Source organism: Excalfactoria chinensis, chromosome 1 (genome assembly GCF_039878825.1).
Source record: "Excalfactoria chinensis isolate bCotChi1 chromosome 1, bCotChi1.hap2, whole genome shotgun sequence".
NCBI classification, from domain to species: domain Eukaryota; kingdom Metazoa; phylum Chordata; class Aves; order Galliformes; family Phasianidae; genus Excalfactoria; species Excalfactoria chinensis.
Genome location: NC_092825.1, coordinates 183,222,184 through 183,487,734, shown reverse-complemented (window position 1 = coordinate 183,487,734; position 265,551 = coordinate 183,222,184). Strand labels below are relative to the sequence as shown.

At 57.2% G+C, this 265,551-nt stretch overlaps 31 protein-coding genes, 1 long non-coding RNA gene, 2 other non-coding genes and 1 pseudogene across 46 annotated transcripts in view; 19 read left to right on the top strand and 16 right to left on the bottom strand.

The window, feature by feature from the left end:
• DCHS1 (dachsous cadherin-related 1) overlaps positions 1 to 26,649 on the top strand; it is a 48,355-nt gene extending 21,706 nt beyond the window's left edge. The window contains exons 3-21 of the mRNA XM_072327126.1: positions 82 to 270; positions 591 to 822; positions 1,819 to 2,055; positions 2,401 to 3,420; positions 3,610 to 3,797; positions 7,906 to 8,002; positions 8,154 to 8,311; positions 10,105 to 10,939; positions 11,227 to 11,466; positions 11,886 to 12,011; positions 12,315 to 12,524; positions 12,991 to 13,854; positions 14,546 to 14,659; positions 18,241 to 18,452; positions 18,624 to 18,778; positions 19,946 to 20,076; positions 20,510 to 20,796; positions 21,306 to 21,444; positions 21,692 to 26,649. Coding sequence (XP_072183227.1) covers positions 82 to 270; positions 591 to 822; positions 1,819 to 2,055; positions 2,401 to 3,420; positions 3,610 to 3,797; positions 7,906 to 8,002; positions 8,154 to 8,311; positions 10,105 to 10,939; positions 11,227 to 11,466; positions 11,886 to 12,011; positions 12,315 to 12,524; positions 12,991 to 13,854; positions 14,546 to 14,659; positions 18,241 to 18,452; positions 18,624 to 18,778; positions 19,946 to 20,076; positions 20,510 to 20,796; positions 21,306 to 21,444; positions 21,692 to 24,306 — 8,049 coding nt within the window. The 3' untranslated portion in view covers positions 24,307 to 26,649. The remainder of the gene's footprint in view (positions 1 to 81; positions 271 to 590; positions 823 to 1,818; positions 2,056 to 2,400; positions 3,421 to 3,609; positions 3,798 to 7,905; positions 8,003 to 8,153; positions 8,312 to 10,104; positions 10,940 to 11,226; positions 11,467 to 11,885; positions 12,012 to 12,314; positions 12,525 to 12,990; positions 13,855 to 14,545; positions 14,660 to 18,240; positions 18,453 to 18,623; positions 18,779 to 19,945; positions 20,077 to 20,509; positions 20,797 to 21,305; positions 21,445 to 21,691) is intronic.
• A 4,037-nt stretch (positions 26,650 to 30,686) lies between these two features.
• Positions 30,687 to 34,971, top strand: TPP1 (tripeptidyl peptidase 1). The gene is made up of 13 exons (XM_072341696.1): positions 30,687 to 30,798; positions 30,883 to 30,975; positions 31,051 to 31,190; positions 31,334 to 31,484; positions 32,019 to 32,140; positions 32,624 to 32,814; positions 33,015 to 33,213; positions 33,555 to 33,743; positions 33,834 to 33,906; positions 34,015 to 34,135; positions 34,232 to 34,390; positions 34,491 to 34,628; positions 34,769 to 34,971. The coding sequence occupies exons 1-13, from the start codon at positions 30,788 to 30,790 to the stop codon at positions 34,907 to 34,909; spliced, it is 1,728 nt and encodes a 575-aa protein (XP_072197797.1). The 5' UTR covers positions 30,687 to 30,787; the 3' UTR covers positions 34,910 to 34,971.
• An 84-nt stretch (positions 34,972 to 35,055) lies between these two features.
• TAF10 (TATA-box binding protein associated factor 10) lies at positions 35,056 to 37,428 on the top strand. Its single transcript, XM_072327123.1, has 5 exons — positions 35,056 to 35,289; positions 35,502 to 35,650; positions 35,727 to 35,791; positions 35,891 to 36,005; positions 37,263 to 37,428. The coding sequence occupies exons 1-5, from the start codon at positions 35,094 to 35,096 to the stop codon at positions 37,350 to 37,352; spliced, it is 615 nt and encodes a 204-aa protein (XP_072183224.1). The 5' UTR covers positions 35,056 to 35,093; the 3' UTR covers positions 37,353 to 37,428.
• Positions 37,429 to 37,844: 416 nt separating this feature from the next.
• On the bottom strand, positions 37,845 to 43,018 carry ILK (integrin linked kinase). Its single transcript, XM_072341618.1, has 13 exons — positions 42,901 to 43,018; positions 42,225 to 42,324; positions 41,184 to 41,349; positions 40,825 to 40,920; positions 40,610 to 40,706; positions 40,427 to 40,510; positions 40,114 to 40,199; positions 39,740 to 39,849; positions 39,425 to 39,552; positions 39,065 to 39,186; positions 38,896 to 38,995; positions 38,672 to 38,802; positions 37,845 to 38,499 (listed from the first exon to the last, which is right to left on the bottom strand). Exons 2-13 carry the CDS (start codon positions 42,311 to 42,313, stop codon positions 38,350 to 38,352), a joined length of 1,359 nt encoding a protein of 452 aa, XP_072197719.1. The 5' UTR covers positions 42,314 to 42,324; positions 42,901 to 43,018; the 3' UTR covers positions 37,845 to 38,349.
• Positions 43,019 to 43,122: 104 nt separating this feature from the next.
• RRP8 (ribosomal RNA processing 8) lies at positions 43,123 to 57,213 on the top strand. Of its 3 annotated transcripts, XM_072327117.1 has the most exons (17): positions 43,123 to 43,350; positions 43,433 to 44,130; positions 44,381 to 44,510; positions 45,093 to 45,199; positions 45,421 to 45,517; positions 47,813 to 47,974; positions 50,641 to 50,943; positions 51,997 to 52,079; positions 52,313 to 52,451; positions 52,949 to 53,083; positions 53,183 to 53,306; positions 53,469 to 53,605; positions 54,358 to 54,471; positions 54,992 to 55,173; positions 55,445 to 55,670; positions 56,337 to 56,547; positions 56,703 to 57,213. In XM_072327117.1, exons 1-17 carry the CDS (start codon positions 43,252 to 43,254, stop codon positions 56,969 to 56,971), a joined length of 3,216 nt encoding a protein of 1,071 aa, XP_072183218.1. In that variant the 5' UTR covers positions 43,123 to 43,251; the 3' UTR covers positions 56,972 to 57,213. The 3 variants fall into 3 exon arrangements, with proteins under 3 accessions (XP_072183218.1, XP_072183215.1, XP_072183217.1); XM_072327114.1 differs by lacking the exons at positions 43,123 to 43,350; positions 43,433 to 44,130; positions 44,381 to 44,510; positions 45,093 to 45,199; positions 45,421 to 45,517 and adding an exon at positions 46,177 to 46,345 and having other exon boundaries at positions 47,813 to 47,983; XM_072327116.1 differs by lacking the exons at positions 43,123 to 43,350; positions 43,433 to 44,130; positions 44,381 to 44,510; ... (1 more) ...; positions 45,421 to 45,517; positions 47,813 to 47,974 and adding an exon at positions 48,790 to 50,305.
• Positions 57,214 to 63,306: 6,093 nt separating this feature from the next.
• TIMM10B (translocase of inner mitochondrial membrane 10B) lies at positions 63,307 to 64,960 on the bottom strand. Its single transcript, XM_072345781.1, has 3 exons — positions 64,514 to 64,960; positions 64,292 to 64,387; positions 63,307 to 63,836 (listed from the first exon to the last, which is right to left on the bottom strand). Exons 1-3 carry the CDS (start codon positions 64,958 to 64,960, stop codon positions 63,630 to 63,632), a joined length of 750 nt encoding a protein of 249 aa, XP_072201882.1. The 3' UTR covers positions 63,307 to 63,629.
• On the top strand, positions 64,624 to 70,221 carry ARFIP2 (ARF interacting protein 2). Of its 2 annotated transcripts, XM_072327113.1 has the most exons (8): positions 64,624 to 64,745; positions 64,975 to 65,082; positions 65,167 to 65,275; positions 67,195 to 67,310; positions 67,505 to 67,726; positions 67,987 to 68,144; positions 68,231 to 68,405; positions 68,701 to 70,221. In XM_072327113.1, the coding sequence occupies exons 2-8, from the start codon at positions 64,984 to 64,986 to the stop codon at positions 68,854 to 68,856; spliced, it is 1,035 nt and encodes a 344-aa protein (XP_072183214.1). In that variant the 5' UTR covers positions 64,624 to 64,745; positions 64,975 to 64,983; the 3' UTR covers positions 68,857 to 70,221. The 2 variants fall into 2 exon arrangements, with proteins under 2 accessions (XP_072183214.1, XP_072183213.1); XM_072327112.1 differs by having other exon boundaries at positions 64,975 to 65,275.
• Positions 70,222 to 70,894: 673 nt separating this feature from the next.
• Positions 70,895 to 74,134, top strand: LOC140247427 (FH2 domain-containing protein 1-like). Its single transcript, XM_072327111.1, has 10 exons — positions 70,895 to 71,172; positions 71,240 to 71,301; positions 71,549 to 71,651; positions 71,721 to 71,806; positions 71,884 to 71,984; positions 72,053 to 72,123; positions 72,192 to 72,299; positions 73,179 to 73,249; positions 73,322 to 73,595; positions 73,667 to 74,134. The coding sequence occupies exons 1-10, from the start codon at positions 70,918 to 70,920 to the stop codon at positions 74,051 to 74,053; spliced, it is 1,518 nt and encodes a 505-aa protein (XP_072183212.1). The 5' UTR covers positions 70,895 to 70,917; the 3' UTR covers positions 74,054 to 74,134.
• An 838-nt stretch (positions 74,135 to 74,972) lies between these two features.
• Positions 74,973 to 82,763, top strand: TRIM3 (tripartite motif containing 3). Of its 5 annotated transcripts, none has more exons than XM_072327109.1 (12): positions 74,973 to 75,106; positions 76,300 to 76,462; positions 78,232 to 78,469; positions 78,537 to 78,688; positions 78,776 to 78,956; positions 79,031 to 79,754; positions 79,825 to 79,928; positions 80,005 to 80,172; positions 80,245 to 80,425; positions 81,476 to 81,546; positions 81,652 to 81,792; positions 82,404 to 82,763. In XM_072327109.1, exons 2-12 carry the CDS (start codon positions 76,332 to 76,334, stop codon positions 82,554 to 82,556), a joined length of 2,244 nt encoding a protein of 747 aa, XP_072183210.1. In that variant the 5' UTR covers positions 74,973 to 75,106; positions 76,300 to 76,331; the 3' UTR covers positions 82,557 to 82,763. The 5 variants fall into 5 exon arrangements, with proteins under 5 accessions (XP_072183210.1, XP_072183206.1, XP_072183211.1 ...); XM_072327105.1 differs by lacking the exon at positions 74,973 to 75,106 and adding an exon at positions 75,545 to 75,698; XM_072327110.1 differs by lacking the exon at positions 74,973 to 75,106 and adding an exon at positions 75,545 to 75,698 and having other exon boundaries at positions 80,245 to 80,413; positions 82,404 to 82,762.
• Positions 82,764 to 83,138: 375 nt separating this feature from the next.
• HPX (hemopexin) lies at positions 83,139 to 87,042 on the top strand. Its single transcript, XM_072350631.1, has 10 exons — positions 83,139 to 83,254; positions 83,507 to 83,577; positions 83,683 to 83,763; positions 84,084 to 84,238; positions 84,557 to 84,710; positions 84,871 to 85,083; positions 85,865 to 85,972; positions 86,041 to 86,171; positions 86,542 to 86,689; positions 86,769 to 87,042. Exons 1-10 carry the CDS (start codon positions 83,190 to 83,192, stop codon positions 86,993 to 86,995), a joined length of 1,353 nt encoding a protein of 450 aa, XP_072206732.1. The 5' UTR covers positions 83,139 to 83,189; the 3' UTR covers positions 86,996 to 87,042.
• Positions 87,043 to 87,696: 654 nt separating this feature from the next.
• APBB1 (amyloid beta precursor protein binding family B member 1) lies at positions 87,697 to 93,185 on the top strand. The gene is given in 16 exon segments (XM_072327103.1): positions 87,697 to 87,824; positions 88,015 to 88,071; positions 88,195 to 88,289; positions 88,291 to 88,717; positions 89,859 to 90,037; positions 90,119 to 90,175; positions 90,244 to 90,332; positions 90,445 to 90,481; positions 90,665 to 90,802; positions 90,878 to 91,005; positions 91,588 to 91,702; positions 91,794 to 91,878; positions 92,009 to 92,092; positions 92,206 to 92,321; positions 92,398 to 92,574; positions 92,650 to 93,185. Coding segments are annotated over 14 exon segments (1,887 nt in total). The 5' UTR covers positions 87,697 to 87,824; positions 88,015 to 88,071; positions 88,195 to 88,202; the 3' UTR covers positions 92,818 to 93,185.
• A 47-nt stretch (positions 93,186 to 93,232) lies between these two features.
• Positions 93,233 to 97,036, bottom strand: SMPD1 (sphingomyelin phosphodiesterase 1). Its single transcript, XM_072327104.1, has 6 exons — positions 96,799 to 97,036; positions 95,333 to 96,096; positions 94,751 to 94,922; positions 94,599 to 94,675; positions 94,340 to 94,485; positions 93,233 to 93,756 (listed from the first exon to the last, which is right to left on the bottom strand). Exons 1-6 carry the CDS (start codon positions 97,000 to 97,002, stop codon positions 93,347 to 93,349), a joined length of 1,773 nt encoding a protein of 590 aa, XP_072183205.1. The 5' UTR covers positions 97,003 to 97,036; the 3' UTR covers positions 93,233 to 93,346.
• Positions 97,037 to 99,836: 2,800 nt separating this feature from the next.
• CCKBR (cholecystokinin B receptor) lies at positions 99,837 to 103,053 on the bottom strand. The gene is made up of 5 exons (XM_072327102.1): positions 102,300 to 103,053; positions 101,479 to 101,730; positions 101,146 to 101,410; positions 100,950 to 101,077; positions 99,837 to 100,637 (listed from the first exon to the last, which is right to left on the bottom strand). The coding sequence occupies exons 1-5, from the start codon at positions 103,051 to 103,053 to the stop codon at positions 100,129 to 100,131; spliced, it is 1,908 nt and encodes a 635-aa protein (XP_072183203.1). The 3' UTR covers positions 99,837 to 100,128.
• Positions 101,372 to 105,786, top strand: LOC140247423 (uncharacterized). Its single transcript, XR_011902651.1, has 4 exons — positions 101,372 to 101,485; positions 104,618 to 104,703; positions 105,358 to 105,572; positions 105,727 to 105,786. It is a non-coding gene; the product is annotated as an uncharacterized lncRNA (long non-coding RNA).
• CNGA4 (cyclic nucleotide gated channel subunit alpha 4) lies at positions 103,358 to 107,860 on the bottom strand. Of its 2 annotated transcripts, none has more exons than XM_072327101.1 (4): positions 107,346 to 107,860; positions 106,981 to 107,267; positions 105,323 to 106,309; positions 103,358 to 104,588 (listed from the first exon to the last, which is right to left on the bottom strand). In XM_072327101.1, exons 1-4 carry the CDS (start codon positions 107,840 to 107,842, stop codon positions 103,948 to 103,950), a joined length of 2,412 nt encoding a protein of 803 aa, XP_072183202.1. In that variant the 5' UTR covers positions 107,843 to 107,860; the 3' UTR covers positions 103,358 to 103,947. The 2 variants fall into 2 exon arrangements, with proteins under 2 accessions (XP_072183202.1, XP_072183201.1); XM_072327100.1 differs by having other exon boundaries at positions 103,933 to 104,697.
• A 90-nt stretch (positions 107,861 to 107,950) lies between these two features.
• FHIP1B (FHF complex subunit HOOK interacting protein 1B) lies at positions 107,951 to 115,288 on the top strand. Of its 3 annotated transcripts, none has more exons than XM_072327096.1 (14): positions 107,951 to 108,050; positions 108,292 to 108,363; positions 109,308 to 109,479; positions 109,906 to 110,179; positions 110,246 to 110,848; positions 110,922 to 111,080; positions 111,148 to 111,234; positions 111,314 to 111,481; positions 111,549 to 111,628; positions 112,278 to 112,447; positions 112,526 to 113,449; positions 113,530 to 113,708; positions 113,847 to 114,009; positions 114,655 to 115,288. In XM_072327096.1, exons 4-14 carry the CDS (start codon positions 110,042 to 110,044, stop codon positions 114,948 to 114,950), a joined length of 2,967 nt encoding a protein of 988 aa, XP_072183197.1. In that variant the 5' UTR covers positions 107,951 to 108,050; positions 108,292 to 108,363; positions 109,308 to 109,479; positions 109,906 to 110,041; the 3' UTR covers positions 114,951 to 115,288. The 3 variants fall into 3 exon arrangements, with proteins under 3 accessions (XP_072183197.1, XP_072183198.1, XP_072183200.1); XM_072327097.1 differs by having other exon boundaries at positions 108,292 to 108,385; XM_072327099.1 differs by having other exon boundaries at positions 107,974 to 108,050; positions 108,292 to 108,331.
• Positions 115,289 to 120,295: 5,007 nt separating this feature from the next.
• RPS11 (ribosomal protein S11) lies at positions 120,296 to 123,833 on the bottom strand. The gene is made up of 5 exons (XM_072347617.1): positions 123,725 to 123,833; positions 123,378 to 123,509; positions 121,909 to 121,984; positions 121,317 to 121,446; positions 120,296 to 120,510 (listed from the first exon to the last, which is right to left on the bottom strand). Exons 1-5 carry the CDS (start codon positions 123,737 to 123,739, stop codon positions 120,387 to 120,389), a joined length of 477 nt encoding a protein of 158 aa, XP_072203718.1. The 5' UTR covers positions 123,740 to 123,833; the 3' UTR covers positions 120,296 to 120,386.
• LOC140247525 (small nucleolar RNA SNORD35) lies at positions 121,039 to 121,130 on the bottom strand. Its single transcript, XR_011902705.1, has one exon. It is a non-coding gene; the product is annotated as a small nucleolar RNA SNORD35 (small nucleolar RNA).
• LOC140247526 (small nucleolar RNA SNORD35) lies at positions 121,693 to 121,783 on the bottom strand. Its single transcript, XR_011902706.1, has one exon. It is a non-coding gene; the product is annotated as a small nucleolar RNA SNORD35 (small nucleolar RNA).
• Positions 123,834 to 135,188: 11,355 nt separating the features above from the next.
• LOC140256958 (olfactory receptor 52B2-like) lies at positions 135,189 to 138,784 on the top strand. The gene is made up of 2 exons (XM_072345898.1): positions 135,189 to 135,296; positions 137,780 to 138,784. Exons 1-2 carry the CDS (start codon positions 135,237 to 135,239, stop codon positions 138,782 to 138,784), a joined length of 1,065 nt encoding a protein of 354 aa, XP_072201999.1. The 5' UTR covers positions 135,189 to 135,236.
• A 6,980-nt stretch (positions 138,785 to 145,764) lies between these two features.
• LOC140256807 (ubiquilin-1-like) lies at positions 145,765 to 147,375 on the top strand. The gene has a single exon (XM_072345660.1). It carries the CDS (start codon positions 145,765 to 145,767, stop codon positions 147,373 to 147,375), a length of 1,611 nt encoding a protein of 536 aa, XP_072201761.1.
• A 4,363-nt stretch (positions 147,376 to 151,738) lies between these two features.
• LOC140254655 (olfactory receptor 52B2-like) lies at positions 151,739 to 152,698 on the top strand. Its single transcript, XM_072341444.1, has one exon. It carries the CDS (start codon positions 151,739 to 151,741, stop codon positions 152,696 to 152,698), a length of 960 nt encoding a protein of 319 aa, XP_072197545.1.
• A 17,071-nt stretch (positions 152,699 to 169,769) lies between these two features.
• LOC140254663 (folate receptor gamma-like) lies at positions 169,770 to 173,234 on the bottom strand. The gene is made up of 5 exons (XM_072341455.1): positions 173,145 to 173,234; positions 172,032 to 172,237; positions 171,187 to 171,375; positions 170,738 to 170,873; positions 169,770 to 170,477 (listed from the first exon to the last, which is right to left on the bottom strand). Exons 2-5 carry the CDS (start codon positions 172,185 to 172,187, stop codon positions 170,134 to 170,136), a joined length of 825 nt encoding a protein of 274 aa, XP_072197556.1. The 5' UTR covers positions 172,188 to 172,237; positions 173,145 to 173,234; the 3' UTR covers positions 169,770 to 170,133.
• A 9,838-nt stretch (positions 173,235 to 183,072) lies between these two features.
• LOC140256732 (olfactory receptor 52B2-like) lies at positions 183,073 to 184,626 on the bottom strand (annotated as a pseudogene).
• Positions 184,627 to 196,915: 12,289 nt separating this feature from the next.
• LOC140254648 (hemoglobin subunit rho-like) lies at positions 196,916 to 198,450 on the top strand. The gene is given in 4 exon segments (XM_072341430.1): positions 196,916 to 196,967; positions 196,970 to 197,126; positions 197,235 to 197,457; positions 198,322 to 198,450. Coding segments are annotated over 4 exon segments (561 nt in total).
• A 4,055-nt stretch (positions 198,451 to 202,505) lies between these two features.
• LOC140254643 (hemoglobin subunit beta-like) lies at positions 202,506 to 203,753 on the top strand. The gene is made up of 3 exons (XM_072341420.1): positions 202,506 to 202,686; positions 202,782 to 203,004; positions 203,545 to 203,753. The coding sequence occupies exons 1-3, from the start codon at positions 202,595 to 202,597 to the stop codon at positions 203,671 to 203,673; spliced, it is 444 nt and encodes a 147-aa protein (XP_072197521.1). The 5' UTR covers positions 202,506 to 202,594; the 3' UTR covers positions 203,674 to 203,753.
• A 1,575-nt stretch (positions 203,754 to 205,328) lies between these two features.
• On the top strand, positions 205,329 to 207,092 carry LOC140247417 (hemoglobin subunit beta). The gene is made up of 3 exons (XM_072327088.1): positions 205,329 to 205,703; positions 205,799 to 206,021; positions 206,854 to 207,092. The coding sequence occupies exons 1-3, from the start codon at positions 205,612 to 205,614 to the stop codon at positions 206,980 to 206,982; spliced, it is 444 nt and encodes a 147-aa protein (XP_072183189.1). The 5' UTR covers positions 205,329 to 205,611; the 3' UTR covers positions 206,983 to 207,092.
• A 3,048-nt stretch (positions 207,093 to 210,140) lies between these two features.
• LOC140247416 (hemoglobin subunit epsilon-like) lies at positions 210,141 to 211,701 on the top strand. Its single transcript, XM_072327087.1, is given in 4 exon segments — positions 210,141 to 210,192; positions 210,195 to 210,351; positions 210,460 to 210,682; positions 211,565 to 211,701. Coding segments are annotated over 4 exon segments (561 nt in total). The 3' UTR covers positions 211,694 to 211,701.
• Positions 211,702 to 218,261: 6,560 nt separating this feature from the next.
• On the top strand, positions 218,262 to 219,221 carry LOC140256664 (olfactory receptor 51M1-like). The gene has a single exon (XM_072345412.1). The coding sequence runs from the start codon at positions 218,262 to 218,264 to the stop codon at positions 219,219 to 219,221; it is 960 nt and encodes a 319-aa protein (XP_072201513.1).
• Positions 219,222 to 223,164: 3,943 nt separating this feature from the next.
• Positions 223,165 to 226,039, bottom strand: LOC140257467 (olfactory receptor 52R1-like). 2 transcript variants are annotated; one of them, XM_072346802.1, is made up of 2 exons: positions 225,071 to 225,988; positions 223,165 to 223,197 (listed from the first exon to the last, which is right to left on the bottom strand). In XM_072346802.1, exons 1-2 carry the CDS (start codon positions 225,986 to 225,988, stop codon positions 223,165 to 223,167), a joined length of 951 nt encoding a protein of 316 aa, XP_072202903.1. The 2 variants fall into 2 exon arrangements, with proteins under 2 accessions (XP_072202903.1, XP_072202907.1); XM_072346806.1 differs by lacking the exon at positions 223,165 to 223,197 and having other exon boundaries at positions 225,041 to 226,039.
• Positions 226,040 to 226,321: 282 nt separating this feature from the next.
• Positions 226,322 to 235,462, bottom strand: LOC140257567 (olfactory receptor 52R1-like). Of its 2 annotated transcripts, XM_072346922.1 has the most exons (2): positions 234,494 to 235,411; positions 226,322 to 226,339 (listed from the first exon to the last, which is right to left on the bottom strand). In XM_072346922.1, the coding sequence occupies exons 1-2, from the start codon at positions 235,409 to 235,411 to the stop codon at positions 226,322 to 226,324; spliced, it is 936 nt and encodes a 311-aa protein (XP_072203023.1). The 2 variants fall into 2 exon arrangements, with proteins under 2 accessions (XP_072203023.1, XP_072203032.1); XM_072346931.1 differs by lacking the exon at positions 226,322 to 226,339 and having other exon boundaries at positions 234,464 to 235,462.
• Positions 235,463 to 240,068: 4,606 nt separating this feature from the next.
• LOC140257119 (olfactory receptor 52R1-like) lies at positions 240,069 to 241,067 on the bottom strand. Its single transcript, XM_072346155.1, has one exon. It carries the CDS (start codon positions 241,014 to 241,016, stop codon positions 240,069 to 240,071), a length of 948 nt encoding a protein of 315 aa, XP_072202256.1. The 5' UTR covers positions 241,017 to 241,067.
• Positions 241,068 to 245,675: 4,608 nt separating this feature from the next.
• LOC140257691 (olfactory receptor 52R1-like) lies at positions 245,676 to 246,674 on the bottom strand. Its single transcript, XM_072347175.1, has one exon. It carries the CDS (start codon positions 246,621 to 246,623, stop codon positions 245,676 to 245,678), a length of 948 nt encoding a protein of 315 aa, XP_072203276.1. The 5' UTR covers positions 246,624 to 246,674.
• Positions 246,675 to 254,570: 7,896 nt separating this feature from the next.
• On the bottom strand, positions 254,571 to 255,518 carry LOC140255937 (olfactory receptor 52R1-like). Its single transcript, XM_072343958.1, has one exon. The coding sequence runs from the start codon at positions 255,516 to 255,518 to the stop codon at positions 254,571 to 254,573; it is 948 nt and encodes a 315-aa protein (XP_072200059.1).
• Positions 255,519 to 261,646: 6,128 nt separating this feature from the next.
• LOC140260536 (olfactory receptor 52I2-like) lies at positions 261,647 to 263,548 on the bottom strand. Its single transcript, XM_072352990.1, has one exon. The coding sequence runs from the start codon at positions 262,700 to 262,702 to the stop codon at positions 261,740 to 261,742; it is 963 nt and encodes a 320-aa protein (XP_072209091.1). The 5' UTR covers positions 262,703 to 263,548; the 3' UTR covers positions 261,647 to 261,739.
• Positions 263,549 to 265,551: the final 2,003 nt, after the last annotated feature.

The following is a 265,551-nucleotide window of genomic DNA, read 5'->3' as shown; positions in this document are numbered from 1 at the left end:
TGGTGTTGGTCTGGGTCCATCTGCTCAGGCTGCTGGTCTCATTGTTTCTCCCTTGCTCACGTAGTGCCTTCCCCCATCCAGGTGACAGCTACTGATGCTGACAGCGGCTTGTTTGGGTCCCTTTCCTACTCTCTTGGTTCTGGCATCGGCAGTGTGGTCCCAACGCAGTTCAGCATTGACAAGCACACAGGGCATCTCTGCACTGCGCAGCCTCTGGACCGCGACGAGGGCACGTCTGCCTATGATTTCACCATCACTGCTGTCGATGGGGTGAGTGCTGCAGAGGTTGTGAGCATGCAATGCTGCTGTCTTAACACCATACAGAAGATACAGTTGCTCTTGCCCTGCTCTTTGCCCCGTCTCTAATCACTGAGAGGGCAGTGAGGTGCTGGAGCATGTTGCCCCAAGAGGTTCTGGATACCCCATCCCTGGAGATATTAAAGGCCGGGTTGGATGGAGCTTTGGGCAACCTGGTCTAGTACTCGATCTAGTGGCTGGCAGCCCTGCCTGCAGCAGGGGCATTGGAACCTGTTTATCCTCGAGATCCCTTCCAATCCAAGCCATTCTATGGTTCTATGTTCCTTCCACAGGGTGGCCTGAACTCCATGGTGTATGTGAAGGTTTTCCTGGAGGACATAAATGACAATCGGCCGGTGTTCTACCCGCTGGAGTATGCTGCCAGCATCAGCACACAGAGCATGCCGGGAACAGCTGTGCTGCGTGTGACTGCCCACGACAAGGACGAGGGGATACATGGGAAAGTGACCTATCGTATTGTGCTGGGGAACTCCCCCCCCCTCTTCTCCCTCAACAAGGACACAGGTGAGAGTGAGCTCACAGCCAGCCAGAGCAGCACCAAGCAGAGCAGTGTGATGCAGGGAGATGTGAAGACCAGTGTGACAGTTACTGCTTGGCCATTTCAGCTGTGCATGATGCTACCAGAATGTCTGTTGCTCTCCCATTCCATCTTTGTTCTGCCTTCTTGATCCTCTGGCAGCCCATTCTCAATTTGTGACTCCTTATTTCTTCTGCTTGCTCTCTTCTTTCCTCTTCTTCATTGTCATCCCCGACTCACTACACCTTTCCTCCTGCACTTTGCCCCATCAAGCTGTATCCTCCGCAGATTTTTGCCCCTACCAAATTCCCTCCTTTCCCCTGCTCAGTTTACTCTCCCTCCCTTCTATCTCCTAGTCTAACCTTTCCCACTGACTTCTCAGTGCTTGCCTTCTTTGGCCACCAAAGCCAGATCAGTTTCTGCTTTGGGAAGTGTGTACACGGTTGTGTGATGCCAGGGGCTCTCAGAAGGACAGGGTGGTACCCTTTGCTCACTACAGGCATCAGGTCTCCCCATGCCAGTCCCCAGATTGACAGAATGTGTCTGGGATGAAACAGGCCTATTGCCACCTTAACACAGGGCAACCTCCTTTGTAGGGCCTGTTTAGGAAGGTCATTCAGCTGTGTATTTCTTCCAGGAGCCTCCTCGCAGCACAGATCCAACCTGCCCTTGCTGTACCCTGGCTCTCGCCCTGTACCCCACCTCTGAAATCCTACTCCATCCTTCCCCAGGACTTGCTCTCTGGTTTTCTTACTGCAGCCCTCACAGCTGCTTAGCTTGGGGCTGGGCTTGAGATTGAGAAGGGAGAATGTCAGGAGGAATCTTCCCCAAGGAAGATTTGTCTCCTTTGCTCCGATTCTTCCACAGCCATTTGCCCTGTGACACACATTGTTTGCTGCCCCTTTCAGCCTTTTTGTTCCGTTGGTGCTGGATGGTGGGTAGGGCTGTGGGCACAGTGCGCTCTGAACTGCTCTCTTTCCTAGGCGTCATCTCTCTCTCGTGGTCCCTGAGCGGTAAAGCCAACACCCTGGTGCAGCTGGTGATCTCTGCAGAGGATGGAGGGGGCCTGCAGGCACAGCCGAATGCCCGAGTGAACATCAGCGTCGTGGAGGGCACGGTCTCACCCCCCGTCTTTGAGCAAGCTCAGTACTTCTTCACAGTGCCGGAGGACATGCTGCAGGGCGCCAGCGTGGGGGCTGTCCGTGCCCAGAATCCTCCTGGTACGGGTTTGGCCCTTTCCCATGCAGCTGTTTTCACTGTCCCTGCGTTGTCCCAAAGCACCAATACTACATTTCCCCAGAGAGCAGCATCCTCCTGGGAGCTCCATGCGCACTCATTGGCACACACATGTGAACACACACCCCGTGTCACTCTGCTCCGGTGCACGTTCCCACAAGGAGCGTGTGCGTACACACAGAGGTGCCCACGTGCTGTGCATCACACACAGTGCTGCTGTACACCTCCAGAGCAGAGCCTGCCACACACAGTGCTGCCCGGCTCTCCTGCTCCCTGCAGCCGAAAGCCATGTCCACAAATAATTCCTGTCTTCATTGCCTTGCCTGCAGGTCATACTGACGACATCTTCTATTCCATCTCCTCGGGGGATCCTCATGGCTACTTTTCCATTGACTCTGACTCTGGTCAGCTCTGCACCAGCTTGCCTCTGGACCACGAGTCTCAGGCAGTCCTGGTTCTGGATGTCCAGGCCCGAAGTGGTTCCCCCCCGGCCTATAGCAACACCCGCGTGAAAATCTCTGTCTCAGACGTGAATGACAATGCGCCAGCGTTCCCGTCTCCCTCTGACTCCATTCTGCTGCCAGAGGCCACTGAGCCCGGGACTACGGTGTACACCCTGCAGGCCGAGGACCGCGACAATGGTGCCAACGGCCAGGTGAACTTTGAGCTGGTGTCGGGCGGCGATGGCACCTTCAGCATCGAGCGCTCATCGGGGGCGGTGCGCCTTGTTGGGGCGCTGCAGTACGAAGCCAGTGCAGCCTACAGGTTGGCCATTGTGGCCCGAGACAACGGCGTGCCCCAGCTCAGCTCCACCTTCACACTCCTGGTGCACGTGCAAGCTGAGCATGACAACGGGCCCATCTTTGACACGCTCACCTACCGCGTGGAGGTGCGGGAAGGCGTGCCCGTCTCCACGCGCTTCCTGCAGGTGCGGGCCCTGGCACGGGATGCAGAAGCTGTGACGCTGACTTACCACCTGCGTGCGGATGGAGATGCTGCCAGCTTTGGCATCATGTCTGAGAGCGGCTGGCTGTATGTCAAAAGCGCCCTGGACCGGGAGACGCGAGACCTGTATGTGCTCACAGTGCTGGCGTCGGCGGGAGGCGGTGGCTCGGGGGGGGAGGCCCGGAAAACGGGGACCAGCACCGTCCGGATCAGCATCACTGATGAGAACGACAACAGCCCCCGGCTGAGCGAGGAGCGATACTTCTTCACTGTTCCTGAGAACCAGGCTCCCGGCAGCAGCGTAGGGAGGGTGATGGCGAGCGACCGGGATGCTGGGCAGAACAGCCGTCTCACCTACCGCCTGCTCCAGCACGACTCCAGTTTCCTCATCCACACACAGACAGGTGAGGGTCCCCCTGGCCGAGTGAGGTGAAAGCTCAGAGCACGTCGGCGGTGATGCAGACCAAGGCAGTGCCACCACACATTACTCATTTTCCTCCCCCTGTGGTGCTGGGCTCCCCAACAGGCTTGAGCGCGAGCCCTTCTCTAAAGAGATTTTGGGGCTGAGCTCTGTCCCCATTTCTCCCTTGTAGGGGAGCTCAGCACCAAGCACAGCCTGGACCGGGAGCTGCAGTCCAGCTACCAGCTGCTGGTGATTGTGCAGGACGGGGGAGCACCGCCCCGCAGTGCCACAGGAACCATCTATGTCACTGTGCTGGATGAGAACGACAACGCTCCTGTTTTTCTGCATATCACTGGTGGGCAGGAGCTGCCCGTGCAGGTGGGTGGAGCAGGCTGAGGCCATGGTGGGCTGGGGAAGGGTGTGGGCAGAACAGCCTCATGGTGAGAGGTGAGAGGGCACAGGTTGCTTGCATGCAACAGTCAGGGCAGTCTGGCAGATCTTGAGGGGGGATGTTGATAATACGAGCGCATCCTTGGGAAATACAGACCTTGTGCACAGTGGGTGAGACCTGCAAAGGGCTCTGCGGCCGTCAGGACCCAACGGTGGGCAGAAGGTCTGGGTTCACACCTGCCTGCAAAGAGGGAAAGTGAGAGGAAGCCCTAAAGCTGAACCGGTGGTGCCAAGAGTGGAACACTGACAGACAGGGCAGCATGGGGTGCACTTGTGTTCTGGGTCTCAGGACCTTCACAGTAGCCACTTTGGTTTCTGGGAGGTCAGGAATGTGCTCTTTAGGTTGTTGAGAATCTACGCTGGGTCCCTGCCCAGCTTTCCCTTTAAGAGAAACGTGGTGGCCAAGGTCAGCCAGGGCTGAGGGTTCTGCTCTGAGTTATGTCTGTGCTGCTGAAGGGAAGGAGAGAAGACCAGGCCTTGTCCCCCAACACTGCTCTGCTTGGCCCCTCTGCAGTGGTGTGTGGCCAGGACACAGCAGCATAAGGACCCGAGTGATGAAAGGCCTGCTCTCATCTCTCTATGGAATGGGAAGCATCTGCAGCTGAAAGGATGCACTTGAACTGCACATTAAAGCACAGCAGGCTGCCTACGGAAAGAGCTTGGTGATGGCAGTGCTAGCACTCGCTGTCTGCAGTCTGCTCAGTGTTCTAGGGGGGGGGAACTGCAACATACGTGTGCAGCACTGCAGTGAGCCCCAGCATTCGAGTGTTTGAGAGCCTGGGACGTCTCTTTTCTAGCAGAGGTACCACAAAAGCGTATGCATCCTTAAGGAGATAGAGCACGGCTGAGATGGGAGGGCGGGTAAATGTGTTGAGAGTTTGAACCAAATTCTTATCTGTACGCTTTGGTTTCAAGCTCTCCTGGTAGGAAACACTGAAGGAGAAGAGTGAAGCACAGGAAGAGGTCGCGTGGATGATCTAGGTGTATAAGAAAGGCTTGGAGGAAAAGGGGAAAACAAAATGATTGGCATAAACTTGGTGATTTATTGCAAATGTGCTCAGTGAACTGTTCATGTTCATAAGCAAAGCAGAGGGAGGTTTCTTACTGCTTCTTTGCTTTAAGCAGGAGCTGGATTGGCCTCACTGTGGGTTTGTGAGATTTGTTCCTCAGCCACGTGGGCAATGTGGGTCAGCTCCGGGAGGGTTCACACAGGGATGGCAGAAACAAATCCTGCATCTTCTTCAGCAGGTCCCGCTGGGGAGCAGGAAAAGGAGGGAGATGAGAAGGGGGTCAGTGTCTGCTTTCACAGCAGAGACGGCACTGGGGAGTGCCCAGGGCTGCTGCTGGCATCCTTGCTATTCAGCATCTTGTTATACCCTCAGGACAGGTGGCTGTTTGCTGCCCTGGTTTATTTGTGGTAATAAGGGTGAGGTCTCCCAGTGAAGAGCAGCAGAAGGATCTTTCACTGTTCAACGAGGAAAGAAGATGGAAGATGGCATTCGTTGTTTCTAACAGTGGAAAGAGATAACACACGTGGCAAAAAGCAGTGTAGATTTCATCCTACGCAGTGATGGGCTCTGAAGTGGCTGCTGAAGCTTAGGGAGAAAATTGAGGCATCGCTGTAAATGCGTGTTGAAAATGTCAGCTCAGGTCTCGGCAGCAGTCAGAAATGTGGGGCTTTATCAGAAAAGGGAGAGAGACTGAAAGAAAACCTCATTATCTCCAGTTGCGCGTACGCTCTCTGCTCTGCCCCCATCGCACTGAAGTAGCAACAGTGCTGAAAAGGCTTGAGAAAAGAGTGTGAATGTGATCTCCGGTGGATAATGGTTTCCATGCAGATAGAGAATATTCAACCATTCTTTGGCATGATAGAAACTGTGGGAATATCTCAGAGGTGTGCGCTGAGCGGAGCGGGGAAAGCTGTGTGGAACTTAAAGGCCCTTTTTTCACAGTACAAAAACTGGGCAGCTTGGTAGGAAATGACCGGGCGGCAGGTTTAAAATAAACAAAGACGGTACATGAAATCATTGCCAAAAGTTGCGTGGGTTCAAAATTAGATGAATTCATGGAAAGAAAAAAATCCGTCAAAGTCTGCTGAACAAAAATACGATCTGTGGCTCAGGAAGTGACTTTGCCACAGGCTGCTGGAAGCTGGAAAGTTTTCACAGGAGAGTTATTCCATACGTGCCCTGCTCCTTGCATCCTCTCTATTTACACGCTGCTGCCGCTGCCGGAGCGATGCCCCTCGTCCCGGTGGCTCTCTGAGCTTTGGACCAGGCTGGCACTTGCAGCAGCCTCCTTGGAGAGCGGGCATCTGCCCTGCATCAGCCCGCCTGGTGGTAATCCTGCTAAAGCTGCGGTTTTTGCAGAGGCAGCACCGCTTCTGCTGTTGTTTATTCCTCTGTTTGAGCATCTGAAATGGCGTTTCTAATGGAGCCTGCGTGGATGATGCTTGTTTAACTCCCCCGCTGAGTCACTGCTTTCCCAAATGGAGTTTGATTCCTGGTGGATGGGCAGCGTGGCTTTGTGCACAACGTGGGAGCCCTTTGTATCTCAGTTGAAGGCCGTTAGGAGCAGCACAGGGAGCAAGATCCGACCCAGCCTGTTACAGAGAGGGGCTTGGGGGCTCCTCTCAAGCACAGTTCTGCTGAGAGGTGTCCATGCAGATAGTCGTCCTCATCAACAGCGAGCTATATTTAGAAGGTCCTCTGCCTCCATCACTGCTGCAAAATGCTGTTCCAGATTCCTTGATCTAGTAGTTAGAAACCATCTCTTAATTTCCAGCCTAAACTAATTTCTGACCACTTTATACTCATTTGTTCTTGTGCCAATATTGTGTTTTTGCTTAGAGAGCTCTTCTCTCTCCTTGGAATTTCCCTCCCCTTTCCCCAGTGTTTACAGAGTGCAGTCACATCACTGCTTGGCCTGGATAAACAAGTCCAGCTCCTCTTCCCCCTCCTCTTCCCCCCCAAAGCACCACCAGCGTTGTGCCAACAGCTTGTGCAGCAGTGTTAGCACATGCTTCCTCCCGAAGGCCTGCAGCCTCTTCCCTTACATTCTTGCATGGATTGTGTTTGTCTTTTGCATGCATGCATGCGTTGAAGTGGTACCACACAGAGGTCAGAGGGCTGGATCTGTGAGCATGATTTGTGCTGTAGGATGAGAATTTGGTCTGTGACAGTGTTGTACTGATGGGGAACAGACCGCAGGGTCTGTGCTGAGCGGGGCTCCTGCTCTGCTGAGGTGTGGGGAGGTACGAGGAGCCTGTGCCAGAGAAGGAGCAGTCTGCCAGCAGGTGTGGGGCTCTGAGGGTGCCCAAAAGCTGATGGATGGGGAGGGGCGGTGATGGGGACGTGTCCATTTTATAGCTGTCCAGGAAGGGAGCTGCCATGTGGTGCTGCTCCATGTGGCTTCTGTCAGGAAGCCCGGAGTGTCGGGTTAGCTGAGCACAGTGCACTGACACAAAATGGTAGTCTGAAGTGCCTGCAGACAGCTGGGTTAACTAGGACCAAAGGAGAGAAGGGAAAGGCCGTAAGAGTCAGAGCATGTGGGTGCAGGAAGAGCTGCCTGCTGCATTTCCATAGATCGTGAACCACCCTGTACTGGCTGGTGGGAGCTGGAGGAGCTCTCTCTGTTTCCAGGATGAGTGGCCTCTGGCCCAGCTGGTGCTCAAACTTTTCCCTCTGAAGGGCTCTTCTGGGGCAGAGCGAATTTTCCTCACTGCAGAGGCCTTGGGTGCAACATGGGCAGAGTGTCCCTCCGTCACCCTGTAGTTCACCACTGCAGTGTGCAAGAAGGGTATTGAGATGGACTGAGCAATGTGGCGTCACAGGTGGTGGGGCAGGACCTCCCTCCGCCTGTTTGGCTGCAAACCTTCCCCATCTCATCCAGCCTCAGGCACAGCCTGTGGGTCTTGGCTGGGGGGCTGTGGCCTGGGTGAGGTGCAGGGTGGGTGTAGGAAGGCTTAGGTGCGGTGCTGGGGTCTTGAGGATGGTGTGAAGGTTGTCACTCAGTTGCTCCCTGGGCTGTGCTGCAGGTGCTGGAAGAGAAGCCGTCGGGACTTCTTGTTGCCTCCCTGCAAGCCAAGGACCCAGACGAGGGTGAGAATGGGACCATCACCTACTCACTAATAGGTATGAGCTGCCGGCCTGGCTTTTCTGCTCCCTGCCATGCGGCTGCGTCCCTCAGAGGCAGATGGATGCTCTGCCACAGCACATTCTCTCCTGCATCCCCACATGCCTCCCCCCTCCCTCCTCTCTGCAGCATTTCACCTTCTCTCCGCAGGAGCCTGGGCAGAGCGTTTCACGCTGCACACTGCCACCGGGGAGCTGCGGACTGCCACGGTGCTGCGCCGATCCGACCGTGCCGAGTACGTCTTCACTGTGACAGCCAGCGATCGGGGCTTGGTGCCCTGCAGCACCTCCGCCATCATTCGTGTTCAGGTACCCAGCACCCAGCCGCTCTCGTCCCTGCACCACCCGCCCCTTGCTCACCTCTCGAAGGACACCGCGTAGCTACTTGGCAGCATCCCTCTCTACCATCCTTACTCTCCACTACCTTCTTCCCAGAGCAGCCACTGCCTGTTGCTTCAGCCTCACTGTCTGTGTGGAGGACCCGGGATGGGAAAGGATGGGGTCTGGCTGCCGTTGTGCATATATCCTCATTCACAAAGTCATCAACATCAGTATTAGTGGTAAACACTTGTCTTCTCCAGGCTTGCACAGCCCGTCCTGTCCTAGATATGATGTTGCGGGGGAGATCTTGGAATTCTCCTGCCTTGGAGACATTAATTCTTCCTGGCATGTTTTTTCTCCGGACATGTGGGGTTTTCTCCATGTCTGCCTAACTGTGGTGCTCACTGTCTGGTGCGTTGGCTCAGATAGCCAAGTCCTTTCTCTGTTGTTAGTAATGAGCTTAATTGTACAGAAGACTCCGGTTTCCCTCCAGCCATGCACTTTCATGGTGTGCCGTTTCACATCCTGTCGTGTTGTTGCAGTTCCCATCACCACTTGATGTTCTTGTTTGATGTTCTGCTGCGCAGAGAGTGCAGGCAGTGCCCTGTAACATTGTCAGCGAGCCCATCATGTACACAGCTTTCTTTTATTATTATATTAAGTTAGACCTGCTGTATTTCCTCTGTGCTTGAGGAGAGAAGCACTGTGCTGGACGGGCACATCTGCCTTTAGCCATTCCACGACGCGTTCTAAAAACATTTCCTTTTTATGCATGACTGTAGCTGCTCTTGTCTTTGAAGTTCTTCTGTGGCCTTCAAAGTAATGAGACCAGGCTGAAGTGCTTGTTGGCGCTGCCGTGATGGAGCTATTTGCTGGGCAGTCCCTGGTTCTGATACTCCTCCAGGTTGATGGTTTTGCTGGATTCTCTTTTTCCCCAGCTCTTTCACATGAGTGCACTGGGTTTTTCGAGACATGTTCCCATCAGATGACACTATTGCTTTTCACTCTCATCCCTGAATTAGTGTCAGTATCTTTAATTAGAGTAATAATAGCATTTATGCATCTTTGGATCATACTAAGATACCTTCTCTGTACCTCATCTGATTGTTACTTCTCTTCAGAACTGTTTCTGCTGGCATCTGTTTCCATTACAGCACCTAACCCATTCACAGGGTCACAGCACGGCTGAGGCTGTAGTACAGAATCAATTATCAAGGTTGGAAAAGACCTAGAAGATCATCTAGTCCAACCATTACCAATACTTCCCAGCTAAATCATGTCCCTGTAGGCACCTCTGTGTCCATCTGGTCCGCTCCCTCTGCGTGGCCACCCCGAGCTGCTTGCTCAGAACCACATCCATGATTTTTGAAGGTCTCCATGGATGGAGACCCCACTTTCTCTCTTGGCAGCCTGTGCCAGTGCTCAGTTACCCACCCCATACAGAAGGACTTCTTGGTGTTAAGATGGAGTCTGCTGTGCTCTCATTTGTGCCACGTGCATCTGGGTGCCACAGAGAAGAGCCATACACTCTCTTCAGATACCTGTGTCGCTGGTGCCTCAGACCTTCTCTGCTCAGTCATCAGCTCTGTCCTTACCTGCCGTAGCTCCCCAGATGAAGCTTGTCTTTCACCCTGTCAACCTTTTGCTCATTCTCCATGTATTTTTCAGGCCACAAGACTTGTGACCTGGCCTCCCTAAACCCGCACTCTGTATGTCCCCACTCCACTGGCTCCCCAACGTCCCTCCCAGAGTGTGTCCCTGACTGCTGCCTCTCCTCATAGGTTCTTCCATCCTCCCGCTTGCTGCCCAGACCCGATGCTACCGTGCTGACGCTGCAGCCCCTGGAGGGGGTCAGGCCTGGCTCTGTGATCGGCTCAGTGGCACCCCCTGATGCCCCTGCACGGGGACAGCTGACCTACACGGTGGTAGGAGGTGGTGGGGATGGCACTTTTGTAGTTGACAGTGTGACAGGGGAGATCTATGCAGCCCGGGAGCTGGACTACGAAGCCGGGGCACGGCACACGCTGCAGGTGAGCGCCGAGGACACGCAGCACGGCTACCCGTCCAGCCGGCTGGTGCTGGTACAGATCCACGTGCAGGACTGCAATGACCAGGCGCCCACCTTCCCCGAGGACCCCATCACCATCGTGGTGCCTGAGAACGCGCAGGCTGGCTCATCTGTCTTCACCTTCCAGGCCCTGGATGGGGACGGGGTGGGCCCGAACAGTCAGGTGCGCTACGCCCTGCTGCGCCAGGAGCCCCCGGGGGCCCCTTTCCAGCTTGACAGCCGCTCGGGGCTGCTGAGCCTTCGGCAGAGCCTCGACCGTGAGGCTGTGGCCTCCTTCCTCCTGGTGGTGGAGGCCACGGACCAGGCCCGCAACGTCAGCCAGCGTCGCTCATCTGCTGTGACGGCGCGTGTCTTCGTGACCGACGTGAACGACAACGCGCCCGTGTTCCTGTCGCCCGCTGCTGTCAGCGTCATGGAGGACAGGCCCACTGGGTTTGTGGCTCTGCACGTGGTGGCCCAGGACAACGATCTGGGAGAGAATGGGCGAGTGAGCTACTCACTGCGAGCAGGCAACAGCGACGGCCGCTTCCACCTTAACCCCAGCACTGGTGAGAGCCTGGGGAGGGTGCAGGGTGACACTGGGAGAGTGAGGCCTGGGGAGGGTGCAGGCACGTTGGGGGTGTTGCACGGTGCACAGGAGAGCGTGGGCTGGAGAGCTCGGATCACCTGGAGGTGTGAAGTGCTCGTGGAGTGCACACCTTGCTGGGGTGACCGTGCTGTCTTGACACCTGGCTGTCCCTGGCTCCATCCCTGCAGACTTGCAACAGCTCTGTCCTGGGAGCGGATGGTCTCGGAGCCGTATGGTCTCAGATCACCCCTCTCCCTGTGTCCGTAGGTGCTCTCTCGGTTGTGCGGGCTCTGAACCGTGAGGAGGTGATGCAACACAACTTGACTGTGGTGGCGTCTGATCATGGCTTCCCACGCCGCTCAGCCACGCAGCTACTCTCCATACTGGTGCTGGATGTCAACGATGAAGCTCCCACCTTTGAGAAGCCTGAGTACGAGGCGCAGGTCACAGAGAACCTTCCAGCTGGCAGCCCTGTCCTGCAGGTGCTGGCCACAGACCGGGACCTGGGTGAGGATGCAGGGTTCACTCGGGGTCCTTCTGGAGACACAGCACACAGAAATGTGCTCCCTCCTGCCTGTTTTGGAGCACGTCTGACCATGGAGGGAGGGACTATCACCTGTCCTAGCAATGAGCGATGGGACAGACCCGGGAAGAAGCTGAGGATGAGAACAGAGACTTTGTTTCCCTCTGTTTCCCAAGTCAGTACCCTTTGTTCTTTGGAGATTCCTTGTCCTGTCTTCCATAAATCGAACAGGGCTGAGGCCTCCCTCCACCACTCATCTCTCCCCACACCTTTACTTGCCAAGGCGTGAGATCACCCCCTTCCACAGTGTGACCCCTAGGAGGGAGGAAGTATAGGGCTGTGAGCCAAGTGAGAGGTTCTTGGTGTTGCTACTGGGTTACCTTCAAACATGCTCCTCCTGCAGGTGCCAACGGACAGGTGACCTATGGAGGTCTCTCTGGGGGGCCGTTCTCCATCCACCCGCAGACGGGTCTCATTGTCACCACGCATCCCTTGGACCGTGAGGAGCAGGAGCAGCATGTGCTGATGGGTATGGCTGTGCTGGTGCATGGGAGGGAGCAGCAGGCATTGGGGAGGGAGAGGTGGAGAGCACGGAGCAGGCAGATGCACTTTCTGCACTGTTGGGACAGAGTGGCATTGCAAGGAGAACAAGACGTGGAAAGTAATGGGGGGTTGTGGGGCACGCAGAGTTGTTGAATGATTTGTGCATACAGAAATGCCAGTGCTCCCATTCTTGGCCGCCCTGTGACTGCCTGGAAGGTGCATGTGATGGCACTGGTAGTAGCTCCCAGTCTGCAGCGTAATCTGCAGCACTCTTGCTGTGTTCCTGCAGTCTATGCCCGGGACGGTGGCCTGCCCCCCAACCTCTCCAAGGCAACTGTGCGGATAACAGTAGGGGATGAAAATGACCACACACCACAACTGGAGAGTGAGTCCTGCTCAGTGGAGGTCCCTGAGAACCAAAGCCGTGTGGCGCTCTACACCCTGCGTGCCACTGACCCTGACGGAGGAGAGAACGGGCGGCTGGAGTACCGCGTGGCAGGTGAGAGCACAGGGACACGGGGAGCTCCATAGCTTCATTCTTGGAGGAGAGCAATGGCTGTTCACCACGGGTTGCCAGGAGTTCTGGGAAGCATCACCTGTGTTAATTCCTGTTCTGCATCGTTTCTCTCCTGCCCTGGACCACGAGTAGCTGTTCTCTTCTGCCACCTTCTAATTCCTGTCTGTTTCCCCAGGTTCAAACTAGCTTCATGCCTCTCTTGCTTGCTCTGGCCTGTGGAATTTGCAGATTGCCAAGTCTTTGCTGTTACGCCATGTCTTACTGTGGCGTGGCACTGGTCTGTGAGCTGGTGGAGTTTGTTCTGGCACAACACACATACTCACACACACACACTGGGGCCTTATAGACACCAGCTCACTCTACCATCCCAAGCAGCATAGTCCAGGACCTTCTCTGTGCCAACTTCAAGTTTCAGTCATGCTGTCTTGCTAATCCTTCTCTTTTCTAGATGGAGATCCTGAGCAGGATTTCATCCTAGACCCCATCTCTGGTGTCCTCTCCACTGCACGTGCCCTTGACCGAGAGCAAGTTGCTTTCTACAGCCTCACAGTAGTGGTTCAGGACCACGGCACGCCACCACGCAGTGCAACCATGTCAGTGAATGTGCGGGTGTTGGACTTAAATGACAATGCTCCTGGCTTTGCTCAAGCCAGCTATGTGGTGGAGGTGCCCGAGGACTTGCCAGTTGGCTCCCTGGTGCTGCAGCTGGAAGCTGAGGATCCTGATGAGGGCACCAATGGGCAGGTCACCTACTACCTGGGCAATGAGTCCCTGGGCATGTTCCAGGTAGAGCCACAGAGTGGAAGCATCAGAAGCGCCCAGGAGTTGGACCGGGAACGCCAGCCAAGTTACAGCTTTCTGGCCAAGGCTGTGGACTCAGCACCGTGGGAGCCCAAAAGCGCAGCTGTGCGCGTCACGGTCACGGTGCGGGATGTCAATGACCACGCTCCTGCCTTCCTGCACAGCCCAGTCACCGTCAGTTTGTCTCGCCACACGCCACTCAAGCAAGTTGTGGCCACCATGAGGGCAGAGGACAGGGATGCAGGTGCCAATGCCTCCATTCTGTATCGCCTGGCCACCCCGAACTCAGCCTTCTCAATCAACTCCTACACAGGGGATATCCAGCTGCTGCAGCCCCTGAGCTCACTCAGCCAGCGCCAGCGGACACTCTTCATCCTGGCCACAGACCTGGGGCAGCCAGCGCTTTCCTCTACTGGTGTGGTGGTGATCCATTTGCAGGAAGAGCCCTACCGGGGGCTGCGCTTTCCCCGCAGCACCAATGAAGTGGTCCTGCCAGAAAATGCTGCTCCAGGTATCTGATGGGCAGAGTGCTCAGCACAAGCTGAGGTGGGATGGGATGGGATGGGATGGGATGGGATGGGATGGCATGGGATGGCATGGGATGGCATGGGATGGGATGGGATGGCATGGGATGGCATGGGATGGCATGGGATGGGATGGGATGGCATGGGATGGCATGGGATGGCATGGGATGGGATGGGATGGGATGGGATGGGATGGGATGGGATGGGATGGGATGGGATGGGATGGGATGGGATGGGATGGGATGGGATGGGAGGTGGGTGCCAGGCTAGAATAGTTCCATAGGCTGGAACTCAGACCAGGGAGCACTGCAGGGTCTTAGGAAGTTGTGTTATGCTTTGGGTAGACCCAGGGGATGACAGGGCCTGGCTGGGCCCAGGGTGTTGGGGGTGATAATCCTGTGAGCTTTTGCCTCAAGATGCTCTGATCACAATGAGCAGTCATAGGTGCCCAGTTGCTGCTGGAATGGCTTCAGGGTTCAGACTGAGACCATAGAAAGGTCATAGACAGGCCCCAGGAGTGTTGTCTCCCAGCCCAGAGTTTACCATTGATTCTCACATATTTTGACAGCAATGTCATCAGGCAGGGCTGTGTTCCTGTGGTATAACGTGCTACCACCCTGATCCTCAGTGTGCCCTGAGACTCTGCTGCCCATTCATCACTGCTTCCTTTATTTCCAGGTACTGCTGTCACAAGCATCCAAGCTGTGCACATGGGGGGCTCTTCTGGGCGCATCACATACAGCATTATCAGCGGCAACGAGAAGAATGCTTTCCTTATCCAGCCCAGTTCAGGTACAGCACCAGAACCACACAGGGAAGCAGCAAGGGAGAGTCACCCGTGCTCTGTCAGTGCCTGCTCAGCTATCACAGTGTTCAGGGTCCACCAAAGGCACAGGAATGCAGTTTACACCTCTATTCTACTAAATTCAGTAGTGTTAGTATTCACGTCTAGACGCCATCCTGTCAGTGTCCTGAGGATGCTAGTACAGTTCCCAGCAAAATATTGGTTCCTGCTTATTGGACCTTCCCTCCAAAATTCACAAGCCCTGCTCAGGAATTAGCAGAGGCCACAACCATCGTTAAGAGATGATCTGGATGTGCTCCTGCCTTAGGCAGCAACACTATGGCCAAGTGACACATCCCAGGTCACGGTATGCCATGTCTTATTCTCCAGTGTGCATCTTAGCTGCTGTGACTGCGGCACTGCTGGGTGGTCATGGCTGCATGGTCCCAAAGGTGACAAAAAATGGTGAACAGCTCACTGACCTGTGGGCATTTCTAAGGGAGCCTTCCCTCTGCACCACTGTGCCCTGAGCAGTCAGCAGATGCTGAACGTAACAGTGGTGCTTGGGGGTGGCTGATAGCCCAGTAAAGCAGTGAGGCAGGCTGCAGGGTACTGCCCAGCGACGCTAGGCAAGCTGGTGCTGGTTGCACCACAAGCTTCGAAGGGCAGCCTTGGAAGGGCTACATTTCCCCTGACATCAAGGAAGTCCTGGCTGAGTGTGAGGGGAGGGGGGACCTTGCTTGCCCTGCAGTTCAGAAGAGGCTGGGATATGAGAAGGCCTGCAGAGCACAGCGGTGGAGCTGGAGCTTCTCATGAAAATGTAATTTTCTTGTGGCCTGCTGGATGATCGGGGTTGGAACAGGATTCCAGACCATTCTGGACACAGTGCTTGTGCTTGAGCCCATGGCCACTGTGCAGGTCCACCTGCGGTATGGCATGGCATGCAGACCATTAGCACCCTTATTAACACCTGCCAGCCACAGTGACTGTGTCATCGCGTGTCCCTCCAGCTGCAGTGTTGTCACCTTACTGTCACTGTTAGCCACTCACTACCCTGTGCTGCTGCTGTGAAGAGGCCTCTGGACACTGGGATCATGAGGCCAGACCAGGTCACAGCACCTATTAAGAACTGTCCCAGCCTCCCAGCCCTGAGGAAGCTGAGCTACAGCTGCAGGCTTCCTGCTGCAGCCAGCACCACCCTGAGCTGACCCCCCAGGCCTGCCTGCACCCTGCCTGCCCAGAGAGCTGGGTTCCACCTCCCAGGCTGCCTCATTGCAGTGCTTCTGTCACTGCTAGAGTCACCCCAGCTCCAGCCAGAGCTCGGCAGCTGCCACCGTGCAGTTCCTGAAACTCAGAGCCAAAGAAAGGGCAGATGCAGGAAATTCAGTCAGATTCACAGAGATCTTTGTGGAGAGCAGCTGCACCCAGGGGTGGCCCGCTGAGTGTTATCTGTCCCAGGGACTGCCTGTGAAGGAGTTCACGCGCTGCCATAGCAGCCTGCCTGACTCTGCGTTCAGAAGTGAGATGTGGAGCAGCCCTGGAGCTGCTGTTTGTGAAGTGCGAGAGGGGCAAGTCCTGGTTTGTAGGTCAGCAGTCGCAGGGCCACAGAATGTCAGGGATTGGGAGGGACCCCGAAGGATCATTGAGGAACACCCAGACCAGGGCACACAGCAACACCCAGATCTTGTAACGCATCCAGGAAGGTTTTGAATGGCTCCAGAGAAGGAGACCCCACAGCCCCTCTGGGCAGCCCATCCCAGTGTTTCCTCACCCTCACCATGAAGTCTTCTCTCATATTTATGTGGAACCTCCTCTCTTCCAATGTGCGCCCATTGCCCCTTGTCCTGTCATTGGATGTCGCTGAGAAGAGCCTGGCTCCCTCCTCTTGACCATCACCCTTCACATATTAATGAACATTAATGAGGTCACCCCTCAGTCTCCTCCAAGCTAAAGAGCCTCAGCCCAGTGGTGTCACAGAACATCCCCTGCCATGTCCCTGTGATCCCTGTCCTGTCAGATTCCAGATTGCCTCTGGGCTGTGTGTGCCAGCAGTTCCCCAGCCACCCTTGTCATGCCCTGGCTGTGCCTCAGTTGCTGTGGCCCTTCATCTCAGTGAGGAAACGTTCCCTCCACCAAAGTGCCCAGAACACAGGATTTTTCCCTGCTCAGGTCTCATTTGTCTGCCTGGGGAGCACATCTCTGCTTTCTCCTTGGGCAGCAGGCTGCACACTGTGACTCTCTGTGGGTTCTGGAGCACCATGCAGATGAGGCAGGCACAGGGCAGCTCAGGGTGGCTCTCCAGCCCCGCCGGCTGCCAGCGGTGGCACACGGTGCCTTTGGCTTTAAGCTGTGCTGCAACAATGCACCAGTTTCTCCTCGTTATGTTTGGATGCATCACTGGGAATGCTGCCAGTCATTAGTATAGAATAGCATAGAACAGAACAGAACTACAAAGACCACTGAAACCAAATCCCTGACCACCTCAGGGATAAACAAAAGTTAGAGCTTATTATTGAGGCATTATCCAAAGCCTGAACAACAGCAGGGATGTGGCATCGACCATCTCTCCCTGAAGCCTGATCCAGTGTCTGACCAGACTCATGACAGAGATGTTTCCTAATGCCCAGCCTGAACCTCCCCGTGCCCAGCTCTGTGCTTTTCCCATGCACCCTGCCTCTCCCTTTGCCTTCCAGTCCTTTTTTATCAGCCTGGGTTGCAAAGGCCCACAGTGCTCATCCAGCTCCAACCCTCTGCTGTGTGCAGGTCACCAACCAGCAGCCCAGGCTGCCCAGAGCCACATCCAGCCTGGCCTTGAATGCCTGCAGGGATGGGGCATCCACAGCCTCCTTGGGCAACCAGGACAACAGTGTGTCATTGCCAGAGCCAGTGCTTATGTGGATGTGTGTCCTCAGGCCCCTTGCAGAACTGTTTGCAGCCCTTCAGTCTCTTTGTATGGATTCAAGCTAGACAATAGTGCAGATAGCTGACTTTAGGCTAGGGCTTGATGAGCTAACTCTGCAGTATGGGGCTCGACATGGGGCAGTTCTCATCTAAACTGGCAATTTCAAGCTCAGGGAGGATAGATTGAGGTTAGATATAAGGAAAAAATCTGTTACAGTGATGGTGGTGAGGGACTGAACGTGTTACCCAGTGTTGTGGTTGATGCCCCATCTCTGGAGACTTCACGGGTGAGGCTGAATCAGACCCTGGGCAACCTGATGGAGCTGTGGTGTCCCTGTGCAGTGAGGGCAGTTGGACCGGATGGCCTTTAAAGGCCCCTTCCAACTCTTAAGGATTCTGTGATTCTGTGATTCCATAGCAGGTGATGTCCCCACTGGGAAGGCTATTGCATGCTTTAATGTTAATGTAAGGCGTCTGTCCTGAGCACTGTGCAGAGTTTATCAGCAGAGCATCTCACTGTGACTCGTGCGAAGGCTTTTGGTTCGAAGGAAGCTCAGTATGCTTCTTCTGTCCGAGAATGGATAGACTGACAGAGGGATGGACTAAGTGCAAGGGAACAACAGAGCTGAGGGCTGGGCATGCCGGTGCATCACTTGCCCCTTCTCCCCCCACCCTGCTCTCTCTCCAGGTGCCATCTCAGTTCAGGACTCCAGCAGCCTGGATTTTGAGGCCAGCCCTCGGCTGCGCCTTGTGGTCCAGGCAGAGACAACAGCTTCCTTCGGCTTTATGGCCATAAACCTCAACCTGCAAGATGTGAATGACAACTTGCCACGCTTCCAGCTGCAGAACTACGTGGCATTCATCTGGGAGTCGCAGAGCTATGACTCCCCAGTCATCCAGGTAGCACTGGGGGCAAAAACAGGGACAGCAGTTCCCCTGGCTGCCTCTGTCAGGAGGAGGAGGTGGGCTGTGCCTAAGGCTGGCGCCTGTGGATCCGTGTGTCTGGCTTTGGAGATCCGTTGTTTACAGGGCTCCAGATTGCACTGCTGAATCTCTCCTATGGCTTTGCAGGTCCTAGCAGATGATCTGGATCAGGGAATGAATGGGCAGGTGACTTACGCCATCAACCAGTCCCTACCAATGACAGGCTTATACCACATCGATCCTCAGACCGGCACCATCACTACTGCTGCCATCCTGGACAGGGAGATCTGGTCCCAGACCCGGTGAGTAGGGCCAGACCAACTTGTACCACAGATGTGAAAAGGACATAGGAGCAGCATCCCCAGGGATGCAGAGGATACTTTGCTACTTGGTGCCACACCAAGCTGTTGCTAAACAGCAGGAACCTGGACTAAGTGGTAACCTGGGTATCAGATGAGGGTGTGACAGATGGCCGTGAGATCAGCCTGAGCTCCGTTCAGCCTGGCCTTTGCAAATCTGAGCAGGCTGTGGAGGGGGCAGTGAACTCTTCAGTAGCTGCATCCATTTCCTTTCCTGCCTGTTTAATCCAGGTTAGATCTGTTCAGTTTCTGCCCACTCCCACACATTCCACCCTCCTGCCCTACCACGTGTCCCCCAGCAGCTGTGCATTGACTTCAACCCTTCTGCAAATCCCCCTGCATTCACTCCAAGTCTTCTGGGTCCCTCACCACACATTCATCCTCCAGTCAAACCATGTAAGATGAGTTTACATTCTCCCCTGTCTCTCGAACATGAGAGAACATGGCACAGATACAAGGAACAGCTTCTACCACACCACCCAGACCTCATTCCCTTTGCCGTATCCATGCTTCACTGCTCCACATCTACCTCCCTTTTCCAAGGTCTGGAAATACCTCGGGTCCACTCAAACCGAGGCTCCCTGTGTTCCCTAGTTCCCAAATATGCCCCAAACACTGACATCTGTCCCCTGCTCCCCCCATTTGCTCTGCCCAGCTCTTCTCCCACACACATCCCAGACTCCTGCTCCTTTCACAGACTGAAAACACTGTGGGTGCATCCACTGTCCTCCTCTTGCAAAAGCCCCCAGCTGTGCACATATACGTGCCATGTATGTGCATTAATCCACTGCCTACCAGGTGCTCCATTCACTTGTGCCCACATGCACAGGCTGCTCATATGCTCTGGGTGCTGGACGAAGACCTGCTGCCCTCTGAATACACACCCAGATGTGCATCCTCTGCTCCTGATAGGTGCACATCCACTGACCCACTGCAGACGCTCTGTTCACACCCATTGCCCCATACACTCCAGATTTCTGTGCAGTTTTACTACAACACGTGCATACTCCAGCCCGTGCACACGTGCGGTGTCCTCCTGCCCCAGATGCTGTGTGTGTGCACTGGCACGCGGTTGTGACCCTCGTGCTGTGCCCTTGTGCTTTCCTGCAGCTTGGTGGTAACAGCGATGGACAGAGGGACACCCCCCCTCGTGGGCTCTGCTACGCTGACAGTTGTGGTGATGGACATCAATGACAACAGCCCCACCATCCCATTTCCCTGGGAGGTGCGGGTCCCAGAAAGTAAGTGCCGCTCAGCCCTATGAGGTAATGTGTCACTAACAGCAGGATCTGATTGTGGTGGACTCCTGTGGGTGGGAGAGAAGCCCCCAGCAGGCCTGTTCCCTCACTAAGGGCTGGCTTGTGCCGGACCTTTGACTGACCTGCACTGACCCCCCCAGCACTGTCCCCTCTGTGACGTCCTGGTGCCAGCAGGTTGTGCAGCTGTGTGTCCTCAGGGAACCGGCTGAACTCAGCTCCTCCCTGGCCCCAAAGCACGAGGGCTCTGGTTGCACAACGCTGCCCTGACAGCTTCCTGCCCCTGGCATTCACTCCCTGTCCCCATGCCTGACTCCCAGGACCTGCCCCTTCACCATCAGCATCTCCCTGCTGTCCCCGAGTGAGTCAGTGCCTCTGAGGAGATGGGGATGCTGGCTGACGCCCCACCTTTCCGCAGACATGCTGCTTGGCACCCAGATCGCCCAGCTGACAGGGAACGATGTGGACTCGGGCCCGGCACTCTCCTACACCCTCATGCTGGAAGGTGATGCCGTGGGCACGTTCAGTGTGCTGCGCTATGGGGGGCGCATTGCCCTGACGGGGCCGCTGGACTACGAGCAGCGCAGCCACTACACCCTGACACTGCGAGCCTCTGACAGCCGCCACGAGACCGAGGCCAACCTCACCGTCATCGTGGAGGACATGAATGACAACGCACCAGCCTTCAGCCAGGCCTTCTACCAGGTACTGCCCACACTCACTCATGAGCATGTGTGTAACAGACAGTGCTGGCTGACCCGAACAAGCCCCGCTGCTGCCCTTGTGACCTGCCCGGCTCTCCTGACCTTGTGGGGCACAGAGATCACTTTGAAGATGGAATTGAGCCTATCCTGATCCCTGTCCTTCTGGCCCACATCCCAGCACCCCTCCTGCTGTCACTGCAGTTTGGTCAGAAGGCTGAAACCATGCACACAGCAGCAGAGAAAAAGGTCAATACCTGGATCCTCTGGTAGCTCAGAAGTCGCACAGACGAGGCTGTGTGCTACGCATGTGGGAAAGGTGCCTACAGGTGCCCCCCATGGCCTTGGTGCAGAGATGGGGAAGTCCTTGGCTAGCATTGCACTGGGTTACTCTGGCCACGGCTGCCCTAGCCAGCTCCAGGCTTTCTCTCAGCCCCACTGGCCAGCTCAAGGAGAATGGGGACAGTGTCCACATGAAGACCCGGTGCTGACCAGGGCTTCCTCCTCTTCCAGGTGACATTGCCAGAGCACACTCCTGCAGGGAGCGTCCTTCTCACCGTGAGCGCCACCGACATGGACTCGGGCAGCAACGGGGACATCACCTTCCACCTGGCCGTGCCCAGCCTTGACGTTGCAATTGACCCCAGCAATGGTGCGTGGGGCTGGTTGCTACGGGGGGGCTCACGCTGTGGGTTGCTCCAGCAGCTCCTGCAGAGGAAGGGGCCCTCATGCCCCCCGTCACCAGGCCTGCCGTGGCCAAGGAGGCAGAGGTGGCGGTGTGGCCACCACACCCCACCACCACAGCATCCCACATGCCTGTCCCTCCAGCCAATATCCATAACACCCTGTCAGGCTCCCTGCTGGCCCCCCATGCTGACTCTGTCTTTGTGCTCTCACAGGGACCCTGTTCACCATCCGACCAGTGGAATTTGATGCCAACCAGCCCACCCTGGAACTGGTGGTGGAGGCCCGTGACCACGGCTCCCCCAGCCTCTCATCTTGGGCCACGGTTCAGCTTCAGGTGCTTGATGTGAATGACCACAGCCCCATCTTCCAGGTGCCACACTACAATGCCAGCGTCCCTGAGGACCTGCGGCCTGGAACCACCGTGCTGACGCTGGACGCAGGTGATGCCGACCTCTCCCGAGAGAACGCCGGCTTCGACTACACCATTGTCAGTGGCAACGGTGGCAACGCCTTCCAGGTGGAGAGCCGGGTGGCCTGGGCAGGTGGGCAGCTCCGCACACAGGGTGCGTTGGTGCTTGTGGAGCCCTTAGATTTTGAGGCCATCCCTGTCTACAATCTCACTGTGGCTGCCTTGGACCGGGGCCTGCCGCAGCGCAGCACCACGGTGCCTGTGCTCATCACCGTGCAGGACGTCAATGACAACCCGCCTGTGTTTGCCCGAGCTGAATACCGCACGGCAGTGAGCGAGAGCACGCCTCCTGGCACAGAGCTGCTCCGCGTGACGGCCCACGACGCCGACTCAGGGCCCCGCGGCCATGTTCACTACACCATCAGCTCGGGTGACCAGCACGGGCTCTTCCAGATCCATGAGAGCACGGGTGCCCTGTGCCTGGCACGGCCCCTGGACCGGGAGACGCAGGCATTGCACGCTCTTGTGGTGCAGGCCATGGATGTGCCAGGCGGGCACTTTGCTCTGGTGCCTGTAGCCATCGAGGTGAAGGATGTCAATGACAACAAGCCGTACTTCCCAGTGGAGGTGCTGAGTGCCAGCATGCGGGAGAACCTGCCGCCGGGCACACTTGTGACCACCCTGCGTGCCATCGACACCGACACCGGCGTGTTTGGGGAGCTGCAGTACGCAGTACTGGAGCAGCCGGTGGGGGGGCCCGGTGTGGCAGAGGGCCGAGACGCCTTCGCCATCAACAGCAGCTCCGGGGAGCTGCGTTCCCGGCTCACCTTCGACTATGAGCGAGCCAAAGCCTTCCAGCTCCTCGTCAGGGCCACAGATGCCGGCAACGCCTCCGCTACGGTGACTGTGCGGGTGCTGGTGACCGGGGAGGATGAGTACGATCCCATCTTCCTGAGCCCCTCCTTCAGCTTTGAGGTCCCTGAGGGTGCCCACAAAGGGCAGAGCATTGGGCGGGTCCTGGCAACCGATGAGGACGAGGGGGCTGACGGCGTTGTGCTGTACAGCCTGGCCAAGCCCTCGCCGTACTTTGCCATCAACCAAACTACAGGCACCATCTACCTGCGGGTGGACAGCCAGCCCCAGGCCGGGGCCGGGCGCACCAAGAGGGAGCCCCGTGAGATGAGCCTTGAGGTGCAGGCGCGCAGCCCGCTGCCAGCCTCCCGCTCGGCCTCCGCTCAGGTCACCATCGACGTCACACACACCTCCTTCGGCCTGGCCCCGGATCTCAACCTGCTGCTGGTGGCCGTGGCCGCCTCGCTGGGCGTCGTGGTAGTGCTGGCTGCCGTGGCCATCGTGCTGGCGCTGGTCCGCTCCCGTCACCGCCGGGGCCACGAGAAGACGGAGGGGGACCGGCCGCTGGCCCACGTGCAAAGCAGTTCTCTGCAAAAGCTGGGCCACGAGGAGCCAGCGCTCCCTGGGGCTGAGCACATCTACCACCAGGCACTGCCGGGGTACGGGGGGGAGCCAGCGGGGCCCTACACGCGGGGCGGCTCTCTGGACCCCTCGCACTCCAGTGGCAGAGGCTCTGCTGAGGCAGCTGAGGACGACGAGATCCGGATGATCAACGAGTACCCGCGCGTGGCCAGCATCACAGCATCCATGCAGGAGCACATTTCGGCCCGCGGCCCCGACTCCGGCATCCAGCAGGACGCCGACCAGCTGTCCGACATCTCCTGCGAGCCGGCCGCCCTGGAAAGCTCCCAGTGGTTCAAGAGCAAGAAGGGCTCTGGGCTGCTGCTCCCGGGGCCCACGTCGCAGCTGTACCGCGAGGATGGGGGAGGCAGTGCCTTTCTTGGTGTGCGCTGCGGCCTCAGCGTCTCCTCCCAGCCCCAGGACTATACCTTCCCGGAGGATGGCAAGCCCTCTGTGGAAGGCTCGCTCACCGCCATCGTGGCCAGTGACGAGGAGCTCCGTGGCAGCTACAATTGGGATTACCTGCTGAACTGGTGCCCCCAGTTCCAGCCGCTGGCCAGCGTCTTCACAGAGATCGCCCGCCTCAAGGATGAGAGCTCCCTGCGCAAGCCGTTCCCGACCAAGCCCAAGGCAGAGCCCAAGCCTCGCATCGACCCCCCGCCCCTCATCACCTCTGTGGCCCACCCGGGTGCCAAGTCTGTGCCCCCCAAGCCGCCAGCGGGCAGGACCTTCCCGCACCCATCATCGCTGCGCCGCTCGCCCATCAGCCACGAGGGCTCCATCTCGTCCTCTGCCATGTCACCCAGTTTCTCCCCCTCGCTGTCCCCACTGGCCGCCCGCTCCCCTGTGGTCTCTCCCTTTGGCATCTCACAGGGCCCCTCCGCCTCCACCATCAGCGCCGAGCACTCACTGGAGCCCTCTGAGGAGGCCGAGCTCAGGATTTAGACCTGGGCCCATAGACTTCCCCGCCGACCCCTGCAGACACGGGGCCAGGAGCGGGGCCAAGCCGAGGGCTGCTCGGCACGGTACTGGTTTGGCTTTCCCAGCACCTTGCCCGTTTCAGGGCCCCACGTGCTGTGGGTTCCCGTGTGCTTTGGGACTGCTGACTCTTGTCACTCCCTGTGGTCTGGCAGATTCAATGCTCGTTCTGACGCCCTGTGGACTGCTGAGCCCAGCGCCAGCACCCCGAGGCACGGTTCCTTGTACTGCTCGTGGTGTCCCGGAGCAGTGCCTGGCACGCTGCTGCTTCGTGGTACTCCGTGCTCTGAGAGGGGCTGGGAGCAGAGCGCTGCTTCCTGCCCTGCTGGGTCAGAGCGCTGCCTGCAGCCCCTGCTCTGTGCCGGCCAGCTGCCCCAGCCATGCAGCAGCCCAGGAGCAGTGAGGGGCTGGCCCGTCCCTGCTGGTCCTGTCCCTGTGGGAGCTCCCAGGGCCGGGGTCTCACTGCTCAGCTGGCACAGCTGCGGCAGCCTGTGGGTCTGCAGGAAGCAGCGGGGCTGACCCTGCTTGGTGATCGCCTGAAACATCCCAGGTCGTGGACAGGGAGGAGAAGGCAGTGCCCATTATCTGCTTACCTGTCTGCAGCTGGTGGGGGGAAAGGGCACCTGTCAGGGTCCCACAGGCCTCTCCACCTCCCACCTCTGCGTCTGCCCTACCTAAGGGTTCACGGTCCCAGGGCTGAGGGCCTTGGGCCATGGCTGCGTGGCGGCCCCCTGGGGCTGCGGGTTGGCATCAGGCACAGGTAATGGCAGTGAACCAGGCTGGCAGCGCTGCTGGCTGGAGAAGCAATGCCAGAACTGCATTAGCTGACCCCAGGACAGCCCGAATCCTGGGAAAGTCACCGGCACGGCTGCTCTGTGACCTCCTTTCACTCTGTCTGCCCCCAGCCTGGTGGTGCCAGCCCACAGCAGCAGCATGGGCGGGGGTACCCCAAAAAGCCATGTGGCCTGAGGCTGACGCGGTGGCAGCCAGCATGTTGTCCTGATACAATGTGGGATGCAGGCAGCAGGGCTCCCCGGGGGCCTGCAGTGCTCACCAGGACGAGCTGGGACACCAGGGCCACCTCCACAGCATGGGTGGCTGCTGGAATCCCCAATCCCTGTGCCCGGCCGTCTGTGCAGCAGCTGCATTGCGCTGCTCCTTCATGTCACACTGTGGGAACAGGCAGAGCCACACATCCTTGGGGCTGGTCCCCATCCTCACACCAGCACTATTTGCGGCTGGTGTCAGCTCACAGCTGGTATGAGCTCACAGCTGTGTCAGCCCCTGCAGAGCTCACCTCAGCCCGCAGCACATGGCACGGCCCTGGGAGTGCCGTCCTTGTGCCAGGTGCTGCAGCCCTGGGTGCTCAGGCTGCTGCGACCCACACATACACAGCTACAGGTGCAGAGTGAGCATCAGGAGCCGAGCATGCGAGCCACGGCAGCCCCAAATGTGCAGCCTGGGAGGAGTCCCAGCTGTCTGAGAAGGGGATCTGGGGCTGCTCCTGGAATATTGGAATTTCCTTCCTATCACGCTTTTCCTAGAGCCACTCCGTAGCCTCAAGTGCAAAGCCTGTGTGCACCGTTGGCTGCACCCTCATTGGTCACCCCAGCCCCAAGTATTTATCACAGCAGCCAAAAGCCACTTTTGCCCACTGCCCCTGTGCATCCCACTCGGAACCACCTGTGCCTGCAGCCCCATCTCTGCACACCACAGGTCCCAGCACAGCCCTGCCCCCCAGCACCGCGCTGCCCCAGACCCACTTCCCCGTGATGCCCACAGGTCCCCAGTGCTGGCAGCTCTGGGAGCTGCCTTGGCTGACAGCAGAGGGCCAGAACCAAGTGGCACCAGGGAGGCTGTGGGACCATGGGGAGCTGAGGTGGCTCCGGGAGGGGAGGATGTGTTCCACTTTGCTCAGCACGGGGATGGCCCAGAGGCACCTGAGGGGCTGCCTGAGCCCTGCGCAGTGCCGGGGTGGCTGAGCAGCCCCACTCCTCTCTGCACGTTGGGATGGGTCACCCCTGCATGCCACATAGGGTAGGGTCAGACACATGGCCTCACTTCGGTGTGGGGTTCCAGCCACGTGCTGCTGAGCCCAGCCAGGAGCCGAGCCTCCAGTTATTTATTTTTACACATTGTACTATGATTCCTGTTTTCTACTTTGTTTGTACTTTTGTATCGTGTCTCGCTGAGCTGCATGTATTGGGCGCTGCTTGTCGGCCCGCACACTGGGCTGCTCCAGCACAGCCTGGACCCAAGTGCCAACTTCTCAAAGAAATGCCTTAATAAACCACACTTGTTTGTACAGAGCTCGACTGAGAGAGTCTTAGAATCCTCAGAGTTGGAAGAGACCGTTCATGGTCATCCAGTCCAACTCCCTGCAATGAATGGGGGTGTCCACAGCTACTCCAGGCTGCCCAGGGCCCAATTCAGCCTCGATCGGTACGGTCAGTGCTGCTGTGTGTGTATCCCGTGTGGCACCGTGGCCCTACGGGTTGTGGGCAGAAGTGCTGTCAGTGCTGGTGGATGGGAGGCAGCGCTGGGGAACCCAGCAACGTGCTGTGGGCCCGGCCCCACAATCATGTGGCAGAGCTGGGACTGCTGGGGGCACGGGGGCTGCGCAGTGCTGCTGTCTGTCCTTGGGCAGCAGGCAGCTCCGGGATCCGCTGCACAGCCCAGCTGCCTCCTGGCCTTGACCGAGAGGGGACGGGCAGCAATCTCAGCCTTCAGCACAACAGAGGGTGGAGAGAGAGACAGCACGCACACACACTGCAGGCCTGGTCTGGACACCCAGCTTCTCCATCAAGGTGTGCTGCAGCTGTACCTGCCCCTGCATCGCTGCAGCATGCAGGCCTGGCCGCTGCCCTCACCAAGATGCCCAGATCTGCATGCACAGCCACATGGGGCACATCTGCTCCCCCCATGGCTGCACCGTGCTTGTCTCAGTGGCTGCATCTTGCAGGTTTTACTCTTAGTGGCTGCCAGGCCCGGCAGGTGAGGTTGCACCACTCCATGTATCCAGGTCATGTCCCAAAAGCAGCTCCATCACCCCGTGTGCACAGCCCATAATCATACGGTGAGAGCTTCAGCCTTTGTTTATTCCAGGGTTGCCCAAGCCCGGCTGTGCAGTGGTTTCCCACAAAGCCAGCACACCCAATGGGTCTCCCAGAACTATATTTATACACGAAAAACACAGAGCTGGTAATTTTTCTGGCCTATCCCCCGGCGATGGGTGGTCAGTGATTTACACCCAATTAGAGCAATGCTGACTCTGCACTTCTGCTATCAAACGCGCTCAGGGGAGGGGTCTTCACTTGGGCAGGGCTCTGTTGCTGGTGGATGTGATTTTCAGTGTTACAATGAAGGTGCTTCGGCTGAGGGTACACAGACCCAACACGCGGACCCTCAAGGCACAGCCCCGCTGCAGCTGGCACTTGGATTCTCTCGCCTTCAGTTCTCCTATGTGGGCACACAGCACCCGGGGGGCCTCAGCTCACCCCAGACTCTGCGCTCTCGGGCAGCAAACCGGGACTGCTCTGCTCCCCCCCTGCTGCAGGCTCACCCCCCGCTCACACAGCCCAGCTCCCGGGGCACTGTGCCCATTGCCCGGCCCAGAATGAGACTGCTGGGAAGGAAGGACGTGCACTGACAGCCCGCATCCACCTGCTCGGAGGCTGGCACTGTGTGTCCTGCGACATGTGATCCAACTGCTGACACGGCTTCCGTGGATACACCAGGACAGAAAATAGAGCCCCGGGAGAATACTTGGCAGTGGGGTTTAAGAAGCAGACGGGGCAGGCAGTGCTGCTGCCCAACAGGGTACAGCCAAACAAACGTGCTGCCCATCAATCCATTTACAGCTGCTTTTATCCCCTTTTCCTTGTATTTGTGCTTTTTTTTCTGCTCTCCAAACTGCGCTGATCCTTCTTGTCTTGTGTGACCCTACAACGCTCCACATTCTGCCTCCCGGGGCGTGCCCTGCGTGCCAGGCAGCGCTTCTGTTTGGTTATCAGAACCACAGCCGCACTCATTTCGGTGGGTGCCACCTTCAGCTGCCCCAGCCCTGGGCACAGAGTCCCCCCTGGAGGGTTATCGGTGCTCCCTGCCTGCCTCCGTCCCTCCGTGCTGCTTTAATCGCACGACCCAGCACCTCCCTGACGTGATAAACGCGGTGCGGGGCTGTGGCTGAGGGCGGCTCTGGATGTTCTTCAGCGTTGCCCAACCGCAGTTAATCCCGACCGGCTGCACTCACGGGAATGGCACCTACAGCGCGTCGGGGGCGGCGCGGCCCCACCTGCGGCATCCTGGCAGTTCCACTGGCCGCTCAGGTTCTCCCACCCCGGCCGGCTGCAGCCCTGACGGCAGATGCTTGTTCGAGTAATTAGCCCCGCCAGAACGTCCTAATCTTTGCCGGCCAGACAGCTCCGGGAAATGAGCCCCGCAAATCTCATCCCACTTACAGCCCTGCCCCCAGCTGACGGACGGACGGGCCGCAGCACTTCGGCCAACAAGAGTCGGCACGGAGCGGCAGCGCTGAGCAGCGGCGCGTCCCTTCCCTGCAGCTCCAGCCCTCGGTCCGGGAGGCAGCAGAGCAGCGGGCTGCATGTGGGCGAGGGGAAGGGCGAGAAGGACGGGGATGAGAGAAGGACGGGGATGAGAGAAGGACGGGGATGCGCTCAGGGCAGATGCTGCGCAGCGGGGAGCGGTCAGGCTGGGAGCAGCCCGGCGCACAGGGATCGCGCTCTGCTGCACCTCCCCGACCGCCCCAAGCGTACGCGGGGCCACCTCCCCCCAGGACGGCCCTCCACGCAGTGACAGCAGCTTTCAGGGCGGGCGGGCAGCTGTCCTACATGGTTCGGGAGCCGCTCCACAACACAGCAGAGTTCTTTCCACGGACAAGGCTGGAGATGGGGCTCAGCAGTCCTTGAGCCTCCCTGCTGCGTTGGGTCCCCCGGCCCCTCACAGCTGCACCCACCACTTCCAGCCCCTTCCTGTCCCACCTCCCCCCTCCCTGTTCTTCCCCCCAGACCCACAGGGTGCAACTACACGACTCTGGGCGGGCAACCAGCTCCAGCTGCTGCAAACCACACTGTGCTGCCTGCCTGGAAACTCTGAGTGGCCCCACATGTGTTTCCAATTGCAGGCACCAGAAATGCCCGAGGGCTCCGCACAGACACTCACGCTACGAGCAACACCCAGAGAGAAGCGCTGGTGTCCTGCAGACAGCGGGTGTGAAGCAGCGGATTCCTACGGGGCAGGAGAGCTGCCCTCCAGGCGGTGGGGGAAGCCCTCAGAGGCCCAACAGGGGCTGAGGAACGCGGGTGGATTTCCAGTGTCGGAGAGATGCCGAGTGCTGTTCTGTGAACAGGAAAGGCTGCGCTCCAGCCCCCCTTAGCAGCCTTGCTTCACCCAAAGGGAGCAGAGCCAAGGCCTGCATCGGGCACTGCCCGCCTGGCTGTGCGGCACCTCCACCCTGAGCTGCACAGCTGGTGTGGCTGCAATGGCACCGCCTGCACAGCAGGGCCGAGGGCAGGAGGATGAAAGGTGGGACAGCCACGAACCTTCGCTCTCCTGCCCCAGACCCAGCAGCCGCCCCTCCAGCGGCACCTGGAGATGCTCCCAGCACAAGAGAAGCCTCTGCCTTCTGCAGCTGCTGCCTGGATGGCCACGCTGCGGCTCCGGCGTGGGAGAGATGGCAGCCCAGCCCCGGCAGGTGGTTTTCCCATCGTCCATCTCCTCCTGGCTCGGACGCTGCTCTGCGGCAGCAGGAAACGAAGGAGGAGTTCCTGGAGCTGCTGCAAGAGCACCACGTCTGCACTCGGGGCCGGGACGAGGACGCGCCGATCCAAGCCGAGGTGGCAGCCGGGGTCACAGCGCCCCCAGCTCACGTCTGCTCCGAGGGCTGCCCCCGGGCTCACGGGCAGGACAACAAAGAAGTACCCGACGTTCCCACAACGCCGAGGTCCGCAAGTGTCACCATCTCGCTTTTGGGATGTTAATTCGGCTCCCGGCGGGGGAGCATCCGGGGGAACAAGCCCAGGAACCCGAGAGCTGCTGCTCGGCGGTACCGGATCCAAACAGCTGCGGGGACAGCGCCGGCGGGACGGGACACGATGATGCTTGGCGGCACGGTACGACCCCGGCCGCCGCTCCCGCAGCCCTTCGGGAGCCGGGCCCCCCCCAGCCCCGTTCGGGCGCTGCCCCAGGGCAGCCCCTACGGCAGCCTCTATGGCAGCCCCTATGGCAGCCCGGCCGGGGCCTCGCTCAGCACAGCGGCAGCAACGCGGGCAATGGGGACGAGTTGTGCGGCGCTCCGTGCCCGCCATGACACCGCGCCGACCCGCAGCGCCGCCGGCGGTGGGAACCGGGCCCACCCGTCACGTGACTGCCGCTTCCTCACGTGACCGAGTTTCGAGCGCCCCCTCACGTGACCGGTCGCTGTGGCGGGATGGTGCGGAGGTAACGGGGGCGCGGGGCCGGGATGGGGTCGGTCTGTCGGTCTGTCGGTGTCCGCCCGGTCCCGCTGAGCTGCGCCCAACGCAGGTTCCGGGCGCTGCCCGCCGTGCTGGCGCTGTGTGCGGCCGTCTGCAGCTGTTGCGCCGCGGGTCGGGCGCTGGAGCGGGACCAGCCGTTCCGGTAGGTGCCGTTCCGGGGGCTGCGGGCCGGCCCGGTGCCCCCCGCGCTGCCCCCCATCTCACGGCCCGTCCGCAGCCCCCCGCCGGGATGGAGCCCCGCCGGCCGCGCGAGCCCCGAGCACGGCGTGCAGCTGACCCTGGCGCTGCGGCAGAGCGGCACCGAGCGACTCGCCAGCCTCGTCCGCGCCGTGTCCGAGCCGCGCTCCCCGCTATACGGTAATAATAGTACGGGAATAATACGGGAATAATAATACGGGAATAATACGATAATACGGGAATAATACGGTAATACGGGAATACGGGAACGAGTCTGCCTGCCGGAGCGGCAGCGCGTTGACCCCGTGTGGAAATACCCACAGGGAAATACGTGACCCTGGAGCAGCTGCGGGACGTCGTGCAGCCCTCCCCGGGCACGTTGCTGACCGTGCTGAAGTGGCTGCGGGGACACGGAATCGAGGACTGCAGCGCCGTCACCACGCTGGACTTCCTGGAGTGCCGCATGGCCGTCAGGTGAGCCCTGCGTCCAGCCCTGCGCCAACCCGGCCCTCCTGCTGGGCACTGCGAGGGGACGGCTGAGCGCTGCGCCCTCCTGCACCACGGGGCTGCGTGGCTGCTCTGTGCGGCCCATAGCCTGCTGGGCCAGAGTGTGTCAGGACAGGTGAGCGAGTGAGCCAGGCTGCCCCACGCCTCCTTGTGCCCCTTTTGGAGCTGCAGTGTCCCACAGGAGGGCTGGGCTGAGCTCCACTTGGCTCCTGTTGGTGCTCAGCCCGGGGATAGAGGGCACTCCTTGCTGCACAGAGGCTGTGTGGGTGGGGAGAGGTGCTCATCCCTGGCTCCTTCCTGCAGTGGGCAGGGTGAGCTGGGTGTGGGCTGCTTGGGTTGTGCCGTGTGTGGGTCCCTGTGTGGGTCCCTGTGTGGGTCCCTGTGTGGGTCCCTGTGTGGGTCCCTGTGCGGGTCCCTGTGTGGGTCCCTGTGTGGGTCCCTGTGTGGGTCCCTGTGTGGGTCCCTGTGTGGGTCCCTGTGCGAGCCGTCCCTGTGTTGCAGCACGGCTGAGCGCCTCCTGCCCGGGGCTGAGTTCCACCGCTACGTGAAGGGCCAGCGCAGCGTCATCCGCTCCCCGCAGCCCTACATGGTTCCTGAGGAGCTGGCAGAGCACATCGACTTTGGTACGGTGTGGGGGGGCTTTGGGGCTGCTCACACATATGGGAGGCGGTGAGCACTGCTGGCCAGGCTGGGGCAACCACAGTGCACAGAGCACAGCCGGTTCTCTGGCTGTATCCCAGCTGCCCCGTGCATTCCTGGCACCGGCTGCTCAGTGCTGGCCGTGCAGGTGTCTGTCTGTGGCCGTGCAGGTGTCTGTCTGTGGCCGTGCAGGTGTCTGTGGCCATGCCGGTGTCTGGTTGTGCTGCTGCCTCTGAGGGGTCCAAGCTCCTCCCATGGGGGAGCCGTGGCACTGCAGTCATTACTGGCACAAGGAGAACACAGCATGCTGGGCAGTGCTGGATGTAATGTAATGTAATGGCAGTCCAGGAGGACACGGAGTGCTGTGGGTGCTCCCCATGCCCTGCTTCCAGCCAGGGTGAGGAGGGGCAGCAGGGCTGTGCCTTGGCAGAGCACAGGACCCTGGCACCTTCTCCTTTGCGGACCAGTGGGGGGCCTGCACCGGTTCCCTGCGGAGAGGAGCGTGGTCAGCAGGGCCTGGGCCAAGGAGGGGATGGAGTCCCGTGGGCAGAGAGCAGCCTTCCACCTGGGTGTGATGCCATCCGTCATTCGGAAGCGATACAACATGACAAAGGAAGATGTCGGATTGCTGCCCAACAACAGCCAGGCCTGTGCCCAGGTACAGCCCAGCACTCAGGGGGCAGCAGCTTGTGGCCCAGAGCTGGGGCACAACTCCAGTGGGCCCGGGGTGCCGTGGGAGGGTTCAGCAGCTGCTGAGAGCTGTTCCAATGTTCCATGAGCCCACTGAGCCAGCTGCCCAGGTCTGGAGAAACAGCCTTGTGTCCTTCTGTGTCCTTCTGTGTCCTTGTGCCCCCTCAGTTCCTGGAGCAGTACTTCCACCAGGCTGACCTGGCTGTGTTCATGAAGCTCTTTGGCAGCAGCTTTGCCCACCGCACAAAGGTCGACCACGTGGTTGGGCACCAGGGCCAGGGCAGGGCCGGGCTGGAGGCCAGCCTGGATGTGGAGTACATCATGAGCACGGGAGCCAACATCTCCACGTGGGTCTTCAGCAACGCAGGTACTGACCCCCTGCCAGGCCGGCTTTGCCCTCTGCCTCTGTGAATCTGCCCCGGGGTGGGGGAAGGGCAGTCTGAAGGCTGCAAAGCAGTATATGCCAGCGCTGTGGAACAGCAGTTTGTCCTTATTAGAGGATGGCCGGGGGCTGAGTGCACTGGGACCATTGGCTCCGTGCTGCTGGTGATGCCTGTGGGTGCACAGACCCTGTGTGTAGGCTTCTTCTGTGCTGCCTGCAGTGTGAGGACACAGAGACTGAGCAGCTGCAGGGCGGCAGGGAGGCTGGGACCCTCAGCTCTGCTCTGCATCCCGATCCGCCCTGAAACGGCTCCTTGGTGCCTGCAGGGCGGCACGAGAGCCAGGAGCCCTTCCTGGCGTGGCTGCTGCTGCTCAGCAACATGTCGGCGCTGCCCTGGGTGCACTCGGTCAGCTACGGGGACGACGAGGACAGCCTGTCGCAGGCTTACCTGCAGCGGGTCAACGTGGAGTTCATGAAGGCGGCCGCCCGCGGCCTCACCGTGCTCTTCGCTTCGGGTGCGTGAGCGGCCGGGCCGGGAGCTGCGGGCTGGGGGCGGCCGTCTGTCCGGCTCCGGGTGCCGCCCCCTGACCCGCGGCTGCCCGCAGGTGATGACGGTGCCGGGTGCCGGAGGGTGCCGGGGGGGAACCACACCTTCCGGCCCAGCTTCCCAGCCTCGAGGTAACGGCGGGCGGCCCCGGGGCTCCTCCGTGCCGCCGGGATCGGGGCGGTGCGAGCCCCGGGGGGAGGGTCGGGTCGGGGGGAGCCGCAGCGTGTGCCCGTCCTCAGCCCCTACGTGACCACCGTCGGCGGCACGTCCTTCAAGAACCCGTTCCTGGTGACGGAAGAGGTGACGGATTACATCAGCGGCGGCGGCTTCAGCAACGTCTTCCCCATGCCGGACTACCAGGTGCGGGCGGGGCGAGGGGGCCGCGGGGCTCCCCGGTGCCGAGCCGGGCTGGGCTGAGCCGGGCTGAACTGGGCTGAGCCGGGCTGCCGTCCGCAGGCCGAGGCCGTGCGGAGCTTCCTGCGCTCCGCCCCGAAGCTGCCCCCCAGCTCCTACTACAACAGCAGCGGCCGCGCCTACCCCGACCTGGCCGCGCTGTCGGACAACTACTGGGTGGTGACCAACCGGCTGCCGCTGCCCTGGGTGTCGGGCACCTCGGTGAGCGCGGGGCCGCCGCGTGACGGCGCGGTGCCGTCGGGTGGCGGTGCCGTCGGATGGCGGCGCTCCGTCCGGCGCTGAGGCGTTTCCCCCGTTCCAGGCCTCGACGCCGGTGGTGGCGGGGATGCTGGCGCTCATCAACGACCGCCGCCTGCAGGGCGGGCAGCCGCCGCTCGGCTTCCTCAACCCCGCGCTGTACCGACTGCGGGAGCGCGGCCACGGCGGAGCGTTGTTCGACGTGAGCGGGGCCGGTGTTCGAGGGGGGACGGGGGGGGTCCCGAGGAGGGGTGGGGGCGAGGAGGGGTCGCTCCCAGCCGGGTCGTGGCGGGGTGTCCCGTCCCGTCCCGCCCCGCTCGCTGACGCCGTCCCGCCCCGCAGGTGACGCAGGGCTGCCACCTCTCCTGCCTGGACGGCACTGTTCAAGGCCGCGGCTTCTGCGCCGCTCCGGGCTGGGACGCGGTGACGGGCTGGGGGACGCCCGACTTCCCGCTGCTGCTGCGCGCGTTGACGGCGCCGTGACGCCAATAAAGGCCGCGGCGGGGCGCTGCGCTGTGCCGTGATGTGCGGTGCCGTGATGTGCGGTGCCGTGATGTGCCGTGATGTGCTGGAACCGACGGGGCGGAGCGGTGGGGGGGGGCGGGGCGGAGCGGGCGGCGCGCGCAGGCGCGTTGTAGGAGCGGCCGGAGCCGTCGGGCGGGGGGCGATGAGCTGCAGCGCCGAGGCCGACCCCGCGCCCGCGGTCCCCGCCGCCCCCGCGCCGCCCGCCGCCCCCGCGCCCAGCGGCGACAACAAGCCCAGCCCGGCCGCCGGGGGCAGCGGCGTCCCCGGGGCGCCTCCGAGCGCGGCGGGCGGTGCGGCGCGGGGAGCGGAGGGAGGAGCCGCTGCAGGGAGGGGACCCGGTGAGTGCGGAGGGGGGAGGGGGCGGCCGGGAGAGCGGCGCCGGGCTGGGCCGGGTTGGGCCGGGCCGTGTCCCGTGTCGGGCCGGGCCGTGCCGAGCTATGCCGGGTCGTGCTGGGCCGGGCCGGGCCGTGTCCCGTGTCGTGCCGGGCCGTGCTGGGCCGTGTTGAGCCGGGCCGGGCCGTGCGACCCCGCTGAGCGTCTCCGCCCGCAGCGCCCGTGTCGGCCGCGGCGCCGCCCGAAGGAGCGATGTCGAACGGCGTGTACGTGCCGCCCGGCGCCGCCAACGGGGAGGTGAAGCCGGTGGTGTCGGGCACGCCGCTCGTGGACTTCCTGCTGCAGCTGGAGGATTACACGCCCACGGTACGCGCGGGACGGGCGGGCGCTGCGGGCGGGCGGGGAACTGAGCGGCGGGCGCTGAGCGCGGCTCTCCCCGCAGATCCCGGACGCCGTTACCGGGTATTACCTGAACAGAGCGGGCTTCGAGGCCTCCGACCCGCGCATGTGAGTCCGAGGGGCGGCCGGGGGGGGGGGGGCCCGCGGAACGTCCCCCGGTCCCGGCGCCGCCGCCCCCCGCCCACACCGCCCGTTCTGTGCCCGCAGCATCCGCCTCATCTCGTTGGCCGCGCAGAAATTCATCTCTGATATCGCCAACGACGCGCTGCAGCACTGCAAGATGAAGGGAACCGCCTCGGGGAGCTCCCGCAATAAGAGCAAGGTGGGCGGGGGGAGCGAGGGGGGGCGCTGCCAGTCATTGACCCGGGGTCAGAGTCACTGCACGGCCGGGCTGCAAAGGCCCACAGTGCTCATCCATCCCAACCCCCTGCTGTGTGCAGGTCACCAACCAGCAGCCCAGGCTGCCCAGAGCCACATCCAGCCTGGCCTTGAATGCCTGCAGGGATGGGGCATCCACAGCCTCCTTGGGCAACCTGTTCCAGTGCAGCACCACCCTCTGGGAGAAAAATGTCCTAAGATCCAACCTAAACCTCCCCTGTCTCAGTTTCAAACCATTCCCCCTTGTCCTATCACTGCCCACCCTCACAAACAGCCGTTCTCCTCCTGTTTATTCTCTCCCTTCAAGTACTGGATGCCCACAATGAGGTCTCCCTGCAGCCTTCTCTCCAACCTAAACCAGCCCAGTTCCCCCAGCCTTTCCTCACAGCAGAGCTGCTCCAGCCCTCTGAGCATCCCAGTGCTCACCTCTGGACCCACTCCAGGAGCTCAATGTCCTTCCCATGTTGGAGTCCCCAGGCCTGGATGCAGCCCTGCAGATGGGGCCTCCCAAGAGCTGAGCAGAGGGGACAATCACCTCCCCGTCCCTGCTGGCCACCCCTTTAAATGCAGCCCAGCCCTCCCTTCCCCTTCTGGGCTGCAGGCGCACACTGCTGCCTCATGTCCAGCTTCTCGCCCACCAGGACCCCCAGGTCCTCTGCAGGGCTGCTCTCCAGGAGGTCTTGCCCCGCTCTGTACACACACCTGGTGTTGCCCCGACCCGATGCAGCACCTGCACTTGGCCTTGTTGAACCCCATGGAAGGCTGACGTGCACCGACAAAACGGGGCTTTGCTCCTGGTGTGCAGGAGGTGGGCAGTGCTGTGTATGGAGATACTGAAGGGCCGCCCAGCCCCGCTGCCCCAATGATGGCAGCAAACTGTAACGCTGAGGGAAAGAGATAAGGGGAGGAAGTGTACAGAAATAGCTCCTGGGATCCACACAGCCCTCACTTGTGGCTTAGGGGCAATGCAGTCGAGGTGCCGAGGAACGCTCAGTGCGTTTCCCTGCAGCGGAGGGCAAAGAGCAGGTGCAGCTTTCAGGCACTCGGTGCTGGTTAATGCCCAGCTGTTGGGCATTGCACACACTGCTCCAGCAGGGTCAAAACACCCAGCCAAGACAGGGCTGTCCGTGCTGTGAGTGATGTATCTGTGTCTGTGCTGAGTGATGTGTCTGTGCTGAGTGATGCTGCCCTTTGTCCCCAGGACAAGAAGTACACGCTGACCATGGAGGACCTGACGCCCGCCCTGGCGGAATACGGCATCAACGTGAAGAAGCCGCACTACTTCACGTGAAGGCAGGGGATGTTGTTGGGGACTTTTCTAGGCTTTGCTTCTGCTCCATTAAAGCAATGGGTAGTTTTTTTTCTGCTGAAGACCCCCCGTTTCCTGCTGTCAGTGAAGCAGCATTTGGCCCACAGAGTCCTGCTGTGCCAGCACCAACAGAAGGTGGTGGCTGGGGCTGCACAGCAGGGGAGCTGCAGCTGCATCTCCTGGAGGGCTCAGCCTGCCCTGAGCTGCTGCAGGGCTGTGGGCATCGTGCAAGTAGAACTGCCCAGCTTCCTCTTCGCTTTTTAGCTCCATAGCCCGTCTCTTAGGAGGAAGGTTCTGGGGGCCGTGTGACAGTACTGCAGCTGCAGCCAGGCTCCTCTCGGGGTGCGATGCCAGCCCTGCTGCCTGCCTTGCTCTGGGCAGCAGAGGGGGTTTGGCACAGAGCAGCTCCAGCGCCGCAGGGCAGCCCAGCAGCCTGCAGAGGTATCAATGTATCAATGCACCCTTCAGCCCGCGGCCAGTTTTCATAACAAATATTTATTTCAGATGCTGGCGGCTTTTCCACGTGGCCTGGATGGAAATGATAAGAAGTGAAGCGCGAAGCTGGGGTGGTGCTGGGCACAAAAAGGCAACTTTACCCTGCTGTCCTTAGCAGGGAAGAGCACCAGGACTGGACACTTTCAGCATGAGGCCGCCAAGTGGGCGAGCTGCCCTGGGCCTGGGAGCACGAGGTGGCTTCAGGGCAGCAGAGCCCCACCACGCTCAGTGATTGCATCCAGGTGTCCCGCTCGGTCTGCCCACAGCTGCCAGGGAGGGTGGAGGTGCTGCCATAGGTGGGTGCTACGGAGCCCGAAGCCTGCAGAGCGGCTCCAGGGAAGGCAGCATCGCCTGTACCGTGTGTCCGTGGCTGGCTCAGGGTGAGGGGGCAGTCCCTGCTCCCCCTTAGCTCTGGGGTTAAAGGCACTTGGAGGTGGTGGGGAAGGGAGCGTGGCAGCGGCAGACATCGGGGAGGCACCTCCCTCTACTTGTCCTGCATCTTCTCTAGGATGGGCACGATCATGTCGAACTTTGGGCGCTTGGCCGGGTCCTCGTTCATGCAGATCTTCATCAGCTTGCAGATGTGTGGGGAGATGCCGGGCGGGATGGTTGGACGGAGCCCTTCCAGGGCCACCTGGTAGCGGGCAGAGCAGGGTCAGCCAGCTGCACCCAGCCCTGCTGTGGTGGGCACATGGAGCTCTGGAAGCAATGCCACGGGGCTCTCCGTAGAGCCCTGCTTGTGCTCCCCGCTGACCCAGCTGTGCTCAGGCTGCTTTGGACCCCTTCCCCCCTTCGGACCCCCTCACCTTCATGCCTATCTCCATGTTGGACAAGTCTGCGAATGGCACCTCGCGGGTCACCAGCTCCCATAGCAGCACTGCAAAGCTCCACATGTCCGCCGAGCGCCTGTTGATTTCCTCTGGCTTCTTCTGCAGGGCTGCAGTGAATCCAATGCAGCACAGGGGCTGAGAAGGGCAGGGGCGAGGAAGGGGACAAAGCAGCAGGAGGGGCCTGACTGTCTCACACTCACCCTCTGGTGCCACCCAGGCGGGCGCGTACATCCTCCCAGGGCACTGGAAGGAGAACTTGACGTCGGCCATGCTGATCCTTGCGGTCATGTCCTCGTCGATCTGGGGAGTGAGATGCGGTCAGAGCCGGGTGGCACAGCCCAGCCCGCGGGCTGCAGCAGCGGGACTCACCATGATGCTGCGGCTGTTCAGGTGGTGCCGTGGGATGAGGGGCTCCAGCGTGTGCAGGAAGGCCATGCCCCGCGCAATGTCGAACGCGAATTTCACTGCCTGCATCTGGTCCACCACGAAGTCTGCAGAGAGGGAGGTGGCACCGGGGGGTCACTGAGGAATGAGCGTCACGCGTGGGAGGGGGACAGTGATGGCAGCACTCGGACCGGGGACATGCAGGCTGCAGACCGAGCTCCTCGTGGCCGCCCTGGAGCTGCAGCTGGAGGAGTCGGTGCTGCTGCCCCCAGTACAGAGAAGCAGCCCCAAAAAGGACAGAGGGAGCAGCGCCTGCCTCAGCTGTGTCATCTCCTTAGCACTCACTTGTCCCCTCATGTAACACGTTGTAGAGGGAGCCGTAGGGCATCCAGTGGCTGATGACAATGGGATGGGGGGCCGGGGGGGACTGGCAGGCGCCCAGCACAGGCAGCACGTTGGGGTGAGAGAAGATCCTGCAAGAGAAGTGTTGGTGCCGAGTTGCTGCTCACAGCCCCGCGTCTTCCCTGCCCCGTCCCCTGGTGGCTGCCTTGCCCCCATCGGCCTCTGCTCACCGTGTGGGCTCGTATCTCAACCCCCCGGCCCAGGGATGACACCCACCCTCAGGGGCGTTGTCTCCTTGCAGCGGATGCTGGCACTTACCGCAGCTTTGGGTACTCCTCGTTGAAGTCGCGGCTCTTCCGAGTTGTCCAGTCCCGAATCTTCAGCAATTTGATGACAATGTCGTTCCCTTGCCAGCGCCCCTTCCACAGCTGAAGGGAGACAGAGGGACACGATCACTGTGATGGGAGGCTCTCAGTCCCCGCGCACCCTCAGCCTGCTGTGCAGGGCCTGGATCCTGCGGTGAGGCGCAGTGACTGCAATGAGGTGTGAGCTCTCCCAGGCAACTGCCAGCCTGCAGCCGGCCCAGACCGGGGCCTGGATGCCCCTCAAGCAGCCGTACCCCTTATCTGCTCTGTGTACAGCCAGGGGCTGAGGGACCACCTGCTGTCCCAGCAAGGAAACAGCCTCCATACCTCTCCTGATTGGTTCTCATTGAGTTTCTGGCTCAAGCTCAGCTGTTTGTAGTCTATTCCAGCAAGTTTGTTGAGGGTCCCATTTCCTGCAAGAAGAAAGGACCGACCGCATGGGACCTTCCTCGTGTCTCGGGGCTGCAGGAGGAGCAGCACCAGCACTGTGTGTGCAAAGGCACTGCACTGAGGGGGTCTCCCTTGCCCCATCGAGCCACGTGCTGTGCCAACCGCTGTCCCTCCCCCCTGCCCTCCACCCCAGCACACAGATGGGTCCCCCAGCAAGCAGCCTGCTCTGCAGGGAAGCCTCTGTCCTTACGGGGCCGCGTGCGGGTCGTGCCCTTCCAGAAGGTGTCTTTGTAGGGGATCTTGGTCAGGTTCTGGCCCAGCTTCTCTGCACGCTCTGGAGGCAGATGAAGAGTTGGGCAGCAGAGCCCGTGGTGCTGAGCTTCAGGGCTGCAGCAGCCAGAGGCAGGGCTGGGTGCAGGCGGGAGCCTCCTACCTTTCAGTATCTCCCGCAGAGGCATCTTGGCTTTGTCAATGGGCGTCTCGCTGTACTTGTTGGCAATGCTGACCAAGGCCCCATTACCCACGAGGTCCTGAGGAAGGAGGAAGTGAACACCCACAGCTGCTGCTGTTTTCTCAGCCCCGTCCTCCATACCCGGCCTCCCCCCTGCTGCCATCTCCTGTGCTCCTGTATCCAGGTGCTGCGCTCACCTCTGCCACTGTGTCGTGTCCCCAGAAGCAGGCGTAGTGCAGAGGGGTGTTCCCGTGCTCGTTCACCGCGTTGATGTCCGCTTTGAACTGGATCAGCTGCGGGCAGGACAGTCCCGGTGAACCCAGAGCGGGTCCCTTGCAGTGCACTGAGGCAGGGGGGAATGCAGCAGGGGCTGCTGCTAGGAAGGGGCTGAGGGCTGCGAGGGGACGGCGGGGGCACCCAGAGGGGGGTGCAGTGAGTACATAGATGGGGCAGGGAGCAGCAGGGCAGGGAGCAGCAGGGCAGGGAGCAGCGGGGCAGGGCCTGCTGTGCACACTGAGGGCTGGCTGTGGCAGTGCAGTGCGTGGGGAGCCGGTACCTTCTGCACGATGTCGCGGTGGCCGTGGCTGGCCGCCAGGTGCAGCGGGGTGTCGTCGCCGCGGTTCATGACGTTGATGCGCGCTCCCCGCATGATCAGCATGTCCACCACGTTGGAGCGGCCCTCGCGACAGGCCCAGTGCAGGGGGCTGAAGCCATGGTCATCCCTGAAGGGACAGCAGGTTCGTGCCCAGGGATGCTGCAGCCCCAAGGGCAGGGAGGCGCGTTCAGCTCCCACTGCTCAGCACTCGGCGGCAGCAGCCACGGCCCCAAGGCCACGCTGCAATGGCTGCATGTGCCTGTGCCATGCTGTGAGGAACACAGCCCAAGTGCTGCTTGCACCCCCAGGAGGGCCCCGACCACGTCCCATCTTCCTCAGGGCTGGAGCAGCAGGAGGCTGCTGAGAACCAGGAGGCCCCCTGTGCCCCCCCCCATCTGCTCGCAGCCTGCCTGGCCAAGTAAGGGAGGAGGCGGCAGCCGGGCCTTAAAAGGAGATTAGGGCCCAGAAGGCGGGGATGGGGATGGGGATGGGGATGGGGATGGGGATGGGGATGCAGCAGCCCCGCTGCCCTCGGCTCCAGCAGAACCGGCACCGTCCCGTGGCACAGCACCGGGCTGGAGCCGAACAGCCCATAAGGAGCAATAGCAGCCCGAGGGTCCAGCCCAGCCCAGCTCTGGGGGACGAGCATCTGCTGGCTCCGTGTGCTCCAGGCCCGCAGACGCCTTTTCTGCTCCCAGCACAGACGCTGCCGTGGCTCGGGAGGCCCCGCCGTGCTGCAGCTGGCCGTGATGCAGCTGGCCGTGCCGGCCGTGCCGCCCGCAGCCTCATTGCGGCCACTTTGGGGAGGGGGCTCCTCCCGGCGCCGCAACGGGACAACGAGGGAGCGGACGGAGGATGTGCGGCCCTCATGCCTCAGCGATGCGGTAACTTCCTCCGGCGGGGAGGAGCCGCATCCCACCCCCCCCCCCCCCCCATCCCGGACACGGGGCGGAAACGCGCCCCGGTCGGACCAAAGCGTCCCCCGCAGCCCCCCCCGCTCACCCCTGGTTGAGGTCATTCTCGGTGTTGTCCAACCACAGCCGCACGGCCACCGCGTTGCCCTCCCGGCACTGCGTGAAGATGTCATCCATCGCGGCTGGCGCTGCGGGGAGCGCCGTGTCAGGGCTCGGCCCCGCAAGGACCGGGTGTCCCGCACTCCTCCCGGACGGCGGACGGCGGGGGGGGCCGCGATGCCCGCAGCGTGTCGGGTGACCGCGGCCGCCCGCAGGAAGCAGCCCGGCGGCCGCAGCGTTATCTGCAGCCCCGCAGCCGGGAACGGCGCCGGAGGAGACCCCGCACCGCCCCGCAGCTCCGAACCGGCCGAGCGCGGCACGGCGATGCGCCCCGGTTCCGCTCCTCGGGCCCCGAATACAGCGGCCGCGCAGCCCCGGGGCCGCACCGCAACGGGACGGGACGCGGGGCTGCGCTCAGCGGGATCCCACCGCGACCAGCCGCGGCCTCGGCTCCTCCCGCACACGGATCCCGGATCCCGCACACGGACCCCGCTCCCGCCGCCCACCCCGCCCGGCCCCGCGCCGTCCCCGCTCCCCGCTCCCCTCCCCCGCCATCGGAGCCCCGCCCGTCCCCGCTCCCATCGCCGCCGTCCGGCGCTCCCGGCGCGGCCCGATCAAGTCTCGCGCTCCGCCCGCACGGCCCGGCCCGGCCCGGCCGCCCTTACCGGCTCCGGCGGCGCAGGGCGGCGGCTGTGCGGGGCAATGCGTGGCTCCGCCCCGGCCGCCCGCAGCGCCCCCTGCCGGCCGCGCCGCTCCCTGCACGGCCGAGGCGCCGGCGGGAACGACGGGAGGGGCGGGGCGGGACCGGGGGGAGGAGTTGTGGGCGGAGCCACCGGGCGGGGCCGTTCACCCTCCGCACCGCAGGGGGCGCGCTACCCTCGTGTGCCCGGGGCCGCTCCTGCCGCCGGTGCACGTGGGGGTTGCGGTGCCGGTCCCGGTTCGCGCCGGTCCCGGTTGGTGCCGGTCCCGGTTGGTGCCGCTCCCGGTTGGTGCCGGTCCCGCTCCCCGCCGTCGCGATGTTCGAGGAGGCGGAGTGGAACGAGGGCGCGGACGGCCTCGCGCTGCCTCGGGCCGTGCCGGGGCTCCGTGCTGATGCCGAAGGCGCTCGGCCGCCGGTAAGGGCAGAGGGACGCCGGGGGGGGCCGAACCGGAGCCGCCCCCCCGGCTGCGGGAGTGACGCCGCTCCGTTCCCCGCAGGTCGGCGCCGCGGCGGAGCGGAAGCGGCGGCAGCGCCTCGTGGCCACCCTGCGGCGGCTGCAGGCGGCGGGACCGGGACCGGACGGCGAAGAGGCTCGAAAGCGGCCCGGGAAGCGCGCGCGGAACGCGAGGGACCGAACCGCGGCGAAGGCGGCACCGGAGGAAGAACGACGGCACCGGGACGGAGGCGGCGCCGCGGGGAGCGAGAACGAGCCGCCCCCGGGGGTCCCCGCCGAACCGGCCCGGCGGAACGCGGAGCCCGCGGCGGGGGAACCGGGAGCGGCGGGGGAACCGGGAGCGACGGCGCCGCGGCTGACGAGGAAACAATGGCGGAACAAACAGAAGAACAAACGGCGGCAGGAGAAGCTGCGAGCGGAGCGGCGGAACGCGGAGCGGAGCGGGGAGCGGAGCGAGGACGGGGGCGGCTGCGCCGAGCGGGCAGCGCCGGAACCGCCCGTCCCGGACTCGGTCCCCACGGGGCGGTCGGCGGCGCTGCGGGCGCGCATGGAGGAGCGGCTGCTGGCGGCGCGGTTCCGGTACATCAACGAGCGGCTTTACACCGGCAGCAGCCGCGACGCCGTCGAGCTGTTCCGGAGCGACCCCGAGGCGTTCCACATCTACCACCGCGGCTTCGCGCAGCAGGTCGGGCGCTGGCCGCAGAACCCGGTGGACTGTATCATCCAGCGGCTGCGGCAGCGGTGAGCGGAGCCACGGAGCGTAGAATGGGCCGGGATGGAACGGAACCCAAGGGAGCCCCAACCCCCCCCCATAGGCAGGGCCACCAACCTCACACTGAACAGCAGCCCAGGCTGCACGGGGCCACATCCAAGCTGGGCTTCAACACCTGCAGGGATGGACGGGGCACCCACAGCCTCTGGGCAGCTGTTCCAGCTCCTCCCCACTCTGTAACCAACCTCCCTCACATCCAACCTCCATCTGTCCCTGCAGGTCGGCCTCGCTGGTCGTGGCAGATTTTGGTTGTGGGGACTGCAAGATTGCCAGCAGCGTCCGGAATAAGGTGCACTGCTTCGACCTGCTGCCTCTCAGCCCTCTCGTCACCGTGTGCGACATGGCCAAGGTACGAAGGTACGGGGCTGTGCTGGGACCGCGGAGCCGGGTGGGCTGGGTGTGATGGATGAACTGCAGAGCTGGAAGCGGGGGCTGCGCTGTGGTGGTGCCCGTAGTGGTGGAGTGCGCCCGTGTGGTGCCTGGAGACAGGACAAGGGGCAGCTAAAGGGGCAGGAACTGCAACCAGGGAGTTCATCTGAACAGGAGAAAGAGCTTTACTGAGTGTGAGGGCGGCAGAGCACACAAAGGTGGCCAAGTCCCCATCCCTGCAGACACTCAGACCCAGCATCCTGCTTTCCTGCGCAGCCGGCTCTAAACCTGCATTATCAGGGGTTGAAGTGGGGAGAGCTCCAGGGGTCTCCTTCACCCTTTGCTTTTCTGGAGGTCCAGGGGGTGGCTGCTGGAGGCGGCCTGTCAGGTCGCAGGGCATGGGCTGGTCTTATGAAGAGGGTGGTTGAGAGATTTACTGGGAGTCGATGGGAATTCCAGCTTGCATGTTGTGAACAGCAGGGTGCTGCTGTTTGTGGCCCGCTCTGCTCAGCTCAATCAGAGAATGGCCGGGCCCTGTTCACACTCTGTTGTTGCTCTGCAGGTGCCGCTGGCAGACGAATCGGTGGACATAGCGGTTTTCTGCTTGGCGCTGATGGGCACCAACCTGCAGGAGATCCTGGGGGAAGCCAACCGCGTGCTGAAGCTGGGGTAGGTGGGGCTGTGTGCCGGGGTAATGGGTCTGGGATGGGGTCTGGGATGGTGGGGTGAGTTGGAGTGGTGCGGGCAGCAGGGGAGCCCCGGGCAGTGCCTGCAGTGCCTGCAGCCCTCAATGGAGCCCCGGGCAGTGCCTGCAGTGCCTGCAGCCCTCAATGGAGCCCTGGGCAGTGCCTGCAGTGCCTGCAGCCCTTAATGCCGCGCTGACCCCACAGTGGGACCCTGATGGTGGCCGAGGTTGCCAGCCGCTTTGAAGACCTCCGAGCCTTCCTGAACGCGATGGCTCAGATGGGCTTCAAGAGCGTAAACAAGGTGGGTCTGTGGGGGAAGCTGGAGCACGAACCGAGAGCGGGATGTCCTGGGAAGGGACGGGGTGGGGATGGGAGGCTGGGATGGGGCAGGAGGGGAACACGGAGCTGTGGGACGGGGCTGGGGGTGCGCAGCGTGATGGGAGGTGGGCCGGGGGCAACTGAGGGCGGCGCTTTTAGGGCTGTGGGCCCGCAGATAGTGCAGGGAAAGGGGGGAGCGGGGCTGGGGGGGCAGCGGGGAGCCGGGCTTGGGGGGGGGTTGTGGAGCTGGGACAGGCCGCGTGTCGCTGATCTGTCCCTGATCTGCCGCCGCCCCGCAGGACGTTTCCAGCAGCTTCTTCTACCTGCTGGAGTTCACCAAGTTGCGGCCGCCGCCGACCCGGCCGTGCCCGGCGCTGCGCCTCCTGCCCTGCCGCTACAAACGGCGCTGAGCCGCCGGACTGACGGCGCGGCCCCGGCGAGGGGCGGGACTAACGAGCGCACACACAGCGGCGGAGCCGTGTCCGGCGGGGCCGTGCCGCTCCGTGCCGGTCTGTGCTCGCGGGGCGCGGCGCCGAACCCGTCCCGTGGCGCACGCGCAGTGGCAATAAATGGCCGTTTCCGTTCAGTTCCGTGCGGTCGCGCCGCCTCGGTGGCGGTCTCGGGCGGGGCGGGCGGGGCCGCGCCTGCGCAGTCGAGACGGGCCTGGTCGGCGGCGGCCAGCGCCGGGATGTCGGGACCGGGACCCGGCGGGGGGAAGCTGGACATCAACCGCGCCGGGGTGGCCGAGCTGGAAGGGGCGCTCAGCGGCATCGGGCGGCGCCGCGCCCGCGGGATCGTGAGGAAGAGAGAGGTGCGGGAACGGGAGGGGGCGAAGCGGGACCGGGAGGGAGACGGGACGGACCGGAGGCGCTGCGCCGCCCGGGCTCGGGGCTGTTTGTAAGGGCTGTTTGTAAGGGCTGTTAGTAAGGGGGTTTTGTAGGGGCTGTGTGTAAGGGCTGCCCGTCAGGGCTGTCTGAGGGCCGGCTGCAGCCGGGGCGGTTCGGGGCGGAGGGAGGATCCTCGGGGTCCGTCCCGGTCCGTCCCCGTGCTGCCGCCCTTAAGGCCTTTGCGTCGCCCTCACCGGCCTCACCCCGCCCCGTGTCGGGGCTGAGCCCGAGCGGCGGACCGAGGGCGGGGGAGGCGCCGTCCCGGTGCGGTGGGATCCCGGCGCTGCTCGTGCTCGGCCGTGACGGAGCAAACAGGAGCCGTGGCCGCGTGCGGTCGGTCCCGGAGCGGCCGAACCACCTGCGTGACACCGGCGGGAGGAACCGACGTCGGTGTGATGGGAGGAGGCTGCAGGAGCTCGGCTTTTTATGGCCTGGAACGGAAGAGCTGGGAGTGCGGCTATAAATACAGCGGGGGATGGGGGGGGAGGGAACCAGCCCTTTAAACAAAAGAGGTGTGGGAACAGGTGGAGGTGAACCCGCAGCAATGAGGGCTGCCGTGTGAACGGCGCTTTGGGGTAACGCTGTTCGGTGGGGGTAAGGAGGGAAGGTGATATGAGAGCACGGCATGAGAGCGTGCGGGGAGCTTTGCTTTGGGCCCGGTGTCTGTGTTCGCTGCTGCGGTCCTGCTCCCATCCCGGCTGCTTTGAGGAGCTTTGCTTTGGGCCCGGTGTCTGTGTTCACTGCTGCGGTCCTGCTCCCATCCCGGCTGCTTTGAGGCCCTCCAGCTCTGTGGCAGAGGTGGGGGCTGTGCAGGGCGATGGGCACCACGTGTGCGCAGCTGGAGGTCGGGGCTGTTTGCAGCTGCTGGAGATTGGCCGTGTGGGCCAGCAAATGCACTTTGGGTTTGGGATCAGTGAGCTGCAGGACGGCATTGCCCATCCTGAGCTGCTTTTCCACCTGCTAGAAAAGGCTGTAGTGCCGCAGCCTGAGGGAAACGAGTGAGCCCACAGGAACTAGTTTGTGAATAGGAAGGTTGTATCAAAGCTTCATAGCGAGGAAGGTGTGCTGGGTGTCAGGGAAGCAGGACTGTCCCACCGCAATGAGATGCAGTACTTCCCCCTTAACCTCCTCTGGCTGTCATGGCGCTGCAAGTGTGGTAGTCAGCACGTGAAATAGGAAGGTACCCTCCATCGTAGCACCCCAGCTCCTTCCCCTTGTGTCCCAAAGTAGCAAAGGGAGCTGTGGCTGTGAATGAAATGAAAGCTGATGGGTCTGGGACCGCCTGCCAGGAAGCAGCAGCACAAAGGCGTTGGTTGGTAAGCCCGGTCCTGCCTGGGAGCTGATCCCTGCCTGTCTGAGCCCCGCGTTCAGCTTCGCTTCTTCTCTTGCAGGAACTGAAGGGCTTCAACTCGCTCGATGACCTTCTCCATGTCAAAGGCATCACCACCCGCATCCTGGAGCTGAACAGTCAGCGGATGACTTGCAGGAGGCGGCCGAGCAGTGAGGAAGCCGTCAGGGTGAGCCCTGCTCTGCTGGGGGACAGCAAAGCTCCTGTGTCTCAGGTAGGAAAAGAAAGTGACTTTCCTATGTGACGGGGAGGGGATCCTGCCTGCAGCAGTGCAGGAGCTGGGAGGAGGCTGGTACCGGCACAGGGAGATTTGCTGGTCAGGAGACACACCTGCTTTAGTCACTGTGACAAGGAAGCGTCACCCTCTGAGCTGCTGAGTGCTCTGTCTGCAGTGTCTGCAGTGCTCTTTGAGGCAGCGTTGGGCCTTGGGAATCGTCCCAGCAGTGGAGATTTGTGGCCCTCCCTTTGGTGTACTGGAGTGTTGCAGTGCTCCCTGAGTGTGTGTCTTGCTGGAGCTGCTCTGCTGGCTGCATCTGTCCCATGGTCCCCATAGAAGCAGTGCTCTGACTCCAGAAACATACATAGCTCACAGCTGCCTCCCCTGCCCCAGAGCAGCTCTCCATTGGCAGCCTCCTGCAGACAGCTGTTGAGTTCCACTAATTGTTCATCGTAAGAGGCCAGAACTGGGTGTGGACAGCAGCTCTTCCTCTAGGCTGGCAGCTGGAGGGGCTGGAGTCCATCCCTATCCAAGGCCTTTGCCCTCTTGTTCTTGTCTGCGTGAGCAGCAGCCAGCTGCCTGCCTGGTGCTGCGGGCTTCAGGAAGCACATCTTCCTGCTGCTGGGCCCTGTGGGCTGAGGAAGCTCCCCAGGAGGCAGGAAGGCTCTGTCCAGTGAAGCCCTCAGGCGTGGAAGGGGCTTGTCTGCCTGGAAGGGGCTTGTCTGCCTGGAAGCGTTTGTCTGCCTGGAAGGGGCTTGTCTGCCTGGAGGGTGTTGGTGATGGTTTGGGGTACCCTGGTGCTGCCCTATGCCCTGCTGAGTGGTGGGGAGCCAGGGCCTTGTTCCCTAATGTGAAGAAGCCCAGTCCTCTCTGCACTAAATGCTGCAGTGCCTGGTAGGAGCCTCTTAAAGCGCCAGGGATTTTCCTTCCACAGGTATGTTTTTGTGCTGTAACCGAACCACCTCCTCGTTTCGTTTCTCCTCCTCCTACGAGGCGTTTTCTTCACCTTTGAATCATTTCTGGGGAAGGTTGACCAATACCTTAGTGTGTAAAGCATTCTGTTTTAAAATGTGGATTGAACGTTGCATAACTCGGGTGTGTGGAGCAGCTTAGGGGCAATGTTGCTTCCCCGCTTGCACCTCTTGTCTGCTTGGACTTTTGAGCCTGAAGTTTGTGCCAAGTGCCCCCCAGTCCTTGTCAGGTGCGGCTCTCTGGGACGTGCAACCCCTTGTTGGTCCGGCTCTCCTTGTCCTCAGATGGAGAGCATTGCCTCTGGCTGTGCTGGGATGTATTGAGGGAGCCCAGCATTCCAAGTGACTCAGCTCCCTGGATGAGTGTCCTCGCTTCCTACTGAGATGTCAATCTCAAAACATCATCAGAAGAAAACATCATTTACTTCCCTATTATGAGCAAAACAGAGGCTGTGTTGTGGTTTCTCCCCCCTCTTCTGGGCCTGCTCAAGGTCCATCAGCAGGCAGCGAGGTTTCCCAGTGTCAGGTACCTTCTGAGACCCGCTCAGCAGCGCTGGCTGCCCTGATGCAGCTCATTTCTGTGCTGTGCCAGCACTGGGTCACAAGGCTGAGCCCTGCTCCTCTGTGCCTGTGTCCCATCTACGCCATTTATGTCATTGCTTCTGTGAACCGAATGGAACTCTACGAGGAGTAAAATCAGCTTTATTTGGGAAGGTGAATTTTCAAAGACCGCTCAGCAAATCGTGTCCCCGTCATCCTTTACCAATGGAATCAGCCCCTGTTTGCAGGTGTCCAGCTCAGTACAGCCTCAGCCTTTACTTCCTTCAGTTCTGGCACCATTTTTGCACTCTTCTGACTTTGGCGATTCCTTCTATGTGCCAAACGTTATTTAAAGTGGTTGTTGTGGGCCGGAGATCTGCTTGTACCGTCTGTTGTCTGAGACTGGTGCACACAACTCTGCTGGCCGAGGTCTGTTCTTGGTGCACTGGAAAACTTCCTCCTGTGACATAAGGATGTTGTTCTGCTGCTGTGATTACTGAGCGCTTCTGCTTTTGTGTGTGTGTGATGTTGGTGCTGCTGCTTTTTGGGGGAGAAGAGGTGCAGGTGGTGAGGGGGGGGGATGCAGTGCACGCCCTTCCAGTGGTTCAGCCCCTATTGGGTTGGTGGAGGGCCACGACCTTGGTGTGGTGCTGCTCACACTGCAGTGAAGGCTGATGACAGTGCGACCTGCACTTCCCAGCCAGGCAGGGCAGCCCTTGTGTGCAGCAGCTCTTGTGCTCTGTCATGCAGAACGCTGCTCCCAGCTGCAGTAGGAAGGGGCTGGCTATGCAGAGCGGAGCTGGTGCAGGTGAGTTCGGTGGTGCTTGGTGCCTTGCTGCTCCTGCAGTGTTTGCATGTGCTTCTCAACCACGTCATTGGGTCATGTGGCAGCTGTGCCCTCCTTTTGGGCTGGGAAGCTTCCTGTCTCCACGCCTTGCTGGGCTGTGGCTGCCTGTGACCCTGGGGAGCACATTGGCTCTAACGTCTGCTCCCCTCTTCCCATCTTCAGCTCTGCCCTGCTCACCACTCCCTTCTTGGGCCCCTTTCCTGGTCAGCTGCCCCTCGGCCCCTATGTGCCACCACCGAGACCTCAGGGACTACCTGTGGCCAGCAGACCTGACCCTGTATCTCTTTGTCCTGTAGGTAGTGGCTGAGGAGGAAGATGTGGCGGGGCCCTGGGAGCTGGAGTGTGCTGGGAAGAGGAACGTGGAATCGGGGCTGGAGGCCAATGGCTGCCAGGGGCAGGAGGAACAGGAACCAGTCAGTTCCACAGCCTGCGGAGAGCCAGAGGAGGAGGAGGAGACGGAAGAAGAGGAAGGGAGCTGCTGCAGTGAGGAAGGGGAAGATGGCAGCAACATCTACTTCTACTACACCATTGGTGAGCGCTGGATAGACTACCTGCAGCGCACGGAGGACAGCGGCTTCCTGCGCCATGTGCGGCCCAAGGTAACACTGCTATGGGTTGGGGTAAGGGCTGAGTTTCTAACTGTGGTTCCTGTGGAAGTGATGGGGAACAGAGGTTTGTCTGTGGGAGGGCTGCCACCCAGGAGCTGGCACAGGTGCGTTGTGTGTGATCCAACTGCAGCTGCTGGCTTTGAATCCCGCTGTGTGCTACAGCACTGATGCCAGCGGCCCACAAGCCACAGCACGATGCTGAGATGCTGCTGCAGGTTGGGGGTGCTTGGCTGACATTGCCCTGGGGGCCTCTGGGATGTTTTGTGGGCCTGCAGGGCAGCTCAGTTCTGCTGGCTGGACTGGACACGCCATCGGCCTTTTAGGGACACTGGCCCAGTGTATCCAAGCACTGCTGGTCACCCCCCGGCCATGCCTTGCTCTGTGCTGGGGTCCTTTGGTGCCAGAGTTGTCCTCAGGGAATGGGGTTCTGTGGGGGCCAGGCAGAGGTCAGCCTGTACGTGGTGCCTGCCTGGGGATGGCTCCTTCCTGAGGGGGTGGAGCCCTGCTTCTTCCTGGGGTGGAGCAGCCCTTGCTTGCTTTCTTGTGTCTGTTGGCAGTGCAAGTAGACCCCATTCCATTTGTGCTTACTGTTAGTTCTGTGCTGCTTGTGTGGACTTAGAAGGATGCTGATTCCTACTGATGCAGCCGTGTTGGATTATGGACTGCTGCACAACTGGAGTGCAGAGCTACTGGCCTGGCTGCAGGGCTGCCTGCTCTTTGTTGGACCGTGCCTAAAGGCTAAGCAGGCATTTTCTCAGCTGCTCCTTTTGTTCCTGTGTGCTTTGTCTGCTGACCTTTCCCCATCAAGCCTGATATCCCCTTCAGAAAGGCCAAGTTTCATTAAACCCCTTCAGAAGTTAATTCCTCTGCCTGCTCTGGAGTTCAGGTGGCCTTCAGCTTCCCCTGCAGGTCCTCAGCATGAGGATGGTCTTGGAAGACAGACTAGGTTGGGTCTGTTCTTCTCATGCTCCTGGCAGAGAGTCAGTGACCCAGAACGCGCACAGAATGTGCTCCACCCTGTTTCACCTTGCCGTTGTCTTGCAGATGAAGAGGAAGTCAGAGAACGGCCTGGATGGCAGAGCTCTGTCCCCTGGTAAAAAGCTGTGCAAGGGCTCCGAGTACAGCAGGTGAGATGAGTGCTCTGCATGAAGAACTGACCTGGGCAGTGGAAGTGGCTGTGGGACTGCATGTGCAGCTGCGGTCCACGTGGAAGTGAGGAGGAGGAGGAGGGTTCAGCCTGCGGGAGGCTCGTGGTTCATGTCATTTGGGCACTGGTGTTCTGGGAGCTGTTTGTGTGGTGCGGTCAAGTAGCGCCGGGACGTCTCACCTTTGCTTTGGTCTCTCCCTGGTTGTGGTGCAGGACGTTGGGTCCCTGCATGCCCAGCCCCACCACCACCTTTGGGGATCTGCGCAACGCTAAAGCTGGCCAGGCCCGGCGCCGCTGCATCCCCTCTGTTGCTCCTCCTCCCGAGCTGCAGGACTGGCTGCGCACCTTCCAGGTAGGCACGGATTCTGGCCCAAGGCTTTGCCTCAGTGGGCAGCAGGGAGCTGTGGGTCTGAAGGGCAGGTGTGAGGGGGCCAAAGCCCGTCTAATGAGTCCATCTACAGACTATCTGCTACAGACAGGGGTTCTGGGTCCTGCAGTGGAGCTTCAGTTTTTGCCCTTAGCTCAAGGAGTACAGAATTGGTCCATCTCTTGTTCTCACTGGGCAGTCTGCCTTTTTTCTAAGGTGATGTTGCTTTGCCTGACATCGTGCAGCTCCAGTGTCTAATCATACAGGATTAGTGGAGCTCCTGGCCCCACCTCTGTGCTCCTCTCTGTGCTGGGGCCCTGGCCAGCTCCAGAGGCCCTGCTCTCCAGCAGCCCAGATACTCCCATAGTGGTTAGTATCGCGGCTGGGCTGGATGGAGGCACTGCACAGCTGCAGGGGAGCCATGAGGGCCTGCCGTGCATGCAGGCAATGCAGGCATTCTTGACTGATGTCCCTGTCCTCAGCGGTGGAGCGGCCCAGAGAAGCTGCTGGCCCTGGATGAGCTCATTGATCGCTGCGAGCCCTCCCAGATCAAGTACATGATGCAGGTCATTGAACCACAGTTTCAGAGAGACTTCATTTCGCTGCTGCCCAAGGAGGTGAGTCAAGGCAAGAGCCAGGCTGGCCCCACTCCTGTGTGCTGGTTACCAACCGTGGCAGCCTGCTCTGCCGTTGTGACCTGGCTTCTGGTCCTGCAGCTGGCACTTTATGTCCTCTCGTTCCTGGAACCTCGGGATCTGCTCCGCGCTGCCCAGACCTGCCGCTACTGGAGGGTCTTGGCTGAAGATAACTTGCTCTGGAGAGAGAAATGCCGTGAGGAAGGTAAAGATCTCTCCAGCACGTGGCACACTGTGGCTGGGATCTGCAGCGGGGCAGCCCACAGCTGCCACTGCTGTGCATCGTCTTTGCTCCTACTGAGGAGGGGACGTGAACAGCCCGTGTACTGCCAGGAAGTCTGCGTCACTCTGCTTGTTCTTCCTGCAGGCATTGAGGAGCCCCTGAACCTGCGTAAGCGGCGCCTGCTGAGCCCTGGATTCATGTACAGCCCCTGGAAATTTGCCTTTATGCGGCAGCACAAAATTGACATGAACTGGCGCAGCGGCGAGCTTAAAGCCCCCAAGGTGGGTCCCTTCAGCAGCGTTGGCTCAGAAACAGATTCTAGACGTGTAGGAAGCTGGTACAGGAAGGAAGCAGCAGGCAAATGTCCGTGAGCAATAGGATGAGATCAGCACTAAGTGTTTGAAATCTGCTTCGGGAAAAGCCTTTAGGTGTCTGGCCTGCCTTCAGGAGGCGCAAGTCAGAGTCCTCCACCTGTAAGCATTTAAATACTTCCTTTGTAGCTTCCTGCAACTCCTGTCCCTGCCTGCAGAGAGCAGATCCACAGCGCAGCTGGTGTCGGGGATTGCTGCAATGGGTGGCGCAGGGCTGCAGCTCTGCCAGTGGGAAGAGGGTTGCCTTTAACTCCAGAGGAGTTTGTCATCTCTTCATCCCTTCTTTGAGTGTGTGTTGCAGGGCTGTAGCTGTAGTTCAATCACTGCCCACCTCCTCTGCCTGGTGCTGCGTTGCTGCTTGGGAAGATGGGAGTGGGTGCAGAGATGTTGGTGCACTGCCACCAGGGGAGGTGGAGCTTGTGGTCTTAAATGTCTCATTGGGTCTTGGATGGAACATCAGCTCTGAGCTCAAAGCTCGCACAGCCTAAATAGTCAGAAGGATCAGTCCTTGTGTTGGAATTCCCTTGTAGCCCATCACCCCACTACGTGTCTCCTTCGGCTCCTGCCGTAGCTGCTGCCCAGCAGGGAGGTGGCTGTTGTCTCCAGGCCCCATCTGTTCTTACTGCACACCTTCCTGCTCACTCGTGGCCTTCTGTGTTCAGGTGCTGAAGGGACACGATGACCACGTCATCACCTGCCTGCAGTTCTGTGGCAACCGGATAGTGAGCGGCTCGGACGACAACACGCTCAAAGTGTGGTCGGCTGTCACTGGGGAGGTCAGTGCTTGTCCTGAGCCGTCAGGGCTGCTCTGCTGCTGCTGGGAGAGCTGCGCTGTTGTCTGCCTTGCGTTGCTGTGGGTGGAGGTAGGAGGTGGGAGAGGCAGCATGGTGGTGGTTTGATGTGTTTGTCTGGTCTGGCGAGGTGCCGCTGTGGGGAGGTGCTGACAGATCCTGGGAGGGCAGGAGCAGTGGGGAGAGCCAGCTGATGTCAGCAGTCGGTGGTGGTGTGGTGACAGGCGAGCAGGAGCTGGCTGCGTGCTTTTTCACTGGTGGGCAGCAAATGTGGACCACCCTTTGGAAGAGCTGACAAGGGCAAGAAACCCAGCTGGTTTTAGAACAGCAAGCAATCGTTCTGGGAGAGCTCTGGTGGGAACTTGAGTTTGCAGGGAGATGGCTGGCTGACCTGAAGAGCCCTACCAGCCCCCTGCCCACAGCAGTCCCGTGCTTTGCTGTCCCCTCTTGCAGTGTTGTTCAGCCTTTCCCTATTGAAGGTCTCACATCTCATTGTTCTTTGCAGTGCGTGCAGACTCTCGTTGGCCACACAGGAGGAGTCTGGTCCTCCCAGATGAGGGACAGCATTGTCATCAGCGGCTCAACGGACCGTACGCTCAAAGTGTGGAATGCAGACACAGGCGAATGCGTGCACACGCTGTATGGGCACACATCCACAGTGCGCTGCATGCACCTGCATGGGAACAGGTATGGGAGTGAAGGTATTCAGGGCCTGATGTATGGGAATGGGGTAGGGGAAGGTGAGTTGCTATTAAGGGCTGTGCCAGTCCATGGGGTGGGATGTGGGGTGGGTAAAAGTACAGAGGTGTTCTGGGCCTGGGCTGGTTGCTGCGTGGAAAGAGGCTTCCTGGGGGGACCTGGGGGGAGGTGAGCTGGGCTATCCCTGGGGCAACTGGTGTGTCTGGGTGTACCTGAGCTGGGGGGGGCTGCAGCTGACACAGATTGCTTTTGCTGCCAGGGTTGTGAGTGGCTCACGGGATGCCACTCTGCGCCTCTGGGACATTGAGACCGGGCAGTGTCTACACGTGTTGATGGGCCACGTGGCCGCCGTGCGCTGTGTGCAGTACGATGGGCACAAGGTGGTGAGCGGTGCGTACGACTACACAGTGAAAGTGTGGGACCCTGAGAGCGAGAGCTGCACTCACACACTGCAGGGGCACACGAACCGCGTCTACTCATTGCAGGTAAGGGCCCGGCCCTTCTCCAAACCTGTCTGTTCTGACACTTAAAAGAGGCCGTCTTTGTGCTGCGTGGGCACACGCACTCAGCCTGTGTAAGCTGCTTTCTGCCCTTCCATCCAGTCCCCTCTTGTGTGTGCTGAAGGAACATACAAGCCATGCCTCCTCCCTGGGGGGAAGGTGCTGCTGAGGCACCCTGCTGGGCCATGGGTGCCACCTGAGCCCACTGCTGGCCGTGGTGCCCAACCCCTGATGCTGCACTGCCATGGATTGGAGTCAATAGAATCACCAAGGTTGGAAAAGACCCACAGGCTCATCCAGTCCAACCATCCACCCATCACCAACAGCTCTCACTAAACCACATCCCTCAACACAACGTCCAGTTTTTCCTTGAACACCCCCAGGATCGGTGACTCCACCGCCTCCCTGGGCAGCCCATTCCACTGCCTGACCTGCTTTCAGAGCAGTAGTATTTCCTAACATCCAGCCTGAACCTCCCCTGGTGCAGCTTAAAGCCATTCCCTTTGGTCCTGTCACCAGTTACACGAAAGCAGAAGCTGACCCAGAGTTCGCTACATCCCGTGTGGGTCCCTTCCAATTCAGGATATCCTGTGGCTCTATGGGGAAGCACCTCCTGTTTCAGCCCCACTGACCCGAGTGTCTCTCTGGCAGTTTGATGGGACGCACATCGTGAGCGGCTCCCTGGACACATCCATTCGAGTGTGGGATGTAGAAAGTGGGAACTGCTTACACACCCTCATGGGGCACCAATCGCTTACAAGCGGCATGGAGCTACGTGACAACATCCTCGTGTCCGGCAACGCTGACTCCACAGTAAAGATCTGGGACATCAAGACGGGCCAGTGCCTGCAAACACTGCAGGGTGAGTGTGGGTGGGAGGGATGCAGGGTCACGGTGTTCCTACCTGCTGGGCACGGCAGGGGCAGGCTGGATGCTGCCCAGACAGCAGGGCCAAGCAGCGGGCCGTCCTGGGGCTCAGGTGGGAGCACAGGACTGACAGGTACCTTCTGCCCGTAGGGCCCAGCAAGCACCAGAGCGCTGTGACCTGCCTGCAGTTCAGCTCCAAGTTCGTGGTGACCAGCTCGGACGATGGCACCGTCAAGCTGTGGGACCTGAAGACGGGCGAATTTGTGCGCAACCTGGTCGCTCTGGAGAGCGGGGGCAGCGGGGGGGTGGTGTGGCGCATCCGAGCTTCCAACACCAAGCTGGTGTGTGCGGTGGGCAGCCGCAACGGGACAGAGGAGACCAAGCTGCTGGTGCTGGACTTCGATGTGGACCTGAAATGAAGGCGGCCGATGCAGGACGGCAGGGAGGATCCCGCGGGCCGGGCGTAGCAGCTGGTCTTGGTGGGGCTGGCCCCAGAGCAGGCGCTTTGCTCCCCGCGGTCTGTAAATACTGTTTGCGGCTGTCTGGGCCTTATTTATATATGTGTGAACTCCCTGTGGGGAGCCTGCGCCCAGCTGGGGCACTGTACAGAGGAAGCAGCATGTTTTGTACACACTAATATATCGATTTATTTCTCTACCTGCAGCCTGCTTCTCCCCCCTGCTGTTCCGTGGGCCCTCCCTGGAGCTCCTCTGTCCAGAAGCAGCAGCTGCACCCCCTCTGATATGTTCCAAGAGCGGAGCAGGGCGGTGTGGGCTCTCCTGCCTCTCCCCTGGTGTATATTCTTGGCCACGGATGCTGGGGAGATCTTCCTTTGAGATCTGCCCTGGGCCACAGAAATGAAGCAGGCAGGATGGGAGCCCTGCAATGGAGTGAGTAAGCAGTGCAGCCAGCTGGAGGCAGCGAGCACGGCCCCACTGTGCTGCAGTGCAGGACTGCTGTTGTGTGAGCAGCCATGCTGGAGCTCTGGGCTTGGGCTGACCCAGCTCTGCTGAGACACCAGGCCTGCACAGGGCAGGGTGCCACGAGGCAGAGAGCAGATGTGATATAAGAGGTCCTGCTGCAGCACCCACGCTGCATCAGCAGCACAGTGACTGCCATGTTTCCAGCTGCTTACGTTGCTGCAACACAGCTGTGGCCAAGGTGGGCATCTTTGCTGCAGGATGGGGGGCAGGGCAGATGGCTGCCCCTGCTCCGGGCAGTGCTGCATGCAGCTGAGCCCTCTGTTCAGTGAATAGAGCCAGGCTGCATCTACACTTCAGCAGGAGCTGATTCTAGGATCAGGGCCTGGGTTGGGTCACCCTTTGTGGGAGATGGCTCCCATCTCCTACCTGTTCCTCTATAGCAGCTCCCATCTCCTACCTGTTCCTCTATAGCGGCTCCCATCTCCTGTCTGTTTCTCTGTAGCCGTGGTGCAGCCCTGGTACCAGTGCTGGCCCCTACTTGCTGCAAGCATAAATGGTGGGTGACCAGGGGTGATGGCAGCACAGGAGATGGGGCTGCACGATGCAGCTCAGGGCTGCCTGCAGCACACCCTGCGAGTCCTGCAGGAGGGTGGATGCAGGGCTGGGTGCTGCTGGGGGCACATCTGGACCTCCAGAGTTGCCTCATCCTTGGGCAGCAGGGAGGTGCTGGGCTTCAGGCAGGAGCTGGAGTGCAGCATTCAGGCATGGCCGAGCCAGGCTGCTGCTGTTGTGTCTCATCTCTAATGTAACCTCTGTAAGGAGCCTCCTCATGAGTGGAAGGGTTGAGACAGCCCAGCTCCAGGAGCATCCAGGCATCTTGCAGGGGTGTGTGGGCACTGCAGAGCGTGGGCTGTCAGCAGTGCCTCATGCAGCAGTGGGGTGTGGATGGTGCAGAGCAGGGCTGGAGCATCCTGCAGGTGCTGACTGTGGCACTGCCTGGGATTACATGGTGAGGGCACAAGTAAAGCGCTGCGTTCAGTGATGTCTGTAGGTGTGAGTGCCCTTAGAAATGCAGCCAAGGAAGATCCTGGCTGCTGCACCGACCAGCTGTAGTGCTGTGCAGGCTGCAGTGCACAGCGATGTGTCACGGCTGCACTCTGCTCTTACCCAGCTTGTTGCCAAAAGCAATTTGGCAGTGATAGCCAAACAAAGCTGCCTGCTCGCCTTTACAGTAAGTCATGTCCCCCAAGTAACATAAATCATTAGGGCTGCTATTCCAAACTGTTCAGAGACAACTGCAGAAGGTCAGTGGTGGAGGAATAAAGAGAAGAATCTGCATCCTTCCTGAGCATGAGCTGCCGCCTTAAAAACTGAGTCAGGAGCAGGACTGCTTTTGTGGGCAAAGCCTGCAGCTCTTCTTGGTGGAGGATGTTACAGTCACCCAGCTCTGCAGTGATCTCCATCTCTCTCCAAATCTCCATCCAGCTCTGCAGTGGCTCCAAGTCCTTTTAGCTTTATATGAAAGCAGTGAGGAACGCTGTGCAGCAGTCCCTGATTACATACTTTACATAGAGAATGATGAGGTGCTGGAACAGCTGCCCAGAGGCTGTGGATGCCCCGTCCATCCCTGGAGGTGTTCAGGGCCAGCTTGGATGGGACCCTGGGCATCACACCAGAGTTGGGTCCAGCAGTGATGCACAGTGAGGGTCCAGCACAGCACAGATCCTTGTGGCCATGACTTGGAATGGAGCCTCCCAGCACACAGCGAGGCTCTGGGCACTGCACAGCCCTGGTGGTGCTGCTGGTGGTGAGGCTCCATTCTCTGCAGCCTCAGTGGGGGAGGGAAAAAGCCTCAAAGGCTGCTGCCCCTCTGCTGGTCCTGGCAGGCTGGGCACCCCCAGAGAAGGGGTTTGGCCCCTGCAGGCCTGGAGCAATGCTGGTGGTGGAGGCAGACACCTGCAGGCTGTTCCCTTGCTGCAGCCAGGAGCCTCACATTGGTTCCCAACGCACACACTGCCCCGCTGGGGGCTCCTTCAGGTCTGATAGGAAGCAGCGCGGTGGATTAAATAAGTGTATGAGGGTGGGGGAAACTGCTGTTCAAATGGAGGTGTTTGTTCAGCACAGTGTGTGGATCTGCAGGATCCAAGAGAGAACAAAACCAGCAGATGTGTGGGGAAGGAAAGTTGTGTGTAACGGGGGGAACGTCCTGAATCAAGTGGGGGACGGGGGGTGTCAGCCCCAAAGTGCTGCAGAGGAAGCTCCTTCCTGAGTGCTGCCTCCTGCCCTGAGCTGCTGTTGGTGCAGTGCTCGGTGCGGGGGCAGCCAGCTGTGCTACAACCAGCACCGAGTTTGGCACAGCTGCTATAAACGGAGCCTTCAGTAAACTCGATGTGAGAGCATTTCCAGCATGAAGAAACAGAAGGGGTTTTTTTTTCAGCTTCTGCCATTGTGAAACTTCAGATTCTTGGCACGGATGAGAGCTGCAGAGGGCTGGGAGGTCGCATTCCAGCAAGTGCTTTTCTCTGAAACCTCTATCAAGTAACTTGCATTGCACAACGCCGCTTTGTTAGAGCTGTGCTTGGAAATGCTGTGCTGCCTATAGGGCTGTGGGCAGAGCAGGGACTGAACTGTGCACCTTCAGTCTGCCCTGGAGGTCACATAAGGTCGTGTGTCCCAGGGCACTGCTGGGCCCTGCTGCTGGCCAGAGCCTCATTCAGAGCAGGGACCGCAGCACCTTCTGCTTTTGTTGAGCCTCATGGTCATGGAAATTAGTTTATACAGATCAGAGGCTGAAATGTTCCAAGGCTCCAGGCTGCTGCTGAAGCCCAGTATGGGCCGGTTGCTGCTCTCATGGCTGCTGGGGCCCAGCACAGTGCTGCCCTGCTGCTGGAGCCTGCTGGGGCCCAGCACTGTCCTGTATGGCCCTGCTGGAGCCCAGCGCTGCCCTGTGTGGCTCTAATGCCACCTGGTATGGTCCAGCACTGTCCTGTATGGCCCTGCTGCTGTAGCCCAGCACAGTGCTGCCCTGCAGGGCCCTGCCATGCCCTCTGCCCAAGCCAAGGGATGCAACTGCTGCTCTGCTCTCCCTGTTTCCTGTTTCTGAGCTCCGCTTCCCCTTCAGTTTCCTGGCTCACGGCACCACGTAACCTCACTGTGACAAACACGGACCTGCTCTCCTGTGCCCCCTTCCCCCGCTCAGTGGGATGGAGCAGGTTCAGTTTCCATCTGCATCCCCACAGGTTCCCGTTTCGGACCTCCTCCTTTCCTCATTGCCCTTGAAAGCCATCGGTGCTCACGTACCTGCAGGGTTGCAGGCGGCACCTCCCTGCTCTGCTCTTTACAGAAGAGCTGTGAACAAACTCCGTGTTTTGCTACTCGGTCTGCACACTGTTAGTAAACAGCCCGAAGCTGCTCCCAGCACCTTGTTTGCAGGGTTTGCTGTTTCAAGTGCAGACAGACATAAGGACGTGGATCCCTGCTTTTATCTGTGCTGCCATTGCACAGGCTGCTTCCCAGCACAGCCGGCACTGAGCGATGGGATCTTTGTGGTGGGTTCCTTACCCCCCCACCCCCCCGGGGGGAGGATGTGGGGGAGGAAAGGAGTATGAGGAGAGAATGAAGGACAGAAAGGGGGCAAAACGGATCGCTGAGAGCTGATCTGAGCGGGGCTGCAGGAGGGGTTTCCAAATGGAAAGTGAAGGGCAGAGCCGTGCACCCAGCACAGCACCCAGCACAGCACAGCACAGCACACAGCACAGCACAGCACAGCACCCAGCACAGCACAGCACAGCACAGCACCCAGCACAGCACCCAGCACAGCACCCAGCACAGCACAACACCCAGCACAGCACCCAGCACAGCACCCAGCACAGCACAGCACAGCACAGCACAGCACCCAATACAGCACCCAGCACAGCACAATGCCCAGCACACAGCACAGCACCCAGCACCCAACAGCACCCAATACAGCACCCAGCACAGCACTGCACCAAGCACAGCACAGCACAGCACCCAGCACAGCACCCAGCACAGCACCCAGCAGCTCCAGAGAGGCACGAGGGATTCCTTTGAGCACTGCTGTGTCAGCACATCCGGAGGGCGCAGCTCTGGGGTCTGGGTGAGAGCATGGAGCCCATCACTGGTCCGAAGAACCAAAAAGAGCAGGGATTTGATTCCTACATCCGTCTGTACTCCGTCCAGCCCTGACTCAGCCCCAGGTTGTGCTGGGGGGGATCACATCAACCACGAGGAAGAACTTCTCTATGGAGGAGGTGGTTGGGCATGGGGACAGCCTGCAGAGGCGGCGCCTCCATCTCTGGGCTATTTGGGAGCCGTGTGGATGCGGCCCTGGGGGACGCAGGCCGAGGGTGGCACACGGCGGTGCCTTTTGGCTGTGATTTTCCTCCCAGCAGAGGGCAGAGCGCTGCTCTTTGGGGGTAGGATACGAGTAGCGCTGATAACACACCCATGTCCTGAGCAGCGTCGTTCAAGTATCAAATCTAGAAGCTAATGGAAGAAGAATGCAGCAGGGTCCATTGAGTACAAAGGCACCGTGCCTGGCTGCAGTGCTCACTGCAGAGCATTCAGAGGGAGGGCGACATTCAGAGCAGCAGCGAGCACAGCAGATCCCACGTACCTTCCTCCTGGCGATGCTTTTTCCAGTCCCGGTGTATGTCAGCCAGGCTGTGGGCTGGATAAGGGGAACGCGGCTGGGACACGGGCCAGGCCGTGGGCTGCCAGTCAGCACAGATGAGTCACGGGCAGCAGAGTCCCTTGGGAGAGCACACCAAGGCGCAGCAGCCTCAGCCGACACCAGGCAACAGCCCTGCAGATGGGGCTGCAATGTGCTGTGCCGTGCTGTGCCGTGCTGGGCCATGTCAGGGTTCATAGTGCCACGGTGCGTTGTGCCAGGGCTGGGGGGCACAGTGGAGGCTGGAGGGCTGTCCACTGACACACAGGCTGTGCCGTTACATCACACTGCACTGAAGGTGGAAAATTGCTGTTAGACCCAAAGGAAAACTTTGCCAGCACAGGGGCAGAGCCAAAGGAGGGCTTGCATCACACGGAGTGGCACACGCTGGAGCTGGGGCTGAGCAAGGGGAATGTCCCTTGCAGTAACGCTGCCTCCAGCAGCCACCACAGCCCAAACTCAGTGCAGTGCAGCATCCCTGTGCACCCAGGGCTCCTCAGAGGACCAGTGCACTGCTGTCCTGTGTAGCCGTTTGCACAGCCCGGCTCCTCCACTTCCATTCCTGCCTTTGGTTCCCAACCTTGGTTTTGCTGGATGAGCACTGACCACGTGCAGTGCTGTGGCTGGCACACACAGCACCCACCGCAGGCACTGCCCACACAGCTCCCAGCCCTCCCACAGCCGCTATCAGCACGCAGCCCCCTGCCACGGCCTTGGCTCCCTGTGCACAGCTGGGCCTGACGACACAAACTGCCTCCTGGGAGAGGAGAAGCATCCCCAGGTGGGGCCGTGCCTGGAATCCTGATCACAGAATCACAGCATGGAATCACAGCATGGCCTGGGCTGCAAAGGCCCACAGTGCTCATCCAGCTCCAACCCCTGCTGTGTGCAGGTCACCAACCAGCTGCCCAGGCTGCCCAGAGCCACATCCAGCCTGGCCTTGAATGCCTGCAGGGATGGGAGCCTGCAGCCCGTCCTGATGCTGCTCCATCAGCGAGGACATGGACTAAGAAAGGGCTCCTGGAAGGAGCAGTGGAGCAAAGTGACCCTTAGCTCAGAGGAAGCTGCCCTTGGCCCAGCAGGATGCAGCACACAGGGATGCCTGTGAAGCAGTGTCCGTGTACCTCCGTGACACGCTGACAGCACAACGCTCATGAGATGCTTTATTAGCTCCACCAAATGGACTCCTCCAAACACAACAGTCTCAGTGCTGGACAGCGAGAGCGCAGTGCTGGAGCAACACGAGTTCAGCTGGGAGCTCCTGGGCAGCACAGCGGCTGCTACAGATTCCTTCCTTCTGCCTCCGGTGCCGTTGGGCTGACACGGGCTGAGTCCAGCATGGAGCACAGACCCGGCTGCTGCTTCGGATGCAGAGGAGATCGCGGCTGTGCACTGTGACACCGAGCAGCTCTGTAGCTCCACATGGAAGCTGCCATCAGGGGGCAATGCCGAGCCCGGACTCCGCTACGTGCCCGGGGGCGCCGCAGGAGAAGTGTCGGCAGCCGAGGGGGTGACAGGCGCTTCAGGTCCGTCCGGTGCCGCCCGCTCCGCGCTGTCCTCCAGGCTGGCAGCACGACGCTGCACGATGCCGGGCATCAGCGCCACGTAGGCGCCCATCAGGCGGTGGTTGGAACGGATCAGCTTCCCGGCACAGCAGTCCAGGCACCGCTCCTGCGGCAGCCAGCGGCTCAGTGTGACCCATACTGACCCGTCCCATCCATCCCGTCCCATCCATCCCATCCCATCCATCCCATCCCATCCCCTTCCCATCCCCATCCCATCCCATCCATCCTATCCCCATCCCATTCCATCCCCATCCCATTCCATCCCATCCCCATCTCATCTATCCCATCCATCCCATCCCCTTCCCATCCCCATCTCATCCATCCCATCCCCATCCATCCCATCCATCCCATCCATCCCACCCCATCCCATCCATCCCATCCCATCCATCCCATCCCCATCCCATCTCCACCCCATCCTGTCCCGTCCTGTCCCATCCCGTCCATCCCACATCCATCCCATCCATCTCATCCATCCCATCCCATCCATCCCACATCCATCCCATCCATCTCATTCATCCCATCCCATCCCACCCCGTCCATCCCGTTCCGGTTCCCGCTGACCTCGCTCCGTGACAGCAGCCGGTATCCGAGATCGGAGACGCACCGCCGGAAGCAGATCTCGGTCATGCGGTTGTACACCAGCAGAAAGTCCCGCAGCTGCAAAACAGGGACCCGCACCGTCACGGGGCCCGCCCGCACCTCCGGGCCGAACCGATCGGAACCGAACGGAACCGGACGGCTCGTCCCGCATCCCGCCCGTCGCCATCCCGTCCGCCATCTCACACTGCGGAGCTGCTGCTGCTGTTCGGCCGCCGCCGCCCCCATGTCGCCCCGCCACGCGCCGCCGGGAAGAACCGGCCCGGCCCGGGCCGCCACATCGCACGTCACTTCCGGTCGGGTCTCCCGGTGCCCCCCGCGCGGTTCGTGACGCCGCTTCCGGCGCGTCCGGGCCGCAGCGGATCGGGGCCGCGGAGCCTCCGGGGCGGTGTGGGCCCGGCGGGGCCGGGCGGGGCAGGTGGGCGAGGCCGGGGCGGGGCGGCGGCGGGGGGAAGGTCGGGGGGAGGTCGGGGCCGCCGGGGGCCGCGCCGGGACCGGGGGGTGCTCGGAATGTGGCCGGACCGGTCCGGCCGCGGCGCTGCCTCGCACTGCGGACGTGGCTCCCGGATCCGGCCCCGCGCCATCCGGTGCCGCGGATCGTCCCGCGGAGCCGCCCGGCCCCGTGAGCAGCATCTGCGTCCCTGCAGGCCCGGAGCATGTCGGAGGGCATCATGAGCAAAGCCGCCACCATGGAGATCCCCATCAGCAGCAACGGGGATGCGGGCAGCCTGCCCGAGGATGACGGCCTGGAGCAGGTGCGGGGCCGGGCTGGGGCCTCGCCGTGTCCCCGGGGTTGGCTGCTTGTCCCCGTGTCTCAGCTTAACGCTCTGCTCCCCCAGGACCTGCAGCAGGTGATGGTGTCGGGGCCCAACCTCAACGAAACCAGCATCGTGTCTGGAGGCTACGGGGGCACCGCTGAGGGCATCATCCCCACCGGCACCATCAAAGGTACAACGGGAAGGTCCACAGGGAGCTGGGGGGCTGCTGGAGGGTTCAGGGCTCAGTGCTGGGGATGAGCGTGCCATGGGCTGCCCTGCTACAGCCTTGAACAGGACCTTGTGTTCCTGCTCGTAGCTGAGGCTGTCCTGAGTCGCAGCCACATGGCGCAGCCTCCTCACGGCCCCGCTGCACGGCACTGCTGTCACCCAGCTGCTGCTGTGGGGCCCACCCTGGGGCTGTGACTTCCACACAGCTGTATCTCTTACCCTGCACGTGCCCTGGGCTTACAGGCAGCTGTGGAGCTGCCTGGATCTCTTGTAGATGCAGGGCTTCTGCTGAGGGAGCTGCTCTGCCCTCCTGGGGCAGAAGGGCTCCGAGCCCCACACTCTGCATTAACATCCTGTTTTTGCTATTGATGCCCACCTGGGAGCCACAGGCACTTCTGAGCCTGTCTGTAAATGCTCTATGCTGGAGGGATGGGCTCTGTGGGCTTCTGGGGAGCTACTGCTGCACACCTGGAGCCACAGTCAGTGCAGCCAGAGCAGCTCTGCCCCATCCATCACTCTCACCCTGTTCCCATTTCACACAAGTCTCTGTCCCAGCTCTTGGCCAGTCTGGCCCATCTGCTGCAAACGGCTGTTTTCACTGTGGGCCCTTCCATGTTGTGCCAGGCTGAACAGGGAAATCAGCTTAGGCAGAGGGGAGATGGGCTTTTGCTGACAGCCTGCTGTGACTGGGAGAATATTGTGTTCCCTGTGTCTGTCAGCCCTGACCTGCCCCAGTTCTCAACCTGATGCATGTTGATACCAGCCTGGGGATGGGGAGGAAGCAGCAGAGGAGCCTGGGTGCCTCTGATGTGATGCTGTCTGTGCGGCTGCCATCTGTATCTACTGATTTCACATCACTCTTCCATCTGCTCCCCTGCTGCCATCCTTCCTGCACACTCATCCTGTGTCCCGGTTGCTCCTGCCCTCGTGCCCTTCACACCACCCCACCTCTTCCCTCTGCTCACCTCCTGCCAGCCCCTCCATTTCCAGGCTGTCTTGTCCAACCTCACTCACCCCGAGGACCATCCATCTCCCCCAGTGCATCTGCCGCCAGCAGGATGGCCAGCCAGGCTGGTTCTTCAGCAGGTACTGCAGCCACCCCAGCACCCCGCGGTGCGACACAGCCTTTGAGTCCTCCTGTCCCGGGCTTAGGGCCCAGGCTTAAGGTACCCATAGTGTGCTGTGATTCTCAGGGTCAGCTTCTTGCCCTGCTGTGGTGGGGAGCAACCCAAAGCATGCCTCCCCCTGCAGCTGCGTCTACTCATGGTCTCCATGCTGGGGGCACATGTGGCACTTCCAAAACACAATGTACCAGGCAATGAGGCCGAGCTGTGCCTGGCTGTGGGATGCACTGTGTGCCTGCCTGGCCTCTCCTCCACCTGTACCATGCCCGGGAGCACAAGGAGTATTGCCTAGCACAGGAGCACCGGGGCCGTTGGTGTGCAGGGCTGTCCCTGCCAGCAGCTCTGCAAGTGAAAGGGGGAGCAGCATCTCCCATGTGGGCAGCAGCCAATGCAGTCAGCACCAGGGCCTTGGTTATCAACGTCTAGAAGGGTTTTGGGGGCCGGGTTCTGTGCTGCAAGAGGCCAAGTGCTGCTGCCTGCGGGCAGATGATGAATCACAGGACACTGAGGGCTGTGTTGAACCTGGTAGCAGTGCCTGACTGGCAGAGGGGAGCCGCTGCCTGCCGGCATCTCATGGGGCTGCCCAGGCTGGATTTGCCTGCACCAGGAGTCTGCTTTGCTTGCACTTCATCAGGCCGCGGTGTGGCCCTGGGAGCAGCAGCCCTGAGGGCGCCGCGGTGTGGGGTGGGCAGCCTGGCCTGCATCCGAGCCCTGTGTGTTCCTGTGTGTTCACTGTGTGTGGTGTGCTGTGTTCCAGGCTCTGGGCTTCACCAGCCTCATCCCAGCCCACCGGTCGGAGGGGAGGAGGTTGTTCGCGGCATCGCCGTGGAGAAGTTCGACATTGTCAAGAAATGGGGCATCAACACATACAAGGTACGTCCCATCCCTGGCTGATCAACACATACAAGGTACGTCGCATCCCTGGCTGTGCAGTGGGGCAGAGAACTTGGGCAGGGGACAGAGGAGCAGTGACGGATGGGGAGCACGTCTCGGCACCAATGCAGCAGCCCTACAGGGATGGGAAGGGAGCAGGGCCCTGACACCCCTCCCCTCTGCTCTGCCTGCAGTGCACCAAACAGCTGATCTCAGAGAGGTTTGGCCGGGGCTCCCGCACGGTGGACCTGGAGCTGGAGACACAGATTGAACTGCTCCGCGAGACAAAGCGCAAGTACGAGTGTGTGCTGCAGCTTGCACGGGCTCTCACCAACCACTTCTACAGCCTGGTGCAGACACAGCATGCCCTGGGGGATGCCTTTGCGGACCTCAGCCAGAAATCTCCTGAGCTGCAGGTATTCCTGGTGGGGCTGTGGTGTGTGCCTTGTCTCTGCTCTGCTGGTCAGCACTACCGGGCACGAGAGGGAAAGCGGGAGGAGGCTGAGGGCAGATGCACTTTGTGGTTGCTGTGGGGTTGGGGAGAGGTGTGGGGCTTTTGCTGCTGGCTTTTGCTGGGCACAGCTGGAGCAAGGCTAGGTCTGGGCAGGTGGAGGAGGGCAGAGGCATGGCGGGCTGTGCTGCTGCAGCCCCTGACCCGCCTTCTTCCCTACTGCAGGAGGAGTTTGGTTACAATGCAGAAACACAGAAACTGCTTTGCAAGAACGGGGAAACACTACTGGGAGCTGTTAACTTCTTTGTCTCCAGTATCAACACGCTGGTAAATAAGACCATGGAGGACACGCTCATGACAGTTAAGCAGTACGAGACAGCCAGGTAGGACGGCAGTGTGGCCCGCTGGCCTGGCTGCAGGTATTGCAGGGACTGCTCTGCAGCTCTTGACCGTTGCTGTCCCTGTGCAGGCTGGAGTATGATGCGTATCGCACAGACCTGGAGGAGCTGAGCATGGGACCCAGGGATGCCAGCACCCTGTGCCGGCTGGATGCAGCCCAGAGCCAGTTCCAGAGCCACAAGGACAAGTACGAAAAGCTGCGTGCTGATGTGGCCATCAAGCTCAAGTTCTTGGAGGAGAACAAGGTGGGGAAGGCCGCAGGGCGCAGGATGGGGCCCTGCCGTGCATGCGCGTCCCTCGGGCCTGCCTTGCAGGCTGCGCAGCCTTGCTGCTCTGTGCTCAAGGTGCGATTCCAGGGAGCTGTGAGGGGAAGAGCAGGTTTGCTGCCACGCTCCTGCCTTCCACCCGCAGTGGGTGACCACCTCCCAGCTGGCTGCTGCAGCTCTGTGCTGGGCAGACCGTGTCCTGGCCCATCCCCGCCATCCCGAGGTGCTGGGCAGTGGGGCTGGGTGGCTGCGTGCTGACTCCTGCTCTCCCCAGATCAAGGTGATGCACAAGCAGCTCCTGCTCTTTCACAACGCCATCTCTGCCTACTTCGCTGGGAACCAGCAGCAGTTGGAGCAGACTCTCAAGCAGTTCAACATCAAGCTGAAGACCCCTGGTGCTGAGAAGCCCTCCTGGCTGGAGGAGCAGTGAGCCCCCCCAGCCTGCCCCACCTTGTGCCCCAGCCGGGGAAGCCATGGACCATAACTGGGACCTCTGACTGCTGGTGTAGGGCCAGACCACAATCACGAGTGGTGAGCTGGGGATGCAGCCTCGGCCCTGCTGCTGCGGGGGGGCACTAATGGGGCAGGGACCCGGTTAGGGGCAGGTGGAGCTCTGAGTGGGTCGCTCCCCCAGCCTGTCAGAGTCCCATCCTGCCCAGCCCTGTTCTCTCTCCCCAGCGCCGACCCCTTGGTGGGATGGTGGATGCCTTCCCAGGACCCCGCAGGGCCAGACACTCCCCTCCTCAGCCTGGGCTGCTCAGACCCCACCAGGCACCTTTGTGGGATGGGGTGGGATGTGCCACAGCCCCCCACTGTCTCCCCATGGTGCAGGAGAGCACGTGGTTCCACATGTCCCAGCTGCCTTCCCTGCTGCCCTGAGCCGGGCTTTGCAGGGCTGGGCAGGACGTGCCACCACCCTCTGGCAAAAAAAAATGTTTATTTTGAAATGCAGACGAAGCTGCAGAGGGGGGGTGGCCCTGGGACGGCCGGGTCCCCTCCTGCACCCTCACAGGGGTGGATGAGGTCCCAGCCCTGGTGTAGCTGGTGCCCAGGGCTCCTGTCTGCTCCTTGCCCCAGACCTGCCCCGTCCCCTCTGGCTGATCCCTGGTGCTCCCAGGCAGCTGCTCTCGCACTCCCCCAGCCTGGCTGGTGCCCCTGCCCCCACACTACACTCCCCTCGGCGATGGGCTGCTTGTTCCTGGCCGTCTCCCAGGCCGCAGCACCCATCCCCTGGCCGGGGCTTTGCCGGCTCCCACGGGTGGACGCAGGAGGGTTTGGCCGCGGCCCTTGGGCTGAGGGCTGCCTTCCCCAGGGGCTGCGCTCTCAGCCCTGGAGGCAGGTGGGCAGCCCCGCTCCCTGAGCGCCCACAAACACCCCTCAGGGTGGGGGGGGCTCAAACCGAGGACCAAAGGGTGGCTGCATCCCAGGGACGGTGCATGTGCATGTCCGTGTGCGCCGCGGCTGCGCCTCTGCGTGTGGCAGCGCTGGGGCTCTGCCCGCTGTCCCAGCGTGGGGACGAGCTCATCCTGCTCCAGCTGAGTGTTGCTTTTAGCCCCGGCCACGTGCAGCACTTGGGCACTTTCTCCTGAGACGAGACGGTTTGTTTTTCTTGCTAATTTAATTCCTGGTAATTTAATGTCTGGATCTGACAACCCCCCCCCTCCTCCATCCCCCCCTTTCCTGGTGAAGGTCTGACCCCCCCCTTTTCCCTTTTCCCTCCCCACTTCTGTAAGACTCCAGAATAAATCAGTATGGATCAGAATAAAGCAGTACAGATCAGAATAAAATAGTGTGGATCAGAATAACGTGGTGTGGATCCCTCCGTGCACGGCACAGCCAGACCCGGGACGGGGATTCCCTGCGTGCCACTGACTCCCCGAGGCCCGTAGCTGGTTCTGCTGGCTGCAGTTCTTGTCCCGCTTCTCCCTCTGTGGGTCTTGAGCTGGGGGGGCACAACATCAGGGCTCCCCCTACTCCCCACCCCAAAGCTTGTGGGTGCCGTGTGGCAGGATGGAGCCCTGTAAGCACTGGGGGACCAGAAGAGAGGGGAACGAATTGTGTTACCATCTCCAGCACGGAGCCAAGAGCGCCCCGGGTCAGTCTGGCACCGGGTTTAATGCCATCAGCGGGTGCTTCGCAGCGTGGACAGGAGGAGCACGAAGTGGAAAACGCAGCTCGGAACGGGACGGGCAGAACCGGGAGGACGCGGCCGGGGGGGGGCGCGGGGCATCCAGCTTTGAGCCGAAGTCCTTCGCGGGCCGTTTCTGGTGCGGGGTCGGTCTTTTGCCCCGGTCCGTCGCCGCCGCTCTTATCCTTGTGAGGGAGCCTGGGACGAGCTCGTGCCGAGGCCCCCTGAGCCGCCCCGCCCCGCCGGGACCGGGGCCGATCCCCGGGGGAGCGGCGGATCCTCCCGGGGCGGAGCCGAGGCGGGGCGGGGCCGTTGGGGGCCGTAAGAGGAGCGGGGCGGCCGCGTTCCCCCCCCGCCCCGGCCATGGACGCCCAGCGCAGCCCCGCGACGCCGCCGCCGCCGCCGCCGCCCCCCCCGGCGCTGCCCTCCCCCCCAGCAGCCGTGCGGGGCGAGCGGCTCCGGGCGCTGCACTGGGAACCGCTGTCGGCGGCGCGGGTGCGGGGCCGCCGCTCGGTGTGGGCGCCGCGAATCCCCCCGCCGGCCCTGGACCTCCCCCTCCTGCGGCTGCTGTTCCGGGAGCCCCGCGGAGCGTCCCCGGGGCAGCGCCCGCCGCCCTCGGTGAGAAGCGGACGGGCCGCCGCGTCCCCGTTACCGCGCCCCGCGCTCTGACCGCGCTCACCCGCAGGCAGCGCTGCTGGAGCCCAAGCGGAGCATCGCCATCGGCGTCCTCCTGAAGCAGCTCAAGCGGTGAGCGGGGCTGTGGGCGCCCGCGTCCCCCCGGTCGGCGCCCAGCCGGCCCCGAGGGTGAACCGGAATCCCCCGGCCCCGTCCCGGGGGCGCAGAACGGGACCGAACCCGAGAACGGGGGCACGGCGGGGGGCTCTGTCCTTTCGAGAACGTCCGTGCTCCGCGGGGGTCTCATCCCGTGGCGGGGTTGGAGGGGAGGAGGGAGGGAGTCCGGTGCCCCTTGAGAAGTGCTGACGCGCCGTCTCAGCCCGGTGCGGCAGATCGTGCGGGACATCGAGGAGGGCGTCGGGGCGCCGTACGGAGCGGAACTGCTGCTGGAGCTGTCCCGGCTGCTGCCCGGCTCCACGGAGGTGAGCCTCGGGGTGGGGAAGCCCCCGGCGGCCCCCTCTGACCGCCCGCTTCCCCGTCCCCGCCCGCAGGTTTCCCGGCTGCGCGCTTTCTCTGGCTGCCCCCAGCAGCTGTCCGAGCCCGAGCTCTTCATGCTGCTGCTGCTGGAGGTGCCCAGGTGGGAGCCGGGGGGGCCGCACGAGGGGTCTGGGGGTCCGCCCCGCTCACTACGCGACCCCCGCGGCCCGCCCGCAGCTACGCGCGGCGCCTGGAGCTGATGGTGCTGCAGGAGGAATTCTCCCCCCGGCTCAGCGCGCTCCGCTCCTCCATCCGAATCCTGACCGACGCCGCCGAGGGTGCGTGAGCGGCTGCGGTTGGGGCGGAGGGTCGCGTCCCCGCCGCGCTCACCGGCCGCCTCCCGCAGAGATGGTGCGTTGCGAGGAGCTGCACGCGGTTCTGCATCTCGTCCTGAGCGCGGGGAACCACCTGAACGCGGTGAGCGGCCCCCGACCGCCCCCAGCCCCGCGGCTCCGCGGCCGCCGTGACCGCGAGTTCTGCCCCAGGGCGGCTACGCGGGCAGCGCCGCCGGGTTTCGCCTGGCCTCGCTGCGGAGGCTGCCGGACACCAGAGCCAACGTGCCGGGCGTGGATCTCCTGCACTTCGTGGCCATGGTGAGCGCCCGCGGGAACGGGTCGTGGCGGGGGGGGGGGGGGTCGTTGTGCGGGGCCGCTCCGTGTTGCGGGATCCCCGTTCCGCGCCCGCGGGGCCGCTCCGGGCCGGCTGCGGGGGAGGGGGGGGCATCGCTCAGCTTCGTTCTCCGGGGCTCCGGCTTTTCGCTCCGCGCCGAGTGACCTTCCGTGCGATGCCGCCGCTCCTCCCGGCCCGGCCCAAGGTCGCTCCCACGCCGCAACCCCCGCACGGAGCGCGGCCCGTCCCGCTCAGCTGCCCCCCCTCCCCCCATTCCGTCCGCTTGGAGCAGGCGCTCCCCCCACCGGCGGCACCGGGGGTCCCCTCAAGCTGTGCCGGGCTCTTCGCCGTGGCAACCCCCGGACCCCCGAGCTTTGTTCTTCAGACGGAGGCGCCCAGCTCAGTGTTGGGTTGGGAACGGCCGCACCAGCTGCGCGCTGATGTGGGCCGACTTCGCGGGCAGGCAATGCCGTGCTGTGCCGTGCCGTGCTGTGCTGTGCCGTGCCGTGCCGTGCAGTGCTGTGCCATGCAGTGCCGTGCCGTGCCGTGCAGTGCCGTGCCGTGCAGTGCCATGCAGTGCAGTGCTGTGCCATGCCGTGCCGTGCAGTGCCGTGCTGTGCCATGCAGTGCCGTGCCGTGCCGTGCAGTGCCGTGCAGTGCCGTGCTGTGCCGTGCAGTGCCGTGCTGTGCCATGCAGTGCAGTGCTGTGCAGTGCTGTGCCGTGCTGTGCCATGCAGTGCAGTGCCGTGCCGTGCTGTGCCGTGCCGTGCCTTGCAGTGCCTTGCAGTGCCGTGCCATGCAGTGCCGTGCCGTGCAGTGCCGTGCAGTGCCGTGTCCGTATCACACCCCGTCGCTCCCCGCAGGAGGCAGCACGGACGGACCGACGCCTGTTGGACTTCCCGAGCAAACTGCCGCACGTGGGCCCGGCCTCGCGGTGCGGGTGAAGCCGCGGTCACTCGCGGGTCCCGGCGGTGCCGTCCCGGTGCTGAGCGCGGCGCTCCCGTAGGATCGAAGAGGCGGAGGTGGAGGCGGAGCTGCGGCGGCTGTCGGCGCGCGTGGCGGAGGCGCGGGCTGCGGGAGCGGCGCTGTGTGCGGGGCTGCGGCCGTTCGTGCGGGCGGCGGAGGCGGAGCTGAGCGCGGCGCGGGCGGAAAGGGAACGGATGCGCGGAGCCGCGGCGGCGGCGCTCGACTTCTACTGCGAGGAGGCGGCGCCGGGCGCGCTGCGGGAGCTGTGTGCGGTGCTGCACGGCTTCGCGGGCCGCTTCCTGAGCGCCGTGCAGGTAACCCGGCCCGGCCCGCCGCCCCGCCGCCTCTCGCCGCCCCGCTCCGCCCTCACGCCGTCTCCGCGCAGGAGAACCGCGCCCGGGAGCAGTCGCAGCGCCGGCGGCAGCAGCTCGAGCTGCAGCGGGACAAACGACGCTCCATCGCCACGTGCTCGTTGCGGGACGCGGAGCTCGACGGATTCGCCCGACCCCTCCTCGCCGCTCCGGCGCTGCTCCGACGGAACACGGCCCCGGCGCTGCCCGAGCTGCGGGGCGACCCCGAATCCCCGCTGCCCGAGAGGTCCCCCCCCGGCCCGGCTCCTTCCGCTCCCCCCCCTCCCCCGTCCCGCCTCGCCGCGCTGTTCTCTCGATGGGGGTCCCGTCGCGCTCCCCCTGCTCCGTCGGGCGGCCCCGCGTTGCTCGGCTTTTTGCGGCGCCTGGCGGGCGGGGCGGCGCTCGGATCCCCCCCGAGCTGAGAGTCGGCGGGTTTTATCCTCCCTTGTGCTTCTGTGTGACGATAATAAACGCTTTGGATCTCCTCCCGCCCTCCCCCGGGCTGCGGGCCGTACAAGGCAGAACGCGAAGTGAAGGCTGCGGGGTGAGGTGTGCGGGATGCGGGACTTCGGGCTGCTCCCACAGCCCCCGCAGCCCCCGCAGCCCCCGCAGCCCCCACCCACCCGAACCCGCTGCGTGAAACCGTTCCGTGCCCCCCCCCTCTCCCCCCGCTCCCTCCGCCCCCGTGGCACAGCTGCGTGTCCATCACTGCTCCCTTTGTTGTTCCTGCGCGGTGCCGGGACGGGATGGAACCCCCCCAGGCCCCCCCCAACCCCCCTTGCTTCTCTCCTGCCAGGCTGCAAAGGGCTGAGTGGGCTGCGGGGGTCACTCAGCTCTTCCGAGCCGGAGGTGCAGATTCTGCCCGTGGGTTCAGGAGTGCTCCCTGGTGTTCAGATCCATCCCCAGGTCCCTCCTTGAACCCGGTGCAATTGTGCCAACTCTTTTCCCGTGTTTCCCCAGAGCGGTAACAATGTCCAGATGCGGTTTAGCGGGCGCCGAGTAGAGCGGGGCCCGATCCCATCCCTTGCTCCTGGCGCTGCCCCCGCGCACACGGGGCAGCTGTTCAGCAGCAGAGGGTCCAGCGCACAGCCCCGTGGTGCCCCGCTGCCGCTCAGCTCCAGCAGAGCACGGCTCTGAGCCACCGCCCTGAGCCCACCCGCCCTATTTCCTATCCAGCTGTCCGTAACACCCCGCTTTGGCTGTGAGGGCTGCGGGGCAGAGCGCCCACGTCGAGGAACCGTCATCCCCCGCTCTCCCTTCCCCTCGGGTTTGTCCCCGACTCTCCGGTTTCGTGTCCCCTCGCGGTGGCGGCGGGGCAGTGCCGGTGTCGATGACGGCACGAGGAATGTTGCCCGTCCGGTTCCGCCGCGGGCAACTCCGGGTCGGGGCCGCGGTGCGGAGGCTCTCGGGGGCTCTGCGGGACCGGCACTCCCGGTCCGGCCGGGGTATCTCCGTGCCCGCATGGCTCGGCGGAGGTGAGCGGGAGCGGCGCGGGGGGCGACGAGGAGGATCGGGGGCGGGAGCGGTGGGGTCGGGAACCACCACGCGAACTCTCCGGCAGCTTCACCGCCCCCCCCCCGGCGATGCTCGGAGCGGGAGATCGTTGCCGTGGCGACCGCCGGGTACCGGGGATGCGGGGAGCGCGCCCGGAGCCCCCCCCACTGCAGAGCCACAGCCCGGGCGAGACCATCGGCGGGGCGCGGAGGGGGCGTTCGGTGCTCTCGTCCCGTAGCCGCCCGTGGGTGCCCCTCGCGCCGTTCCCTCCGTGGGTTCCGAGCGGCTCTGGGCGCCCTGCGGGCCCCGGCGGGGCGGTCTCGGGGGGTTCGGGCTCGTCTCGTGCTGCCGCGGGGTCGCGCGGGGCCGCGCCCCCCCCGCAGTGGTGCGCGCCGCTCGGGCAGATGCGGCTGCGGAGCGCGCCCAGCCCTGGCGCAGTCCCCGCCGCGCCGGGCCGGGCCGAACCGAACCGGGCCGGGCTGAGCCGAGCCGCGGCGATGCGCGCTGCCGCCCCGCCGGCCCCGGCTGCCCGCGGCGGGGGCTGAGCCGAACCGAACCGAGCCGGGCTGGAAGGTGACAGAGCGGCCGCGGGGCGGGGCGGGCGGCCGGGACACGGTACGGGTGGGGCCGTGCGGGACCGCGGGCTGCGCTGCGCGGGGTGGGGGGGGGGCGTTGAGCGGCGGGGGAGGCGGCGGGGAGCGGGAGCGGGTGAGCGGCGCGATGCGGGCGGGCGGGGAACGCGCAGCGCCATCCCGGTGCCGGTACCCCGGGGCGGGGCGGGCGGTGACGTCGCGGTGCCGGGCCTGCACAATGGCCGTCGGGGCGGGGCCGCGCCGGGGCCTGCAGCCGCGGGGCCGCCGCAGCGCCGTGAGCGGACGCGGGGCCGGGAGACAACGCGGCGGGGCGGGGGGGGGGGGGGGAGCGGGAGGGGCGGTGCGGGGCGCTGGGAGCGGCGGTGCCCGCGGGGGGGATCCGAGCGTTCGGGGAGGGGGCGGCCGCTGGGCGAGCGGGAGCGCTGCGGGGGCAGCGGGGCGGTGCGGGGTGAGCGCTGCCGGGCGGGCGGGGTCGCTCCGGACCGGGGACCGCGCTCCTTTAGCCGGCGGTGCGGGGCCGGGCGCGGTGCGGGGCCGAGCGCGGTGCGGGGCCCGGCGCACACTGACAGCCCCGCCCGCAGGCTGAGCGCCGCGGGGCCTCGGGGACGCCGCCATGGCGAAGCGGGAGGCCAACGCCAGCCCGGTGGTGCGGCAGATTGACAAACAGTTCCTGGTGTGCAGCATCTGCCTCGACCGCTACCGCAACCCCAAGGTGCTGCCGTGCCTGCACACCTTCTGTGAGAGGTGAGCCCCCCCCCTCCGCCCCATAGCACTGCACCGCATCGCGGCTGCTCCCTCTGCATCCCTTCTGCATCCCCTCTGCATCCCCTCTGCATCCCCGCTGCATCTCGTTGCACCTCCGTTGCATCCCCGCTGCATCCCTGCTGCATCTCATTCCACCCTCGCTGCATCCCCGCTGCATCCCTGTTGCACCTCCACTGCACCCTCGCTGCGTCCCTGCTGGATGCTGGCCCTGCTGCGTCTCCCTCACGGCATTCCTGCTGTGCCCTGCTGCCTCCAACTGCATTTTTGCTGCATCCCCACTGCATTCCTTCCCCTCCCCTCCCCCATGTGCTGCGCTGCATCCACCAAAGCATTTTCCCTGAAGACTTCTCACAGGAGAGGGTCTTTGCTGCACCCCCAGTGCCTGCACTGAGCGTCTGGACCCCCCAAAACCCACTACACCCTCACTGTGTCCCACTGTGTCTCTGCTTGTGCCCTTCTGCTGCACCCTGACCCCACCTGCACCCCCTAACTGCACCCCACTGCACGTGTACTGCATCCTCAGTGCATCCCCCACCGCACCTCCTGCAGGTCAGTGTGCTCACTGTGCTCCACAGCACTCACGCTGCATCTCTGCAGGGCCCCGCTCCTCCCGCAGCATTCCCTTCCTTCCTGCAGCTCCTGCAGGAGCAAAGCTGGAGCTGCCATGTCCCACCGTGTCCTGCTGAGCCTACACTGCACCTCTCTGCATCCCTGCTGCCTCCAGACAGCGCCCGCCTGCATTCCCACTGCCCTGCTGTGCCACCCTGCACCCCTTCTGCATTCCTAATGCCTCCAGACTGCATCCGCACCGTGTCCCCACAGTGTCCCACTGCATGCCCGCGGTGTCCCTGCTCTGCCCTGCTACCTCCAAGTTGTGCAGCACTGCATCCCCCTGCATGTCTCCAGCACAAGATGGGGCCACTACACTCATCCTGGGAGCTGGGGTCCTGCTGCTCCCATGGCCCCGTAGCCCCCACGGTGTGGGCTGTGGCTCCAGGGTTGCTCCTGTCCCACAGTGCAGGGTCTGGATGGGGTGGGGGCGGGGGGAGACTGAAGCATGGCTGAGGGCTCTGTACTGACATCTGCTTTCTCTGTGCCCCCCCAGGCCCCTGCTCACCCCGGCACTCCCCTGCTCCTGTCTGGCACAGCCCTGTCCTATCTATCCATCTTTCTGTCTGTCTGTGGCCCCACGTCTAGGTCTCATGGCCAGCTTTCCATGGGCCGTGTCCCCATCCCTACCCATCCTGTCTGACCCCCAGCTCTGTCCCACGCTCCTGCCACAAGCACTGTAATGCACCGTGGTGCAGCCCGTCTGTCCGTCCATCTCACCATCTGCCACCCCATCAGTCCCATTCCTTCCTCCCACCCATGTACCCCAGTGCACCCCATCTGTCTGTCCTTCCCCATCGGACCCCCAAGCCCCGTCCCACACACCCTATTGCACCACCTCACAGCCCCATCCATCCGTCTCTCCATCTGCTCCCCAGCCCTGTCCTGTGCACCCTGAAGCGCTGTGGTGCAGCATCCCCTCTGTCTGTCCACCCTTCCAGCCCCTCCTTCCGTGCCTTCCCCGTGCCCTCCAGTGCACCCATCGGTCCATCTTTTCCCCAGCCCTGTCCCTCCGTCCCACCCTGTGCCCCTCAGTGCACCGTGGTGCAGCCTTCGTCCCCCTGCCCACCCCCTCCCGGTGCCCACCGCTCTCTGCTGTGGGCGGCCCTGACCCTCTCGTTGTCCCCGTTCTGCCCCAGGTGTCTCCAGAACTATATCCCGCCCCAGAGCCTGACCCTGTCCTGCCCCGTGTGCCGCCAGACCTCCATCCTGCCCGAGCGTGGCGTGGCGGCCCTGCAGAACAACTTCTTCATCACCAACCTCATGGAAGTGCTGCAGCGTGACCCCGACAGCCGCGGCCCCCACCCCGGCCCGGGGCTGGACCCCGTCAGTGCCGTCACCGGGCAGCCCCTGTCGTGCCCCAACCACGAGGGCAAGGTGGGTGGAGGGGAGTGGGGTGGGTGGGTGCGCCGCCAAAGGGGGTCCCTGATCGCCACTGCCGTAGGTGATGGAGTTCTACTGCGAGTCGTGCGAGACCGCCATGTGCCGCGAGTGCACCGAGGGCGAGCACCGGGAGCACGTCACCGTGCCGCTGCGCGACGTGGTGGAGCAGCACAAGGCGGCCCTGCAGCAGCAGCTGGACGCCATCCGCGGCAGGTAGGGGCACGTGGCGTGGGGGGGGGGCGGGGGGTCGTGGGGTGCCGGGCCGGTGGTCGCCTTCTGTGCCCAGCACCGGCTCCGCAGGCTCCCGCAGCTGGCGGCCGCCATCGCGCTGGTGTCGGAGATCAGCCAGCAGCTGGTGGAGCGCAAGAACGAGGCGGTGTCCGAGATCGGCAGCACCTTCGAGGAGCTGGAGAGGGCCCTGCAGCAGCGCAAGGGGCTGCTGGTGCGCGACCTGGAGGCCATCTGCGGGGCCAAGCAGAAGGTAGCGCTCCTGCTGCCGTGGGACGCGCGGCGCTGCGGGGCGCTGCGGGGATGCTGAGGCTGCCCGGTCCGCAGGTGCTGCAGGCACAGCTGGAGGTGCTGCGCCAGGGCCAGGAGAACATCCTGAGCAGCTGCGCGTTCACGGAGCAGGCCCTGCACCACGGCACGGCGCCCGAGGTGCTGCTGGTGCGCAAGCAGATGAGCGAGCGGCTGAGCGCTCTGGCCAGCCAGGAGTTCCCCGAGCACCCGCACGAGAACGACCAGCTGGACTACGTGGTGGAGACCGACGGCGTGCGGAAGTCCATCCTCAACCTGGGCGTGTTGATCACCACCAGCGCCACGGCGCACAAGACGGTGGCCACGGGCGAGGGGCTGCGGCACGCGGTGGTGGGGCAGCCCGCTTCGCTCAGCGTCACCACCAAGGACAAGGACGGCGAGTTGGTGCGCAGCGGCAGCGCCTGCCTGCGCTTCGTGGTGACGGGGCCGGACGGCGGCGCGGCCGAGAGCGAGGTGCAGGACAACAAGAACGGGACCTACGAGCTGCTGTACACGCCGCGCGCCGAGGGCGACTTCCAGCTGTCCATCGCGCTCTACGGGCAGCCCATCCGCGGGAGCCCCTTCCGCGTGCGCGCCGTTAAAGCCAGCGACGTGCCGCCGTCCCCGGATGACGTGAAGCGCCGCGTCAAGTCTCCCAGCAGCGGGCACATCCGGCAGAAGGCGGTGCGGCGGCCGTCCAGCATGTACAGCAGCGGCAAGAAGAAGGAGAACCCCATCGAGGACGAGCTCATCTTCCGCGTGGGTGAGCGGCGGGGGCGCTGCGGGGCGGTGGAGGCGCGGCGCCCCGCTGACGGCCGTGCGTCCCCACGCAGGGAGCCGCGGGCGGGAGAAGGGCGAGTTCACCAACCTGCAGGGCATCTCCACCTCCAGCACCGGCCGCATCGTGGTGGCCGACAGCAATAACCAATGCGTGCAGGTACGAGCCCCCGGCCCCTGCCGGCCCCCGGCCCTCGGCCCGGCTAACCCCCCCCCCCCTCCCCGGCCCCCCCCAGGTGTTCTCCAACGAGGGGCAGTTCCGGCTGCGCTTCGGTGTGCGCGGTCGCTCCCCAGGGCAGCTGCAGCGCCCGACCGGCGTCACGGTGGACATGAACGGGGACATCATCATTGCTGACTACGACAACCGCTGGGTCAGCATCTTCTCCCCCGAGGGCAAGTTCAAGGTGAGGGGGGGGGGGGGGGCGGGGCGGGGGGCGCGGGCACGGGGAGCCCTCTGATGCCCATCCCTGCCGCAGACGAAGATCGGCGCCGGGCGGCTGCTGGGCCCCAAGGGCGTCGCGGTGGACCGCAACGGGCACATCATCGTGGTGGACAACAAGGCGTGCTGCGTCTTCATCTTCCAGTCCAACGGCAAACTGGTCACCAAGTTCGGGAGCCGCGGCACGGCCGAGCGGCAGTTTGCAGGTACACTCGATGGTAATACCTTGGGCACGGCCCTCCTCCTTACTGCATGCCTTGGGCTGCCTCTGCTCGGGGCCGGGTGAGTACTGCGCTCTGCCTGCACTGCTGGTATCCGACCTGCGGCACCACAGCGCCCAGGGGTGGGGGTGGGGATGAGGCTGGGACCGGGCCGGGCTCTGGGCTTGGATTCCAGCTCCGTGTTCTGGGCTCTGGAGCTGGGATCAGGTTCTAGGTTCCAGTTCTTGGTCCTGGTTCTAGGTTCTGGATCTGGTTCTGGTGCTTCATGCTAGGGTTAGGGTTAGGCTCTTGGCTTCTAGGCTCTTGATTCTAGCTTTGGGCTTAAGTTCTAAGTTCCATTTCTGGGTCCTGGTTCTGAATTTAGTTCTAGTTCTGGTGCTGGAGCCAGCCTCAGGGTTCCAATTCTGGTTTCTGGGCTCTGAGCTTGTGTTCCAGGTTCTAGTTCTGGGTCCCAGTTCTGGGTTCTCATTTTGAGTCTTGATTCAGAATGCTGTATTCTAGGGCTGAGATCTAGGTCTGAGTTCTGAGATCTGGTTCTGGGCTCTGGGCTCAGGTTCTAGTTCTACATTCTGGATTCTGGTTCTAGGTGCAAGGTTCTGGGCTTGGGTTCTAGGTTCCTGTTCTGGATCCCAGTTCTGGGTCCTGGGCTGAGCTCCTAGATACCTGTTCTGGATCCAAGTTCTGAGTCCTGGACTAAGGTTCTAGGTCCTGGTTCCGGGTCTTGGTTCTGGTGTTGGACTCTGAGTTCCTCTTCTAGGTTCTGGGATCTGGCTTCCAGTTCTGAGTGCTGGATTCTTGGTTCTGGACTCCAGTTCCTTGGTCCTATTTCTCAGTCTTGGTTCTGGGTGCTGGGCTCTGGGTTTCGGTTCTGGATCCCAGTCCTGGGTCCTGGCCACATCTCTGGGTTCTGCCCCACGGGTTGGGTTTGGGTCCCCCCAGCTCTGCGCTCCCCTGGGCCGGGCACTGCCTGCACTAACGCTGCCGCGCACATTAACCCCACCGAGGGGTCCCGCTGCCCCCCATCCCCTCTCAGTGCTGCTCCTCCAGGGCCACATTTTGTGGCGGTCAACAACAAGAATGAGATCGTGGTGACGGACTTCCACAACCACTCAGTGAAGGTGAGTGGGGACACCCCATGGAGACACCCCATGGAGACACCCCATAGTGACACCCCATAGTGATGCCCCATGGAGACACCCCATGGTGACGCCCCCCCCCCCCAGGTGTACAATGCGGATGGAGAGTTCCTCTTCAAGTTCGGGTCACACGGGGAGGGCAATGGGCAGTTCAACGCGCCCACCGGTGTGGCCGTGGATGCCAATGGAAACATCATCGTGGCCGACTGGGGCAACAGCCGCATCCAGGTGGGTCCTGCCCTGTTCCTGCCCCCCCAGTGGGTCTGGGCAGGGATTGGCTCTGGGCAGGGAGTGGGATGCGTGGCCCCAAATTGGGACTGAGTTGTAGTGTCGTTAAGGCTGCGAGAGCCCACTAAGACCATCAAGTCCAACAGCAGAGTTGTGGAATTGTTGAGGTCGTGGGATCATTGATGGGGGCAGTTGGGAGCAGAACATGGGGAAGGGTTGGTAAAGCCATGGCATGGTGTAGGGACAGGGTGGGGTGGGGGCCACCAGGGTGGGGATGGGGTCTGTGTGCCCATGGGGACTGCTGAGCAGGGATGGGAAGTGTGCCCTTGGGGCTACAGGGGCAAGGGTGGATGTGGGGGCTGATGGGGCTGGGTTGGTGCGTGCCCATGGGGGGCTGATGGGGCTGGGTTGCTGTGTGCCCATGGGTGGCTGATGGGGATGGGTTGGTGTGTGCCCATGGGGGGCTGATGGGGCTGGGTTGTGTTTGCCATGGGGCTGGAGGTGCAGGGTTGGATGTGGTGCCCACGAGGAGCAGCGGGGAGGGGACGGGGCTGTAGGAACAGGTCGGATGCTGCGCCCGGCGTCGGTGTCACATCGTGGGCGTCCCGCAGGTGTTTGACAGCGCGGGGTCGTTCCTGTCCTACATCAACACGGCGGCGGATCCGCTGTACGGCCCGCAGGGGCTGGCGCTCACCTCGGACGGGCACGTGGTGGTGGCGGACTCGGGCAACCACTGCTTCAAGGCGTACCGCTACCTGCAGTGACCCCGCACGGCGCTCTGCGGTTTCGCCCCCCCCCGCGCTGCACTTTAACCCCGCGCGGCGCGGAGCGGAGCCGTTTTCCCCCTTCCCCCCCCCCCGCCCCACGGCGCGGTGATGCTCCCGGGGTGCGTGGTGGGTGGGAGGGGGGGTGGCCGGGGTGGGGGGGAGCAGGGGAGGCCCGCAGCCCCCCCGCGCTGTGTATGTACAAATCAATACATAATAAATCAATACATAAATGTTCGGAGAGGGCCGCATCCCGCGCCGGGGCGGGGGGATGGGGGGGGGCGGGGGCAACCGAATGGTGGGGGGTGGGGCGGAGGGGGCACTGCGGGACCCCCGGTCCGGGTGCGGGTTTGGCCTCTCCGCGCCGTGTCCCGGTGCGGGTCGCGTTGCCCTGCCCCGACCCCTCCCATTCCCGAGCAAACAGCGGCGTTTCCCAGCACGGGGCTGGGGGGGGGATGCTGCTAGGAAGCGGTTGGGACGGCTCCAGCCCCACCTGTGCTGGCAATGGGTGTCCGTGCCCGGCCGTGACCCCCCCGCGTTGTGCAATGGGCCCGGAGGTGGCGCAAGGTCTCCTCCCCCCCCCTCGAGGAGCGCACTTAAAGCGGCGGCGGCGGCGGAGCTGCACCGCACACCATGGGGGGCTTCACGGGCGCGCTGTGCCTCGCCGCGGTGCTGGTCCTGGTGGGCGGGCGGCCGCTGTGAGTGTGAGCGGGTCAATGGGGCGGCAATAGGGCGGGGGGGAGGGTGAGAAGGGCAGTGGGGCTGCAGGAGGAGCGGGCGGGGGGGGGGGGGGGGTTGCACAGAGCATTGGGTGCGTACAGAGCTTCAATAGGGGAAGGGGGTGCAGAGGGAGGATGTGTAAGGCGGGTGGGCTTCGGGACCGGGGGGTCCATTTGTGCTCCTTCAGTGTGAGGGCTGTGCCATAACCTTCGGTGCTCACCCACCCTCAGGACTCAGCACAAAGCCCAGACACCTGGAGATGGGCACCTTCATGGGGCTGAGCCCCCCGGCAACGACACGGGTGAGAGCTGTGGGATGGGGGTCCCAGGTGGGAGGGTCGCAGAGGGGACTGTGAAGCTGCGGGTGGCACCCGGGAGGTCTGTGCCGACCCGAGCTCCCCCTGCAGCCCTGGCCCAGATCTGCGGGGATGAGGGCGGCTTCGACGCTGCGACGCTGAGCGAGAACGGCACCATGCTCTTCTTCAGAGGTAGGGAGCGGGATGGGGGGGGGGGGTGAGGAGAAATGTGGTCAGGGGGAGATGGAGGTGGAACTGGGAGGGGGGAAATGGGCTGTGGGTTAAATGGGGGTGGGAAGGGGGGAGGATGGGGGGGATGTGGGAGGTGTGGGGGATGTGGCTCTGGAGACTGGGAGGGAATGGGGTGTGTATGGGGATGGTGTGTGGGGGGGAATGGGGGAGACGGGGTCTGTAGGGACCTGAGGATATAGGGAATGTGGATAAATGAGGGACGGAGGTGGGCCGGGTTGGCTGTGGGGCAGAGCTGTGGGTAGCACAGTGCTCCTGCCCAGGAGGGGACGTGTGGGAGACCTCGTGGGAGAGACCCCAGATCCACAGCCGCCCCCTGGCTGAGTCCTGGCCTGAGCTGGAGGGTCCCGTGGACGCAGCGCTGCGCATCCACCGCCAAGACCACCCCGAGGAGCACCAGAGCCTCTACCTATTCCAGGTACAGTCCCAAGCCGGGGGTCTGGGCAAGGGGATCCCAAGCTGGGGGTGTTGGGGTGGGAAGTCCCAGACTGAGAATCTCAGACTGGTGGTCATAGGCTGGGGGTCTGAGCTGCTGGATCCCAAGCTGGGGGTGCTGGGGTGGGGTGTCCCAGGCTGGGCACACCAGACTTGAAGTCCTGGACTGGGCTGCTCCTGGGTGTTGGGGGGCTGTCCCTGTGCCCGCAACCCTGGGCTGCCCATGAGATGGGTGGTCTCGAGGCCATAGGGTTGGCCAGAGCTGGGAGCTGTGGGTCTGAAGCTGTGGAGTTCATTGCAGGGTGAGAAGGTCTGGTCCTATGCCGGGGGGCAGCTGCGCCCCAATTTCCCTCGGCGCATTGGGGACGAGTTCCCGGGGGTCCCTGGAGATCTGGATGCTGCTGTGGAGTGTCACCCCGAGGAGTGTGGGGGGGAGACCGTGCTCTTCTTTAAGGGTGAGCGCAGTGTGGGGGGCTGTGGGGCGCCCGGGGCTGCGTGGCAGTGCCGCACCAAACGAGCCACGCTGCCCCCTATGAGTCATTCTGTGCCATATGAGCCACGCTGCCCCCTATGAGCCACGTTGTGCCGTACGAGCCGTTCCGCCCCCTTGCGCAGGGGATCGGCTGTTCTCCTTCGACTTGGAGCTGCGGAAGACGAAGGAGCGCCCTTGGCTGGGTGTGGGGCCGTGCGACGCAGCGCTGCGCTGGTTGGAGCGCTACTACTGCCTGCAGGGCACACGCTTCTATCGGTTCAAACCCAGCAACGGGGAAGGGCTCCCCGGGTACCCCCGTGACCTCCGGGACTACTTCATCCCCTGCCCTGGTCGAGGTGAGGAGGGTCCCCTGGGGCCGTCCCAGGGATCTGCAGCCCGGGGACTCACATACTGGAGACGTACTGGGGACTGACATACTCAGTGGGGATGCACCCTCATTACCCACTCTTGTGACCTACACCCTGGGGATCCCCTCCTGCAGGGCCCTGGGACCCAGCACCAGGGTGGCCAAGGGACCCTCAGGCCCCCTCCATACAGTGGGAATCTCGCTGGCCATGCCGGCATCCCCCATCCCCATCCCCATTCCATCCCCATCCCCATCCCCATCCCCATTCCATCCCCATCCCCATCCCCATCCCCATTCCCATTCCATCCCCATCCCCATCCCCATCCCCATCCCCATCCCCATCCCATCCCCATCCCCATCCCCATTCCATCCCCATCCCCATCCCCATCCCCATTCCCATTCCATCCCCATCCCCATCCCCATCCCCATCCCCATCCCCATTCCATCCCCATTCCATCCCCATCCCCATCCCCATCCCCATCTCCATCCCCCTCCCCATCCCCATCTCCATCCCCATCCCCATCCCCATCCCCATCCCCATCCCCATCCCCATCCCCATCTCCATCCCCATCCCCATTCCCATTCCATCCCCATCCCCATTCCCATTCCATCCCCATCCCCATCCCCATCCCCATCCCATCCCCATCCCCATCCCCATCCCCATCCCCATCCCCATCCCCATCCCCATCCCCATCCCCATCCCCATTCCCATTCCATCCCATCCCCATCCCATTCCCTGACCCCATATCAGCGCTGCCTCCAACCTGCAGGGCACGGACATGGGAACAGCTCATGGGGTGACGCTGGTGACCGCTGCAGTGGGCAGCCCTTCCAGGCCATCACCTCGGATGACAGCGGTCGCATCTACGCCTTCCGTGGTGAGGGGCACAGGGGTTGGTGTGGGGCTGTGTGCCGTGGGGCCGCGGGGTGCTGATGTGTTCTGCAGGTGGGCTGTCGTTCCGGCTGGACTCGTGGCGGGATGGGTGGCACGCGTGGCCGCAGTCACACAGCTGGCCGGGTCTGCAGGGTGACGTGGATGCCGCCTTCTCCTGGGATAAGCGCATGTACCTGATCCAGGTGGGCCCCCCTTGGGGATGGGGATGCTTAGGGACGTCGCCTGGTACCGGCCCTTCGTGATGTTGCCACCAGGAGAAAGGCGGTGTGGTGGCACAGCAGCGTCCCTCCATGGCTGTGCTGCTCCTGGCCTGTCTGTGTCCCTGATACCTCCAACCCATATTAGAACTGGCCCCATCTGGGGGCAGCCCCACAGCCCTGAGTGTCCCTGATGTCCCCGTGCCCACCCCATACCCATCCTGTGCCCACCCACTGCCTGACCCCACATTCCTGTGCCCACCCATGCCCGTCCGTGACAGCCCTGTCTCTGTGCCCATCCATGACTTTCCCCACTCCCACCCTATGCCCACTGATGCCCACCCGCTCTCTGCAGGGCTCGCAGGTCTCCATCTACCTGTCGGGCAGAGGCGGCCACCAGCTGGCAGAGGGGTACCCACGGGCTCTGCAGGACGAGCTGGGGGTCCCCAAGGCCGATGCCGCCTTCACTTGCCCCGGATCCTCGGAGCTCTACGTCACCACAGGTGGGCGGCGGATGTGCGGGGCTGGCAGGGGGCAGGAGGGGGGTCCTCGTGGCACCGGGTGACACCGCTGCGTCCGCAGGGGACCGCGTGCGGCGCGTGGACTTGACGCAGAGCCCACGGCGAGCGGATGGGCCGCAGCCTCTGCCCCACGATGGCGTGGATGCGGCCATGTGCACAGCCGAGGGCATCTACCTGCTGCGTGGGGACAGCTACCACCGCTACAGGAACGTGGCCGAGCTGCTGGCCGCCCGCCTGCCCGCAGCGCCCCGCAGCATCGCTGCCGATCTGTTCCGCTGCTCACAGTGAGCGCCGCCCCCAGCCCCAGGCTGCAATAAAGGCTGTGGAGACCCTGCCCTGCTCTGTCTGTGCCTCAGTGTTGGGGGCGGGGAGGTCGGTGTGACTGGGCTGTGTTGGGCTGAGTTAGGCTGTGTTGGGCTGTATGGAACTGTATTGGGCTGTACTGGGCTGTATTGAACTGTGCTGGGCTGTGTAGGGCTGTACTGGGCTGTATTGAACTGTACTGGACTGTGTAGGGCTGTATTGAATTGTTCTGGGCTGTGTAGGGCTGTACTGGGCTGTGTAGGGCTGAATTGGGCTGTGTAGGGCTGTACTGGGCTGTATTGGGCTGTGTTGGGCTGTACTGGGCTGTATTGAACTGTATTGGGCTGTGTAGGGCTGTACCGGTCTGTGCCGGGCCATGTATATTCAGACTGGATATCAGCAACAATTTCTCCTAGCAATGGTTGGGCAAAGCAATGCCGTGCCGTGCCGTGCCGAGTCGCTGCTCAGTGCTGCCCTCCGCTGTTCGGTGCCGGGCCGAACCGGGCCGAGCTGCCCCTCTGGTGCTCCCCCAGCTCCCGCCGTGCTCTGTGCCGTACGTGTGCCGTGTCATCACGTGCCGTTCTGCGCTATCCCGTGCCGTGCCGTTCTGTGCCGTTCTGTGCTGTTCTGTACCATTCTGTGCCATTCTGTGCCGTTCCGTGCCATTCTGTACCATTCCGTACCATTCCGTTCCGTTCCTTGCCGTGCCGCCCGCAGCATCTCATTCTGTGTCACTCCGTACCGCTCCGCCCCGCACTCGGAAGCGGAAGCCGGTCCCCCCCCCCGCACCCCCCCGGCAGCGGAGCCGCCGCAGGTACCGGAGGGGCCGAACCGGGGCCGCTCCCCCCCCCTCCTTTCCCGGGACCGCAGCACGGGGCCGTGCGGGGGGTGGGGGGGTGGTACCGCAGTGCGGGCGGGCGATGCGGGGAGCGAGGATGCGGCGGCGGGGGGGGGTGAGGGAGGACTGCGGGGGGGTCACCCTCTGCCCCCACTGCCCCCCATAGGCCCCATGGACGCGGAGCTGCCGGCGCCGCGGGGGCTGTAGGAGCCGCAGCACGAAGGTGAGAGCCGGGCGGAGCGGGGCCGGGGGGGGGGAGAAGCGGGGGGCCGGTTTGGGCCGGGGGTGCCCCGCGCTGATCTAACCCCTCCCCCTCCCCCCCCCCGTACCTCCAACCGCCCCCCAGGCCCCACCATGTCGGGGGCGCTGAGCAAGCGCAGCGATGTGGCCAACGACAACAGCTGCCTGGGCCCGGCGGGGCTGAGCCTGGCGCTGCACGGCCCCCCCCGAGGCGCTGCCCCCCCCCGAGGAGCCCCCGAGCACCAAATGGCTGAAGGACGGACAGAACCTGCAGCGCCGCGCGGCCGAACGCGACCAGAACCGCAACGAGGTGCGGCCGCCCCACGAGCAGTCGGAGCTGAGCGCCCGCAACGCCCGCAACGCCGCCGCGGGGGGAGCGCCGCTGATCGAGGACGAGGAGGAGGAGGACGAGGAGGAAGAGGACGAGGATGAGGACGGCGATTCCACGCCGGTGCAGAGCGACCCGACCACGGGAGAGTCGGAGCCCAGCGGGGAACGTGCCATGAGGGAGCCGGGACGCAGCGCCAGCCGCCTCTTCGGGCCCCGCAGCGGCACGGCCAGCGATGAGGACTCCAGCTGGGCCACGCTCAGCCAGGGCAGCCCGGCCGGCAGCTCTCCTGACGATGCAGGTGGGCCCCGTGTGCCGCTCCGGCCCCCCGTGCTGTGCCATGCAGCCCCCGGCCCCACAGCCCAGAGAGAGACACAAGGGGGTGGATTTAAAGTGAGACAGGGCAGGTTTGGGTTGGATCTGAGGAGGAAGTTTTTCACCCAGAGGGTGGTGCTGCACTGGAACAGGTTGCCCAAGGAGGCTGTGGATGCCCCATCCCTGCAGGCATTCAAGGCCAGGCTGGATGTGGCTCTGGGCAGCCTGGGCTGCTGGTTGGTGACCTGCACACAGCAGGGGGTTGGAGCTGGATGAGCACTGTGGGCCTTTGCAGCCCAGGCCATGCTGTGACTCTGATTCTATCTGATGCTCTGCCCTGCAGCCTGCAGGAGCTGCTCCTGATGCTCTGCCCCCAAACCCACACACAGTTCCACAGCCCTGGGCCCAATGCTCAGCCCTGTGTCCCCCATCCCCTCACCCCCCAGCTCAGTCCTGACGCTCTGCCCCACCATCCCTGTCTCCCACGTGCCGCCCTGCCCTGCCGTGCCCATCCCAGGCCCTTGGCTGCATGGCCTCATCTCCCTGCCCAGCCCTACTCTGACCTGTGCCCCCATCCCGCAGCCCCACAGCACAGCATTGCCCCCCAGGCCCTGCCCGGTTCGTACCCCCTGCACTGCATTGCTCCAGCCATTCTGTGCACCCCGAGCCCCATCCATGCTGTGTCCCCATGCTGTCCATACTCACATCATTCCCGCTGTGCCCTCGCTGTTCCCCAGCACCCTTCCCTGCTGTGACCCACCCCTGCAGCCCCGTCCCCATTTCTCTGTCCCCACAGTCCTATCCCAGCCTCCCCCATCCGCACATCCCACCCCCTGTTGGTGCTTCCCCAGACGATGCCGTCAGCGGTTGCCAGGGAAACACCAGGGCTGGGGTGGGCAGGTGAGGGATGGAGATGGACCAGGATGAGGATGGATGGGATCAGGATGGACCAGGATGGGGATGGGGCGCGGTGGGATGGGATGGGGCCACCCCACAACCCCCAGGACCCCCCATGATGGGGGTCCGTGGTCTGGCTGTGCCCTTCCCTTTCCTCATGCAGCCCTGTGCCCTGCCTGGCTCACTGGGGGGACACAGCCTCATCTCCCCCCCACCCCTACACCCCCCAGATTCCTTCTGGACCCGCAACTCCTTTGAGACAGACTCAGACCTGCCTGCGGGATGGATGCGGGTGCAGGACACCTCGGGCACCTATTATTGGCACATCCCCACCGGCACCACGCAGTGGGAGCCTCCAGCAGGGCTGGCGCGTGGCTCGGGGGGCAGCACCCCCTGCGAGGAGCAGCCAGTGAGTGGGGGGCGAGTGGGGGGCAAGTGGGGGGCTGCCCCATGGCGCAGCATGGAACTGAGCTGCCCGCTCTGCCTGCAGCTCGCCTGGACTGGCTTCGCCCCGGCTGAGCGCTTTGATGACGGTGACTTCTGGAAGGTGAGTGGCTGTGTGTGCTGGGGGGGGGGGGTCACACTGTGCCCAGCCCTGATACTCTGCTCCCCCAGGACCCCACAGCTGAGGAGGAGGTGGATGGTGAGCCAGGAACGCAGGATGTGGAGCCACAGGCACCAGACTCGGCCTCGCTGGGTGGCAGGTGGGGGCCGCAGGGACTGAGCTGGGGCACGGCAGCCCCGTGCTTGGGGCGATGCCAGGAGCAGGTGGTGGCAGCTGGTGGCACATGCTGACGGCTGCCCTCACTCTTGCAGCACGGCTGTGGCTGAAGAGGATGAGCCCGGCTCGAAGGTAGGAGGTGGGGGGGGGGGGCTGAGCGCTGCCCTCTCCTGGTGGGGGGGGGCTCCTGCCCAGCTCCCCCTGCCCGAGCATCACAGGGCACAGTGCTGTCAGCGCTGCGGGGAGGGCTCTGTGCTGCCCTCACTGTGTGGGGTTGTGGGGGCCGGGCTGTGCCCACCCCGCCGTGCCCCGCAGAGCTTCGCCGTGCGCTCGCTGGGCTGGGTGGAGATGAGCGAGGAGGAGCTGGCACCTGGCAGGAGCAGCGTTGCTGTCAACAACTGCATCCGCCAACTGTCCCTGCACCAGCACGACGCGCCCGGAGCATGGGGGGGGGTGAGTGCCCCCCACGCATCCCACATCCCCGGCCCACGGCCCACAGCTCCCCCCAGCCTGATGTTGCCCTCCCAGGGCCGGGCCATGCTGCTGCTCCTGCAGAACCAGACGCTGAAGCTGGTGGACCCGCAGGACCAGAGCCTGCTGCATGCACAGCCCGTGGCCAGCATCCGCGTCTGGGGTGTGGGGCGCGACAGCGGCAGGTGGGGGCATGGGGACTCACAGTGGGGGCGGCTTGTCTGGGGCTGTGTGGGATCATATGGGCACGTGGAAGGGGCGCTCGGGGCTCACGTGAGATCTTTTGGGGGGCACGGAGGGGTGTCTGAGTGGACGGGGTGGGCATGGCACAGGACCTGGGGTGGGTCTGTGCACCTGGGGGGGTGAGGGGGGTCCTGTGCATGCAGAGCGCTGGTGTGTCTATTTGCATGTGGGGTGCAGGGTGTGGGGGGTCCCGTGCATGCAGGATGTGGGAGATCCATGTGCGTGCAGGGAGTGGGGCTGGGGGGTCCTGTGCTTTGAGGGTGCAGGGTCCTGGGGCGCGTGGGAGCCTTGTGGTCTGGGTGCCGGGCTCTGTGCTTTGGGGTGGGGGCACACCTGGCCTCGCTGACTCTGTTCTCTGGCTCTCTTCTGCTGCTCTGGCTGGGCACCCAGGGAGAGGTAGGGCAGCACCACAACCTCAGTCCCTGCCCGCATTGTGCTGCGCTGGGGGCTCGGCGCTGGGCGGGGGGGGATGTGGGCCCTGGGGTGTGGTGGGGGGGAGCTCTGAGCGTAGCCTTTCCCTGCAGGGACTTCGCCTACGTGGCGCGGGACCAGCTGACGCAGATGCTCAAGTGCCACGTCTTCCGCTGCGAGGCTCCTGCCAAGGACATCGCCACCAGCCTGCACGAGGTCTGCTCCCAGGTGAGCCCCAGCCTGCCCAACCTGCTGCCCCCGCCGTGGGGATGGAGGTCGGGGCTGCAGTGTGAGAATCACGGCCCCCTGCTGCCCCCAGATCATGGTGGAACGGCGAAGTGCCCGGGCGCTGGCTAACGGCCTCTCCGTGGACGCCTCCAGGATGGTGGAGATCCCCTTCCAAGGTGCGGTGCAATGGGGGCCTGGGGGGCTCAGGGTGGGTGTGTACGTGGGGCAGGCTGGATGGGGGCTGCCATGCACAAGGTGTGGGGGGGAGCAGGCGATGCATGCGGTGACTTTGTGCTGTGCCCACAGTGGAGTTCCCGGCGCCCAAAAGCGAAGTGGTGCAGAAGTTCCACGTCTGCTACCTGGGCTGCGTCCCCGTCGCCAAACCCGTGGGTGAGCCCTGGGGGGAGGCAGGGTTGGGGGGTCCCGAAGGTGGGTGTGGGGAGCAGAGGGGTCCTCCTGCACGCCCCCAACCCCACACTCCCTCCCCGTTGTGCCCGTCCCAGGCATGGACGTCATCAATGCGGCGCTGGAGGCGGCGTTGGCCACCAGCAGCAAAGAGCACTGGACGCCCATTGTGGTCAACGTGGCGCCCGCCACGCTCACCATCACCCACGAGCAGGTGCGCTGGCCGCGTTCCCGTCCCCCGCCCGCAGCCCCGTCCCGGTGCCGCCCCCAATCCCGGTGTGTGCCCGCAGACAGAGGCGGTGCTGTGCGAGTGCCGCGTGCGGTTCCTCTCCTTCATGGGTGTGGGCAGAGACGTGCGCTCCTTCGCTTTCATCATGGCCAGCGCGCCCGGCGCGTTCCGCTGCCACATGGTGTGGTGTGAACCCAACGCGGCGGGGCTGAGCGAGGCGCTGCAGGCTGCTTGCATGGTGAGTGCCCCCCCCCAGCCCCGCGGCCCCCCTCGCCCCCCGCCCGGCCCGCTCCTGCTCACCCGCTGCCCGCAGCTGCGCTACCAGAAGTGCTTGGACGCGCGGCCCCAGGCTTCCAGCTCCTGCCTGCCCGCGCCGCCCGCCGACTCGGTGGCACGTCGCGTGGGCTCCACCGTGCGCAAGGGCGTGCAGAGCCTGCTGGGCAGCCTGAAGCCCAAGCGCCTGGGGGCGCAGACGCCGTGACGGGACGGAGGCGACGGGAGCGCAGCCAGCGGAGCCCCACCGCTGCCGGCAGGACGGCGCTGGGACGGGGCGGCCGTGCCGGAGCCGCGCGCCCACCGGGGCGCGTGTGTGTGTGTGTGAATGTCTCCAGGCGGGCGGCGCGGCTGCATCCCATCCGTGGGTCCCGGTGCCGTGGGGCGGCCGTGGGGCCGGGGGGTCGGGCCGGAGTCCTGCCCTGCGCGTGGGGCCGGGGCGGGGCGCTGCCCGCCCGATGCATGCGGTCTAACCTGCAGCGTGGGGACCCTCGGGGGCCACCCGGCTCCGAGCCGCCCCTCCTGCTGTAACAGAGATCTGTGTCGTACTAAATAATTAATAAACCCATTCCACCAGCCCGGCCTGCCCCCATCCCTGCGGCACCGCGGGCCGGCAAGCGTCTCTCCACCACCGGAAGCCTTTATTACACAGCCCCGGGGGGGGACCCCTCCTGCCCCCCCTTCCCACACCAGGGTTCACGGGGTGCCCATCCCCATCTCCACGGGTCCCACATTGCTCAGCAGAGCCGCCGCTGCCTCCAGAACTCCTGGATCTGCCGGAAGGGTCGCGTTGGGCGCAGCGGGCGGCACAGGCTGGGGTCGGCGGAGCGGCCGGTGCGCAGTGCACAGAGCAGGGCGGCCTTGCAGGCCTCCAGGCACGGCTCACGGGGAGGGTGTCCCTTGTGGAAGTGGTACCAGAAGCGCTGGAAGAGCCGCTCGTCGTCCTGGAAGCGGCGGATGAGCAGATCCCAGTCGGCGGGGAAGGCGCTGGCCATGCCGTACGCCTCGCGGGCTCCATACAGGCGCTGCCAGCGCGGTTCGGCCCCTGGCGCGTTGGCCTCGGTCAGGTTGAGGATGAAGGTCTCGTGGTCCAGCACAGCGTGAGAGCTGCCGGGGTAGGAACCATCCACCTCATACACACGGTACCCTGGGAACAAAGGTCAGAGATTGAGGCGCCTCCGATGGAGAAGAGCTGAGGGCTGGGGATGTGCAGCGTGGCGAAGGGAAGGCTATGGGGGGACCTCGCCGCAGCCTTCAGTACTTAAAGGGAGCTTATAAACAGGAGGAGAGCAACTTTATGTGAGTAGATAAGGACAGGACAAGGGGGAAAGGCTTCAGACTAAAAGAGGTGAGATCTAAGTCAGATGTGAGGAGGACATTCTTTCCCTGGAGGCAGCGAGGCTCCAGCAATGCTTCCCAGAGCGTGGGTGCCCCATCTCTGGAGGTGGCTGAGGCCATGGATGGAGGGCCTGGGCAGCCTGAGCTGGGGAGGCACCCAGCCTGTGGCAGGGGTGGGGCTGGGGGCTTTGGGACCCCATTCTATGATCTTTAAGGACTTTACCAACTCAGGGCATTCTATGGCTCTACGATCTATAAGGTCCCATCCAACCCAAACCATTCTGTGGTTCCGTGAACTTCAAGGACCCTTCCAACGCAACCACTTTGTGGTTCCACCGCAGTGTTTGGGGTTGTGGGGCCACCACCAGGAGGGCGCTGGACTGAGGGCTCACCAGGGTTGAGGCTGATGTAGGTGGTGACGCTGGGGGCCACAAAAGCCACGGACACGGGCCGGGTCAGCGTCTCCTCGTCGTAGAACATCTCAAACTCATCCACGTGCGTGTGCCCAAAGAACTGTGCGGCGATGGTGCCCTCAAACCTGAGTGTGGGGAGCTGCAGTGAGCGTGGCTGTGCTGGGCTGTCCCAGGTACCACCCAACCCCCATTGGTGGGGCTGGCAGGCAGCCCAGCCCCCCATTTCCCCGTGGCCAACCTGTTGACGATGCGGTAGTAGTTCCAGCTCCAGCTCCTCAGGCAGTGTGCGGGGGGGATGTGCCCAATGATGTGAACCTGTGAGGGCAGTTGGGACAGCGCTGATAGTGGGTATGGGGCTTTGGGAACCCCCCCCGTCCCACTGACCCCCACCTTCTCGCCATCACGCTCGGCAGCCTCCAGCACCCCCACGAGCCACTGCAGCTGCCCCGCGGGGTCAGTGGAGTTGATGAGCAGCCAGAAGTTGGCCTGGGAGCAGAAGTTCATGTTGAGGGACACAAGGCGCAGCCCCGGCCACACTTGCGCCGTGTAGAACCCAGCGGCTCTGCAGGGAACAAAGGGCCAGAGAATCACAGAACCTCAAAGGCTGGAAAAGGCCTCCAGCATCTCCAGACCCAACCCCAGCCCACCCACACCACGTCCCTCCAAGCCACCTCCCCACAGTGCCGGAACACCTCCGGGACGGTGACCCCACCAGCTCCCTGCGGTCCGTTCCCGTTGGACCAGATGGTCTCACGGGTCCTTTCCAACCTTCTGATTCTACGACTCTTTGGAGAAGAAGTTTCCCCTCGTTCCCAACCTGAACCTCCCCTGCTGCAGTTCGAGGCCATCACCCCTCATCCCACCACCGTCACACGGTCAGCACTGCGGTCAGCACCGGCTGCGGGGCCGCGCCGTGCCCTCCCTCCCCGTTGCGCAAAGCCCTGAGCCCCCCGGCCCCAAGCCGGCACCCACCGGAGGGTCTTCAGCGCCGTGGGGGGCAGCCAGTCCTGCCAGGCCTCAGCCATGGCATCGTAGAGCCACGCGGCCGACTGATTGCCGCGCACGTAGGGCGGGGGGAAGGCGTTGACGGGGGTGGCCTCGTGGTTACCCACAGCCGGGAAGACGGGCAGCGCTCCGAGGTGGCGGCGCAGCAGAGCGCTGACGGTGCGCAGGGCCAGCAGCTGATCCTCGCGGCGCTGCTGCCACACGTCGTGCGCCGGGATGTCGCCCGTCCAATATGCGGCAGCGAAAGGCCCCGCCCGGGGCAGCCCGGCCAGCAGCGAGGCGATGGTGCGCAGCGGAAGGTCGCATTTCCCGTATTCGCCCCAAAAACCGGCACCGCCCGGACCGGGCACTGCGGGGCCGCGGCAGCACAGCGGGTCGGGGCAGGACGGGTCGCTGCCCGCCGCGTAGCGCCGGTCCCAATGCAGGTCGGTGAGGAACAGCACGCGGGCGCTGGGAGCGCCGGGCGGCGGGGGCCGAGGGGGCCGCACCGGGGGTTTGGGGGCGGCGGGCAGGGAGATGTTCCAGGAGCCCAGGATGTCCCAGCGGCCGCAGCGCGGGCCCAGCAGGAGCCCGCACGCCTCGGTCGGGCGCAGCACGGAACGAGCCCAGGCGGCCACCACGTCGCGCTGGAAAAGCTGCACCGCCTGCTGGCAGATCTCGGCCCGGGCCAGGCGCAGCTCCCGGCACAGCCCCGCGGCCACGCGCCCCACACGCACCACGTTGGGCTCCAGCTGTGGGGAGAGACGTGCGGGGCTGGGGGAGCGGAGCGGCTGCCCCTTCCCCTCCTGTTCCTTTCCCTTCCCTTTCCCCTCCTATTCCCTTCCCCACCTGTTCCCTTCCCATCCCGTCCCATTCCCTTCCCCTCCTATTCCCTACCTTTTCACCTCCTGTTCCCTTCCCCTTCCTTTCCTCTTCCCCTTCATCCCCCTCCCCTCCCCTCCCCTCCCCTCCTCTCCCTTCCCCTCCTCTCCCTTCCCTTCCCTTCCCTTCCCTTCCCTTCCCTTCCCTTCCCTTCCCTTCCCTTCCCTTCCCTTCCCTTCCCCTTTCTTTTCCCCTTCCCTTCCCCTCCCCCCCTTCCCTTTTTCCCCTCCTCCCCTCTTCCTTCCTTTATCATTTCCCTTTTTTCCCCCCGTTTACCCCCCGCCGTTGCCCGCTCCCTCCCCCTCCCGTCCCCGTCCGGTTCCATCCCCGCCGTGTCCCCGCCCTCCCCGTCCCGTGATCCCACCACACGTCCTGTCCCGTCCCGTCCCGTCCCTGCGGGGCCCGTCACGAGTCCCGCCCCATCCCCGTCCCGTGACCGTCCCAGCCGCGCTGACCCCATTCCCGTTCTCCCCGTCGATCCCGTCCCTTTTCCCCCCCCTCCGTCACCCCGATCCCGTCCCCGATCCCCCCCCCCCCCCACCCAAACGATCCCGGTCCCGCCGATCCCGGACCTGCAACGCGAGGTCGAGCGCCCCGAAGAGCAGCCGGCAACCGGGGCACGTCAGGTTCCGCCACCCCCAGTGCGGCCCCGCGGCCTCCAGCAGCGCGGCTCCGGGCGGCGGCTCCGCCGACACCGACAGCGCCGTCAGCACCACCAACAACGGGACAGCGCCCCGCCGCCCCGCCAGCACCGAGCGGACACCGAGAGCCGCCATGGCCAGGGACGGCTGCGGGGGGCGGGGCCACGGAGGGGGCGGGGCCTGAGCACGTGGGCGGGAGGAGAGCGGCCTCCGAGTAAACAGCGCCCGGGGCACGACGGGAGGGAGGGGTGCATTGTGGGAAATGGAGTCACCTGGTGCATTGTGGGAAATGGAGTCCCGTGGTGTATTGTGGGAAATGGAGTCCCGTGGTGCATTGTGGGAAATGGAGTCACGTGGTGCATTGTGGGAGATGGAGTCACGTGGTGCATTGTGGGAGATGGAGTCCTCCTGGTGACTGTGGGATGGGGAATCCCATTGGTAACTGAGGGCCGCTATCGGCATTATGAGAGATGGATTCCCATTGGTTGAGGTCAGAGACTCAGAGGAGATGGATTCCCATTGGTTGAGGTCAGAGATGGATTCCCATTGGTTGAGGACAGAGATGGATTCCCATTGGGGACGTGAGAAGGATGGAGTCCGGGTGGGAATTATGGGACATCGAGTCCCATTGGGGCATGTTGGACATGGAGACCCAGTGGGAGAGCAGGGAAGATGGGAGTCCATTGGGTATTATGGGATGTGGAGATCCATTGGGTATTATGGGATATGGAGATCCATTGGGTATTATGGGATATGGAGGTCCATTGGGTATTATGGGATACAGAGATCCATTGGGCATTATGGGATGTGGAGATCCATTGGGCACTATGGGATACAGAGATCCATTGGGCACTATGGGAGATGGAGATCCATTGGGCACTATGGGATACAGAGATCCATTGGGTATTATGGGATGTGGAGGTCCATTGGGCATTATGGGCTATGGAGATCCATTGGGCATTATGGGATACAGAGATCCATTGGGCATTATGGGATACAGAGATCCATTGGGCATTATGGGAGATGGAGATCCATTGGGCACTATGGGATACAGAAATCCATTGGGCATTATGGGATATGGAGGTCCATTGGGCACTATGGGATACAGAGATCCATTGGGTATTATGGGATGTGGAGGTCCATTGGGCACTATGGGATACAGAGATCCATTGGGCATTATGGGATGTGGAGGTCCATTGGGCATTATGGGCTATGGAGATCCATTGGGCATTATGGGATACAGAGATCCACTGGGCATTATGGGAGATGGAGATCCATTGGGCATTATGGGATATGGAGGTCCATTGGGCACTATGGGAGATGGAGTCCTATTGGGTCAAGGTCAGAGGTGGAGTTGTATTGGGACCCTATGAGAGATGGAGTCCCATCGGTCATTGTGTCCCACTGGTAATTATGGGAGGTAGAATCCTGTATGGGGACTGATGGACGTGGAGTCCCACTGGGCACTGTGGGACGTGGAGCCATAGGATCATAGAATCCTTACAGTTGGAAGGGACTTTTAAAGGCAGTGCAGTCCAACTGCCCTGCAGTGCACAGGGACACCACAGCTCCAGCTGGTTGCCCAGGGCCTGATTCAGCCTCTCTGCAAAGTCTCCAGGGATGGAGCATCAACCACAACACCGGGCAGCCCGTTCAGTGCCTCACCACCCTCACTGCGATCCATCCCTGGGGTCACTGTTCTGACCCTCCTCTGGATGCTCTCCAGCAGCTCCATGTCTGTCCTGCTCTGAGGACTCCACATCTGGATGCATTGCTCCAGGTGAGGCCTCACAGCACACAGCAGAGGAGCGGGATCGCTCCCTGACCTGCTGGCTGCGCTGCTTTGGTGCAGCCCAGGATGCAGTTGGCTGTCTGGGCTGCGAGGGCACAGTGCTGGCTCATGGGCAGCTTCCATTCATCAGCACTGTCAGGCCTCTTGTGGTAGGGCTGCACTCAAATCCTTTTCCTCCCAGCTTCTATTGGTTGTGAGGGTTGCGTCGACCCAGGTGCAGACCTTGCTCTTGGCTTTGTTGAACCCCATCAGGTTCACCTGACCCCACTGCTCCACCTGTCTGGGTCCCTCTGGTTGGCATCCCATCCCTCTGCTGTGTCACTGCACCCCACAGCTCGGGGTCATCAGCAAACTGCAAATCACCCGACCCCACTGTGGATGTCAGGGCAGTACGGTCAGGTTGAGGTTGGACTTGATGGTCTTTAAGGTCTTTTCCAACCCGAGCAGTTCTATGATGCTGTGATGTCATTGATGAAGATATTAAAGAGTATCGGCCCCAGCACGACCCCCAGGGGTCACCACTCATCACAGATCTCCATGGATCCAGCTGGAGTCCAGTTTGGTCAAGGTCAGAGGTGGAGCAGCATCGGGGCCCGATGGGAGATGGAGTCCTATTGGTCACTGAGGGAGAGGGAGTCCCATTGGGGGATAACGGGAGACAGCGTCTTCTTTGGGGCATTTGAGGAGGTGAGTCTCATTGGTCAGGATGGGAAATGGAGTCTCGCTGGGGCATTGCGGAAGATGGAATCCAGCTGGGGAGCTCTGTGGGGGCATTATGGGAAATGGAGTCCTGTCGATCCCCGTGAGCGATGGAGTCCCACGGGGGAACTGTGGGAGATGGAGTCCTATACGGGCTCGGTGCGAGGCGGGTCCTATTGAGCACTGCGGAAGATGCAGCCCCGTCCGTGGGGGAGGAGGCTGCAAAGGCACCGCGGGACGCGGATCCCATCGGGGTGATGCGGGATCTGGAGCTCTGCGGGGCAGTGCGGGCTGCGCATCGCGTCGGGGCGCTGTGAACGTGCAGAACGAGGTTGTGTGTGTTTGCACAGGGGTGTGTGTGTGTGTGTGTGTGTGAGCGCAGCACCACTCGTGGCTCTGGGAATGACGTGCCGGTTCGGTCCGGTCCCGGTTATAAGGGACTCGGTACCGGTGCGGGTCAGATGGAGCGCAGCAGGCGGCACCAGACCAAGCCTTTATTGCGGCCGGAGCCCGCGGCGGGGAGCGGTGAATCCGCGGAGAGGCGTTTCCCATCGCCGCCCCAGCTCCGGCCGTGCCCCAACAGCCCCCACGGGAAAGGTGAGGGCAGTGCGGGGCCACCGCCGGCCCCGTCCCCACCTCCTGTACCACAACAGGGAGCCCGCGGGCAGCGTGTGCGGGGCGGCAGGATGCAGGGATGCGGGGGATGAATGCGGGGCTGTGCCGGGGCACGAGGGAGCCGCCGTCGGGGGGCGGTGAGGGGCCGGGCGGGCTCAGGGGGGGCCGAGGCTGCTGACGGTGGTGTAGCTGAACTTGGAGAGCGACGCGTTGGCGTTGGCCGTGTCCTCGTCGGGCGCCCGGCGCGGGCAGGAGCGGCGGCAGCCGGCACAGGTACCCAGGAAGGCGCTGCGGAAGCGGCGGTTCATGAAGCAGTAGATGAGCGGGTTGGCGCAGGCGGAGGTGTAGGACAGCAGGTGGATGAAGGAGATTGGCGTCCCCGAGAGAGCGCGCTGGGCTGCCCGCGGTGCGAAGGCGCGCCACGTGTTGGCCGCGAAGATGGGCAGCCAGCAGAGGAAGAACATGGCCACGATGACCACCAGCATGCGGATCACGCGCCGCTTGGCCACCAGCTTCGCCTCGGAGCTGTTGATTCGCGCTCGCTCCTGTTGCGCCCCCGCAGCGCCCAGCGCCCGCAGCTCCAGCGCCCCTCCCGGCCGGGAGAGCTGCAGGTAACAGCCGTCCCCCTCGTCGCAGGCGGGCAGCGGTTCTGTGCCGCGCTGGGCTGCGGGCAGGAGTGACACGGTCACGGATGTGGCACCGCGAGGACCCAGGTGGCACCGAGAGCGCGTGGCACTGAGCACAGCACCGGGCATGGCGCCGGGCACGGCAATGGGCACATCACTGAGCATGGACTGGGCACAGAGTGGCGTGGCCTCCACCAGCACGGTGTGAGCATCAGGAGGGGGCAAAGGGACCTGCAGTGGGACTCAGCCCCCGCTGTTTGCCCCAGGATCTTCATCCTGACCTGACCTGCATCCTGACCAGCTCCTGCACTGAGCGGAGCTGCGCGGCTCCCCGTTCCCCAGAGCCTCACCTGCCGCTTCCCCCTTGATGTCCAGCTCAAAGCGGATCCCTCGGTACAGCTCGCGGGAGATGAGCCCGTAAGCCACGATCATCACCACGCCCGGAATGAAGAAGAGGACGAGGAGCAGCAGGACGTACCTGGAAGCGCAGCGCTCGTCGCTCGGCAGCCCTCGCCCTCCCCACGCCTCGCCTCGCTCCCCACTCACCATGCCTGCCTCACGTGCTCGCTGGGCCACGCGTGAGTGCACTGGCTGAGGGGCGGGCGGGCGCCGGGGACGGGCAGCAGCCGCGTGGTGCTGTACACGGCGTAGGGCAACATGAGCAGCAACGAGAAGAGCCAGGTGCTGGCGATCACCCGGCAGGCGTGAGAGCGCGTCTGCCACACGCGGGACTGCAGCGGGTTGCAGATGGCGCTGTACCGCTCGATGGCGATGGCCACCAGGCTGAAGGTGGAGACCGAGACGGAGACGCCTGCGGGCGGCGAAGGGTCAGCGGCAGCTCGGCGCGGCGCGGCGCACGGCCCCTGACCCGCGTCGTACCCATCAGGTAGGCCATCAGCTTGCAGACGGCCTCTCCGAAGATGAAGGTGCCCATGAGGTTGGGGATGAGGGTGAAGGGCATGCAGCAGAGCGCCAGCATCAGGTCGCTGAGCGCCAGGGACAGCAGGAAAGAGTTGGTGACGGTGCGCAGGCGGCGGTTGAGGAGCAGCACGGCCACCACCAGGGCGTTCCCGCAGACGCTCAGCACGAAGATCAGCGCGTACAGCAGGACGCGAACCGTCAGGTCCAGCTCTGCGGGTGCACGGTCACGGGCAGCGCACTGCGCCCGGGGACGGCTCTGCGCGCCAGCCCTGCGCGGTGCCCGGCAGCTCCTGCGGCCACCCCCTGCGGCGCACGCGGTGCCAGGACGCGGTGCCACGCGGGCCGAGCTCCAGCACGGGGACGGCGGGCGGGCGGAGGAAACGCGGTGCTCCCGAGCGCTGCCCGGCCCGAGCTCCGCTCCTCGCTCGGACGCGCCCGCGGCTGCCGTCACCGGGAGCGGAGCGGTTCGGCTCGGGCATCACCCGGCGCGGGCATCCCCACGTGAAGGCAGCGCCATGGGGCGATGGAGCGGGGGATCCCTGGGGTTCCCGGGGTTCCCTCCCGCCTCCGCCAGGGACTTTCGCTGCCCCCGCGCAGTCCGAGCCCCCTCCGGGATCACCGTGCGCTGAGCACCGGGGCGATGCTGGGGACGCGGCGCACCGGGAGGGAGCGGCTCCGGTGCGCGGCCCCGCGATTCGCCCCATCCCGTCCCATCCCATCCCATCTCATTCCATCTCATTCCATCTCATCCCATTCCATCCCGCCCGCCTCCCTCTCACCTTTGGGAGCCGGCGGTCCCCGGAGGCCCCTGCGGAGGAGGTCGCAGGCAGAACCGTTCCAGGTGGGGCCGGTCCCGGTGCCGTTGGCGGAGCCGGTACCGTTCCCGGGGCGGCAGAGCAGCTCCTGTAGGGACTCGTTCAGTCTCCTCGGGTCCATGGCGGAGCCCTCACAGCCGCCCCGCGCCCATCGCGCCCTCCTCGGCAGCACCGGGGACGGCACCGGGGGGGGCTCCGCCGGGACCGCTCCGCTCCACGCCGCCTCGCGCGCTTCGGAGCCTCCGAGAGAGTGAGCGGGGGCGGTGCCGGCGGAGGGGAGCGGGGCGGGGCGGGACGGGGGCGGCGGGGGGCGGCGAAGAAAGACCGGAGGGGGAGGGGGCGGCGGGGCCGGACCGGAGCCGAGGCTCGAGGGACTCGAGGGGATCTGAACTCCCCGCCCCGCCGGCTCCCCCCGGCCGCTCCCCGCAGCATTCCCCCGTGCCCGAGCAGCCGCCGCCCGCTTCTCTCCGCCGCTGTTTGCGCAGCAGCCCCGCTCTGTTTGCTGCAGCTGGACCGCTCTCAGACGGGGCCGCTCCGGGGTCCCCCGGGGGTGCGAGGCCGCTCCCGCTGCTGCCACGTTCGGCGCTGCGGGGATCCGTCCCGGCCTCGCCCCAAACCATCCCTGTCCTCGTCCCATCTCATCCCTGTTCCCTTCCGAGCCTTCCTCCCCTCTGTTGTCCTCTCCCTTTCCCACCCCCTCGCCCATCCCCTTCCCCATTCCTGTCCCATCCCCACCCTGGGTCACCCGTGGTTCCCACCCTTATCCCCATCCCCATTCTCGTCTCTATCGCCATTCCTGCCTCCCCCATCCCACCCGATCCGATCTCCATCCCCGTTGCTATCCCCCTTCCCATTCATGTTCCACACCTATTCCAATCCCATCTCCATTCCTTCCTTTACCCATCCCCATTCCTGTCCTATCCCCATTACTATCTCTGTCCTCGTTCTGAACCCAGTGAACATCCTTGTCCCTTCTCCATCCCCATCCCTGTTCCCTCCTGATCTGTCCCCTCTTTTCCCTTTCCTTCCCTGTACCCATTCCTATCCCATCTCCACCCTGGGCTGTGCCTACCCCTATCTCGGTCATACTCTCATTCTTGTCCCCATCTCTGTTCCCTGCCATTCCCTCCTTACCATTGTCCAAACCCCTGTTCCTGTTCTGACACTGTTCGTACCCTCACCCCCATCCCTGTCACCTCCCACCCCGCCATTTCTTGTCCCCTCCTGTCCTACTCCATTCTTGTCCCATCCCCATCTCAGTCTGACTCTGTGCCCCTTCCCTATCACCATCCCATCGCCGTCTCTGTCTTTGTCCCCATCTTCATCTCCATCACATCCCCACCCCACACTGACCAATGCAGCCCCCGTTCCTGCTGTGCTGAGAGCCCCCAGTCCCCACTCCTGTGCCCCCCTGCCCCATCCCCGCATCTCCTATCCCGGTTACAAAGCCACGCTTCTCATTCACCCACAACCACTGCTGTTGCTTAGCAACTGTTGTTATTGCTACATAGCAACTATTGGCACCATCACCTAGCGGCTGTTGTCATTGTTACCTAGCAACTGTTGTCACGGTTACCCAGCAACGACTGTCACGAAGCACCGACTGTCGCTGCTAATGCACACTCGGCAGCCAGGCAGGTCCCTGACCCTCAGCGCCAGCGGCCTCTGGGCTGCGTGCCCCGTGCCCCTGTGGGACCCCGACCCCTGGTGGGACCCTGTGCGCCAGTGGGACCCTGTGTGCCAATGGGACCCTGTGTGCCAATGGGACCCTGCACCCTGGTGGGACCCTGTGCCCTGGTGGCTCCGCGTGTCCTTGTGGGACCTGGTATGCCAATGGGACCTCGTGCTGTGGTGGGACCCTGCGCCCCCCTGGGACCCTGTACAGTAGTGGGACCCTGTGCCTTAGTGGGATCTTGTGCCCTGGGAGGTCGCCCCTCAGGCTCCCCTCCCCCTGCGGCACGCTGCAGCCTGCTGGGACTCCTTTTCCTGCCCTTCCCCTGTCCCCACTTGCCACGCTGCTGCGCCCTGCTCTCCAGGCTCCCGATGCGCAGCGCCAGTTTGAGGGCACTGGACTCCAGCTGTGCCAGCAGCCGCGCCATTCGTGTCTGCAGAGTCTCCAGCGCCGCTTCCAGCACCTGTGTTCGGCGCTCAGCCTCCTCCCGGGCTGCTGCAGCCGCCGCCTCAGCGTGCACATCCAGCTTGTCCATACGCAGCAGGATCTCGCGGCCCTTGGCCTCCAGCAGCACGCGGGCACTGGGGAATTCGGTCAATACCTCCGCCAGGTCCTCCTTGGCCAGGCAGAAGAGATCTGAGTAGCCGATGCTGCGGATGTCGGCTGTGCGCCGGTTCCCCGAGCGGTTCCCTGAGGGTGCGTTGCTATGGTTAGGATGGGATGGTTGGCGGCACGGTCAGGGCACATGGGGCAGGGACAGAAACAGGGCAGCACCAGGACCAGCCTGTGCTCACTGTACCAAAATGTGCCCTGGCTCCAGCCTGGGCTCAGGTTCTGCTGGCACCAGCAGGATGTGGGGGTGGGAGGGTGGCACAGGAACTGCACCTTGGGGATGGCACTGAGGGGATGGCATCGTGGGGATGATATCGTGGGGGTGGCATCATGGGGATGGCACTGAAGGGATGGCACTATGGAGATGGCATCGTGGGGATGGCATTGGGAGGATGGCACTGTGGGGATGGCATCATGGGGATGGTAACTTGGGGATGGCACCATGGGGATAGCACTGAGGGGATAGTACTGTGGGGATGGCGTTAAGGGGATGGCACTATGGGGATGGCATCACGGGGATGGCATCATGGGGATAGCACCATGGGGATGGCACTGAGTGGATAGTAATGTGGGTATGGTGTTAAGGGGATGGCACAATGGGGATGGTGCTGAGGAGATGGCACCAAGGGGTCGGCACCTTGGGAATGGCACCACAGGGGTGGCACTATGGGGGCATCAACATGGGGGCCTGGCAGGGGCTCACCGGGGATGTTGATGAGGCTGATCTCTCCGAAGTAGAGCCCCTCTCCCAGCACGGCGAGCCGCGTCACGCCGTCAGCTCCCAGCACCTCCAGCCGCCCCTCGCGGATGAAGTACATCTCACGGCCCACATCGCCGCGCCGGCAGACGAACTCCCCAGGCCCAAAGACCTGCGGGCGCAGGCGCAGCACCAACGCCTCCAGCACCCCCCGCTCACAGCTCTGGAACAGCCCCACCTTGCTCAGTGCTGGTAGGTGCACGCTGGCGGCCACCTCGGCACGCAGCTTCTCGGGCAGGTGCCGCAGCACCACGTGTTCCTCCGCCAGCTTGCGCTGCGCACGCAGGTGCTCGTGCCACGCGGCCACGCGCCGCACCAACCGCCCCGCCACACCATGAGCCCGCAGGTAGCGCCGCACCGGGCCGTGCTCCGGGTAGAAGGAAGCGTCGGCCGCGCTCATGTTGGCGATGACGGAGCTCATGCTGCCCATGATGGTGGCGAAGCCCAGCACGGCCAGCAGGAAGCCGGCCGTCATGAAGAGGAACTCCTCCTCGCGTTGCGGCTCCGGCGTGTCACCCACGGTGGTGAGGATGAGGGTGGAGATGTAGAAGCTGTGCAGGTATTGCCGCAGCGGGCGCGCGAAGCCGGGCCGGCTCCCGTTGGGGTGCACCCACGGGTCAGAGCCCAGCCCCAGGCGCACCGACAGCGCAAAGTAGAGGCAGGCGTTCCAGTGGATGGCCACGAAGACGTAGAGCATCAGCTTGGCAATGCGGAAGGCGTAGGGGTGAGCCGTGCGCGTCTCCCGGCGGTCGAAGGCCTCGAGGAGCCGCGGGGTGCGCAGGCAGCGGTTGGCGCGTAGGGCTGAGCGCAGGCGCAGGCACAGCAGCTCAATGGGCAGCACCGAGGCCACGTCCCATGCCAGGCTGCTGGAGCGCAGGTAGCGGCGCCGGATGCGGCCCCGGTCCAGCACCAGGATGCCCTCATCCAGGAAGCCTGCGGGGCAGCACCGGGCTGGGGGAGCTCAGAGGGATGGGGGGTTCTGTGGTTGGCAGTGGGGATGGGAGTGGGGGGGAACATGGGCTGGTGGGATCCTGGTGTGATGGGGGGACTGAATGACAGCACGGCCTGGGCTGCAAAGGCCCACAGTGCTCATCCAGCTCCAACCCCCTGCTATGTGCAGGTCACCAACCAGCAGCCCAGGCTGCCCAGAGCCACATCCAGCCTGGCCTTGAATGCCTGCAGGGATGGGGCATCCACAGCCTCCTTGGGCAACCTGTTCCAGTGCAGCACCACCCTCTGGGTGAAAAACTTCCTCCTAATATTCAACCTGAACCTCCCTTGTCTCACTTTAAACCATTCCCCCTTGTTCTATCACTGCCCACCCTCACAAACAGCTGTTCCCCCTCCTGTTTATATGCTCCCTTCAGGTATAAACGGAGGGGAAATGGCTGTTCACAGGGGTGATTGGGACTTGAAGGGGATGAAGGTGGTGCTGTGCCAGGAGGGGGAGGTGGGGGCAGAGGGGTTGGTCCCTCCCGCCTGCCCGGCCGTGGCCGTGCCTCCAGGCTGTGTGTATCACAATACAAGTGTGTCTGCACTTGTGCAGAGTGTGTTGTGAGCACACTGCTGCACCAACACACACTTGTGGCTGTGCGGGCACTGACCGGTGCTCAGTCTCACGCCGATGTCCAGCAGATACAGCACATCGCTGACACAATCCAGGCTCAGCCACAGCACTGCGTGCCGCTCCTGCGCCTCCGTGAAGCAGCACCTGGCACGACCGGAGCCGTTACCGGACCGTCTCGTCCCACCTCCCGCCTCCCGCCGCCCGTCGCCGCACCTGTAGATGATGACGACCCAATTGTACAGCACGGGCGGCACCATGGCGCTCAGCCACCAGTAGTAGCGCTCCCCGGACGGGTCCAGGATCCAGCCCCGGGCTTCGGCGGTGCTGCGGGATGGGGAGAGCGGGCAGCTGACATGGCACCGGGGTACCGAGCCGTCCCGGGGGAAGGGGAGCCCCGCTCACCGCTCTCGGTGCCCGGTGTCGGTGTCGGTGCCGGGCTCGGCTGAGTCCCAGCGGCGGGACAGCACCGCGCCGAGGCCGCGCATGGTGCGGTAGGACCGGGGGGTCCCGCAGCCTCCCGCAGAGCGCGGTGTTGCGCTCACGGCCGCGGGCGGCTCCAGGCAACGGGCGGTCCCCGGGGTACGGGGCGGGGCTGCGCCGCGGGGTGCGGGGCAGGGAGACACGGCGGGCACCGAGCGGGGCCGGAGTGCGGTGCGGGGCCGTCCCGGGAGCGGCTGTACCGCGGCTCTCGGTGTCTCGTTGGCCCTGCTGGCACTGCTGGCCCTGTTGTCCCTGTTGTTGTCCCTGTTATTGTCCCTGTTATTGTCCCTGTTGTTGGCCCTATTATTGACCCTGTTGTTGTCCCTGTTGTTGGCCCCGTTGTTGGCCCCGTTGTTGGCACTGCCGCCCGCTGTCCCGCACGCCGCCCCGCTCCGACCCCGGTGGTCCCCCCAGCCCATCTTTAGGCCCCGCCCACATCCCCGCCCCTCTTTCCCCGCAGCCAATGAGCGCGCGGTTTCTCCTCTAGGCCCCGCCCCCCTGCTCTCAGGCCACGCCCCTTCCCGGTGCTCAGGGCGGGGCCGCGGGGCGGGGCGGTGCGCGCGCGGTGCGTGGGGCGGTGGCGCGAAGATGGCGGCGGGCGCGCGGGGCCCGCGGCGGGGGAGGACGGTGAGAACGGGAAGGGAGGGGGGGGGGGGAACGGCGGGGGGCGGCCGGGACGGGGCGGGGCGGGGCGGGACCGCGGGAAGGGAGGCGGCGGGGGCGGGGGGGGGGTCGGGCCGTGCCCTTGGCGGGGGCGCGGGGAGCGGCGGGGCCGCGGGGGCGGAGCGGGGCGGAGCCGGGGGGGGGGGGGCCCCGAGGGGGGGTTCGGTACCGCGTCGGGCTGAGCGGAGCTTCCCTCCCCCCGCAGGAACCGCGCTGACGGCCGAGAGCGCGACCTTCAGCCCCAGGTACGGGGCGGGGCGGCTCCCACCCGCTGTCGGTACGATTCCCACTCGCTGTCGGTACGGTCGCCGTGCGGTTCCCCCCGTGCCCCCATTGCCGTGGGATCGGGCTGGCTCTGACCGCCCGGTGCCGCCCGGTGCCACGTGGGCCGCCGTTCGTTGCCCGGAGCCCACCCACAGCCGCTTCCTTTCCGTCCCCGTGCGGATCGCGTTGTGTCCCTGCGGTGCCATCGCCCCAAATGGGGCCCCGGTTGAGCTTTGGGGCCGGTCGGGATCGGTGCCGTCAGCCCCATCTCGCGGCACGGCGCCGTGTCCGTCCCGGTGTCGGCGGCGCCGTGGCAGCCGCTTTCTGCCTCTCTAACTTTAGCAGCCGCAGCTGCGGTGCAACGGGAGCTCCACGGCGCGTGGTATAAATACATCTGTCAGCTGCCCGAAATACGCCGGGCGCGATGCCACCCCCGCCGTGTCGGGCCGGAACCGGCGCGGCTCCCGCGGCGATGCCGTACCGGAGCTCCGGAGCTGCCCCGGCAGCCGCTGCCTCCTTCCCCTTCTGTGCTTTGGCCCCTTTCGTGCCCCGCCGGCCTGCCCTGCCCCCACTGCTTCCAGAGCACAGATGGGCCCGGGGTGTGTTGGGGGCACGGTGGGCACTTGGGGGGCTCGGTGCTGTCCCTGCCCCTGCTCCGTGCCCCACAGGGCTGCGCTGGCACCCTCAGCACAGGGGTTGGTGGCCGTGGGACGGAGCATCCCAGGGACGGGGATTGGGCCCCACACCTTCATTCCCACGCAGGGCTGGTGGGCGGGCGCTGAGCACACGGGGAGCTGTGCGGGGGGTGCTGGGCTGTGGCTGCTCCCCGTCCCAGCGCAGCTCTCGCGGTGCCCTCCGGTGCCCCACGCTCAGCTCCTGGCTCAAAGTGCAGCTCTGGGTGTGGAGCGGCGCAGTGTCACTGCCCGCCTCCACTCCACACTTCCTTGTCTGCCCCAGCTCCTGTCCTGCCCCGGCTCCGGGCAGCCTCTCCTTCCTGGTGTCTCCAGCCAGAGGCATCTCTGGGACCCCCTTCCCTCGGTGCTGCTCAGAGCTCTCTGCTCCACTGCCCTGCGCTGGGACACGGTGGTGCCACTGGGTTCCAGCTGTGCCCGTGAGGTCTCGCTCACAGGTAGGTGAAATCCCCTCCCTGCTGCCTCCCGGCTGTGGGGCTGCTCCTTTGGGCTCTGTCCCTTTAGGCTGTGCCATGGGGGTGGGCGTGCATGAGGCCTGATGGCCAGGCTGTGCAGCTTCATGCCCATCCCCATTCCAGAGTGGCAGCAGCAGTTCCTTCACCCTTGCCCTCACCCTGGGCTGTGCTCAGGGTCATGCTGTGTGACTCACACTGTGGGAGCTGTGGCTCTCGGTCCCCTCCGTCCCTTCCTACAGAGGCGCCCACAGAGCACTCCCAGGAGGCTGGGTGCAGTGTGGGGCTGCGCTGAGGCAGGAGCAGTGCTGGGGGGGCGCTGGGGTGGTGTCACAGTGGTGCTGGGATGGTGGCAGATGGTGCTGGGACGGTGCCGCTGCCCCTTCCCTTTGCTTCACACGCTCCCCACAGCTCAGCAGCATGGAGTGTGTGGCCCTGCCTGCTGCCCGCTGCCCCGTGCCCGCACGGCACCGCACAGACATCGGATCGGGCCGGGCCTGCGGGGCACCACAGCGCTGCCCCTGAGCCGTGCCCCCACCGCGTCCCCATGGAGAGGATGAGCTGGCTGAGCAAACTGACCCCGCGCGGGGTTGGGCAGCGTGCTGCCCGCAGCGCCAGCCTGCAGAGCCCCGTCACCGCCGACCCCGAGACCTGCCTGATGGTCTTCAAGAACCACTGGGCGCAGGTGAGCCGGTGCCGGGCGGTGGGCGCGGGGCGACCCTCGGGGTGGGACTGAGCGCTGTGCCTGCAGGTGCTGCGCATCCTGGAGCGCCGCGGCTGCACGCCGGCCCCCGACGACCTGAGCGCGGTGCGGAACAACACCTACCAGCTGCTGAACCTGCTGGCCGAGGACCGGCCGCGCGGCGAGGCCAACACGGGGCCCATCCTGGAGTTTGTGGTGGCCGAGAATCTGCTGGAGCGGCTGCTGGGCTGGCACCTGCAGGGCGACTTTGGCGAGGAGCGCAAGGTGGAGCAGCTCAAGCTGTATGAGATGCTCATCAGCCAGGCCCGGCAGCCCCTCCTGCGGCACCGCGCCGTGCTTACGCCGCTGCTGCGCCTGCTCAGCCTCTGCGCCGAGCCCACCTCCGCGCCGCTGGAGAACAGCCTGGTGCTGCTGCTCAACCAGCTCTGCGTCTCGGTGGCCAAAGAGCCCGCCATCCTGGAGCTCTTCTTTCACAGCCACACCGACCAGGGCCCCGCCAACCTCATCATCTTCTCCCTCCTCATCCCTTTCATCCACCACGAGGGCGTGCTGGGGCAGCAGGCCCGCGACGCGCTGCTGCTCATCATGGCCATGTCGGCCAGCAACCACGCCGTCGCCAAGTCCATCACCGACAACTCCTACTTCTGCCCGGTAAGGCTGGTGTGGTGCCGGAGCTGCTGGGTGCCGCGTGCCCCAGGGCCACGCTCAGTGTTTGTACCCACAGGTCCTGGCCACGGGGCTGAGCGCGCTGTACTCCTCGCTGCCCCGCAAGATCGAGGTGCGCGGGGATGACTGGCACTGCCTGCGCCGCGAGGACTGGATCGGGGTCTCCTCCCTCGTGCTCTTCATGAACTCATTGGAATTCTGTAACGCCGTCATCCAGGTGGGGCTCTCGGTGACGGGGGGCGATGCAGGCTGGCACGGGCAGCCCTGATCCCCACACCCTGCAGGTCGCCCACCCGCTGGTGCAGAAGCAGTTGGTGGATTACGTGCACAATGGGTTCCTGGTGCCCGTCATGGGGCCGGCGCTGCACAAGGTAGGGGCGTCCCGCCGGTGGTGCTGTGGGGCACTCTGCGGTGCACCCGGAGCGCTTCCAGCTGCTGCTCCCCACGCAGACCTCCATCGAGGAGATGATCGCCAGCACCGCCTACCTGGACCTGTTCCTGCGCAGCGTCAGTGAGACGGCGCTGCTGAAGACCTTCCTGCGCTTCGTGCTGCTGCACCGCCATGACAACGCCACCATCCTCGACACGCTCGTCAGCCGCATCAACAGCAACTCGCGGGTGAGTGGTGGGGCAGGGAGTGGGGGGACCCAGATGTGCAGCTGTCTCATGTCTCCTCCGTGCCCAGCTCTGCATGGTGTCCCTGAGCCTCTTCCGGACGCTGCTCAGTCTCAACTGTGAGGACGTGATGCTGCAGCTGGTGCTTAGGTACTGCCCGGCTGTGTGGTGCTGGGATGGGGCATCGCCATGTGGGCACTGGGGTGAGACGTGGCTGTGGCATGCAGGGACGTGGGATACATCTCTAGAGGATGTGATGTAGGATGGGATGGGGCTGGGATGGTGCTACATGGGTGTTGGGATGGGCATGGCTGTGTCCTGCGAGGTGCACATGTGGTCTGATGGGCAGTATGAGACAGCTGGGGTGTCACCATGGTTGCTGGGAAGGGCACAGCTGTGTCCCAGGGGTGGCATCTCCAGGCGGTTCAGTGGCAGCATGGCAGATGGCTGGGGTGTCACCAAGTGGGAGCTGGATGGAAACGGCTGCGGCCTGAGAGTGGCAACTCCAGGGGATCCAGTGGGAGGATGGGATGGGGCCGGGATATTGCCACGTGGGCACTAGAATCAGACATGGCTGTGGCATGTAGGGACCTGTATGGGGGACATACCCAGGGGGTCTGGTAGCAGTATGGGATCGGGCTGGGTATCATCATGTTGGTACTGGGATAGGCACAGCTGTATCTCATAGGGGGTGTCCCCAGGGGTTGAAATGACACAGCAGAATGGCGTGGTGCTTTTTCCTGCTGCCCCTGCCCTGCCGTCCCATTGCGTCCTCGCTCACAGCCCTGCATCCTACCAGGTACCTGCTGCCCTGCAGCCATGTCATGCTGAGCCAGAAGCGGGCGGTGCGGGACCTGGACATCTATGGCAAGACTGCTGCCAAGTTCCTCTCACTCATCCCACGCTGCTGCTGCCCTGAGAATGTCCCACTGCCAGAACGCGACGAGGAGCACACGGCGTGGGCAAAGGGTACGGCACCAGCACCACAGGTCCACACAGTGCATCACCCCCGGCCCCGCACTGCTGAGCAACATCTCCTCTCCATAGGGCAGAGCAGCCCCAGCGTGGACGCATCCTCAGCAGTGCTGGTGCCGCGACCTTCCACACCATCACGTCTCTCTTTCTTCATGAGGCAGCAGAGTGGCGGCCCAGAGGCAGCCAGCACAGCGCCGCGCTCCCCAGGCACACCAAGTGGCAGCCCTGCACACCGGGCCACCCGCTGGGAGGAGGTGGCAGAGCTGGACAGGAACTACCTGGAGTACCTGCGGGACGCACGCCGCAGCATCGACCGCTGCGCATGGGCATGCCGTGTCTGGTCAGCCCCTTATGATGGCGAGGAGCCTGCAGCCCCCGGAGCCACCCCCGATGTGGCCTCTCTGCCTGACAGTGCCCCGGGGCCCCCGACCCCGCGGACTAAGAAGCGGGGGTTGCCTGAGGAGGGGGCAGGGAGGGCTCCGAGCCCCAGTGAGCCCCACACTGTGGGGCCCAGCCCTGACACACGGGACTCGGGGGCACTGGTGAATGGGGCGCATGGGCACACGGAGCCAGGGCGGCCAGAGGGGGATGTGGTGGTGAAGAAAGTGCGCAGGAGTCCGCGAGGTGAGGGGTTGGCACACAATGGGGCCCAGACGCAGCCTGCGGGTTGGGAGCCCCCGCACTCGGTGGACTCGCTGCTGGAGGAGCTGCTGGCCAAGGCACCAGCTGAACCCAATGGGGCAGGCGTCAGCATTGAGACCTTCACCCAGGAGCTGCGAGAGATTGAGGCTGAGATGGAGAACGGGGCCAAGGCTGAACCGCCTGCCACGCTTGAGCCACTGCTGTCCCGTGAGGAGGAGGAGGCCTACGCCAGCTTCGCCACTCTGCCTGAGGGCGAGGAGGCACTGGGCCGTGTGCGGGTGCTGGACCCTCTGGCACAGGCCGTGGCCAGCCCACCACGCACTGTGGGGCCGCCCCACAGCCAACCCTTCACAGGTGGGGCTGAACGGGCGCAGACGGGAATACTTCTGTGTCCCACCCCATGGTCACACCCTGACGCCTGCACCCACCCACAGGGCCCTTCATAACGGTGCTGTTTGGCAAGCTGGAGAACATGCTGCACAACTCCCTCTACGTGAACTTCCTGCTGACGGGGCTGGTGGCCCAGCTGGCCTGCTACCCGCAGCCGCTGCTGCGCTCCTTCCTACTCAACACCAACATGGTCTTCCAGCCCAGCGTCAAATCTCTGCTGCAGGTTTGGTGGTCGGGCGCTGTCCGTGGTGCTGCCGGCGCTGTCCTTGGTGCTGATGTCGCTGTCCGCGGTGCTACCCTCTACTCCTTCCCTCCCATCCTGTCCCATCCATCCCATCTTGTTCTGTGTCCCATCCCGCAGGTGCTTGGCTCGGTGAAGAACAAGATTGAAAGCTTTGCTGCCAGCCAGGAGGACTTTCCCATGCTGCTCTTCAAGGCCAAGAAGTACCTGATTGCGCGTGGCAAGCTGGACTGGGCTGATGCACCAGGTGTCATGCCGGCGCTGCGTCGCTCAGAGACTTTGGGTGAGATGGGAGCTGCTGCCATTGGGCTGGGGGTGCTGAGGGTGCACTGTGTGGGGGTGCCCACAGCACTATATGGGGTCTGGGAGCTGCTCTGAAATGGGGAGCTCATGACCTTTTGTGTGAAGAGCTGGGGGTTGCCATGGTGAAGGGGCTGTGGCACCAGAGTTCATGGGCTTCATATTGTGTTGCCTGGGGGCGTTGTGCAGTTCTGGGTGCTGCATACAAGATTTGGGTCTGCCTTTTCCTTGCTGCTGTGTGCTGCATTGCACTAAGGGCTGCATTGCACTGGGGACTGCATGTGGCACTGCTCACACTGCTGGGTTATGCTTCTCCATTGCAGTAGACAGCGCCTAGACCTCAGCAGCATTGCATAGGGGGCTGCATGTGGCACTGCATGCAAACTGATCTCTGCCTGCCCCTTGCTGCATTGCACTGGGGGCTGCACATGGCCCAGCATGCAGCCTGGGCTCTGCCTCATGTCACACACTGGTGTGTGCCCCGGGCCGTGCCCCAGGGCACAGCCCAGCGCGTGGCCTGGGGTGTTGCATGTGTTCTGTGCCATGCCCCATGCCTTGCCCTGTGCCACGTCGCAGGCTGTGCCTGTGCCATTGCGTTCGTGGCCCCTCAGCTGACGCAGCCCCTCAGCCCGCAGCCGGAAGCCGTCGCTGGGCGAGCTGATCCTGCGGCACACCAACAGCCCGACGCGGGCACGGCAGGCGGCACAGCTGGCGCTGCAGCAGGTGCGGGACGGGCCGGTGCTGCAGGCGCTGGCGGGGTCCACGCTGTTCCGCGGCTCAGCCGAGAAGCAGAGCGAGGCGCTGCGTGTCAAGAACGCCGTGTACTGCGCCGTCATCTTCAGCGAGTTCCTGAAGGAGCTGGCAGCCATCGCCCAGGCGCACGCTGTCACCTCCCCGTTCCTCTCCGAGCCGCCCGAGGAGTGACCCTGGTGGCTGCTTTTTAACCGCGCACGGGGCACGGACCCTTTTAATTTATTTGGGATGAATGTTCTGCCGGGAGCTGGCCCCGGGCGGCCGCGGGGATGCGTGGGGACGGCAGGGCCGGACGGTGCCACCTGGCGTGGGGCGGGCTGGCTCTGCCCCCTGCCGCCCCCGTGGCCCCAATGTCACCCATCACCCACCTGCTCCTCTCTATGCAATGCCCCGCTCTGTGGGGTGGCTGTGGGGCAGGGTGGGAGCACGGGGCCGGGTGGTGCATGGGGGGGCTGGTGTGTCTGTGCTGTGTATAAGCCCTTCTGTAATAAAGGGTCTGGTCGAGGGCACTGCTACTGCCATCTCTGCGGGGCGGGAGAAGAAGGAACCCCATCACTGGGGTCTCCTTCATGCTGAGGGTAGAGGGGGTGATGGAATCTTAGGTTCACTGAGGTTGGAAAAGCTCTCCAAGATCCCCAACCTATCCCCACTATGCTCACTGACCACATCCCTCAGTGCCACATCCACATTGTGCTGGAACACCCCCAGTGCAGTGACCCCCACCAACTCCCTGGACAGCTGTGCCAGAGCATCGCCGCTCTTTGGGAGAAAGGATTTTCCCTGATACCCTTCTGGACCTTCCCTGCACGGGGTGTGTCTGAGGGTGTCGCTGGAGTCTGTTGTGCTTGAGGGGCTGTGGGGCTGAGGCTGGGGACGTTGTCTGGCACCAGGAGTGCTGCTGTGGCCAGTGAGCAGCTGCTGGAGGAGGCGGTAGAGCAGCTCAGTGGGCTCTTGGGCTCTTTGCCCAGCACCATGGCCCATTGGCTGCTGTTGATGCTGGTGCTGTGGGCTCCAGCCCTGCGTGCTGTGGTGATTTCCATCCAGGGATCTCCGTTCTTGCCAGCATGTCCTGCACTGTGCCCTCCTTGGTCGATGTTTCCCCCTCAGCAGAGCAGGGTGCTGACAGTCCAGTGGCCCATGATACCGTGCACCCACCTATCCACATCATCCTCCATCAGCAACTCCGCCAGCTGGCTGTGGGCTGGATGCACACAGAGGGCAGCCACTGAGGATGGGGTGTGCCCATCGCCATGGGCCAGCACCGTGGGCAGCAGCACTGATCAGTGTCTGGCCCTTGGTATGTGTGGGTGCAGTGGAGGATGTCCTTGCAGGCACCCGCAGCACCACACAGCCTTCAGCATCTGCCCTGTCCACGCTGGCATCCCCTCCTGCATTCTCACTCTCCACCACCACACTCTCAATGCACAAACAGAAGGACCTGCATAGCTGTGCATTGGGAGGAGCGCCCCACCACTGCTGAGGGTTCCATGCTGTCCACAGCTCTTTCCACGAGCTCCATCACATCTTTGATTCTTTACACTAAAATATGCTGCAGTGATGCTGCTAGTGTTCATTTCCTGGTGGAACATGGTTCGACGTGGCACCTGTGTCAATCAGTGAGCAGTGCATCCCAGTGCTCACAGCCACCGACCCAACATTCACCAGGGCCTCTTCCTACAGAGCAGTGCTGGTGTTAATTATCCATGCAGCGTTTTAAGCATTTGTTTGTAAATTCCAGCTCTCATCCATTTGGGTTTTGGCATCCATTTGGGTTTTGGCATCCGTTCTGGTGCTTTTCCTGCCTGCTGGGATTTTTCTCTAAAGCTCTTATTCTGAACCAACAGATTAATGGGAAAATCACCCATGCTGCCCTACTCTGTGGTGTTGTCGTGGGAAGTGTGAATGCAGGATGGCTGTGGGGGCTGAAATGGGGATGGGATGGAGATGAGGATGGGAATGGGGTAGGGACATGGATATGAATAGGGATAGGGATGGGGATGGACATACAAATGCGAATGATGGGGATGGGAATAGGGGTGGGATAAGGATAGGGATGTTAGGGATAGGGATAATGGGGATGGAAAGAAAATCAGGATTGGGATAGAGATGTGATGGAGATGAGGACGGGGGTAGGTATGGGGATGGAGATAGGAATAGAGATAGGGACAAAGATAGGGATGGGGACAAGGATAGGGATATGGGTGGGGTAGGCGTAAGGATTGGGATGGGAATGAGAATCTGTATAAGAATGGAAATGAGGATGAGAATGAGATGAGGATAGGGATGGGAATAGAATGGGATGGGATGGGAATAGAATGGGATGGGATGGGATGGGATGAGATGGGATGGGGTGGGATGGGAATAGAATGGGATGGGATGGGATGGGATGAGATGAGATGGGATGAGATGGGATGGGATGGGATGGGATGGGATGGGATGGGATGGGATGGGATGGGATGGGATGGGAAGGGATGGGATGGGATGGGACGGGATGGGGGTTTACATGGGCTGGCTGGGCCCTTCCCTGCTCTGTGTGAAGGGGCTGCTTGGAGCTGTGCTGAAGCTGCTTCTGAAAAGCCCCAAACAACATAGGCTGGGAGCATGTCAGCACTTCCTCTTGTTCATGTGGGTGTCTGTCTTAAAATGTAAATTAAGGACAGCATTTTCCGCTTGGGAATATCAGATTTTTCTGTACACACCTGAGAATATTTCAGAGCTCCTCAGTGATTTTGGTTCCCTCCTTCCTCCAAAGATGCACACAGCTGAAGAGATCCTTCTGCAGGGTAATGTCATTGCTGTGGGGTCGTTGGCAGCTCACAGGACACCGTCAGCACCAGGCTGCTGGCACAGTGCTGGTAGCACTGCGTGCATTTGGTGGGAAGTGAAGGTCCTCTGCTCTGGTCAAGTCAATGGCAACACAGGTTTGGCTTTCAGGGAGCATCTGTCTTACTTTAGGACGGCACGGCAGCTCGGCCATGGCATTATAAAAACCTGGAGTGGGGCACCCTGACAACAAAGCAATGCCAGCACTGCTGGGTTCTCTGTGGCATTGGGATACACAGGTTTTGGGGCGATGTTTGAGCAGAGATGGGGAACAGAGCCAGGAACGTTCTGCATGCAGTGCCCAGGGCTGGGGTCTGGGTGCTGGGAGCAGAGACACAGCCCAGGGCTCCCCTCACCCTGCAGAGCTGCAGGAGCCTCCCAGCAGCTCCGTTCCCCCCACACAGCACTGCGGCTCCTGGGGGCGGTGGGGATCCAAAATTAGAGCCAAGCAGCATTTCTCATGTTTCTGTCCTGGAAACCACTTCCACCAGCAGAGATGCACAGATTGACACCCAAGCCCCGTGGAGATGGAACAGCCCTGGCAGCTCCTGTTGTGCTCCACTTTCCCTGCAGGAGGGCCATGCTGGGGGTGGTGGGGTGGGCAGGTCGGGGGGTGGGGAGCCCAGGAACAGATCCTTGTGTCTGTTGGGATGCTTGAGTGAACCTGGTGCCTGCAGGCACACCTGAGCATGCAAGGGCTGCTGGCACTGCGCTGCCTGCCTGCGTGGGGCCTCCAGGCAGGAGGAGCTCTGATGGATCACAGAGGACACAGCACGTCTGTCCCACGTGGCACAATGCATCCATCCCAGCCACCCCTCCGCACTCAGGGACTGGGGAGTGGAGTGGGATGATGCACCAGGGTCTGGGGGGGACAAACCCACAGAGCCCAGCCGAGCTGCATGCAGAGCATGCAGAGCACTGTGAGCTGGAGGGGACGGTGCAGGGACCAGCAGGGACGTGTGGAAGGCAGCAGCAGGACTCATCCCTCCCTGGGAGGCCATTGGGACGCAGGGAATGGTGCAACCCAGGTCTCTTCTTGCCTTCCTTCCTGCCCAGCCCTGACTCACTTCCTGCCCGTGTGGGGCCAGGCTCCCGGCGCCGTGCCCAGAGCTCACCTCACTGTAGCCCCGCAGCTCAGCTCTGTTCCCCGTGGGGACATGGGGTTTGTACAGCAGTACCTCTGCATGTCCCGTGCAATGGGATCACAATGTGATGCTCACACGTGCCCTGTGCCACAGCATCTCCATGCACAGTGTCCTGTCCCAATGGCCTCAGGGACATTTCCTCAGGCCTGGGGCTGCGTTAGGGATGGGGAGGAAGGTTGGGAGGGAGGAGACCCTGACCACAGCCACTGGGAGCTGTGGGGTGTGAAGGGCTGCACGGCACCAAGCTGATGCCCAACTCTTGGTGCCAACAAAGGCAACACACAGGGTTTGTAAGGGAGGAGCAGCTCCTGCACTGCAAGCACTGCCCATGGATGCAGAGCTTCCATCCCCACGTCCCCACCAGCAGGGGGTCACCAGCCCACAGCTGTGGGATTGGGGTGCACCTGGACTGTCATGTCTGTGCTCCGAGCTCTGTGTCTTCCCCACAGACCCACACAGCTGGGCTGGGGCGGTGCACACTTGCTGCTTGCTGGCCAAGCTCCACCTCAAGACTCACTGTCATATTTTTGGCCCCACACAACTGGCAGCTCCGTTTCTGTGCTGCCAATGGCCATCTATGGCTAACAGAAACCTGAGCTTCCTGCCGGCTGAGCTGCGGGCTGGGGCAGGAAACTGGGGCTGTGCAGTTCAGCAGCAGCGCTGGGTGACAGTACAAGGCAGCAGCTCCATTGGGTGCCCACTGGGAGATGCACAAGGAGCTCCTGCTCACAGCACAGCACAAGGCAACCGTGGTCCTGGAGGGGTCACCGATCTGGGGGAGCAGGGTGTGGGTTTAGTGGGAAAGTATTGGCCATGGGAGGATGGTGGCACTGGATGATCTTGGGGGTCCTTTCCAACCTGGGTGGTTCTATGATCCTATGGCATCCCTGAGCAGCACGGCCTCCTCGCAAGTGGCCACGGCATCCCTGAGTGGGCAGAGCATCCCCAAGCAGCCAGAAGGTGTAACATCCCCAAAGGTCATGGCATCTCCGTGCAGCACCACACAACACATATAGACTATGGCTGTGCTTCCAGCGCAGAGCAGGGGATGGAAAGGCAATGGAGAAGCTGGGACCCCCATCCTGTAGTGTGGATCACCATTGTACAACCAGAGTACACTCATGGTCAGCTTTTCAGCCACCAGGACCCCCAGGCCCTTCTCTGCAGGGCTGCTCTCAGGGAGAACATTAGCTCCATATGAGCCCACCTTTAGCATTGACTGAGATCTCTGTGGATGGCATCCCTTCCTTCTAACATACCAACCACATCCCTCACAGCTTGCTGCCATCAGCAAACTTGCTGAGGGTGCCCTCCAGCCCATCACCCATTGCCACTGATGATGTTGAAGAGCACCAGTGCCAAGACAGAGCCGTGGGACAGCATCGATCCCCATGTACTGACAGAGCCAACACTCACTGCCTGCCCCTCACCCACACCAAACCTGCGCTGCTCCTCAGCAGGAAACATGAACTCCCAGCACAGCGCCCACCCCAAAGCCGCTACACTTCCTCACCCCTTCCTACGGTTCAACGTGTCCACATGCGCTGCTGCATTTCAGCGCTGTTTATTTCCCATCAAACACATAAGGAAGACTTTATAAAAGGTTTATTTGTCCCCAATTACGCTCCATATGCTGGTTTTAAAACTTCTGGAACTGCTTCTTGGTGCCGGCAGCCTTGGTGACTTTGAGGACGTTGAACCGGACCGTCTTGCTGAGGGGCCGACATTCCCCCACGGTGACGATGTCTCCGATCTGCACATCCCTGCAAAGAAAGGCAGAGCAGCCGATGGGAATCTGCAGTTCCTTGCTCTGCAGCACAGCCGTGGGCAGCACACCATGCTGAAAACGCTGCCGTGTAACCACGCTAGAAGTGACCTTGCATAACCAGAGCTGCAGAACAAGGAGGTGCAACCTCAAGTGCTGCAGAGATGACTGTGCTGAAATAGAAGCGGTCATCCCCTCAGCTGCCACCACAGCCCGTCACTCCCATCCAGACATGAAGCAGGATGAGCACCGAGCACCTGAAGGGAAACCCCTCAGCATCACCCCCCAGCATTCCCTTCCAGTCACTTACAGACCTGAAGCTCTCCTTAAGATCTGGGCTACTCCAGGTGCGTGCTTCAGACACATGCAGCAGATAAAATGGCAGCATCTGAATGCGCTCCCTCTGCCCTCAATGTTTCCTTTGGAAACATCAGTTCAAGCTTCCTTTTTTTTACCCTTCCTCAAGCACTACAGGCCGGTAACACTGTGGTTCCACAGATACAGCAGACAGACTGACTGGAACGTGTCTGATGGTTCAGCAGTTGCCACTGGCATTGTCAGCAGCCCCTTCATCAGCGGGGACTCTGAAGACCATCGTGAGTTCAGACATCACCACCAGCAAACAAGTTCCAGGTCAGCAGCAGTCATAAAACTCTACCTCCCACCCTGACCTGCTCGCTCACATCAGCGGAATCTGGGCTGAGCACCGCACAGATTAGATATGCCTGTCAGACACATGAGCACATGCAGCACTTCTGCAGCTCTGCACCGTGAGGATCAGAGCTCCGTCCTGCTGGCACACACCTGAAGCAGGGGGAGAGATGCACAGACATGTTCTTATGGCGCTTCTCGAAGCGGTTGTACTTGCGGATGTAATGCAGGTAGTCCCGGCGGATCACGATGGTGCGCTGCATCTTCATCTTGGTGACCACACCTGGGGACGAGCAGAGGGGAGGTGATGATGGTGGGAATCATTCACAGACTGTGAGCAAAACGTGCTGGGGATCTGTTCCTAACTACTGCAGAATGGAGGCCTTTAGAGCAGGTACCCCAGAGCAGCAGTGCGTGCTATTTAACGTGTCAAGGCAGCGCCCCTCGATTCCAGTAACTTCCTAGAGCTGACACTGCCTGCACTGACCCAGCACCCACACTGCAGAGAAATGGCACCAGCAGGTCCTTGTGCCTCGCATCAGCAAAGCCGTGTGGCGTTGTCGTCACAGCCCCTTCACCACGAGGCTTGGAAGACCATCGTGAGAATGGCATCACGTGCAGCTCAAGGAACACCGCCGTGCTTCCCAGCAGCTCCAGATCAACCCTGATGGGCTCTGTGTGATTACCTGCTCTGGTGGCACCATGTGGTTACGGTGCTGCTGCTTGAAGGTGCTGCACAACTCACCTGACAGGATTCGGCCACGGATGGAGACATTGCCAGTGAAGGGGCACTTCTTGTCAATGTAGGTGCCCTCGATAGCCTACAAGAGAAGCGATGGACGGAGAATCATAGAGTGGCCCGGGTTGAAAAGGACCACAATGATCATCTCGTTTCAAACCCCCTCTGCTGCCTGCAGGGTCATCAACCACCAGCCCAGGCTGCCCAGAGCCACAGTGAGTGTCAGGGCAGGCAGCCCTGGCAGCACAGAGACCCAGTGATGGTGCTGGGGAGCTGTGAGTGCTGCAGCTGATACAACAAAAGGAAGAGATCCAAAGGGACCCGGATAAGGGGCCCACATGAAGCTAATAAGGTTCAATAAGGCCAAATGCAAAGTGTTGCACTTCAGTTGGGAGAAATCCCAGACCACAAGTACAGGCTGAGAGGATTAGAGCAGCTCTATGGAGAGGAACTAAGGGGTTCTGATGGATGACACGGACACAAGGCAGCAGGGTGCCCCCCGGGGCAGCACCAACACAGAGGGCAGCGGGCAGGGATGGGACTATCTGCCCTTGTGAGGCCCCATGTGGAACACACTGTGTCCAGGCCTGGGGTCCCCAGCACAGGAGGGATGCCCGTGTGGCCAAGAGGGCCAATGGCATCCTGGCTTGTATTAAGAATGGTGTGGTGAGCAGGACTAAAGAAGTCATCCTGGCCCTGTACTCAGCATTGGTGAGGCCTCACCTCGAGTACTGTGTCCAGTTTTGGGCACCTCAGCACAAGAAGGACATGGAGGTACTGGAGCAGGTCCAGAGAAGGGCAACGAGGCTCGTGAAGGGCTTGGAGAATCAGCCCTACGAGGAGAGACTAAGGAAGCTGGGGCTGTTTAGTCTGAGGAAGAGGAGGCTGAGGGGAGACCTTATTGCCGTCTGCCAGTACCTGAAAGGTTCTTACAGTGAGAGTGGGGCAGGTCTCTTCTCACTAGTGACAAGTGACAGGACGAGGGGAAATGGCCTCAAGTTGCGCCAGGGCAAGTTCAGGTTGGATATTAGGAAGAACTTATTTACAGAAAGGGTGGTTAGGGACTGGAATGGGATACACATGGTTAGGGACTGGAATGGGATACACATGGTTAGGGACTGGAATGGGATACACATGGTTAGGGACTGGAATGGGCTCCCCCAGGGAGGTGGTTGAATCACCATCCCTGGATGTGTTTAAGAGCCGTTTGGATGTGGTGCTCAGGGATATGATTTAGCAGAGGGTTGTTAGAGATCGGCTACTGGTTGGGCTACAGTTGGACTTGATGATCTTCAAGGTCTTTTCCAACCTGGGTAGTTCTATGACATGGGGCTGTGGGTCCATAATACAGCACGGGGACGCACACAGGATCCAACAGCTCTCTATAGGCAGCCTGAGGGAGCTGTTGGCGTTCAGCATGCAGAAGGGAACCCTATAAAGACCGTCCTACGGCCTTCAAGGCAGCCGGGCCGTACCTCCTTGGGCGTCTTGAAGCCGAGGCCGATGTTCTTATAGTAGCGGGGTAACTTCTCCTTGCCGCCCTCCCCCACCAGCGCCTTCTTCTTGTTCTGGAAGATCGTGGGCTGCTTCTGGTACGCACGTTCGGTCTGAGGGACGGAGATACGGTATAAACAACGGCGGCAATGGCGGGCTCGGCCCCGACTAGGCCCCACGCCTCCAACCCGGCCCCACGCCTCCATCCCGAGTTCCTCCCCCCGCCCCCGGTGCCCCATCCCAACGGATCACGCCCCCCCCGCGGCTCCCTCCGACCCCCCCCATCCCCCGTGTGAAGCCCGGCGGATCGCAGCCACCGCGGCCCCACCTGCGTGTCCGCCATCTTGGAACGCGCGGCGGAAAAGGAGCGCGTGTCCGGCGGGGCGCCGCTTATCCGGGGAGGAAGCGGAAGAGGTGGGGAGAACACCGGAAGTTGCCTTGGGAGGAAGGGGGCGTGGCTTACGCTTGGGGTTGTGCGCATGCGTGAGGCGGCCGGGAGGAGGCCGTGTGGGTTGTGGTCGTGGCGGCCATGTTGGTGATGGCGGCCGGGGGTTGGTGGGGCGGTGGGCTGTGCCGGCCTGCAGGGAACGGGAACGTCGGGCGGACGGCTCTGGGCACGGACCGGAACGGGAGGGCGGGGCTGGAGGGGACCTCACTGCGGTCTGGGTGCCCCCAGCTCGGGGTCTCCGTGTGTGACATCCCCAGCCATGTCGCAGCGAGGGCTGGGCCGTAAAGTTACGGCACCGTGATGCCCGTTTGTCCACATCTCATTTCCGTGATGTCTGGGCGGGTTTTAGGTGAGATTTCGGGGCTCCGGACTGTCCAGGAGGGGAGTCAGCTCTGAGAGAGGGCAGATAACAGCAGGACAAGGGAATGGGCTGGAGCTGAAGGAGGGCAGATGGAGGGTGGATGTCAGGGGGAAAGAGAGAGTGGGGAGGTGCTGGAACAGCTGCCCTGAGAGGCTGTGGATGCCCCGTCCATCCCTGGAGGTGTTGAAGGCCAGCTTGGATGGGGCCCTGGGCAGCCTGGGCTGGTATTCAGTGTGGAGGTTGGTGGCCCTGCCTGTGGTGGGGGGTTGGAGCTTCATGATCCTTGTGGTCCCTTCCTGCCTGGGCCATGGTGTGATGCTGTGATTCCTCTGTGGTAACTGGCGGGGTTCCCAATAGCAGGACAGTGGCTGGCACAGCTCCAGTCCTTTGCTGGGGAGGGAGGAGGAGGCAGAAGGTTGTGGAGCAGCCTCAGCTCCATCCCTGGAAGGAGTGCGCCGTGTGTCCTCCTGTGCTCCCTGTCCCCAAACAAAGCTGGCACGGGGAGGCATTCAAGGACAACCTGCATGGATTGTACTGACAGCAAATTGTGCTCGACCAAGCACAAAGTTAAGGCTTTAAGTGCTTTAAAGCAGTAGTCCATTAAATATTTTGCCTGTTATCTCCCTGACATCCCTCTGTTAACGTCTCGTTAGGTCTTCCAGCTGTTGTTAACAGGGTTTCTGTGGGCCAGAGGCACAAGCACTTCCTACACCCTGCCCTGCCTGCCCTCCCTGGGGAACCAGGCCTGGTCTGTGTGCCACAGCATGCTCAGGAAGGCTCAGAGGACTTAACACCAGAGCAAGGATGTCCTCAGATGTCGGGTATGGATTTGGAGTGGTTGTGGGTGGAGCCATGGGTTGGACTCGATGGTCTTTGTGGTTTCTTTCCAGCTCAGGATGTTGTATGGTTCAGTGATTCATTGCCACCCAGAAAACACTTGGGCAGAGTGTTTGCAGGTGTGAAAGCTCAGTGTGCACCAGTGAGGACTGGGGGGGAGCTGCAGATGCCTGTGCTGTGTCACCCCGGTGCTGTGCTCTGAATCCTCCTTCCCTGGCACAACCTGGGCTGTTCTCTCACACCCCGTCAGACGTCAGCTGAGAAAGGAGAGAGCAGTGGGAACTCCCAGAGCCACTGGAGATCCTTCTGTGCTGCTGCCTGTGGACCCCCTCCTTCAGAATCCACATCCTCCTCCTGTGTTGGAGCACTGATTGTAACCAATGGTATCTGTAGGATCTTAGCTTAAGCCTTGTCCAATGATTCCAAACCTAAAATAAAGCCGAAGGCTCAGAACCAGTCAGCTCAGTCCCATCTCTGAGGGCCTGCAGCTCTCATACAGCATCTGAGCAGAGGTCTGCCATTCTGTTTACTATGTACTATGTACTATGTACTATGTACTATGTACTATGTACTATGTACTATGTACTATGTACTATGTACTATGTACTATGTATTATTTACTGCCCCATTCCAGGCCATTTTCTATTTGCCTTAAGCGTGGTACGTGGGCACCAGATGGATTCAGACTCCTTTCCTGAGATGTTATTGTGTGAGATTTTGAAGCCCAGCAGATCTAAAGGCAGATTTGCAGCGGCACTCGTTCCTGCAGGAAGAGGCACAATGCATCCCTGAGATCTGCAGCCTCGGCACAAGGATGCAGTTAAGTAGGGCAGCGGCAGCAGACAATCAGCAGAACAGCTTTGTGGATTATTTGCACAGAGCTCAGCCCAGCTGTGGCTGCGGGCTCTGTGCTCATTCAAGGACACAGGCGGGGAGCTCCCTGCAGCCCACGTGCTGAGATGTGATGCTGAGCTGTGCCCTGGGAAAGGCAGCACAGGGGCCACTTTGCATGGCGACCGCTGGGCATGGTGATCCATTGGTGTGGTGATCAGTTGGTGTGGCACCACTTGGCGTGGTTTACAAGCCACTTCCTGGTTTGCAGTGTCCCTGGCCTTGAAGGAAAGCCACCATAGAATCAGAGAATTGTTAAAGTTGGGAAAGATCACTAAGATCCCCGAGTCCAAACCCAGCTGATCCCACTGTGCCCGCTGACCATGTTCCTTGGTGCCACATCTTCACTGCTACTGAACACCTCTGATGGTGACTCTGCCGCCTCCCTGTGCAGCTGTGCCAACACCAGCCTGTTCCAGTGAAGATGAAGCTCCTGAGCGGGGCCTTCCCTCCAGTCCAGGCTCTGCTCCCACCCCTGGTGTTATGCACTCAGTTCTCACCATGGCTCTTGTGCTCTGTTGCCCTGCTGGGTGAGCTCTCGTGCCCCAAGGGCAATACTCAATCAGATTCCCATTGATGGGAATCTCCCATTCCTGGAGACTCTCAAGGCAAAGCTGGATCAGGCTCTGGACAACCTGATGTAGCCGTGGTGTCCCTGTGCACTGCAGGGGAGCTGGACTCGATGGCCTTTAAAGGTCCCTCCCAGCTCTAAGGATTCCGTGATTCTATGATGGGCTTCAGGTAAAACTGCAGTGCCCTCCAGCAGAGGACGGAGCCCGCAGAGCGCCGTGCTGCAGCTCCCAGATTGCGATCTGATGTATGAGGAATGTTAACGTCAGCGTGAGCACAGAGAGACGTTATCGGGGAGCTGAGGAAATGAGGGACAGGCTGGAGATGGTCGTAGGGAGGGGTTACATCTCCCTGGAAATTTCTGGAAGCTCTTAACAAAGCAGCGCTGCCGCTGTTTGTGCCAACGGCTCGATAATCCAATTCCAAGTTCATAAACAAAGCTTCGTTCCAAAGTGATTTCCATTTGCTCTGTACCCAGGTACAGAAGAAGCGTATTGCCATTTATTGTTCCCTCTTAATGTGTGTCTGCCAGGAGGGCGGCCAGTCTGAAGGCAGGCAGCGCAGAGAATGCCACGGATGAGCCCTGAATACAAATGCAAAGGAAATGATCTTCTGCTGCTGTCAGAAGGCTCAGGTATTCAGATTCCTTCCAACGCACAGCTTGGCTTCTATCCGCAGCTGTATGCAGGGTTATGTTCTGCATGCAGAGCTCCCGATTACGGCGCTTCTCCCCCTCGGTGTGAGCCATGGGACAGGCAGAGCTGTGGATCCACGACCACAGGAGGACATGGGAGTGTGTGGGACACACCAGACACTGCTTGTACTGCTATGCAAACCATTGCTGCATCCCACGGCTGTGCTGCACCAAGAGCTCGCCTGCAGCTCAGCATGAGTTTTGGAAGGTGGAAGAATGCGATACGGACACCTTACCACTTCCCTTCTGTCTGCTGAGTTGCACAGAGAGAAGCTGGAGTCTTCCTGCTTGGGGATCTCCAGAAGCCACTGGCTGTGGGGCAGCAGAGGGACAGCTGTATGTTGGGCACGGGGTGGGGAGCGCCCAGAGAAGTGGGAAGCAGGGCTTCCATCCAGCCATGCTCAGAGCGCTGCTGGGACAGCTGCCACTTCCCCATGGCAATGCCCTGAGCACTCCGTCCTTGGGAGATTAACGAGAGCCTTCACTCAGCAGCACAATTAGTGCTTCTCCCTCACTCCCGCGCTTTGCTTAAGCAGATTTGTTGGACTGATGTGCTGCTTTTGTGACTAATCCCTATGAGCCCATTTTAGCAACCCGATGGCAATTCCTGCAGATGACAGTGACGTGCAGGGGGCTGACCTGTGCCCAGGCCCTGCTCTGAGCTCTTGCAGTGAGCACTGTGCTCAGGCTTACCTGGGGCCCTGCTGTGCCACTGCACGCTGCTGTGTCTCTGGGCTGGCAATGGAAGGAGGTTGTGGTGGCAGGAGGGCTGCTGACATGGGCAATGGGCTTGGGGGGTGGGCTGGGATTGGGCTCCTCTCCTCTCCTCTCCTCTCCTCTCCTCTCCTCTCCTCTCCTCTCCTCTCCTCTCCTCTCCTCTCCTCTCCTCTCCTCTCCTCTCCTCTCCTCTCCTCTCCTCTCCTCTCCTCTCCTCTCCTCTCCTCTCCTCTCCTCTCCTCTCCTCTCCTCTCCTCTCCTCTCCTCTCCTCTCCTCTCCTCTCCTCTCCTCTCCTCTCCTCTCCTCTCCTCTCCTCTCCTCATTTTGTTAATTGCTGCAGCTTCTGGGTGATCCACTTTCTCTCTGCATCCAACTTTCTCAAGGTCATATAATTTTGGAATTAATTCTCTCATTAGCAAAATAGATTCTTCCACGCTTCACTTATTTCAGCTCCTCATTCCCTCTCTGCCATTCCCTGCTCTCTTCAATTCAGTCACTGTGCTATGGGAAATTCACCTGCCAGCCTTCAGCCTGACCTCAGTCTGCAATCCCTGAGCCCCTTTGCTGCCACCTCCCGTGCTGCTGTGTGAGCCCTGCAGGCTGCCCTGTTCCCAGAGCAGAGCACTTCTGCCAGACATGGGGGGCTATGGGGGTCCCTGTGTGCTGTCAGGGGCTGGGACCCCCCACACACCTCCCTCACCCTCTCTGTGTATTTTGGCTGCATACAACTCCTTTTGGAAGGGCAGGATGTGGTGCAGCTGATACAACACACAGAGAGGTGAAATGCATCATCAAGAGGCCCCTTCCTTGTTATAGAATCATACAATGCTAAGCTTGTTATGGTTGGAAAAGCCCTTTGAGATCCCCAAGGCCACCCCCAGCCCATCCCTCCATGCCCACTGCCCACATCCCTCAGTGCCGCATCCCAACACACCTCCAGGCGTGGTGACCCCCTGCTCCCTGTGCTGCTGTGCCGCTGCATCACCACTGCCCTGAGAAGAAATCCTCCCCAGTACCCAACCTGCAGCTCCCCTGATGCAACTCGAGGCCATGCTGTGCCTGTGCCCCTCCATGCAGCACCACTGCAGGGCAGTTCCCATTGCTGGATGAGACATGGGGCATCCTATTTTCTTGGCCAACAGTGGCCCCAACCATGGGCAGCACTACTCAGGGTGATGAGAGGGGCAAGGCAGAGGGACAGATGTGTGCTCAGCATGATGCAGAGCTTAATGAGTGAGGTGTCCCAGCAGCTGTAGGGGCAGCCAGCGCACTGCCTTAGCTCACCTACTGATATTTCACAGGGCTTTCAAAACAGAGCTTGTGCTCAGTGAGAAATATCAGCCACAGCGCAAAACAGAAGGCACAGATCAAATCAATAACCTGCCCAGTAATGAAAGACATTTCCTCTGCAGCGGGCGAGATCCAATAAACGCTGCCCTGTGGGATGGCCCCGGTGTTGCCCTATCTCAGTGCTGGAGCAGCTCCATCCACCTGTGAGCAGTGGAATGGGGCCTGCAGTGCTCCTGCACGACTCCCCAGCACCAGCTGCTGCTGCTCCATGCAAGAAGCATTTCCATTCATGCCTCCGTGTCAGGATGCGTTTGGTCAAGGTCTCATTTCCTGCATCCATCTCTGTGCAGCCCGGTGCTCTCTGGAAGTGGTGCTGGGGTGTGATCCTCAGCCTGTGCCAAGCATGTGTATCTCAGGGACGAAGGCTGCTATCAGCACAACCCAGGGATGTGATTCCTTCACCAGCACCACCTGCATCCCCTCAGCACCAGTGAGGAGCAAAGCAGCAGAGTGGGCACAGCGCTGCCATCGTGCTGCTCCTGAGCTGCCACTTTCAATGCTAGGTGCCATCGTGCTCCCATCCACAGTGTGACACACGGAGCTGCAGTGACACCGCCTCCACCTGGAGCTTCAGTCCTTGGGGCTGACTTCTTCTTAGAGAAGTGCTCAGTGCCTGCTGGTGTGCAGAAGATAATGCTCTCATACTTTAACTTCTGGCTGGCCCTGAAGTGGACAAGGGGTTGGACTTGATAATCTTTGTAGATCCTTTCCAACTGTTCTATTCTATCCTGTTCTATCAAGGGGAAATGGTTTCAAACAAGAGGAAAGCAGATTTAGATTGAATATAAGGAAGATGTTGTTTACGATGAAGGTGGTGAGGCAGTGGCACAGCTTGCCCAGAGAGATGGTGGATGCTTCGTCCCTGCAGACACGCAAGGTAAGGGCATGGGGCTATGAGCACTGATGGAGCTGAGGGTGTCCCTGTTCATGGTGGGGAGTCGGACCTGATGGACTTTAAGGGCTCTTTCCAGCTCAAAACATTCACTGATTGTATTATTCTGTTCTGTTCTGTTCTGTTCTGTTCTAACTTCACCCTACCCTACTCTACTCTACCCTACCCTACCCTACCCTACCCTACTCTACTCTACTCTACCCTACCCTACTCTACTCTACTCTACCCTACCCTACTCTACTCTACTCTACTCTACTCTACTTTACTCTACTCTACCCTACCCTATCCTATCCTATCCTATCCTATCCTATCCTATCCTATCCTATCCTATCCTTTCCCTTTCCTCTTCCTCCCCATCCCTATCTCCATCCTATCATCCTCCCACCCCCATCCCATCCCATCCCATCCCATCCCATCCCATCCCATCCCATCCCATCCAGTGCAGATATTGGAGCACTGTGAGTAGTGGAGGCCATGTATGAGTTGCTCAGCACAGTGCGAGGTTCAGCAGCTCTGTGTCCAAACTCAGATCATCTGCCCCACACTGACCCTCTGCTCTGCTGCCCCATAATGTGCTGAGCCTGAACTTCCTGCTGCTTCTTGGCCCCATGGAGCTCTGCCCCTCTTGTGTGCCCCCACCCAGGGCAGGCAGCTCCAAGGCAGGGGTGGCACAGAGTGGGGCGATACAGAGTGGGATGACACGGAGCTGGGATGGTACGGAGCTGAGTTCACTCTTCCGTATGTTGGATACCACTTTGTGTATTTCATTATCTCTTGAGGAATTTAATTTGTTAACTCAATTGAGTCTGGAGCTCTTCCGGCTGTGGGGGAACTCACTGCCACTGAATGCTCCTTTCTCCTGCCCGCAGCTTTTGGTCTCATTGTCCTCATGGGCTTTTTTTCCACCCAGCTCCCGGGACGCTCTCAGCCCATTGCCATCAATCAGGGGCACTGCAGCCCTCCCTTTGTTTCCTGATGCTATTGCAGCACTGCTGACGCACATGTGCTGCTGTTCGGTTCTCTGTGCTTCCATCACACGTGGCTCCATCTCGTTTCTGAACATTTCCATCCTCCACTTGAGGACCCTCAGCTCCTGCGCTCCCGGACCCGCAGCTGTGGCCACAGTTGAGCTCTGCTCATTGGCTGACAGACAGACAGACAGGCACTGAGCTGTACCTGCACCCCCCGGGTCTGTCCCTGGTGGGGACATCGCTTCCTCTGCAAGGGGATTATAGATAATACATTCTGGTCTAATTAAAATTTGCTGAAGTAATTAGGAGATAATGGCCCCGGCATTCTTTGGAGAGTGAGGCTTAACAGTCTGATTAGTGCACGATTAGATCTCTGCTGGCTATAAGAAATTTCGGGTAGAATGAAAATCATGATACCTTCAGCTTTGCTGAACGTTTAGTTGTCGAAAGCCACCACATGTCCCCTCCAACGGGAGCAGGGATTGCGAGCACCTGGGCAGTGGGGCCATGGTGGTATCTCCTTCCTGTCCCCATCCCATCCCATCCCATCCCATCCCATCCCATCCCATCCCATCCCATCCCATCCCATCCCATCCCATCCCATCCCATCCCATCCCATCCCATCCCATCTCATCCCATCCCATCCCATCCCATCCCATCCCCATTTCCATCCCCACCCCCATCCCTGGCCTTGTTCTCATCCCCATCCCCGTCCTCTGCCCTGTCCCTGTCCTTCATGGGACTTCATGGGGAGTGGGGGCAGCTGGGGCTGCCAGGTGGTCTGAAGGCCAAATGGGATGGGAACCTGCAGCACCACAGGACTTCAGATCCCATCATAGGGGCTGCTATTTATCCCCTAAGACAGACTGAGGACAGTATCCATCATGTCCTGGAACAATACCATCATCAGTACCTGGTCATCAATACCATCATTAATCCCTGGTCTAGAGGGTGGTGTCCCTGCCTAAAGCAGGGGGTTGGAACTAGATGATCTTCAAGGTCCCTTCCAACCCAAACCATTCTGTGATTCTATCTCCTGGGACGGTTTCCATCATCTCCTGGGGGGGTACCCCAGTACCACCTCCTGGGACAGAGAATCATAGAGGTAAAGGTTGGAAAGTCCACTAAGATCATCCAACATCATCATGGTCTCCCAGGACATCATCCATCATCTCCTGGGACCACTCCAGGCAGAGCAGGGCCGGATGGAGATGTGGCACTGAGGGACTCAGTCAGTGGGACCAGTGGGGTGAGCTGGGCTGGGCTCAGGGATCTTGGGGGGCTTTTCCAGCCTTCATGGTTCCGTGATGCTGTGACTGGATGAGTGGTGCTCAGGTGGGCACGAGGCTTACAAAAGGACCATAGGATCCCTCTGTGTCACCATAGATGGTTCCTGCTGTGCGCCACACAGACTGACTGTTAGTTAGGAGATAATGAAGGCAGAAAAGAGCAGTAAATGTGGGAGGGGAGAAATCAGATAAGGGCAGAAAAAGCAAACTGAGAACATTCCCCAGAACAATAACATGCAGTGGTTAACCTGCTTAAGGAAGTGCAGTCGAGCAGCCATGGGAATGAAAACAAGTGGTGCTTGCAGCACCAGGAATAATTACAACAAAAGCAAGTGAAGCCACCTCCATTTCTGATAGCTTTGAGGCGGTTTTGTTCTTTGTTTCACTGATCTGTTCTCTTTGATCTTCTCTTGGAAAACCAGCATTAGAATAGAATCATCAGTGTTGGAAAAGACCCCCGAGATCATCCCGTCCAACCATTGACCCACCTCATCTAACCAAAAATGAGAGAGGTCCCAGTTCTGCCCTCTGAGGGAATGAGCTGGAGCCTCTGCTGGGACCCACGTAGACTGTGGGTGCATTGATAGATGGAGTGGTTCTACCATGCCAACAGGAGGGCTGTTTGCTAAGAGAGCCATTGGGGACCAGGGGAGAGATGTTACCTGTGAGACCCATCGTGGGGTTGATCTGCACCACAGCTCTACCTCTATGCAGGTCCTTGCTGGGTCCTGGGGCACTGGGGAGGTGCAGGTGGCTGGGGCAGCCCAACGAGATCTGCCTGCCCCGAGCTGGTGGACAGAGTGATGGAGCTTTGGTATTGGTGCATGAGATGTGCAGATAAGGGCTCTGCATTTGGAGCAGCAGTGCTTCTCCCCTTGAAGTGCACTGTAGTACATACCATGTCTAGATGGAGGGCTCATTCTGTGGGCATCCATCCCAACAGCCATCAGGGCAATGCTCATCTGCCAGTGGTGCACCACCGAGTGCACTGAGCAGCTGATGGAGCTGTGGCTGTTCCAATTCACTGCAGGGAAAATGGGCCTTTAAGGGTCCCTTCCTACTCAAACCTTTCTGTGTTTCCATGCTCAGTGCCCCGTCCCCTGACCTTGGGTGTCTCCAGGGATGGGTCACCCACCACCTCTCCAGGCAACCGGTGCCAGTGCCTCACTGCCCTCAGGGCAAACAACTTTTTCCTTATACCCAATCTAAATCTCCCCTCTTTTAGTCTGAAACCATTTCCCCTCGTCCCGGCTGTGCTGTGTCAGCCTGTGGCGTGGAACCCGGTGGCACTGATGTGGCAGCAGCCGGTGCTGCTGTGCTTTGTGTCTCCATTGCCACACGAGTGTAAGCTCCGTGCTGCCTGCTTCCAATGGCACACAGCTGCTTTGTGTGCCCCATGCAGCTCATGGTCAGTGGGGCAGATAAATGTGCCATGGCAATTTGAGAGTGGTGAGGTTGGAGCAGAGAGTTGCTGCTGCTGGCACCACCCTGCCCGGCAACCTGGCTATTGCTGTGGGATCTCCACGTCATGCAGGGAAAGCTCTCAAAGGGGAGATGGTCCTGGGAGCAAAAATAGCATCTCTGGAGCATCCGTGCTGCTGCTTCTCTGCATTCCCGTTCTCTTGGCCTTGAGGCTGTGCGGTGTTTGCTGCCGAGCTATTGTGAGCGGTGAGCACCGTGTTCTGCCCCCTCTCTTCTCCCAGGGAGAAAACAGGTTAAATATATACTGGGCATCACTCAGTGAGTTCTGTGGTTGGAAATGCAAACATTTGAGCATGCAGAGTTGGGGGTTTCAGCTTTTCCCTCCAGGACAGCTCAGCCCAGCCCTGGTCTGTGAGCAGGAGATGGGCTCCTCCTGGGCACTTCTGGTGTGAGCAATTCCCTTCCCTCTGGGAGAAAAACAAATGCAGCCAACTTGGTGATGTGGAACTCAACTCTACGCGCCCTTGATCTCTTCATGGGACATTCTTAGTGTTCTGCTTTGGAAACTGAGATGAAAGAACCAAGTCCAATGGTGAAACGAGAGCTGAACTGCAGAGGTGCCTTTTGGAGCGCGGCTGGAGTGCTTGTGCTGAGATCTTCCCCGTGGCTTCAGACTGGGCCCTGGATGCACTGGGTGTGGGGCAGGATCTATGGGGAGGGCAGTCTGCTCCCAAAGGTACTTGGCTTCTCCTCTGCTTTGCAGACATCCAAAGGCATCAGGCTGGAGGAGGCAGGGGCCAATGACACAGCTCCTCCTGGACCTCCAGCGCTGCAGTGCTGTGTCTCACCCTGACCCACTGCTCCCGGTGTGGGGAGCTGTTTGGGTCCCACACGGACCTCATCGCTCTGATAGCAACGTGCTCAGCCCTGGGGAAACGGTGGCTCCAAGCGGCTGTGGGAGAGAAATGCCCAAAGCATCAGCACCGACTCGATGGAGCCCTGATCTGCTGGGGCTGTGCCAGAGCAGAACCGGGTCTCAGCCAGGCTGTGCTGTGATTTCTGCACCCACAGAGCGGGGAGAAAAAGCATCACGTGCTGGGAGGACGAGGACTGTGAAATAAACAGCGATAATTGCGAAGCCTTCAAACAATGGCACAATGGCTGTGTTAGCAGAGCTGGCAGTGCCAGCTGAGCCGGGCCTGGGAATGCAAGCAGGTGATGTTGGGCAGGGAGCACAGGGTGCGCACAGCCGGTGTGTCCACACCGCCCTGCAGCAGGGAGGGGCTTCACTAAGGAGGGGGAGGGTGAAGAGGGGAAAATGGCACAGCAAAGAGGGGTCCCTCACCAGGCACCGCGCCATTGGCTGCCCGTGGGCACAGAGCTGCAGAGGTGCTCCGATGTGTTGCCAGCAGCCCCCAGGAAGGGTCCAAACCCGGCGCAGAGGGTCCGTATTCAGTGTGAGTACACACGTGTGTGCACGGTGGGTGGCAGCGCACTGTAAAGCAGTGATGGTGTTTGGGCACTGCTCACTGCGGTGCGTGCTACACAAACAGCCTTTCCCAGAGGAAACGATGAGGATCTGAATGGGGTTGTGCCACGATGTGCCTTGCAAACCTGGAGGCTGGCCAGCCCATGCCGGGCTGTGGAGCCCCTCGCCCTCCACATTCACCCCAACGGCACTCGGTGCCGCTGCTGCAGGATCGCTCGTGGAAGGAGCCCGCTGCCTGCGCTGCGGCCATGAAGCATTTCTTACCTCACAGAGACCTCTAGAGTCCACTCCGGAGCACACGGAGTTCTTCCAGCCTCCAAGACCCGGTGCCGGCCCCACAGGGGCCCTGTCTCATGCTGTCTGTGAGTGTACCAAGGGTGCGCCCTGTCCTGTTGCCCAGACCTTTTATAGTGATGCTGGATGGATCGGACCCAGCACTGACCTCAGCTGCACTCTGCTCATTGCTGACCTCCAACAGACCGTGCCCCACTGTCCACTGGGATGGGGTTTGATGCACATAGATGGACCATGGACCCATGAGGCAGTAGCAACTCCAGCCCTCCTGGTGGGGCTGATCCTCTAAGTCCTGGTGTTCTCAGGTCCTTCCTGCCCATCCCTGGGCTTGGAGCTGTGGGGCACTGGTTCCTCTCAGAAGATCCAAACTGGAAAGTGACAGCAAACGTTGACAGGAACCTGAGCAGAACTGAGTGTGAGGTACTGATGGTACAAGGAACCTGCCGAGTGTTCTCCAGATGAGTGAGATGCAGAGCTCCTGCAGTGAGGGCTGGGGAGGAGATGGGCAGGAGAGGAGCAGGAGAAGGGCAGGCAATGAGCAGGCAATGGGCAGGCAATGGGCAGGAGGTGGGCAAAAGAGAGGCAGGATGAGGCAGGGAGGAGCAGGGCAGGTGATGGACAGAGAAGGCAGTGGAGCAGGGCAGCACGGGGGGAAGCACTCTGTGCTGGTGCGCAGCTGCTGGAAATACTGAATGTATCTCTGCTGTCCACTTGCACTGGTTACACATATACACGTACATTGCTCTGAGCCTGAGGCAGTACAGCAGTGGAACCATGCAAGAAATCGCTGAATGATGGGCATTGCACTGCAAGCCAAGTTGTACAGAATTCACACTGCTCAGTTTCATCCAAGAATAACACAATTACTCTCAGTCCCTTTGCTTTGAATCTGGGTGGAAAGCAATCATCAGTTCACAGAGTCCTTACAACTGCAGGCTTGTTTTTCTGCTACATGACCGGATCTTTAACATGTCAGATGCAGGCAGATGTTTTAAGACCATCTTTTAATATTGTTTTGCATCATTCAGACAGAGCTGTCGTTCCAGTTCCTTTATTTGGCCTCCATCTTGTACGTTAGAAATACCTTTGCAATGACAACGCGTTATGAATTATGCAGGTCTGGTGTTCTGGTCAGTGCTGGCCCAGACCAGCAGCTCAACCTGAGCAGAGACACAACCTGAGCACACCAATGCAGCCGCTGAGCTGTTTGCAGATCATTGACCATGGGTTGGAGTCGGAGGGAGGAACCCCTCCCACAGAGACAGAGGCAGAGCTGGGGGCTGCTGGGGAGGTTTCAGAGCACAGGAAGCCAGCAGGCCACCTGGTGGGACGCTGTAGGGCCCCCCAGGTGAAGCAGACTCTGGGCGTGCAGTGAGTGGGAGCGCAATGCAAATGGTGGAGAGCAGGAAATGCCTTCGCTCACCTGCAGGCTCACTTCTGGTTAATCTTTAATGCGGAGCAGTTTAAATGCCTACAAAACACCACAGCTCCTGCTGTGGTTTGGGAGGGGAAGGTTTAATTTAACCAGGACCCTCGGCCATCGGGGGAATCCACACAGCACCCATTGGGGCTCAGCTGGGAGCTGGGCTGACCCTGTGGGATGAGTTGTGCCAGCATCGGTGTTTGGGCAAGGATTCCTGCTTGAAAGGAGCAGAAAGCAGCGAACCGACAGGTGAGAGAAGTTTGCTTCTGTACCTCTGATAGGGATAAGGGCTCTGCAGTCAGCAAGGGATGGCTGCAGTGCCTGGGAATGTCTGGGGAGGTCCTGCTCTCCTGTGCATGGCTGCCCATGTTTGGCTCTTTGTAGCCTCTCTGGGATGGGCCAGGGATACAAAACGGGGGGAAAAGGACAAGGGGGAATGGTTTAAAGTGAGATGGGGGAGGTTTAGGTTGGATCTTAGGAGGGAGTTTTTCATGCAGAGGGTGGTGACGCACTGAACAGGTTGCCCAAGGAGGCTGTGGAGGCTGGTAGAAAAAGATGAATGGATTCCTCTGTGCGGCAAAATGCACTGAGTGAGGCCCTCAGCCTCAGGAACGGCTCCGTTTGGAGACCAGCTGCAAAGAGGACGTTACACACAGCAGCATTCACGTGTTGGTGGGTGGCCATGGGTTAACACATGGCATTATTTATCCTGCACTCTTTCCCTTACTAAGCAGAACTGGGCTGACACCGGGAGCAGCAGCGCCATGTATGAGCTCAATGAAAGCAGCTTCGACCCCATCACCTTCGTCCTGACCGGAATCCCGGGCATGGAGGAGTCCCACATCTGGATCTCTGTCCCCTTCTGTCTGATGTACATCACTGCACTGTTCAGCAACTCCGTGCTCCTCTTTGTCATCGCCACGGAGCGGAGCCTCCACGAGCCCATGTACCTCTTCCTCGCCATGCTGGCTGTGTCCGACCTGATGCTTTCGACCACGACGGTGCCCAAAATGCTGGCGATCTTCTGGTTCAGCGCCCGAGAAATTTCCTTCGACGCCTGCGTTACTCAGATGTTCTTCACACACTTCAGCTTCATTGTGGAGTCGTCCGTCCTGCTGGCCATGGCCTTTGACCGCTACGTGGCCATCTGCGACCCGCTGCGCTACACGTCCACCCTGACCCCCTCGGTGATCGGGAAGATTGCTCTGACGGCCGTGCTCCGGGGCTTCTGCATCATGTTCCCTCCCATCTTCCTGCTGAAGCGCCTGCCCTACTGCGGGCACAACGTCATGCCCCACACCTACTGCGAGCACATGGGCATCGCCCGCCCGGCCTGCGCCGACATCAGGGCCAACGTCTGGTACGGGCTGACCACGGCTCTGCTGTCCTCTGGGCTGGACGTGGTGCTCATCGCCATCTCCTATGGGCTCATCCTCAGGACCGTCTTCCAGCTGCCGTCCCCCAAGGCTCGCCTCAAAACCCTGAGCACCTGCGGCTCCCACCTCTGCGTCATCCTCATGTTCTACACACCTGCTTTCTTCTCCTTCCTCACGCACCGCTTTGGCCACAGCATTCCAGGCCACGTCCACATCCTGTTGGCCAACCTCTACGTCGTGGTCCCACCAATGCTCAACCCCATTGTGTACGGGGTGAGGACGCGGCAGATCCGTGAGCGCGTGGTCCGCCTGCTCTGCCCTGCAGGGCTGTGTCCCCGTCCTGGATGTGGGAGCCGCTGCTGAAAATGGGACATGGGATGGGGTCTGGAAGGCAGCGTGAGGCCTGGTGGCACTTCTTGCCTTGGGGTGATGGGTTTGTCCACGTGGCTCTGGAGAAGCTGAAGGGTTTTTGGATGCTTGGGCTTGGCCCATCAGCCCCTTCATTGCTACCGCCTTCTCCTGGAGATGCTGCCCCTGAGTGCTGCATCCAGCAGAGATGGGACACACGGGTCAGATGAGGGAAATGTCTATTAAACCACAGTGTCCGATACCGCACTCAGGACTCCACAACAAACTGCAGGTGGACAATGGTCTCATAAATCCTCACATCCCATAGGGGACATTTTTTTTCTTTACAAAAGCATTTCACAGCAAAGCAGTGCTCAGTGTAACGTGCGTGTCCTTTCTTCCCATCCTGCTGTTTGATCGCCCACCAGTTTGTTGCCATACGTTCCATTTATCCTTCAACACCAGGAGAGCATTGTCCAACATTTTCTCACTCCTCACATTGGTCTACAGACCGGTTGTACCAACCATAGTGTGTTCTGCCTGAAGCTGGTGGCAATCTGCCTCAGTGCAACGATGCAGAGCGAGCACCAGTTGTATCTGGAGCTCCTCAGTCCCATGGAAGCATGTCAGCCATGACTCTGTCTGCTCCCATCATGGAGGGAAGCACAGTGGTCCTTCCATCTGCACCCTTCCACCTGGAGCTCTGCATAGTACTACTTAGGTGAGTGGGATTGCCCTGATGTTGGGGTCCCTGTGGCCATTCTGGCTCAGTGGTTAAGTGCCAAAATCCCCATTGCCCACAGGATGAAGCAGAGTGGGGAATGCACCAGAACCTGGAGACCTTTCTTTCATCTTTCCTTTGTGTTTTACTGGGTGGGGAATTGAGATAAAGGCCTGTCCTGCTTGCATCATTCCTGCTCTCTGGTTCATATTTTCTACCCCCTGCTTGGAGACAATTTTGTGCCTGTGTTGAGCTCAGGAGATTCCTGCATCCTGACCAGTGAAACCATCCTCATCTGGGCAGCAACCACAGCCCTCCTAGTGCAGTGATCTGGGGGCTGTGTCTGGATGCTGATCCTTCAGCCCCACTCCCACAGCAGTGCCAAGAGCTGGGAAGCTCTGCTCCATGTCAGCCATGAGACCCAAGGAACAGTGATGTGAGGTGGTGGCAGGGGCACGAGATGGAGTAGCAAGGGCAGGGATACAGCAACCCAACCTTGATCCGTTCTGGGCTTCCAGGATTCCAGTGATGCTTGCAAGTTCGAGAGAAGAAGGAGACAAAGAGATCCACTGTTTCAGAATAAAAAATAATAATAATAATTCATGGCACTTTCATCACATTCCTTTTTTCTCTGTGGTTTTAGTTTTTGTGTGTGCTTCCATCAAAGCTGGGAAGCCTGTGAGAGGCACAGCGGAAATGAAGGTCTGTTCACTCAGAGCTGTTTGCTTAGCAGCAGCGATAACAGAGCTGGTGGAAATGCTGCTTGTATTGCTGTTCTCAAAGCATTTTTGTATCTCTCTTAGAAAAGAGTATTTACAGAGAGCAGCCCACGTGATCTCTGGTAGGACACTGCACTGTATCAAAAACAACAGATCAGGAGAGCAAGCCGGTGTAGCCAGAAGATGAATACATTCAGGGTGCAGTGAGATGCTTTGGGGTTTTCAGGGCTGTCACAGCAGCATGGAGGTTGGGGTGAGATCCTGGATGCTCGTGACTGCAAGAGGTTTTGCAGGGTCCCCCCAGCCCTGCCCAAAGCACGAGCTGGCTGACAAACCCTTCTGCTGCAGAGGTTCTCCCAAAAGGCTTCTGACCAGCTCAAGTGGCAGCTGACCCACCATCCAGGTTCTCTATTGAGAGACAGTTCAGCTCCATGGAGTCTTAGCTCTATGGTTATTTCTGCTGCCTTCTTCTCTGCTTCCCTTTTGTTGCCTCTCCTTAATGATGAACTGAAGGGTGTACTTACCTCTAAGCACAGCAGCTGTTTGGCCACAGGTGTGTGTGCTTGGAGCACACAAGTTGGAGTCTGTTGCTGGGAACGGCCCCTCTTATCACTGCCCATCCAGGAGTTAGGGAGCAGTGGGACCGCCTGGAGCAAAAGCTGCACAGGTGAGAAACAAAGCAATAGACCCAGCTGCAAAGTGCTTCCAAGCCAAGTATTGGAAAATGCATAGAGAATAATGGCAACAGGACACTGGAGCAGGTTGCCCAGTGAGGCTGTGGATGCCCCCTCCCTGGAAGCATTCAAGGCCAGGCTGGATGGGACTGTGAGCAACCTGGTCTGGAGGGAGGCATCCCTGCCTGCAGCAGGGGGTAGGAACTGCATGATCTTAAAGGTCTCTTCCAACCCAAACCATTCTGTGATTCTGATTCTGTGAACAGCAGAGTGCTGGCCCATAGGTTGTGTCTTGGCATCCCAGTGTCCGGAACAGCACCGTGCTCAGGTCCTGCTGGCACTTGGGCCTCTCTAGTGTGTGGGAACCTCTCAGGGGAAAGCATCCCTGCAGGCACCTCAGTGTCAACCAGGCTGAGCAGCCCCCTAGGTTGGGATGGGTTCTGTGTGTACTGGGTGGGTTCACAGCAGGGATTCTGCTGCTCCTCTGGCTTTCCAGGAACAGCTGAAAGTGAGGAGCAGCCCCCAGCTCTGGAAGGAGGCGCTGGCTGTGCCGGGGCACAGATCTCATGGCAAAGTGTCCTTGGGTCAATGAATCACCAGCTGGGCAATTAGTGCCCAAAGGGGCATGCATAATGGGGTATTAGCCAGTTGGTCGGAAAGATTTATATTCATAACATGGTTTAAATGTTAGCTAAATCACCTGCATGAGCTTGTTGTGCTTCAGGTGCTGAGTCAGGCTCTGAGCTGGAAGGGGAAATGCTCTTCAGCTTCAGTGAGTGCTTCACTGGAGAGAGATGGAGTTAAGCACAGCACTCAGGGTGAACAAAGCCTGATGTGTTCGTGTTCAAGTGCCACATTTACATTCATTTCTACCGCTGCCTTCAATAGTGCTTTATTAATTGTTCTTCATCTGCAGGCTGCAGTGGGTAATAAATTATAGTAGCAAAGCTTAATGATCTCCCTGCGTCTCGCTGCCGTCATCACTGTGTCTTAGTAAATGGTAATTAATAAAAATCCCCAGTGCGCCTCGTCAGTGGGAAGCTGTAAATGGCACATCATGGTACTCTGTCCTGCCCTGATGTGTTTGAGGTCCCCGAAGGTTGACAGAGGCCCTCAAAGGTCCTCAAAGGTCCCTGAGGGTCCTTGAAGGCCCTTGAAGGTTGCCACGTTGGGGCCGTGGCAGAGGGAAGGTTCTGGCTGCGGTTCCTCTGACCTCAGCACCCAATACTTGGCATGCCTGGGGTCTCTGCAGGTATCCGGAGGAGAAGCAGTCCCATAAACACATTACTCTCTCCTAAAATAGGAAAGGAGACAAAATCAGCGGAAGGGTTTGCAGCAGGAACGTCTGCTGGTCACCTCGGAGCTCCCAAATTCCTCTCCATCGGGGATCACAGGAAGCTGGAACAGGTCCTGCTGTGAAGGCAATGGAGAGGTCCCTGTTGGCACCTCCATGGCTCCGGGAAGCCCCCGAGCACCAGCAGGAGGCAGCGACTGCACACGCATTACTGTGGTTGGGGTGGTGATGCCTCAGGTGTTTCACTGAGGACACTGGGGACAGCCTGGAGGTCTGCAAGGCTCTGCAGTCCATACCCAACTAGAGCTCTACCTGTGGACCATGGGCGGTGAGGTCCCCATTGCTCCAGGGGGAGCAGAGCTGGCAACGCCCCACGGAGCCCTGGGGAGCACCCTACAACCACAGCATTGCCACGCTGGGTCTGAGCGGGATGGCAGTGCTGGCACCAGAGTGCTGGTCCTGTTGGGGTCCCTGTGGGCTGGGTCAAGGTCCCTTTAGTTCTGATGGGATTTCTGATTCCAGAGGCAGGTTCTGAACTCCTCTGCCTCCCTGTGGCTGGGAGCTCTGCCAGCAGGAGCCCTGGGCAGGATGAGTGGGGCAATGCGCACGCCTTCTTTGTGGAGTGGGGAATTTCCTTAAGAATACTTCCATCCCTGAGGATTCTGTGGTTACATCACAACCAAAAGGTGTCCCAGAAGGGCATCCGTGTGACAGCCATCCCAGGAGCACAGCCGTACGTTTTGCTGTGGATCCCACCAGCTGTGGACAGTGGGGTGACAAAGACTTCTTACTTCAGAGGCTCAAACAGCAGAGATGAGGCTGCCAAGTGCAAGTGGAGGGACCTGAATAGAGGAGAGGAACCCGATGAACCAAGCTGCCCAGTATTTAGCACTTCCAGATGAAATACAGTTCAGAAGTGTGAGTGTCTGAGACCTGAGCCTTGCTTATCATGAGCCCAGCTCCCCTTTACGCTGTGTTTTACATGCTGGCCTTCTCCTTCCCAGGGCACTGGTTCACCCGATGCACTCCTTGGCATACCCTCATCTCACTCCCATCTGCACGGAGGGGCTGCCTGTGCTTTTCCCTGTCGTGACTCAGATCATAGAATCATAGAAACATAGACTCATAGAATGGCTTGGATTGGAAGGGATCTGAAGGGCCATCAAGCTCTAACCCCTCTGATGCAGGCAGGGCAACCAGCCTCCATATCTACTACTAGATCTTCAAGGCCAGATGGGACAGGGCTCCGGGCAACCCAATCTAGCGTCTGACCTGGTGGATGGTAACGCTGCCCATGGCAGGGAGGTTGGAACCAGATGATTTTTGAGCTTCCTTCCAACCCGAGCCATTCTGTGAGTCTGTGGTTCTGTGATCTTGCCCATTTTCAGCTGCCTTATCCCTTCCACAGCCTTTGGGAGCTGTGGTCAGCTGGAAGCCATTGGGTCCAGATGGGCCACAGGAGCTGGTGGAGCATCACCAGACCTGAGGGTTCTGCAGGCACTGCCAAGCCCAGCAAACCCAGACAAGGCAACCTGCTCCTTCTGCCCTGTGCCAGCGCTGAAATGGAGGAAGGGGATGATGGGAGAAATTGAACACCGCTCAGTTTGACATTAGCTCCAAATAACACAATGAAAAAGTGAATATGAGACTTAACAAGAGTAAAAAGGTAATGATGTAATCAATAGCAATCAGCGCCTATTTCTGGTGCTTAGTTTCCACAGAATCATGTCACTGCATTTTCCTTTCATTTTTGGGTGATTGATTTTCCTGACGACTGAACAGAGCCGTGATTTTCTCATTGTGACAGCGGTCTGACATACAGCTCGCTGGGACAGACAGACAAACAGCCAACACCTGCCTGTGAACAAAGGAGGTGCCGATGGCGTCCGGCTCACTGCAGCCTTGGTGTGAGCTGGGGAGATGCAGCGGCGATTGGACACGGCTCTGGTGCTGTCTGTGACTGTTACGGTTGTGCAGAAACAAGCACAAAATCGTTGCTAATGAGGTTTTCAGGTGATACAAAGGCTGGCATAGCCAGGAGAGGCTGTTGTACAGCCAGGTGATGCAAAGTCATGCCTGGATGTTTGTCCCCCAGCTGGGGGCTGTGGGAAGGAGCACTGTGCTGGGGGCACTTTGGGTGATGGTTGGCTCGTGGGTGGATGTGAAGATCCCAGGTGCTCCCATAGCTGCAGGGTGGTGGTGGTAGCAGAGGTTTGTGTTCACCTCTGGCTGCTCTCATGTTCTTCATGCAGCCCCCAAGCTTTCCTCAGCACCAGTAATGGCTGGTAGTTGGTTGTAGTGAACATGAATGCAAAGTATCTCACAGGGCTGTGCTGAGAAAGAGGTGGGACTTCTGGTCCCTCTGTGGAGCTGAAGGTTACAACAAATGAGCCTTTAGCCCTGGGAACTGCTGTCTACAATGGCTGACTCCTCCATGGGGCTGTGAGCAGACCCAGCATAGAGATGGGGAGATTTAGGCTGGATATAAAGAAGGAGTTGTTTACAATGAGGGTGGTGAGACATTGGCACAGTCGCCCAGACGTGGTGGTGGTCCATCTCTGGAGACAGCCATGGTCAGGATGGGGCTCTGAGCACTGAAGGCTTCAGTGTGGGATGGGGGAAAATGTCTGATGCTGAGGACTGCTGTGAAGCCCTTGAGAAGAAAGAATTTGTATGAGTGAAAAAATGAAGCCAGACGCATTCTGATTAGAAGAGCCTTATTTTGAATAATGAGAATAATTGAGTGCAGTGAGAGGCTCATGAGAGCAACAGTTTTCCATCAGTGATACCCCAATCTAGACCATATGCCTATGAGAAGGATGGAAGCTGTTAGGTGAGATGTTGTTCCCCCAGTGAAATCTTTGAGTTTTGCTGTGTTGAAACCAAGGACCACTCGGCATCTCCTCTCCTTCCTGAGTGCCACCAGCAGCACTGCTGGGCTCCCACTGAGGATGAACAGCAGCGAGAAACCAGAGGATGGCAAATTTCTTCCAGCAGACCCAGAGCTCAGAAGAGCTCTTTAACCAAGGACCTCCTCAAGGCTTCATCGCAGAGCGGTGGGGTTTGGGTACGTTGCCTCCACCGTGTGAGCAACATCTGAGGAGGAACATTGGATTTTGCAGCTAAGTGTGGGAAGGGCTTTCTGTGAATGGTGCCGAGCGTGTTTGCATTGGGAACACAGAACTGAACTGAGCAGCCTCCAGAAGGACTCTGCACAGCCTGAGACTCGGTTATTGAGGGTGATGGAGGTGAGGATGGCCCAGCTCATCTCCCATGGAGATGGCCCCTCTGCACCCACCCTGCTCAGTGTGATGTCACAGCACGGGGCCAGCAGTTCTAAGTGGGCAGGGACATGGGGTGGTGAGCGAGTGGAGCAGCTGTGCCACATCTGGCTGGTATGTGCCCTCTGGTGCTGCAGAGAGAGGCGGTCCCTCTCTGTGCCACTGCTCCCTCCCAGCTGTCACCATAGCAGGAGGAACCGCCTTCACTTTGGCTGGCAGACGTTGCCCCCCCCCGGCGCTCCCCACCTTCCAGCAGCTCTGCTACTTGACAGATCAAATCACAGCCCAGGTTGCAGAGCCACCATCATGTCAGACAACAAAGGGGAGGCAGCTGTAGCTCAGCCCACTGTCACCACAGATTCTGCAGATGTCATCAATGTGGTGGTGAAGACCCTGAAGAAGAAGGAGCAATTTAAGGTTGCCCAGAGCAGCACCATCCAGCAGCTCAAGGAAGACGTCGCCACGCGTTTCCAAACTCCCCCAGATCTGCTGGTGCTGATATTTGCTGGGAAGGTCCTGAAAGACCACGACACCCTGAGCCAGCACCGGGTTCACAACGGGGCCAACATCCACCTCGTCATCAGATCCCCAAAGACACTGCAGGACAGCCTGGCAGACCAAGGAGCTGCAGCTGCCCTCGTGCAGCCTCCCAGCCACAGCAGTTCCAATTTGTTCCTGGGGAGCGCGGCTGATATGCAGAGCCTGATCCTGATCCCTCAGAACTTGCCAGGGCTGCTGAGCTCCAGCCAGGAAATTGTAGCCCAGACCACAGAAGACCTCTTGTTGAAGATGATCAACTCGGAGCTGGACCTGAACGCCATCAACAACAACATGTTCTTGCTGGGCTTCCTCCTGGGGGTGACGGGCAGCAGCATCCTAGGGTTGGACTCAGAAGATGTGTCGGAGGTGGTGAGCAGCATCCAAGACCCCGCTGTGTCCCTGGACAGCTTGCTGAACCAGGTGGCACAAAGCGCCTTCAGGCAGAGCATCCTTTCCAATCCCAACCTGCTCAGTGATCTCATCGCATCCAGCCCCCAGATGCAGCAGCTGGCTGAGCAAAACCCCGAGATCAGCCGCATGCTCACCAGCTCTCACGCAGTCCAGGACATCCTGGAGGCCTGCAGCAGCCCGGCCGTGATGCAGGAGGTGATTCGGAACCACGACCTGGCCATGAACAACCTTGAAAGCATCCCCGGGGGGTACAGCATTCTGGAGCAGCTGTACAGAGAAATCGAGGAGCCCATCCTGGATGCGGTGCAGACGCAGATGGAGGACAACGTGTTTGCTGGCCTGGACAGTAACCCAGCCCCAGGAGGAGCCAGGCTGCCCGCCTGCATCGAGAACCGCCGGCCGCTGCCCAACCCCTGGGATCCACAGCCCAACAGGGGCAGCAATAACGCCTTTGAATGGGGCGAGCACATGGCCAGCAGAGGTGATAGTCTTATTGAGGTGAACCTGGAGCCTGAAGCAGATATGGTGGAGCCCGGCCTGGGAGGGGTGCAGGGCATGGTGCAGCAGCTAATAGAGAACTCAGAGCTCATGCATGACCTGGAAAGCGCGATAACAGATCCCGACAGCCCGGTGCAAATGCTGCTTAATGATGATCAAACTTTGAGTGATGGAAACTCCCCACCCGAAAACCAAAGCGCAGAGCAGCTGCCATTGGAGATGGAGAACGCAGAGATCTCATCGCTGCTGAGGAACCCCCGGGCGCTGCAGGCGCTGCTGCAGATCCAGCTGGGGCTCAGCACCCTCCATGCAGAGGTGCCCGACTTCATCCTCAGCCTGAGCGAGGCTCCCGTGGAGCTGGAGGACATGGACAGCTCATCACAAGGCAGTGAGGTGGAGGATGTGAGCCTGGTGTCAGAGCAGAGCGAGGAAGAAGAGCAGGCAGAGACGGATGAGCAGCAGCTGTAGGCATCTCCGTGCCGTGGGCTTCCAGGACCAAAGGCCAGATTACATTCTGTGTCTGACAGGGGGGAGCAATCAGCACAGCAGCTGAGGTGCTGGGAAAAGAACCTCCATCTAACGAGATACAGCAACTGATTCATCCCAGCAATGAAAAGTGGTTGTTGATCGTGTTTCAGTCTCATCACACATTAAAGGCAGCAAGGCACATACTACACTGTGTGCTGTAGCATTCATCCATGATAATTAATTCCCCCTTAGCTGCAAGGATTTCTTGTATTCAGAACAAATAGAAATGAGGACTGTTCTGAAATGGGGAAGGCCCTCCCTGAATGTGGTGCTGCCTGTTTACACACAGAATCCAGATGTGCATACAGGTGAAAACATGACAGCAAAGCCACAAGGGAAGGAAAAAGCACCTTTTAGCATGTTAGAAACTGAGGTCTGGAGATGCTGTAGACAGGATGGTAAAGGGGCTCGACTCCCATTGTGACTTCAAGACTCCAAAAGGTCATTTGTCACTTTGACCTTTTTATCCCCAATACCTTCATAGTTGGGTTTGATGCACTCATCACTGCGCAGGTTTCTATATTTTCCCCTTTGCTTTGCTGTGTGTGAGCCTGAGGCTGTGGATGGAGTGGTGCCACAATGCTTTTCATTGCCTTTACAACACAAACCATGATAAATGGGGACATTCAGGGCTTTGGGATCTCAGGCAGAGGCAGCAATCGTGGCTGTGCCCTCCCACATCTGCTCCCCTTCTCCCAGCCACCAGGATCAGCTCAGACTCCTCCTTGGCCCCCCTGCTAGTTCTGCCCACTCCCATCACATCCTCCCCTCCTGCTCCTGCCCTTCCCTTCTGGCACACAGCTCTGAACTTCCTTCCTCCCACTCCAGGTTTCCCACTCCTTTGTTTTGCAAACGTTTTCTTCCCCAGCATCCTCCTCTTACAGCACATCCCACAGGAGGTTTCTATCCATTTCTTCCCCCTTCTCTTCCTCTCTATGGTTCTGAAGCCCCTTGAATGAACAAATCCATCCTTCCTCTGTTTTATCCCTCCTCACAGTTTAGCATGTCTCCTTTCTCTCTTTCCGGAGGCATTAGGACTGGTGCAGGGTGATGTACCGGGTGCCTGTTAGGCTGAGACTGGAAGTGTTCAACTTGGCAGCAGACCCTGTTCCCCATGTGAGCAGCTGTGATAAGGCCAGCTCCACACAGCAGCATCACCCCTGGCAGGAACTGATGAGCTGTCCTCCATCTACTGGTGGCTTCAGGCCTTCCCTCCCAACTCCAGCCACAGCCAAAGGGATGTGGTCCATCCAGGGCTGGTGGTTGTTGGCTTGCTGAGGTCTCCATGCAGCAGCTGTGGCCACTGAATCACTGAATAGAACCATATAATCAACCATTTGAGTTGGAAGGGCCTTTAAAAGGCCTTCTGGTCCTACTCCCCTGCAATGAACAGGGATGCCCACATCTCCATCAGCTGCTCAGAGCCCTGCCCCTTCACCTTGATGTCTCCAGGGATGGGGCACCCACCGCACTCAGGTCCTGGGAGTGTGAAGATGTGCAGAAAGCAGCCAACACTGTGCACGGTGGGGAGGGCCTGGGGGCGGGGGGAGGGGGGGTCACCGAGGGCAGCAGTTTCCCATCTCTTCTTCAAGGACGGATCTGCAGGTCTCCTCCCCCTACCCCCAGCAGCCTCATCCCATCCAGGGTTCCCTCTCATGGCCATGGGGATCTTCTCCACATTGCTTTATTGTGATAATCACCGGGAACTTCATACATCCAACAGCAGACTGCTAAACGAGCATTAAGTTCCCTGCAAAAGTCTCTGTGTCTGCTCTGTACCTTTGGTTGCTCGGCCCTTTGGATGAGCTGAATCAGCCCCTCCTGTGGGATCCCCGCGGCACTGCGGGGCCCTGGGGACGGGCGGCTGCCACAGTGCAGGTACAAGAGCTGCACCGCAGCCCGGCTCGGCTCGGAGCCCCGGGGCCCGCAGGGACCGAGCCCGACTCGGAGGTGCCGCATCTCATGCGAAACGCTCTCCTTCCCTCTCCGCTTTTAGCTGGAATCTGCGTTCCGGGCAGCAAGAACTGAGCTAGACGGGTGCGGGGTACGCGCTCAGAGCATCCCCGGCCCCGCGCATCGCTTCGGTGCTGGGAAACGCTTCGGTCGGTTCCATTCTCGAGACAGAAAGGCAGCAGCGAACCCTCCCCGCCCCGCGGTGCGTCCTCCCGGAGCTCCGTGCCTTATGTCTGTGCTCCGGGCGGGGGGCTCCGAGGTGCCGCCGCTCCGCTCTTTGCTCCCCGCGCGGTGAGGGGAGAATCACAATAAGGTAAAAGAGCGAGAACTCGGAGCTGAGGGCAGTTGGGTAAGAAAAGGGAAGAAGTGATGAAAAAACGAGAATAAGTCAGCGTCTGCTGAGCGATGCCCAGCGGTCCCCGAGTAGATGCAGCCCCCCGGCACTCCCCAGTTTTGTTGCTCAGTTCATTGCCATGGCATAGGGCACTTTAGGTCCTGGCTCTGCCCCCCAGCCCCCCCGCCGGCAGAGCAGTGTGAGAGGCTGACACATCTTCGGCTCCGTGCTGCACCAACTGAAATGTCGGTGTGTGATCATCTGGGTTTGCCTTCTGCAGCCAAAGCGCAGCATCGCATGTGGAAAACCAGCTCCATCCCAGCTGAACCCGGGACAGCGTCCTCAGGCACAGCTGCTGGGGCCGTGCTTTGCCTGCAGCTCTGGCACGGATTTTAGCAGTAAAAAGTTCCAGAGGACAGCAGAAAATCGCTTCCTTAATGCTCCTAAACCTCCCCTGTCTCACTTTCAAACCATTCCCCCTTGTTCTATCGCTGCCCACCCTCACAAACAGCCATTCTCCCTCCTGTTTATTTGCTCCCTTCAAGTACCGGAAGACCACAGTGAGGTCTCAATATGCCACATCTCTTTTTATTTCATGCAATATTTATACGGAATTGTGCTAATTCATTTACATTATTAGATGATGATTACCTTCAGTGTTCCTGTAAAACTGCCTGCTGTTTTTTCCTACACAACAGCTCCTTGGGTTTCCCTTTCGACCTGAAGCTGTCTCCCTGAGGAACCATCTCCAACTCAAAAAATGCCGTTACTTTCTGATACATGGAGCCAATATTTTGGAGTGCAGCAACCCCGCAGGTTTGTTTTTAAGCACTGCGCTTCCTCATCTCGGCTGCGTTAGGAGCAATTCCAGTTTTGAGTCTGGGTGTTTCAGAGCTGACTGCTATTGCAGAAGCTGCTGGAAAATCCAACCATAATTTGTGAGTCTGGTTCTGACTCTGCTTCCCCTGAACCTGAGCAGGGCAGCGCTGCTCTTCCCCTGCCCCAAAGGTCTTTCCAGTTGCATGAGGTGCGGAGCAAACAAAACTGAGAGCTCATCAACCCTAATGCCAAAAGGAAAGAGGAAAAGAGGTCTGGAGATGATGATGAAGAATGGGCAGCTGCTTCAGATCTAGAGCTGATCACCTTGTGTGAGCCCAGGAAACTGGAAATCCCACTTATCCCCTCTGCAGGTGCTGATGTCTGAGAACACCTTCTGCAGCCCTGTTGGCTCCTGGCCTTCCTCTCCTGTTGTTGTCTGACCTCTGCTCCAGGCTGCCAATACATCAGTGTCAGGTATTTGTGCAGCATGGGTTGGTTCTGTCTCCGTTCACTCTGGTCTACATAGAAGTACTTGATGGAAAAATAAAGCATTTATGTCATATTAAAATCAAGTGAAGGGAGAATTTGGATGCTGCCATTGGCACATAGTAGGAGCAGAAGCTGTAAGTGCCTGCTGCAGTGCACTGCAGCCTGGGGGTCTTCGGAACTGGGAATGGCTCCCACGGCTGTGCTGTATGTGGTGGTATTCAGTAGTGGTGGAAGACCCTGGGCATGGCAGATGTGTCTTAGCAGGGTCTGTGTATAGGACAAGGGGAAATGGTTTTGGACAAAAAAAGAGGAGATTTAGATTGGATATAAGGAAGAAGTTATTTACACTAAGGATAGTGAGGCACTGCACAGGTTGCCCAGGGAGGCGGTGGGTGCCCCATCCCTGGAGACATCCAAGGTCAGGTTGGATGGGGCTCTGAGCTGTTCATTGTGGGCGGCCGGACAAATGTCCAAGAGAGGTGGTAGAGCTGCTGTCTCTGGAGGTATTTAAGAAGCATGGAGATGTGGCACTGAGGGACATGGTTAGTGGACATGCAGGGATGGGCTGGAGTTGGACTTGTTCATCTTAGTGGTCTTTTCCAGTCTTAATGATTCTTTCTGTGACCTTCCAGAGGTCCCTTCCAACACAAACCGTTCTATGAAATGCCATTCTGCAGGGCTTTCTATCGTTGCTATTAGGTGCACCTCATGCCACCTTCCAACCTTACCAACTCGATCCCGGCAACATTTGTGCTGGTTGGCATCCCAGGCATGGAGAAGCTGCATGTGTGGCTGTCCATCCCCTTCTGCTCCATGTACCTGGCTGCCCTGCTGGGGAACAGCATCCTGCTGCTGGTTGTGAGGGCAGAGCAGAGCCTCCATCAGCCCATGTACCTCCTCCTGTGCATGCTGGCAGCCGCAGACTTGATGCTGTCCACCACCACCGTGCCCAAGATGCTGGCCCTTTTCTGGTTCCATGCTGGGAAGATCTCCTTCGGTGCCTGCCTGACGCAGATGTTCTTCCTGCACTTCAGCTTCTCAGTGGAGTCCGTCATCCTGCTGGCCATGGCCTTCGACCGCTTCGTGGCCATCTGCCACCCGCTGCGCTACGCGGCCGTGCTGACACCCGCAGCCATCATCAAGGTGGGGCTGGGGGCTGTGCTGCGCAGCTTCTGCATCATCTTCCCCTGCGTGTTCCTGCTGTGGCGGCTGCCGTTCTGCGGGCACAGCGTCATCCTGCACACCTACTGTGAGCACATGGGCATCGCCCGCCTGGCCTGCGCCGACATCTCCATCAATGTCCTCTATGGCCTCGCGGTGCCCTTTGCTGCCATCGTGCTGGATGTTGCACTCATTGCTGCCTCCTACATCCTGATTCTCCTGGCAGTATACCGACTCCCATCCAGGACAGCCCGCTCCAGGGCTTTCAACACCTGCATCTCCCACGTCTGTGTTATATTCCTTTTCTATATCCCTGCTTTTTTCACCGTGTTAACGCACCGCTTTGGGGGGGAAATCCCTCACCACGTCCACATCCTGCTGGCCAACCTCTACGTGCTCTTCCCCCCACTGCTGAACCCCATCGTGTACGGTGTGCGGACGCGGCAGATAAGAGAGAAGGTGGTGAAGATACTCCTCTGCCCCACGAAGCGTTTGCTGCAGGAATGAGATCAACACGTAAGGAATCATAGAATCATAGAATCACCAGGGTTGGAAAAGACATAAAAGATCATCCAGTCCAACCGTTCTCCTATTACCAATAGCTCGCACTAAACCACGTCCCTCAGCACAACATCCAGTCTTTCCTTGAACACCCCCAGGGTCGGTGACTCCACCACCTCCCTGGGCAGCCCATTCCAGTGCCTGGCCGCCCTGAAGATGTCCCCCCATCTGAAGACGTCAAGAAAAGGATAGATGTGGTCGGTGGTCATGGTGAGGGTGGGTTGGGGTTGGGTTTGGAGATCTTGGAACTCTTCCTTGACCTCAATGATTCTTTAATTCTGTGTAGCCAGAAGCCGAATGCCAGGCTCTCTGCTTGACTGCAGAAAGAGGGTGCCCATGGAGGGGAGGACTCACCCCGGCAGTGCCATCTATGGGACCACTCAGTGAAGATTCTGCTGTGGTGTGATGGAGCTCTCAGTGTCTGTGCTGGAGTCAGGGGAAAAGGAATGTAATAAACCTGTTCTAATCACAGATGCATAATGGGGCTCATTGCAGAAACGGCTTCTTTATTAAAAATCACTGAACTAGAAAAGTCTCCAGAAGGAATAACACAGAAATAAAAGCAAGTGTTGCAGATTAGCACGCCTGGAGTCTCTTTATTCCTAAAGTACATAACATCTGTCTGTGCTTTAAGGGAACAGCTGGGTGAAAAACTGTTCCAAAGAGAGCTGGGTTGGCGGTCAGACTTGATGATCTTAGAGGTCTTTTCATGAATCACAGAATCTCAGAATGGCCTGGGCTGCAAAGACCCGCAGTACTCAGCCATTTCCAGCCCCTGCTATGTGCAGGGTTACCAACCAGCAGACCAGGCTGTCCAGAGCCACATCCAGCCTGGAATGCATTGGGAAAGGTAGTTTCAATTCATTTGGAGGAACAACGTACACCTCCGTGGGACTGAGGTCCTCCATTACAGGAGCTGATAGCAGTGCAGTCACACACTACTGAGAGCTCTGGCATCTGGGAAGCAGGGGCTAACAGCATTGAGACAAACGGGTACCGGGTCCTAAGGCGATACTTGCTGCAGAGTGGCTGTTTTCCTGGACAGCCAAGGGCTTGAAAAGCACTTGGGCACTCTTTGCAAAAGCAGCTGCAGGGAGCAGAGCAGGATGCTCCCAGAGCAGGATGCTCCCAGAGCAGAGCTGCAGCAGTGGGCAGAGGCTGGGGGATGTCTGGAGCAGCCCAGTGCAGCCCCAAAGCATTAGCAGCAGCTGTAGGGCTGACCACATTCACTGTCAGCTCTTTTGTCATTAAATTACTCATTTCCTCTGAGTCCTTGTAGTAATATCCCAAGCCATCCAAAATGGTTCATGCCATTCTAAGCTTCTGCAGCAGCACAGGCAGAGTGCAAACAGCCCCTGAGAGCCCATCTCAGTGCAGCAGCTGCTCTGCCTTAAGCCTGAGCCGCTGTAATGAATGCTGCCCCCGACGGCTGCTGTAGCTCTTCAGATCTTTCACTTGTGCAGATCCTGGCAGTCCTGGCTGTACGTGCATCCCAGATTTCAACAAATAATTCAGAAAGAAACTGTCTGCATTCTGAAATGGATCACATCTCACTCCTTCCAGGAGCGCCGTAAGGATGAGCCCGGTGCAGGCACAGAGCTCCAAGGAGAGCAGAGCTGGCAGCACATGGAGCCCCTGCAGCTCATACTGCCTTTCCTTTGGCCAAAACCCACCCAACCCAGAATAGTGCTGAGATAAAAAACTGATCTCCGTTCAGCATTGGTTTCCAGTACTTAATTTGCATCCGGTCAAAGCACTAATTTGGGCTCAGTTTCTTCCCCCAGATCTGCATCTCTCTCATCCCTGTGCAAAGCGCAACAATCTCCTCGTGTGCATCTTTCAAATCTGGGCTGATGTTTTGCAGTAGGTTTGGTTTAGACGTGGGCATCCTGCCCTGAGCATTGCTCCTGGGCAGCAGTTCTCCCACAGAACTGAATCAGCGGCACCTCTCTGAGCAGGAAAACCCTTTAATCCCACTGGTGGAGCTGCAGCACGGCCTCATGGCTGCACCACCACCCAAACGGTGCTGCAGAATCAAAACTCAGTTTAAACTGAGCACTGGCTGTGCCTTGATTTAGTGAGGCGCTGCAGAGGGTGCCCAGAGAGGTGGTGGTTCTCTGTCCCTGCAGACACCCGAGGTCAGGGCATGGGGCTGTGAGCACCGATGGAGCTGTGTGGTGTCTCTGTGCATTGCTGGGAGTGGGACCCAATGGCCTTAAAGGGTCCCCTTCCAACTCCGACCATTCTGTGATTCTATGCCAGAAAGTTCTGCTGGCACTCAGCTCAGTGAGGTGCTCTGAGCATCACAGTCCCTTCAAGCCCCCGTGGTCTCCTGGGCTCATCTGAGGCACCAAGCAGCCCACATCCTTTCTCTGGGCACCACTTGGGAAGGAAGGAAGTTTTTCACCCCGAGGGTGGTGACGCACTGGAACAGGTTGCCCAAGGAGGCTGTGGATGCCCCATCCCTGCAGGCATTCAAGGCCAGGCTGGATGCGGCTCTGGGCAGCCTGGGCTGCTGGTTGGTGACCTGCACACAGCAGGGGGTTGGAGCTGGATCAGCACTGTGGGCCTTTGTAACCCAGGCCGTTCTATGGTTCTATAATTGCGTGACCAGAGACCACTGCAGCCCACTCCCACCACATCCCATCTGCACAGCCCAGGTGCTGTTTTGGGATATTATCCTGATGAATTCCCTATGACTTGCCATTGTTTCATTGTGGAAGTGATGGGATTTAGCAACAGAGAGGCAAAATGCTCAGCATACCAAGTAATGTGAGATGGGCATGCAGGGAACAGGGCCAAACAAAGGATACAGGGGTGAGAATCCTGTGGTGCCATGCAAGGCTTAAGCTGAAACATGACCATAAAAGCAACAAACAAAGTTTGTAAGAGATGTACGGTCTGCACCAACTGCATCCAGGTCTGGAGAGGGAAGTTCTGCTGGTCCAGAGAGGGGAACTTGCCTGCTACTTGCTTGGATTAACCCACTGCAAAAGAAGCCCTCCTGATTGTGCTGTATGCACAGTGCAATTTCTATCTGCAGCACTGGCTTGCTTCAGAAGTACTTAGCTTGCCATGGTTGGACATGTCTGCTTTCCAATGAGGTGCCTGCTGCTTTGTATGCAAGCAAGAGAGAAATGTGATTCACGTCTCTGCTTCTGGGCCCATGTCTGCCTGTGTGCTCACAATCTCTGCTGCACAATATATAACCTTGGGGCTGTCCAGTTTGCCTTGTGCTAAAGGACATTGGAAAGGTCAGATGGGCTCCTGAAGTGCCGTTTAGAACAGGAATCCTGTGCATTGCATTTTTCAGGACGCGATGCCACATCCAGGGCATTTAGTTCTTAGGTTTTCCAGCTCTTGACACAAAGAATGATGGGGAAATTCATAGCCAAGATGATCACTGTATACCATTTAATTGCCGAGAGCTGGCAGGAAAGTGCAATGGGCTGTCTGCTCATGGCTGCTGTTGGAATGGTGGCACCAGCACTGCACAGTGGCACCTTGTGGTTTAGATGTAGGGCACGTACAAAGCACTGCTTTATTTCTATGGACTGTGATATCATTCTGTCACAGAATGACAGAATGGCCTGGGTTGCAAAGGACCCCAGTGCTCATCCAGCTCCAACCCCCTGCTGTGTGCAGGGTCACCAACCAGCAGCCCAGGCTGCCCAGAGCCACATCCAGCCTGGCCTTGAATGCCTGCAGGGATGGGGCATCCACAGCCTCCTTGGGCGCACCGAGTGACCATGGAAGAAAAGCTGAAGTCGCTGCCTTTGCAGGAGTTGTTCTCTTGTCTGCACTGTGCACCACGCTGACATTTCTTATCACTGCAAGTGAAAGAAAACCTTTTTGGCTCCTCTGAACATCGTCTCCAGGCCGCCTGCTTTCAGGAGGAGAAATCCAAACAAGCGTTGTGTCAGACTATTTGAATTCCTATTTGGACAAGCGATTAAATTCTGATCTGTGAAATGAAAAGCTCTCTTTGCCTTCAGTTCTACTCTCCACGGATGCACTGGCAGGGCAGCCATACCCTTTTCCTCTTCTTTTTCTCTTTCTGAACATGTTTTATTTACTCCGTGTGAAGTTAAGACATAAAAGCTGACATCGCAGCTCCATGTGAGGGCAACAGAATGAGAAATCCATTCCACTGTGCAGGAGAAAATGGTACACAACAGATATCAATTTCCCGGGTAGGGCTGCTATGAGTTTTTAAGCGTGGCCTCTCAGGTAATGCAATAAAAATAAATACACAATTAGGTTTTGGCTTCAGAAATCGTACAGGAAATATTGTTTTATAATGTACTGCTCACATTCATCTTCTCCTGTCGTATTCTCATTGTGTTTACATTGATTTGATGTACCAGGCAGCTGTAGCATTTCACATCTCTCGATATTCAGGACCATAAAGTAGTGCTAAAATGCACATTAAAACCAAATGATCCCTGCGATATAGAGGGAAACATGGATAATGCTGCTGTCTAATGGCTGAGTCTAAAGACCAAGAGAAGGCTGTGGGCCAGTCAGACACCATGGTGTGTTGGGAGCAGGGGATCAGCATGGAGATGGGCTGCATGGGGTACTGGTGGGTCCCCATCGCTGGATGTGTTGAAGAACCATGGAGATGTGGCACTGAGGGACATGGTTAGTGGGCATGGTGGGGATGTGTGGGGGATGGGACTTGAGGAACTTAAGGGCTTTTTCAGCCTTAATGTTCCTGCGACTCCCTGATTCTATAGTTTAGTGATGGGACTTGGTAGGTTGTGTCAATGGTTGGACTTGTTGACCTTTATGGTCATTTCCTACCATGGAGGCCATGACAACAACCCAGTACTGCGGCCCTCAGGAATAGGGAGGACACTGGAGCATGACCTTTGAAGCCTTGCGTGGGGAAGCCTTGCATCTGTGCCCAAACTACACATCTGCACTGGGTTTCTCTGTCTGCAGAAGTCAGCTGGATTTGCCTGGCTGCCCTGCAGCTGACCCTGAGAACATCAAGGAGCTAAAGGACAGCTGGGTAGATTTAATGGGATGAGGTTCAACAAGGCCAAGTGCCGGGTCCTGCACTTTGGCCACAATTACCCCATGCAGCGCTACAGGCTTGGGGTTGAGTGGCTGGAAGGCTGTGTAGAGGAAAGGGACCTGGGGGCGTCGGTTGATGCTTGGCTAAGCATGAGCCAGCAGTGTGCCCAGGTGGCCAAGAAGGCCGATGGCACCCTGGTTTGCGTCAGAAATAGTGTTAGCAGCAGGAACAGGGAAAAAACGTGATGTTTCTGAATGTGATTGTGAGGGACGTGGTTCAGTGGGCAGTACTGGTGGTAGGTGGACAGTTGGACTTGATGATCATGGGGATCTTTTCCAACCTTAATACTTCTGTGATTCTATGATTCCAACAGACCCTCCCTGAGGAATGACAACGAAGCACCCACTGCATTTTTGCCTGGCTGCATGTATTCCTGATAGAAGTAAACCCATTTGTTCTTTAAAATATCCTGATTGCAAACATTAAGAACAAATCAAAATTCGTCTGGCAGTTGGAGTGCTCCTAATAGCTGCTGATTTCTCTCCATATATTCTTCACAGGTCACTGGCAGCCTGCAGGCAAAGCAAAGGGTGCTTTCCAGGTGGGGTTGTGTACCTGAGCAGGGCTGGTGCAGGCTGAACAGCACCACGAAGTTGCATGGGAATGCAGGTTTACTGGGAATGAGCCACACACACCATCTCCTCCAGTAAAGAAGGGCCACCAGGACAGGACGCACCACCCCAGAATCAGAATCACAGAATCACAGACTGGTTTGGGTTTGAAGGGACCTCAAGGATCACGAGGCTCCAACCCCTCTGCCACAGGCAGGGCCACCAACCTCCACATTTAATACCAGGCTGCCCATCCAACCTGACCTTCAGTGCAAGACCTGGCCCTTGGTTTCAGTGCCAAGCACGAGGGATGGTCTCAGTATGGAGCAGCTCCTGCTCTGGTTGTTGGGCTACTGCAGAGAAATGGGATCCCTGGGCTGCACCCTCCTGACCCCAGGGGAGCCTACAGCTGAACCTCCTGGCGCTGATGGGGACGGCTGTGCTGTGCGATGCCGTTCTGCTCTGTGAGGCCCCAGCAGTTCTCCTTTAAGAAAAATGAAATGCCAAGATGCTGACTCATCACTCTTATTAAACGTTTCCAAACAACTGCCTGAGCTAATCCTGATCTATTATGCCTGGGAAAACAGAAGGGATGTGAGCACACAGCAGTTACATGCTTGAACTTACCAGCCCCTGCACCAGGCAAAGCACGGAAAACACTGAATTCATTTCCTGAAGCCCCAAATTCTGCTATTGTTGCTGAGTTTTAATGTTCTCTGTGGTCATATAACAGCCTAAATGCTCAAAAGGGATGAGGAACATTTCCTATCCCTTGTCTCAGTGTGAACATTCTCCTTATGTTCTGGTTTCCTAAAAAAACCACTCAGGTCTGTCTTCAGCACTGGATCACAGAGCAATGCTTCTGCCTGAGAACCACAACACGAATTCAGCTCAAATCACAAAATGTTTGGCACTGGAAAAAGGGCAAGACGGGTAAAATCCTGAGAAACAGACCTCAGTGGGATTGATCTGTCTCCAGCCACAATGCTGGGCTGCGAGCTCAGGTCTCTGTCTGGGTTTGTTTCCAAAGAAGATCCCCCGCAAAAAGATGGTCAGGGTGAAGGAAGCTCAGAAGCACTGAGATGTCCTGCTCACTTTGCTGGAGGTTTGAGCTGTCACCGTCAGATCAAGGATGTCTCAGTCTGATTGAGAAAGGTTAAGCAGTGACCATGCCAGGGGATGGCAGCTTTGCGTGTGCAAGAAAAGCAGATAGATGTCTTTAATTAACTCCAACAGCAGCTTAGCTGAAATGCAAGGAATAGAGGAGGCCTCTGGTGTGCTTTGTGAGGTTTCCCCCTTGCGGGTGACTCTTACCAATTAGCAGGGTTGTGACTTTTGTATTTTTGACAGAGATCATAGAATCATAGAGTGGCCTGGGTTGGAAAGGAGCGCAGTGATCATCTAGTTTCAACCCCCTGCTACGTGCAGGGTTGGCAACAGCTCGACAAGAGACTTTCAGGGATGCTGAAAGTACATCAGGAGGGAAGCATTTAAGTCTTCTGGCTGCTGGGCAATAGCCCACATTTGGCTACCCCTGCTCAAGTGCAAGGAAATGGGCAAATATGTATTGAGACAGTGCCTGCTGCATTCTTCTTTAGGCAATGTCATGATAGGGATTAAAAATAGCCCTATGCTACTGAATCATTCCTCCCAGAGTTAAGATTTGCTCATTTCTGACTCTGCATCAAGTGTGAGTCATCATGACTAAGGCATATGTGCATGTCTGTGTGCCTACAGGGTGCCTGAAATAACACGATCCATACTGGAGTCACACCAGCCTCAGTATCTCCCTGCCCAGGGCACGCTGAGCCCTGCAGGGTCTGACAGTGCTCCAGCTCAGAGCTCATTGCCTGGACATGTGAAGTGTGGAATGAGATGCGAGCTGGACAGGTGGGCTACGCAAAGTGCTCAGGGATCAACTGCCCCTGGTGGGGTTCAGGAGGCACTGAGTCAAGTCTGAGCTCTTAGCAATTCGTGGGGTTGAACAGCTGTGAGAAATCTCACCTGGAAAGGCAAAGCTACACCCCACAGTGGTGCAGAATCTCAGAATGTTTAGGGTGAAAAAATCAATCAATCAATCAAACAAAAACCCCAGTGCAAATTCCCACACCCTGGGCAGAACAGAACATCCCTTGCATTGGTGCTGCCCGAGACCAACTGTCAGGAGAGCAGCTCTTCAGAACTGGTCTGGTGGGCAGCAGGAGGACGTGAGTCCTGCATAGCAGGTGGCACTTCTGAGTACAGCCACTATGCCAAGGGGAGGTGGGCTGGAGGAGCTGCGTTCATGCCAACAGGAGAAGAGAAGGCAAAAGAAGCTTCTCATTAAGCATTATAATACCTGAAAGACATTACAGAAAAACCTGAGTCGTACTCACCAGAGAATCATAGAATGATAGAATGGGCTGGGTTGGCTTTGTGCAGGGTTGCCATCCGCCAGACCAGGCTGCCCAGAGATGAACACACACGAAGCTGTGGACAAAAGTTACAGTAGGGGAAAATTAGGTTGGATGATAAAGGAAAAATCCTTCCTCAAGGGAGTTGGGCTCTGAGCCCTTGGACATTTAGAAAAACCTGTGGGATTTGGTCTGAGAAACTTAATCTAAGCAGACATTCAGATTCTGAGTGACTTGGCTGGAGCGTTCCGATTTGTTTGCACAGACACATTTAAAGTACTGGGGGAGAATAAATAAAGGAAGACTGTTCTCAACAAAACGTGTGTGGAGTCAACTCTTCATCCAGAGCCTCACCAATACAACCCATTGAGATGCTACAAACAGGGAGCTGGTGTACTTCAGAGACCCGCAGTGATACCATCCCAACTCCCAGCTGGATTAATGCATCGGCACAGCTTTCCTGCCACTCTGCTGTTCTGTGGTGTTACTGAGGAGCTGAATACTGCAAAGGCTGAACTCCCAAGGCAGACTTGGGCTTCTGTGAAAGAAGAGTGGGCAAATACTCATTCGAGACTGTCACTTTCACCCACAGGTGATAGATAGCACAGGGATCTTGAAGACTTGTGCTTTCTTTTGTTTCTGATGGCTTCAGAATGGGTGCTCAGGTTTAATCACATGTTGAATGATTTCTCAGTCTGGAGTTTAGCTCTTCATTACAGTTCTGGTTGCAAACACTTGAACAAATTGTGTTACCAAATGTGTTTTCAAGAGAAAAACCACCTTTCATGGTGAAGTTTGCCTAGAGCATGAGCTTCTTCAGTGAGCAGTGGGAATAACATATCACTCGATGCAGACAGAATTATCTGATAAATCACAGGATAGAAGAGTGTGGATGCTGGTTTAAAGTTAAGTAGCCAACGAATTCAATATGAATATCAGTTGCTTATATCTTCACCCAGAAGGACGCTATCAAGCACAAACTGTATGGCATAATGGGTGCATCCCAGCAGTTTGTGGTGAGCAGATTGTGAAGGCACTTTGTATGCTGTGGTAGAGAGGCTCCTCCTTGACATGAGGATCTGGAGGACCCCCCTGCAGATCTGTTTGGTTTTGCTGCTGCAGATGGTGGTGTTCAGCAAGGGGATGACCAGCAGGTAGATGTTGGCCAGGAATGAGGGGAGAATCATGTTTGCCAAAGCGGTGAACCACAGACAAGCCAGACTTGGGGTATGTAGGGATGTACAGGATGAGGATTGCCAGGATGTGGGACCAGCAGTTGTTCAAAAGCTTGAGATGCTCCTTCTTGGATGCAGTGCTCAGAACTGTCTTACAAATCACAATATATGTAGCTCACCCAGAAAATACTCATCACAGATGGCACTGTATATAGAGAGAAACCTAAATCAGAGACATCCAGCATGGGCAGGAAATAGTAAATGGGCTGGTGGAGGCTGGGTTGGTTATAACAAAGAGAATGGTGCAGTTCCCCATTATGGGAATGTAAATGCATGTGAAAGGAATGGAGAGCCAGAGACAAGCAGCCTCCAGACTTGGGATGCCCATCAGGGTGAATGTGTGACAAGAGGAGCTGGAGCTGCTGGGCAGCCACGTGATGGACCAGGAGATTCTGCCCTGGAGTAAGAAATGCGTGTGCTGCCACAGACCAGAGAACACACAACTGTGCAGTGATATATGCAGGTGATGTAGATCTCATAAATTACTCAGGCTCATAGCCGTGGTTAATAAATACGCTGCTGATAATTCTTCCCTTTTCTTTTATGTCTGTAGGACAAAATACCCACAAACAGAAGACAAATGTATGACGTATGTGTTGTCTGAAAAACATGATGATCTTGATAAAAGAACTGGATATGAAATTGTTCTGTGAGTGTGATGAGGGCTGCCAGAACAAATAATCACAGCCATCCTTTCCAATCTAATATTTTCTAACTATTCTGTAACTGGAACATAAAGCCCACGTGCTTTACCAGGATTGCTGCTCTCTGATGGGTGATGCTGGGAGCTGGTCTGGGTTGGGCAGAGCTGTGGCTCCTGGATGTCCATGACATTAAAGCTCATCCATGTTCTGTGTCCAACTCAGACTGATGCATTTATCTTCCCCAATCACATTCCAGACATCAGTGCCAGCTTTGTGCGTGGAGCAGGTGCACACAAATGCTGTATGTGCCTCCTCTTTGCTGACGTGTGTGCTAGGGCCCCCCAGCCTTGCTCACACTTCCTTCCTGTTGGGATCCTTGCTGAAGCTCAGGGTATGGCAGTGGGTTTTTGCAGACTCAAATACCCCAAATGGTGTAACCTTTTCTCAGATGGGTCTGTGTGGCCGTGGGATGACCAGAGGAGCATTCGATGCTGCATTGCTCAGAGCTCCCGGCAGCTGGAGGAATGTGAGATTGTCTGTGTGGTCTTCTCTTTGTAAAATAGCTCTCATAAAAACTGCTCTAAATGATACTCTGCAGGGCCTGACTGCCTTTCGTATAGGGGGGACCATGAGTGCCTTTCTTATAGGCGGGACCATGAGTGCCTTTCTTACAGGGGGGACCATGAAAGCCTTTCTTATAGGGGGGACCATGAGTGCCTTTCTTATAGGGGGGACCATGAGTGCCTTTCTTATAGGGGGGACCATGAGTGCCTTTCTTACAGGGGGGACCATGAGTGCCTTTCTTATAGGGGGGACCATGAGTGCCTTTCTTATAGGGGGGACCATGAGTGCCTTTCTTATAGGGGGACCACGAGTGCCTTTCTTACAGGGGGGACCATGAGTGCCTTTCTTATAGGGGGGACCATGAGTGCCTTTCTTATAGGGGGGACCATGGACAGCACCTGCTGGCACAAAGCAGCTCCCACTGAGCTGGGAGCTCCATCACTCCCGGTGTCCTCAGTGAGGTGACAGCAAATGTCTCCCACTCTTCCTCCCCCATGACCTCTCCCAGCCCCACCTCCCATTTCCTTGTCACACACTCGATGATGCTCCATGGGGACAGATCCTACAGCCTGGTGGTGTTTGGTGCAGGAATCAGCGCATAGCAGGCACAGAAGACTTGTGACTCTGTGTGCCTCCATTGACCCAAGGCTCTGGAACATCCTGAACCAAGAAGAATGATTTGTGTTGAGTATTCCTTAATGGATTTTTTTTTTTTTTTTTCCTGTAGCTTTGTCCTATTGCTCAGTTGAACCCCTGCAGAGTTTTGGTCCTTGCAGCTCACTCTGACAAAATGTTCCAAAGCTTAATCCTATTGAGTGAAAAACAACTCATGTAATTGGTTTTAAATTTGCCACCTGCTATTTTAATGTGTCTTAGCTCTTGTATTGAAAGAGACAGCAAGCAATTACACCTAAATGTCTTCCTCAAGGTATTGCTGACCCCCTCAATGGCAGCCATCTCCCTTCCAGACTGCAGAGCTCTCGCTCACACTCTTCTTTCTTGCATGGCTCTTTTTGCCCTGCCTTTGGTTCACTGATTCGCTGTTGACTTATTTTGTTTATTTTGACCTTCCTTCTGCCTATTTTTGTTGTCTCTTCTCAAAATCCCTCTTGTGCCTGTGAAGGTATGTGGAAGGTGAGAGGTTCTGAAGGCTGTCAGGTCAAGACAGCAAAAGGAGCACACAAAATGCAGAGAGGAAAAAACTCGTCAAGTAATGTGGAAAAGAGCAAAGACAAACTAATTGCCAAACACAGCTTTGGAGAGGGTTGGTACAGACTTTGTAGCTTGTAGGAGGAAAGTTGTGGATGTGAGATTTGGGAAGCTGAGGGGTCCTATGGATTATGCAAAGTGAAACAAGGGGAAACCAGTCAGACTGGGGAGGTTCAGGTTGGATATCAGGAGGAAGTTTTTCATGCAGAGGGTGGTGATGCACTGGAACAGGTTGCCCAAGGAGGCTGTGGATGCCCCATCCCTGCAGGCATTCAAGGCCAGGCTGGATGTGGCTCTGGGCAGCCTGGGCTGCTGGTTGGTGACCCTGCACACAGCAGGGGGTTGGAGCTGGATGAGCACTGTGGGCCTTTGCAACCCAGGCCATTCTATGGTTCCATGACTTCCTCCAGTGGTTGCACAGCACTGATGAGCAAAGCATCTTTCTGGCCTCTGCCCTGGGACTCACTGCTGTGTTGGCGACAGACCTGGGCAAATCCCTGTTGTCAGGGATGGATTCCAACTCTGCAGTGAAGCTGCTGTGCTGATCTCCATATTGTAAGTGTAAACTACAGAGCAAAATTAAAAGGCTGTTATGGGCTGGGATTGCATTACGTTGGTGAACAATGCGTTTGGGTTTAACTTGCCTTTGTGTTGTGCTACATGAAACAAGAACTTCTCTCTTGTGCAGAGAGTGACAGCCTGATGGCTGGGACCAGACAGAAGGATGAGGTGCCCTCTCCCCTGAGCCCTCTCAGCCTTCCTTGACATCTTTCTGCCTGAGCAACTTCTGCACAGTGCAGTGCATCCACAGCCTCTCTGGCATCCAGTTCCATCACCCCACCATCCTCACAGTGAGAAACTTCCCCCTGACATCTAGTCTAATTTTTCCCTCCTTTAGCTTAAAACCTTTCCCCCTTGTCCTATCACTATCTAATGTTGATTTCCCTCACCCCAAACTACTTTAACTTGACCAAAGCAAGAAGGCCGTTAGCATCTTACACACACCGTTTTGCATAGAGGACATCTCTCTATTAAAAACATAGCATCAGGAACTCTGCTCTTCCAGCATGAAAGCTGCTTCCCTTCAGAAAAATAAGCATTGCCAGGGGCTTATTTGCTCCATCCTAAGAAGCACAGGACAGACCAGGTAAACTGATAGCACTTCATTCTCCATTGGATATAGAAGGTGACCATGTACAACCAGGTGGCCATCTTTTAGAGGCTTGAGGTTATTTGGCCCTGAACAAGTAAGTTGTGGGTTTATCCACTACGGCTGAATCTGTTTTCAACCCCTTTCTTCAAAATGGTGGCTTCAACCAGGTGAATTCAGATGCTGCTGGATAAGCCAGCTCCAAGGGTAACCCAAGGAAGAGTCACTCCAGTAAGCAGAACTGGGCAGCAGAGCAGGATGAGTTGGACTCAGCATCCCAGGGGGAGCAAAAACTCTGTGGAAATCCCAGAGGATGGACAGCATAAACAAAAACACCCACAAAACCAGAGCACAGCTGTATTGCTCCCAGGCCTTTCTTCTTAATGACATTCCCATCTTGGAAACCCAGACCTTCGCCTCTGTCAAGCTGGAATTAATTCATTGTTCCTTACAAGAAGGTTCTGTGACCCAAAGTGGATATGGCAGTCATGGAACGCATTGCTCCTCCTGGAGCAGGGCATCCCAGTCATTTTACATACAAGATCCTAAGATTTGGGTCACATGCAATGACTTATGAGCTCAGTGTAATTCGCTATGGCACCCAGACCAGTGGCTGCCAATGCTCATTATAGAACCAGTTTCCCCACCAGGCAAAACAGTCACAAAGGAGGCAGGATCAACACAAACCAACCTATTGACAGAACGGAGGAAACATGAGACAGTGTGACCAAGGCTGAGATGGTGGGATGAGTCTTCTGAAGTATTTCCTGGGGTGCAGCATACCGGTGCTTGATCACCTTTCAATTTCAGTGCTTAAATGTTTTTCCCTCTCCTTTCAGATGCGATATACTGTTGAAGGACGATCCACGTCTGAATAGTCAGCATGATGTGGGATTTTATTGTACGAGTTATCTCCTGGTTACCCTGGGTTCTGAGAAGTAAATCCTTTTGGGGCCCCACAGGCATTTATTGCTGACCCCTACAGTGCCCTGACACCGGCAGCCATCAGATCAAGGTGACTCAGCCATTAGGAAAAGATAGCTTCCACCTCACTAATTATTTCATCTCCATTCATCAGAAAGACACAGTTTTGCTATTGGGAAGCAAGGTATGAAACACTAGGAAAAAAAAAAAAAGACACATGTTTTTTGAAAAGCTAATCGCTTTAATGCCAGAACGTTGGTACCTCCAGCCAACAACAACCACTAATGACGCATTTTCTGAACGATGTGTTTTTACCAAGCACTGCCGGGCTGACCCTGCCTTTTATTCCAGAAGAAACGTAATTTCTTTTATTAGCCTAAAGGATGCAGCTGGAAGACGAGCTTGCAGAAGTGCCTTCTTCCTATAAGATAAATAACAGCCGGCAACCACTCTCAGCAGCCACACATCTGCCAAGGGCACACATGGCTCCAAGCAGAGAGGGACCAGAAGGGAACCTTCAACTGCATGGGGACATCCTGTGTGTGAACCAAGGCTGTGGGAAGGGCCACAGCATGAACATTTCTGCCCCCAGTCACAGTGCTGCTCATAGAGTCACAGAATGATAGAATGGCCTGGGTTGCAAAGGCCCCCAGTGCTCATCCAGCTCCAACCCCCTGCTGTGTGCAGGGTCACCAACCAGCAGCCCAGGCTGCCCAGAGCCACATCCAGCCTGGCCTTGAATGTCTGCAGGGATGGGGCATCCACAGCCTCCTTGGGCAACCTGTTCCAGTGCGTCACCACCCTCTGGGAGAAAAATGTCCTAAGATCCAACCTGAACCTCCCCTGTCTCACTTTAAAACCATTCCCCCTTGTCCTATCACTGCCCACCCTCACAAACAGCCATTCCCTTTCCTCTTTCTATGCTCCCTTTAAGTACTGGATGCCCACAATGAATGTAGCCCTGCAGATGGGGCCTCACAAGAGCTGAGCAGAGGGGGACAATCACCTCCCCATCCCTGCTGGCCACCCCTTTTTAATGCAGCCCAGCACACAGTTGCCTTCTGGGCTGCAGGCGCACACTGCTGCCTCATGTCCAGCTTCTCATCCACCAGGACCCCCAAGTCCCTCATGCCAGAAGGAGGTTCAGTTCATCTGCCTTGTTGTATGGATATTGCTTCCCTTTTTCTACTCAGGAAACAGAGAAACAAATCTGGAGGTAACATGCTGCTTCCAGACCATCCAGTCTGACACAAACATTTGCTGACAGAAGTCTTCCCATCCCTGCCATCCCAGTGGTGTGGATTTACAGTGCTATCGCATGCCCGGCACGTCAGGACAATTCAGCATTTCAGCTTTCTCCTGTTGTACTTCCAGTTCTTCTACATTACTCACAACACAACATTAATAGCTGGTCTCTGTGCCCAATCACCAGAAGGAAGCTGGAGTTGCACCAAGAGATTCAAACAGGGAGGCAGAAAGAGCAAAGGAGACCTGAGTTTGACACTTCTGCATGGAAGATGTAGATGGAAAGGCAGATGTAGTGAGACACATCCAGCCTGGCACTGAAAATCAAGCTAGAAAAAGACAACACAAGAAAACACAACAGGAAGAAAATCCAAACCAGAGCTGCAGACCTGCTCTCCCAGATCTCACCTGGCAGGGAAAGTTACCTTGCCACTGTCAAGCAGGGGCACAGGACCAGCAGAGCTGGGGGAGCACACAGGGAGCATCTCCAATGGAACGTTCCCATATAAAGTAGAGATGTTGGCTGAGCCCAGAGCAACTTCCCAAGGACAGAACAGCTCATGGCAGCAGCGAGGTCAGACCACCCCATCAGGACAGGCCTGGATGTGGGACATGGATGTGGAACAGCCCCTTCTGGCCATGAAGGGTATCCAAGGATGCTTACAGGAGACAGGAACTTGGTTGTTGTTTTGACACAGTGGCAGAGCTGACCAGAGTCTGCATGGACAGCAAGCATGGAACGGACATAAGGAGCTGCTTGAATGGCATTCCTTCAGAAAGCAAAGCTGCTCAAGAGTAAGGAATTCCACTTACTGTCCTTTAAGCAGGTCACTGTTGCAGAAGCAGCTCCAGGTGCTTCCTCTCCCCCCATCCCCAGCTGGGTCAGGCAGTCCAAACCTCACTCTCTACCTGAAGCCATTTGTGGCCTTCCCAAAGCCAGGGCACAAAGTCAGCTTTAGATTTTGCCAACAATACACCAGAGAAGGAAAAAAAGGTTCTGTTCCATGTACAGGCAGGGAGTCAGTAACAGCTGCAAGAGGCTGCATGATTAAGATGCTTTAAAAAGACAAAAGCTTCTGGAAATAACTGATTTGATCTCAAGCCTCCTTAAATCAAATAAAGCCTGACAGACCGGACAGCTGTGGGCTGAGCAGCCCTACACACTTCCCCATTACCGTCCTTCTCACTATTCCTTCCAAAAGGAAAACTATTTCCAGCCCCCCTTCAGAGACTTGTTTCTACTGCAGAGGAAGGAAAACAAACCAGCCCAGCAGGGAGCTTTGCACAGCTCCTTTCACAGCCTGCAAATCCCAAGTAAAGGGTGGGAGCTGCTGCCTCCAGGGAAGAGAATGTTTTGAAGCAGCACAGGCACGTGGCCAAAGGCTGAGCCTAAAAGCAGGAGCTGCACCATCAGCCTGAGCCTCACCACGGCTGTGCAGGAGGGGAAGCTCCCCACATACAAGGCATGGGCAGCTGCAGGATGAGCAACACACCGAGATGGGCTGCTGAACTCAGAAGGGACCTCAGGGTCTGCCTGGTCCAAGCCCTGCTCCAGTCAGAGCACCCAGAGCAGGGTGTACAGGACCACATCCATCCATCCAAGGAGGAACTCCACACCTCTCTGTTCTGCTGTTTCTCAGATGCACCTGCTGGAAAAGCATGCCCTACCTGCATCAGGCTGCAGCAGCAATGCAGTTCTGGCTGTCTGTGCCTGGAAGCTCTCAGAGTCCCTGCACTCAGGTCAGGTGGAAGGAGACACAGCAGAGTGGTTGAGAAGGGAGAAGACAGGAGAGGCAATCCTGCCCTGCCTGGGCATGGGCTGCTGTGGAATCCCCATACAGGGACACGAGTAACTTTGCATCTCCTGCAGTGAGATGGAGGAGAGCCCAGTTGCTAAGGAGTGATCAGGGCAGGAGACAAGGCTGCAGCTTTCCAGCCCCCATGGAGACTTCTACACCTGCAGCTCCCTTGTTCCACCCCCACAGTGCTTCTTCCTCCTTGGTAGGATTTGCCTCCAGACAAGGTTGATTCAGAGCAGTTCTTTTATTACCAAGCCCACTCTCTGGGCATGCAGAAGGACCAGATGCCAGCGCTCAGAAATGGATCATGAACAAACACTACCCACCCAGAGCACAGCCATCAGCACCCGTCCTATGGGCAGGAGGCAGCAAATACAAGGTGGGAAGACAGAAGGATCTCAGACACAAGGATGGGAAACCACTGCCTCCATCAGCTGGAGGCAGCAGCAGGCATCAAAGTCCAACAGCACAGTCCATGCTGGGCATCCACTGGGGCACACAATCAAATTGAACAGGCCAAGTGCCACTCACGCTGCAGGAGCAGCCTCTTCCTTCACAGACAGAGAAGCCCCTTCAAGGAGCTGTCACAGGGACCTCCACCCATAGGACCCCCAGCCTGCAGTGAGCAGCACGAGGGCCAGCAGCAGGATGAGCCGTGGCACAGCACACGCTGCTCTGCCTGTCTCAGGAGTCACGTCCTCCATCCTGGCAGGAGAAGATTGCTTCTTCCAGGCGTAGTACTTGGCCACAACCACATTGGGGTTCCCCTGCGTGGGGTCAAACCACATCTGGATGCAGCGCCCACTGCCCCGGCGTTCCGTGGTGTATCTGTAGGAGTTGGACCAGATCTTCTCACACAAATCTTTGGGGCTGGGGAAGACCTGGGTGAAAGGCCTGCACATGGATCCCCAGGGACAGCGATTCGTTCCTGAGGACAGCAGCAGAGAAAGAAACAACAGCATGAGCTATTGGCCTGCTTCCTTCTATTAGGGGGAGCAGGCCAGCAGCCTGCCCACAGGTCATCACATCTCAGCAGTGATGCTGGTGGCTTGGCTGCTTCCCAGCCTGCAACCCCCATAGGAAGGTGACAGCAGCCGCTGGTTGGGCTCCAGGCAGCAGGTGGGAGCAGGATCACTCCCAGGGTCCTACCTGCAGGGGGAGGGAAGGCTCTCTCCAGAGCCCACTGACCTGTTGCCCAGTTCCAGCCCTTGTGCCAGTTCTCTTTGCATGTGACGAAGTCCTTGCAGTCCTCCCACCATTCCTCACAGTCCTCTTTGCACAGTGGCACGTGCAGAATCCTCTCCCGCCGCCAGCTGCTGTCAGCCTGCAAGGCAATTGGACAATGCATGCCGGTGGGAGCCCTGGAAAGCTGGGGCACAGGATCTGCTGCACCCACAGCCCCCTCCCAGCCCACTCCACTGTTCTCCAGAACCGACCCCAAAAGATCAGCCCTAGGGAGACAAACCTCAGCAGTAAGGCAGCCATTCCACCTGCCTGTCCAAACCTAATAGAAAAGATACAGAAGCACCCCCGGACAGCACACACCTAGATGTGCCACAGCATATCATATGGAGGACCACCTTATAACATGTGACACCACTATATGCCCCACTCCATCACACGGAATTTGACTCTACCTGGTCAATCCAGGGCCCCAGGTTGGGTGAGCACTCATACAAGCACGTATCCTGGATGAAGTGACGCTTGCACTTGGGTGGCATCACCCCACAGTGGTTCCAGTTGAAGTTGTACAGGTAGGACTGGTCCTTGTGGGCTTCTGAGCTGGTGTTGGCTGTGCAGCAGGCATTGTCCTTCCAGGGAGCACACTGCAACAGAGCAGGAGAAGGCTGTGCAGAAGGCCTTAAGGGAGCCCAAGGATGCTGCTTGTGTCAGCATCCCACAGAGCCTCCAGCAAGAATACTTTTGCTTCTCCAGGCAGCCCTTGGGTATTTTGGACCAAAGAACTCAGGACTGCAGCAAGATGGTGTTGAAGGAAAACTAAGAAAAATAACTGTTGGACTATAGGCCCTTTCCAACCTTGTGATTCTATAAGAGGAGAACATCGAGGGTCAGATCCTCAGCAGAAATGGGTGCCAGGCAGAGGAATGGAAAAATTGGCACCTCCTGCATCCTGGCTTGCTTAGCCCCATCCACACCAAGGAACTGGCATCAGAGATCTTCAATAAGAGAAGGGGTTGTAGCATTGAGAGGGAGTAGAGAAGATACCTTTCCTTTCCTATCCATTATCTCATCCTCATCTTCAGTACATAAAATTTGGGAAGGAGGCCCCTTGGAGGAAGGAGGGTGACCACGATTCCAATTACCCACACCACTATCTTTGCCCTTGCCTAGAAGGAAGCAGCAAGCAAGCCACCTTCTCAGCACAATCCTTCTTCAGGCAGGTGGCTGCTAAGCCCCAGTCACTTGTGGGGAAGTACAGACAGCCCAGACAGCCCCACTCAACCCACCAGCAGCACCATACCTGGCCGTGCAGCATCCCCTCTGGACCAGGCTTGGTTTTATGGTGCTTGGCATCCATGCAGACATTCAGCAGCGGATCCTTGGCAGACATCACCACGGAAGCAGCCAACAGCACCAGCAGCACCTGCTCTGCTCTCATCTCCACATCCAGCCCCATGGGGTCGGGGATGTCACAGAGCAGCAGCAACCAACACACTGCACAAGCTCCTGGGAACACATGGGTGGGTTGCCAGCAATGCTCATCAGCAAGGACACAACAGCAGCTCCCCCAGGCAAGGCTGCAAGGTCAGCCACGTGTTATCTGCTGGGCATTTCCACATGGGAGGCACAAGGTCCCTTTTGTATTCGCTGTGCTTGGCTGCCAGCCTAAAGTGTCCTGCAGAGCACCCTGATCAGAGGAGGGATGCTGTATGTGCTGTATGGGACCATTTGGAGCTGGGACCTATCTGCATTAAGCCACCCCTTGCAGAGCTTTTAAACTCCAAGTATTTCGTTAGAAAATGCTTTACTAGTTTGAGAATCTTTGTGGCAAGTTGCTTAGAACTCACAGTTAAATGCACCAGCACACCAAGAACTGCAGGAGACCCCCCAGGAGAGCATCAAAACAGAAAAGCTGTTCTTTGTTTTATTTGGGACTTCAGAAACCCACAACTTTGAGTTCAAACTTGAGAAGCAGAAGATGCTCCATGTTACTGTGCCTTCTCCTCTTGCACACCCAGAACTTCAGTAGTTACCTCCTCACACAGCAGAGCTGCTCTGTGCCCTTTGCTAGTGCAGGGAAAAGGGGCCAAGCCAGAACAACCTGCTCTATAGGGAGGATCCCTGTCTATAGCAGGGGGGTGGAACAATAGGATCTTAAAAGTCCCTTCTAACCCAAACCACTCCACAATTCTAGGTTTCACAAAGCACTTTGCAGAACACAGAAGGATGGACCTTTGACAGCATTAAAGCAATACAGAAAGGAGCAGTTTCAAAGCTAAGAAAACACATTCAGTCCCAAGGAATGGAGCTAATGTGCATCAAACCTGCATATACGCTATACTGCAAAGACAAAACATCACAACCCAAATAACCCACCACTCATCAAACAAACACAACCAGAACACAGTGTTACCTGCCTGAAGACTATTTAGCCCCCTGCTAATACCTCAGAAGCACTCAGAACAGCAGCCTCCTGCAGTCAGCTTTAATAGGAAACCCTTCTGACACAGCTGCTGGCACTTGCAATTACTTTCTTAACGTGCTTAAGGAGCTTTGACTCCAGCCAGCATTCATTGCCTTGGAAGTAGTTGTGGTGGTAACAGGCTGCCTCAACCCTCTGCACCAATCTGGTGGTGTGTGGGAAGGACTGGGCTCTTATCTGCTATGGCCATTCACACAAAGTCCTTTTTCTCTCTGCTTCACACCAGGCAGTTTAAATTTCTGCACGCTGTTGCTTGAGATAAAACTTGGGAAGGAGGATAGATCCAGGATTCTGCCGTGGACCACCAATAAGTACAGAAGTGCTCATTGCAGAGCAGGGCATGAAGAACCCCCCTGTGGAAGGGAGGTTGGAACTAAATGGTCTTTGTGGTCCTTTTCAACCCAGGCTATTCCATAACTCTATGATAAGTGCTGCTGTCTCATGGGAGGGATGGGTAACTCCCAGCACAAAAATAGAGACCAGCTGGAGGAGGGCAATGGTGCATTTACTGATCCTGTTTTGGTGATATCCACAGCCTGGCCACATGCTGCATAAGCACTGGTGTGCTCCCTCTGTTGCAGCTCGGAAAGCAAATGGGATCCTGGGCTCCATCAGCAGAGGGGTGGCCAGCAGGGACAGGGTGGGTGCCCAGAGAGGCTGTGGATGCCCCGTCCATCCCTGGAGGTGTTCAAGGCCAGCTTGGATGGGGTCCTGGGCAGCCTGGGCTGGTATTCAGTGTGGAGGTTGGTGGCCCTGTGTGTGATGGGGGGTTGGAGCTTCATGATCCTATAAGTCCCTTCCCACCCAGGCCATGTTGTGATTCTGAGCCAGACACACACTGCTGCCATTCCTTGTGCTTTCAGCTGTCACAGTGGCAGTGACAAGGAGCACCCTGCCCCTGTTCACCTCCTCTGTGCCTTCACCTCCTCTGCCCCATCTCTCCCAGATGTCCCTTTACAGACCCCATCCGTGCTGCCCGCTCATCTCTCATGCCACGTCTTCCTGCTCCCTGTGGCACAGCACTGCAGCTGCAGCATTTCAGTTGCACCGCGCTGCCCTTCCTCTGTTTTCTGTTCCTCACTGAGGAATTTCTAATATCAGGTTTGTTTTTGGATGCTGCTGATCACTGAACTGTGTTGCTGTAAAGCTACCCGAGCTGTGACAGCTTGTTCCTGGGAGATAATTGTTAGCCACGAGCCTGTCATTTTCTATCTGAAGAGTTGTGCTTTGTTCCCCAAACGCATCCCTTCATGCTGATCAGAAGTGATTTTTTTTTGCCTGTTGTTTCATTGTTCGGTGACTCAGCCTTACGAGGGTCTTTGTGCAGTTTTGCAGCTGGTCCTCCCATTTCTGCAGCCATTTAATCCCATCACCACCCTCATGGCCTTGTTGTTTTCCTGGATCAAGAGCAGAAGTCCCAGCACGGACTGCTGTAGAGGACAGCCACATGACTCTGCTTGATGGCTCAGCTGTTCACCGCTGTGCAGGACATCATTCTCACCCCACGGGATTGGAACCTCAATGTTCTCCTCTTATAGAATCCCTGGGTCTGCCTGATCCTCTTCTTTGAAGACCTGCAGTATAGTGTAGAGGCTGGTCTGCATGTTGGGGGCCATTCACAGAATCACAGATTCCCACATCTATCTATTCCAATGCCTGTATTTGTGGTCTCTGTCACATTTTCGGCAGCTTTTTCCCACAGATGCCACATCTGCATGGTTCCCTACATCTCCTCAGGAAGACCTTTGGTGTGTCCCACACAAACGTGTGCTCCCTGCCCTCACGGGGGTACCTGTACATATGGCAGTGCAGAAAATGGGGCCATTCCCACTCAGCCTGGTCCTGGCCATATCCATTCCATGGGATGGGTGGGTTCCACATGTGTTTGCTCCATCCTTGGTGGATCTTTGCCTGGGGCCATCTGTTACCGGGTCAGATTTGGGGGAGCAGCTGTGGGGTGAATGCTTTGGGCACGGTGTGTGCACAGTGTCTCTGCCAGGACCTCAATGCACCTCCAGCACATCTGAGCTTGCTGGGACTTCATATCCCATTGGAGGTGCATGATGAGGTCCCACATGGCTTCTGCTGCTACTGCTGCCAGGTCTGCAGGCATTGTTATGAGAGAAATGGAGCCATGCACTGTATGAAGCAAAGGATTCAGTTAGCGTAATTGAAACCCAGGCAGTCTGATACAAGAATCATCATTAGCCCTGATCCGCTATTGCGGTTTGAAAAAAAAAAAAGAGGAAAAATCAGGAAATAAACACTTTGCATCTCAGAGTTCTGCACACAGAGATTAATTCAAAGCACAACCAACTAATTGTAGATGTAAAAGCTCGAGAAACGTGAACTCTTAATTGTGTCTGAACTCCGCTGTGGGTGCGATTAATCCATGGCAGCAATGACTATAAGAGAAGGCGAGGAAGGCACCTTGCCATTGAAATCTGAGAAGTGGTTTGGGATCATCAGGTTGAGCTTGAAGACAAATCCCAATCCTGGTGGTATTTATTCAGTTCTACTTGTGGCCCCATCGCCAGTAAAGCTGTCACATCCTGACAGTGCCAAACGCTTTGGCGCATACGGTGCACTCCGTCACTGCTCCAGGAGTAAATCACAGCGGGACAATGCTCATAAAGCACTGAAAGTGAGACCAACGAACCAGAAACAAATGGCAAACTGTTGATGTGAGCGTGTGCGTTGCTGGGGAACAACAAGGACTTGTTTGTGGGAGTAATGCCACCAAAGCCCGAGATGTTTGTCTTGGTGCTAAGCAGAATGTTTGTCATTTTGAAATGCGTTCTGATGGAGCTGAGCTTGTGTACATTGGAAAAGGTTGTGTTTGTGTGGAAGCCTTCTGTGGTTTTACTTTGGTAGATAATATTACAGTAGGTACAAGGAGTCGCTCAAATATTTGTGTGTTTTTTAACCTTCTTGTAATTATGGGATGTGATTTTGATTAATCGCCTCCTGTTGCATTACATCGTATCATTAGTTATAATTGGGTTATGTGCAGAGTGCAGATTTGTTGCCTCCTATTGCATCCTTCATCCAGCTGTGATTTTACTAACTCAGGTATCTGCACGTCTACTGCTTACAGTCATTTTGTATATGTAGGTTTGGAGCAACATCAGCCACCCAAAACGTGGGAAGTCATACAAATGAAGGAGTGGTGCTTCACAGGCTGCGTGCTGAGGATCCCTCAGTGCACAGATTATCAATGCACTCCTTACAGCAGAGAGCCAAGAGAACTGTAGAGTCATGGAATCACACACAGAGGTGACCACACTGAGGGTCAGACCAACTGTCTGTGGTCATGGGATGGAGTGTGTTGGTGCTCCCCTGCTTCTCATGGCCCTCCTCCCATACCCTTCCTGTGTGATAGCTGTCAGGGTGGATGTGTCTTGTTGTGACAGCAGAACTGGGCTAAGGTGGATGCAGGGGTGATGGTGAACAATGCCAACCCGGCTGGGATGCAAAGATGAGCAGCAGTCAACCATCCTTCTCCAAAGAGACAAATAGGATTTTCCATCTGAGCAGGGATGCATCTCAAGGTCACTCCTTGAGGTCGAGAGGTTCCTTTTCTGTGGCACCCTAACACTAACCCTACCCTAACCCTAACCCTAACCCTAACCCTAACCCTAACCCTAACCCTAACCCTAACCCTAACCCTAACCCTAACCCTAGCCCTAACCCTAACCCTAACCCTAACCCTGTGCACCTACCAGGCATTTAGAAAATTCCCCATGGGGAAAGAGAATCCACACAGCTGTCCCTGCAGCTCAGGGCAGCATCCACAGCCTGGCAGCACTGCAAATCATCACTTGGCTATGGGACAGTGGCAAAATGTCCTCTTTTTTTCACAGAATGACTGAATCACGGAATGGTTTGAGTTGGAAGAGACCTCAAGGATCATGAAGCTCCAACTCCCCCCTCCACAGGCAGGGCCACCAACCTCCACATTTAATACCAGACCAATGCTACTTTTCCTATAACTAGTAATGCTCGTAGTAGTTGTGACCCCACATGCTGGTATTTATCACAGTAACAGGTAAGTGAAGATGTTGTAGGGGTATGTGGTGTTGACTCTTGCTGTGATGGGATGCTGCTGTACCCTCAAGCTCTCCTTTAAGCAGCAGTTCATAAAGCAGCTCAGTGAGACAAAGTGCTCAGTGGAAATCTGTTTGTGCAGCTTTGGCAGATTTATGGCATCAGATCGATTCCAGTTTGTGTCTTTGGTTCACTAATAGAGACTTACCTTGACTTTGTGTGCCTTCACTATGTGCCTGAAGGGCTGCACAATCCATCACAAGCCAGTGTCAGTGGCAGCACCACAGCACTGCCGCGTGTTTGCTCCATAATAGTCTTGCCGGTTTACTGCACAGGAGGTTTCATCCATTCCAAACGATTTTGTTAAGAGGAACAAAGTGAAAATGGAAATCTAAACGCTCTCAGCCCTCTCAATTTTCCAGCTTATCCTGCTAATGAAATCCTTAACTTGCAATATAGCCTCTAGAGAACAAGAAAATCCCACATGTAACTGCAGATAAATGAATATTAGTGCTGGATTTGTGTGCCGATTCAGTGGGATGCTTGTGCTGATTCACAGAAGTGAGCCACATGTAATCCCAAAGAAAGAACCAGTGAAGCAAACATTTAATGGCTGTGGTTCAAAGACTTGGGTGAGCTCAGTTCTTGAGCCTTCAGCTTGCTGAGAGGGCTGGAGGGAGGCGAAAGGATGCCCCATCCCTGGAGGCATTCAAGGCCAAGCTGGATGTGGCTCTGGGCGGCCTGGGCTGCTGGTTGCCAATACAACGGGTATCACATCAATAAAAATGAGAAGGAAGGGTTTGTAAGAATGTCAAATTGCAGATTGAAAGAGATGACGTTATAACGTTATAGTCTGAGTGCAGCCAAAGCCAAACACTACCAACATTTCTAACGCTCAACCAATGCAATCGGGGGACTTTTCTTATCAATAATGCATCTCCTTGAAGCTTCAAAGAGCTGATATCTCCCAGTTTGGGAAAGCTGTGCATAGTGGAAAGGCTGGCAGGGAAGGTGTGGGTGTCCATGTCAGGCGTTTCCCAGCAAGGACCCCTATTTCCAGCCCCCTGTGTCAGTGTTTGATGCAGTTTTTTCACCCATTTCCTTCTCACAGCCAACCTAAATTTCCCCTCTTTTAATTTAAAGCAGTTTTCTCTTGTCCTGTCACTGTCAGACTGTATAAGAAGTTGGTCTCCTTCCTGTTTGTAAGCTCCAGACCCAACACCTTGCACTTCAACCTCACTGGGTTCTCTTTGCCCACTTTTCAAGCCTGTCCAGGTCCCTCTGGATGCCATCCCTTCCTTCTGTTGCATCAACCACACCACTCAGCTCGGTGCCATCAGCAGACTGCTGAGGGTTTGATTGATCCCATCATGTATGATGTTGAAGAAGTTGAAGAGCACCTGTCCCAGGATGGACCACCTGGGGACACCACTTGTCACAGCCTCCACCTGGATATGGAGCCATTGACCACAGCCCACTTGAGAAATCATGAGGAGCAGAGCATCACTGCTGGCTGGCAATGCTTTCACCACCACGTGGGCCTTGGTTGCAGAGCCCAGACACACTGGAACACGTTGCCCAAGGAGGCTGTGGATGCCCCATCCCTGCAGGCATTCAAGGCCAGGCTGGATGTGGCTCTGGGCAGCCTGGGCTGCTGGTTGGTGACCCTGCACACAACAGGGGGTTGGAGCTGGATGAGCACTGTGGACCTTTGCAACCCAGGCCATTCTCTGAATGCAGTTTGCTATCTTTAACTAGACTAACTTATGGTCAGAGGAACTGCAAGCACCCTTCAAACTCTCAAGATTTGAAAGGCAGAAATCTTCACCACTGAACACAGCTGGGTGGGAACGGCTCTGAGATTCACAGCATCTCACATCTCTGTTCCAAGCAATGTCAGTAGAATCAAGAGTTGCATTTTTGGGATGTTTTACTGGTCACCTTGGAGCCCAGCTCTGGTAAGGAGGGACATCCCTCTGTCGGTCAGCAGGACAAGGGGCAGGGCTGGGGTCTTCTATTTGGTGTGAAGATGTATCCCTCCCTGGAGAGCTTCTGCCTCATTTTCCCTCTGCTCCCCACCATTAATAAAAGGGAATGTGTCCACTTGCCCTCATCTGACCTGAGCATGTGGCTACCTGCTGTGCAGGGATGTCTTCCCCAGGTGCAACCTGGCTCTGTGATGCCGCTTTGGGGTCCAGCAGCAGGACCATAAAGAGCAGAACTGCAGCTGGTGATCTGGGTGTTGTGTTTGTGCATAGCAGTTCTGAAGTCTGCACTGATTGGATTTATTGATGGTGTGAAAGGGGAAGCTCGTACCAGCAGGATGTGTCAGTGTACAGCGATGTCTGTTATTTGGCCTGAGCAGTGACAGTGCCTGGCTCACCACAGCCCCTCCTTCAGCTGAGCACCCTCCTGTTCCATTGCCCGATTATTATGGGGTGGAGTCACCCCCTTCTGCCTTTTGCAATCGGCGAGGTTAAAAAGAAATTAAGCACAGAGGCTGACCCAAGCAAAGATCATTCTGAACTGAATTAATGGGCAGGGAGCTCTTCCTTGCATGCACAATGTTTGCAGTGTAAAGCAATAAATAGCAGCTGAGGCTCCTGGCTGAGCATGTGAGTGCAGGGGCTGCAGGGCTACGTGATAAATCCTCCCTTGGGACTCCATACAACTGTCATATAAAACACATCTATGGATTTTCAGACACACAGAGCACAGGAAACGCAAGCCCTGATTCTGCTGCACTGGTCACAGCAGATGCTCCATGGCATAGGAAAACAGGGCATCATCTACCCACATCTTCTTAAAGCTCACTCTGTTGATGGATGTTATCTTTCGGATCCTTCATCTTGCTGTTGGTAATCAGCAGAAGCCTTACTCATATCTCACCCTTGAAGGCACAGAGCTGGGAGCACAGAGTCTCCGGAGTGCAGCAGGACCTGAAGTGCCACGAGCTCCTCCTGTGCTGCATTCAGACCCTGACATTTCTCACTGAAACCGCCCCAAATCCAGAGAACCTCTGACAAAGGCCGTGCTTTTATTCCTATCTCATGGTAATATACTGAGACTGATGGCAGATCTAATCTCGGCCTTGAGCAACACTAAAAAAAAGCAGTTTTACCTTTTCACTGCCATTCAGACACAGTGATGAGGGAGGGAGGAAATGCCAGGAGCCTGGAAAAGGCAGAGGAAATACGTATCTCAGAACCTGGTCAGAAAGTGGTCTGATCGCTCCAGAGAGAAGAAACTTGCAGCAAACAGAATAACTCAGCCTGATCATGGCCAGAAGGAAAGGAGCCAGCACAGGGTTAGGGTCAGGGTTAGGGCTGCTCAGCTTCAGGGCATGGATTGCCATGTGCTCCATCACACCTCCCAGCTTCCAGCAGTTCGTGCTCAGGCTCATCCTGGGATGTTTATAGTGTCACAGAATTGCTCAGAAAGACCTTCGAGATCATCAGGTTCAACCACAACCCAACCATCCTACCCTAACAAACAGCCCTCTTCTAAATCACGGCACCACCCTGAGCGCCACATCCATCGGTTTAAATTGGAGGGTGAATTTGAACCCAAATCCCTAGAAAATGTGTGCACAAATAAATGATTTTGGTGGATGAAGAAGAAAAGCAGAAACTTGAATGAGTTTATTGAGTATAAGGGAGATCAATCAGATCGCTTATCTGCTGTGGGATGGTGACGGAGTTTACACACAGGGCAAAACACCATCTGTCCATCTGCCTTCATTTTTGAGATGAAGTGGCATGTATCTTACATGTATATTATTACATGGTGTTTTATGAATGAGCCAGAGTGCATTGCTGAGCATGAGCCACTATCAGGTGATCAGAGGGCTGGAGCAGCTCTCCTGTGAGGAAAGGTTGGGGGAACTGGGCTGGTTTAGCTTGGAGAAGAGAAGGCTGCGGGGAGACCTCATTGTGGGCATCCAGTACTTGAAGGGAGTAAATAAACAGGAGGGGGAACGGCTGTTTGTGAGGGTGGGCAGTGACAGGACAAGGGGGAATGGTTTAAAGTGAGACAGGGGAGGTTCAGGTTGGATCTGAGGAGGAAGTTTTTCCCCCAGAGGGTGGTGACGCACTGAACAGGTTGCCCAAGGAGGCTGTGGATGCCCCATCCCTGCAGGCATTCAAGGCCAGGCTGGATGTGGCTCTGGGCAGCCTGGGCTGCTGGTTGGTGAAATGCACATAGCAAGGGGTTGAAACTACATGTTCATTGTGGTCCTTTTTAACCCAGGCCATTCTATGACTGTATTAATAATGGGGCACTCCCAGCTGAACCAAGGGAGGAACTTCCACCAGCTGTGCTCCTCACACTGACCCCAGCCCCTGGAAGGACACTGCCAGAAAGCATCGGAGCTTCCTGAGACAGCTGAGATAGGATCATAAATTGGGATGGTTGTGGGCTGACAGCCTTAGTGCAATCAGAATGATTCATGGATCGTGAAACACAACATTGCTCAGAATGTAGATCCCACAGAGCTCAAATATAGAGCTGAGCCACAGCAGTCGTTATTATAATGGCAATTAGCACAAATAAAAACAGTGCTCTGGGACACAGTGTGCTGTTGCCATAGATGGCCTTAGGTCTGACCAGATTCGTCCCACTGCTTTTGTTTTAAATTACATTTTAAGTGATGCTTTTATTTCAGATGAAGGCTGTGGCTCAGACAGGAGGAGCAGTTCCCTGGGCTCCCTGTGGCTGCAGCTGATGTTCCACCAGCAGACCTTGTCGTGAAGGCTGTGCTGCAGCTGCTGTGGTTATTCAGTGTGGCACTGATGGGATAACATCTGGGCTCTGGGTCCAAATAGATTTGTTCTTGGCCCACCAGAAAGCTGCAGAAGGAGGGACTCCACAGTCACTTTTTGGAGCTGAGGGTCTGTCTGTGATCACAGGGGCACAGTCATCACCTGATGCCAGCCTGAATAACTCTGCTAGGACCTGGGCAATAGAACGCCAGCTGGAATGTGAGCCATCCTCTGGTCAGCCGTGGCCTCCTGCATTGCACACAAGATACTATTAATTAAATGCTTGTGGCGCTGAGTGATATAACTGCACAAACATTTTAACCAAATGCAATTCCTTCTATTGATTCGCCTCCTAAAACGACGTCTAATGGGGAATTATTTTCTGTCTGCTTTCTCTGGTTAAATAAGAAGTAAATGCTTCAGTAAACTTCAAAATGTTTCCAGTGAAGCACTGGATATATCCATGAATATCAGGCTGCAAACAGCAGCAATTTGTATCAGCTGATTAGGGAACAGAGTGATCACAAGGACTTGAAAGGAGTCATCAGTAAAACAGTGATTCCCAGTGGTACAAAGTTAATGATGAGACAGTGGAAGTGAAGGCAGGTGCTCAGGAGATGCACAGTCCTGAACACCACACCTGTGGGTCTGCAGAGGTGACCCAGGAGCTCCTCAATGAGGATTCCTGTGAGTGGGCCATGGATTGGCTGCAGGCCTTCCCAGCCTTCCCCTCTAGACCGGGTTGCTCAAAGTCCCATCCAACCAAAGCCAGGCTGGTTGGGGCTGTGAGCAACCTGGTCTGGAGGGAGGCGTCCCTGCCTATCCCTGCCTACAGCAGGGGCTTGGAAATAGATGACCTTAAAGGTCCCTTCCAACTCAAACCATTCTATGATAATCCATTAATTAATCATGTGCTACCAGAGATGGCAATAAGGACTGTCCTTCCAACACTCCTTGGCTCAGCTGCTTCTCCTGGCCTTGAGGCAACCAGACCCACTGATAAAGCTCCGATGTTCGTGGCACAGCACGGGGCTGCTTCAGCTAAAATTCTGCTACGTGGTGCCTCCCTGTTCTTTTCCTTTTGTAGGAGTGATGAGATTTATTCTGGGCAAGGATCTATCAGGGAATCTGCTCAGTAAAGATGCAGAGGTCATTGGCCATTGCCCAGTGCTAAAGAGCACCTGGGACACCCTTCCCCTGACTGGCTTGTTTTTCACTGTGTAGATGATGGAGTTTAACACGGGCAGTAGGAGCACGTAGAGGTTGGCCAACGGGATGTGGACACGGTGGGGGATGTTGTGGCCAAAGCAAAGAGTGAGAAATGAAAACAGTGCTGGTGTGTGGAATGTTAATATAACACACACATGAGAGCTGCGGGTGCCAACTGCCTTGACCTGGGCGGCCATGGAGGAGAGCATGAAGATGGTCCTGAGGATGGAGGCTATAGGACACTGTGATGAGCTCCATGTCCACCCTGGGAACAGGAGGGTGCTGGCAATCCATATCAGATGTTGGCTGAGATGTCGGTGCAGGCCAAGCAGGTGATGCCCATATGCTCGCAGTGGGTGTGTGACATGACACTGTGCCCACAGAATGGCAGCCTCACGAGGAGGAATGGGGTTGGGAACGTCACATAGAAGCTCCAGCCTAAGGCAGCCAGCCCTGTCCTGGCTATCACCATGTGCATGAACACAGAGGTGCGTTGCAGGGTGTTGCAGATGGTGATGCAGCGGTCCAACACCATGGCAGTCAGAATGGTTGACTCTGCACTGAAGCTCATGTGTGTGAAGAATATCTTGAGTAAGGCTGGCATGGAAAGACATCTCCTTGGAAAGGAACCAGAATATGGTCAGGGCTTTGGGCAGCGTGGAGGAGGATAACATGAGGTCAGACACCACCAGCAGAGTCAGGAAAGGGAACATGAGATCATGGAGGCTTCATAGAACCATTGAATCACAGAATGGTTTGGTTTGGAAGGGACCTCAAGGATCATGGAGCTCCAACCCCCCACCACAGGCAGGGCCACCAACCTTCACACTGAATACCAGCCCAGGCTGCCCAGGGCCCCATCCAAGCTGGCCTTCAACACCTCCAGGGCTGGACGGGGCATCCACAGCCTCTCTGGGCAGCTGTTCCAGCACCTCCCCACTCTCTGTAAACAACTTCCCCTGACATCCAACCTCCATCTGCCCTCCTTCAACTCCAAACCATTTCCCTTGTCCTGCTGTTATCTCCCCTTTCACAGAGCTGACTCCCCTCCTGTCTGTAGGCTCCCTTCAGGTCCTGGCAGGCTGCACTGAGCTCACCCCGCAGCCTTCTCTTCTCCATGCTGAACAAGCCCAGCTCCCTCAGCCTGTCTTTGTATGGGAGGTGCTGCAGCATCTTTGTGGCCTCCTCTGCATCCTCTCCAGCAGCTCCCTGTCTTTCTTGTATTGGGGGCCTCAGACCTGGACGCTTTGCTCCATCATAGTGACAAACAGGAGGAGGAGGTTGCCAAGGAGTGCTGCAATGTACAGCAGGCAGAAGGGGGTGGAGAGCCCAGCTTGCAGCTCCTGGCCCAGCAGCAGGAAGAATGCAGGCTGCTTGCTCGGGTTGGCTGCCTCCATGGGGAGGTGGTGTCTGAGCTGGTCTGGGCTTCCTGCCCCGTGAGCAGAAATAGGGGTGGTGGTGGTGGAGGTGGGAAGCACAGCTCTTAATGAGTGAAACCCACCTGGGTTTTGCTGGAGCAGTTTGTTTCTCTGGATCCTGAAGCTGTTTGCAAATACGATTCCCCTCAGGTGCTGGAGGGGCGTGCTTTGGGTACTGACTCCAAATCAAGCAATAAATCCAATTAGAAAGTGTGCCTCATAGACCAGGTGCTGAAACCCAGCAGAGGGCTTTGCTAGCAGCAACAGGTCAGTGCCAGGCTTGGCAGAGCATCCAGGAACCCACAGCCCCAGGCTCTCACTGCTGATATTTATTGTGTTTTCATTCTGTCGCACCCAGAAGACATAAAGGAGGTGAGTGATGCTGATTCCATGCAGCACGCTGCTTCTCTCTGTGCCTCCCTCAACTCTCTTTCATTCCACACTCTACATGATGGCAGCCTGTGGTCCCTGCGAGGCACAGCACCCAGGCAGTGCAGAACAAAGCAACGTGGAAGAGGAGCAACATGGGGAGCGTGTGATCCATGGGGAGTGGCTGTGCTGGGAGGCAGAGCTGCTGCTGAGCTTTAAAGCAAGATTCAGAAGGAAAGGTCTGAGGCAGAGCAATGGAGAGCAGCACAGGGTTTGCACAGAGCTGCTCAGCATTTGCTCAAGCCTTGTGCCCAAGGACTGCCCTGCTGTGCATGGGGCAAACCTACAGAGACAGCACAGGATCTGCTGTGCTCACTGCCTTCCTTTGCCTGCGTGGGCATCTGAGTGCTGCTTTGATTAACACAGCAAATGTGTCTGCTCTGCAACAGGCGTGCATTGCAGTTCCTGCTCTGTGTTCTCACTGCTGCACTGTGCTCTCTTTGGGGACATAAAGAGGAAATCCAATATTGACAGAGGGAGGGAATGGGAAACAGGTGGGTGAGGAGAGGGAGGGTGTGGGGGAATGGGAACTAATAAAAGGATAAAAACCTGGGTACCTTAAATGAAGCAATAAGTCTGGATTTAGTGGCTGAAACGAGAGCACACAGACTGCTTTAACTTACGTATTTTCTTTTCCTTTTCTTTGAGTTGGGAAAATTGTGGTCTGACATCGTGGGAATAAACAGCTTAAAATGAGGTTTTCAAGCTCCAGGAAATGGGGTGTTTGCAGGAATCCCTTGTTACCAGCTGTCAGGATGTGCCCATCCAGCCCCAGCACAGGGACAGCAGCACTTTGCATCTGCCTGGGGCTGAATCTGGTGCAGGAACACATGATTTTAATCAAACAAGGTTCTCGTGCCTCATTCACCCCCTTGAGGTGTATGGCTGACAGTTATTTCTGATGCCTGAAAACCAGTGTTGTGTTGGTGAAGCTGGAATTACCTATCCCAAGTCTGGCCTGGATACCCCAACGTGTGCTGAGCTATGGGCAAGCAGAGCTCCATGCTGCAGTGGGGGCCCTTTCCTCCCAGCCTCGTGCTGGCAGGGCAGTGTGAGAAGACGAAACATCCTTGGCTTGTGTAAGCACTGCTCTGCAATAGACCAAACATACCCGTGTTATCAGCATTATTCCCATCCTAAATCCTAAGCAGCTCCATTGCAGAGCATGAGTCCCAACCCAGCCGAAAGCAGGACAGCTGTCTGCAGGGCACAGGGCTGGCTGTGGCACTGCTCGTTATTTGTGGGGTTGGGCTCGATGACCATTGGATGTCCCTCCTAATCCCGACGGCTCTGTGATTTCAGGCGCTCCCTGTCCTGTCCCTGCAGCTCAGACCTGAGCAGTGGATGCAGCCTTCGTGTTCCTCAGCCCCGAAGTGGAAGCACGGATGCACACACACGGCCTTAAGCCCAGCGGTTGTGCTGTGGGCTGGGGAACGGCCCTGCGCTCTGCGTTCCCCAGCGGCTCCACTGCGCCTCATCTGCAAAACGCCTCCAGGAAACCACTCGGCCGAGTGGCCTTTCCCGGAAACCTCGCTTAGAACCTCTGAAAAAAGGAAGAAAATGCGGAAAGGAGGAAGGAAAGAAGCAGGCTTTCCTAGAAGGTCCTGGGGCAACCGTGGGAGCGCACGGGGAGAGCCCCCCCCCGGCATTCCCCAGGGCTGTAATTGCACCCAATGCCCGCTAGGGGGCAGCAGAGAGCCGCCCGGGACTCCGCCGTCCGTCCGTTCCCCCGCAACCCCCCCATCCCCGACCCGGAGCCCGCAGCACCTAATTTCAACCCCCTGCTGTGTGCAGAGTCTCCAACCAGCAGAGCAGGCTGCCCAGAGCCACGTCCAGCCTTAGGTTATAGGGTGAAGAAGAGCTGCTTCACCGTGAGACCCTGGCATTGCAGCCCCAGCTCCGTCCCTGCTGTCTGACAGCTCACGGGGCAGCCCCGAACTTCGCTCCCATAAGCAGCAGAACTGCAGCCTCCGGGGTCTTTGGGGGTGTGTGTGTGCACATGGAGACCCCATCGGGCTCATTAGTGCAGCGCAGTCATGGAATCGTGGTCACTTCACCTGAGCCAGGCCAAGCACAACGTGAGGAAAGCACTGAGCTTTTAAAGAGGAGACAACGATTTTGCTTCATGGTTGAGCATCTGAGATCATTGCTGCATGCATTGTGGCCCCAGGGGTGCATTGGCCACCACTTGCTGGCACTCGGCTCCTTCTCTTTCCCTTCTACATACATTTAACCTTCCATGTACCCCCTATCCTAGCAGAAGTACTGGGCATGTTCTGCTCTCCTGGCTGATGTTCCCGGTGCTGACCCTGGCAGAAGACAGTTGGCAGAGACCATCCTGTTGGCTTTAAATGGGCTTGCAGACCCCTTGTTGGCAGAGCATTTCTAATACCTGTCTTTGGATCACTTTGGTTTTCACATTGCAAATAGTGGGATTCACAATGGGTAGAGCAGGGAAATCATAGAAGGATAGAATGGCCTGGGCTGCAAAGGCCCACAGTGCTCATCCAGCTCCAACCCCCTGCTGTGTGCAGGTCACCAACCAGCAGCCCAGGCTGCCCAGAGCCACATCCAGCCTGGCCTTGAATGCCTGCAGGGATGGGGCATCCACAGCCTCCTTGGGCAACATGTGCCAGTGCGTCACCACCCTCTGGGGGAAAAGCTTCCTCCTCAGATCCAACACAAACCTGCCCTGTCTCACTTTAAAGCCATTCCCCCTTGTCCTATCAAGGGGGAGTTTGCTGTGACAGTGTTGGTCTGGGGTTGATGCGTGTTTGCCAATCCAGTGCATCATGGAGAGGCAGATCTTGGGGATAAGGGAGAGTAGGACAGTGTGGACATGGGAGATGCAGGTGTCGAGGGCTCTGGGACACCCTCTCCAAGTCACAGCGTTCAGAACAGCCTTAAGGATCAGAAGATAGAAGGACAAAGAGCAAGTCCAAACCCAGTGTGGAGAGAAGCACAAGGCGGCCACAGACGCTGCTGGTCCTTGTGTCTAAGCCTGCATGTTTGATGGTGTCTGGATGCAAGCAGAAGGGATGGAAGAGCTCACTGGTCTGGAGAAAAGCCGCTGGGTCAGTAGGACTGGGACAGGCAGCTGGAGAATTGCCATGCAGGTGTTCATAGAATCATCAGATCATGAAGGATGGAAATGTCCCCCAAGATCCCCAAGATCTGGCTGCTGCTGGTCCCATGTGGGGTGAGACAGGGATGCTCCATCTTGTCCTTGAATAGCTGATGGTCACAAACCACACTGCAAAGACAGGCTGAGGGAGCTGGGCTTGTTCAGCATGGAGAAGAGAAGGCTGCAGGGTGAGCTCAGTGCAGCCTGCCAGGACCTGAAGGGAGCCTACAGACAGGAGGGGAGTCAACTCTGTGAAAGGGGGGATAACAGCAGGACAAGGGAAATGGTTTGGAGTTGAAGGAGGGCAGATGGAGGTTGGATGTCAGGGGAAAGTTGTTTACAGAGAGTGGTGAGGTGCTGGAACAGCTGCCCAGAGAGGCTGTGGATGCCCCGTCCATCCCTGGAGGTGTTGAAGGCCAGGTTGGATGGGGCCCTGGGCAGCCTGGGCTGGTATTCAATGTGGAGGTTGGTGACCCTGTGTGTGGTTGGGGGTTGGAGCTTCATGATCCTTGAGGTCCCTTCCAACTCAGGCCATTCTATGATTCAATGATTCACACACACACTGAGTAACACCAGCAGTCCTGGGGTCCTTTGGCTCAAAGCACTTCAATCAGAGGCATCATCGTGACCAGCAGCACTGTGACACAGCAGAGCCTGGCAGGGCAAGTAGTGCTCATTTCCCTGCATGCACACACTGACACAGACAGTAGGCAGTGAAAGAAAAGGGCCGATAGTGGGACAGACACTGATCTGCTCGTAGGAATACTGCAGCTTAGGAGCAGAGATCAGGAGACCTTGATTCTATTAAACAGCAAAACAACACACCATGATGGGAGGGGTGGGGAAGGGACTCAAGGACTCTCACAGCTGGGGTCTCTTCCCCACAATACCTGCAGACTGTTCTACAGCTCCAACTCCGGTCCTCATGTCTGCCTTAGAAGGGACACTGACCAGAGGGACCCCCATGCTCCTTTGGGTGGTTTGGGGGCTGTGAGTGGAAAATGATCTGAACAAAACAGGGCTGCTCCTTTCCCCTTATAACCAATGGAAAATGAGAGTTTAGGTCTTTGAGAGTTTCCCATCACTGTGTCTTCCCCTTGGAAAGTCCTGCCAGCACCCATGGGTGCTTGCGGGGAGCAAGAGTTGCAGTCGGGGTTGGGATAAGGGCCAGCATGGCCTCTCCTTTTCTGTTGCTATTTTCCCTTCCCTCTCACTCTTCCTTAAAGCCGTGCCTCAGTTTCCCTGCTTGGAGAGGAGTGTTGGCTTTCATTTGCAGGTGCTTTGGGGTTGAGAGCTGAGCTGCTCCCGGTCAGTGTTGGGCTGCTGAAGACAAACAGAAAGCAAAGCTGCTGCCTGGACTGCTCCTCACATTACCCTGAGGTCTGATCCTCCTCTTCTCCATGCTGGAGGATTTGCAATATGAATGGGCAGAATAAAACACAGCCCAGGACAGCGGAGGTGTCTTCAGCTGCAGTCTGCCTGCCTGGTGGGAAGGGGGTTGTGTGCAGCTGCAGCTCTGGGGGTGACAGGCAGCTGAGATGAAGTAGGTTTGGGACCACTTCCAGCCTGAGAAGCCCAGCTGGAGAGGATTGCATTTTGGAGGGGACACACCTGTTGGAGACAGGGGTGGTATGGCTGCACTCAGCCACTCTGGGATCCCTTTCCCAATGGGAACCTTGTCCTGCTCCATTCTGGGAGCCTTGGGGTGAGAGGCTGCCCTGCCTCAGTTTGCACACAGCTGAACACCGACCACCAGCTGAACTGATGGTGGATCAGGAGCTGTGCCAGCATGGGGAAGCGGGGGGCTCCCTCAGCTCCCAAAAGCCTTCCTGTGTTCAGGGAAGCAAGGTTTTGTGCCACAGGAATAGGGTCAGACGCAGGGTCATAGAATCATCACATCATGAAGGTCAGGAAAGCCCTCTTAGATCCCCAAGTCCGACCCCAACCCACCCCATCACACCTACTGACCACATCCCTCAGTGCCACATCTCCCCAGTTCTTAAACACCTCCAACCCCACTGACTCCCCCACCTCCCTAGAGAAGAGGGGTCGGCCATCAGGACGTGCCCCACTGTCCCTTTGGCAATATGGTCACTGCTGCCCTGGGATGGAGGGCAGCTGGGAAATCCCACAGCTGCAGGACACATCTCCAGCCCTTGCTGAGCAAACCGGGGGCCAGGCAAGAAAGAAATAAAGAAAAGCAGGCAATATTTTTTCAGCTGGCTGCTCCGCTGCCTCAGCAGAACTGTTTTCTGCTGCCTCAGAATTCTGACGCAGCACAAAAGTGAGCCAAGGCCCTTCCTTATCACTGCCCTGCCCGTGCTGTTTGTCTCAGCCCTCTTATCACCCCATGGCAACCGCACACAACCGTGACTCAGCACAGCAGCTGATTGCTCCTCACGCTGATGGACAAAGCATCCTGCTGCAGGGTTAAAGTGGGCTTGAGAGCCCACCTGAGTGCTGCAGGGCAGCCTCTGCACTGTGGCCCTTGAGATGGGGGAGCCAGTATCTGTGGGCTGCTCTCTGTGCTCGGTTCAGCTCAGCCCCACAGTGTGTGGGAGCCCTGGGAGAAAGGTGTCATGGTGTGCAGTGTTCTCATGATGTGCAATGATCTCATGCTGTGCAATGGTCTCATGCTGTGCAATGGTTCCACTCAGTGCAATGGTCCCACTCAGTGCAATGGTCTCACACAGGGCAGTGGTACCAGGTGGTCCAGCAGTCTCACACTGTGCAGTAGTCTCACATTAGGGCAGTGGTCCCAGGTTGTGATCTCATGCTGTGCAATGGTCCCACTTGGTGCAATGGTTCCACTTGGTGCAATGGTCCCACTTGGTGCAATGGTCCCACTTGGTGCAATGGTCCCACTTGGTGCAATGGTCCCACTTGGTGCGATGGTCCCACTTGGTGCAATGGTTCCACTTGGTGCAATAGTCTCATGTTGTGCTGCAGTCCCAGGCTGTAAAATGCTCTTGCACTGGGCAATGGTCCCACTTAGTGCAGTGGTCTCGGGTTGTGCTGTGGTCTCATGTTATGTACTGGCCTCATGTTGTACAACAGCCCTCTGGAGGTTGGTGGCCATGGCTGTGGCAGGGGAACTGGAACCTGATGATCATTGAGGTCTCTTCCAACCTTAACCATTCTATGATTCAGTGTTGCACAATGGCCTCATGTTGTGTGGTGGTCCCAGGTTGTGCCAGGGGAGGTTTAGATTGTGGATGATAAGAAATTCCTTCATGGAGAGGGTGGTCAAGAGAGGAATGGCCATGGCAGTGGTGGAGTCCCCATCCCTGGGGTGTTTAAAAGGGCAGAAGGGCTGAATGGTGGGACTTGGTAGGTCAGGTTAATGGCTGATCAAGGTCTTTTCTGACCTCAGTGGTTCTATGAGCTGTGTAAGATTTGTGGTGGACTTCATGCCCATCCCTGGTCCACTGTCAGCATTCATTGCTTCAGATGCACTGGGGGAACACAGCCTACACAGAAAGCGCATTCCACACCCAGTGGTTCCATGCTGCAAACAGGAGGAGGAAGGCCCAGCTCTGAGCACAGCAGTGCACCCTCCTGACCCCACAGGCACCTTCCTTGCTCACCTTCCATTAGCAAGCACCTGGGGCTGCAGTCTAGGACTCGAGGTTCCCACTGAGCGCTGGGTATTTGGGGGTCCTTCCCAGCTCCCTTCTTGCCTGGAGATGGGGAACAAACACCCACCGTCCAGCCTTGGGCAGTGGCCTTGCAGCCACTTTCTGCTCTCTTGAGCCCACAGCTGTGAGTTTGGGCCCTGCGCTGGCAGAGCCTCCCCCATAGGACTCCCCAGAAGGAATTCCCTGCTGAATAGGCACTAGTCACTTGTAGGATGTGTGACATACAGGACACAATATGACCTGTAAGGCACAATGGCACCTGTAAGATGCAGTGCTACGTGTAGGACAGGACTGTCACATACAGTACACAATGCCAAGTGTAGGACACAATGTGACATGTAGGACACACTGTCACTTGTAGGAAACATTGTCACATATAGGATATAACGTAATGCATAGAACTTAACATCTCATAATGCTTGAAGACATTTTTGCACCGCTGCCCTCCTGGTCAGAGCACTACAGTTCACAGCCTGTGGCACTGCAGTCCCAGAAGGAGCCTTCTCTGTGGGTCTGCTTCTTCCCCCTCCCTTCTCCCACGCTTACCTCCTGCAAAGAACCCCCTGGGAACACCTTTAGGAACCCCACACTGATGGAGGAGCAGAGGGGGGGCTCATCTCCCTCCTGCCCCACCAGCTGTGCTGTGTTAACTTGGCACCACTGTCAGCCTTCGGGGCAATAGTGAAGAAGACCCTGAAATCCTCCCCTGCAGCACCTCACTCCTCCCTAAGGAAAACGACAGGGGGAAAACTCAGTTTTCCTATAGAGGCTGCACAGAAATGTGACCCCAAGAATCCACAGCAGCTGCTGGGTGGAGGCGTGCCCGGACCCCAGCCCACTTCTGCTAACCTCAAGGGGAACAAGCAGGCAGCAGTGGGTGGGCGCAGTCTGGTGCTGGATTTATCTCGGGCTGCAGTCAGGGTGGTGAGGAACTATCTGGTGTGGGGCTGGCAGGGCGTGGGGCTGCCGGGGGGCGATAGGGGGGCAGAGGGCAGCGGGCTGTGAGGCAGCTGATAGGGGGTGTTGTGCTGTGGGGACGCTGCTCCCTGCACAGCTGGAAGGGCTGAGGCTGCTCCAGGAGTCCATTGCAATATGGCCCAGTATGTCCCATCCTGGTGTTCCCAGGGCTCTGTTTTCCCCCAGCCCAAGGCAGGGGCTCTGGTGGGAGAACAGGAGCTGGCTCTCTCGGCTATGGGTCTGTGTTCTCATGCTGAGTAGATGGACGCAGGACGTTTGTTACTTAGAGGGTGGTGACGCACTGGAACAGGTTGCCCAAGGAGGCTGTGGATGCCCCATCCCTGCAGGCATTCAAGGCCAGGCTGGATGTGGCTCTGGGCAGCCTGGGCTGCTGGTTGGTGACCCTGCACACAGCAGGGGGTTGGAGCTGGATGAGCACTGTGGTCCTTTTCAGCCCAGATTCTATGATTCTGTGACACCCTGGCAATGATCCTGGGCTCCTGGGTGAGGAGCAGGGGTGAGAGCAAATCATCAGCTCAGTTACAGGCAGGAAAAACCTTACCTCAAATGGTCCTGCCTTGGGACACCTCCTCATCCATGCTGAGCTGCTTTGGCCCATTTCTGGTTTCTTCTTGTGCTGAGGGATAACCCAGCAGCTGTGTAATTAAATCATGCACTCCTGTCTGAATATCCTGGGTCTCACACCTGACCTCGTGCCTCACATCCCCTCTGAACAGAGCATGGAGAATTCCTTTACAAGGATATGGGGAGAGGGATAAGTGAATGGGGCCAGGGCCCTTTGCTGCAGTGCCTGGAGGTCCTCTGAGCATTTCTGTGCATTTCTGTTGTGAACAGCCCCAAACTGCACTCTGGGACCAGCATTTCTGACACTTAGGATTTCCTGTGATACTAAATCAGCACAGCACAAGGCTGGAAGGCAGCTCCAGTGCTGACATTTGCACTGTAAGCAACTCATATGGCATGAAGCTCAGGCTCTGAGTGCTTGACAATGAATCACATGAATAATGACCCGAGCACAGCCAGGGCTGCTCTGTGCCTCTTGAATCAGAGCTAACATGCATGAAGGGTTAAGCCTGCATCCCAAACTGAGGTGTCCAGGTTAGGAGTGAGCCCCTGGCCCCCATCAATTTCACTGCTGGAACCAGTCCTTTGCTTTCCTGGCCTGTGCAGATGGAATGAACAGGCTGAGGTCCCGCAGCAGCATCCAGGCTGCAGGGCTGGCACGCTGACCTCTGTCTGTACAGACCCAGTGCTGTGTACCACCAGGTGCTGTGGGGGCTGAGCAGTGCTCATGGAACCCTCAGTTATATTCCCCCTCAGTTTATTGCTGTTGCATGGAAGCCATTTGAACTGCCTTTAAGCTGAGGGCGATGAGGCAGGGCTCAGTTAGGTGTCTCTCCTTGCAGCAATAACATGGAGCCCTGAGCCTGCTGCAAAACCACAATCTGCTCTGACTGCACTTTGCTATGCCCATACATCTGCTGGGGTCTTTTCTGCTTCCTCTTCCCTCCTAAAGAGGAAACCTAAGGAAGAAACTCCTCATAAATCCTTGGTGTTTGTGTTCAGGCATGGCAAGGTGTGTCAGTTATGGCGATTCAGGCCAGCTGGTTGCTGCTCTCATTTTCCTAAATGGGTCATTAAGTTTGTCCTAAGGGGGCCCAGAGGAAAAGCTCTGCCTGTCCCTTTGGCTCTGTGGCTGTTCTGTAAGGCTATGCTCTGGATCCCATTTTGGGGTCCATCTGGGCAGTAGCCTGGTGGCTGCTGTTGCCCCTGGAGCAGTTGTGCATCAGCAGCATGGCAAGGATAGGTCAGCTCTGCACTATGTGAGCCTGTCATGGTACAGTGAAGAGCCCCATTTCCTCTGCTTCCTCCCTCCCATGTCTCTCAGGACCACCGTTATCCATCTCATGGAGATGTGACCCTGCTCCACAGTGCACCCATGAGAGCAGATCTGTGGGACAGGGGTCTGGGGTTTCTCTCCTCTCTGCTTGCTTTGCCATGGGGCCCATAAAGTCAGCGTTTATTGACCGCAGATCCTCATTAAGAGTGAAGCTGCAGAGCTCTCCTCTGAGCTGTGTCTGATGCTCACTGCTTGTCCCAGCCACCCCTCCCCGAGCTCCGTCATGCTGCAGGCTCACACACTGAAGAAAAACATCATTATCTTTTTTTATTGAAAGTTCAGCTTCACCGAGCTGAAAATGAGACTCCCATCACAGCTGAGGCAAATGCATTGCTAATAATAAACCCAGATGTAGCTTGGATTTTATGCTTTGTGTGGGTCTGCCAGGCAAAGCAGACTGCAGGATGAGAAGTAATAACCAAGCAATACGTGAGAGGGGCACTCCGGGCTGTTCATTGTCCCCCCCAGCTGTGCATGCAGCTGGCCAGCTCTGCTCAGTGCTGTGCTCCGACACATGATGGGAATGTCCGTGTGCCATTTAGGGTTGCACACATTCGATTTGATTCTGTGAGTCTTAGTTAAAACTGAAGAGCTTCTGAAGCCTTCAGATCTCCTCAGGAGCCGTGGGCGTGTGGCTGTGTTTGCTCTTTAGGTGAGAACTGCAGCAGGCTCCGGCCACCTGTGTGATACACTTATCTGTGCTGAGCAGCCCTTGCCCTGCACTGCATTATCAGAGCACTACGGTCCACCTTGTTGCTGGAAGGGGCCCATGGGCCATGCATGGGACTGACAAATTTCAGCTAAATAAATACATAATTAAATAAATAGATAATTCAAAGTAAGAGTTTCTCCTTGGGTGCTGCAGCAAGAATCTGTAGCGTGATGGCACCCATCCGTGATCCCAAATGAATCACACTGCCCACGAATCGTAGAATGGTTTCAGTTGGAAAGGACATTTAAAAACCTCCTGGTCCAATTCCCCTGCACTGAATGAGGGCACCCACAACTGGATCAGGAGCTCAGAGTGCTGTGTTTGTGCCACTGCTCAGTGTCACTCCGTGGGGGTCAGTGGACCAGTGTTGATCTGTAAGTGGTGCAGGTCAGAGATCATGGAATCATCGAACCATAGAACCCTAAAGGCTGGAAAGGATCATCAGGTCCAAACATCAATCCATCACTATCATGCCCATTCATACAGCGATGGATTCTTTTGAGTTGGAAGGGGCCCTTAGAGCTCATCTAGCTCAACTACCCTGCAATAGTATCATAAAGGCTGGAACAGACCAAATCCAACCAACAGCCCATCACCACCGTGCCCACTAACCACATCCCCAGCAGATGAAGCCTCCTAGTCTGCCTCTGGAAAGAACCAAACCTCACAGTCCTGCTGGGGTTCTGCATGCCCCCCACAGCCTGGCCTTGTGTGTCCATGCACAGGGGCACCATTTTGCCTGTGTCCTTCAGCCCAGGAATAGCAAAAACCCAGTGAGACTCAGCCAAGCTTTCGGTCAGGCTCTGAACCTGGACATGACTGGTCTGGTTGCAGAGTGATTGATCCTGCTGTCTTTATGCAAGGCCTTTTACTTCCCAGAAGTGAGAGCACAAGGGAGATTTAGACTAAACGTAAGGAAAATATGAGGGTGGTGAAGCACTGGCACAGGTTGCCCAGAGAAGTGGTGGATGTCCCGACCCTGGAGACAGCCAAGGTCGGTCTGGATGGGGCTGAGTACCTGATGGAGCTGTGGCTGTCCCTATTCATTGTGTGAGAGCCCTACCAGATGGCTTTAAAGGTCCCTTCCAACTCAAATAACTCTATGATCCAGAGTTGCACAGCTGCAGCCAGGGACGAGCCCTCAGCATCCCCAGGCAGCTGCTCTGGGCAGAAGGATGAGGGAAGTTCCAAGGCTCATTGCCACCTGTCTGAGAAACCCCCAGGTTTAGGGAGCCTGTGAGTGCTGCAGAGGAGCCAACATTTGGGCACTGCAGGCGTGAAGCCATTGGAATGCATCACGCAGAGGGGGGCTCGGTGCCTTCTGTAGGGGTGCAGGGCTGCAGTGAGGACAGTGAGATAAGGGCTGCTGTGTCCGGAGCCGCCTGTTAAGCTGGTCACTGTCTTTTCATGGAAGACCACACCTTGTGCACACTGACCACCCCATGGACAGTCCCCCCCCTTGCATGGACCCCAGCCCGTCCCAGCCAATGACCCCACGGCGTGGGGTGGGGAGGAGCTGCCAGCTGTGGATAAAAGCCCCTGGGGTCTGCAGCTCAGCTCCAAGCTCTGAGTGCTCCCACAGCCACACGCCAACCCCACCGCCACCATGGTGCACTGGTCCGCCGAGGAGAAGCAGCTCATCACCAGCATCTGGAGCAAAGTCAACGTGGAGGAATGCGGTGCTGAAGCGCTGGCCAGGTAGGTCTGCTCCTGGGGTCGGCTCAGCTGCACCCTGGATACTGAAACCACTGCAGTTTTAGGAGGGAGAGTTAATGGTGTGTGCTTGTGTCCCCCGTCTCTCCGCAGGCTGTTGATCGTCTACCCCTGGACCCAGAGGTTCTTTGATAACTTCGGGAACCTCTCCAGCCCCACTGCCATCATTGGTAACCCCAAGGTCCGTGCTCATGGCAAGAAAGTGCTGAGCTCCTTTGGGGAAGCCGTGAAGAACCTGGACAACATCAAGAACACCTACGCCAAGCTGTCGGAGCTGCACTGCGAGAAGCTGCACGTGGACCCCGAGAACTTCAAGGTGAGATGCTGAGGTTGCCTGTCTGTCCCTCCATCCTGTGGGGCAGTTCATGGCCTGGGGAGTGCTGGGGGAACTTAAGTAGCAGCTATTTTAGGTATTGAAGAGAAAGGGGCTGGTTTGGATGGAATAGTGCATCCTTAAGAGGGAGAGGGAAGGCTGTAGATCTGGTTATTTGAAGGAAGGGGCTCCAGGTTGTTACAGTTCTGGGGACAGATGGAGGGAGATGCTCTGAGTGCCTGGAAGATGGAGATGAACAGGAGGGAGGGAGGCTGAGTGGGGCTGAGGGTCAAAGGGACGAGGGCCATGTGCAGTTTCTCCTTGGCACACCATGCCCTCGGGGATGACGTATATGGGAGGAGAGGGAAAAACCAATGTGGGATCATCGGGGGCTGCGTGCTGATGGGGAGAGATCAGCAGACTGGGATTAGAGACAGAGGTCTGGGTGTGGAGCAAGGCTAGCAGATGAAGGAAGGAAGCAGGAGGGGAGCAAAGGAGAGGGGGGTGCTGGGGGGGGTGTTGTGGCTGTGGGGGCTGGATGAGGCCATTGGCTTCCATTCCTGCCCCTGCTGTGGGGATGCAGCAGGCAGACATGGCACTGACTTGAGCCCCACCTCAGAAACATTTTGGGAATGCAGTGTAGAGGCTGGAGAAAGCAGGTGTGAGAGTGCAAGGATGGAGCAGGTGGATCTTGGTGTCTGTGGTGAGCACATCACATTTTCCTGCAGAAACAGCATCTCTGAACCCCTCAGAGCAGTGGGGTTCAGCTGCAGCTCCTGTGTGCTGTGCAGGGTGTGTGTGTGTGTGTGTGTGTGTGTGTGTGTGCTCCACACTGTGCTGACCCCATTGCTTCCCTTCTCCCTGCAGCTCCTGGGGAACATCCTCATCATCGTGCTGGCCGCTCACTTCTCCAAGGACTTCACCCCGACCTGCCAGGCTGTCTGGCAGAAGCTGGTCAGCGTGGTGGCCCATGCCCTGGCCTACAAGTACCACTGAGCTCCCAGAGCAGGACACAGCTGTGAAAGTCAATAAAACAAACACATTGCCTGAACTGCTTGGTGTGCTCCTGGTGTGGGGAGGGTGGGAGCAAAGGGCACCAGGGGGGAAAGAGGGCTCAGGGCTGTGGGGAGGGTCACGGTTCAGAAAGGCAGTCAGGTTTGCCAATAGGGGGGGACATCAGGGGATATCAGGGGACATCTGGGGACAGGGGTCCCTCATCCAGCACTTGGCACATCCCAGCCCACCAAGCAGTGCCGTCAGTCTGCAGAAATCACCAGGGAATATTTCTGACCTGTTCTGCACCGAAGGCAGAGCTGCAGGGACGGACCCTTCTCGGCCTGTGGTGTGTGCAAGGGGGTAGATTTGGAGAGGTTCCCTCAAGGCAGCTTAGACTAAAAACGTATCCTCAAGGAGGTGATAGAAAACCTTTTCTGTATCAGATGAAAGTGCTCTTCCCAGGAGCCCTGGGCATTCTGAGCAGAAGATGCTCCCTCCAAGATGTAGATGTCTGGAGAGGAGAGACCGAGGGCAGTTTTTACGTAGGATCACACCATTTTTAACTCAGATTGGCTTAATGGACAGTGATTTTTCACTGTAATGGAAGGGTTCTGTCTAAGCACATCAGTCTTATTCAGGAGTAAGTTAAAAAACAACAGGGAAAGATATGTCTGTCTCAGAGTGATGAAGCCCCTGTTTCGTGTGATTTAGGAAGATGCTTTCTGCCTTCCTGCAGATAAAGCAGGGATTTGCACTTGTGACCCCTGTGGGCTTCACATCCATCCTGTGTGATAGGACGGGCGGAAAAACAAAAAGGCAACAGAAACCAGAACAGCTTTCCTACAACACAACACCCTCCTGCCCAGCAGCAAGTGGCTTTTTAGCATTATATCATAGAATCACAGAATCATAGAATGGCCTGGGTTGCACTAATTGTGGTTGGACTAATGGACCCCAGTGCCTTCATAAATAGTATCCCAGGGGGCCTTGCCAACTAGTTCCCCAAGCAGCCTGAAGTCTGCTCTCATAGAACCATAGAACCATAGAACGGCCTGGTTGATCACAGTGCTCATCCAGCTCCAACCCCCTGCTGTGTGCAGGGTCACCAACCAGCAGCCCAGGCTGCCCAGAGCCACATCCAGCCTGGCCTTGAATGCCTGCAGGGATGGGGCATCCACAGCCTCCTTGGGCAACCTGTTCCAGTGCATCACCACCCTCTGGGGGAAAAACTTCCTCCTAAGATCCAACCTAAACCTCCCCTGTCTCAGTTTCAAACCATTCCCCCTTGTCCTATCACTGCCCACCCTCACAAACAGCCGTTCTCCTCCTGTTTATAAGCTCCTCACTTAGACCACCACAGAAACCAACTGGGAGCAGACACTGCCAGGACGGACCAGCTTTCAACTTAAGCCACTGCATGTTCTGCAGGAGACAGAAGGGTGACTGGCTATAGTCCAGAGGCTGTACATCTGCCACTCCTGCTGATAAGCAAAGCTTGGCACAGCGTGCTGCTTGCTGCAATCAGAGTGACCAACAAACACTGCTTCTTTTGTCAGGTCTCAGAGCTGCTTTTTGCTTCCAGGAGGATGATTTATCCATAATATCTTCAGCATCTTCATTAGTGATGTCAACAGTGGGGTCGGGTGGCTGATTGCAGTTTGCTGATGACCCCGAGCTGTGGGGTGTGGTGGCACAGCAGAGGGATGGGATGCCATCCAGAGGGACCCAGTCAAGTGGAGCAGTGGGGTCAGGTGAACCTGATGGGGTTCAACAAAGCCAAGAGCAAGGTCTGCACCTGGGCTGAGGCAACCCTCGCAACCAATACAAGCTGGGGGATGTAAGGATTGAGAGCAGCCCTGCTGAGAGACCTTGGGGTTCTGGTCGATGGAAGCTGTACATGAGCCAGCACTGTGCCCTTACAGCCCAGACAGCCAACTGTACCCCTCTGCTGTGTGCTGCGAGGCCTCACCTGGAGCACTGCGTCCAGATGTGGAGTCCTCAGTGCAGGAGAGACATGGAGCTGCTGGAGAGCATCCAGAGGAGGGTCACAGCAATGATCCCAGGCATGGACCAGCTCTCCTATGAGGACAGGCTGGGCTGTGCAAATGGAGAAGAGAAGGGAAGGCTGCGAGGTGAGCTGGGAGCAACCTGTCAGTATCTAAAAGGGAGCAACAGGAAAGAAGGGGACAGACTCTTGAGCAGGGTCTGTGGTGACAGAACTGGGGGAAATGGCTTCAAGCTCCAAGAGGGGAGATTCAGGTTGGATGGAAGGAAAAAGTCTGTTCCAGTGAGGGTGGTGAGGCACTGAATGGGCTGCCCAGAGATGTGGGGGATGCTCCATCGCTGGAGACTTTGCAGGTGAGGCTGGATCAGGCCCTGGGCAAACGGATCTACCTGTGATGTCCCTGTGCACTGCAGGGCAGTTGGACTCGGTGGCCCTGAAAGTATGAAGGGTCCTGTCCATGGGATTGGCATGGCCAGGAGGCGAAGAGCCGCGCATGGAGCTCCTCCAGTCAGACCAAAGGAGACAGCAGGATGGAAGGATGCTGGAGAAAGGTAGTGGGTGAAGTGAGTCTGTCCCATGTGGGTGCAAATGAGTTCTGGCTTAGAGAGGTGCATGAGATGGAGTCATCCCTGAAGAAGACCTGCAAAGCAGAGTGCAGGACTGGGACCATCTGAGCTGTTCTTTGCTTTCTGCTGAGCATCCCTCAGTCATCTCATCTCACTGTTTGGCAGAAAGAGTGAATGCTTCTTGCCAGTCTTGCAGACACCTTCCAGTCTGAACCCACCTCACTGTGAGCTCACTGTTGACCAGTGCCCATCTGCTGTAAGAGGGGACATGCAGCCTCTGGTTCTGCTCAGGAGCAAAAGAGAAATCAGGCGAAGGTCAGCAATCCCAAAGAGCTGCTTCTTCAACTCTTGGTTTAGCACCTCATCTTACACCTGGCTTGGGAGTCTGGATCTGCCCTTGTGGGATGAAGCACCTGAGCTGTTCTGGTGTAGAGGCACCGCAGGACAGCAGCCACCAATTCACCATCCCACCCCGTTAACAACAAATCCACAACTTGCAACTTGCAATTTGTTGTCATTACAAGCTCCTCATTTCACGTCTGTACGAGAAAGTACACAAAGGAACAAAGTGCACACACGTAGAGCATAACCAGAACTGCCATTGGTAAAACAGTGGAGTTTGTGGCCAGGTGACCGACTGCAGCTGAATTCAATGGGCAGGGCTCAGCTCCTCACTGCCATATACTTGCATAACTGAGTGCAAAGCACATCCCATGGAGCATCATTATAAAGTGACACTGGAAAGAGCTTTTCCCATTTTTTGACAGACTCTCCTGATAGTAGGAAACACTTTGAATCAACGGACAACAACTATGGACAATATCCATGGAGAACTACTATGGATGACTATGGAGAGCCACTATGGACCACTATGGAGAACCACTGTGGTCAACACAAAGAACAACTACGGAGAACTACTGTGGGCAAAAACTATGGACGATAGCAAGGGACAACAGCTGTGAAACTCTTTATGAGTACTGGCAAGAAAGGAGAATCTTGCATTCAAGGCATGAGGTCTACATTTGGGATAAGTATTGAGCTCTCATTTCCCAGAAAGCCTCTGATCCTTCAGTTTGGGGCTGATGATGGCTGGATTCACAATGGATTCCCAGGAGTGCAGACATCGATGTACCAACAAGAGTCTGAAAACAAAGACAAGGCAGACGCTGTGAGCTCCTTGACATCACTGCCTGTCTCACTGGGTCTCCTCCACAAATTCAGTCCCCAACCACTGGCAGTGACACTGTAAACCTATGACCATGGCGAGGCCATGCAGGCAGCTCCACCTACACTCGGGGCTACACTCGGGGCAGCGGCTGTGAGAGCAGGGGTATGAGATGAAGCTGGTCCCTTCGAAGGCAGAGGGGGAATGGGCCCCTCTTCCCCTTGGACAGCATCCAAATTTGCTATCTTTCCTTCTGCAGCTCAACTCCCTCCCCAGTCACGACCAATGGCAATGTCAACTGAGATTAGGGCAAGCTGTTACCGGTGTATAAAAATCCATGAGTAGGCTTTGGCCCCACTTCCTACTCATTGTTCAGGGAAGCCCAAAGCAAGCCCTCCAACCGCCGCCATGGTGCACTGGTCTGCTGAGGAGAAGCAGCTCATCACCAGCCTCTGGGCCAAGGTCAATGTGGCCGAATGCGGGGGTGAAGCCCTGGCCAGGTAGGTCCAGGTTTTGGGCATTGGTTCAACTGCTCTCTGGGTAGGGAAATGGCTGCAACTAAAGGTGTGTGCTTGCGTGTCCCATCTCTCTACAGGCTGCTGATCGTCTACCCCTGGACCCAGAGGTTCTTTGCGTCCTTTGGGAACCTTTCCAGCCCCACCGCCATCCTTGGCAACCCCATGGTCCGCGCCCACGGCAAGAAAGTGCTCACCTCCTTTGGGGAGGCTGTGAAGAACCTGGACAACATCAAGAAGAGCTTTGCCCAGCTGAGCAAACTGCACTGTGACAAGCTGCACGTGGACCCTGAGAACTTCAGGGTGAGCCTCTGGGGAGTATAGGCAGGAGTTATAGGACCGAGGTGTGCGAGAGGTGGAGTGGATGGTCACAAAATGTGGAGTGATTTACATGCAGTCTGCAGAGTGAATGGAGAGATACAACACCAGGCTGGAGCAGCAAGGGAAGAAGAGAAGAAACAAAGACTGGATTGGAGGGGAGGAGATGAGCTTGGACACGAGGGAATGGTTAATCCAGGACAGAAAATAGACACAGCCTTTTCAACAGAATGAAGGGATCTGAGTCAAAGGAGAGCCAGGGTAGTGGGGAAACGAAGGGAGAGAATAAACACAGCCAGAGCTGAGAGGGGTCACTGGCACGGCCGGAGTAGGGAAGGTCTTTGGGGAGGGGGGTACAGCATGTTCCAACATCCCAGTGAGTGCCAGAGATGCAGGAGCAGGGCACGGGCTGCAGCAGATCTTTGCTCTGTGATGGATATCCGTCACTGCCCTGGGATGGCTGCATGGTATGAAGGAGGTGGGGACAGCATTGGCTGATGGCTTCTCTTCTTCCTCCTTTGCCAGCTCCTGGGGGACATCCTGATCGTTGTCCTGGCCTCCCACTTCAGCAAGGACTTCACTTCTGCCAGCCAGGCTGCCTGGCAGAAGATGGTGCGTGTGGTGGCCCACGCGTTGGCCCACGAGTACCACTGAGCCCCGCAGCCACGTGGAGATGCTCTCAGCGTCCTGCGGGTCTGCTGGGCTGTAACTGCCAAATAAACACTGCTGCAGTCAGGATGGAGTCTCTGCTTCTCTGTGGGGTCAGGGTGGGGGCTGCCCTGGGGGCTGGGAATGGAATGAGGTGCTCACAGACACTGTGCTGCAGGACACGTTTTGTTTCCTTGAGTTCCTGCAGGTGAGATGGAGAACACGGGGAGCATTCAAGACCTGACCAAGTAAACATACCCCAGAATACAGATAGGAACACTCTGGTTCTACATTGAGGCATCAGCAACATCACTGCGTTTAATGTTGTGACCTTCTGCACTTCAAGGGGAACAAACCTTTGCACATAAACATGCAGCTGCAGTGAGATAAAGTGTGTTGTTTGTGACGTCTCTGATGGAAGGAAACATGAAAAGGAGTTGGACTCCATGATCCTTTTGATCCTTTCCAACTCAAGATATTCTATGATTCTATGGTACTGGTTTTCTGCCCTTGTTTAAATTCTTACCATGCTCAAATTATTAAGGGCAGAATGTAATAGTCACAGGAATCTATTATAGCAAAAAGACGTTCCAAGAATGATCATTCCACATACGGAAAGGACAGAGCATTTGGTCTCACTGCCCCTACATCTAACTTCTCAGCAGCAAAAGTTCCCTCAAGTCCCCACAGTGCAGAGGGCCGTGGTGCTCTCCAGGCTCCCACCCCCATTTTAGCCCAGATGTGGCTCGCAGCATCCCCACAGATTGCAGAGCAGCTCAGGGACACCTCTGGATGCTGGCACGATGAATTCCTGCCCACACCCTCCTGCCCCGTTATCAGGGAGAAGGCAGAAGGCACAGCTGCAGCGCAGGCATGCACCAAACTCAGCTCTTTGCAGCATGGCCCTTCTACCCAGCCCTTTCCGAAGCAAGTGTGCAGAGGAAAACTGGTGCAGCTTTGAGCACAAATGTCAGCCACAACCCATGGCCAACACCAGCGCCTTGTTCCACGGCCACTCATCCCCTGGGCCAGCTGGTGCTCCGTGTTCAGTCAGGTTCTGGCCCCATAAATTCCATCCCAGTTCCAGCCCCTGCTTGCTGGCAGCAGCCTGGCAGCCCCAGGCAGCTCTCACAACATGCTTCCATGTCACCGGGTCAGGTCAGGCACTGCCTTCCTGCTGCCAGTGAGGCTGTCCCTGGTGTACTCAGTGTGTCCCACCTCTCCGAGGTCATCTGTGCACTGATGCCATGCAGGTGATCTCTGTGTTCTGTGTTCTGAGCCTGCCTTGTTTCCCCCTGCCTGCAGGATCTTTGGGGCTGGAGCTCTGCTCCCTGCTGCCCGCAGCTCACTTAGTGCTACCCTGAAGTCAGCAAACTGTTCAATAGCTGATGGGAAAGAACAAGGAGAGCACGGGCCTGGCAGCCCCTTCAGGAAGAGGAAGAGAGAGAAACCACATGCAGGCAGCTGGTGTGCTGTGAGGAAGGACCCAACAGACCCAAGTTGTGGTCTCCTGCCTTACAGCAATGCAGAGTGCTGTGGTCTGGAACTGCATGAGGGGCAGCCAGGCTGGCACGCGCTGCGCTCACAGCACTGGGGTGGGCACAGTGTGCCATACCCACACCGTGCATGGGGACGTATGGCGCACTCCGGCATAGAGCTGCAGAGCTGGGAATCGGGGGGGGGCTGGGTGCTGCTTTGGCCACAGATCTGGGCACCTTGCCCTGTGCCCCACCCTGATGCTGCGTTCCCTCCCCTGGGGTGCCAAGGCTGGGGGCCCCCCCTGAGCCGCAGCCAATTGCGGGGTGCACAGGGAAGAGGAGGGGCCCGGCGGAGCGGATAAAAGTGGGGGCACGGACGGCCGCTCACCAGCGTGCGATCCCCGCGGGAGCAAGAGCCCAGACCTCCTCCGTACCTACAGCCACACGCTACCCTCCAACCGCCGCCATGGTGCACTGGTCTGCTGAGGAGAAGCAGCTCATCACCGGCCTCTGGGCCAAGGTCAATGTGGCCGAATGCGGGGGTGAAGCCCTGGCCAGGTAGGTCCAGCTTTGGGGCATTGGTTCAGCTGCTCTCTGGGTAGGGAAATGGCTGCAACTAAAGGTGTGTGATTGTGTGTCCCATCTCTCTACAGGCTGCTGATTGTCTACCCCTGGACCCAGAGGTTCTTTGCGTCCTTTGGGAACCTTTCCAGTGCCACTGCCATCTCTGGCAACCCCATGGTCCGCGCCCATGGCAAGAAAGTGCTCACCTCCTTTGGGGATGCCGTGAAGAACCTGGACAACATCAAGAACACCTTCTCCCAACTGTCCGAGCTGCACTGTGACAAGCTGCATGTGGACCCCGAGAACTTCAGGGTGAGCTGTGCTCTTGGCTGGGTCCCATCCCAACGCACCTCCAAGAGGAGATTCTCCCTATGTCCCCCAGGGTCAATATGGGGGTGCTCCCCATAGATATCCCTGTGCTGTTAGTGGAATTTGGTGGCTGGGGTCAGGGTCGGAGGTGGGAGAGACAGGGAGGGAAGGGACACCTGCACACACCAACCTGAGAAAGGAAATAAGGGGATGGATGGAGGGGCTGACGAGTGGGTGACAGTGAGGGTACGAAGGAGAAGGGAAGGAAGCGAGGAGGTATCTGCAGTGCAGAAATGGAGGGCAGAGAAAAGCAAAACCACTGTTGGAGTGGGAAATGGTCTGAGCCAAGCGGAAAGGGAAGGAGCAAGAGTGCAACCTGGCACGGAGAAAGGACAGATGGATGAGGAGCAAGGGACAGTGGCTGGATGCTGAGAGCCAAGGAGTGAAATGGTGGAGGTGGTGGAGTTCCCACATGCCAGCAGGAGCTCAGCTGTGCTGCCTGCTCCCCAGAGCTCCAACCTGCAGCCAAATGGAGGATTTCTGGAGATCTCGTGGCTACTCTTCCCACAGTCATAGCAGAGGGAGGAAATATGGCCTGAGTGGGTGAGATGGAAAGCCTTGGGCCCAACGGCCCAGCCCAGACAGGTTTGTTTTGCATGTTGTGCATTTTGGTGTTTAGACTGAACAAAAGGATTAATGAGTTCAAGGTATTGTCTTAACAAGAGCTGTAGTTTATAGGGTCATTTTTAAGGCTAGGTATGTTTCCCTGGTGTTGGTGCAAGCAGGCTGGCTGGCTTCAGGGCATTGCTAACAGAGGGTCCTCCTATCCCCACAGCTCCTGGGTGACATCCTCATCATTGTCCTGGCCGCCCACTTCGCCAAGGATTTCACTCCTGAATGCCAGGCTGCTTGGCAGAAGCTGGTCCGCGTGGTGGCTCACGCCCTGGCTCGCAAGTACCACTAAGCACCAGCATGAAAGATCCCGGAGCACCCTACAGCCATTGTATGCACCTGCAGAAATGCTCCGGAGCTGACAGCTTGTGACAGACAAATAAAGCTCATTCAGTGACACTCTCTGCTGTCTGTGTGTCCCTGTGCAGCTTGGGGCTGGGTTGGGGGCTGTGGGTGCTGCGGGAGCAAAGTGGGGCAGGGTTGTCTCTATGGAGGGCTTTGTGCTCAATGGGGTTTTATGGGGTTCTGTGGGATCTGCCTCTGGAAAGCAAACCTGCAGGCCTGTGTTTGGGCAGGCACAGCACTGGGAGGTTTGCACTGGGGCTATGTCTGTAGAAAAGAGTTTTCTCACTGACACGGAGGAGTCATATATTTAAGAAAGAATCAACAGAGTGAAGGCTTTAATCCTCCTTGGCTCATTTCTGGCATGCAGCCTCCCTGAAAGGAGCTGACTCATGCTAGCCCAGCAGCCAGCTGGGTGGGGGCAGGCTGCAGATAAACATTTTGCTATCAAGACTTGCACAGACCTTGTTTATGCACTTCTTCGCCCCACGCTGCCCATTCTGCAGCTCTGGGTGGGGGAAGAGAGGGGGTTAATCCCGTCAATTGTGGTAACCATTAATGATGTTCTGGAACTAAAAATCAATTGATGTCATTTGCATGCAAACTATAGAGGTGTTTAAATGTGCACAGAGCAGGGCTCTGTCGGGTGGGGGCTGTTCTTGGCAGGGGAGAACCACTCATCCCATTTTGACGAGCACGGGGCAGCAAAGGCAGCTGCTGCTGGAAGGACGTGATGCTTTCTAGGGGGAAACGAGGAATGCAGCAAGAACCTCTGGCACCAAGTCTGTACCACAACCTGACCACAGCTACACCAACCAGCACCTCCACCAAGCTGGCACCATGTCCTGTCCCTGCTTCATCCCTGCTCCTGGGCACCTCCCTCTCCTCCCCTGACCCACTGCTGGGTATCAAAGCCCCCGTGGCCCCTTAACCCCTCCTCGTGCACTCTGCTCAGTGGAAGGAGGGTGTTGTTGTAAGTGCTTACACAAGGACAGAGGAGGACACCTTTTGCTGAGACAAAAGTGCTGCCTTCCTTGCAGGTGTCTGGGCAGGCACAGTGAGAGTCGTGCCCAGGTATCACCAGCAAAAGGCAGATGCAGGCAACTCTAATCCATGACCCAAATCTACTCCATGGTGAAAAATACTGTGTATGGCAAGAAGGGAAAAGGGTGTTAAAACACTGAAGGTACTGTCAGAATTTCCTTTCATTTAAATGGTTTTCCTCCCATTCCTTGGTACAAGGCCAGGAGGATACCGAAGAGGTGGTGCTCAGTGGAGTTGGATTTAATCTTAATGATCTTTTCCAACCTTAATGTCTCAATGATTCAGTGATTCTATGGAGGAAGGCAAGCCCAGGGCTCTGGGGAGGAGCTCAGCCCTTTTCCAGCTCTGCTGCAGCCATGTGAGCACCTTCCCCTCCTGCTGCTGCCTCAGCGTGACCCTGTGCCTCTTGGATGTCACTGGTTAAGGATGCTCATAATTTATTCTTCTGATACTTCATGCAACTGTAGATCTGTTTGTTTAGAATTAGCCTTCAGCACTCTCATGCAGGAACAACACTCCTGAGGAAGGTGCCCCAGTGCTGTGCTCTCAGGTGTGACACAGGAGAGCACTTTGCATGGAGTCTGAACAGCTCCTGAACTCGGGGGAGATGTGGCTCATCATAGAATCATTCAGACTGGAAAAGCCCTCCAAGATCCCCAAACCCAACCTCCCCCCCCATGCCCACTGACCACATCCCTCAGTGCCACATCCCCGTGGCTCCAGAGCACCTCCAGGGACGGTGACTCCACCACCTCCCCGGGCACCTTGTTCCAATGCATCACCACTCTCAGGAAGAAGAAATGTTTTCCAGTATCCAACCTGAATCTCCCCTTGCTGGAGCAGGATCCAAAAGGAAACCCCTGGATCCCTGATGGACACCCCTGATCTGAGCTTTTGCTGCTTTCTGAGCTCCCATCAGGTGCTGCAGAGACAACTCCAGAGTTCAAAGCAAAAAGTTCCTGTTCTTTATGCATGTGAATGTAAGCAGAGCTGGGGTGAAAGGGGCGACCCTGTTCAAACCCTGTGCAGCAGCTCAGTGCGTGGCCTGTCACCTCACAGCTGATGGGTGAGCTTCCACTGGCTCCAGAATAGAAAGTAAATAGCCCAGGTCATGTTTTGTCATGGTAAGTGACAAAGAGGTTAAAGTCCATTTCAGCGGTCATGGAGCCTGCTGCTGGAACAGCCCTGGGCTGCATGTTGGCATATGTCATGGGGCAGCTCTGGGAGAGCCATGGCGCAGGGCATGCTCCATGCATGTGTTGCAAATGGAGGCTGGCTCTTGCTTGTATAGGAGGATACACTTGTGTTCAGAAAGGGTGGTTAAGCAGTGCAATGGGCTGCCCAAGGAGGTGGTTGAGTCACCATCCCTGGATGTGCTTAAAGACCGTTTGGATGTGTTGCATAGGGATGTGACTGAGCGGAGGGCTGTTAGGGTAGGATGGCTGCATTGTGGTTGGACTCAGTGATATTTAAGGTCTTTTCCAACCTGAGCAATTCCATGATTCTATGATTCTATGACTCTACAATGATCCTATGATCCTATGATTCTATGATTCTATGATCCTATGATCCTATGATTCTATCATTCTATGATTCTATCATTCTGTGATTCTATGATTCTATGATTCTATGATCCTATGATTCTATGATTCTATGATCCTATGATTCTATGATTCTATGATTCTATGATTCTGTGATCCTATGATTCTATGATTCTATGATTCTATGATTCTGTGATCCTATGATTCTATGATTCTATGATTCTATGATTCTGTGATCCTATGATTCTATGATTCTATGATCCTATGATCCTATGATTCTATGATCCTATGATTCTATGATTCTATGATCCTATGATTCTATGATTCTATGATTCTATGATCTTATGATTCTATGATTCTATGATTCTATGTGCAGCCCTTTCTCTGAAAAGGGGCCCAGGTCTGGTAGGGCAGCACTGGGGGAAGGGTCAGAGTGGGGATGGCTGGAGGCCCCTTAACTGCTGCCACACCCTGACCTCCCCCCTCCTGTCTCCCCAGCACAAACCCCAGCCCGTCCCAGCCAATGACCCCACGGCGTGGGGTGGGGAGGAGCTGCCAGCTGTGGATAAAAGCCCCTGGGGTCTGCAGCTCAGCTCCAAGCTCTGAGTGCTCCCACAGCCACACGCCAACCCCACTGCCACCATGGTGCACTGGTCCGCCGAGGAGAAGCAGCTCATCACCAGCATCTGGAGCAAAGTCAACGTGGAGGAATGCGGTGCCGAAGCACTGGCCAGGTAGGTCTGCTCCTGGGGTCGGCTCAGCTGCACCCTGGATACTGAAACCACTGCAGTTTTAGGAGGGAGTGTTAATGGTGTGTGCTTGTGTCCCCTGTCTCTCCTCAGGCTGCTGATCGTCTACCCCTGGACCCAGAGGTTCTTTGCGTCCTTTGGGAACCTCTCCAGCCCCACTGCCATCATGGGCAACCCAAGAGTACGTGCTCATGGTAAGAAAGTGCTGAGCTCCTTTGGGGAAGCCGTGAAGAACCTGGACAACATCAAGAACACCTACGCCAGGCTGTCGGAGCTGCACTGCGACAAGTTGCATGTGGACCCCGAGAACTTCAGGGTGAGATGTTGGCAGCCTGAGCCCTTTCCCTGCACAGTGCTTTGCATTGGATCAGGGGGTTCAATTTTTGTGTGTCAGCATAGCAATGGGAAGGAGAAAGTATTGTGAGACTGTAAGCTAAAGGAGGCACTTGGGTTGAGGGGAATGAAAGCAAATCAGAGAAAGGTGCAGCCTGGGCTGGAGGAAGCAGAGGTGGAGGGATGCTCAGCAGAGCACTGAAGGAAGTCATACATCCTATTGAATTCTATGGGAAGAATAGCAGTTCTGAAATGACAGAGCAGGTTTCTGGATTGTCCAGCATGGGCTGCCTGTTTGGATCGTAGAGTCATAGAACCATAGAATGGCTCAGGTTGGAAGGGACCTCAAAGCTCATAGAGCCATAGAATGGTTGGGTTGGATGGGACTTTCAAGCCTCCCAGTCTCACTCCCTGCTGTGGGCTGGGTGTCCCCTAAAGCTCAGGCTGCCCAGGGCCCCATCTACCGCCTTGGGCACCTCCAGGGATGGGGCTCCCACAGATTCTTTGGGCAACCTGGGATAGAATGGACAGCCCCTCTCCCTCTGACACCTGTAACTAAAAATGTGTAGATTTCCCATTTACCAAAAAGCAAAAAAATTAAAGTAAATTACAAGCGGTGTTTTGCAAGGTGTGTGTCAGGCCAAAGCAGCATCCCAAGAATGGAGGAAAATAGTCTCAAGGTTTTTTCTCCACCCACTTCCCCTTTATTTTGGTAAAGATGGAGCAGACATCTTTTTTTTTTCCCCCCAAACTCTGATCTTTCTATGCAAAGGGTGGGCACTGAGGCTGTGCTGGGTGGGAAGAGGGGATGCTCCCTGGCCATCTATGCAGCACTAACCCTGCCTGTTCTCCATTTCTCCTGCAGCTCCTTGGGGACATCCTGATCATCGTCCTGGCCTCCCACTTTGCCAGGGATTTCACTCCTGCCTGCCAGTTTGCCTGGCAGAAGCTGGTCAATGTCGTGGCTCATGCTCTGGGCCGCAAGTACCACTGAGCTGCAGCACAGCCGTGGCCATAGCCCCCAATAAACACCTGGAATGCATGTGGTCTGACTGTCTGTGTTGGGGGCATATGGGGACAGCATCATGGGACTGCTGGGGCAGCGTTCTCATCACTATGGGGTGCAGCCATGTGTGTGCTCTGCCTTGGCGTGCACGTGGGGCTGGGGGGAGAAAATCCATACCAAGTCCTGAAACACACCTGCAAGGGGCCTGGACTTGGGAAGGGCATCAGAGAGGGGTGCAGGAGTAACTGGGGACTAGAAAGAAAGCAAGCCTGTTCTCCTGACTCTAGATTAATCAGAAATGAGGTGATTCTGTAACTCTGTGATTTGCCCAAGGAGGCTGTGGATGCCCCATCCCTGCAGGCATTCAAGGCCAGGCTGGATGTGGCTCTGGGCAGCCTGGGCTGCTGGTTGGTGACCCTGCACACAGCAGGGGGTTGGAGCTGGATGAGCACTGTGGGCCTTTGCAACCCAGGCCATGCTGTGATTCCATGATTCTATGAAGCCAGCAGTGTCTGAGCACACAACTCCCCACCTGCTGCTCCATCCCCCACCCAATGGTCTCCGTGGTGCTCAGAGCTGGGTGACACATCAGGCTCAGTTGTTTGTTCATTGGGATGAGGGTTACAAGGTTGGCTTTTATCTATTTTATTACCCCCACAAGGAAAAAGTATAAGAGCACCCAGGACTCTCTTTATCTCCCTCCTACATCTCAGAATTACAGAATCATAGAATCCTTAGAGTTTGAAGGGACCCTTGGAGGCCATTTAGTCCAAATCCTCTGCATTTAACAGGGACATCACAGGTAGATCCAGTTGCCCAGGGCCTGATCCAGCCTTACCTGCAAAGTCTCCAGTGATGGAGCATCCCCCACATCTCTGGGCAGCCCGTTCAGCACCTCACCACCCTCGCTGTAACAGACTTTTTCCTTCCATCCAACCTGAATCTCCCCTCTTTGAGCTTGAAGCCATTTCCCCAGTTCTGTCACCACAGCCCAGCTCAATAGTCTGTCCCCTTCTTTCCTGTTGCTGCCCTTTAGATACTGACAGGTTGCTCCCAGCTCACCTCGCAGCCTTCCCTTCTCTTCTCCATCTGCACAGCCCAGCTCTCAGCCTGTGCTCACAGGACATCGGACCCTCCTCATTCTTAGGGGCACAGCAGAGGGGTGTCCTGAGGACCTTGATGGTGGATGGCAAAAATGACAATAGCTCAGAACATGGTGGAGAAAATGTTGTTCCGGACACAGGTGCTACTGAATGCTGAGTCTGTGGAGGGCAGTGAGGATGTGGGGGGGGATGGAGTGTTTCAGAGTGAGCTGACTTGCTTTGTGGCTTCCATCAGGAAGGCTGTGACCATGGGGTTGGCTGTGCACGCACCCCAAGATGCGCTTTGTTGTTCCTTCCCTTCTGAGGAACTGCAGCCCAGGCCTGGTTCAGGTCTTGCTTTAAAATGATGGGAAAACCCTGAACCCACATGAACTGCTGCACAGAACGGATGGGAAGCTCTTCTCATCTTTTCTAGCAGGTTGATGGATTGCTCTCCTCGCTCACAGCAGCTTTTCTCAGAGCTGAGGCAGAGCTGCCAAACTGATGGATGAACACACTGTGCTGCCTCAGAGAGCAATAAGGGAATCTCCACTGTGACAGCAGAGTGAAAACTGAATGGACTGTGTGAGAGGACTGTTAGAATTTGTTGGAAAAGACATTGGGATGGAAAAGAAATCAACGGAGCTGAGCTGTGGCTGCATCATCCCTCTTTGGGTGACATGCATCTCTGGGAGCTGCCCTCTGCAGACTTACCATGCACAGCTGTGCAAGCACTGGGTGGAAGGTGAAGATTCCTGCTTCATAGAATCATGGAAGCCTAGAATGGCCTGGGTTGCAAAGGCCCACAGTGCTCATCCAGCTCCAACCCCCTGCTGTGTGCAGGGTCACCAACCAGCAGCCCAGGCTGCCCAGAGCCACATCCAGCCTGGCGGAGCAGAGCACTGATAGACTGACAGATCTGCTCAGACCCCCACCCTCAGTGCTGAGATGGTGAGGGGGGAGTTCCTTTTCCATACCCAAGGACTCCTTTGGACAGAAGGACATGAAGCAATCTCACAGGACAAATTATTTTCCTTTCCATTTGGCAGCCTGTTATCACATCTCCACCTTTCTTCGCCCAGTGCACATCATGGCTGCTGTGCAGACAGCCCACTGAAATAAGCAGCTCCTGCATAGGGACCCTTGTATTCACTACATGGAAAACAACAGCTGAGGACATTCATGTGATTTTGATGTATCCACACCATCAAACTGGAGTGGTTGGCATGGCCTGGAGCAGCACCACCTTTGTCCATACAGAAAGTGGGGCAGCATCTCAGAATCAGATTCACAGAATGGCCTGGGTAGGAAGGGGACCTCAAGGATGATGATGCTTCAACTCCCCCCTCACCCTCCTCACCACAGGCAGGGCCACCAACCTCCACATTGAATAGCAGACCAGGCTGCCCAGGGCCTTATCCAACCTGTCCTTGAACATCGCCAGGGATGGACAGGCCATCTCCCCATGCCATGTATTCCTCCTCCTACTTGAGGGAAGGCAAATAGGACAAGAATCTCCTGGGTGCTGCCCAGCTTCACTGCAGGGCTCTGCAGCACCTGCTGGGTGGAGGATGTGCCCACCCTGACCCACCAGGCTCTGGTACCACTTCATACAGGCACAGCCATGAGTAGCCCGTGTGCCTCAAACTGCCATCCAGAGAGACTCTGCTTTGCCCCTTCCTCCAGGGAAGAGCTCCCGTTCACAGAGGGGAGAAATTCACTGTGGAATTGTTTCCTTTGGGATGTTTCTGTTTATTTTATTTTATTTTATTTTATTTTATTTTATTTTATTTTATTTTATTTTATTTTATTTTATTTTATTTTATTTTATTTTATTTTATTTTATTTTATTTTATTTTATTTTATACATATCAACTTTTCAGTGTTTGGCAGCGTTAGAGAGAAAGAAACCTTTCCAGTGGGAAAGAAGGGCAAAATTACTGTCCTTGGCTCTTTCTTCCTGTTTCAGCCTGTAATCCTGGTAATTAACTTAGTTGAAATGCATGGATGTGAAGCACAAGCATTGCCAGGCGTGCTCCGGACTGCACTGCTGGATCATTTTCCATTGGCATCTTAGAACAATGTTCCAGCAAAGTACTCCATAAATACTCGCCCTGACCTTAACTTGTTTTTTTCTGTTTTGCCTCTTTGCTTTGGTTACCCTGTCCACCACATGGAGGAAATAAAATGTATGCATCTTTAAAAGGATGCATTGGGATTCCCCGGCTGATCTTCAAAAAGCAATGCGCACATCACCACGTGGAAGTGATTTTGCACAGCCAAAATGTAGGTGCAGCCCCAAAGCAGTTGAAACCTTCTCAAACATAAGGAGAAAGAAGAATGAGACACCACCTCTGCCCTACAAGGCCTGGCAGGGAAGCACATGTTTTTCTAGGGACACAAAAACCTAAAGACGTGCCATATTTTACCCCAAATTCAGTGACAAACCTAAGCAGTGTTTCCAGGGTCCCAGGTGAATCTCACTGCTGGGATTTCACGTGGGTGTTATAAAACCAGACGGCTTCTCTTGCATGTGAAGCTCTTGGGCAGCAGTGTGATTCCCTCCCCCTCTGCCTCGTGTGCCGAAGGACATCAGCCAAGCAGAGGTAAGGGGGTCGGAGGTAGCCGCGCGTTTCCATGTCTGTCTCACTTTATCACTGATGATTTAATTTTGCAAATGCTATTTTCCCTTCAGATTTTGTAATGAGGGGTTGTTTTGTTTCACGGTCAGTTTGCATATCTAACACTGCACTCTCCTGCAGCTCTTACACGCTTCCCCATTTATCAGTCCTTCTGCAAAACCATCACCTGGCCATCAGGCAGCTACTGCCATCACACCCCGTGACTGCCTGTTTCCATCTATCTGTCCATCTACCCATCCATCCATCCATCCATCCATCCATCCATCCATCCACCCATCCATCCATCCATCCACCCACCCACCCACCCACCCATCCACATAGATTTTCATCACCTCTTCCCCCGTCTCCTGTCTGCTCTCCTCTGCCCCTATGCTCTTGCTGTGCTTCAGGGGCACTGCAGGGATGCAGTGCTGATACCCACTGGATGTAGGTGAGGAGATTTCTACAGAGAGCAATCCCCAGTGCTGTAATTGCACATTCCAGGCAGGATTTAAGACTCTAAAGTCAGACTGTGAGAACTGTGTTTTCATCATGAGATCTTTCACAAAACACCAGTTATGCTCCATCTGCTGGTGGGATGGTGCCTGCTATGCCTCTGAAGCAGCGGGTGCTGAGCACACTTGGAGATGGGACAACGCAGCAGGTGAAGCATCACTTCCATCCCTTCTGGTCCTTGCATACCGTGAGCCTGGCAGATGGTGCTGTGAGACACGGCTGAGCGTTGTGCTCTATCGACAGTCTCCATCCTCATCCTTCTGGGCGCAGGGCTAAGCATCCCCCGGAGCCACAGCACCCCCCCCTTCCGGCACAGCACTGAGCTGCGCAGTGCAAACCCATCCCGCAGAATGCAGACAAGCGGCTCACCTCTTTACCAGGGACCAAAACTGGAGGAGGGTGGGAGGAGCAGATGGGGGACATTCCTGCCTCGGGGTCACCGTGCAGCAATCAAGCCGAACAGCTCAGGGGAGCACAGAGCACAGGATGGGACACGCAGGCTCTGGGTGCAGGGCTCCATCTGTGCTGCGGTGCTATCAGGAAAGGAAAGCCATTTTTCCCCTCTGTTTTATGAATATGCACTCAGGGCGCAGCAGCTGATGACACACAGAAAGAACAGCACAACCTTTTCATTTCTGCTGGTAGCCCGAAGGACATTTCCAGATAGATGAGAGTGAGGAACATGTTCCGGTCTGAACACGCAGATTCAAGTACCCAAATCTCTACTTTCATGTCACAGATAATTATAGCATCCTGGAAGGCTGACTGCTAATTTAGCTAATTATTTAGCTGGCAAAGTGAAGTGTGGAGGCACAGATGTCTGGAGCCTTGTCTGAGACGTGGGGCAGTTGGAAACAGACTCCTGCTGTTTTTCATGGAGCGTTAATGAATTTTGCCACACGCCCTCTGATTAAACAATATCGTGTTCCTTGTTTGCATGGGCAGATGGAGTGTGAGTTCCTTGAGTGCTGAGGGCTGGGAAACTTTGGCTCCTTCCCCATCAGCCACTGCAGCCCCTGGCAACCCCAAAGTGTGCATCTGCTGCATTCAGAGCTTAACTTTTTAAAGCCTTTATGATTGTCCTTCACAAAGCACTGCGCTTCCCTGGGGTAGCTGTGGGCTGTGGCTCCCGCGGGAGCTCTGGGCTGAGAGTTCTGCAGAAGAAATGAGCGCTGAGTTTGAGAACACATTGCTCGATCTCACCTGTAAGCCTGTGCTGTGAGAACATCGCTGCTGAGGATGAGAGCTGCTGTATGTGTCATTACTGCACGCACCAGTCAAAATACCCACTGCTCTGAATAGCTTGGTGAGCTGTCACCAAGAACGACAGCCCAAGCTGGAATAGTAAATCGTCTCTGAAGTGAAGGGAAACAATAACATGCTAAATTTCCCATTGCATTAATCAAGTTAGACTCGTGGGAGTGACCGTGTCCCCTGGGGGCCAAGACAGACAACGTTCAGTAATTCCTTCTGTTTCTGGAGCTTCCCAGGATCCTCATGAAGGAATTACGGAATTCTGGGCTGGTTTGGGTTCTCAAAGCCCACCCAGCCCAACCCCTCCATGGGCAGTGACACCTCCCATAGTGCCCACAACCCCACTCGTGGCCTTGCACAACTGAATACAGGAGCCCATCCCCGTTGTGCCTGGTACTGTGTGGTCACAACACAGAGAAAAGAGCAGTCTTTTCTTCTTTCCCTTCAGCTTATGGGTAGGATGAGAATAGCAAAGGGTGCAGGTGGAGGACAGGAGGGTAAGCAAGACCACATCTGCCAGGAGTCTGGCCATGGTGAAAGCTCAGCAGCTGAGTGGAGGGCAGTGGTTGGTACAGACAGGGAATCCTGTGCTGGAAATCTGAAAGCCCAGCACAGAAACTGAGAGCTGGCTGGGCAGGTGTGCCTCTAAGCAAGGCAGAGGGCTGGGGACATGGACCAGGAGGGAGAACCCTACGTGGAAAGCCTGAGGAGGACCCTAATGGAGATGAGGATCACAGATGGCTTGTCAGAGCAGGAGAGCAATGTCATCCATGGGGACCATGGGAACGGGCTGCAGCAGTGCCCTGGGAGGAATGTAGGTTTGCTGCAACAGATAACATTATTTTCTATTGTACAGGTGAGGATCCTGTGGAGATGAAGCAGGACCAAGGGCTGGGCTGGCACTGCGCTGTGCTAGTTCTTGCTCTGGTACGTCCTTGAGGGGAGCAGAAGCAAGACCTCCACATTGACTGTGTCCAGACAGTGGCTGGTTTTCATTGCCCTCAGAATCTCATCCTGCATCACTTTTGGACTGTTCATGAGGGTGAAGTCTTTAGCCCAGGCTGGCCTCAGCCCAAGCTGAGCATGTCCCCCAGGAACAGCAGCCAAGCTCAGCCTTTCCTGCTGGCAGACCTTCCTGGGATGGCTCAATTCCACCACTGGGTGTTCCTCCCTTTTGGTCTCATGTATCTGGTTGCAGTGCTGGGAAACGGCACCATCCTGCTGGTTGTGAGTGTGCACCGCCAGCTCCACCAGCCCATGTACTACTTCCTTTTGATGCTGGCCACCACAGACCTGGGCCTGACTCTGTCCACCCTGCCCACCGTGCTGCGCGTCTTCTGGTTGGGTGCCATGGAAATCAGCTTCTCTGCCTGCCTCATCCAGATGTTCTGCATCCATGTCTTCTCCTTCATGGAGTCCTCGGTGCTCCTGGCCATGGCCTTTGATCGCTGCGTGGCCATCTGCTGCCCGCTCAGGTACTCCTCCATCCTCACTGATGCCAGGGTAGCGCAGATTGGACTGGGGATCATCTGCCGATGCACCCTGTCTCTTCTCCCATTAATCTGCCTCCTGGCACGGCTGCCCTTCTGTGGGTCACATGTGCTTTCTCACCCCTACTGTCTGCACCAGGATGTTATACGGCTGGCGTGCACAGATGCCACCCTGAACAGCCTGTATGGCTTAACCTTGGTGCTGGTTGCAGTCCTGGACTTGGCTCTCATTGTGTTGTCCTACATGGTGATATTTAGGACTGTGCTAGGCATCACCTCCAGAGAGGAGCAGGCCAAAGCCCTCAACACTTGTGTCTCTCACTTATGTGCTGTCCTTATCTTCTATATCCCTTCGGCTGGGCTGTCCATTGTACACCGGTATGGAAGGAATGCTCCACCTGTTAGCCATGCTGTCCTGGCCAATGTCTACCTCTTTGTCCCACCTATACTGAACCCAGTCCTCTACAGCATGAAAAGCAAGGCCATTTGCAAAGGCATCCTGGGGCTCCTGTGTCAGAGATCAGCCTGGCCTGGCCATGCCCAGAACTTTTAGGATCATAGAATCATAGAATGGGTTGAGTTGGAAGGAACCCTTAAAGGTCACTCGGTCCCACTCCCCGCACTGAACAGAGACACCCACAGCCCCACCAATGCTCAGAGCCCCATCCCCTGACCCTGAGTGCCTCCAGGAACGGGGCACCACCACCTCTCTGGGCAGCCTAAGCCAGGGCCTCACCATCCTTATTGTAAACAACTTTTTCCTTATAAATAAACTAAATCTCCTCTGCTCTAGTTTGAATCTGTTCCCTCTCTTCCAACATACAGCCCCTGTTAAATTCCGCCCCTTCTTACTTGCAGCCCCCATAGACACTGCGGGTCACTCTCAGCTCTCCTCATTAGGCAGGACTTTCACTCACATGAAAGGCCCAGAAAAAGTGCCAGCCCAAACAGAAGAAGGAGGTTATGAGATCTGTAATTTAATGGGAAGAGCACGTTCAGAGTGCTCAGAAAGCTGAATGCTCTTTAAATGCATCAGGAGTCCAGCTGGGAAATGGGTGGAGGGCTTGGAGACAAAGGGTGAGAGCTGTACTTAGCAGCAGACAGCTCAGGAGATCTTGATCAGTTTGAAGCTGGTAGGGAAGACAGATTCCATCCAAAATGTCACTTAGATATCATGAAGTCCTGGTACCAGGTGTTGCTCATCTTGGAACAAAGATGGGTGTGAAACTGCAGAGCTGCTGGACAGGGGCATCGCTCTGTCTCAAATGGTCACAGTGCTGGAGGACAGGTGAATGTCAACTTTCCTCCACCTGCAACAGAGTCTCCATGGGTTCTCCCTGAGACCTACTGATCGGTGTGCAGGATTTCCTCTCCTGATGGGAGGACAGTAGTTTTGAGAAAGAATATTGTGAATAAGCACATGAGTAAACACATGCGGGTAAAACTTTTAGAGTCAGTTGGGCTGCTGCAAGGGGAAATCCTCCTATGGCAGTGGGACTTCTCTGAGGGTGGCTCCAGCTGAAGGATCCCGTTGGATCCTCCCCTCAAAACACTCATGTTGAAGAGTATGATTCCAAGACAGACCACTGTGGGACACTGCTCATCACTGGCCTCTGCTTGGACGTAGTGCCATACAACACAACCCTCTGTCTGTGGCCTTCCATCCAATCCCTTACCCACCAAACAGCCCACTCCTCAAATCCATCTCTCCCCCATTTAGTTCTACAGGTGAGGCATCCCCAGTGCAGAGTACAGGGGTAGGATCACCTCCCTGATCTGCTGGCCACACTTTCTTTTGATGCAGCTGAGGATGCAGTTGGCTTTTTGGGCTATGAGGGTACATTGCTGGCTTGTGTCTGGCTTCCCATCCATGGGTACTGAGGGCTGCACTCAAGCCTTTCACACCCCAGCTTATATTGTTAATGGAGGTTGCCTTGAGCCAGGTGCAGACCTTGCACTTGGAGTTGCCAAACCTCATGAGCTTTGCCTGACCCCACTGCTCAGCCTGCCTGGGTCCCTCTGGATGCTATCCCATCCCTCTGCTGTGTCACCACACCCCACAGCTCAGGGTCATCAGCAAAATGCTGAAGGTGCACCTGACCCACTGCTGACATCACTGATGAGGATATTAAAGGGTATTGGCTCCAGCACTGACTCCTGGGAGACACCACTTCTCACTGATCTCCGTCTGGGCCTGGAGCCATTGACTACCACTTGATCCTGCAGCCAGTTCTTCAGCCATCCAAGAGTCCACCCATCAAATCCCTATCTTATCTTTCCAATTTGGAGAGAAGGATGTTGTGGGGTACCAAGTCTTACAGGGAGCAGCTGAGAGAACTGGAATGAGGAGGCTCAGGGGAAATGTTATGACTCTCTCCAACTCCCTGAAAGGAGGTTGTGGAGAGGTGAGGGTCAGCCTCTTCTCCCAGATAACTGAGAGAGAAGGAGAGGGAATGGCCTCAAGAAGCAACAGATGAGGGTCAGGTTAGATATTAGGAGAAATTTCTTCTTGGAAAGAGTGTTCAGTCACTGGGACAGGCTGTCAGGGAGGTGGCTGAGTCTCCTTCCCTGGAGGTGTTCAAGGAAAGGGTGGAAGTAGTGATTAGGATACAGTTCAGTGGGAAATACTGGTGGTAGGTGGATGGCTGGACTAGACAGTCTTGGAGACCTTTTCCAACCTTAATGATTCTATGATTCTATGTATGATTAATACTGGTGGAAATAAAACCCAATGGCAAGTCAGAGGCTATGATGGAATTGCCTTGGGTTGCCACCAGAAGAAGGACTAGAAACATGGTGTGCAGTGACATGAATGTGTCATTCAGGAGACAGAAGGAACATTTGCAGGGATGCTCTCTGTGGGAGCAGTGAGATGTGATCCTAATGAGAGGAGAGAGTGATGCTGGGAAGAACTCCCTGCCAGGGCAGTGGTGACCTCAGGTACTGTCCTCAGACTGGCCTCCTGAAAGCACTGGGCTGCCCTCCCATCTATTCGGGTTTGTACTTTTTCAGCCATGAGACCATTTTTCAGTCTGGGTTCCAAAACATCACCCAAAGCCAAATCACCCCATGAAATTGTGCTTAGTCCCTGGTTTTGGTACAGACCTCCATGGCATTCCCAACACTTTGTCCAGCCGACTCACAAGAAGGGGCAGCATTGATTGGGCAGACTCACATTCCCTTCTCTCCCAGTGACCAGCCCACCCCTGCTGCACAAAGATCCTGCTTTGGCAGTCAGTCTATCTTCAACACAGAAGGGAATCCAAGAGTAGGATGCTAAGCCCTTGGCACTGTCTGATATTATTGGACGGTGATGGCACATGAGCACGTAAGTGATATGAGTGATGCAGCCCCTTGACATGTATCTGGTCATCCAAGATCCCCAGGGATGCTTTCAAGACCTTTCCCATTTCCACTGCAGGATACAGGGTGGTGGACATTGATATGAGAGAACAGTTCCCATGTGCTCAGTGACCAGGAGAATAACCAGAGATTTTGAGTATTCTGCAGAAAAATGGGGATCCTGCCACACCAGAAAGGCTGTGGGTGAACATCAGACCATGAAGAACAGTGCAGCTCTGCCTTAGGGCAAGACTGCTCTCAGAATGGCTCTTAGATGAACTGCAGTTGTGTCTCTGCTCCTGTCTTTCCCAGCCTGTGGTCAGCTGTGGTAATACAAGAAGAATTTTACAGAGCAGCAGCTATGGTTCAAGATAAGGACTTCACAGAGCAGCGGCTGCAGAGCAGGATAAACAGCACAAGAACCAAGGACACCTCGAGGATAAGAATGAATGGCTCGTGGCTTTGAAGGGGGGTGTTAGGGTTGTTATTGCTGTAGCTTTCCTCCAATTAGTGTGTGTGATTTTTGAATGCCCTTGTCTGTCTGCTATAAAAGTATGGCTTTTGGGGCAATAAATGGGTGCAGAGCTATGTTTAACCATATTGGTGTGTGGCTGTTTGTCCCAGCACGCTGACCTTTTGCCTGCACATTCACCGACAGTCAGTGAAGCAATGCTTCTGTTCTGCCTAAAGAAAAGAACGAAGGGAGCTGAAATTTGAGTATTCTCCAAAAATGGGTCTGACTCCTTTTTTCTTCTCGTCTGCTTTTCCTTCCATTTCCCTCCCCCAGCATAACTGTATCTTCCCTCCTGGGGCCCATCTCCTGCCTCTCCACTGGTGTCCAGCTCAGACACAGAGCATGGAACACAGCCTGCCCGTGGGCAGCCCCCGCTGTCAGGGCTGCTGTGGAGACAGAGAGCTCTGAGCAGTGCCAGGTCAGCTCAGAGATGCCCTCTGCAGCTGGTAACGCTGCCCACATTGCACACAGAGCAGAGATCCAGAACATGTTCGAGTCAGGTTCAGCACTTGAAATTGGGTCCCCATCTGAGCATCACCGCATTCAGCTTCCTACCTTTCTCACATACCGAGCAGTGGTTTTGTAAAACATGTTTTGTGTCATCAGAGAGAAATCCTGATACTTTTTAAAGGATTTAATTTCATGTAGCCCAAAGAATGCTTTGCACATGAGACTTACTGCTGAAGTCCTTCCTGAGATGCTCAGGAAAGGCAATGGAAAGGAAAATCCAGACATGTCTGCAAGAATGCTCTCCGTGTGCTCCATGCAACAATGAGGCATTTCTCCCTGAACAAAGAGTCACAGTGCTAACTCAGGAAACTGAACAGGGCTCCCCATGAATCATGAGCTCAATTTATGGCACACAGACAAGGCTCAGATTCCCTTCTTCTGTAGGAGGACAGCTATCTTGTCCCTGAGTTGCTTGGTTCTGACCCTGTAAATGATGGGGTTTAATGTGGGGGGCAACAGAAGGTAGATATTGGCCACCAATATATGGACTTGCTGAGGGATGATGTGTCCAAAACAGTGGGTGAGGACCGTGAAGAGGCTAGAGACATAAAGAACAAGGATGACACAGATGTGGGATACACATGTATTAAAGGCCTTCAGCTGTGAGTCTGAGGATGACAGCTTGAGTACCACCCTCAAGATCATAGTGTAGGACACAGTGATCACTGTAATGCCAAATGCTGCCACTATTAAAAGCCACAGAGAGGCCATAAGCAGCATTGATGGGACAAGGTGAACGGAATGAGTTTCAACAGGGCCAAGTGTCGGGTCCTGCATTTTGGTCACAGCAACCCCAGGCAACCCTACAGGCTTGGGGAGGTGTGGCTGGAAAGCTCCCAGACGGAAAGGGACCTTGGTGTGCTGATGGACAGTCGGCTGAATATGAGCCAGCAGTGTGCCCAGATGGCCAAGAGGGCCAATGGCATCCTGGCTTGTATCAGGAATGGTGTGGTGAGCAGGACTAAGGAAGTCATCCTGCCCCTGTACTCAGCATTGGTGAGGCCTCACCTCGAGTACTGTGTCCAGTTTTGGGCACCTCAGCACAAGAAGGACATGGAGGTACTGGAGCAGGTCCAGAGAAGGGCAACGAGGCTCGTTAAGGGCTTGGAGAATCAGCCCTATGAGGAGAGACTAAGGAAGCTGGGGCTGTTTAGTCTGAGGAAGAGGAGGCTGAGGGGAGACCTTATTGCCGTCTGCCAGTACCTGAAAGGTTCTTACAGTGAGAGTGGGGCAGGTCTCTTCTCACTAGTGACAAGTGACAGGACGAGGGGAAATGGCCTCAAGTTGCGCCAGGGCAAGTTCAGGTTGGATATTAGGAAGAACTTCTTTACAGAAAGGGTGGTTAGGGACTGGAATGGGATACACATGGTTAGGGACTGGAATGGGATACACATGGTTAGGGACTGGAATGGGATACACATGGTTAGGGACTGGAATGGGATACACATGGTTAGGGACTGGAATGGGCTCCCCAAGGAGGTGGTTGAATCGCCATCCCTGGATGTGTTTAAGAGCCGTTTGGATGTGGTACTCAGGGATATGATTTAGCAGAGGGTTATTAGAGATGGGGTACTGGATCGGCTGTGGTTGGACTTCATGATCTTCAAGGTCTTTTCCAACATGGGTAATTCTATGATTCGATGATTCTAAGTGCTGTCACAGGCCCTGGAGCCGAACCATAGTACCAAGACATGCCACTGTCCATCACCCTGCTCTTCAAACAAAACAATGGATGCAAATGTAGTCTTGCTTAATTGGGGAAGAAACTCCAGAGAGCAAGGAGGAAGAGGATGAGGAAGGCTACTTTTGTACACGGCCATCCACAAGGTAAAGGAAGATACCAACAAGAAGAGGCAAACATCATAGAAGTGTCAGTAACCATGCTCACCATGTACACCATGAACTGAGGAAGGGCATTTCCTGGAACAAAGAGACACAGTACAAACTGTACAAATATATGGAAGTCATCAATAGATAATGAGAACCATTTGTGACACAGACATGGATCAGATTCCCCTCTGCTGGAAGAAGAGAACAATCTTGTCTCTGAGTTGCTTGGTTCTCAGCCCATAAATGATGGGGTTTAAGGTGGGGGGCAAGAGAAGGTAGAGGTTGGCTACCAATATATGGATCTGCTGAGGGATGCTGTGTCCAAAGCGGTGGGTGAGGAATGTGAAGAGACCGGAGACATAAAATATAAGCATGACACAGACGTGGGATACACATGTATTAAAGGCCTTCAGCCGTGTGTTGGAGGCTGACAACTTGAGTACCACCCTCAAGATCATAGTGTAGGATACAGCAATCACGGTAAGGTCAAATACTGACACTGTAAAAACCACAAAGAGGCCATAGGCAGCATTGACTCTGGTGTCCTCACATACCAGCTTCACCACGGCCATGTGTTCACAGTAGGAATGGGAGATGACACGATGCTGGCAGAAGGCCTTCCTACGGAGCAGCAAACAGACAGGACTCACCATGAGGACTCCACGCAGTAGCACCAAGATCCCCAGAGCTGCCACCACCGGCATGGAGAGGATGCTGGAGTACCGCAGGGGATGGCAAATGGCAAAGTAGCGATCCAAGGCCATGGCCATGAGCACGCCTGTCTCCACTGTTGTGAAGTTGTGGACAAAGAACAACTGAACAAGGCAGGAAATAAAGCCAATCTCCCCGGAGCCCCGCCAGAAGATGGCCAGCATTTTGGGCAGCATGGATGTAGAGAGGACCAGGTCAGTGAAGGCCAGCATGGCCAGGAAGAGGTACATGGGCTCGTGCAGGCTTGACTCTGTCTTGATGACGATGAGAAGGATGATGTTCCCCAGCAAAGCTATGACGTACATGATGCAGAAGGGGAAGGCAATCCAGAACTGCTCCTTCTCCAGCCCAGGAATGCCAAGCAGGAAGAAGGTGGGGGGGTGGGAGGAGCAAGTGGAGTTCACAGAAGACATGCAGCCCTTCTTGTCTCTTGCCTACCATGAAGGCTCTTACAGCCTGTAACAAAGCACCCAGCGCCCTCGAGATGATGTGGTCAGCAGCAAGCACAGACTGCGGGGAGATGCGGTGGATTTAGAAGTGCAAGAGAGCCAGACCTGGGACAGCTGCTCGCACTGGTCCAGGAGAGCACTTTTCCCACAAGCGTCCTGTCAGTTCCCACTTACAAGTGTCCATGGCTGTCCCTCTGTACTGAGTGCTCTTGGAGCAAGGAAAACAGATTGTCACTGGTGCAGATGCACAGCAGCCAAAGTAAACCTGGAAATGGGCACAGAGGGGATGCAAAGTCATTAGCAGCAACCCTCCAGCTCAGCAGGAGCTTTGTTCTGAAGCACTGCCTGCTCCTGTAAGCAGAGGCACTGGGCGTTTGCAGTGCGTGAGAAACACCCAATTTGAGAGCAAAGCCCTGAGGCAGTGCTATGGGATTTGGAGAACCCCCCTCAAAGGCAGTGCTCCAGCAGTGCCCATTCCTCTCCTGCACACACTGCAGCTCACTCAGCCCCTGAACACGGCTCATCTCCTGGCATTGTCCCTATAGGTGGGGAATAGGAGTTGGTTGAGAAGCCCTGCAGCACAGACAGGGCAGTGCTGGTGACCTGGCAAGAGCCTTCAGAAATCGCCCTGGGGCCGTGGGCACTTCCATGGCAGAGTGCAGGCAGCAGAAAGAAGGGAGGGCAAGACATGAGCGGGGAGAGTGAGAGCCCCAGGACCCATCAAGTTCTGCCCCAACCCTCAATACTCACCCGCCTTCTGCAGGTTTCCAGGCAGGGACTGGGCACTGTGGGGACCAGGGGATATTTATAAGCTGCCAGGTAAATCTTAGCAGGGAGTTCTTAATTTCTCCCTCCAATTAACTTGTAATTAGTGTGAGCAAAAAGAAACACAAGTCAACTTTTAATCACCTCAGTGTTAATCCCCTATTAATGTTCCAAGTTTGTAGTGATGAGTTAGGCAGAACTTCCATGAGGACTCTGAAAAAGGATTTCAGAGCCTTGGGGTGACAGGTAAAGGGTTTGGGAGCACAAGTTGTGTTCACCTCTATCCCTCCTGCTTCAGGGAAGAATGAGGGATTCAATATAATGGGCCAACAGATCAATACCTGGCTCCGAGCTTGGTGTGCCCGGCAGGTGTTTGGGTTTTTTGACCTTGGGTTCCACCGGTCAAAAGGGATCTTAAGGAGAGAATTGGGTAGGTTCATCCAGAGGGCTTTAAACTAGTTATGAAGGGGGGTGGGGCAGTAGCTGGGGCCACCAAAATGGAAACTGCATGCAATGTCCCTGTGCTTGCAGGAGAGGGGTGTGCTTCTAAGCCCCAAGGTCTTGGCCCTTGGTGAAGGAGGAGGATGACTTGCCTCCTTGTAGGAAGAACACGAGGGCTGGTGTTAAGCTGGTGGCTGTGAAAACGCCTAATAGTAGTCACAAGGCTATTAGGGCTGCTGCTGATCGCAAGGAGGCCAAGCTCAGGTGCCTTTATGCTAATGCATGCAGCATGGGTAATAAACAAGAGGAGCTGGAGGCCATTGTTTGTTCAGAAAGTTTTGATATAGTTGCTGTCACTGAAACATGGTGGTATAACTCCCACACATGGAGTGCAGTGATTGAGGGCTACCAACTTTTGTAACAAAATAGGCTAGGTAGGAAAGGTGGTGGTGTAGCTCTCTATGTTAAAAAAGATTGTGAATGCGTGGAAATCAATAACGGTGATGACAGGGTTGAAAGCTTATAGATCAGAATAAAAGCCAAGGCCAGCAATACCGATGTTATTGTGGGAGTTTGCTACAGGCCACCTACCCAGGATGATGAGGTGGATGAGATGCTTTATAGGCAATTGGGGGAGGTCTCAAGGTCACTCCCCCTCGTTCTGGTGGGGGATTTCAACTTCCCAGACATCTGCTGGGATTACAATACAGCAGACAGGGAACAGTCTCGGAGGTTCCTAGAGTGTGTGGGAGATCACTTCCTGACACAGCTGGTGAAGGAGCCGACGAGGGGAAACAAAACTCTGGACATGCTGTTTGTTAACAGAGATGGTCTGGTGGGGGATGTAAAGGTTGGAAGCCGTCTGGGACAAAGTGATCATGAAATGCTCATGAAATTTGTTTTCAGTAGTGCGTGGGGACAGGACTAGGGGAAATGGGCTGAAACTTCAGCATAGGAAGTTCCGCACAAATGTGTGCAAGAACTTCTTTACGGTGAGGGTGACGGAGCACTGGAACAGGCTGCCCAGGGGGGTGGTGGAGTCTCCTTCTCTGGAGATATTCAAGACCCGCCTGGACGCCTACCTGTGTGACGTGGTGTAGGGAGCCTGCTTTGGCAGGGGGGTTGGACTCGATGATCTCTAGAGGTCCCTTCCAACCCCTACAATTCTGTGATTCTGTGATTCTGTGATTCTGTGAAATGCTAGATTTCTTGATCCTTGTCGAACTGGGGAGGGGAGTCAGCAGAACTGCCACCTTGGACTTCCGGAGGGCGGACTTCAACCTCCTCAGGACTATGGTTGAGAGGGCCCCCTGGGGGGTATCTTTGGAGAGTGTGGGAGCCCAGGAAGGTTGGGAATACTTGAAGGAAATTGTCCTAAAGGCGCAGGAGCTGACTGTCCCAAAATCGCGAAAGATGAGCCGACGGGTGAGGAGGCCGGGCTGGCTGACCAGAGACCTTTGGCTTGATCTAAAGAACAAAAAAAGAGTTTACGGTCTCTGGAAGAATGGACGAGCTACTTATGAGGATTACAGGTTTGTAGTGAGGCTGTGCAGGGAGAAAGTTAGGAAGGCCAAGGCGCAGCAAGAACTGAGCTTGGCTTCTAAGGTTAAGGAGAATAGTAAATGTTTTTATAAACACATCAACGCCAAGAGGAAGGCTAAGGAAAATCCCCATCCCTTGTTGGATTCTGAGGGCAACTTGGTCACTGAGGATCGGGACAAGGCTGAGGTACTTAATACCTTCTTTGCCTCGGTCTTCAATAGTTACGCTTGTAACTCCTTGGGAATGCAGCCCCCTACACTGGTAGATGGGAAGGGGGAACCAAATGAGCCTTGCGTGATCTGCGATGAGATGGTTCTGGACCTACATCGAAAGCTGGATGTTTATAAGTCCATGGGGCCGGATGGGTTGCACCCTAGAGTGCTGAGGGAGTTGGCGGATGTGGTCGCAAAACCACTGTCCATCATTTTTCAGCAGTCTTGGCTGACTGGGGATGTCCCGGTGGATTGGAGGCTGGCGAATGTGACGCCCGTCTTCAAAAAGGGCTGGAAAGACGATCCTGGCACCTACAGGCCCATCAGTCTCACCTCGGTGCCTGGGAAGGTTATGGAAAGGATAATCTCAGGTATCATCATGGATCAACTAAAGGTCAGCCAAGGGATCAGGCCTAGTCAGCATGGGTTTATGAATGGTAGATCCTGCCTGACTAACCTGATCTCATTCTATGACAAGGTGACCCGCTTAGTAGATGAAGGAAAGGCTGTCGATGTGGTCTACCTGGACTTCAGTAAGGCCTTTGACACTGTCCCCCATAACATTCTGGTAGAGAAGCTGGCTGCCCGTGGTTTGGATGGGCGCACGCTCCGCTGGGTGAAGAACTGGTTGGATGGCCGGGCCCAGAGAGTTGTGGTCAATGGAGTGGAATCCAGTTGGCGGCCGGTCACAAGTGGCGTCCCCCAGGGCTCGGTGCTTGGGCCGCTTCTGTTTAACATCTTCATTGATGATTTGGATGAGGGGATTGAGTGCACCCTCAGTAAGTTCGCAGACGACACTAAGCTGGGAGGGAGGGTTGATCTGCCTGAGGGGAGAAGGGCACTACAGAGAGACCTGGATAGACTTGATCGATGGGCCAAGGTTAATGGAATGAGTTTCAACAGGGCCAAGTGTCGGGTCCTGCATTTTGGTCACAACAACCCCAGGCAACCCTACAGGCTTGGGGAGGTGTGGCTGGAAAGCTCCCAGACAGAAAGGGACCTTGGTGTGCTGATGGACAGTCGGCTGAATATGAGCCAGCAGTGTGCCCGGGTGGCCAAGAGGGCCAATGGCATCCTGGCTTGTATCAGGAATGGTGTGGTGAGCAGGACTAAGGAAGTCATCCTGCCCCTGTACTCGGCATTGGTGAGGCCTCACCTCGAGTACTGTGTCCAGTTTTGGGCACCTCAGCACAGGAAGGACATGGAGGTACTGGAGCAGGTCCAGAGAAGGGCAACGAGGCTCGTGAAGGGCTTGGAGAATCAGCCCTACGAGGAGAGACTAAGGAAGCTGGGGCTGTTTAGTCTGAGGAAGAGGAGGCTGAGGGGAGACCTTATTGCCGTCTGCCAGTACCTGAAAGGTTCTTACAGTGAAGTGGGGCAGGTCTCTTCTCACTACTGACTTGTGACAGGACGAGGGGAAATGGCCTCAAGTTGCGCCAGGGCTAGTTCAGGTTGGATATTAGAAAGAACTTCTTTACAGAAAGGGTGGTTAGCTACTGGAATGAGCTCCCTAAGGAGGTGGTTGAATCGCCATCCCTGATGTGTTTAAGAGCTGTTTGGATGTGGTACTCAGGGATATGATTTAGCAGAGGTTTGTTGGTGGTGTTGTCTCGTGGTTGTTTTTTAAGAGATCGGCTACTGGTTGGGCTACGGTTGGACTTGATGATCTTCAAGGTCTTTTCCGACCTGAGTAATTCTATGATTCTATGATTCTAATGAGCTGATAGTCTGTGGTACAGTTTTGGTCTAAAACTTTGGACAGTTTTATGGCAGTTTTCTTGCAGTCACTTCCATAGTCTGTTGAGTTTCTTGCTCTGTGTTGGGGCTCATTGTGCCTCCCTGTGCTGTTTTTGTGCTGTACACACAATATGGGATAATGGAATGGATGGGTTGGAAGGGACTCGTACAGGTCTTCAGGGTGATGCCCCCTGGGTGCCATACTGGGGCTCCTGCAACCCCCTGTCCTCTCCCCATCAGTGTGCAAACCATGCTTCCACCCTCCCCTCCATCTCTCTCCTTATCCCATTCCTTCCCCCTTTTCCTGCCTTTTGCTTGTGAATTGAGGACATTCTTCTCCTTCCTGGAGTCAGCTGGGGCCCACAGACAGCTCAGCCAGCCCAGTCTATGGCTTCACAATCCTGCACGGGATTCTCCCTGAGACCTCCTGACCTGTGCACCAGATTTTTGCTCCTGGTAAATGCTGCCGAACTCTACAGAGTGCAATTCAATGCAATGGAGATCCCTGAAAAGTAGAAAAATGCTTCAGGATCACATTTAACTCCCGTGAGAAGCCCAGGGCTGTCACAGTACCTGTTTCATGCTCAGTTCTGACCTAAGTGCTGTCATAGGCCCTGGAGTCCAACCATAGTACCAAGACATGCCAGTGTCCATCACCCTGCTCTCCAAATGAAACAATTGATGCAAATGTCATCTTGCTTAATAGGGGAGGAAACTCCGTTTTGCAAGGAGGAAGAGGATGAGGAAGGCTACTTCTGTGCATGGCCATCCATAAGGTAAAGGAAGAGATCAGCAAGAAGAGGCAAACATGATAGAGGTGTCAGTAACCACCCAAAACGTGTCCCCAACTGAGCTGCAAGTTCTGTGAAAGCATTTCAGGCGTTATCCAGGCCAGCCCTTTGTCTCCTGGATGCTCCACTGTTGGGAATATGGGGCCACGGGAGTGGATTGAGGGAGCAGAATGGCCAGTCAGCAGGGATCCCTGATAAGGGATAGGAATATTGTGGACACTGTAGTCAAAAGGGGCCGTCCTTCCCTTGCTGGATGTAATTCCTGTCCGAGCACATGGAGAGCCTTTGCCATAGGAAAGTCTGTGCCAGCCAGTCAATGATTGAATCACAGGATCACAGAATTGTAGGGATTGGATGGGATCTCTGGAGCTCATTGAGTCCAAGTTCCTTGCAAAGCAGGCTCCCTACAGTGGGCTGCACAGGTGGGTGTCCAGAATGGTCCGGAGTATCTCCAGAGAAGGAGAACCCACAGCCTCTCTGGAAAGCCTGGCCCAGTGATCCGTCATCCCCACTGTGAAGGAATTCATTTGCATTTTGGTGCATAACTTCTGGTGCTCCAATTTATGGCCATTTCCCCTTGTCCTGTCCCCACAGACCATTGAAAATAGGTTCATCGTGTCCTTTTGTCTCCTACACTTCAGATATTTATAAACGTTAATAAGATCACCTCTGAGTCTTAGTTCCTGAAGGCCAAAAAGACCCAGTTTGCTCAGCCTTTCCTCACAGGGGAGATGCTCCAGGCCATTGATCATCTTTGTGGCCTTCTGCAGCACTGGACCCAGCACCGACCCCCAGCGAGCATCGCAACTCACAGCTCTCCAACTGCACTCTGCAACACCGGTCACCACCCTCTGAGCTCGGCCAGTCAGCCTGCTCTCAGCCCACCTCGATGCCCACTCATCTGTCCCACACCTTATCAACTTCAATACCAGGATGTTGTAGGAGGCTGTACCAAAAGCCTTGATGAAGTCAAGGTAGATGATGTCCACGATTCTCCCTCCATATACCCAGGCAATGATGCCATCACAAAAGGCTATGAGGTTGGTCGAGCAGGATCTTCCCTTTGTGAGTCCACGCTGACTATTCCTGATGACCTTGTTCTCTTCCAGTTGCTTGCAGATGTCATCTAGAACAGGCTGTTCCATCACTTTTCCAGGGGCAGAGGTGGGACTGACTAGGCTGCAGTTTCCTGGATCTTGCTTCTTGCCCATTTTGGAGACCACAGTGACACAGTCTATCCTCCAGTCTTCAGGCAGCTCTCCTGTTCTCCAAGACCTGTCAGAGATGATAGAGAGCGGTTCAGCAGTCACCTCTGCCAGCTCCCTCAGCACACGTGGATGAACCCTTTCGGGTCCCATGGATTTGTGCACAGTGACCCCTCCCAGACTCTCTGGGACCGTCCCCTCCTCAACCTGAGGGAAGCTCTCAGTTTCCCAGACTCTCTCTCTTCCCTCCAGTGTCCAGGCGTCCTGAGGGGCCGTCTTTGAAGTGAAGACTGAAGCAAAGAAGGCATTCAGCATCTCCACCTGTTACAGCATCCCCTGTAGCCAGGACATCTCTCTTGTCCAGCAGGGGACCCTCATTGTCCCTGGTCTTCCTTTTACTGTTAACATATATTAAAAAGAAAACAAAATTAAAAAAAAAAAAAAATAAATCCTTTCTTATTATCCTGTATTTCTTCACCAGCTTCAGCTCCGGTTGAACTCTGGCCTTCCTTCTCTTTTCCCTACAGCCCCTGACAACACTCCTGTACTCATCCCGAGAGGACAGGCCCTTTTCCCACATTTCATAAACCTTCTTCTTCCATTTGATCTTATCCATGAGCTCCTTGCTCATCCATGCATGTCTTCCGCCTCCCTTCCCCAAGTTCCTTCTCTTAGGGGAGCACGAATCTTGAGCTTGGCAGAAGTGCTGCTTAAATGTTGCCAAGCTCTCATGACCCCTTTTGCATTAAAGCACTCTAGCCCATGACACCTCCAATTAGGTCCTGTAAACTGTCAAAGTTGGCTCTCCCAAAGTGCAGGATAACAATTCTACTTTTTGCCTTACTTCTTCCACACAGGATCCTGAACTCGACCATCTCATGATCGCTAAATCCCAAGGCGCCCCAGCCTTCACATAACTAGCAAACCCATCCCTGCTGCAAAGAAGGAGGCCCAGAAACACCTTTGGACCTTGGACCATCATGGAGAAAGGTACGTGGGGGAACGAGCTGTGCTGGAGGTTGTATCTAATGACCTGGAAAAGGAGCACTTATCCCAAACTACAGAGAGCACCATGTGCTCATGTTCAACGTGGTGCAAGTTTGCAGAGTGCACTCTGGGACTCTTGGCATATGCCAGCCCAGTGCAAGTAGTGATGTGGAAAGCTGCAGGTGTTCAACTTTTTTGCTGGGACTGTACTGAGTGAAGAGGAATGGACTTGGACTGATGTTTGGGTTATTGCTGAGGGATGGCTGTGCGGATGAACGTAATCACTACGTCATACAGGGCAAATGCAGTCTGCAGGCTATAGGATGGACTTGCCAGATGTAAAGGAACAAATGGTGGGTGAATTTGCTGAGTAGCAGTGACGATATTCCTGCCTCTCCACTGGTATCAACCTGATGGAGAGAGAGCAGGGAGCAGAGCCACCCCGTGGGCAGCCCCTGTTGTCAAGGTTGCTGTGCAGACAGAGAGCTCCGAGCAGAGCCAGGCCACATTGGAGATGTCCTCTGCACCTGGTAATGCAGACAGAGCAAAAATTCCCAACGGTTTAGAAGCCAGATTGAAAGACTTTCCTCCATCTTTAATTTCACAGTGAAAGGAAAAGAAAATCTAGCAAGAATGCTCACCATGTACTCCATGAACTGAGTAAGGGTATTTCCTGGAACAAAGAGACACAGCACGAACAGTTCAAATATATGGAAGTCATCAGTATATAAGGAGAACCATTTGTGACACAGACACGGATCAGATTCCCCTCTGCTGGAAGAAGACAACAATCTTGTCCCTGAGTTGCTTGGTTCTCAGCCCATAAATGATGGGATTTAAGGTGGGGGGCAAAAGAAGGTAGAGGTTGGCCACCAATATATGGATTTGCTGAGGGATGCTGTGTCCAAAACGGTGGGTGAGGAATGTGAAAAGGCTGGAGACATAAAATGCAAGGATGACAAAGAGGTGGGATACACATGTATTAAAGGCCTTCATCTGTGTGTTGGAGGCAGACAGTTTCAGTACCACCCTCAAGATCATAGTGTAGGACACAGCGATAACGATAATGTCAAACCCTATCACTGCAAAAACCACAAAGAGGCCATAAGCAGCATTGACTCTGGTGTCCTCACATACCAGCTTCACCACGGCCATGTGTTCACAGTAGGAATGGGAGATGACACGATGCTGGCAGAAGGCCTTCCTACGGAGCAGCAAACAGACAGGACTCACCATGAGGACTCCACGCAGCAGCACCAGGCTCCCCAGAGCTGCCACCACCGGCATGGAGAGGATGCTGGAGTGCCGCAGGGGATGGCAAATGGCAAAGTAGCGATCCAAGGCCATGGCCATGAGCACGCCTGACTCCACTGTTGTGAAGCTGTGGACAAAGAACAACTGAACAAGGCAGGAAATGAATCCAATCTCCCCGGAGCCCCGCCAGAAGATGGCCAGCATTTTGGGCAGCACGGATGTAGAGAGCACCAGGTCAGTGAAGGCCAGCATGGCCAGGAAGAGGTACATGGGCTCGTGCAGGCTTGACTTTGTCTTGATGACGATGAGAAGGATGATGTTCCCCAGCAGAGCTATGACGTACATGATGCAGAAGGGGAAGGCAATCCAGAACTGCTCCTTCTCCAGCCCAGGAATGCCAAGCAGGAAGAAGGTGGGGGGGTGGGAGGAGCCGGTGGAGTTCACAGAAGACATGCAGCCCTTCTTGTCTCTTGCCTACCATGAAGGCTCTTACAGCCTGTAACAAAGCACCCAGCGCCCTCGAGATGATGTGGTCAGCAGCAAGCACAGACTGCGGGGAGATGCGGGGGATTTAGAAGTGCAAGAGAGCCAGCCCTGGGACAGCTGCTTGCACTGGTCCAGGAGAGCACTTTTCCCACAAGCGTCCTGTCAGTTCCCACTTACAAGTGTCCCTGTCTGTCCCACTGTACTGAGTGCTCTTGGAGCAAGCAATAAGGATTGTCACTGGTGCAGATGCACAGCAGCCAAAGTAAACCTGGAAATGGGCACAGAAGGATGCAAAGTCATTAGCAGCAACCCTCCAGCTCAGCAGGAGCTTTGTTCTGAAGCACTGCCTGCTCCTGTAAGCAGAGGCACTGGGCGTTTGCTGTGGGTGAGAAACACCCAATTTGAGAGCAAAGCCCTGAGGCAGTGCTATGGGATTTGGAGAACCCCCCTCAAAGGCAGTGCTCCAGCAGTGCCCATTCCTCTCCTGCAAACACTGCAGCTCACTCAGCCCCTGAACACGGTTCATCTCCTGGCATTCTCCCTATAGGTGGGGAATAGGAGTTGGTTGAGAAGCCCTGCAGCACAGACAGGGCAGTGCTGGTGACCTGGCAAGAGCCTTCAGAAATTGCCCTGGGGCCGTGGGCACTTCCATGGCAGAGTGCAGGCAGCAGAAAGAAGGGAGGGCAAGGCATGAGCGGGGAGAGTAAGAGCCTCAGGACCCGTCAAGTTCTGCCCCAACCCTCAATACTCACCCGCCTTCTGCAGGTTTCCAGGCAGGGACTGGGCACTGTGGGGACCAGGAGATATTTATAAGCTGCCAGGTAAATCTTAGCAGGGAGCTCTGAATTTCCCCCACCAATTAACATGTAATTAGGGAGAGCAAAAAGAAACACAATTCAACTTTTAATCACCCCAGCGCTGATGAGCTGATAGTCTGTGGTGCAGTTTTGGTCTAAAACTTTGGTCAGTTTTATGGCAGTTTTCTTGCTGCCTCTTCCATAGTCTGTAGAGTTTCTTGCTCTGTGTTGGGGCTCATTGTGCCTCCCTGTGCTGTTTTTGTGCTGTCCATACTATATGGGATCATACTGGGGCTCCTGCAACCCCCTGTCTTCTCCCCATCAGTGTGCAAATCATGCTCCCACCCTCCCCTCCATCTCTCTCCTTATAGAATCATAGAATTACCCAGGTTGGAAAAGACCTTGAAGATCATCAAGTCCAACCGCAGCCGATCCAGTACCCTATATCTAAAAAAACCTCTGCTAAATCATATCCCTGAGTACCACATCCAAATGGCTTTTAAACACATCCAGGGATGGCGATTCAACCACCTCCCTGTTTAGCCCATTCCAGTACCTAACCACCCTTTCTGTAAAGAAGTTCTTCCTAATATCCAACCTAATCTTGCCGTGGCGCAACTTGAGGCCATTTCCCCTTTTCCTGTCATTTGTCACTAGTGAGAAGAGACCTGCCCCACTCTCACTGTAAGAACCTTTCAGGTACTGGAAGACGGCAATAAGTACCAAGACATGTCAGTGTCCATCACGCTTCTATCCAAAAGAAACAATGGATGCAAATACCAACTTGCTTAGTCGGGATAGAAACTCCAATTAGCAAGGAGGAAGAGGATGAGGAAAGCTACTTCTGTGCATGGCCATCCACAAGGTAAAGGAAGAGATCAACAAGAAGAAGCAAACATCATAGAAGTGTCAGTAACCACCCAAAACGTGTCCCTGACTGAGCTGCAAGTTCTGTGAAGGCATTTCAGGCGGTATCCAGGCCAGCCCTTTGTCTCCTGGATGCTCCACTGTTGGGAATATGGGGCCAACGGAGTGGACTGAGGGAGCAGAATGGCCAGTGAGCAGGGATCCCTGATAAGGGATAGGAATATTGTGGACACTGTAGTCAAAAGGGGCCGTCCTTCCCTTGCTGGATGTAATTCCTGTCCGAGCGCACGGAGAGCCTTTCCCATAGGAAAGTCTGTGCCAGCCAGTCAATGATTGAATCACAGAATCACAGAATTGTAGGGATTGGACGGGATCTCTGGAGCTTATTGAGTCCAAGTCCCTTGCAAAGCAGGCTCCCTACAGTGGGCTGCACAGGTGGGTGTCCAGACTGGTCTGGAGTATCTCCAGAGAAGGAGAACCCACAGCCTCTCTGGAAAGCCTGGTCCAGTGATCCGTCATCCCCACTCTGAAGAAATTCATTTGCATTTTGGTGCATAACTTCTGGTGCTCCAATTTATGGCCATTTCCCCTTGTCCTGTCCCCACAGACCATTGAAAATAGGTTCATCATGTCCTTTTGTCTCCTACACTTCAGATATTTATAAACGTTAATAAGATCACCTCTGAGTCTTAGTTCCTGAAGGCCAAAAAGACCCAGTTTGCTCAGCCTTTCCTCACAGGGGAGATGCTCCAGGCCATTGATCATCTTTGTGGCCTTCTGCAGCACTGGACCCAGCACCGACCCCCAGCGAGCATCGCAACTCACAGCACTCCAACCGCACTCTGCACTGCCGGTCACCACCCTCTGAGCTCGGCCATTCAGCCTGCTCTCAGCCCACCTCGATGCCCACTCATCTGTCCCACACCTTATCAACTTCAATACCAGGATGTTGTAGGAGGCTGTACCAAAAGCCTTGATGAAGTCGAGCTAGATGATGTCCACGATTCTCCCTCCATATACCCAGGCAATGATGCGAACACAAAGGGCTATGAGGTTGGTCGAGCAGGATCTTCCCTTTGTGAGTCCACGCTGACTATTCCTGATGACCTTGTTCTCTTCCAGTTGCTTGCAGATGTCATCTAGAACAGGCTGTTCCATCACTTTTCCAGGGGCAGAGGTGGGACTGACTAGGCTGCAGTTTCCTGGATCTTGCTTCTTGCCCATTTTGGAGACCACAGTGACAAAGGCTATCCTCCAGTCTTCAGGCAGCTCTCCTGTTCTCCAAGACCTGTCAGAGATGATAGAGAGCGGTTCAGCAGTCACCTCTGCCAGCTCCCTCAGCACACGTGGATGCACCCCATCGGGTCCCATGGATTTGTGCACAGTGACCCCACCCAGACTATCTGGGACCGTCCCCTCCTCAACCTGAGGGAAGCTCTCAGTTTCCCAGACTCTCTCTCTTCCCTCCAGTGTCCAGGCGTCCTGAGGGGCCGTCATTGAAGTGAAGACCAAAGCAAAGAAGGCATTCAGCATCTCCACCTGTTACAGCATCCCCTGTAGCCAGGACACCTCTCTTGTCCAGCAGGGGACCCTCATTGTCCCTGGTCTTCCTTTTACTGTTAACATACATTAAAAGGAAAACAAAATTTAAAAAAATAAAATAAATCTCTTCTTGTTATCCTCTATTTCTTCACCAGCTTCAGCTCCGGTTGAACTTTGGCCTTCCTTCTCCCTTCCCTACAGCCCCTGACAACACTCCTGTACTCATCCCGAGAGGACAGGCCCTTTTCCCACATTTTATAAACCTTCTTCTTCCATTTGATCTTATCCATGAGCTCCTTGCTCATCCATGCATGTCTTCCGCCTCCCTTCCCCAATTTCCTTCTCTTAGGAGCTCACGAATCTTGAGCTTGGCAGAAGTGCTGCTTAAATGTTGCCAAGCTCTCATGACCCCTTTTGCATTATAGCACTCTAGCCCATGACACCTCCAATTATGTCCTGCAAACTGTCAAAGTTGGCTCTCCCAAAGTGCAGGATAACAATTCTACTTTTTGCCTTACTTCTTCCACACAGGATCCTGAACTCGACCACCTCATGATCGCTAAATCCCATGGTGCCTCCAGCCTTCACATAACTAGCAAACCCATCCCTGCTGCAAAGGATGCCCAGAAACACCTTTGGACCTTGGACCACCATGGAGAAAGGTGCGTGGGGGAACGAGCTGTGCTGGAGGTTGTATCTAATGACCTGGAAATGGAGCACTTATCCCAAACTACAGAGAGCACCATATGCTCATGTTCAATGTGGTGCAAGTTTGCAGAGTGCACTCTGGGACTCTTCGCATATGCCAGCCCAGTGCAAGTAGTGATGTGGAAAGCTGCAGGTGTTCAACTTTTTTGCTGGGACTGTACTGAGTGAAGAGGAATGGACTTGGACTGAAGTTTGGGTTATTGCTGAGGGATGGCTGTGCGGATGAACCTAATTACTACGTCATACAGGGCAAATGCAGTCTGCAGTCTATAGGATGGACTTGCCAGATGTAAAGGAACAAATGGTGGGTGAATTTGCTGATTAGCAGTGACCATATTCCTGCCTCTCCACTGCTATCAACCTGAGGCAGAGAGAGCAGGGAGCAGAGCCACCCCGTGGGCAGCCCCTGTTGTCAAGGCTGCTGTGCAGACAGAGAGCTCCGAGCAGAGCCAGACCACATTGGAGATGTCCTCTGCACCTGGTAATGCAGACAGAGCAAAAATTCCCAACGGTTTAGAAGCCAGATTGAAAGTCTTTCCTCCATCTTTAATTTCACAGTGAAAGGCAAAGAAAATCTAGCAAGAATGCTCACCATGTACTCCATGAACTGAGGAAGGGCATTTCCTGGAACAAAGAGACACAGCACGAACAGTTCAAATATATGGAAGTCATCAGTATATAAGGAGAACCATTTGTGACACAGACACGGATCAGATTCCCCTCTGCTGGAAGAAGACAACAATCTTGTCCCTGAGTTGCTTGGTTCTCAGCCCATAAATGATGGGGTTTAACGTGGGGGGCAAGAGAAGGTAGAGGTTGGCTACCAATATATGGATCTGCTGAGGGATGCTGTGTCCAAAACGGTGGGTGAGGAATGTGAAAAGACCGGAGACATAAAATGCAAGGATGACAAAGAGGTGGGATACACATGTATTAAAGGCCTTCATCTGTGTGTTGGAGGCAGACAGTTTCAGTACCACCCTCAAGATCATAGTGTAGGACACAGCGATAATGATAATGTCAAACCCTATCACTGCAAAAGCCACAAAGAGGCCATAAGCAGCATTGACTCTGGTGTCTTCACAGACCAGTTTCACCACGGCCATGTGTTCACAATAGGAATGGGAGATGACATGATGCTGGCAGAAGGCCTTCCTACGGAGCAGGAAGCAGCCCGGACTCACCATGAGGACTCCACGCAGCAGCACCAGGCTCCCCAGAGCTGCCACCACCGGCATGGAGAGGATGCTGGAGTGCCGCAGGGGATGGCAAATGGCAAAGTAGCGATCCAAGGCCATGGCCATGAGCACGCCTGACTCCACTGTTGTGAAGTTGTGGACAAAGAACAACTGAACAAGGCAGGAAATGAAGCCAATCTCCCCGGAGCCCCGCCAGAAGATGGCCAGCATTTTGGGCAGCACGGATGTAGAGAGGACCAGGTCAGTGAAGGCCAGCATGGCCAGGAAGAGGTACATGGGCTCGTGCAGGCTTGACTCTGTCTTGATGACGATGAGAAGGATGATGTTCCCCAGCAGAGCTATGACGTACATGATGCAGAAGGGGAAGGCAATCCAGAACTGCTCCTTCTCCAGCCCAGGAATGCCAAGCAGGAAGAAGGTGGGGGGGTGGGAGGAGCCGGTGGAGTTCACAGAAGACATGCAGCCCTTCTTGTCTCTTGCCTACCATGAAGGCTCTTACAGCCTGTAACAAAGCACCCAGCGCCCTCGAGATGATGTGGTCAGCAGCAAGCACAGACTGCGGGGAGATGCGGTGGATTTAGAAGTGCAAGAGAGCCAGCCCTGGGACAGCTGCTTGCACTGGTCCAGGAGAGCACTTTTCCCACAAGCGTCCTGTCAGTTCCCACTTACAAGTGTCCCTGTCTGTCCCACTGTACTGAGTGCTCTTGGAGCAAGCAATAAGGATTGTCACTGGTGCAGATGTACAGCAGCCAAAGTAAACCTGGAAATGGGCACAGAAGGATGCAAAGTCATTAGCAGCAACCCTCCAGCTCAGCAGGAGCTTTGTTCTGAAGCACTGCCTGCTCCTGTAAGCAGAGGCACTGGGCGTTTGCAGTGGGTGAGAAACACCCAATTTGAGAGCAAAGCCCTGAGGCAGTGCTATGGGATTTGGAGAACCCCCCTCAAAGGCAGTGCTCCAGCAGTGCCCATTCCTCTCCTGCAAACACTGCAGCTCACTCAGCCCCTGAACACGGTACATCTCCTGGCATTCTCCCTATAGGTGGGGAATAGGAGTTGGTTGAGAAGCCCTGCAGCACAGACAGGGCAGTGCTGGTGACCTGGCAAGAGCCTTCAGAAATCGCCCTGGGGCCGTGGGCACTTCCATGGCAGAGTGCAGGCAGCAGAAAGAAGGGAGGGCAAGGCATGAGCGAGGAGAGTGAGAGCCTCAGGACCCGCCAAGTTCTGCCCCAACCCTCAATACTCACCCGCCTTCTGCAGGTTTCCAGGCAGGGACTGGGCACTGTGGGGACCAGGAGATATTTATAAGCTGCCAGGTAAATCTTAGCAGGGAGCTCTGAATTTCCCCCACCAATTAACATGTAATTAGTGTGAGCAAAAAGAAACACAAGTCAACTTTTAATCACCCCAGTGCTAATGAGCTGATAGTCTGTGGTGCAGTTTTGGTCTAAAACTATGGTCAGTTTTATGGCAGTTTTCTTGCTGCCTCTTCCATAGTCTGTAGAGTTTCTTGCTCTGTGTTGGGGCTCATTGTGCCTCCCTGTGCTGTTTTTGTGCTGTCCATACTATATGGGATCATACTGGGGCTCCTGCAACCCCCTGTCTTCTCCCCATCAGTGTGCAAACCATGCTCCCACCCTCCCCTCCATCTCTCTCCTTATAGAATCATAGAATTACCCAGGTTGGAAAAGACCTTGAAGATCATCAAGTCCAACCGCAGCCTAACCAGTACCCCATATCTAAAAAAACCTCTGCTAAATCATATCCCTGAGTACCACATCCAAATGGCTTTTAAACACATCCAGGGATGGTGATTCAACCACCTCCCTGTTTATCCCATTCCAGTCCCTAACCACCCTTTCTGTAAAGAAGTTCTTTCTAATATCCAACCTGAACTTGCCCTGGCGCAACTTGAGGCCATTTCCCCTTTTCCTGTCATTTGTCACTAGTGAGAAGAGACCTGCCCCACTCTCACTGTAAGAACCTTTCAGGTACTGGAAGACGGCAGTAAGTACAAAGACATGTCAGTGTCCATCACCCTTATATCCAAAAGAAACAATGGATGGAAATGTCATCTTGCTTAGTCGGGATAGAAACTCCAATTAGCAAGGAGGAAGAGGATGAGGAAGGCTATTTCTGTGCATGGCCGTCCATAAGGTAAAGGAAGTGATCAGCAAGAAGAGGCAAACATGATAGAGGTGTCAGTAACCACCCAAAACGTGTCCCCAACTGAGCTGCAAGTTCTGTGAAAGCATTTCAGGTGGTATCCAGGCCAGCCCTTTGTCTCCTGGATGCTCCACTGTTGGGAATATGGGGCCAACGGAGTGGATTGAGGGAGCAGAATGGGCATTGAGCAGGGATCCCTGATAAGGGATAGGAATATTGTGGACACTATAGTCAAAAGGGGCCGTCCTTCCCTTGCTGGATGTAATTCCTGTCCGAGCACATGGATAGCCTTTCCCATAGGAAAGTCTGTGCCAGCCAGTCAATGATTGAATCACAGAATCACAGAATTGTAGGGATTGGACGGGATCTCTGGAGCTTATTGAGTCCAAGTCCCTTGCAAAGCAGGCTCCCTACAGTGGGCTGCACAGGTGGGTGTCCAGAATGGTCTGGAGTATCTCCAGAGAAGGAGAACCCACAGCCTCTCTGGAAAGCCTGGCCCAGTGATCCGTCATCCCCACTGTGAAGGAATTCATTTGCATTTTGGTGCATAACTTCTGGTGCTCCAATTTATGGCCATTTCCCCTTGTCCTGTCCCCACAGACCATTGAAAATAGGTTCATTGTGTCCTTTTGTCTCCTACACTTCAGATATTTATAAATGTTAATAAGATCACCTCTGAGTCTTAGTTCCTGAAGGCCAAAAAGACCCAGTTCGCTCAGCCTTTCCTCACAGGGGAGATGCTCCAGGCCATTGATCATCTTTGTGGCCTTCTGCAGCACTGGACCCAGCACCGACCCCCAGCGAGCACCGCCACTCACAGCTCTCCAACCACACTCTGCACCGCCGGTCACCACCCTCTGAGCTCGGCCAGTCAGCCTGCTCTCAGCCCACCTCGACGCCCACTCATCTGCCCCACACCTTATCAACTCCTATACTAGGATGTTGTAGGAGGCTGTACCAAAAGCCTTAATGAAGTCGAGGTAGATGATGTCCATGATTCTCCCTCCATATACCCAGGCAATGATGCGAACACAAAAGGCTATGAGGTTGGTCGAGCAGGATCTTCCCTTTGTGAGTCCACGCTGACTATTCCTGATGACCTTGTTCTCTTCCAGTTGCTTGCAGATGTCATCTAGAACAGGCTGTTCCATCACTTTTCCAGGGGCAGAGGTGGGACTGACTAGGCTGCAGTTTCCTGGATCTTGCTTCTTGCCCATTTTGGAGACCACAGTGACACAGGCTATCCTCCAGTCTTCAGGCAGCTCTCCTGTTCTCCAAGACCTGTCAGAGATGATAGAGAGCGGTTCAGCAGTCACCTCTGCCAGCTCCCTCAGCACACGTGGATGCACCCCATCGGGTCCCATGGATTTGTGCACAGTGACCCCACCCAGACTATCTGGGACCGTCCGCTCCTCAACATGAGGGAAGCTCTCAGTTTCCCAGACTCTCTCTCTTCCCTCCAGTGTCCAGGCGTCCTGAGGGGCCATCTTTGAAGTGAAGACCGAAGCAAAGAAGGCATTCAGCATCTCCACCTGTTACAGCATCCCCTGTAGCCAGGACACCACTCTTGTCCAGCAGTGGACCCTCATTGTCCCTGGTCTTCCTTTTACTGTTAACATACATTAAAATGAAAACAAAATTAAAAAAAATAAAATAAATCCTTTCTTATTATACTGTATTTCTTCACCAGCTTCAGCTCCGGTTGAACTCTGGCCTTCCTTCTCCCTTCCCAACAGCCCCTGACAACACTCCTGTACTCATCCCGAGAGGACAGGCCCTTTTCCCACATTTCATAAACCTTCTTCTTCCATTTGATCTTATCCATGAGCTCCTTGCACATCCATGCATGTCTTCCGCCTCCCTTCCCCAATTTCCTTCTCTTAGGGGCTCACAAATCTTGAGCTTGGCAGAAGTGCTGCTTAAATGTTGCCAAACTCTCATGACCCCTTTTGCATTATAGCACTCTAGCCTATGACACTTCCAATTAGGTCCTGCAAACTGTCAAAGTTGGCTCTCCCAAAGTGCAGGATAACAATTCTACTTTTTGCCTTACTTCTTCCACACAGGATCCTGAACTTGACCATCTCATGATCGCTAAATCCCAAGGCGCCCCAGCCTTCACATAACTAGCAAGCCCATCCCTGCTGCAAAGAAGGAGGCCCGGAAACACCTTTGGACCTTGGATCACCATGGAGAAAGGTACGTGGGGGAACGAGCTGTGCTGGAGGTTGTATCTAATGACCTGGAAATGGAGCACTTATCCCAAACTACAGAGAGCACCATGCGCTCATGTTCAACGTGGTGCAAGATTGCAGAGTGCACTCTTGGACTCTTGGCATATGCCAGCCCAGTGCAAGTAGTGATGTGGAAAGCTGCAGGTGTTCAACTTTTTTGCTGGGACTGTACTGAGTGAAGAGGAATGGACTTGGACTGATGTTTGGGTTATTGCTGAGGGATGGCTGTGCGGATGAACCTAATTACTACGTCATAAAGGACAAATGCAGTCTGCAGGCTATAGGATGGACTTGCCAGATGTAAAGGAACAAATGGTGGGTGAATTTGCTGATTAGCAGTGACCATATTCCTGCCTCTCCACTGCTATCAACCTGAGGGAGAGAGAGCAGGGAGCAGAGCCACCCCGTGGGCAGCCCCTGTTGTCAAGGCTGCTGTGCAGACAGAGAGCTCCGAGCAGAGCCAGGCCACATTGGAGATGTCCTCTGCACCTGGTAATGCAGACAGAGCAAAAATTCCCAATGGTGTAAAAGTCAGATTGAAAGACTTTCCTCCATCTTTAATTTCACAGTGAAAGAAAAATAGAATCTAGCAAGAATGCTCACCATGTACTCCATGAACTGAGGAAGGGCATTTCCTGGAACAAAGAGACACAGCACAAACTGTTCAAATATATGGAAGTCATCAATAGATAATGAGAACCATTTGTGACACAGACACGGATCAGATTCCCCTCTGCTGGAAGAAGACAACAATCTTGTCCCTGAGTTGCTTGGTTCTCAGCCCATAAATGATGGGGTTTAACGTGGGGGGCAAGAGAAGGTAGAGGTTGGCCACCAATATATGGATCTGCTGAGGGATGCTGTGTCCAAAGCGGTGGGTGAGGAATGTGAAGAGACCGGAGACATAAAATATAAGCATGACACAGACGTGGGATACACATGTATTAAAGGCCTTCAGCCGTGTGTTGGAGGCTGACAACTTGAGTACCACCCTCAAGATCATAGTGTAGGACACAGCAATCACGGTAAGGTCAAATACTGACACTGTAAAAACCACAAAGAGGCCATAAGCAGCATTGACTCTGGTGTCCTCACATACCAGCTTCACCACAGCCATGTGTTCACAGTAGGAATGGGAGATGACACGATGCTGGCAGAAGGCCTTCCTACGGAGCAGGAAACAGGCAGGACTCACCATGAGGACTCCACGCAGCAGCACCAGGCTCCCCAGAGCTGCCACCATCGGCATGGAGAGGATGCTGGAGTACCGCAGGGGATGGCAAATGGCAAAGTAGCGATCCAAGGCCATGGCCATGAGCACGCCTGACTCCACTGTTGTGAAGTTGTGGACAAAGAACAACTGAACAAGGCAGGAAATGAAGCCAATCTCCCCGGAGCCCCGCCAGAAGGTGGCCAGCATTTTGGGCAGCACGGATGTAGAGAGGACCAGGTCAGTGAAGGCCAGCATGGCCAGGAAGAGGTACATGGGCTCGTGCAGGCTTGACTCTGTCTTGATGACGATGAGAAGGATGATGTTCCCCAGCAGAGCTATGACGTACATGATGCAGAAGGGGAAGGCAATCCAGAACTGCTCCTTCTCCAGCCCAGGAATGCCAAGCAGGAAGAAGGTGGGGGGGTGGGAGGAGCCGGTGGAGTTCACAGAAGACATGCAGCCCTTCTTGTCTCTTGCCTACCATGAAGGCTCTTACAGCCTGTAACAAAGCACCCAGCGCCCTCGAGATGATGTGGTCAGCAGCAAGCACAGACTGCGGGGAGATGCGGTGGATTTAGAAGTGCAAGAGAGCCAGCCCTGGGACAGCTGCTTGCACTGGTCCAGGAGAGCACTTTTCCCACAAGCGTCCTGTCAGTTCCCACTTACAAGTGTCCCTGTCTGTCCCACTGTACTGAGTGCTCTTGGAGCAAGCAATAAGGATTGTCACTGGTGCAGATGAACAGCAGCCAAAGTAAACCTGGAAATGGGCACAGAGAGGATGCAAAGTCATTAGCAGCAACCCTCCAGCTCAGCAGGAGCTTTGTTCTGAAGCACTGCCTGCTCCTGTAAGCAGAGGCACTGGGCGTTTGCAGTGGGTGAGGAACACCCAATTTGAGAGCAAAGCCCTGAGGCAGTGCTATGGGATTTGGAGAACCCCCCTCAAAGGCAGTGCTCCAGCAGTGCCCATTCCTCTCCTGCAAGCACTGCAGCTCACTCAGCCCCTGAACACTGCTCATCTCCTGGCATTGTCCCCATAGGTGGGGAAAAGGGGTTGGTTGAGAAGCCCTGCAGCACAGACAGGGCAGTGCTGGTGACCTGGCAAGAGCCTTCAGAAATCGCCCTGGGGTCGTGGGCACTTCCATGGCAGAGTGCAGGCAGCAGAAAGAAGGGAGGGCAAGGCATGAGCAGGGAGAGTGAGAGCCTTAGGACCCGCCAAGTTCTGCCCCAACCCTCAATACTCACCCACCTTCTGCAGGTATCCAGGCAGGGACTGGGCACTGTGGGGACCAGGAGATATTTATAAGCTGCCAGGTAAATCTTAGCAGGGAGTTCCGAATTTCCCCTGTCAATTATCTTGTAATTAGGGAGAGCAAAAAGAAACACAAGTCAACTTTTAATCACCCCAGTGCTAATGAGCTGATAGTCTGTGGTGCCGTTTTGGTCTAAAACTTTGGTCAGTTTTATGGCAGTTTTCTCACAGTCTCTTCCATAGTCTGTTGAGTTTCTTGCTCTGTGTTGGGGTGCATTGTGCCTCCCTGTGCTGTTTTTGTGCTGTCCACACAATATGGGATCATGGAATGGATGGGTTGGAAGGGACTCGTACAGGTCTTCAGGGTCATGCCCCCTGGGTGCCATACTGGGGCTCCAGCAACCCCCTGTCCTCTCCCCATCAGTGTGCAAACCATGCTCCCACCCTCCCCTCCATCTCTCTCCTTATAGAATCATAGAATTACCCAGGTTGGAAAAGACCTTGAAGATCATCAAGTCCAACCGCAGCCGATCCAGTACCCTATATCTAAAAAAACCTCTGCTAAATCATATCCCTGAGTACCACATCCAAATGGCTTTTAAACACATCCAGGGATGGCGATTCAACCACCTCCCTGTTTAGCCCATTCCAGTACCTAACTACCCTTTCTGTAAAGAAGTTCTTTCTAATATCCAACCTAATCTTGCCCTGGCGCAACTTGAGGCCATTTCCCCTTTTCCTGTCACTTGTCACTAGTGAGAAGAGACCTGCCCCACTCTCACTGTAAGAACCTTTCAGGTACTGGAAGACGGCAATAAGTACCAAGACATGTCAGTGTCCATCACCCTTCTATCCAAAAGAAACAATGGATGCAAATACCAACTTGCTTAGTCGGGATAGAAACTCCAATTAGCATGGAGGAAGAGGATGAGGAAAGCTACTTCTGTGCATGGCCATCCACAAGGTAAAGGAAGAGATCAACAAGAAGAAGTAAACATCATAGAAGTGTCACTAACCACCCAAAACGTGTCCCTGACTGAGCTGCAAGTTCTGTGAAAGCATTTCAGGTGGTATCCAGGCCAGCCCTTTGTCTCCTGGATGCTCCACTGTTGGGAATATGGGGCCAACGGAGTGGACTGAGGGAGCAGAATGGGCATTGAGCAGGGATCCCTGATAAGGGATAGGAATATTGTGGACACTATAGTCAAAAGGGGCCGTCCTTCCCTTGCTGGAATATTGTGGACTGCCTGCCACAGTCAGCCTGCCTGGAGCCTGGAGCAGGGCCTGGTGCACTCGATGGAGCTGCTGCTGGTCTCCCAGGCAGGTGGGGAGGAAGCTGCATCCCTTGGTCTGCAGGGAATGAAGGAAGACTTCAAGGCTTTGGCACGGATGGTGAATGTGTCTGGGGTGCAAGATATTTCCTCTTCCTTCCGTCCTTTTTTGGGTCATGACGTGGGAAGGAAAGGAAGGATCCCATCCATAAGTGCTTGACTAAGAGACTGGTCCTGCAGGCAGGTCTTTGGATTGTTTGATAACGGCTGGTTTTCGAAGACACCAGTCCTGACAGTAATACATGGGAGAGGTTTATCTCACAGGGCAAAAGGGTTCTGGGACGGGAATTAACGGGACTCCTCTGGAGAGCTTGGAACTAGATTGGAAGGGGAATGGGGCTGTAACTGGGCTTGCACTGGTGGGGCAGCGCTGTGGTACTGATGAAGACCAGGAGGCCTCCCATCCCCCTAGGATGAAACCAGCACGCTCAGCTGACTGGGCTTCAGTAGGGCCAACTTTGATCCTTCCCAGCAATTCCTAAGGGAAGTCCTGTGGGACAGAGTACTTGGAGGTAGAGGGAACCAAGATAGTTGGTTAGCATTTAAGGACTGCTTCTTCCAAGCTCAAGATCAGAGCATCCCAACAGGTAGGAAGTCAAGAAAGGGAGCCAGGAGACTTGCATGGTTAAACAGGGAACCGCTGGGCAAGCTCAAGTGGAAGAGGAGAGCGTCCAGATCATGGAAGGAGGGGCTGGCCACTTGGGAGAAAAACAAGACTGTTGTCAGAGTGTTTGGTGGGGGCAACTAAAAAAGTTAAGGCCTCCTTTGAATTAAACCTTATGAGAGGGGTCAAGGAAAACAGAAAGGGCTTCTTCCAAGATATTGTAAATAAAACTAGCACTAGGGGCAATGTAGGCCCCCTGACGAATGAGGTGGGTGCCCTGGTGACAGAAGGAGCAGAGAAGGCAGGGTTATTGAATGCCTTCTTTGTCCACACTGCTGGAGGCTGTCCTGAAGAGCCCCATAGTCCTGAAGCCCCAGAGGAAGTCAGAATAAAGGAGGAGTTTGCCTCGGTGGATGAGTTCTGCGTTAAGGACCAGTCAAGGAATATGGACATCCATAAATCCAGCGGTCCTGATGGGATGCACCCACAGGTGCTGAGGGAGTTGGGGGAATTCATTGCTAAGCCACTCTCCATCATCTTTGGTAAGCTGTGGGGTATGGGAGAGGTGCCTGAGGACTGCAGGAAAGCAATTGTCATTCCAGCCTTCAGAAAGGGCAAGAAGGAGAACCCAGGAAACTACAGGCCGGTCAGCCTTTCCTCCATCCCTGGAAAGGTGATGGAAGAAATTATCCTTGGCACTGTCTCCAGGTATATCAAGGATAAGAAGGTCATTAGAGGCAAGTCAGCATGGCTTCACCAAGGGGAAGAAATTCATGACCAACCTGAAGGCCTTTTACGAAGACCTAACCAGGTGGACGCATGACGGTACAGCAGAGGATGTGGTCTGTCTTGATTTCAGTTGAGCATATGACACCGTCTCCCACAGCATCCTCTCAGCTAAACTGAGGAAGTGTGGTCTGGACAATTGGAGTAGTGGGGTGGACGGCTGGAGAAAAGAAGCCAGAGGGTTATGGGTAATGAAATGGAGTCTTGTTGGAGGCCTGTATCTATTCAAGTCCCTCAGGGGTCGATACTGGGACCAGTACATGAGAATAAGAAATCCTTTTACAAATATATCAATGGTAAGAGAAGAACCAAGGAAAATGTCCACCCCTTACTTGATGCAGCGGGGAATGTGACCACTGAGGATAAGGGGAAGGTTGAGGTCCTCAACGCCTTCTTAACATCTGCCTTCAATGGGCAGACCAGTTATCCTCAGGGCACTTTACGCCCCGATCTGGAAGTCAGTGATGGAACGCAGAATACACCCCAGTGATTCAGGTGCAGACAGTTAAAGAGCTCCTCCTCCACCTGGACTGACACAAGTCCATGGGACCAGACGGGCTCCACGTTTGGGTGCTGAGGTAGCTGGTGGGGGTGATTGCTGAGCCGCTCTCCACCATCTACCAGCGCTCCTGGTTAACTGGAGAGGTCCCAGAGGACTGGAGCCTTGCCGATGTGATTCCCATCTACAAGAAGGGCCATAAGGGGGATCCGGGGAACTACAGGCCTGTCAGCCTGACCTCGGTACTGGGGAAAATGATCCTTGGCAATGTCTCCGGGAATATCAAGGAAAAGAGGGTCATTTTACTGCAGAGACAAGCTACAGAGCAGGTGAGACTGCGCAGGGCAAGGGATCTGGAGTAGAAACAGCCCATAGAAAAGCTCTTTTTTAAGGATTTTCTGAGGGCAGTAACAGCGCTTTGCTTGTGCTGGGGAGCTGACGGCTTGTGGGCAGGCTCCTGAGTCATCAGGGGCGGAGCTGACACAGTTGGGAACGTGTTGTTGCTGGCCATCAAGGTCAGCGCCTGACAACAGGCTTTACAGAGCCTTAAGGAGCCAGCTGCCACCCACAGCTCATCCCAGGTTGGTGTGCACTGCTGTTGCTCATAGTGAGCCCAGTTGTTCAGTGAGTGAGCATTGCTCTGCAGCCTGGTGGGTGATACAGCTGTGCTTGTAGGAGGTGGCTCAAGCGGTGAGGACTGTACTCAGCATTGGTGAGGCCTCACCTCGAGTACTGTGTCCAGTTTTGGGCACCTCAGCACAGGAAGGACATGGAGGTACTGGAGCAGGTCCAGAGAAGGGCAACGAGGCTCGTTAAGGGCTTGGAGAATCAGCCCTACGAGGAGAGACTAAGGAAGCTGGGGCTGTTTAGCCTGAGGAAGAGGAGGCTGAGGGGAGACCTTATTGCTGTCTTCCAGTACCTGAAAGGTTCTTACAGTGAGAGTGGGGCAGGTCTCTTCTCACTACTGACTTGTGACAGGACGAGGGGAAATGGCCTCAAGTTGCGCCAGGGCAAGTTTAGGTTGGATATTAGAAAGAACTTCTTTACAGAAAGGGTGGTTAGGGACTGGAATGGGCTCCCCAAGGAGGTGGTTGAATCGCCATCCCTGGATGTGTTTAAGAGCCGTTTGGATGTGGTACTCAGGGATATGATTTAGCAGAGGTTTGTTGTTGTGATATTGTTTTGTGGTTGTTTTTAAAGAGATAGGCTACTGGTTAGGCTGCAGTTGGACTTGATGATCTTCAAGGTCTTTTCCAACCTGAGTAATTCTATGATTCTATGATTCTATTGGCCTTCCTTGTGTAGCTTTCCAGTTCAATTGGTGATCTCTGAGACTGCAGGCCTCATTGTGGGCTCTACCAGACCGAGGTCCTATTCCACGAAATCCGTGGCAAGGCAGCGGAGGGCCAGCCCAGGAATGTGGAGTTTCAGGATTCCTCTACAGGAACTGTACAATTCCTGTAGTAAAACAAGCCGCTCTCCACCATCTACCAGCGCTCCTGGTTAACTGGAGAGGTCCCAGAGGACTGGAGCCTTGCCGATGTGATTCCCATCTACAAGAAGGGCCGTAAGGGGGATCCGGGGAACTACAGGCCTGTCAGCCTGACCTCGGTACTGGGGAAAGTTCTGGAGCAAATCATCTTGGGTGAGATCACACGGCACGTGCGAGGCATCCAGGGGATCAGGCCCAACCAGCATGGGTTCATGAAAGACAGGTTGTACTTAACCAACCTCATCTCCTTCTATGACTGGGTGACCAGGCTGGTAGATGAGGGTAAGGCAGTTGATGTGGTCTACCTGGACTTCAGCAAAGCCTTTGTCATGGTTTCTCACAGTATTGTCCTGAGGAAACTGGCTGCCCGTGGCCTAGACAGGTCTACCCTCCTTTGGGTAAGGAACTGGCTGGAGGGTCGTGCCCAGCAGGTAGTGGTTAATGGAGTTAAGTCCAGCTGGTGACCTGTTACAAGTGGTGTCCCCAGGGGTTCAGTGCTGGGGCCCATCTTGTTTAATATCTTCATTAATGACCTGGATGAGGACACTGAGTAAGCCCACAGTACGTGTTCAGATGACACCAAGCTGGGAGGTGGTGTTGATCTGCCCGAGGGTAGGAAGGCCCTCCAGAGGGATCTGGATAGGCTGAATCGCTGGGCTGAGGTGGATGGGATGAGGTTCAACAAGGCCAAGTGCCGGGTCCTGCACTTTGGCCACAATAACCCCATGCAGTGCTATAGGATTGGGGCTGAGTGGCTGGATGACTGTGAAGAGGAAAGGGACCTGGGGGTGCTGGTTGATGCTGGGCTGAACATGAGCCGACAGTGTGCCCAGGTGGCCAAGAAGGCCAACAGCATCCTGGCCTGTATAAGATGTAGTGTGGCCAGCAGGAGCAGAGAGGTGATCATCCCTCTGTACTCAGCTCTGGTGAGGCCGCATCTCGAGTTCTGTGTTCAGTTTTGGGCTCCTCCCTACAAGAAAGACATGGAGGCCCTGGAACGTGTCCAGAGAAGGGCAACAAAACTGGTGAGGGGTCTGGAGCACAAGTCTTATGAGGAGCGGCTGAGGGAGCTGGGATTGTTTAGCCTGGAGAAGAGGAGGCTCAGGGGAGACCTCACTGCACTCTACAACTTCCTGAAGGGAGGCTGTGATGAGGAGGAGCTTGGCCTCTTCTGCCAGGCAACGGACAGGACCCGAGGAAATGGCCACAAATTGTATCAGATGAGGTTTAGACTGGATGTAAGAAGGAACTTTTCCTCTCAGAGAGTGGTCAGGCACTGCAATGGCTGCCCAGGGAGGCGGTGGAGTCACCATCCCTGGCAGTGTTCAAGAGGAGCTAGGAGATATGGGTTAGGGGTTTGCTGTAGCTATGGTAAAGGCTGGATGGTTCTACTACATGATCTTAAAGGTCCTTTCCAACCTTGTGATTCTATGATTCTGCATCAGGAAGTTATAGAGAGCAATAAGGTCTCCCCTGAGCCTCCTCTTCTCCAGATGAATAGTCCCAGCTCTTTCAGACTCTCCTCATAAGCCCTGTGCTCCAGACCCCTCACCAGCTTTGTTGTCCTCCTTTGAACACGTAATATTGAAATGTAATTAAATACAACAGGGGCAGGCATAGAGCCTTGCATCTGGGCAAGAACAGCTCCAGGTGACAGCATGAGTTGGGTAGTGACCTGCTGGGGAGCAGTGCTGTGGAAAGGGACCTGAGCATCCTGGTGGACAGCTGGATGACTATGAGCCAGCAGTGAGCCCTTGTGACCAAGCATGTTATCCTGGGGTGTGTTGGCAGGGTGGCTTTTAGTAGGGCGAGAGAGGTTCTCTCCTCCCTCTGCTTTGGCCTGGTGAGACCACATCTGCAATACTGTGTCCAGTTCTGGGCCCCTGAGTTCAAGAAGGACCAGGAACTGCTTGAGAGAGACCAGCACATCGCCACAAGTATGATGAAGGGAGTGGAGCATCTCCCTTACAAGAAGAGGCTGAGGTAGCTGGGTGTCTTTAGCTTGGAGAAGGAGACTGAGGGGTGATGTCATTGATGTTTATAACTGTGTAAAGGTTGAGTGTCATGAGGATGGAGCCAGGCCCTTCTCAGTGACATCCAGTGTCACCAGCCTCCAAGGAGGAGGGCTGCTACAGGCAGATCTTTTGGAGGCACTCAAGTCTAGGAGTCAGACTGGAACTATTTGCATATGAAGAATATTTATTTGCCAATAGTGAAAGCAATTGAAGATCCAGGAATGTGTATTCTGGGAGGTGTAACACAAAGGTTGGACTGAATGTCTTTATGTCGCCTTTAGTCACAAAGTGATAGGAGAAGAAACTGCAATGACACCATGCAGTAAAAAGGGGTATTTCTCAAAATAAGGGGTCATAGAGTTCACTCCATAAGTTTACCAGAATTAGCTAACACTTACAGGCTCAGTGGATGGCACATAGACACTGGTCAGATTCCCTTCTTCTGTAGGAGGACAGCTATCTTGTCCCTGAGTTGCTTGGTTCTGACCCCGTAAATGATGGGGTTTAACGTGGGGGGCACCAACATGTAGAGGTGGGCCACCAATATATGGACCTGCTGGGGGATGCTGTGTCCAAAACGGTGGGTGAGAGTGGAGAATAAGGCAGGGACGTAAAATGCAAGGATGACAAAGATGTGGGATACACATGTATTAAAGGCCTTCAGCTGTGCATCTGAGGATGACAGCTTGAGTACCGCCCGCAGGATCATAGTGTAGGACACAGCAATCACGATAATGTCAAATCCAGTCACTATAATAGCCACAAAGAGGCCATAAGCAGCATTGACTCTGGTGTCCTCACATACCAGCTTCACCACGGCCATGTTTTCACAGTAGGAGTTGGAGATGACACGATGCTGGCAGAAGGCCTTCCTACGGAGCAGGAAGCAGCCCGGACTCACCATGAGGACTCCACGCAGTAGCACCAGGCTCCCCAGAGCTGCCACCATCGGCATGGAGAGGATGCTGGAGTACCGCAGGGGATGGCAAATGGCAAAATAGCGATCCAAGGCCATGGCCATGAGCACACCTGACTCAACTATTGTGAAGTTGTGGACAAAGAACAACTGAACAAGGCAGGAAATAAAGCCAATCTCCCCGGAGCCCCACCAGAAGATAGCGAGCATTTTGGGCAGCACGGATGTAGAGAGGACCAGGTCAGTGAAGGCCAGCATGGCCAGGAAGAGGTACATGGGCTCGTGCAGGCTTGACTCTGTCTTGATGACGATGAGAAGGATGATGTTCCCCAGCAGAGCTATGATGTACATGATGCAGAAGGGGAAGGCAATCCAGAACTGCTCCTTCTCCAGCCCAGGAATGCCAAGCAGGAAGAAGGTGGGGGGGTGGGAGGAGCCGGTGGAGTTCACAGAAGACATGCAGCCCTTCTTGTCTCTTGCCTACCCTGAGTTTCCTTACAGCTGGTGACAAAGCTCTCAGCACCCTTGAGGTGATGTGGTCAGCAGCAAGTACAGACTGCAGTGAGATTCAGTGGATTTAGAAGAGAGCCAGCCCTGGGACAGCTGCTTGCACTGGTCCAGGAGAGCACTTTTCCCACAAGCGTCCTGTCAGTTCCCACTTACAAGTGTCCATGGCTGTCCCTCTGTACTGAGTGCTCTTGGAGCAAGCAAAGCGGATTGTCACTGGTACAGATGCACAGCATCCCAAAGTAAACCTGGAAATGGGCACAGAGAGGATGCAAAGTCATTAGCAGAAACCCTCCAGCTCAGCAGGAGCTTTGTTCTGAAGCACTGCCTGCTCCTGTAAGCAGAGGCACTGGGCGTTTGCAGTGGGTGAGGAACACTCAATTTGAGAGCAAAGCCCTGAGGCAGTGCTATGGGATTTGGAGAACCCCCCCTCAAAGGCAGTGCTCCAGCAGTGCCCATTCCTCTCCTGCAAACACTGCAGCTCACTCAGCCCCTGAGCACGGCTCATCTCCTGGCATTGTCCCCATAGGTGGGGAAAAGGAGTTGGTTGAGAAGCCCTGCAGCACAGACAGGGCAGTGCTGGTGACCTGGCAAGAGCCTTCAGAAATTGCCCTGGGGCCGTGGGCACTTCAATGGCAGAGTGCAGGCAGCAGAAAGAAGGGAGGGCAAGGCATGAGCGAGGAGAGTGAGAGCCTCAGGACCCGCCAAGTTCTGCCCCAACCCTCAATACTCACCAGCCTTCTGCAGGTTTCCCAGGCAGGGACTGGGCACTGTGGGGACCAGGAGATATTTATAAGCTGCCAGGAAAATCTTAGCAGGGAGTTCTGAATTTCCCCCGCCAATTAACATGTAATTAGTGTGAGCAAAAAGAAACACAAGTCAACTTTTAATCACCCCAGTGCTAATGAGCTGATAGTCTCTGGTGCAGTTTTGGTCTAAAACTTTGGTCAGTTTTATGGCAGTTTTCTTGCAGTCTCTTCCATAGTCCGTTGAGTTTCTTGCTCTGTGTTGGGGCTCATTGTGCCTCCCTGTGCTGTTTTTGTGCTGTCCACACAATATGGGATCATGGAATGGATGGGTTGGAAGGGACTCGTACAGGTCTTCAGGGTCATGCCCCCTGGGTGTCATACTGGGGCTCCTGCAACCCCCTGTCCTCTCCTCATCAGTGTGCAAACCATGCTTCCACCATCCCCTCCATCTCTCTTCTTATCCCATCCCTTCCCTCTTTTCCTGCCTCTTGCTTGTGAATTGAGGACTTTCCTCTCCTTCCTGGAGTCAGCTGGGGCCCACAGACAGCTCAGCCAGCCCAGTCTATGGCTTCACAATCCTGCACGGGATTCTCCCTGAGACCTCCTGGCCTGTGCACCAGATTTTTGCTCGTGGTAAATGCTGCCGAACTCTACGGAGTGCAATTCAATGCAATGGAGATCCCTGAAAAGTATAAAAATGCTTCAGGATCACATTTAACTCCCGTGAGAAGCCCAGGGCTGTCACAGTACCTGTTCCATGCTCAGTTCTGACCTAAGTGCTGTCATAGGCCCTGGAGTCCAACCATAGTACCAAGACATGCCAGTGTCCATCACCCTGCTCTCCAAATGAAACAATGGATGGAAATGTCATCTTGCTTAATAGGGGAGGAAACTCCATTTTGCAAGGAGGAAGAGGATGAGGAAGGCTATTTCTGTGCATGGCCGTCCATATGGTAAAGGAAGAGATCAGCACGAAGAGGCAAACATGATAGAGGTGTCAGTAACCACCCAAAACGTGTCCCTGACTGAGCTGCAAGTTCTGTGAAAGCATTTCAGGCGTTATCCAGGCCAGCCCTTTGTCTCCTGGATGCTCCACTGTTGAGAATATGGGGCCAACGGAGTGGATTGAGCGAGCAGGATGGACATTGAGCAGGGATCCCTCATTAGGGATAGGAATATTGTGGACACTGTAGTCAAAATGGGCCGTCCTTCCCTTGCTGGATGTAATTCCTGTCCGAGCGCATGGAGAGGCTTTCCCATAGGAAAGTCTGTGCCAGCCAGGCAATCGGCCCGCCATGGAGAGAGGAACCTGAGGGAATGAGGTGTGCTGGAGGTTTTATTGAACCACCTGGAAATGCAACCTGGCTGACAGAAAGCTCTTCTGGGGGCTTTTTGACGCCAGCCAGTGCCTCCCTGACCTGGGGGCAGCTGTCAACCCCTGGACTGTCTGCTGAGGGAGCATGGGTTGAGCCGGCCCTGCCCACCGTTGACTTGGTCTTGATCAGCGCTGCAGGTTATCAGAAATCTCAGAGGGGGCTTCTGTGCACAGAGCACACGGGGCAAACACAGGGCAAACACAGCGTGGTGCAGGTCAGCACTTCTGAGCCGACCCAGCTCTGCTCCAGCTCGCTCCAGAGACCAGATGACCCACTGTTAGTCTGTGAAGAGCAAACCCGCCATGGTCTGTGCTGGACAGAGAGCTCGCTCCAACAGAGCTGCTGGCCACAGTGGGTGGCTGGGCATGCTGTTGGCAGGGAACCAAGATAGTTGGTTAGCATTCAAGGACTGCTTCTTCCAAGCTCAAGATCAGAGCATCCCAACAGGTAGGAAGTCAAGAAAGGGAGCCAGGAGACTTGCATAGTTAAACAGGGAACCGCTGGGCAAGCTCAAGTGGAAGAGGAGAGCGTCCAGATCATGGAAGGAGGGGCTGGCGTCTTGGGAGGAAAACAAGACTGTTGTCAGAGTGTTTGGTGGGGTCAACTAAAAAAGTTAAGGCCTCCTTAGAATTAAACCTTATGAGAGGGGTCAAGGAAAACAGAAAGGGCTTCTTCAAAGATATTGTAAATAAAAATAGCACTAGGGGCAATGTAGGCCCCCTGATGAAAGAGGTGGGTGCCCTGGTGACAGAAGGAGCAGAGAAGGCAGAGTTATTGAATGCCTTCTTTGTCCACACTGCTGGAGGCTGTCCTGAAGAGCCCCACAGTCCTGAAGCCCCAGAGGAAGTCAGAATAAAGGAGGAGTTTGCCTCAGTGGATGAGTTCTGCGTTAAGGACCAGTCAAGGAATATGGACATCCATAAATCCAGCGGTCCTGATGGGATGCACCCACGGGTGCTGAGGGAGCTGGGGGAATTCATTGCTAAGCCACTCTCCATCATCTTTGGTAAGCTGTGGGGAATGGGAGAGGTGCCTGAGGGCTGGAGGAAAGCAATTGTCACTCCAGCCTTCAGAAAGGGCAAGAAGGAGGACTCAGGAAACTACAGGCCGGTCAGCTTCTCCTCCATCCCTGGGAAGGTGATGGAAGAAATTATCCTTGGCACTGTCTCCAGGTATATCAAGGATAAGAAGGTCATTAGAGGCAGTCAGCATGGCTTCACCAAGGGGAAGAAATTCATGACCAACCTGAAGGCCTTTTACGAAGACCTAACCAGGTGGACGGATGACGGTAAAGCAGAGGATGTGGTCTGCCTTGATTTCAGTCGAGCATCTGACACCGTCTCCGCAGCATCCTCTCAGCTAAACTGAGGAAGTGTGGTCTGGACAATTGGAGTAGTGGGGTGGACGGTGAATTGGCTGGAGAAAAGAAGCCAGAGGGTTGTGGGTAATGAAATGGAGTCTGTTTGGAGGCCTGTATCTATTCAAGTCCCTCAGGGGTCGATACTGGGACCAGTACATGAGAATAAGAAATCCTTTTACAAATATATCAGTGGTAAGAGAAGAACCAAGGAGAATGTCCAGTCCTTACTTGATGCAGCGGGGAATGTGACCACCGAGGATAAGGGGAAGGTTGAGGTCCTCAACGCCTTCTTTACATCTGCCTTCAATGGGCAGACCAGTTATCCTCATGGCACTTTATGCCCTGATCTGGAAGTCAGTGATGGAACGCAGAATATACCCCAGTGATTCAGGTGGAGAAAGTTAAAGAGCTCCTCCTCCACCTGGACTGACACAAGTCCATGGGACCATACGGGCTCCACGTTTGGGTGCTGAGGGAGCTGGTGGGGGTGATTGCTGAGCCGCTGTCCACCATCTACCAGCGCTCCTGGTTAACTGGAGAGGTCCCAGAGGACTGGAGCCTTGCCGATGTGATTCCCATCTACAAGAAGGGCTGTAAGGAGGATCCGGGGAACTACAGGCCTGTCAGCCTGACCTCGGTACTGGGGAAGGTTCTGGAGCAAATCATCTTGGGTGAGATCACACGGCACGTGCAAGGCATCCAGGGGATCAGGCCCAGCCAGCATGTGTTCATGAAATACAGGTTGTACTTAACCAACTTCATCTCCTTCTATGACTGGGTGACCAGGCTGGTAGATGAGGGTAAGGCAGTTGATGTAGTCTACCTGGACTTCAGCAAAGCCTTTGGCATGGTTTCTCACAGTATTGTCCTGAGGAAACTGTCTGCCCGTGGCCTAGACAGGTCTACCCTCCTTTGGGTAAGGAACTGGCTGGAGGGTCGTGCCCAGCAGATAGTGGTTAATGGAGTAACGTCCAGCTGGTGACCCGTTACAAGTGGGGTCCCCAGGGGTCGGTTCTAGGGCCCATCTTGTTTAATATCTTCATTAATGACCTGGATGAGGGAATTGAGTGCAAGCTAAGTAAGTGTTCAGATGACACCAAGCTGGGAGGTGGTGTTGATCTGCCCGAGGGTAGGAAGGCCCTCCAGAGGGATCTGGATAGGCTGAATCGCTGGGCTGAGGTGGATGGGACGAGGTTCAACAAGGCCAAGTGCCGGGTCCTGCACTTTGGCCACAATAACCCCATGCAGTGCTATAGGATTGGGGCAGAGTGGCCGGATGACTGTGAAGAGGAAAGGGACCTGGGGGTGCTGGTTGATGCTGGGCTGAACATGAGCCGACAGTGTGCCCAGGTGGCCAAGAAGGCCAACAGCATCCTGGCCTGTATAAGATGTAGTGTGGCCAGCAGGAGCAGAGAGGTGATCATCCCTCTGTACTCAGCTCTGGTGAGGCCGCATCTTGAGTTCTGTGTTCAGTTTTGGGCTCCTCACTACAAGAAAGACATCGAGGCCCTGGAACGTGTCCAGAGAAGGGCAACAAAACTGGTGAGGGGTCTGGAGCTCAGGGGAGACCTCATTGCACTCATCAGCGTCCTGAGGGGAGGTTGTGATGAGGAGGAGCTTGGCCTCTTCTGCCAGGCAACAGACAGGACCCGAGGAAATGGCCACAAGTTGTATCAGATGAGGTTTAGACTGGATGTAAGAAGGAACTTTTCCTCTCAGAGAGTGGTCAGGTACTGCAATGGCTGCCCAGGGAGGCGGTGGAGTCACCATCCCTGGCAGTGTTCAATAGGCATCTGGATGAGGAACTACGAGAAATGGTTCAGCAGCTTGTGGTAACAACAGTAATGGGAGGACGGTTGGACTAGCTGATCTTGTAGATCCTTTCCAACCTTGTGATTCTGTGATTCTATGATGATTATGCTTCCAGGACGCCCAGGTCATTCTCCACAGAACTTCTCTCCACCACCTCAGACACAATGAGTGTGTTTCAATGGAAACAGAGGGAATGCCATGAAACAGAATCAGAGGAGCCTGAAATTGGCTATCAGGATGTTCTATGAACCTATTGTATAAGATTCTATGATTCCATATGAAGGACTCCTTGTCCCTGGAGGTGTTGCAGAACCATGGAGATGTTGCACTGTGGTCAGTGGGTATGGTGGGGGTAGGGTGAGGTTGGGTTAGGGTTTGGGTTGGGATCTTGGCGGTCTTTTTTGATCTCAATGATTAGATGATGATTTCTCACTCATCAATCTTACACATAGTAATGGGAGCTGACACTACAGTCCCTGCAATGTATGACAGTCATCTGCTGACAGAACCCATAGGTTTCCATTGAGTCAAAAAGACACCATAGAAGAACATTCCCCATATTGAGTAGATTCTCTTTACTGACACAAGTACACGTGCAGTTGTGAATGTTAATGATCACAGGGACACCCACAGCACCGAGAACATCTCAAAACCCAAAGCTGGCAGCTGCCCCTCTGTCTCCTGGTAAGCAGGAAGGGCAATGGCAGGATGTGCTCACGATCCCAGTCCCAAACTCCTCCTGTTGCACTGTAGGGTCTCACACAGTCATCAAAGCCAACAAGTCCCCCCTCCCAGCCTCCTGGCTTCCATTCTCAGTGTTCATCCACTGGGAATGGGATGGGTGCTGTGATTGTGTGGATGAACAGACCGGGAAGGTCACTGAGCACTGCGACAGGCGTGAGCCTTCCTGAGAAACAGCAGGTTGAGCATCGCCTTCCGGATCCGCCTGGTCCTCATGCTGTAGATGATGGGGTTCAGCACGGCGGGGACGGTGAGGTAGAGGTCGGCCAGCAGAACCTGTGCACGCACGGACACAGCGCGGCTGAACTGCTGCATGTAGATGGAGACCAGGCCGGGGATGTAGTACAGCATCATCACAGCCACGTGGCACCCGCAGGTGCTGAAGGCCCTCCTGCACGATTCCTTGCCCAGGACGGCTTTCAGGATCATCAGGTAGGATGCAGCAATGAAAGCTGTGTCCATCCCTACTATGAGAGAGGACAGAGACACGCTGTAGAGTCTGCTGGGGTTGGGGTCTGCACAGGCAAGCCTGGTGACAGCCATGTGCTCGCAGTATGAATGGGGAACCACGAGAGAACGGCAGTAGGGGAGCTTTGTCACCATCACTGTCAATGGGAGCATGAAAAGTAGTGCTCTCACCACGATGGCCAGGCATATCCGGACAACTGTTTGTCGACTGAGGATCATTCTGTACCTGAGGGGGTGACAGATGGCAACGTAGCGGTCAAAAGCCATGGCCAGGAGCACTCCCGACTCCTCCGCTGTGGAGGAGTGAACAAAGAACATCTGAACAAAACAGGCGGTGAAGCCAATCTGGTTGGAATGGAGCCAGAAGATGCCCAGCAGCTTGGGGACGACGGACGTCACCATCACCACGTCGATGGCGGCCAGCATGGCCAGGAAGCAGTGCATGGGGTCCCGCAGGGACTTGTCCAGCACAACAGTGAGCAGAACTGTGCTATTGGCCAGCAGGGCCAGCACGTACGCCAAGCAGAAAAGGATGCCCAGGCAGATGGGGAAAGCTTCCAGGGTGGGGACACCTGCGAGGATGAAGGAGGAGGAGCTGCTGTTGGGGTGGCTGGAGGGGCCAGAAGCCATGCAGGAGGATCTGGCTTCTGTGCTCAAGAAGGGGAAGGAGGCCCCAGAGTGGGATCCCTGAGCTGTGCAGAGCTGAGGGTGCGAAGCTGAGGGCGACACATTGACGAACGTGCCAAATAGGGAACCCAGACTGTTATTGCTCTGTGTGAGATGGGACCTCCATGGCAAACGTGACTGGGAGAAGGGAACGGAGCAAAACCGCTGCTGGAACGGGGCTGCTGCATGGAAAGTAACTTCAGGTGCTGCTCACGTTTCAGACCGTGCCAGCGGGGCTGACCAACAATCTCCTTCACTCCATTGCTCGCGGAGACGTTTCTTTGTTGGCTGCTCGCCGCCGCTCGGCTGAGAGCTTGGAGTCCGTTGCAGGAGGAGGGGATGCGCAGCACTCAGCTGCCCTCGGGCACTGCTGCCGAGCGGCCCCGGGTGCGGAGAGGAACTGCAACTTGGGGGCGCAGAGTGCAGCTCCCTCCGCCCGTCCCTCCGTGCAGGGCAGTGCCCCGGGCTGAGCGGGGACTGCAGGCATCGCACAGACACGAAGCGCTCACGGACACCAACCTGCTGCCTGCCGTGCGTCTGAGCCCGGAGCTGGGTCCCCGGGCGCAGCCATGCCAGCCAACAGATGCGCTGCCAGAAGCTCTGTCCTCTCTCCCGCAGCCGGTGCCTGGCGCCTGCAGGAAGCCGCCGCCGCGCTGCGATGGGTATCACGGTGGTAGCGCAGGGCCCGACCCGCGGGGCTCCCCGTCCTGGCTGGGGGAAAGCAGCCCGGCAGAGCCCCGCAGCCCAAGCAGAGGCTGCGCTCTCGCTGGGAGCGCGGTGGGGCGGCCGCCTGGAAGGCAGAGCGGGGCGTCTGCACGGCGCGGCGCGGAAGGGCCGGCTGCTATGTGCGCTCTGCAGAGCCCCTGGGAGCCCCCAGGAGGAGGGGGTGTTCGGGGCTGCTGCAGCTCCTGCCATTGGCTCTGCCTCGCGGTGCTGCGCCGTCGGGTGCTGGGGGGCACGGCAGTCCCCAGTGCCTGCCTGGGGCTTGCGAGACCGATACACCAAAAGCAAACCAAGAGCTCTCGGATGGTGAGGGAGCACGGCGCTTTGGGACAACACGTTTCCGTTCTTCTGTCAGCTCCGAACCACAGCAGCCATCTCCTCAGCCTGCTGGGCTCCCCAGAAGAGGCTGTGCCAGAACACGGGCAGGGAGGTGGGATCTCATCAGCCCTGAGCCCTGGCAGCACCACGCAGGGTGTGGGGGGGTGATGCCGGGGGGTGATGCCCGCAGGTCACACATGCAGAAACTCTCTGGTGGCAAACCTCCAGCACGAGGCCTTCACATTGACAGGTTGCCCGCTCTTTATCCCTTGTACTGGGAAGATCAAGGCGGTCCGGTGAAGTTCCAACCTTGTTTTTATCCAACGTCAATGATTCTGTGATTCTGCTCCATATTAGTCCTGTTTCCAGCACCAGCAGCAGACCTGCAGGGAAGGAGGCAAGAGCTGATTCCTCTCGTGCTTCCCTCGAACGCCTGCCCATCTTCCAGCTATTTGAAGCTCTGGGACTTCAAGTCTGGCTGTGGTTTCTCCATTTTTATCAACCCCATCCCAAAATCCATCTAGGATTGTGGAGCAAGTTTGATCATTTATGCTGCCAATCAAGGAGTTTCCCAAATTAATGGCACTGTCAGGGAAAGCAGATGCACAGAAGGTGAAATTAGCCTGAATGGGAAGAGGTACATAGAATCATAGAATCATAGAATCATAGAATCATAGAATTACCCAGGTCGGAAAAGACCTTGAAGATCATCAAGTCCAAGTACAATGTTTTATTCAGGCACCGTTTCCCCCGTTGTACCAAAGGGACAGATTTTATCTCCCTGTTGTTCCAGACATTTGACTTTCCTGACCTCGACACAATCTCTGCCAAAGAGCTTTGATCCGTCCACATGACACAAGCCAACAGTCACGTCGCTCTGTTTCCAGTCGTTGCTTTTTGCAGTGTAATGCCAATACCATGAAGCCAATACTGTGGGAGCTCTGCCAAGACAATGCTGGCCCTAAGAGCTCATTGCAGAGAGGCCTCTCCTTGTGCAGTCAGACACCTCGGCCATCGATCCAGGGATGCAGAGTCATAGATGGCATGAGCCAGCTTGGCAGGAAACGTGTCTCCTGCCGGAACTGCAGGTCTGGGAAGGGCAAATACATCCGAGATCCTCAAATCCTTTGCTGGTAGAAGCTGATGCTTTTCCCTCCTCTCACTCAGAGGTAATTTGCAAATCCCACGTGCTGTTCTGGGCAGTTACTTGTTACTCTCCCTGTATCACCAGTCCATCCCGATTATTCGAAGGTGCTCTCTGATGAGCCTCAGGCACAGTGTTTCCTGGGGTGTGATGCCTTGGTTTGCCTTTTTCTGGTATATTCATAGTGTAGATCTGATGTCCTGCTGACACACTTCAGAGCATTTTCTTTGTAATTCCTTGGCTGGAAAAGCCAATAGGGTTATGCTTCATGCAACGTGTCAGCTCAGTAACGTGTGAAGGGATGAGTTTCAATCTTTGCAGAGGTCAAAATCCTGCAGACTTTCTAGAAATGAGGAACATTACCAGCTGGCCTTGCGTGGCCTGCTGTACTCCATCAGATTTGTTGCAAACATTAAAGAGCAAACGTTAAATGAGGCGCTCGGGATCACACAAAGCACCACAGGAGCTGCCATGTTTGGTTGCTTGCGGATTGGCAAAGCGCTCCTGCCCTTACGAGGACTGAATAGATCCATAGGCACTAGGATGTGAAGTTGAGATTTTAACTCTCTCCCCACCTGTTTTTTTTTACAGGTGTTTCTCTGCTGCCAAATAGTCATCGCTGCATCAC

What these genes read in the sequence shown, in the direction of transcription:
- ARFIP2 (XM_072327112.1), top strand. Translation starts at nt 64,984, where the DNA reads ATGTCGGAGGGCATCATGAGCAAAGCCGCCACCATGGAGATCCCCATC. An exon ending in CCCCACCGGCACCATCAAAG is followed by an intron (nt 65,276 to 67,194) that starts GTACAACGGGAA and finishes GCTGTGTTCCAG; the next exon opens with GCTCTGGGCTTCACCAGCCT. An exon ending in AGTTCTTGGAGGAGAACAAG is followed by an intron (nt 68,406 to 68,700) that starts GTGGGGAAGGCC and finishes TGCTCTCCCCAG; the next exon opens with ATCAAGGTGATGCACAAGCA.
- LOC140256664 (XM_072345412.1), top strand. Translation starts at nt 218,262, where the DNA reads ATGTCCCCCAGGAACAGCAGCCAAGCTCAGCCTTTCCTGCTGGCAGAC.
- LOC140257567 (XM_072346931.1), bottom strand. Translation starts at nt 235,411, where the DNA reads ATGTCTTCTGTGAACTCCACCGGCTCCTCCCACCCCCCCACCTTCTTC.
- LOC140256807 (XM_072345660.1), top strand. Translation starts at nt 145,765, where the DNA reads ATGTCAGACAACAAAGGGGAGGCAGCTGTAGCTCAGCCCACTGTCACC.
- LOC140254663 (XM_072341455.1), bottom strand. Translation starts at nt 172,187, where the DNA reads ATGGGGCTGGATGTGGAGATGAGAGCAGAGCAGGTGCTGCTGGTGCTG. An exon ending in TGGGGCCCTGGATTGACCAG is followed by an intron (nt 170,874 to 171,186) that starts GTAGAGTCAAAT and finishes ATTGCCTTGCAG; the next exon opens with GCTGACAGCAGCTGGCGGCG. An exon ending in GGGCTGGAACTGGGCAACAG is followed by an intron (nt 170,478 to 170,737) that starts GTCAGTGGGCTC and finishes TGCTGTCCTCAG; the next exon opens with GAACGAATCGCTGTCCCTGG.
- TRIM3 (XM_072327109.1), top strand. Translation starts at nt 76,332, where the DNA reads ATGGCGAAGCGGGAGGCCAACGCCAGCCCGGTGGTGCGGCAGATTGAC. An exon ending in CTGCACACCTTCTGTGAGAG is followed by an intron (nt 76,463 to 78,231) that starts GTGAGCCCCCCC and finishes GTTCTGCCCCAG; the next exon opens with GTGTCTCCAGAACTATATCC. An exon ending in CCCCCGAGGGCAAGTTCAAG is followed by an intron (nt 80,173 to 80,244) that starts GTGAGGGGGGGG and finishes TCCCTGCCGCAG; the next exon opens with ACGAAGATCGGCGCCGGGCG.
- LOC140255937 (XM_072343958.1), bottom strand. Translation starts at nt 255,518, where the DNA reads ATGTCTTCTGTGAACTCCACCGGCTCCTCCCACCCCCCCACCTTCTTC.
- HPX (XM_072350631.1), top strand. Translation starts at nt 83,190, where the DNA reads ATGGGGGGCTTCACGGGCGCGCTGTGCCTCGCCGCGGTGCTGGTCCTG. An exon ending in CACCATGCTCTTCTTCAGAG is followed by an intron (nt 83,764 to 84,083) that starts GTAGGGAGCGGG and finishes GCTCCTGCCCAG; the next exon opens with GAGGGGACGTGTGGGAGACC. An exon ending in AGAGCCTCTACCTATTCCAG is followed by an intron (nt 84,239 to 84,556) that starts GTACAGTCCCAA and finishes AGTTCATTGCAG; the next exon opens with GGTGAGAAGGTCTGGTCCTA.
- LOC140257119 (XM_072346155.1), bottom strand. Translation starts at nt 241,016, where the DNA reads ATGTCTTCTGTGAACTCCACCGGCTCCTCCCACCCCCCCACCTTCTTC.
- FHIP1B (XM_072327096.1), top strand. Translation starts at nt 110,042, where the DNA reads ATGGAGAGGATGAGCTGGCTGAGCAAACTGACCCCGCGCGGGGTTGGG. An exon ending in GCACACGGCGTGGGCAAAGG is followed by an intron (nt 112,448 to 112,525) that starts GTACGGCACCAG and finishes TCCTCTCCATAG; the next exon opens with GGCAGAGCAGCCCCAGCGTG. An exon ending in CCACAGCCAACCCTTCACAG is followed by an intron (nt 113,450 to 113,529) that starts GTGGGGCTGAAC and finishes ACCCACCCACAG; the next exon opens with GGCCCTTCATAACGGTGCTG.
- LOC140257467 (XM_072346802.1), bottom strand. Translation starts at nt 225,988, where the DNA reads ATGTCTTCTGTGAACTCCACTTGCTCCTCCCACCCCCCCACCTTCTTC. An exon ending in AGCAACTCAGAGACAAGATT is followed by an intron (nt 223,198 to 225,070) that starts GTTCTCTTCTTC and finishes TTCAGCAGTAAG; the next exon opens with TCTCATGTGCAAAGCATTCT.
- LOC140247417 (XM_072327088.1), top strand. Translation starts at nt 205,612, where the DNA reads ATGGTGCACTGGTCTGCTGAGGAGAAGCAGCTCATCACCGGCCTCTGG. An exon ending in GGGGGTGAAGCCCTGGCCAG is followed by an intron (nt 205,704 to 205,798) that starts GTAGGTCCAGCT and finishes ATCTCTCTACAG; the next exon opens with GCTGCTGATTGTCTACCCCT. An exon ending in TGGACCCCGAGAACTTCAGG is followed by an intron (nt 206,022 to 206,853) that starts GTGAGCTGTGCT and finishes CTATCCCCACAG; the next exon opens with CTCCTGGGTGACATCCTCAT.
- CNGA4 (XM_072327100.1), bottom strand. Translation starts at nt 107,842, where the DNA reads ATGGGCTGGGGGGACCACCGGGGTCGGAGCGGGGCGGCGTGCGGGACA. An exon ending in GACACCGGGCACCGAGAGCG is followed by an intron (nt 107,268 to 107,345) that starts GTGAGCGGGGCT and finishes CCCATCCCGCAG; the next exon opens with CACCGCCGAAGCCCGGGGCT. An exon ending in CAGCCTCATCAACATCCCCG is followed by an intron (nt 104,698 to 105,322) that starts GTGAGCCCCTGC and finishes ACGCACCCTCAG; the next exon opens with GGAACCGCTCGGGGAACCGG.
- TPP1 (XM_072341696.1), top strand. An exon ending in GTGGGTCTTCAGCAACGCAG is followed by an intron (nt 33,214 to 33,554) that starts GTACTGACCCCC and finishes TGGTGCCTGCAG; the next exon opens with GGCGGCACGAGAGCCAGGAG. An exon ending in TCCCCATGCCGGACTACCAG is followed by an intron (nt 34,136 to 34,231) that starts GTGCGGGCGGGG and finishes TGCCGTCCGCAG; the next exon opens with GCCGAGGCCGTGCGGAGCTT.
- ILK (XM_072341618.1), bottom strand. Translation starts at nt 42,313, where the DNA reads ATGGATGACATCTTCACGCAGTGCCGGGAGGGCAACGCGGTGGCCGTG. An exon ending in TCTGCGGGAGATACTGAAAG is followed by an intron (nt 40,511 to 40,609) that starts GTAGGAGGCTCC and finishes ATCTGCCTCCAG; the next exon opens with AGCGTGCAGAGAAGCTGGGC. An exon ending in TGAACAGCCGCAGCATCATG is followed by an intron (nt 38,996 to 39,064) that starts GTGAGTCCCGCT and finishes CTCACTCCCCAG; the next exon opens with ATCGACGAGGACATGACCGC.
- TAF10 (XM_072327123.1), top strand. Translation starts at nt 35,094, where the DNA reads ATGAGCTGCAGCGCCGAGGCCGACCCCGCGCCCGCGGTCCCCGCCGCC. An exon ending in CGCTGCAGGGAGGGGACCCG is followed by an intron (nt 35,290 to 35,501) that starts GTGAGTGCGGAG and finishes CTCCGCCCGCAG; the next exon opens with CGCCCGTGTCGGCCGCGGCG. An exon ending in GAGGCCTCCGACCCGCGCAT is followed by an intron (nt 35,792 to 35,890) that starts GTGAGTCCGAGG and finishes CTGTGCCCGCAG; the next exon opens with CATCCGCCTCATCTCGTTGG.
- RRP8 (XM_072327117.1), top strand. Translation starts at nt 43,252, where the DNA reads ATGTTCGAGGAGGCGGAGTGGAACGAGGGCGCGGACGGCCTCGCGCTG. An exon ending in GCTTCAAGAGCGTAAACAAG is followed by an intron (nt 45,518 to 47,812) that starts GTGGGTCTGTGG and finishes CTTCTCTTGCAG; the next exon opens with GAACTGAAGGGCTTCAACTC. An exon ending in TTTCGCTGCTGCCCAAGGAG is followed by an intron (nt 53,084 to 53,182) that starts GTGAGTCAAGGC and finishes CTGGTCCTGCAG; the next exon opens with CTGGCACTTTATGTCCTCTC.
- LOC140247427 (XM_072327111.1), top strand. Translation starts at nt 70,918, where the DNA reads ATGGACGCCCAGCGCAGCCCCGCGACGCCGCCGCCGCCGCCGCCGCCC. An exon ending in TGCTGCCCGGCTCCACGGAG is followed by an intron (nt 71,652 to 71,720) that starts GTGAGCCTCGGG and finishes CCCCGCCCGCAG; the next exon opens with GTTTCCCGGCTGCGCGCTTT. An exon ending in CACGTGGGCCCGGCCTCGCG is followed by an intron (nt 73,250 to 73,321) that starts GTGCGGGTGAAG and finishes GCGCTCCCGTAG; the next exon opens with GATCGAAGAGGCGGAGGTGG.
- RPS11 (XM_072347617.1), bottom strand. An exon ending in CCGTGGCCGAATCCTGTCAG is followed by an intron (nt 121,447 to 121,908) that starts GTGAGTTGTGCA and finishes GCTCGTCCCCAG; the next exon opens with GTGTGGTCACCAAGATGAAG. An exon ending in CATCTCTCCCCCTGCTTCAG is followed by an intron (nt 120,511 to 121,316) that starts GTGTGTGCCAGC and finishes CTTTCTTTGCAG; the next exon opens with GGATGTGCAGATCGGAGACA.
- LOC140257691 (XM_072347175.1), bottom strand. Translation starts at nt 246,623, where the DNA reads ATGTCTTCTGTGAACTCCACCGGCTCCTCCCACCCCCCCACCTTCTTC.
- LOC140254655 (XM_072341444.1), top strand. Translation starts at nt 151,739, where the DNA reads ATGCCACCTTCCAACCTTACCAACTCGATCCCGGCAACATTTGTGCTG.
- LOC140256958 (XM_072345898.1), top strand. Translation starts at nt 135,237, where the DNA reads ATGTGTTGCCAGCAGCCCCCAGGAAGGGTCCAAACCCGGCGCAGAGGG. An exon ending in GCAGAGGGTCCGTATTCAGT is followed by an intron (nt 135,297 to 137,779) that starts GTGAGTACACAC and finishes CTTACTAAGCAG; the next exon opens with AACTGGGCTGACACCGGGAG.
- TIMM10B (XM_072345781.1), bottom strand. Translation starts at nt 64,960, where the DNA reads ATGCTGCTCACGGGGCCGGGCGGCTCCGCGGGACGATCCGCGGCACCG. An exon ending in AGCAGCAGCAGCTCCGCAGT is followed by an intron (nt 64,388 to 64,513) that starts GTGAGATGGCGG and finishes CCTGTTTTGCAG; the next exon opens with CTGCGGGACTTTCTGCTGGT. An exon ending in GGCTGCTGTCACGGAGCGAG is followed by an intron (nt 63,837 to 64,291) that starts GTCAGCGGGAAC and finishes TGGCTGCCGCAG; the next exon opens with GAGCGGTGCCTGGACTGCTG.
- LOC140260536 (XM_072352990.1), bottom strand. Translation starts at nt 262,702, where the DNA reads ATGGCTTCTGGCCCCTCCAGCCACCCCAACAGCAGCTCCTCCTCCTTC.
- CCKBR (XM_072327102.1), bottom strand. Translation starts at nt 103,053, where the DNA reads ATGGGGAAGGGGATGGGCGAGGGGGTGGGAAAGGGAGAGGACAACAGA. An exon ending in GGGACCGCCGGCTCCCAAAG is followed by an intron (nt 101,731 to 102,299) that starts GTGAGAGGGAGG and finishes GTGCACCCGCAG; the next exon opens with AGCTGGACCTGACGGTTCGC. An exon ending in CATCAAGGGGGAAGCGGCAG is followed by an intron (nt 100,638 to 100,949) that starts GTGAGGCTCTGG and finishes TCCTGCCCGCAG; the next exon opens with CCCAGCGCGGCACAGAACCG.
- LOC140254643 (XM_072341420.1), top strand. Translation starts at nt 202,595, where the DNA reads ATGGTGCACTGGTCTGCTGAGGAGAAGCAGCTCATCACCAGCCTCTGG. An exon ending in GGGGGTGAAGCCCTGGCCAG is followed by an intron (nt 202,687 to 202,781) that starts GTAGGTCCAGGT and finishes ATCTCTCTACAG; the next exon opens with GCTGCTGATCGTCTACCCCT. An exon ending in TGGACCCTGAGAACTTCAGG is followed by an intron (nt 203,005 to 203,544) that starts GTGAGCCTCTGG and finishes CTCCTTTGCCAG; the next exon opens with CTCCTGGGGGACATCCTGAT.
- SMPD1 (XM_072327104.1), bottom strand. Translation starts at nt 97,002, where the DNA reads ATGGCGGCTCTCGGTGTCCGCTCGGTGCTGGCGGGGCGGCGGGGCGCT. An exon ending in ACGGCGCTGAAGACCCTCCG is followed by an intron (nt 94,923 to 95,332) that starts GTGGGTGCCGGC and finishes TGTTCCCTGCAG; the next exon opens with AGCCGCTGGGTTCTACACGG. An exon ending in CTACATCAGCCTCAACCCTG is followed by an intron (nt 93,757 to 94,339) that starts GTGAGCCCTCAG and finishes CTTTGTTCCCAG; the next exon opens with GGTACCGTGTGTATGAGGTG.